At 40.6% G+C, this 288,358-nt stretch overlaps 10 protein-coding genes across 12 annotated transcripts in view; 9 read left to right on the top strand and 1 right to left on the bottom strand.

The window, feature by feature from the left end:
• Positions 1 to 20,263, top strand: part of LOC111220141 (synaptosomal-associated protein 25-A-like) — a 39,490-nt gene extending 19,227 nt beyond the window's left edge. The window contains exons 4-8 of the mRNA XM_022743131.1: positions 5,807 to 5,855; positions 12,462 to 12,579; positions 16,149 to 16,268; positions 17,752 to 17,896; positions 18,791 to 20,263. Of these exons, the coding sequence (XP_022598852.1) occupies positions 5,807 to 5,855; positions 12,462 to 12,579; positions 16,149 to 16,268; positions 17,752 to 17,896; positions 18,791 to 18,859 (501 nt within the window). The 3' untranslated portion in view covers positions 18,860 to 20,263. The remainder of the gene's footprint in view (positions 1 to 5,806; positions 5,856 to 12,461; positions 12,580 to 16,148; positions 16,269 to 17,751; positions 17,897 to 18,790) is intronic.
• Positions 20,264 to 23,187: 2,924 nt separating this feature from the next.
• LOC111219760 (cytochrome c oxidase subunit 5A, mitochondrial-like) lies at positions 23,188 to 26,010 on the top strand. The gene is made up of 5 exons (XM_022742530.1): positions 23,188 to 23,325; positions 24,991 to 25,107; positions 25,263 to 25,384; positions 25,539 to 25,661; positions 25,881 to 26,010. The coding sequence occupies exons 1-4, from the start codon at positions 23,253 to 23,255 to the stop codon at positions 25,650 to 25,652; spliced, it is 426 nt and encodes a 141-aa protein (XP_022598251.1). The 5' UTR covers positions 23,188 to 23,252; the 3' UTR covers positions 25,653 to 25,661; positions 25,881 to 26,010.
• A 2,056-nt stretch (positions 26,011 to 28,066) lies between these two features.
• LOC111217526 (protein FAM219B-like) lies at positions 28,067 to 34,549 on the top strand. The gene is made up of 6 exons (XM_022739442.1): positions 28,067 to 28,274; positions 28,852 to 28,960; positions 31,027 to 31,120; positions 31,259 to 31,336; positions 31,848 to 31,899; positions 33,071 to 34,549. The coding sequence occupies exons 1-6, from the start codon at positions 28,200 to 28,202 to the stop codon at positions 33,218 to 33,220; spliced, it is 558 nt and encodes a 185-aa protein (XP_022595163.1). The 5' UTR covers positions 28,067 to 28,199; the 3' UTR covers positions 33,221 to 34,549.
• Positions 34,550 to 36,986: 2,437 nt separating this feature from the next.
• Positions 36,987 to 87,325, top strand: arid3b (AT-rich interaction domain 3B). The gene is made up of 10 exons (XM_022740713.1): positions 36,987 to 37,022; positions 38,336 to 38,968; positions 62,388 to 62,462; positions 62,969 to 63,041; positions 82,283 to 82,466; positions 83,940 to 84,203; positions 84,985 to 84,989; positions 85,904 to 86,176; positions 86,582 to 86,674; positions 86,858 to 87,325. The coding sequence occupies exons 1-10, from the start codon at positions 36,987 to 36,989 to the stop codon at positions 87,049 to 87,051; spliced, it is 1,830 nt and encodes a 609-aa protein (XP_022596434.1). The 3' UTR covers positions 87,052 to 87,325.
• A 4,333-nt stretch (positions 87,326 to 91,658) lies between these two features.
• On the bottom strand, positions 91,659 to 107,345 carry LOC111218402 (semaphorin-7A-like). The gene is made up of 14 exons (XM_022740702.1): positions 107,196 to 107,345; positions 104,813 to 104,946; positions 104,681 to 104,728; positions 104,452 to 104,550; positions 104,077 to 104,185; positions 102,687 to 102,794; positions 102,427 to 102,569; positions 102,047 to 102,225; positions 101,440 to 101,548; positions 101,158 to 101,347; positions 99,763 to 99,878; positions 99,397 to 99,542; positions 96,648 to 96,712; positions 91,659 to 93,664 (listed from the first exon to the last, which is right to left on the bottom strand). The coding sequence occupies exons 1-14, from the start codon at positions 107,296 to 107,298 to the stop codon at positions 93,306 to 93,308; spliced, it is 1,908 nt and encodes a 635-aa protein (XP_022596423.1). The 5' UTR covers positions 107,299 to 107,345; the 3' UTR covers positions 91,659 to 93,305.
• Positions 107,346 to 119,538: 12,193 nt separating this feature from the next.
• LOC111221499 (synaptotagmin-5-like) lies at positions 119,539 to 129,651 on the top strand. The gene is made up of 5 exons (XM_022744882.1): positions 119,539 to 119,560; positions 121,983 to 122,980; positions 127,068 to 127,239; positions 128,441 to 128,607; positions 128,726 to 129,651. The coding sequence occupies exons 1-5, from the start codon at positions 119,539 to 119,541 to the stop codon at positions 128,870 to 128,872; spliced, it is 1,506 nt and encodes a 501-aa protein (XP_022600603.1). The 3' UTR covers positions 128,873 to 129,651.
• Positions 129,652 to 153,938: 24,287 nt separating this feature from the next.
• LOC111219978 (collagen and calcium-binding EGF domain-containing protein 1-like) lies at positions 153,939 to 186,169 on the top strand. Its single transcript, XM_022742873.1, has 11 exons — positions 153,939 to 154,317; positions 155,871 to 155,951; positions 178,939 to 178,991; positions 180,174 to 180,308; positions 180,809 to 180,946; positions 181,364 to 181,497; positions 181,776 to 181,890; positions 182,374 to 182,513; positions 183,494 to 183,529; positions 183,950 to 183,985; positions 184,469 to 186,169. The coding sequence occupies exons 1-11, from the start codon at positions 154,205 to 154,207 to the stop codon at positions 184,655 to 184,657; spliced, it is 1,170 nt and encodes a 389-aa protein (XP_022598594.1). The 5' UTR covers positions 153,939 to 154,204; the 3' UTR covers positions 184,658 to 186,169.
• Positions 186,170 to 216,072: 29,903 nt separating this feature from the next.
• On the top strand, positions 216,073 to 220,065 carry LOC111221785 (cytochrome P450 1A1). The gene is made up of 7 exons (XM_022745348.1): positions 216,073 to 216,181; positions 216,756 to 217,627; positions 217,751 to 217,877; positions 217,973 to 218,062; positions 218,320 to 218,443; positions 218,627 to 218,713; positions 218,921 to 220,065. Exons 2-7 carry the CDS (start codon positions 216,788 to 216,790, stop codon positions 219,216 to 219,218), a joined length of 1,566 nt encoding a protein of 521 aa, XP_022601069.1. The 5' UTR covers positions 216,073 to 216,181; positions 216,756 to 216,787; the 3' UTR covers positions 219,219 to 220,065.
• Positions 220,066 to 220,310: 245 nt separating this feature from the next.
• Positions 220,311 to 240,537, top strand: LOC111217536 (enhancer of mRNA-decapping protein 3-like). 2 transcript variants are annotated; one of them, XM_022739452.1, is made up of 7 exons: positions 220,311 to 220,388; positions 221,188 to 221,367; positions 222,412 to 222,608; positions 229,118 to 229,471; positions 236,161 to 236,314; positions 237,521 to 237,738; positions 238,341 to 240,537. In XM_022739452.1, the coding sequence occupies exons 2-7, from the start codon at positions 221,204 to 221,206 to the stop codon at positions 238,673 to 238,675; spliced, it is 1,422 nt and encodes a 473-aa protein (XP_022595173.1). In that variant the 5' UTR covers positions 220,311 to 220,388; positions 221,188 to 221,203; the 3' UTR covers positions 238,676 to 240,537. The 2 variants fall into 2 exon arrangements, with proteins under 2 accessions (XP_022595173.1, XP_022595181.1); XM_022739460.1 differs by lacking the exon at positions 221,188 to 221,367 and having other exon boundaries at positions 220,327 to 220,388.
• A 2,244-nt stretch (positions 240,538 to 242,781) lies between these two features.
• On the top strand, positions 242,782 to 283,092 carry csk (C-terminal Src kinase). Of its 2 annotated transcripts, XM_022741455.1 has the most exons (13): positions 242,782 to 242,972; positions 265,982 to 266,065; positions 270,074 to 270,187; positions 271,094 to 271,206; positions 274,582 to 274,801; positions 278,588 to 278,681; positions 279,355 to 279,420; positions 279,548 to 279,647; positions 279,823 to 279,913; positions 280,259 to 280,332; positions 281,045 to 281,240; positions 282,420 to 282,506; positions 282,894 to 283,092. In XM_022741455.1, exons 2-13 carry the CDS (start codon positions 266,051 to 266,053, stop codon positions 283,074 to 283,076), a joined length of 1,353 nt encoding a protein of 450 aa, XP_022597176.1. In that variant the 5' UTR covers positions 242,782 to 242,972; positions 265,982 to 266,050; the 3' UTR covers positions 283,077 to 283,092. The 2 variants fall into 2 exon arrangements, with proteins under 2 accessions (XP_022597176.1, XP_022597184.1); XM_022741463.1 differs by lacking the exons at positions 242,782 to 242,972; positions 265,982 to 266,065 and having other exon boundaries at positions 270,068 to 270,187.
• Positions 283,093 to 288,358: the final 5,266 nt, after the last annotated feature.

Genomic DNA, 288,358 nt, shown 5'->3' with positions numbered 1-288,358 from the left:
GTGATACCTGCTTGTTCAGGGCCTGTCCAGGTCTGAGTCTGCACCAAGACTACATCAGATAAAACATTCTCAGTTATATGCATCTGTACTGGAGTTTTGATCTGTGTAGTGCCCTGCTAAAAAGGTATTAAAGGACAGTGATGGCATTTCCTCCGTGAAGCTTAAAGGATAACTCCGGGATTTTTTAACCTGGGTCTTACTTTTCCATGTTTTTAGGTGTAAATGATTAATAGGGACAAAAATCTTTGTGATGAATGTTCCACTACTGAGCAAGAACGCTATATCCGGCAACTGTGTAACAGCTGCTACAATATAATAAATGGGCATCAAAGTACGTCAACTAAAAGTGCTTGTTTTTTCCACTGACAGGTTCAGATTGTTATTATCAGTGTCTGATAAAATTATGGATGTGATTCCTACTGAGATAAACATTTTTGTAAAAGCGTAAGATCCATTTTGTCTAACCAGTAACAGCCATTATATCGCTCTGTTCAAAGCCACCAGCCCCCATTGACAAAAACGGTAATTAGCTTACAGAACACAGAAACTGATAGTCTACTGTTTGTTTGTGATTGTGACTTTCAGTGGTGGAAGGAGTATTCAGATTCCTTTACTTTACTCAAAGTACCACACAATAACATAAACAAAGTAACTGATCGAGGCAGCGGTTTGTTATAATGTTGATGATCCAGAAAAGAAAGCTTATCCTACATTAGTACCCAGTAAGTCGAGGTGGTTCAACTCATCAGCCTAATACCTTAAATGTAATTGTAAAATCCATGCAGAACCTGTATCATAATAACATTATGCATGGATTCTCATTAGAAATGCATGAACTTACATCAGAGAGCAACACAGTGAATCAATTTTATGTTATTATCATATAAATCAAATTTATAGAGATTAATATGAAACACAAACATAAAGATTTTTTTTCAGTTCAGTTTCAGTTTTAGCCTTACAGTGGTAATAATAATATCAGCACTGTTGTTCTATTGGAAGAAGTCTTAATATCCACCTCTGTGGCTACACAGTGTTGCCTTGGATATTCAGTGTGCACAGTGTGTACAGTTTACATGTATTACTGTAATAACTGGTGTATTAAAGCCATAAAACACTAGAGGACATACTTTCCTTGAAACATGAGTGATATAATGTGTCCTTGTCTCATGCAAATGTGACCCATTTTTCATTCTCTGGACCACCGTGTGGCATGACTTTTATTTTGTAAGATGCCATGAAAACTACTGTATCTGCATCAACTGACTGAAATGTTTACAGTGTCCAACGTCTGCAGGTCTTCTGAGTTTGTCAATTAAAGGCATAGTTAGACTTAGACCACAAGATCAATACCACTCTCATGTTTGTGCTGTAAATATGTAGCTAGAGCCAGCAGCCAGTTAGCTTAGCTTAGCACAAACACTGGAGGTAGGGGGGAGAAAGCTAGACTGGCTCTGGCTTTGATTTACCAAACAATTTCTATCAGTATTAGTAAATATATATATAAATATATGCTAGAATTTGGAATTCATTAACTGAAATCTATTGTATTCTACTATATTTTGCACAAGCTTTGCTGCCTCTATGATGAAATTGTTACCATTATTAAAACATACATTTTCATTGGATTCCGATTCACTGAACATGATATATAGCAAATACTGGCTCAGTCCTATGCAAAATCTGTGCATCAATAGAATAAACCCCCAAGTGCTATATCAAATATGTATCAGCAATGAAGAGATGTGGTACAATGAATTCTGTTCTTGGAAATGAATCGACTTGGTAGAGCAGCACATTTCACATTTCCTATGTCTCTGAAATGGTTTTATCAAGACAGACCCAGAGAAGGTTTTATGAAAACGTTATCTTCACACGAGGCCTGCGCGCAAGAGAAATGAGAAACTGCTGGATTGCTCAGAACGAAATGTGAAGAAAGAAAGTGAGAGAGATGGAAATGACAAGGAGAAAGTAAGACAGCCGTGAACACGAGAGGGACGAAGACTGAGACGAGGCGAGTGTGAGAGATAAACAGTGAAGGACATCAGTCCAAAGCCAGTGTCTCTGTGGAGCAGTACGGGAAATCTGATTTTATCTGATTCTGATTTGAACAGCGTCAGGCCTGAAGTCAGATAATACAGTACACATGATGGACATGATATTATATTCATGGGGGCTGTTATATGCCTAGAAACCATTACATTACAAGTTGGCATGTCAGAGAGATGAGTTAACAAATGGTTAATGGATGGTTTTAAGGGGAATTATGTGCTAGCAGACTTTCTTGGCTAGTAGCAGTAACTTCATGAAGTTTCTGCTGGTTGCTTGGCAACACTTTGTTTTTGTACAGCTTGAATAAATGTTTTAATTTGTGATCTTTATTAAAAGACAGCTTTTATCATTTTCAGACAGAGCCAGGCTAGATGTTTCTCCTTGTTGACAGTCTTTGTGCTAAGCTAAGCTAAGCTCTTACTATATGTTTAGATATTAAATCAATCTTCTCATTTAACTCAATTCAGCAAGAAAGCAAATTAATGAATTAATTGAAAAATAAATAAATAGTTGTAAAATAGCTGTGATTAAGTAATTTTGTGTTTATGTATCAGATATCACGTCAGGTGCTGGTTGACCAGTGGCAGGCAGCAGGTGCACATGTGGGTCATCCTGGTGCACTCGTCTCCACCGTGATTGAATTAGCATAGATTCCAGGAGACATTAGGGAGGATATCTCACTAAAAAATCAATACCAGGCTACAGAGGGCTGTGTCTTAATGTCAACGGACCTCTTTCTCTCTTTCTTTGCCTTGCTTATTTTTCTTACTCCATTCTCTCTTTCTTCTTTCCTGAAATTATTATATTTTTTGATCATTACTGATACAGACACCATCGTCAGGCTTTCAGCAACACTTTTAATTCAACGAACCTTTAATGCAACCAAAGTTTTATTTAAAGACAACATTAATTCCTACTTTATTATTCAACTAAATGCAGTTAAACTTCACAAAATATCCCCAAAAAAAACTCCAGACCGCTTCACACCAGCACTTCTTCTAAACACTGAAATGAAAAAGAAGGAAAGAGATGAAATGAGTTTAAAATATTCATCAGCACATGTTCATTTCCTGGGCAGAAGATTATTTTGGGAGAAACTGCTTTAAACATCATCAGGTCCTTACTGGAGACTTTACAACTTTCTGTGTCGCAGCAAAGTGTGAAGACCTGATGGTGTGTGTGTGTGTGTGTGTGTGTGTGTGTGTGTGTGTCTGTGTGTTTAACCACCCATGTAGAAAGAAGTGATGTCACCACATCAGACTATGCCAGTTGGCATGGTCAGATATCCTGTCCTGTGTAGTCCTGAAGCCCCACTACCCTTGCATGTCTGTGATTTCCCATGATTCCTGGTGGGTAAACAAGCAGTTCTCCTGCTTGATTTAAGCCCATCTAAACACAAACAGTAGCTCTGCTGAGGTTTCCGTGCTGAAGATTATATAATTCTTCTTCTTCTATCCCCCTTAGTTCATGGAAATGAACCTGTTTTCTCCTTCTTAACTTCACACTCATACAGATCCATGGCCACTGGTAGATCTTTTTGACAGTCAGTTTGATTGATACTTATATCAGTTTCATGTCCAACCGGCCTCCAGCACTGGACTCTATCCATCACGCCCCCAAGAAGGTCAGAGTGCACTTTGATCCAAAACGGCTGATGCATGAACTGAACGGCCTTTGGACTTTAATATGTGTTAGAGGAGGCCTCAGGCTCGTGGAGAGCACAAAGCTGTTGTTTTGTTGTGTGCGCAGCGGTTAATGTGGTTATCGTGTGCTCACTGAAGTGTGTTATTATGTGATGAAGCCCATGCACAAAGACATAACAGCATATGAGTCTGCATGGATGTTCTTGTTCTGTGTGTACATATGTGTATGTGTGCGTGTGTGCGTCTGAACACGTGCCAACTGTGTAAGCCAAATCACAGTGTTTCATTACTGGAGCTTTGTCAACAAATCTGTGGTACCAGCCCAGTGAACATAACAAATATAGCACATGCCATTTGGTGGACGAGTTTATCCTGAGAGTCTGTGCAGAGACATGCAGGAATATATTTATGGCGTTTTGATATGTTCTCTGGAGATTTTTCGCATCTTTTCTGAGGTTTCTGAGGAGCTTGTAAATTTTTTCATCTGCCTGATTCTTAATTAGGTGGATGTAAATCTGTCTATATGCAACGCTGCCTCATAGAAATTATGTTTCCATACAACTAAACTGTAAGAGCAAATATGTTTTATAGGAAACATAACTGTGACCAGATTAGGATCTTACATAACAATAACAATGAAGATATATTTACATATCAGTAAAATGTTCATAGACATAATAGAAATATTTGTTTTCCTCCAAAATATCTGATCTTGTAGCACCATATCCATTTGCTGTGGCTACAGCATTATTACACTTTTCATGGTTATGTTTGGGGACTCACCACAGCACTCATTAAGTTTAAGGAAAGATCCTGGTCTGGTTTAATACAGAAAAAGTTCACAGTGACTTCAGACAGCAATGCCACTAACATCTTCATTCATTTTAACAAAAAAAAAGAGAGAAAAAAGTTGCCTTTCCATGTAATCCAGCCAGTAATCACATTTCCTACAAAACATTTTTGCTGTTTGCTGTGTGGTTGCTATCTCAAAAGGCTTTCTAACCCATGATCCATGTACCACTGACACGGTACCGATCATGCTTATGTTTTAGGTGCTATTTTTCATCTATTTTCACACAGCGTTTCACTAGCTGTGAGAAAGTAAAGCTCTTACTGTCAGTGTGTGGTGGTGTGTATGTGGCCATTCTCTACCTAAATGATTTTTCTGTGGTCAGATTCTTTTCATGAGCAGTATTTACTTATTCTCTGTGACATTTTATTCCCATGACTTTGCTTCATTCTTGGGTCAAATATAGCTGATGAAATCCTTCCCTTTTTCTGACTGATTGTTTTAGCTACATTTTGGCAAATTTGTGTATGTGTATATGTTTGATATGTATGTTTTTTTTGTGTGTAAGTAGATTGATACTGCTATGAGGTTTGTACACTAAAAATTAAGCTAGATACAACAGATAATTAGCTTAGCTTAGCATAAAGACTGGAAACGGGGAAACATCTAGCCTGGTTCAGTCCAAAGGTAACGGACTCCACCTACCAGCGCTTGCTCACACATTAACATGTTACATCTGGTTTGCTTAATCTGTACAATAACCAAAGTGTGTGGAAACAACATGGCAAGTCTTGTCATTTTTAAGATGTGTTCATATAGAGAGAAAAATGAATCTTCTGCTTTCACCACTTGACTGTTTGTGCAGTCTCAACTGATTCATCCAAAGCAGGTTATATATCAACTGTACAGATGTAAGCTGCAGATTAGCAACATATGTACTTCCATTTTTGTTTGGATAAAACCAATGAGATATAATGTGTTAATTAGTGAGCTTTAAAGATGCTGGTTCATTTTGTGAGAGCCAGGTTATCTAAACAGCTGTAGCTCCATTCAGCATACACACATGAGAGAAGTATCAATCTTCTCATTCAACTTTTAGCAAGAAAGCAAATAAGCAGAAATGTCAAACTAGTCCTTGAAGGTTGAGCTGTTTCAACAACATCAGACGAGATCAGTCACACTCAAAAAAGTGATTTCAAATAGTAATTTGACCCACCTCTGCTGTCCTGCACTGTTGCCCTTCACTGATCTCTTTCATTTATTCCTCTTTTCCGCTTCACTTCTCTTTCTTTTCCTCTCTTTCTTTCTGTCTGTCTGTTAGAGTAAAGATGCCGGCATCAGGACTCTGGTCATGTTGGATGAGCAGGGAGGTAAGTTGACAGGGAGCGATCACCAAACAACCGGTTTCACCTTCAATCTGCTCAACTCAACCAATTCTCTCTCGCTGCTTGCTATAATGGGAGAATCGTCATCAGCAGCACATCTGGTATAAGACTGTAGAGTCCGAATCAAATTTACAACACCAGGGAAAATGACCTTTATGGTTTTATAATTACTAAAGTAAATTAACAGTTTATTTCTTTTTGAGCTTGTGCCAAGTCTTTAAAAGGAACCTTAGCTACACTGTGAACTAATGTGGCCAACATGATTATACTGGATGTGACTGCTTCAGCTAGCCTTCTGCTTTGCCTCCCTATTATTTCACTTTTATGCTTATTTGTCAGATGAATATATATTAAATTCATCTTATAGATTATATTTTAGCTGTATGTTAAACTGTAAAACAAGGACATGAACCACTTTAAAATCAATGTTTCTAACCTTGCTCTCTGAAACCTGGTTGAGATGTTTTCCAGGACACGTGACTGACTGAGTCAGAGGTCAGCTGGTAATTGATATATTTTACTATTATACTTTTTGAGAGGTAAAACAATTGACTGGTAACAAACTTGTGCACTATTTCCTCATATTCCTCCACAACCTCTCTAGTTCTGCCCTGTTTATGGCTCAATCCTCCAATAAGAATTAAAGGGTCCCTCCACAGGCTTTAGATGTCCGCCAGTGTACCAGTCTCACACAGTCCCACTCAGCCTGCCAGATCAGATGTGTGATGTCTTCTGCTGCTCTGGAGGAGCTTTCTAAAGCCTGAGAAAGTGGCATCACTTGGTTCCGATCACTTCAAATAAAGCAGTCTTTATTTGTGACTCTTCATCAGAGGTGATGGCCTTTCTGAGCAGTTCAACCAAACACTGATTTGTCTTGTTCAGATTGCTTCATTTGTAAGTTTTTCAGGGGCCTGAGTAGGTAAAAGTATCCAGTTCTTCACAAAAGATTTTGAGAAAAGTACATATTAATGTAACAGAAAATATTGTAATAATGTAGTGCATTCTTATTTCAACTTTGATGACTGTAAGAGCTTAATTGCACCAGCTTTTACTAAGTGGATATTTTACTAAATTTACTTACTAAATTAAAATTTGGCGTGCCACACAAACTTGCTTTACATTGAGATAATATTTACACCCAGTAACTGCTGGGTGTAGCTGAACTACCAAACCTCACATTAGCTTGCTAATATAATATGGCTTGTTTAGAAAGGAAAGTAAAAGAGATGTATAGAATAGCGACGACACTCTGATATGACACTTTATCACAGTTTTTAAATTACATTTCTCAAAGACAATACCATGTACCTTATAATTACAAAACATTATGTAAATTACACTGGCCTCAATACCACGTTTCCGCTCAGTCTCAACCGCGCAAATACTACCAACTGTGATACACATATTCCTCCATGTTTGCACATATAAATAAAACAAAGCCATACCTAAATTTACAAAATGTTGGCAGTCAAGTTCAATATATCTTTATTTTTGAAGGTTATGCTACAGCTGTTGACTTCCTGTTAACACTGTTAATTGATTGGATGTTCTTTAACACATCACTGACATCTTTAGTTTTAATGATGCAACCTAATTTAGTAAGTCAGTAGTTTGAAACTAAGTAGTGGAGACTAAGATACTTAGGAAAGACTTTATGCTTAAACTAAGTAATGGATTTATGGATAGCTGCTGCAGCTGAGCACTGATTTGCAGTGAAATATAAAGTCAGACAGAGGGATGTTTTGATACTGAAGAATTCAATTTTTACACAATCCGTGTACTCATACAGAAATGTAATATATAATATATATGTCCCTATATCAAGAGATATATAAGGAGATATATTATTATCACATATATATATCCTCTGGCAATATGGACATATACGTTTATAACATATGAAATACCCATAGTAAATATTTGTATGTACATATAATGAAAATATCTATATGATGGATTTTTATATGGTACAACATGTTGCAACCATGTTAACAATACATGTTTGATTCATACGTATATGCAAGTTTATTAAAACAACATACATATGAAAATTCTATACGCTTTTATATATGTTTTTCCCATAAATTTCTTATTAATTTTAAACATGTCTATCTTCCCATTCTATGGAAGTAGTCTCAGACTTCTGGACCCTCTGTATATAATATCAACATATATTGACAGGTTTTGGGATGGGTTTGGGATATATATTTATGTAACATACATAAAACATAAACATACATATTTGTATGGGCTGGACATATATGTCGAGATATCAAATTGTTCCAATTTCTAATAGGTTTGATATATAAGTTTTACATATATGTTTTTATTTTATATGTACATATATTTCATATATTGAAATTCAATATATATAAGTATATTACATTTGTGTATCTTAAAGTGTTTGATTCTTTTAATATTTTAGAGAGACTGTACTTGACACCATGAACTTTGACTGAATGACTGGAGCATGAACAGAGAGGGAGAAAAGCTGCTAAGCACAAGCCAGATTAACACTATAAGTCCTCTTTTATTCTGTAAATCTTGGTCAGAGCGACAAAGTTCCTATGTTCAATCAGACTAATGTTTCCACTTTTTCACATTTTATACTCGCATGAAAGTGGCTGGTGTTTTGTGGGTACGTTTACTGTGTGCAGCGGAGCGTCTACTCATAATATGCGTTGGAGATGTGTGTGTATGTGTGTTACCGAAGGCCTGTACTTAGTTCCATGCGTGAAAGAGCAGTCTAATTGGCCTGTCAAAGGAACAGATAGCCTGTTTCCCCCCTTCGCGTTCTCTTTCGTCCTGTCTTTTCCCCTGGAGAAACGGCTGCTACAGCGCACAGCTCACTGCTGTTATCACAGGACACCAATCAATTCACAGATTTAAATTACCTCTGCCTCTCAGCTAATGTCCTCTATACCTGATCCCCATCTGTCTAGCTCTCTTCCCCGTCTTCTCTTCTTTTCTTTATTTCATGTTCCTATTCTTTCTCGCCAGCACCTGCTCCCTTTGCTTTTCTCTCCTGACTTCCACTTTTTGTTTCGCTTTTTCAGTTCATTTGCATGGAGATCCCTCCATTACATTAATGATGAGGCCCTTTCTCGTCTTTCTTCTTTCTAGTCATCCTTCTCCTTCTCCCGCTCCTAACTCCTCCTTCCTGTTTGCAGTGAATACTGAACTATACAAGCCTCTACTTTATTTGTCTGTGACATATTTTACATGTTATTTACATCAAGAATTCCTTCTTACATTGCCAAAGAAAAAAAAGACTTGTAAGTAATATCCTTCCATGGTAATCAATGAAGTCTTGTGGAGCTGTAAACAGGGGGGGAGCTGTCCTTTACACACACACACAGGTCATACATAGGAGGAGATTTGTCGTTACTTGCAGTGATGTATATCCTGTGTTGGAGGTCTCACTGCAGCTAATGAGTTGCTCCCTGCTTGGCTGTTACGTCCGTGTTGACCTGAATTACACTCAGTCAGGGCTGATGAATTGCATCTGGTCGTCAGTGAGCCCCCACACATGTAGCAAGATGTCATAGCTCAGGGCACAAGACATTGGTTTGATTTTAGCTCTTGCAGGTTGAAGATGTACATGGAGTGTGATTGTTTTTTTTTTGTTTTATATTGATACATTTATTTTAAATTTCTTAAATTAATAACTGGAGATCATAGGTTTCCTTCTTTTTGTTTATTGGACTGGAGCATCACAGCTTGTCCCAGTGACTCTCCTCTTTTCCTGTTTCTCTTGGATCAATGTTGAACCCAAAAATAGATTTACTTGCATACCAGTCAATGACACACAGTAAGCCAACAACATACATCAGTGTCTCATTTTCGTCTCCATGACACTGCAAGTAAAGTGAATTGAAATGATGGACTGGTGCATTTCAAGAGTTATATCTTACAGAACCTGGTGAAGCACGAAGTGAACGTCTTTATTTAAATCTGACAAACTGAACTGGAGATCTGGCTGGGATCAAAATGTTTGAATACATTTTATGGCCTGGAGTCAGTGTGTACTTACCTGTACTATTTTGAGATTTTTAAAGAAATACTTTTTATCATAATATATATCTGATGTGGGTATAATGACACCCCTTTAGGAATGGGATAATAAAGCAGTGAGTGCAGCATATTAGAAAGTTAATGCAAAGTTTACTATTACCAGCATTGCTGTAATGGAGCACACCTCACCATCTGCTTTTAAAACTGTATTTTTAATAAAAAGCTTTTATGGGAATTTCCTTGTAGAAACAGAACTGTGGCCTAATGCCAACGTGGTTTAAATAATAAAATGAATGATGGCTGATTTCCATTTAGCTGCTTCACTTTCAGGTTCAGTCACGTCACTTGAATAGAATAGAGCTATTGTTAATGTTATTAGTAACACCTGTGTTTTTCCTGATGCTGTGAAAAAGGCCTATTGCACCTATTAAGTCATCCTTCTTTCTAGCTGGTTAAACCTGTGACTGACTCACGGTCCAGGAGGGAGGAGGGAGGAGGGAAGGGGAGGGGAGGGGAGGGGAGGGGAGGCCCTCAGCCCTGTAATCCTCAGACGAAGGGGAGGAGGCAGGTTGTTAAGTCTGGCCTGGCTGTGCAAAGGCGAGGAGATAAACAATGCCTCTCTCTCTCACTCTCTCTCCCTCTCACGTTCCTCCTCCTCTGACTTACCTGATTAATGTAGTCATCTTTATGAAACATTTGTTCCGTGTATTTTCAGAGCACTGGTAGACTGACTCCTTCCCTCCCTGCTGGTTATAGTTAGGATGTTGGTTATGTAGAAAGTGAAGTCCACTGTTGCAGAGAGGAAGATAAAACACAGAGCAGACGTTTAGTGAGGAACATGTAGTTTTCCAGTTCCATGTTCTGTAGCTGATAGTGTCTACCCCCTGTTTATTGAGGCTCTGTATCTGTATGAAATGACACAACTTATTGTTTGTTGCTTCCCAGATCAAATGAGTCTGATCAGGCAGGATAAGTACAAACAGCTGAGCGTGTGCAGAGCTTTTAAGTAAAAGAACAGAAGTATTATCTGCAAATTGCTCTTAAATGATCAAACATAGAAGCACCATTTCAGCAGAAGAATGCCCCTTTGAGTGTTATATTATTATATACAACATTATTAGTTAGTTAATATTAATGCATCAATGCATATTAAGCATTTTACTGTTGCAGCTGGTTGAGATGGAGCTAATTTGAAGTAGTTTATATTCAGTTAGCTACTTTAATCTACATCAGTCAATTATAATGTATTTACCGTAAAGTACTTAGTTCTGAAATACAGTGGATTAAAAGTTTAAAGAATTTGGCTTAAAAGTATATGAGTAAAGTCTGACTACCTCAAATCGTACTCAAACATGGTACTTGAGTGAATGCACTTAGTTACATTCACCACTGATGACAGACAAGGTAAGCCAAGGTTGTAATTTACCATCAGATGTTGTTAATGAGTTCAACTAATTATTAGCAGCTGCAGCACCTGAACCTGTGTTCTGTGGTCATCGGAGTCCTCTGCACTACAGTGTGACTAATCAAATCTTAAGAGTTTCTCTTGGAGGACAAAATGGGCCTTTTCCCCTGATGGAGATTACTGCCGTCCTGTCCTATAACCATTAACCAGCCACAGAGAGGATCTGACCTTGAATCAGAGCCTTTTTATAGCTCGGTGCCCTATTGACCACCTGAGTAAGGAAACGCGCATGACTTCATGTGCCTGAATGATGGTTTCCATCACATTCATTTCATGATTTGTTTATTGATTAGCTGCTCGTTCATTCGTTTGTCTTTCAGGGCTGTCACATCTTCATGAGCTGGTTTCTGGTGTTCCTCTAAACTTTGCATCATCAGGGCAGCCTTAGATTTCTCTCTGTGTCGTCTATCTCCGCTCTCACTGGTATGCAGTAGTATTCATACAGTCGTGTACAGATACAGCTGGATGAAGCATACTGCCTCTCCTGCTCAGATGAAATACTCAGAAAAGAAATACATTCCTCTGGATGGAGGTAGGAAACAAAATGTAGAATCCATAGGGGAAAAAAATCACATGCAAAGCAAAAGCGTGTCAACAGTAATACCCAGGTAATACCCAGGTAATCTTCGTGCTTGTTGCCTTCTTTGCCTTCTGCATCTAGACAAAATATGTTGCCTCTTGCACTGTAGCATCTAGAGCGCCAACCCTCAAAAAATAAACAAACCAGTCAATCTTATTTCACTGCTCTCATGCCTTTGTCCTTACCAGAACAACTTGATCGTGTGGAGGAGGGCATGAACAAGGTGAACGCAGACCTGAAGGAGGCCGAGAAAGATTTAAAAGATTTAGGACAATGCTGTGGTCTGATATGCCCATGTATTAAAAAGTAGGTACCGGCCAGGAGCCCCACGCTCTTGCCTGTCCAGTGCTGGTGGTGGTGGTGATGTCTGATGTCTCTCTTGTCACAGTCAATGTCTTTTTTTGTCTCTTCTCCTTTGTTTCCCCTCTCTACTCCCCTCCCTTCCTTCCACCTGCGACTTCTTCCTCCTCTCTTCTCTTCTCACGTGCTTTCGTTCTTTTGCTGGGAAAAATGACAATGTGTTGGTAATCAGAACAACTGGAGCGCATCGAGGAGGGGATGGACCAAATCAATAAGGACATGAAGGATGCAGAAAAGAATTTGAACAATCTAGGACAGTTCTGTGGTCTATGTTCATGTCCCTGTAACAAGTAGGTGCTGCCTGTGTCGCCTGACTACATGTGTTTCAGTGACCGCCTACCTGCCTCTCTATCCGTCTGCCTGCTTCTGGTGTATAGAGCATGGTGACCTGTGGTGTGAGCAGTCAGGCCCATAGCCACAACAACACACTCTCTGAACAGGCACCAGCACTGCATGCACGTGTGGGTGTGTTGAAGTTGAGACTGGATTGAGTGAAACATTGTGTGCGTGCATAAACAAAACACACATGCACAACAGGTCCGATTGCCACTTTATTTGCTCTCCAGCCTCCTTGTCTGGTGTCTTCAAAAGCCCTTCATTCCACATTGGATGAGAGATTCTCTTCCAGCAGGTAGCAGCATCAGCAGGGATCTGGCCACAGCACCCACCATACCCGTGAACCCCACCCGAGCACCCACCCTAACACCCTGCAGCATGATGCATGCTGTGTACAAAGTCCAAGCAAAGAGTAAATCAACTAGCTAACTTCTCTACTAAATTTTTTATTTTGTGGTCATTTATAAATCTATTAACGTTGGTATTTACATGGATCTCTTGCAGTGCATTCAAAGAAAAGTATCTGATTTTAAATGAAATGTTTAATTAAGGCTCTTAGTTCCTGGAATTTAGGAGATGCAAAGCATGCTGCTGATTTATTGTGCATTACATTTGAGAAACTGGCTGCTATTTTAATCAAGTATGTGGCAGTACAGTATATTATACAACTGGTACTTGCAGCCAAGCAATCTGAATGATCATTCAGATCAGATGCCTATTTTAAAGTTATAGTTCAATATTTCAGAAATATGCTAATTTGCTTTTTTGCAGAGAGTTGGATGAGAAGATTGATACCACACTCATGTCTGTTGGAGGAGGTGGCAGACGATTGGCTGAGAAACAGGGGAAACAGATAGCCAGCTAGCTCTGTCCAAAGCTAACAAGACACTCCTGCCGTTACCTCGAAAGCTCATGAATTAATTAAGCAAATTAAATTGTGCTTGTTTAATATAAAAACTAAACATAGCAATTTTCCAGGGGGTTATGAGCTGCACTATCTTTAGAGGAGCTGTTAGATTAATTTTGACAGTGCTTTGACAGGCTTGGTGTTTCCCCCTGTTTCCATTTATTGTGAGAAGCTAAGCTAACTAGCTGCTTGTGTAGCTTCATATTTACATGGCAGTGGTGTCCACTCATTAAACTCTCTACAGGAAGTCAAATGAACAAAACTATCCCTTTAAGTATAATTTTTTTGAGTCCAAGTTCTTAGGTGCAATGATTGTTTTTTTTATTCCTGATGTATAATATTTTCTATACATTTTTCAGGCAGTACACAGTGGTTAAATTGTAAGTAAGGCTTAATATAGTTCAGGGTGTTCTCTGCTCTGTAAACAGATGTGAAGGTGATGCAACATATTATTTATTTCATGACCTATTCCAGTACACAAACCTTATAATTAGAATAAAGATGCATTTTAAAGAAATGAGAGCTACTAAAATACCCAACTTACTCTTTAACAAACCAACTGTGCCGTATGAACCTGAGATATGAACTAAAGATGCCTTGGAGCCTCTTCCCTCTCCTCCCTCAGGACTGTCCTACAGAATGAAATATCGTGCATGAGTTAGGCAAACGTTTTTATAATCACACTCTACATCGGGTAATACCATGTTAATGTTAAAGCTCTGAAACCCTGTATTTGTGGCTTTGTTAAGAAGATGGATTTTTCATGCCAGTTTTGCCAAACTCCTGTGTGATCTGTTCTCTGGACCTTCACAGCCAAACTATGGCCACTGAGTCATGTCTGAGCATACTATATTCTGGGACCAATACATGTACTGTATACAGTTGTTTATCTCAGAGCTATAGAAAACACAAGTGGCTGACAAACCAAGACAGAAATGGCTATTTTGCATATTTTGTGTTGGGTTCGCAGCAACATATTTCTCATTCAATCCTCTGGGAATGAATTAAGTGAGGTCATAATGATTTATAATACATGGGATACACTATATGTAATATTTATATTATTGTTGGTTATTAGTATAAAATGTGTTTTTTGAGAAAAGGCAAACAGACCCAAAACAATTCTATAGATAGATATATGATTTTCTATTTTACATCTGACCTAGAAAGCAAAATTGTGGTACTTCTTTGCCTTCAGTGTGTATCACAATAATTCTTATAAACATTCTGGAGATTAAATTCGGCACATCAAATTATTATTTTGTCCAAAACAGGATTATCATGAGCAGGATGTTGACAATAGTATAGTTACAATGGTTACAATGTGTAACTAATCTGTTTTACTAGTTACTTCCTGATTTTGGACTGAACTTTTCGTTTTCTGTATGAAGGTATATTTGGGGTTTTTGCTGCCTCCATTTGGTCCATTTTGGTCCTGCTTCCAGGGTTCAGATCTTGTCTGTTCTATAGCTCTTTGATCCTCCCTGTCACAAACCACTTGTTATGTAATCCTGTGGTTATGTCATGTGTTTCATCTGACTCTATTTTATGGCGGCCCTGGGTCAAATAGCATAATAAAGATAATTCTTGCTTGTTGTTATAAACTGTCTGGAGCACAGAATGGGTGTGATTTACCACCTCAAGACAATACTGCTACATACAATAGTTTTCCTTCATTGAAAAGTGAACAAAATCAGCTTTTAAACAGTGTATTTAAACAACCATCGTATTGTCCCTAGTGGTGACTTCCACCCATAAGGTACTTCAAGCATAATAAAACAAATGCTAAGAATTACATTTGACTATTTGACTGTATACAGTGTATCATCCTACAGATCTATCCATCCAGATGAAATGAAGGGCTCATCACAGCTACTGTATCACTTAGTCTTGCATGCAAAATGTTCTTCGGTTGGTTTTCCACAATGGATCTAACTATTTGGTTTTCTTTTAATAGATACATGTGTCTGATCCTGTTCCTCTCTACGTGTTTTCCCTGCCCGTGTCAAACATTGTGTACTATGTGTCTGCCTTGCATGTCCTCTCACTCTGCATGTTTATATGTATGTGTGTGTGTTTGTGTCTCCTCTGTCTGGAGTCTGGTTACTGTGTTTGTGCTCTTCTCTATGTGCTTGTGGGAGAGTGTTTTTAAGTCTTAATTACTTTCTAACACAAGTCATATGTGAACTTATCGTGCTCGGATTCAATTGATCTGCATGTTAGATCAATTATTCACTAACAGACTGCAAGTGCATGTATGTGCCTTTTATCATACGTGGCATGTTGCTTTTAGTAGCTAAATGGCTTGAAACCATACGATCCAATGCTTTCTAAACATATATTAATGTATATGTTTTTTATAGTAAATCGCTAGAAAACATGCACTTACATAGACAAGCATATACACATTCACACACCCACACACACACACCCACACAGTGTCACACACAGTGGCCAACATACTGTACACTTATAAGCACACCCACAGTGCACCTAATCTGCTACATTCACAAACAAGCAAACAAGGGCGCACACATACCTGTACACAAACAAATACAAAAAGAAACACTCAAAACAACAGTTCCACTGGCCCTGACTGAAATGTGTGTGTGGTAGGATTAAGGGTGGGGGCCAGGCCTGGGGATCGAACCAGGATGGAGTGGTGAACAGCCAGCCAGGGGCTCGAGTGGTGGACGAGCGTGAACAGATGGCCATCAGTGGGGGCTTCATTCGCAGGTAAGTGCGTGTGTGTAGGTGTTGGCCTGCGTGTGCCCCTCTGTATGTGTGTAGCTGGCATTCTTGTTTGTTTGTGTGTGTTTGTGTGAGAGGTCCTAAATGTTTGTGTCTTTGTGCATATTTGAGTAGGTGATAATGTTTATATAATGTTATATGAGACTTATCCTGGAATAGATTGCCCATTTTGACTTTTAAAGTAATATTTCACCATCATTATGGACAGTATGTCAGTTAGTGATACTATTTGCTGTTGGAACAATACAGTTTCCCCTTGGGAATGGATGAAATTGTATCTCAATGTACTGTAACATTTCTAAGCTAACAGAGTGAAGGAATTCCCAGAGGTACCAGGACACATTCAGCTCAGTCTGCAACAATGAGTTCAATAAGGCGATGTAGTTGTTTCATATTTAGAAAAAAAGAGTTACCACTGGAACAAATTTGGATATACTGTATAAACCTGATGTTATTTCACTACTTTCCAACCTTTTTGTGTGTGACCCTCAACAAAACCTGAAAAGGTAAAACTTTTTACAAAAAAACAACAATTAGAGATACATCCAACAAAAAAGAATTCAAATTTGTTTAGCAGAGCTTCATTTGAATCATCTTGCGACCCAGTGGAGGGGTCCTGACCCTCTAGTTGGGAATCACAGTATAAAATTATAAAATATAATTCACGTCATGTGGATCTGAGTGCTTTGGGGTAACAGGGTGCTTTCGTCTGTTGAGTTTTTTTGGTTCCTTGAAAACAGGACTCTCTCAGTCATGTAAGGTGCTGTCCATGGTACTGACTCTTCAGACAACCTATAACATGAATGAGACAGAGTAGGCCATGTGGTAGATAAATACATTTTAATGAGTAGCCAGTACCCCTTATTGTTTCATCCTTAAATGTCCTAATATCTGAAAAAGAAAGATACTGACTAGTTTTACTGATGTCCAGGAATTCATTTAAAACATATTGTATCTACTTGTCCCGTACTGTACTGTACTATGGATAGATAGATAGATACTTTATCTATCCTCTAGGGGAAATTCATGTGTCCATTATCCCATTGTTGATAATAAAATAATAAAAACAGTTAATAATGAATAAGCAATAATAATAATTAGATTAGTCCACATCCTTTGGCTGAGGTGTTGTATAGCCTGATGGCAGTGGGAACAAAGGATCTCCTGAACCAACCATCCTCTCCACAACATTCTGGCAGGATAGAGAAGCAGCTACAGGTGCAGCGCAGTTAGATGAGACGTTTGCTGCACCTGTAGCTGATTCTCTATCCTGACAGAATGTTGTGGAGAGGATGGATGGTATTGTCCAATATGGCCTCCATCTTACATTGCATGCGTTATACAGTTATACAGTTATACAGTTTTGTGGTGCTTGTGCTTTTGAGCACAATCCAACAGGTCACAACAGTATCTACCACGTAATCTATGGCCATTAATTAGTCCCACTTCCTCACCCTGTGTGCTGTAGGGTAACAGATGATGCCCGGGAGAATGAGATGGATGAGAATCTGGAGCAGGTGGGCGGCATCATTGGCAATCTGCGTCACATGGCCTTGGACATGGGCCAGGAGATTGACACCCAGAACCGCCAGATTGACAGGATCATGGAGAAGGTACTGCACAATGAGCACTACATGTATACCACTGCCATGGAGAAGATCAGGGAGTGTTTGCAGTATTTTTTAGAGAATTGAATGACTCTTATGTACTACTCCTCGCTATTTTAAATTCATAGTTATTGATGGAAACAAGTCAGTTGTTACTAGGCAACAACCTCTACTAGTTGTTGGAGCAGAAAATTACAGTTGAATCCAAAGTTGGACAAAGACAGTGGCAACAGAGTTTATTGGTAAAACTGTGATGCTCCAAAATATTGGCAACATGGGACAACAGCCCGATACAATGTGAGGCTCAAGGAGGAAATACAAGTACAGATTTGCTGTATTTATGTATTTGTATTGATGAAACTAGAAAATTAAGACGCTACAAAGTGCACAAGATTTTCAAGACTACTCAGTGAAATAACCATTTAAGGGCCCATTTATATTAATGCTAGGAGAAGGTGTGAAAAGCTATGGGGGCAAACAGAGTGTGGTCAAATTTATGCATTTAGTTAATGCAAGAAAGTCTAGTTGTAACACTGTATTGTAAGAATTACAGGTAAACTAAGTAAACGAAAGGTAACAAACTAGAAATAATGTTACTAATATACAGTAGAGAGTATAGCATTTAGCTGATATTTGGTGTGGTTTACATGTGTAGCATTAGGCAATGTGACAGCGGATGCAGCGGTGCTGATTTAGAGCAGATTATGCCTGGGTTTGACACACTAATGGAGAAAATCTGGTTCACATGCCAATGGACAAAATCTGGGTTAAACATCATTTGTCCATCAGTATGTATGTTTTTATAAAAGTTTCTCATCTCCACCATCTAGCACTGGTTTGACCACTTTTCCGACTGTTACCTGAGCGGAGTAAGAACCCGTCTTTTTGTTTTCCTTCCAGGCTGATTCCAACAAGACCAGGATTGACGAGGCCAACCAGCGTGCGACAAAGATGTTGGGCAGTGGCTAAACTGCAGTGAAAAAGTGCTTTCATCCCCGTTTAACCCCAGGCACCCTAAAAATAACAACACCAACCAAACCCAGCCCGACCCCCAACACCAACGGCGCCCTCTTCCTTGGCTCAACAGCAGGCGCTACAATATCATGCTTTTATTGTGATACTTGTAGAAGTTTGTACACATGCACATATCATACATCCTTCTGCCCCCCCCCATTCCTGACCATCCCTTCCCTCAGTCCCTTCCCTCCCCTTATTGTCAGTGTTGTTCTGTGTTGTCACTCTTTTGATTTTGTTAAGAAATAATAGTTCTGTCACACAACGTCCACTCAAACTCTCTCCATACTGTACATAGTGCTTCTTAAATGGCTTAATTGATTTAGATCACTTGTCCTGTGTTCTTCATCACTCTTTTTTTTTAAGTCTGCGTGTAATATAAACTGTATGTACACCTTGTTCCATGATGCCCCCACCCCCATGTCAGTATTCTGATGTTGTCCATGTGAGACACACTGTGTATTCATCCGTTAAGATGTCGTGATGGTACATGATAAGGCCACAGTGATTTGTTGTTAATATAGTGAACATGCAACATGCACAGCTTGTAACCAAGGCCGTTGTTTGAATACAGTTATTTAATGTAGATGTGGAGCCACTCAGATCTTAATAACATAGTAGACCATGGATACTCAGTGAAGTATTTGCAAGTATTTGAGCCATTTGGATGAAAATATGAACTTTTTAGTCATGACTGTTAGTGCACCAGTCTTTCACCAACTCTACTAATGGAGCAGCATTAAAACAGTTTGATGCCATATACTGTATAGTATATACTTTTTCCTCAGGGAGCTAAATCTAACCATTCAAAAGCAAGGGTTGAATTTTGAATTGATTACTGACACTTCATATTTGTATCATAAGGCTCAGTGTCTGTGCGAAACACTGCGTTTGTATGTGGTCTGAACAGCATGATTGATGGGACTCTTGTTTAACAGACAAATTATTGGGCATTAATCGTAACAGCTAACTTTGTGATTGATAATGAAAGGAGGTGGAGCTTTGCTTCGAGGTCATAGTTCAGCAGCAACCAATCCAACTGTTTGGCAAAGTTATACACACACATACCAGGCCAGACTGCTTTACCCGTGATTCAACCCTAGCAATATCAAGTACCGCATTAAGTGTTATGCATGTCCATCCACTGCTAGAAGACACTGAATAATTCATTTTTCCAGGCAAAAAATATCCTAACATGGCAACCGCATGCTACATATGTAGGCCACACAGAGGAGAGGCCCATATTTATCTGCAATAGTGCCACTCTTTTTGTTTCATGTCTGTTTACCTTTCCAGACTGTGACCATCACTGTAAAATAATACCTTGGAAAATGCCAATAAAACCATGATAAACATAGAACCAAACTACGCTTCTTTTGTATTTTTATTACACTATTGTGGAGAAAAATGTTTGCAGTCATGGTACAATACCATGCTTGAGAACAAATTGTCAGCAGCGTTATTTTATTTTGAACTGCAATGACAACCAGTGTTAGGGAAGCTACTTTGAAAGCTACCAATTACTGCATGCTGGAGGAGGTTGAGCTACAGCAAAGCTTCTCTAGGGAAATATCTAGTTTGGTTCACTAAAGCTACTTAGAAAAAGTAGTTCAAACTACTTGAAAAATTATTAAATTGACAATTTACATGTGATACAAAATTTTGACTAAATATAATCCAAAAACATCACATGCCATTTTATTGCAAAAAGTGCCTTCTTGTTTACAGGTAAATTGAAAAAAAAAAAGAAATACCCTGATATTCATGGGAAACTGCTGGAATGTCAGCTTTGGTTTTGTTCGCAATAGCTGCTTGAGTATGACCATGGTGATTCTTGATTCAGGACGTTTATCCATGATGACGTTGTCACTGTGTGAACACTGGGTGACACCACTGCCCTTGGCTTTTTGCACATGCACTGTGCATGTGGTGGCTTCCTGACGAAAGCATTCCCTGGGTGTGCCTTCACAGGGGTCAGGATGAAAGAAAAAGAGGGTGGGGCTGGCCAAAAGGGGGTTCGATTACAGTAGAGAAGCAATGGTAAAATAAAAAATCATTCCTTTCCTTTAATGGCCCAAAATGTTTTGTAGTTTCAATTGTTAACAACATATATTCATTCTGTAGGCCTACATAGATACCATTATTTAGATTGATATACGATGACTGCAACAGTAGAATTGGCTTCAGATGCCTCAAAAAGCAACAAAACTATGAAAGCAAGATCAGATGTGCAGTGCCTGCAATATAACAATTATTCTTGTGATCTTAAAAGGACCACGTGACAGAGCGGTGGTTAAAAAATAAGAAATAAAGCAAATGGTGGTCAATAGAATGGGATTTTTCACTTCTATGTGACAGAGTATTGATCAAGTATCAAGTAAACAGGAGATGATGATTTGGCAAAGGACATACACTGGAACCATGAGGCACTACTTTTTAAAAAGAGTTGAGAAAAATAAAAGAGGTTTTATCATATGTGTACTCAATACTTGTCTCATGTTATGTTTTGTGAATTTTCTCATTTCTTTCAAATGTGATTGATTTCTCTTTTGTGTTATAACAGTAAATTCCTTCACTGACTGATGGGCGACAGTTGTTCGTTCAGTCTTTATCCTCCACACACAGTCACATGACCTACAGCTTTACATAAGAAAAAGAAGATGTCACAAGCTTTAAGTTGAACTTTTTTGTAGGTTATGTTACTATAGTAATAACTTCACAATTCACAAGGGAACATAAATGTAAAATAATGTTATACTGTTATCATCCAATTGACGAAAATGTGTTTTTCCTGCGCTGTTCCACAGAGAGGTCAGAGATCAGGAAGCTTATCCCTAACTACTGGTTTTAAGACGCTCTGACACTCAAACTAAATACCTAAAATATGCAGCGTCAACACACACATATATCAAGCACTGGTGTATAGTGGGTATGGAAGAAAATACAAGACAGATAGGGAGAGAAAGAGACAGGCAGAGACAGAGAGGGAAAGATGTGCAGCAGCATATTACACTAATGGATATCTACTGTGGTGTGCTGGGCTTAGGGCGGATTAGCGTTTACCACGTCACGAGGAACACACACACACACACACACACACACACACACACACAAGCAAGTTGACAGATACAGATACACACCACAGGGTAATCCGCTATACCTTGGTTACACCCATTACTCTGCCCCTGCACACGTATTTCATGTGTGTGCATATACACAGAGTTAAATAAAATGGATGAATATTTTCATCCAATGTCATCAACGTTAAGAAAAAATCTTACATGTATGATTGTTTGTGGTTTAATAAATAAAAAATGATTTCCCCCCTAAAATTGTAATGTCATGTTTTGGAATGGGATTTGTCAGTTCTTCTGCTCCTCACGTGAACTTGTTATAAAAGTTATTTGTATTGGACCAATAAATCAAAGAAACTTGCTTTGTTGCTCACTGAGGGCAAGAGTGCATTTTTAAACCAAGAGCTCCCTCTGCTGGTAATATATGCCTATCTACTGTATCTTCTGACTAGCTGGGCCAACTAAAGGGGCACTCCACCAATTTTACAGATTCAATTCAGTTTACTCGTCATTGAGAGTAAAGCTTGTGAGAAGTGTTGTGTATTGTCTTTTGTGGCTCTGGAAAAACTTTCTGAAGTTTTAGAAATTTATGTCAGTTTTAGCAGAAGACTTCAAATTTTGTAAAAGAAAGCCTGTGTCGTAAGTGTGGAGTCTAAATGATGTGGTGGTTTATCAGTCAGTAATTAAGGGTCTAATGAAAGATGCATTATGGGAAGTGTGGGGCTGAAAGTCAGGATGTTTTGGTCCCTGCTGCCTTGAATTTGACTCTTTTTTTAAGTTCAAGTGTGAATGTGAGTGTGATTAAAAAAAGAATAGAAAGAAAGAAAAAGAAAACTTTGATCTCTTTGCGACACACAAAATTATGGACGCTGCCACAACTGGAGGCCATTTAGTCTCAAAAAGGTCCAAACCAAACCCCTTTTTCCAAACACCTATCTGGCAATATAATGCTAAATCAATTACTGAGCCTTAATAAATAATTATAGATGTGTGAAATTTGTCCTGAAGAGTCCTGAAGCAATGTTTAGCAAACACTTAAAATTATCATTACAAGATTAAATGGTTTATGTATGAAAGACAGTTTGTCAAAAGGTCAAAACCAAAACAGTTTCTCACTTACAGTACATGTTCCGGAAACGGACCTATCAACAGCTTGAACGTAGAAGGATTCGGCTCCCTCCGCCAGTCACGTGACTCTTGTCTCCCTCTTCGTGTTTGTCCGTCCAGAGTCGCCCTCTTTAGCACAAGGGACGGTTAGCATCCGCTGCGGTACCATGTTCCGAGCCGTCTTCCGACTGTCTGCCACAGGGGCCCGGAGCCTGGCTCGGTCACAACCCTTCTACTCAGGTAGGACTGTCTGCTGTCCAGCTGCTGGCCGTGAAAGTAAATAATCTCTGTTATAAAAATGACCAAATTAAGCTTCCCCGGCTAGCTGCCTAGCTTAGCTACAGCTGTGTGTGGAGTAAAAGCTAACGCGGGGTGACATTGAATGATTTTTATGAGTAGCTGGCTTTGTGGGCTTGAAATGAATATTTTCTTCAACCTCCACCTTTTGTAGAGTATTTTAACAGAAGAGGCGCGAAATGAATTTTAGTTTAAAAAAAAAGTCACGACCTTGTGATGACCCTATGTAGGTAGTTCACGGGTGTCAGTGGCCGCAGTTTATGCGCAGCTGATATCAACACATTGAAACGGCTAACTCGAACCATATGAAATATTGGAATTTTAGAAGCCATATTTAAAACTTACACACAGATTTTCAGGGAGGTTTTTAATGATTTAGTATGTGAGTTATTTTGATTTTATTAGTCTCCCATACTAACTGTCCCGAACTGCTCTGGTTAGGTCATCATTGCTTAGCTTGCGCATTGGGTATGTGTGTAGTCTAGGTTACACTCGATAAGGTGCATTCCACTCTTGTTAGTGCCAAGAAACTATATGTATATTTTTCATTTTTAAAACGTGATGCGAATAAGATGAGTTGTTAGTGACAATGTGATGTGTTGAGGAAATGAGATTTTAAAAAATGAATTTGGATATTATGCACTCCACTCACTGACATATTTTGCGTTGGTTTCATTTTTCAATTTCAAGTTGTTTGAAACGGATGTGATGTGGAGGTCACATGACTAAACACTCTAAACACTCCAACCTCATGCATTGCGGCAAGTTTATAGTCCTGTATCTTCTAAATGAGATTTACAGACCCGCAACATCACTACCCTGATAATTGTAGCTATAAATGTTGTTGTGCTACCTGATATTAATTTAGTCCTTAAAGTACTAAATAATCACTACTGGGCATGTAACCACAGAGACACAATCTCTGTTCCATATTTAATATAGATGTTACCTCATGTTGCTTTGCTCACTGACTGATATGAAAGCAATGTGTACAACGTGACTCAAAAGCTTTTTGAATACATTGGATTTTCCACATGATTCACCCATTTGATGTGAGGTTATCACAGTCAATAATTACAAACACTGTAGATTCATGACTTATCACTGTCACAAGATTTGATGTTATTATCACATATTTTTTTTATCTTGATCTGTCCTTCATTCTATCTTCAAATTTTTCACAGTTCTCTTTTGGGCTTGGCATTGAACCTGGGTACCTTAAGTACCCAATCAAATGAGTCTGTAGCAGCAAGTATCAGAAACCATAACGTACCAAAAATCATTCATAATCGTATGTACTTATTTTTACACAAGATATTTACTGGTCTGTATTTTGTTTGAACAAAGTTGTTGTGCTGCCAGTTTTAGACAATTTTTCAGAAATTAAAAACTACATATTAGCAGTTGTGTTTAAAGGTTTCAAGTGATACTAAGCCTTACTTTTCTTAATGACAGTCAAACTTATTACACAATTTATACTTTGTATCCTAAGTTTTATTTTTTAATGACTTTATAATTGAATTTTGACCTTATTCATGATAATATGTATAAGAATAGTCTAGCATAATAAATATTATAAAAATAAATATTCTGTCTAATGTTTTTCAGCTCCATTGGCCTCCAGATGTTACTCTCATGCCAAAGTGGAGACAGACGAGGAGTTCGATGCCCGCTGGGTCACTTACTTTAGCAAGCCCGACATAGATGCCTGGGAACTGAGGAAAGGTGACTGACGTGTTATTTATCATTTCCTCAGTTTGGTCATTGTTTTGGTTCCAGTTTCCAATTCCGTATGTTTATTATATTACTGTTCCTGTGACGTAATGGGGCTTTATAATTTATAATTTATTATTATTATAATTGATAATTTCAACTTTAAGGCATGAACACCCTGATTGGGTATGACCTGGTACCTGAGCCCAAGATCCTGGATTCAGCACTAAGAGCTTGCCGGAGACTGAATGACCTGGCCAGCGCCATCCGCATCCTTGAGGCTGTCAAGGTGAGCAACACTCCCTTTATAGGTTTGCTTAGGGAATGCATAACCTTCTCACTGAACTCGGTGTCAGCTGCTTACCATCAAGTTTCATCAGGTACTGCCTGTGATAAAATGCTCCTCTTTTGTGGTTGAAATTTTTTTGTGTGTTGTTTCGCAGGACAAAGCAGGCCCCCGCAAAGACATCTATCCCTACGTGATCCAAGAACTCAAGCCCACCCTGGCAGAACTCGGCATCTCAACACCAGAAGAGCTGGGCATTGACAAGTTATAGACTGTCAAGGTGAGACTGCACTATACCACACTCCTACATGTTACTTGGACATGTGATTGTGGCTTTAAAAATATAATTACTTCAGCCAGAAGTACTGATGCTGTCCAGTGCTGCTCCACACGCTGCATATGTATGCTGGCTGGCTCTGTGTACAGTAGATCATGGGTTATATTGCATATTACTTGCTTAGAGCTGAAAAAAATCTTTTTTTTCCCCCTCTGTCCTCAGGTCATTTCATGTATAAAGAGATGAGCTTTCCTGATTCTCTCCTGTCAAAAATGTCTATATTGTTGATTAAATCCATGCTGTCCTGTTATGTACAAAATGGTGGACCTAATAAAGAAAACCAATAACCGAAGGATGTGTGTCAGTTTTTTTCCTTTCCTGGTAAATCATTGAATGTTTTTTAATCTGTACCTGACAGTTATTTTTACAACAGACTGAATTACTATTGACAGCTGCATTCAATGTTATACATCTTCACTGGCATGGCTTACAAAGCTCCTTAAATAGAATAAAGCCATTGTTAATGTTAGTAGGTCCACCTTTGCTTCTCTTGCTGTCAAAAATAGTGCATGTAAAGTATGAATGTGTAGGTGTGTTAAAAACTGTATAAACAAACCATGACCAGTTTACCTCAGGTTCAGTGACTAAAACAGTAGCACTGTTGTAATGGATGCTCACACAATGAAAAGTAAAATGGCAACTAGTGCTGCAGATTTTGGACAGTGGTGATGTTATCTACATTTCACAAATGCAAAATACCTTTTTTGCAAAGGAGCAAGTAGTGGTCAAGGTCAAAGAAACAAATGAGGTTGATGAATGCTGTCCATTTCTCTCTTGTGTCCCTCCTGAATTCTTCACTGTCCTTTCTGTGGGGAAATGTTTGGCTCATTTCCATGTGGGTCTCTTCACACCTGTTCTCCAACTTTGTGCTCAATGTTTGTCCTTGTCACGGTGACTCTTGAATGCATCTTGCATATAAAGTGATAATAGTTTTGTCTGTTATGGATTCTTGTTTTTTTTATGCTGTGTTGCATTTCACATGCTGATTGTTATACACAATTCCTTTTGTGCCTGTTTTTATACTTAATTGGCAGATTAACTTGAACTTGATCAACTTGATAGACTAACAGAGTGGAAGTATAGAAGGAGGATAAAAGATGAGGCTCAGACGGGACGTTGTTGCAGCTAAGCAGGGCAAATATAAGGAAAAATCTCTCACAAAGGTGTGTGACATGTCCTGCTCTGTCATGTTGCATGCATTAGTGACAGCAGGTGCAGTCAGGTGCAATGACCAGGACAGAGTTTATGACAGGATATTAGATTCAAATTTGATTTCATGTATTTCTTATATCATTCATTGCAGTATTTAAAATGCCATATATATATATATATATATATATATATATAGAGAGAGAGAGAGAGAGAGAGAGAGATCCTATATATAGAATATATAGGAAGAGTACAGCTTTCAGATGTATGGCATGATCATTCAAAGCATCTCCAGTATCAGTGATGCAGGTGGAAATGGGAGAAATGCCTTTAAGGATCAGAAGATCAAGTTACTGCTTGCAGACTGTGTTAATCTCCAGGGACAATGTGATACACAAAAGTGTTATTTAACAGACTGCTGGGAACATGAGACAAATCTCACATGTTTTGGGTGGATAGGTGATACCAATTACAGCAATGACCAATGGTTTCAATTCCTTCCATTCCTCCATGGTTATTGACCTTGCCAAAGGTTGCACTCAGCATATAGCAGGAGGAAGGACAAGTCACAGCAACTTCCAGGATGGTACATAGTCCAGAACTATTTTGATTAGTGCTTTTCAGACTCAGTGATTCTTATACTGGGTGTGCAGGTGCCACAGTTTATATCGCAGTGAGTGAGTCATGTATTAAAAAAAGCAAAACAGACCATGTGTCAGTATACCACAGAGGTATTGGCAATATTATTGGCAATGCAATAGTTAGAGGGGGAAACAGCTCATCATTGTACCTGATAGCTATTCAGTATTCACAAGCATACGATCTGGCAGATTACCGTCTAGGACAGATATTATCAATGACATTCCTTATAATGTAAAGGGTGGAAGCTAAGGGTTTATCTATACGCTTCATTTGGGTTCCTGCTCATGTTGGTGTGAAGGGAAATGAGCTGGTGGATATTCTGACAAACACTCAGAATTAAACAAGAGGACATAGTATATACTATAGTAAACGTATAAACCTACAACATGTAGGTAGGTTACACCAAATACAACTGGAAAATGCACAGTGCAGTAAACCAAAAACAGTCAAACATGTCCAGTCCACTCGGCGGCGGTAATGCACTTCTAAGCTGGTTTGCCAACCGCCAATAAACACCAACGAAGAAGAAGCAAACGAGGAGCACCCTAAAGAAGAAGAAGCAGAAGAAGAGAACCCTAAAGAAGAAGAAGAAGCCTCCCTGCTCCAGAGGAAAACAACAAAGTCCCCCGCCGGTGGGACACTTGTTATCATGGCTGTGTTGTGGTGTGAAGTGTGACAGCTAACGCCAAGATGATGAACGACATCATAGAGGAACCGGAGAAGGACACGCTGCTTGAAGCGCAGCCGGAGCCACAAGTTTTGTCGGTAATGTCAGCCGACGTTAAAGCTAGCCCGGCTAAGGCTAGCTTGTAAATAGAGACTGTGAGGCTCGCTAACTAGCCTAGCTTGTGATTTTGACAGTTCTTTAGATGAGACATGCTCTGAAAATAATTTTCGAGACGGTAAGCTATTAATTATTGCCAAGTTTGACTGCAAATAATGTTGAGGGACATGCTCAGTAAGCTTGAAAACACATATAATTGATTTTCTCTTCCTCTAAGCCGAAGGGGTTGATGGGAAATTTTGGAGGAGGTTTTGATTTTCAAAACTGTATGTGGTAGGTGGAAGTTTGGTGTTTGTCACTGGATACAGACTTAAGCTGACATAAGACTTGAAAACAGAAAGATGAAACGTCACGTTCAAAAAGACGTGCATATAACAAATATTTTTTCATGAGGATTATGATTAAAAAACATTGGAATTATTTAAAACATCCCTATAAACTGTGTCATCTTGTCATTTAGATATCGCATGATTTATTTATCATATTAATGTCTTGTTTACTTTGCAATCATACACGAATCTCAGCTACATATTTTTTTTGTCATTTCTGCAATACAAGGGGCCCAGCAGTGGCACAAGACCTAAGACTACTGATGGAGGCATCAGGCCTGTGGAGAAAAGAGGACCTTACATCATGTCCAGAGCTCCAGCCATCCACCTCAAACTACGTAAGCGTGTTCTTCATTATCATAACTGGTGATGTGAACAGGTCATTATTATGCTGGTCTGTAGGTCAGAAGTCCTTTCATAATTGTTGTTTTCTTGAGTCCAGCTGCGGTTTCTGTTAGTACAAAATAGGACAGCTAAAGAGTATTGATTATGCAGACAGCATAGTGAGTCATATGACACTCATAGGCTCAGATGCCCTCATTTTCACTCACGCTGTGTGTCACAAAAGCAATTATTGTTGTCAACTTTTCATAATGTCATTCACTGCCTACTTGTATCATATCATATTGATTTATTTGTAGTGGCCCACCACAATATCAAAATTGACCATTGCATATTTATTTTACTATTTCAAATGGCTAAAATTTTATTTCATTGTAGAGCTGTGTGCAACGCATTGATTTTCTCAGTAGAGTTGTTATGCTGGTCTAGTTGGTATGAGCTTAAACTGGTTTGATTTTATGCCAACCAGCTGAAGCAACATTTGTCATTATGATATGTTAGGGCAAATTACAAAGCAGCCTACATCAGCAATATGACGATGAGATTAAAATGATGTTTGTTCATGAATGGATTTACGGAGCCAGTTGTGTCGCTGTGTGCAATTTACTGCTAAGCCAAGGCCAGCAAAATGAAGTAGATCAAATTTCAGTATCAGCAGTTGGCAAACCGTTTTAGAGGTGCATTATTCCCACCAAGTGGACTGGAGTCACTCGCTGTCTCATTATGTTCCACTCAGGAGCATCTGCTGAGTAAAGTGGGACACCTAGTGGTAAAACTCAGTACAGTGGTCTGGTCCAGGTTGGTGTTTGGTTTAATGACAAACTGGTTTGAACATTTTTACAGCAGCCCAACCCAATCACTCAGCCCCTCCTTTCCCCACTCTCTCTCTCTCTCTTCCTCTCTTTCTCCCTCTCTCTCTTTCAGCACACACAGACACATTAACAACGGACCCATCTGTCATAGTTGGAAAGACCAAAAACAACAACGCATTTGGTCTTTCCAAAGGGAAATGATTTGTGTTTATTTATATATATAGAGTTGGTAGTCACCTGAGACACATGTTAATGCCAGGTCTGAAAGAGGCCTTTGTGATATGTGGAGCTGTCAAGATGTCTACATTACACTAGTGACTGACTAGCAACTGTGATTCCAGTATTCACATGGCATCTAAAAAACACTTTCCACACAGCGAAGAGGTGATGTTGGGTTCTGGTTCACTCTTGGTTGAATCTGTGATCCACACACATCACAACACTTGTTCCAGGCCTAATGATGCATAATTTGTTTTTATTTAGGCAGAGGAGTAATGGATGTTATCAACTTTATAGGAAAAGATAATTTTCCTAAAGATAGGAAAGTCACCCCATCCCTGGGTTTAGGAAACCCTCTGCAGCTGCTCTAACCTTTTTAAAATCGCTTGTAAATAGAAAATTACAGAACAGTTAACATGCACACTTCAGTGGATATGGAAATATACAATGTTAAAGTCTTTAAAATGCCAACAAGCCTCTTGAAAGGTATTGATTGGATTAAAACTTTCAACTAATTTTGTCTGAGATTGAATCACTCATTCATCTTTGAAATGTGTGATATCCACTTAGTAACTGCCAAGAGAAACCACAAAACATCATAAATTTAGTTTAGCATCACAACATGATGAGATGTCAAACCTTTACAAAGGAGAACTTGTTCTTCTTGTTGAGGATGTTTATAAGAAGTGTCATAAATCTCAAGTCATACACTGCGCTGAGAGTAATTTTTCATTCCTAGATCACCTTTCAGTGAGATTATTTGAGGCTTTATCAGTAAAGGCCCTAGGTAAGGTTTCACTTAAATACTGATTATATAGTATGACTGGGTCCCGTGAATTTTGGGAGTCTTTTTTTATGGTTATGTATGATTCTGTAAACAGTTCATTGTAACAGATAATTGAGTGGAGTGATTGTCCCAGCCAGTTCTCAAATTAAAGTCCTCAATAAACTTCTTATGTCACCTATCCTTGATCATTGTACAGTCAGTCCTTGTCAGCACAAAAACTGTCTCTTATTCTGGTTATTCACAGAGAAACACAGGGAGATGGCGAGAAAAGCACTGAAGAAGAAAGCCCTCTCACCAGGACCTCCAGTGATGCATCAGCCCAGACAAGGAGCCAAGAGGTGAGGAGAGGAGGAGGAGGATGATGATGATGAGGAAAGAGGAAGCCGATTTTTGTGATGTCAGCACAATGCAGGAGAAGAGGTGTTTGTTTTGAACATTTTTTTTTTTTTTTTAACATTTAATGCTTCTTCTTGTAGGACAGTGAAGTACAACAAGGGCTACGCTGCTTTGAGTCAGCATGCTGAGGACACTTTGGTTGCACTGGACTCAGACAGGTAAGGTTACGCCAAGTACACAGGGGATAGGGGTTGTTGAATTCCTACTATATGCAGTAAACTGAGCACTGAAACACTTACTGACAGTCGTTTTGTTATTAGAAACAGTACTCTCTCCTTATTGGTCTCCCTTTATGTTATTCTCATAAGCATACACATCTAAAAGATATGTCCTGAACGCGCTCAAACGTTGTAGTGCACAAGCAACATATTTGCTTACATAACAGAAAAAAATCTCTTCTTTTCAGTTGTCCATCTAAATAATGTCATGAGAAGCAAAGTATATGACTAGTTTTAAATGTGATTACAGATTAAAGACTCACATTTAATGTTTAAGTTTAACTCATCATTTTATATTGTACCTTTTAACATCATGTCATCTTGGCTTTTGTTATGTCCAGTTGGAGTTTTGACATTTTCCCCGCTCTGTTGTCCCTAAACACGTTTTCCTGTTGACACATTTAAATTGTTGACATCAGAATGACAGAACCTGTCCTACTTGTCTTAACAGTGATGAAGAGATTGATTTTGAGCAGTACTCCTCAGGATACTCTTCAGCTGAGGTGAGTTAGACATTCTTCAGATTATCACACAATGAAACTGGCTGTACGACTATGGCTGTGTAGGTGTGAAAACACTTTGTTTTTTTTGGCCATTCATACATGTTCAAAGAGAAGTGTTATTATCAGCCTGGGCTTTGTTTTTCCATTTTGTCCTTTTATTTTATGACCTCTGTGCGATCTTTCGCTAACACTTTGGTTTGAATTGTCAGGCCAGCACACACAGTTGGAATTGTAAACTCTTGCCCTTCGTCTCGCAAAACCTTCACAATGTAAACATTTAGTACCCATGGAGAAAATAAAAACTGTGTACACGAAGAAGAAACTGGCAAAGTGTTTGAGAGGTTTTTGGAGGTCGTAGTGCCACCAAATCATGCATGTTTGCTGAACAGTAAATAGGTAAGGGGTTAAGAGGAACCAGTTTGTCTCAAAGAACATAATCGAAAACAACTCGGGTGAAAGAAGTTATCATTGGTACAGTTGCACATCAAACAGTTAGAACTGGGGCCAGATCTTGTGTGTGCTTTCATTCATTCATGCGTTTGTAGTAGTAGTAGTATTTACTGAGTGCCTGTCCATGGATAAATGTGAGAGCAAAGGATGTGTTTTATTTTTCTACCTTACCATTGTTGATTTTTAGTCACAAGCCTCTGGCTGTGTCCTGACCTCAGATATGTAGCCAGAGGTGTTTGCACCGCCAGAGCTTAAATTCAGTATTACCTGTTTTCTCACATTGCTATTAAGTAGCTGTAGAATTTTCATATTACCTAAGAGACATTTGTACCTGCGGGTACAAATAAAGTACCCTAACGTAATATATTTTAATAGTTCATGGAGAGGCACAGAGTCGTAAATGATGGAAATGGGGTTTTGGATTTGAAAAAGTAAATTAAAATTATATAATACACCTTTGAACATGATTTTTAATCTCTAACACTAACTGGTGGTACTGGTGACCTAACTTGATCCCAAAAGCCAGTTAATTCATGTCCATTGACTTACAATGACTACTTAAGCCACTTTGTAACTAAGTTTGGTTCATAACAACAGAGATACTTAATCATCAGTATGAAAAGATCATTATAAACAGATGAACCTTAGTGAGATGTCCATAAGGTTAAGCCACATTACTCGTCCATGAGTGTGTGTTACTGAGGTTCTTATTGCTCTTCAGGTCCATCCCGATTTAAGCAGGCAGCTGCTTCAGGACGGCTACCGTCTGGATGAGATCCCTGATGACGAGGACCTGGACCTGATTCCGCCCAAAGCCATGGGCTCCTCTGTGTGCTGCTGCTCTGAGGGCCCGTCTTGCTCCATGCAGTGATGCTGGTGCCGTGACTCAAACCTTACAAAGGCTTGGCTCCAGTTTTAGTCGCTGACTTTTGTCACTGGTGCCTGAGGCCGTCTTTTTAACCCAGCTCCACCGCTGCGCTGCCTGAAGACTTCCAACCCCGAAGCCAAACTCCTGTTCATGCAGGACTGCATGCACCGACATCGCTCACCCCACAAGACAACGCGGATGGACGTAAGAACAAGCCTTATCCACTGTGACCCCAAAGCTTGACTATTTTTTTATTTTTCTTTTTATAGAACTACAGGAAGTACTAACTATGCCACTGCTTCAAATTGAGTGGGAAAGTAATTCATCATTTGGGATATGTCCATGTTGACCCAGTGGAGAGCTGGTTACTGTCTGGTGAACAGGTCTGCAGGCCTCTAAGCACGACATGCATACAAGTATGGTGTATTGTGTTTGATGTTCCAGTTGAATTTTTTTTAACTTATTAATCAACTGTTATATGAAGGCACCTCACTTGACCATTTACATTCCTTGACTACTGTTCCATTAACTGGCTTTGTTTTTTCTTTACTGTATCTGTCCTCAGAAATTACATTTGAGTTTTATTCCAAAATGAGAGGGGCACCACTTGGGGAAAATATGACATTATTATTAATATTATTTGAACAAAAATAACGACCTAAAGTTATGTTTTAAGTAGAAGAATGACTTAAATAGGATGTGCAGTGTTGCCACTTCAGTTCTTTGTGGCTCGTGTGTGATGATAATTATTTTTTCTGCCTCTGCTGCAAACTCAAAAACCTTAATACAAGTATAGAAGATAATCCAAGGCTAGGATTATTTTCCACTGGTTCCATATGTTCTTCTTTGTGTCTGAGAATACAAAGAACTCATTACGTCTTAGAAGTCGCCATTGAGAAAACTGCTACATACAAAGAGGGACTCACTCATACAAAGAATCATCTTATCACTGTTAATAAGAGTAACATGTACTCTTACCAAATGTTACACAACTATACACGGAACAAGCTGTCCACAGATGAGTTACTGAAGTACTTTGATGGAACCACTGATATTTGTTTAGATTGGACTTCACAGTCTCTGTGTTGTATAAATAAGTTTCCAGAAACCAATGTCACCTTTTTAACACGCTGCTACAAAAAGATTGTAGGCATAAAAACGAAATATATTACAGATTCCTGTATAATTCATCCTGTCATCTTAAAATGTTTGGTTATGTGGTTAGATATGTGTATGTTTAAATTCTCTCTTTTTAAAAAAAATATGTATATGCTTTAGAAAACAATTTGACACAGATGGGGAGAATTTAAAAATAGGTTACTTTATTATTATTGTCTTTTTTTTTTTTTTTTTTTTTTTTTTTTTTTTTTTTTTGCCAAAATTAATATGTAGCCTTTTAGATTAAAACTTTATCCAGGATCTGATGTAACTCTTAAAAAGGTTGTGTCATCTTTAACACATCAGAGTGTGTGTGTACAGCAGATCAGAGTTACATTATTTTATTTATTTATTTTTTATACATGTTGGGGACACTAAAAATAGTTGTTACAGGTTAAAAACAGTAAACCAGATTTGCATTAGAATTGAGGTAGTCAGCTACCCATGTTAGCTGTTAGGCTTTTGAGATGTCACACTATATTTACACATCAGTTCATACTCTTTTCTATTTGTGTTACTGTGTGTCTGTTTCTTACACAATAGACACAGGGATGTGCCGAAAATGGCAATTGTTAATATATGAAAAAACAAATATATTTTTTTTCACTTAAAAAAAAAAAAAAAAAAGCATCTGTTCACTCATGTTACAAGCCCGGGTCATATTTTACTATTAATGATTGGTGTTTATTTTGAAACGTGCATTAACAAAAAATGTTTAATATCAGAGCAAGTGACAGCAATCACTTTCTCAGGAGATTTTTCTGTGTATGTGTGGGTGTGCAACTACAAAGTAATTTGCCTTTCTTTCACATACATTTGTCAAATGAAAAAAGTTAAGTGCATAGAGGTTTTACGTCAGGATATATGTGTGGCCACTGTTGTACCTAACCTGTAGGCCACACTGTTATTTCTCATGCTGTGATGTTGGTTGTTACAAGGTGTAACTCTCAGTCATATAAATAAACGGTGTAGCAGACCACTTGACCACCATAAAGAGGTTCAGGATTGGCGAGAGTATGACATTTTGTTCTAGAAAAAGTAGACACCTTGATTTGTCCTCTACAGAGTTGGGATAAATTCACAAATTCAAAAGTGGATTTTGTTAAAACCCTTGCAATGAAAATGCTTGTTGCTGAAAATGTTACATTATTAACATAAGCAATGGGCACTATCTGGATGATGTTGGAATAAAAGCTGATTCTACTATTATACTAAGTGGGAGTCACTTGATACAAGTGTGAGCTAAATGCTCTAAGGGTAACAGCTGAATTTAAAGTGTATCAACCCCGGCCCTGGATCTGCACGATGTTTTTATGTACAGAAATATTGCACTTAACACCAGTGGTCAGTAGCAAGTACACTTGACCCACCTGTACTATGCAACAATTGGGACAATCTGCTTGTTATAACATTGTGACAATATAGAGTTACTGAGTGCTAAATGCAATAACTGAAATTGTTATTTTATGATGGCAAACACTAATGTTTTTTATTTGATTGTACTGTGTATTGGTTTACATTACTAAATAAAACTCAGTTATCTATACTTTTAGTGTTTGATTGTTTTGATAGTTCTTAAGAATCATTTTCTGTGATGCCTGTCTTGTGTGAAGGAAGCTTTTCCATCAGTGAAAATGAGTTGTATATACAAGGTTGATAAGAAGCCGGTCATGAAGTTGAACATGGTAGTTGTTGATACCTCAAGGGGGCAGCACGAAGCCATGATGCATTCCCAATGCAATACCTATAGCAGCTTCACTGCTGGGCACCTTCCCTGAGGGTTTTGTAGTATTTAATGTAAACATTGCATCATTATCATTTTCATGTCATGCAGCATTCAGAGAAAGATTTTTAAGTGTTAAGAATACTTAGTGAGAGCCCAGTATCTATTGTTAAAAGATACATTTTCAACCATGTAATTTGGCTTTGAAAATATATACATTTTCCCTGATAGCACCCATATAAATGTACAGGCTAATATAGGTTAATAGAAAGCACGGATAAATTTATTTGGTGCTATGTAACTAGTTTGCAATTAAAGTTATACACAGACTTATGTTTTAAGCTTTTTATTGAGATTATGTGGCGAGGAAGGCTCCTCATAGTTACACTTACTAAATATTATAGTACATATACAAATGAAGGAATGTGTATGAATAAAGAAATTAATAAATTACAGGCAAACCAACTTAATAAAAATGTCATGAAACTGAAAAGGCTGTGAGACTTGTTGCTGTAGCTGGGCGGGCCTAAGGCTGTTGTGCGCCATGCAGGGGGTGTCAATTGAAGGGGAGGAAAAAAACGACTGAAGGGAGTTACCTCAGCGCTTTCCGAGATATGAGATCGGGCCATTTTCCTGTCGGTCCCTTTTTCTATTAAAGAAGAAAATCACGAAAATCAGTGGGGAAAGACAGAGAGAAACACAGCCACATTTCGGAGGGTCGTCCAGAAGACTGCAAACAGCGCCTTTCTGCTCGCGGATCAGTCGCAAAAATCTGCGGTGCATGCACAGTATTTCTCCCCCCGTGCGCGCGCGCGTGTGTGTGTTTACAAGTGTTTGAACGAGTGCCAGAAAAGAGGGAAGAAGGAGGATAAAGCCAAGGAAGGAGGGATGGTGGACAATTCAAGCAGTAGTAAGGCACAAATGGTGAGTTGCGGTCCTGCTTAGCGTCCCTATACATTTCTCTGACCTGCAACGAGCTAGAAAACCCTCCGAAAGAGGCGGTTTGATCGCCTTTTATTTACGGAAAGAGAGTTAGCCAGCTTAACGTTACATTTTTCTAAAGAAGAAAGAAGGCAAAGCTTTCAGAACTAATTTGACCTTATGGTAGGTTACTTTTTAAACATATTTTACAATTTTACAACAACATTGTAACACAAATTCACAAAGTGCTTTACAGTAATAAGACTAGTCTTGTTTGTTTCTACGGCACCTTGTCCCAAAACCTATTAGGCTACGCATACGTTATCCACGTATTTTGAGGATGTGGCAGCTAGCCAAATGCGGAAAAGGTGTATATTTTTGTGCAGTTTTAGCTGAGTTGTTGTTTCTTCTTTTCTTTTTTTTACTTGAGTGGTTGTTTGCCTCATTAAGTTGTCTGGAGGTCAGTCTTTTCATTTTTGCTAACACTAAAGTTTATGCTGGAGGCTATTTAGAAGCAGTTCATCTCCCTGTCCGGTTTCAACACTGGCAATATGGATGGCCATTTTACAACTTACAGTAGTTGAGGCCAGTTATTCACCCCGTGCTTTGGTAAAGGCGTTTTAACGTGTAACAGGATTTCGTTTTATTAGTCAATGTACTCCTGTTACAATAACTTAGAATAATACTAAGTGCGAAGTACCAACAGTTTTCCTCTCTTTTAGTATCATGATGCAATTTTTTGTGATTGGCTCTTATAACTTAAGTTAGTGTCTGTTTTAACGTCTAGCTCTAAATCTGTGTGGACTCATTAAAACCGTTAACGTGTTCTTTAGGATTATGTAAGTCCTTTTTGCATAGCTTTGGTATGTCTACCTTGTAATGAGCATGTTAACATTAGTTACAAACAGTGTCAATGAATTTTCCTGCTTCATTGTTTATGCTTTTAGGTCATTGAGTTTTGATGTAAACTTCCTACCAGGCAGTATGCACATTTTGTCTGTTTATATTAGCAAATATTGTTAAGATTTAAAGATGTGGTGCTGCAGATTTTCCAGTTTCAGTCAGTGACAGGTTCAAACGAGGACCTTAGTGAAAGGAGTTACAACTTTAAAAGTTTTTTTTATTACTTGGACTTTAATTATCTAATTTCTGTGTGTGAGTTTATGTTTAAATCAGGCTTTTTTTGTCTCCATAGTAGCTTTTTTTTATGCATGTGCCTTACACGTGTCTCATTTCATCCTGTATATTGAGATAAAAGGATAATTAGATTTCAGTTTATGGTTGGTCATCCATGACTCCTTCTCTACCTCCCACAGCCCAGCATGTCTCAAGAGCCTGGTGTGGCCTTTTCTCAGAACACCTCTACAGGGGGGATGAAGCTGGAGGCAGTGATGGAGCAGCTCCAGCGCCAACAGCAGGCCCGATTGGAAATGGAGCGCAAGGAGAGGAAGCTACGAGAGGCCCACATCATGTATGCTCAGCAGGTTGCTGCCCAGCAGGCCATCTTGGCAGCTGCCCGGGCCTCTGGGGCCAGCTTCATGAGCAAAAGCCTGGCTGGAGGTGTCCCTGGTGGTGGGTTGCCTCCCCGGGTTTCCAATCAGAGCAGTGTGGACTCGGAAAGAGAGGATGACGAGGACAGAGGCCGGGATTCCGGGGATGAGGATGACGACAATGAGATGATGGAGGGAGATGAGGGCAGTGATGAGGATGAGGGAAGTGCCAGTGGTCTGGAGTTCCTCCGCAAGCAGACCCTTGCTTTGCAGCAGAGCGCCTCCCGCATCCCGGCCCGTCCATTTGGCAGTTACTCAGCTTCGGCCCCCCAGAGGGCTGCATCGCCACCTATCAGAGTGAAGCAGGAACCTGACGAGGGCCTGTCTCCTGCGGGGCCTCACTCTGCCACCTCTCCTAATGGACAGGCGGACTGGGGCTTTGAAGATCACTTCAGACAGGTTAGTACCCTGCCTTGGCTCCTTGCCACACCGTTTTTTCCGTTTCTGTTTTGGTCCCAGTTATGTCTTCAAAACACCACCCATCAATCCAAAGCTGGCTTCTTTTCATGCATCTCAAAACAGGATCACTCCATCTAGAATGGTTTGTGGACATTATTGTAATTGACCTTCTCAGGAAGTTGAGCTGTGCAACCACTGGAAACTACTGTATTTAGAGCGGCAAAGGAGAATTGATTTCATGTAAATAGTATGACAGTAGCTGTTAGCAAAATGTCAACAGTATTTTCCACTGGAAAGTCCCACCAGTAACACATACAGTATACAAGGCTTTAATTTGAGATTCTATGGCATTCATGTATTTGTTCATGCTCTACAAAGGGTTTAACCTTAAATCATATCATATCCACACAGGGTTAGTGGTATACAGCTGTTAATTTTTTTTTTTTCAACGATATCGGATTGGTTCTTGGTATTGGCCGATACTCAAGTTCAGGTATCAGAAGGTCTCGGGAAGGAAAAATGCTATTAGAACATCTCTATTCCCAATCTCACCTGAAAAAATGTCCTATCTTTCTTTAAATTTAGTGAATTTATACAGGGCCACATCAAAACACTATTGTTTATTGTGACCCAAAAGAGTAATACTTTCACTGTTCACCACTCTCCCTTTGAGTGTTTTGTTTGATTTCTCAGGCCATTCTCCTGCTGTGAGTGACTACTTAATCTTGACTCTGGGACAAATCTCTCCGGCAGTATCTTTGTGAGACACTTCAAATCTCTGTGGAGGGTTGACCGCTGATTGGCTTTTGTGGCTAAAAATCCTCCTAAGTGAGTCCTGGCAGAGGGCCAGGTTGAGGCGCAATGTGTTCACGCTCACTAGCTCTCCCCCTCTGCACTCACATTCTGTGTGTGTGTCTCTCTCTCATTCTCTGTCCCTCTTGGCACTTTGCTCAGGCTCTGGTTTGGCTCTGATCCAGGTAGTGGAGTCAGGCAGTGTAGGGCTGCTGCTGTGTAGCTGTGGGTGGTTGGCCGGGTCAGCACGAGCATTTTGGGTGGGTGGGAAGGTTGGATGTAGTACACAGTAGCAACCCGCCACACCCCCAGCCCCCCACCCCGAGACTTTCGGCTGTGTGCCAAGTGCACTTTCTCTTGAAGGTAAACATTGCCTCAGCACAGTGTTACAGAGCACTGGAATGCCAACTGGGGATCAAGCCGAGCTACATGTGGTTTAGCATCATAGCTTGGGACATAGCAAGTTAAAGAGAGCTCTACAGCCTTTGGATGATATAAAAAGCCTTGGTTGCACAAGAGTGGGCAGTGTCAGAGGACATATCTGCGCTTAATCACTAAGGGTGCAGAACTATCATGTGTCTGCATTTTATTACTGTCTATTTAAAGGCAGATGTCTTTGAATGGTGCTTCTCTAGACCACATTTCCAAATTTAGCTTGGCACATGGACATTTGGTAGTGACACGCAGGACTGAGATGTTGAGGGAAAGCAGCAGTATTATAAAGGTGGTGGGAGAGGGAGCAGTAGTAGTTGTGTTTTTATTATTATTGTATAGCAACTAGAGCCACTGCCCTCACACGGGCCTGCTGGGGATGATTAAAAACATTACTCTACAAGGTATGAACGTTGTATGAAATTGAGTCTCACTGCATTGTTTAGGCTGCTTATTGTTTCCAGAGGTGTCAGAAAGAGTGGAGTGGTATTATTCTGCGAGGTGGCTGGGCTTTGTGTGAATGTTGTCAGAACAGAAGATCACAGCAGCAAAGTTGTAGCTGACCAGTGCCCTATCTGTGGCCTGGCGTCTTTTATCAGGAGAGGCGGGCTGAGCCTGGGGGTTGGGGGAGGCATTGTGGGATGAGAATTGGTCTGGCCTTTTTTTGTTTCCTCTCTTTTATCTTTCCTGTCATTATGTCAGCTCTGCAGTATTTAATGACTGCTCATCTCTTCAGGCAGTTTCAGGTTGCACTGCTGTAGGGGGAGGGGGACAGTTGGATTTTTGATGTCATTGTCTTCGAGAGGCCAGAGACAAGCCTGGCAGATGCCACAAATACCGAACCTCTATAATAATGGGGGAAGCACATTTATTACGTTCTAAAAGCAGTGAGAGAGGGGAGATGACTAGCTAAGGAGACAAATGTACGGAAGTCCATTTACATTAACATTTACATTTCATCTAGCCAGTCACATTGAGTGTATCCAAAGCACCCTGACCGAGATACTGCTGTGTGGTTGTGCCATAGCAGACAATATTTAAAGAGTTTGGGTCATGATTTTATCCAGAGCCACTTACGGACACATAGACATGGTAATAATGTCAATTTGCTAGTTCACCAATATTTCAAACAAATGAAAGTGATAACTGTGATGATTCATAATTCATATAACAGTGAAAAGTCAGTGTATGCATCTGTAGTATTGGTATAACACCCAGTTTGTATGTAATTTACCTCATCCAGAAGCACCAGCACTTGACTGACAACCATTTGATTAGTCCATCTTGTCGTCCTATACCCATGAGTGTTTTGAGTGTATGAGTGGTGAGAGCCTGTACAGGTCAGATGGGGGTGGGTTGACAGACACGGGTAGCCAGTGTTTTCGTGTCAGTGATGTATGTGTGGTGACCTCAGCCCCGTCCTAAACAGCAGAGTAAATAATTGTCAAACAAGGGGATGGACAAAGCTGTCGCGTGGAGAGAGGGCTGAGGCGGGCAACTGGCTGGCCTCAGCCCTCTGGCCTCCACCGCAGTGGGACAGAGGCTGCATGACCCCTGTAATCCACCCACCACCCCTCCTGCTCACATAGACACATGCCCATAGACCACTACCTCCTTGTGATAATCCCTCTGTGATTAATAGACTTTTAATCACGCCTCCAGAACACAGATTGTGTCTTATGGTCTAATATACTGGTGGTGATCGCCTCATTTGGATTGGCTGTAACTGAGGGACATTCTGTTGTGTGCTACAGGTGGTGTGTGAGCACAGTGGCTCTTAGTTATGTTCACAAGCTTTTTGTTGCTGTGCAACTTTGCAATTTGACAAATGAGACAAAATGGAGGCAGTGAGCAGAGCATGTCTACATTTGCATTGCTATGATCACAAAGGGATAGTGATAGCAAAGCTTCAAGACAGAGTAAGTGATGAGTACCTCTCTCATCACATCACAAGGCTGAAGAGTAAGTTTTAGGCGTGCAACCAGGCATTGAGTTGATTGGCGGCCACATTTTAATTGTTTCTAATTGCTCTTGTGTGATGATGTCCCATGATTCAAGGAAGAAAACTGTGTTAAGAATATGTAACGTTACACAAAATCCTCTCTTTCATTGTGTCTCATAGTGTAATAGACAAGAACATTAGCTAAATAAATGTAGATGTACAATTGCAAGGTAATGTATTTAGCAGGCTCAATTACAAGAGGCTGAATAATTACCGTCGCAGCCTTATTAGATTTATAGTTTGTCATTTGTGTCAGATCAGAGATGCTCTTGATCTGGAGATTCAGCAAACCAGGAAAAGCTGGAAACTGGAAAAGTAAATCAGTGCAACACCAGAGCTCACTTGACGAGGCAGGGCACAAGAAGGCAGAATTGGTCTTGGGTGAGGGAAACATTTAACACAGGAAAAGAGGTCTGTTACTATTGAGCCCTGCCATCACTAGCCACCCTTGAGCCCGATTCTGCTGCTTAGGGACTGAAGCCTGTCTGTTGAGCCAGCGCTGTTGCATAATTTAGCTGTCGCCCCAGCAACACACCAGCCAGGAAGTGGGGAGCTGCACGGCTGCAACACAGAGATCGATAAGGATTGTGTGTGAGCTTTTAGAGGCAGGAATGTTTGGCCTTGTTTATGGTTCATTTATGATAAATGAGAAAGACATTGTATTTAGCAGATGGACTCAAGTTTTCATTTTGATAGTGGAGTGTGGAACACATATGACTTGATGCATCAGCCCACCGCTGCAGTGTTGTTGGGAAAACTGCAGGTGTGAGAAATGTACAACAGTGTCACCATCTCTTACTAGTGTCATAGTGGGAGCTTGGAGGCTTCTCTGCCTGGCGTGCATCCTGTATACGCCAACCTGACCTGGTTTCTGCTTTCTGAGTGTTATGTTGGTGTCTCACATGCCATAACTGTCAGTGGGTCTTAAATGGTGTACTTAGTCTTATTCTGTTTACTGGACTTCCTGTTATGCTGATGTTATAAGGCTGGAATTACCATCTGACCCCTATTTGTACTACCTGCCAACAAATGGAGGTCATTCAGATGAGAAGTAATTACAAAGCCTGAGGTGCATTAAAATATCCTGCAATGCTTGTTCAGAACAAGATGTGTGACTGTATTGCGTTAGACTTGTATTGTCTCTGCCATGCTCAAACTGTTGAGTTACACAGGGAAAACCTCAACTCTGACTGTAAACTTCAGCTGTTAACACTTACAACAATGCATTCATATAACAATGAATACTTGTTTCACCTGTTTTAACTGTCCAAGAGTTGAACAGCGTTACAAATGGTTACATGTGCAATAAGTCATTTATTTTTTAGCATACAATAAGTGCTGATGAGTTCTTTAATTTTCTTTTTCAAGCTACTTTTGTGTAGCAGTTCAGTTTGAAGATCTTTGAGCACCATGAGTAAAAGAACAATTTAACAAATGAATCCACTATAATAAAAGAAAACAAGACTTGTAAATCATTTACCTTATGTGTCAAGGAATATACAATTTTAATCTCAATTAAACACTAATACATTCTTTGGTTTTCTCATTACATGTATGTATGTATGTATTTCCTGATGGACACTTGCTTACATATATTAAAGCTCTTTTCAGTTTTTCTGCTTGATCTCTTTAAGTCCTCATCAGGTTCTTTGTCATCTGTGTGACTGCAAAATTATGTTACTAATGGCATTTGTGATGAACGGCCTGGACACAAAATGGTTAACCTCATTTCTAAATTTGCCCCCTTAGCTATAACACTGATCTCCATTCAGATTAGGCTGGGTAAGGTGTCCGATTCTAGATTTATTCTTAGCTAACTTGGGTGTAATTCCCCTCAACATTTTGGCTGACCTGCCTTTTCTTTCTCTATTTTTTTTTTTTTCATGTCATACATTTGTTCAACTAGAACAACTATTTAACGAACATGATGTGTTCTTGCATTGTTTATTTTTTTATGCTTATATGCATACCATTCAGGTTTAAACCTCCAGCACTTCACTTTATTTTAATGTAAACGATGAAGATAGAAATAAAAGCACATTATTTTACAAATTATTTTACTTTGGCCTCCTATTAAATGCTAAAAACACTCTTTTCCCAAGGTGTGTTTTGGTAGTCCAGCAATTTTTACAGACTGATGAGAGGTTTAGTGTTTATACATTTATATGGTGTGTTCCTCTGGGATTTATCAGTTTATGTTTGTAGTTTAGTGCTGTGTGAACCTTGCTTTGCCTCATTAACAACAGACCTCAGCTGCTTGGATTGGATGGAGGTGACTGGGCTTTTAGCTCTGGATTGCCCTTTTTTAATGGCGTTTTTCTGATTAATGCTACTCTGTGCTTAATGTAGCCCGACTGTTATGGCTCTGGTTAAATTTGTCTCAGGATGGAAAGATGGGTAGAGCCTACAATTGCACAATTAGTGACGCATAATTATATTTTGCACTTCCAGTTTCCAGTAGAGTTGGTGTATAGGCAATATGGGAATATTTAACTCAATTAAAATTGTCCACTGTCTTTAGAAATAGTTGATCTGATGATTTTGTATTGTGGACGATCTCATATGATATACAATCTACTTTTCAGATGAATCATACAGATTACATCATTTAAATATGCTATATTTAGATATTTCATTTTAAAAGTTCATTTGCGGCTAACCAGTTAACGATTAAACAGATAACCTGCTAACTGCAGCTGGCGATGGCATTCCTTGTTCTGATCTGCAGCCTCTGCGAGTTTGGCGCAGCGGCACATGTAAAAGTTCTTCACCTGAGCAGACCAAGAACTACCGTCACCAGCTGCAAGATGGTGGAGTTACAGTCTGTTCGCAGGACAAGAAACCTGCCTGCAGGCAGAGGAACATGAAGCAGGATGAGCCGGGACTAGCTGGTTAGCAGTCATGACACAATTCATAAACACAAGACAGCATTGTGGGCGAAGAGTAGCAATGACCAGACAAACGTGAAGGAAGCGTCAAAGCAGCAGAAAGTTTTAAATTACAACCTCAGGTCAGGACTTTCAGAATAAAATCAGAGCGGACAAAGGCAGAGATTTGTGAGTTGGGCCATTAGCCGTAAATCTGTGGGGATACTTGTGATTCAAATTGTGGATTGTGATTCTACCCAAAAAGATTGTCACATGATCTTTTGGCCAGATCGGCCGCATGAGTGGCAGTGCTTGCTACCTTTTCCTGTGTATTTGTCATGTGCACTGCTGGCTTAAGTGACGTGAACATGCTCAGCTTAAAATTTCACAATTTTATCTACTAAGCTTTTAAGCAACTGTAAGTATCAGTGTGGGTGGGAATTTTTTCACATGCAAATGTCAGTTTCAGATTTATCTAAGGTGTAATCATCCTGGTGTAGAACAAGCTTCATTTTGTGCTGACCTTCTCTTAACAGCCAAGTGTGGAAGATTTGCTGTGCCCAGAAATAGAGGTATTGAATTTAGTAGGGAGATGAAGGGGGAGGGAGAAGGAGGAGGAGATGCTGTGGAAGAGGAGTTAGTGGTCTGGTTCAACACACTACACTGCCCCACCCAGAGGAAACATTCCAGACGGAATTAAAGAGTTAACTCTTCAAACAGTGAACATTCCCACCGGGGGCTCCCAGCAAGAGACAGGGGGTTTGATGGGGGTGGGTGGGTGGGTGGGTGCATGTCCGTGTTGTAGTCAGGACCCTCATTGGTGATCTTTCAATTCATTTCACTCAGTGTCGCAGGGGCTGTAAAAGAAAAAAGCCAAAGGGCCTGAATGGGAGGAGCTGGATGGGAGGGCCCCTGGTGCAGGCAGAGACACTTTTTTTATTTGTCTGAGTCCCAAAGGGCACATCTGCTACTGGCAGACGGGAGGAGGCTTCTCGCGCTGGTCACAGTCTCTTCACATCATGGCCTGGTCAAACACGGTGCTGACTGGCAGTGTCTAGTCTTTTGCAATGATTCTGTCATCCACACACAAGACTTCTGGATTCAGGTTGTTAATTCACTCATGGATTCATGGTCCTGCGTCCTTCTACGTCCTACGATGTTCATCCTCATCAAAGTGAGGAATGGTTTATACTAATAATTACATTTGCACTCCTCACTGGTAATGTGGGTGAAACATAAACCACACAGATATCCTAGATGGAGAAAACCCAGGCCAAACATCTTTCAAATGGAGCTCTGTGGTCGCGTGGTTTGAAAACATTTAGCAACTTGTGTTTCAAAGTATTTTTACCACATCACATAAGAGCTATGTCTGTCAAGTGTATGTTATCTGCCATATCTCAGATATCAAATTTTCACTGTTCTTAGTTTTATTAATTTAGAAATCAAAATAATAATTCTATCATAGTTGGGCTTTGTCTTTACCTCCTTCAGAGAGATAGAAAATGCAGCTGTGGTGGTGTTGACATGCTGATTTGGTTTTTGCTTTTATTATCTATATGCCCTAATGATTATGCAAATCATTAGGGTATTTGCGCAAAGTTGTGCCCCTGTAACCCCTGTAAGGGTTCCACACTCCTGTTCATATCCCACTTTACATGCACCAGCCCTCAGATTAACAGACATGTTTTCACCAGGGCAAGAAGTGTGTTCTGCTTCGTTGAACAGGCCCATTTCATTTTGCCTGCCTTTGTGTGAGAGGTGTCTGCCTTACAGCTGAAGTAAACGCTCCTGCAGCGTCATGCAAATTACTTTTTGCGTTTTGGATAATCCCTCATGCGCATTGTTACTGATGGCCACAATGCTCCTCTCCGTTTAATTGAATTGAAAGTCAAAAGTTCTCACATTTTAAATGCAAATGGTGCACGTCCATTAGAGTTGTCACACTTTTTTCCCAAATTGGCCTTGGAGGATTGACTTCCTTGCTTCTAATGGAAACTGAGCTACTGATGCTTGCTGTAATTTGATCAGTTGGTAGTGAAACCACAAGATCCCCCTCCCCTCACCAGTGCTGGTTCCATTCGTCCTTTACAACCACTCCCACTCAGCATATCTCAACACCTGCTCTTTAATGAAGGCAAACAGAGAAAGAGGAATAGCCAAATGAAACAAAGACATCCACCAACGCCTTTGGCAGCTGCAGGGAAATGGAGCCAAGGTCATATGACACTGTTGAGCAAAGTCTCCTTGCATTTTATATAGGCTGACTACATATAGTGATATATATATACAGTACACATGTTTATACTACTGTACTGTACTGTGACTATTGTTCACACCATGTGTTGCAGTGACCCTTGGCACAGTATGTGAGGTCCTGTCGTCCTTGTACCACATATTTCACTTGTTGGTCATCTTTGCGCCACTACTCACATGATTAATTCTCTGAATGTATTGTGTTTGGTATTTAAAGAGATTTTGCTGATCCATTTAAAATATGAAAACACACACACACACTTAAAGTAATCCAGCATGAAACATATGAACTGATATGTAACCATCCTTTTATTTGTCACACAATTATTTTATAATATAACCATTAAAGCTATGCTGATACCAATCTGAGCTTGGTATCATTTAATACCCTTTGATCCTAGTGTCAGTATGATGCCTGCATTTTAATATGATACTTTTTGATGCTTCACTTTGTAGAGGATAAAGAAAACATTTTTTTTATTTTGCAAAAGAAGCCAAATGTTTTTAAAGCCAAGCAGCTGTAGAAATCTGCCTAAGTAAAATTGTTGAAAATTAGCCATTTGCACTGGAAATAAGCTTTTGTTTGGTTCAATGTAAAATGACTTTGCCAACATAAGCATTCACAGTGGTTTGTGCTGTTATAATGTCCACATTGTCGATAAAGTCATACTGCAGTTCTTTTGCTGATTTTTTTAGCACTCAGGAGAAAAGGCATTGGTAGAGAAAATTTGCTAAACATGTGTACAATGTTCTTTTTAACATGTTAATTTAATAATTTTAATGATGACTCTTAGGGAACTTATACAACTAATGCTGCATAGTATAGTGGAATAGGTGTTTGACCTGCTGACACTGAACAAGGAGGTGTCTGGCAGTGTGTGTCCCTCATTACTAAATAGTGGCTGTAATGCATAATTTTATGAGGAAGATTTAGCTGGGTTTTTTTTGTTTTGGGGATTTAGATGAAAACATTTTGTGGACATAAAGTGTCTGTGTTGTAGCCACCACATTGGAGGTGCAGTAGGAGAACCAATATTGCCTCATTGGGTTCTGGGCTCATCTCCTTGCAGAAAGGGCCAGACAGTGTGGAAGTGTGGAGCTGAAGAGTGAGAGTTGCCTATTGTTAGTGGCTTTCTTGGCTGTCTTCTGCAACTGCATTGGCTGAGTTCCAGGTTGGTGTCAGCAGCCTGTAGGTGCTAACTGGGCCATTGTGTCAAGGCCCCTGGGTAAATACAGCAGCTGACTGGGACCTGGCACAAAGCCATGCAGAGGAGAAGGAGGTAAAAGGAGGTGCAGGAGGCTTCCCTTTCACTATGGCCTGCCTGCTTTTCAGTCTACACACTCATTGCACTGCCTGCCAAAATCCCATGTAGTTTATAGTAGCATGTGGTGAAGTTGTTTGTCTGCCAAGTCTTCAAACACAAGCTGAGCGTAATCATGTGCTTGTAAGAGGGAGCTACTTAAAGAGGAGGAAGAAAGAAGAAAAAAAAAAGCTCCTGGCTACTGCCCAGGAAACGTCACATTACACTAAAAGCAATGTGTTCACAGCTCAGCTTCCAACATTTAGCCTCTATATATTCAGGGCTGTACATCCCGCAAAGCGGCTCACTTCCTCAATCACAATCATCACAAGAAACTAACAGTAAATAGTGTGTCTGTCAAAACCACTGGCTAGTAATCGTAAATGTTGTTGTAGTTCACAGACAGATTCAAATTGGAATAAAGACAAATTTTTCATTTACACAGATTAATGAACAGCAGAGGTGTGTTTCAGAGTAATTAGAAATTACAATCTTATTTGATCTTTTGGGAAAAAATTATTTTGCAGAGGTTAGACACACTGAACAGTTATTTAATATGTGTATTTAATTTACATAAAATGATTAAATTATCTAAGCTAAACTAATGCACACTTGATCACCCTGTCATATTTCAAGGGGTTTAATTAAAAAGTAGGCTTTGGTTCGATGTTTAAACTTCATTTCCATTATCAGTTTATGTATCCACTTTATATAAGTAAAATATACTTTATAAAGTTGGAAATGAAAAAAGAGTAACGTCTGACCCATTTTAGATTAATGTTTGCATGGGTGTCAGCAGCCCGCATATTGTTGGATTCATCATCTGTGTTAAATTGAAAGGTTCATATTGAATGACTGAATTTTTTCAGATGACAAAAAAAACACATCAGGCTCTGACCTGTAGCTGATCTGGTTAAGAGACAATCACACTGTGAATAGTACTATGGACCATGTCAACGGCAGTCGATAATTTCAAAAGCCACGCTAGTAAATGATTAAAGAGTGGCACAGAAAATTGAATTATTAACAACAGGGACTAGACTGAATATAGGTTATTATAAGAACAATACATTGTGGCTTGTCAAGGTTAGCAGAACCCTTACTCCATTGTTTGGTATCCTTCAATGTGGTGAGGGTGTAGAATTTTTTCTTTTGGGCTTAATTATTTGACAGCAGAACTCAAACCTTCATCATCATCATCATCTTGCAAGTATCAGTTTTAAACATACTGAGTGTTATTCTTTATGTCTACAGTTTACGTATCAAATCACAAGATCACTCCTTTCTGATAAACATCAGCATGTTAATGTGGGACATGGTTCAATAATGTTTGTGGCAGATTTGGGATGCCCCAACCCCCAGTGGAGTGGGCCTTGATTAGCCAGCCATCTGGTCAAACAAAGACATCTCAGGTTTTCCTGCCCTAAATAAATGTGATTAGAAAACCTGAGGAAGCTCCACACTTTCAGCACAGGGGGATTGTGTGATCAGATCCAAAACTGGAAGCAACAATTACTAAATTGCAGTGTTGTTCTTGGTTGATGACTCATACTTTGGAATTACCCTAATGCATGTGCACTTTACATGCGTGAGCACACATATAAATATGTTTTCCGAAATTAGATCACCAAATAGATCATCTTGTATATTATGGTTGAAAAACATTCTTTATGGTGCTTGTTTTAAACAGTAATGGCATACAGGTTAACTGTACACCATAGGAGCTGAATTAAATTTATATTAGCATGAGTGAATGTGAACCATGCTGTACAAACATCTGCTTACCTGTAAGTCTGTCATTAGAAACACTGTGTGTCTTTACATTTATTGGTAACTATTATATATACTTAACTATTCTCAGTATGTGTATTCACTGTTGTTGTATTACATCAGTACAGCCTGTTTGCTCTGTTATCTATATCATATTCCCTACTGCTACATCAATCCAAATTCCTAATGAGTTTTATTTAATCTGATCATGTATACTGCACTTCTGCCATGTCTGTTTATGGACTGAACTGCAACATGGATTAGTGAAAAGCAAACATTTAATTGCGTTCGGTATCTTGAGGCTTTCAACAATTTAAATATCTAATTTTGACTTAGCATAATAATTTGCCTGCCAAATATAATTTCTCCTCAAACCACCTTATGCAGACAGGGGAATTGTGCGGTATAGAACATGATGCATTGCATATGTTACTATATCTGTTAATGATTAACCAATGATTGATTAATCTCTGTTAATAACTTCATTGATCAATAATATATAAAGCAGTAATTTGCTAAATTGGCTCAACATTTTTTCTGAGGTGTTTGCAGTTTTTTCTGCAGATAAAAGCACCATGATTCACTGTGATCAGCAGAGCCTGTGATGCACCATGTCTCAAGCGGTTTCTCCACAGGGGTCGCTAAATAAAAGGTGTTGGAGGTAACCAGTTCACCAGCTGCTACTTCATTTAGCATTGCCCATTTGCAGTATTTAAAACTGATCCTCCAACAACAAAAAGTGTTTTTTTTCTCGTTCACATGATTCACCCCTGACCACGTTCATATTCTTGAAGAACTCCCCTTTTTTCCTCTTGATAAAGACTTTTCTGGGCTAATACTTTTTCTTCTTGCAAAAATGTTTGTTGTATTTTAAGTTGCCTGCTAGGTGAAGTGAACATGGCTGAAAGACTTTTTGACAGTGCCTGACGAAGATCCCTTTATATCAAAATGTTGCTTTATTAAAATTGCTGGGAGCTATAGGCACAGTGTCCGTAACTTTTTTCTGACTCTTGCCTGAAAGACAGTGATATCTAGTAAGAGCAAATGGATGCTTAACACATTATGAATAGAATTGAATAACCACACTATGATGAGCAGAGCTTATTAATTCTGCTAATTGGCAACCATTAGCTTCTGATGTGATGCCAGGATCATTTATCATCCATATAACTGTTGCATATTATAATTATTATTCTGGTCACATACAAGCACACTGTTAAGTTACAAAAACTGTTCTCATTTTCAAACCCCACAAAAAGTGTATGACCAATGAAAAAAGTTCTATTGCACACCATGGTCAACCTGTTGTATAACCAGTGAAGCTGCTGGCCAAAAATTGTCCCTCACTTGAGTCGCTTTGGATTAAAGCATCTGCCAAATGAGTAAATGTAAATGTACATAAATGTAATAATGGTTGCATATTTGCATAAGTTCCACTATAATAACACTGTTTTTATATTTTTGTTCAATAATTCCCACACTATTCATGAGTTTGATTGTTCTTTTCAGGATTTTGTGAATCTCTGCTGTTGTTTGAGCATCCAGTAGAGATGTAGTAGCTTGTCAGACCCTGGAGATGAGCTCCAGATGCGTGACGGGCTGCATCATCCCAGCTCGGGCCCCCGGGGGGTACTGGGCTGTCAGAGGTGGAATGCCCCTGCACACTTAACGCTAGCTGAGAGGAAACAGATACCTCTGGTGCTGGACAGAGAAATCGCTCCCTATCGATTAGACTCTACAGAAAGCTGTGAATTGTGCTTATGATTTGAACATTTGATACTGCAGATTCAGATAGATAGTCATAACACTAACTTCTCTGGTGGAGGAAACCCAGAGAATACCGGGTCTGCTTTCTAGCCCTCCCCATACGTCTCTGCCCCACTGCCATACTCCAGACAAAGAAGTCATTTACCCATCCGACTGCAGGCGTTGTGACCCCTGTCATTTCATAAGTAATTAGATGTGATGTATCCTAATAGCAGTCAAGGTTTTTTGTTGATTGTGAATGTATCAAGTTCCCAGCGCTGTCAGTATAATGAGAATGTATATAAAGGCCTATCAGGTCTGTGTGATGTCTCCAGCTGCCATTAGCATGGGGGTGAAGTGGATGCTTGCTCTTTGAAAGATGTGAGATATGCAAGGTATTTTTAGCCAAAGCTTTTAACCCAGAAGAAACAGCTATTAGCTGCTTTGACCTGAATGCAGCAATATAGCTTCTTGCTCTAAGCGGCGTTGATTACAAGGGGTACCAAAATGTTCGTGTGTGGTTCTTTTTTACAGTTCTTCAAGCTTTAATGTGCTGTGATATTGTGTGTTTGTGAGATGATAAGTGCTTTGCATATTGGAGACAACTTAATATCTGTCAGTGTACCCTTAACAGAGCAAAACTAATAGCTTCAAATCAAATTATCTGTGAGGGGGCACCAAGGGGGCCCCATGCAAGTCTGGGCATAGTTTGGTTAGAAAATCTAGTCTCTGATGTGTAGTTTCTTATGGGCCTGAACTACTATGGGAAAGGGTTAACTTATGGAGTACTGTATGTGGTGGCACAGATGTGATTCACTGAAATGTTTGCTCTGCCTGTGAAAGGGTCTTTGAACCAATGAGTGTGAACTTCTGGCCACACCAGCCTATAAACGTTGCATTTGTGTGAGCGAAAGGGGCCAGCTAGTGTAATGGGGGATGGGGCCTCTGCCTGTGGAATGTGGTGTCTTGGTGAAAGGGCTGGAGCTGAACAAATGCAGTCAGTTTATTTGGCAAACCAGACTTGCTGGTCACCAACAGACATGTTTACCCAGGAACTAAATATGCAGATCCACCCCTTTCTTTCAGACTTAGGTCTTTCTTGTTTGTTGCAGTGTGGTCTCTCTCTCTGTGGTTGTAAAAATGGATGAGATCAAAAAGTGTGTTGATTGGTGTATAAGTTAGTTCTTCTGCATGCCTGTCTGCCTGCCTATTTTCATTCTGTCTTTTTACCTGTGACCACCCCCCACCCTAGTTTTTCCTCTGTTTCTCTTTTTCAGCTTTGTAATTGGAGTGATTAATGGAGGGAAGGGTGGTCATGCCTGGAGGCCTGCTTTTCAGTGGCCTGTTTAGAAGTGCAGCACTGCTGAGGCTGGGGCAGGTAGCAACATGTTCTGCTCCTGGACGTTTAGCCCCTTGTCCCCGCCACTTTGTCTGTTCTCCCCATAAGCCTGAAACCTCTTCCAGCTACAAACATGACTGGACATTCAGAAGCAGACATGGCCCTGGGTCCTGTTCTCTGCTGCCGGCCGGCTCTCATGTGATATGTGACCTTTTTATTTTTCATAATAATTCTTAATGAGAGCAGGGAATCAGTCGTGGATCTATCCATAAGTACTCAAACTCTAACATATGTTCCTGAGTGGCAGTGAGATTTACTTCCCGTCGCACATGGAATCACGATTAGCCCCAGAGCCTTTGTTGGCAGTAGCGTATGGCCAGCTCACCATGAGATCCTTTACAGTACTTAGCAGATAAAGGACGCCATCCGCTCAGCCCATTTCCAACACACCCGCCCCTCACCCATCACCCCCTCCCCATGGCAAGAGGCACTATAAATGATTCCTGGAGTCCCGCAGAGGGATCAAGGCCCTAATTATTTGATTTGGATTAGAGATTGCTGCCCCCCACAATGCTCGTTTTTACAGGCATGCTGAGAGGAAGCAGATTCGCTTTCTTTGTGAGCATGAAGGCAACCTTGCAGACTGGCTTAAACTTAATGCATCATTGCTCTCTAGTAGATGAGGAAACAGGCTTACTACTGTAATTACTTAGTATCTGCTTCAATCACAGATCCAGTTTTCTTAGCAAACAGGTGTACAAAGCAAAAACCTATGAAAATATTTTTTCATCTATTATAACTAACTACAGTACATTCTAGAAAAAAGAGGAACCCGATCTCTTAGTCGTTTGAATGGCTTTTTTAATTAAATGTACAAAATAAGCAACAGTTTAACTAATAAGCAAGCATGTAGTGTCTGACTATTCGCCATTTATCACTGTTGCTGGCTGTGATCCAGATTTCTGCTGGAGGCCTTGATTGTGATTAAATTACTGCCGCTGTGTCTGTTTAAAAGATTTCCCTCGCTGAACTGTTTTGACAGGCAGCAATTTGGCTAAAAAAGATTAGTCCGAGAATGAGATGTTAAGAGTACCTGTGGGATGAGAGGGGCTCTCCTGTTATTGTGAGGTCCTGTTACTGGTGTACAGGAATGTTGGTGAGTTTCCCTAAAGTCGCCCTCCCTCCTGTGTCTGTTCTGGCAGAGTTCGCACTGAGAGGACTGTGACATTTTGTTACCATAGATTTACTGCCAGGGGTTGCTACAGTGATTTTGCTTGCATGTGTGTGTATTTTGTTTCTATTTATTTTGTTGTTTACACTGTTTTTTGTAAAGTGCAATTAGATGAGGGTTTGTCATGGAAACTTCACTGTGTTAGTGAAAGTTAGGGTGTCTTGTTGGAGGCGAAGTGGTTGGGTCATCATGGGAGCTGTGATCCTGCCCTCATCTCAGTTTCCCTGGCGTTGCGGTATATGACTGAGGATGATGAGTATTGACGTGTGCTGTGAGATTGCGTCCGGAGGGGGCTGGGGACTTCCCTGTGTTTGCACATCCAGGGCTATTGATTTGGGCCTCCTGTTCAATGGCTGTGGCCCAGGGGACTTGGTCTGCAGTGTGAGGCTGTGTACGGAGGGACACAGAGAGCCACGACAGTAGCTCGAAGTGGGAGCACAGGGGTTGGGGGTATGGCTAATGGCTAACAGGGCTCTAATACAGCAGAGACACGTGCCTCTCTTCTTTAGGCTCTGTGTAGTCCACAGGGTCACACTGAAATGGTCTACTCCTCATTTCAGATGATCTATGGGTTTTTGTTTTTTTTATGCCATCCCATCAGACAGTAATAAACCTGTAATGTATTGTATGTAAATGACCCACTTCACATAAGTTGAACTCTGCCTACACAGTATGCAGTCGGCTTCTGACCTGTTTCAAAGCACGTGTGGAAATAAATTGGATTCAGTCTGTCTGCTGCTTTTGTTATTCTGAGGTGATTGCCAAAGTGCAGCTAACATAATGAACATTTCCTTAGCTCACTGGCTGCTATTTGAGCCCACCCAGCCTCCTACTGGAGGACTGAAATCACATGATGCTTTTATTAAGAACAAGCCTCTTCATCTAATAACAGCTCCACTATCAAATTGGAGAAGTGCTGTCAACATCCTGAGCAATCAATGCCATCCATCCCCCACTCCCCAAGCAGCAGCCATTAACCCTTCTTGTTCCGGCATGCCTGGCCTCACTAAAATGGTGGCTGTACTCCAGACATCTTTCTATAATGGCTGCGTAGAATTACCCCCAGGCTATGCATCAACATTCAAGTAGGAGTGTGTTGTGAGGTTTGTCCGATACAGGGTTATGCAAAGAATGTCAGCTTGTTGCAGACTGAAGGTTGTCCTTTTCAAAACTGCTGCACTCAAAATGTAGTGTTTCTAGTGTGAGAGCAACTGAGAGATGATGTTGCCAACTGCTTCCCATCTAAAAACCCCCAAAAAATGATGGGATAATCTTTGGCATTTTTACAAATTTTACAGTATAATACCAAATATGCATCAGTTACATGGTGACAGCCTGACAACGTTTGAACCCCCAAACTCAAAAAACATTTCCATAGAGAGAAGTTTTTCAGGCACAGGGGAACAGTTTTTACATCAGCATTTGGACAGGTCCTTGGCGATGACCAGCTACAGCTTACTTATGGTCATCTATGTTATTCTTATCCCTGATTTGGCGCTGCGCCAGTCAGTCACGTATGGCCATAATGTGATTAGGCCACCCACCGCCTGGCCAGTAAACCTGCTAACAGCATGAGGGAGACACAGAGAGGAAACACAGGCTGCTTAAATATATGAAGGCTTCTGTTCATCCTCCACCGAGCAGATTGGATTATGATTATTTGGAGGATTATTTGAATATTATAATGTCATTTGACCTAATTGAAATTGTAGTTTACATATCTACAAAATCTAAAATCTCAACTGCAATAACAAAGGCACATTAAGAAACACACATCAATAATTTCATATCATTTAATTGTGACTTTCATCTGGCAAGCCAAGCCTTGTATGTCACTGTCATGAATGTAAGTAGGGTGTGGGAATTTCTTTTTTTCTAAAGAAGTCATTTCTGGGTGGAGTACTGGATGTGATGAAGGGGCTGAGGTGACTGATCATAAGGAGTGGTCCCAAAACATCAGTATCCACTCTAACTTGACAAAAAGCAACGTAGTGTTAACATTCCTCAGCTGACCAAGGTCCCAATTCAAGAGCCAACATGTCTATTCATGGTTAACGGCTTCCATGTTCCAATTACTGCGCTTTTTTTGAACCAGCTAGAGAAGCAGTCAGATTCTCTATGAAAGCAGTTGAACTTATTGGCTTTGTGACAGATGACACCAAAATTTACACTCCAGATCTCAGATCCAATGACAGCGAATCATTGGCAGTGTCCTGACAGTCCAATTTGTTTAGAGCCAAAAAATAAATGAGAAAAATAACAAACATTTGATTCAGTGGAACCAGTGCGATTTTAACATTTTACAATGTTATTTTCATTACTTTAGGATATTTCCAAACATATTGATATCAAGATAATTCATGGATATTTATCACATTATTAATTTTGTCTTCATCTCTCACCTCTATCCTCAACCACCAAATTTTAAAGTAAGGTCTCAGATTTGCTTTAACAGATGCTTGTAGCATCAAGTGACAGAACAGCAGTACTTTTACACTGAACAAGGATTTAAGATAGGGCCCCTGTAACGACATTAATCACACCATGAAGAAATGTATGGCAACTGTCAAAATTAACTCTAATATGTTTGATTCACTTAATCAGGGAGAGTAAAAAAAAAATTACAGAATTTCAGTATTTCTCTAAATCTGGTCCCTTATAGAACATATTTAAAGCAGAGGTGGGGATTGAGCAGGAAGCTGAAGTTTAGCACTGACTGGACAGTGTTCTGTCACTTTAGACCTTTGTTCTCTGTTGATGTCAGGAACACCTTGACCCCTGCGCTCCCATAATACAGAGTGTCCCTCAGGGAGGCATGTGTGTGTGTGTGTGTGTGTGTGTGTCTGCGTGTGTGTGTCTGCGTGTGTGTGTCTGCGTGTGGCTTGTGTATAAACACATTTGTGTTCCCCTAACAAATCCAAGGCCAGTAACCCAGCACCTACTGCTCGTTCTTTTGAAGTTACATTTTTAACTTTAGAGAAGAGCATCTGTTAAATGGATGAATTCAACCTTATAAATCACTACACAGAGTTCACAGTAGGGCTGAGTCATATGGATAAAGAACTTATATCTTGATATACTTCAGAAAAGTGCCGATATACAATACAATGTCATGAAGACTTTAACAATGTATAATATTAAAGTATCAGTATTTATTTGTAAATTAAAAAAACACAGCATACTGTATGTATGTACTGTTATCTAACTTAAACTAACAGCTAACTGTATAAATAGTATTTTAAAAAATAATAAAAATAAGACAAGTGCACACACAACATACATCTTGCTGTGAAGTATGAAAAGTAAGGTCAGTTACCTCCAATATAAGAACTCTATTTAAATAAAAGTAGTTTCTGTACATAAATAAAAATAGGTTTAACAAAAACACTGTGCAGTATAAGAAAAGATGTGCACTGTGCCACTCCGGTCTCTCCTGACAAAAACACGAACCTGTCAACAGTGTTACCTATGGTACTATACACCCATTCAGAAGGGGAACTCGCGGTTGGGACACAGATGTTTTTTGCTAAATGGTTGAGCTTTTGGAACATTGCTTCAGATGTTCCACCATCCCAGTGGATTTTCTTCATCATCTAATTTAAAAAGATGTGAGTGGGTAAACAGTTCATTGTTAGTAAGGAGGATTTTAATGCACTGCTCTGAAGTAACTGTTGAGTAACTGATCTTCTTGTACCTCTTTGCCTCTGTTGGCTCTGATGGTTTATCTGCTTCCTCATGAGGTGTTGGCATTGCTGTCAATGCTGAATCAGATGGTCGTGTTGCCTATGGAGTTATAGGAAGTGCTGTGTCAGGCTATGAGCTGCCCTGGTCAGTAAGAAGGGACTCCACCTCTGAGAGGACTCTAAACTTTACTTCTTCAATGTTGTCAGGGGCAATGTATGTACTCTTGAATCTGAGGTCACTGTCTGACAAGCTGTTTGTGTCAGGATCATCAAACTTTTCATTGATGTAATCCAGAATCGAGGACTTGATGGATTTTATAAATGTCGTGACCTCCTCCTAATGTGCCAGAATGCTGGTAATGAACAGATGCAGCACTAGTTTGATGTAGGAGATAGTAATGTACCTGATAAAGCATCATTGAACTCCTGGAGGGGAATGTAGGACCTTGTTAGTTGAGTCCAGGATCTCTACATCTCAGATGGGAACGGGATTCCATGTCTTCTTGTCAGATGCCAATGGGGGGGGGGGGGCGGCACCGCACCGCACCCCCCCCCACCCCCCGTGATCGTGGTGTGCAGGTAGATTTTCAGCTGTTGTTGTGCTGTAGCCAAGTCTCTCATATTTTTACAGCTGAATGAGAAACTACTGAAAGCCTCTTTCACACAGCTACAGCACAGTTGATTCACAGATCTGTCACACTTCTTTCTGTTGGAGTAGAGATATTTTGGAAGAGAATACAGGTGTCCATCAGATTCTGCTGTGAAACAAACCAGCACAGTTTTTTTAATCAAGGCAAAATAATAGTTTTTGCTTGAATTAATCAATTATTCAAAATGATATGTCTTATGTGCAATGAACTACTTATTACACATAAGACATTTTAGTGTATCATATTCCCAAACATTACAAATACTTTCAGACATTCAAAAGTTTTATTTGTAGGCCTACTGATAGGTTACCATGCCATGGCATGCCATTTACTGTAATCATTGAAAACTATAAAATACAATAAATGTAACTATGCAATAAAATTAAGAATGGTGTTATTATGCAGGCATTACATCTGCATCTACCTTAATTAATCACTGACTTAATACACCACCCACCTCACAACCAAGGCAAGTGTCCTAAAACAAACACACCTGCCCTATTACGTGATCAACATGTGCATGGCGGATCCTTCATCTGTGACTTCCATGTTCACTTATGCAGTCACTGAGGTGTTCTGTTGTTTTTGATGATCCCTGTTGTGACTGCAGAGTTCATTCATCTCAATGTTTGAAAAGTTGGAGGAGCACAGTGAGGGAGAGGCTGAGTAGACTGGTTATATTTTGCATTGAGAATGAACTAGCAGAGAAGTTGAGTTTAGAGCAGATTGTGGAGGACTTGTGCTCAAGAGTGACAGAGTGACGTTCACTTGAGTAATATGATATGTAATGTAATACAGCTCAATAGCACCACACACTACAACTTATCATACTGTTGAATTGACAACAGTCTAAAACAATTTCAATAAAAACTGAACATAATGACTGTACTGATACCAATGCTGATACGCCTGATAGCCTAAAGATGTTATTTAATTTAATAGCTTTATCATACATGATTATTATCACCATATAACAGTTATTGCCCCTCCCCTTTGAAATGTAACGCTTTCTCCAATGTGCTGATGGGGACCTTGTCTCTTGCCAGAATGCCACTGCAGCTGCTATTTCTTACCACCTTTTTACTATTTTTGTGATATGCTACAACTCCTGAAAACAAAGCTGCAAGTGTTACTTGATTTCTGACAGACAGAAAGCTTTTTCCTGCAGCAGAAGACGTCTGTGTTGTGATGTTTCTGTGGCATAAGTTACGAAAGACTGTACTTTGTATAGTGTTACCCCATATTCTCTACAAATAACATTTTAGTTTAATGTATCTGAGGCTTTGATTTTAAGTTTTTATTCACACAGATACATTCCCACATGTTCTGTTGTTAAAAACTGGTATAGTGGAATAACACTGGAAGATTAGCAAAGCACATTAACTTGCTAACTAGCAGAATGATGGTGTTTCCCATGAAGCTCTATGGCTCCTTGTTTGCTTACCGTCTGTAATATTACACAGTGTTGACCCCTGGGCCACTGAATAGAGAACATCCAGCGCTTATAAAAAACTGCCGAATGCAAAGTTTTTTCATGCAAGAGCAAGCATGTGAGGTTATACATGGCTGCAATCTGAATTATCTCCTGCTATAATCATTTATAATGGTTAAACGTTAACAGAAGCAGTCAAATTGTGTGCAAAGGTCTATAAGGCCTCCATATGTACCATACTGTATATTTACCTTCACATAATGATTCTGTTGTAATCTCTGTGGAATGCATAAGATACTCTAAGTTGACAGTGAATGTATTTTTGATAAGGAATGAACTGTGTAGATTAATTTTCAACAGAAGATGTCAGCTGAGAAGCTAATGTGATCAAATAATTTTGTTCTTTGAAAATAGATATAACTCACTTTTTTAGAGAATAGCACTAACTGGTAACTAAAAATGTGAACTTTGGACTTAAAATATTAGTTTTTCATACTGGAAACTTTTTGTTCTAGAAGTTTTGAATTTATCAATGTTCTGAATATGCCACTTAATTTCCACCCTTATTTTGAAAAAAAAGGTATTTTGGAGACATTTTAGTTTTAGTGTGTGAAAGAGGATCTTCGCTATTCTAAATAGCAGATATCTTATTCAGTAGTTTTCGGACATGTAACTTATATCCTTGAAATATACCATTTGCAGTGGGTTTGCAAGTTGATGGCTGATGAGAATTTGTTTAGGGAGTATGAATGTTGACAACCGTTACACGTACAGAGAGTGAGAGGGTGAAAATGACTTGCTCTCAAGGGCCTTGACAACCTTTGCCCTCCTGGCTCTCGTTTCAGGCCATGTAATTGCCACTGACCAATGGGCTCCTGGTTGAAACTAGACCCCAGGCTGCAGCCATTAACGTCCCCCACCAAACGGATCTTGTTTTGATTCCTGATGCTTTTATAGGTTTTGTCTTTAGGAGACATTCCTGGTCGGCACATACCGTGCACCCCTTTCTGCCCCTATTTTCCTTCCTTCCCGTCTTGTGGGGCCATTGCCCCGCTCCCTGCACTCACAAACATACACACAGCCATGATCAGCCTTTGCTCATGTGTGTGTGCACTTGGGCTACTGACCAGCCCACCCTCCCCTGGCCCCTCCTGACAGCCAGCTACACTCCATGAACTTGGCCACCCATCACAGCTGCGTTAAGATTGAAGGATGGGGGGCCCTTGTATCCAGCTGGGTCCGAAGACATGGGTGGGGGCAGGGCAGGCCCAGATGCAGATGGTTTAGGTCAAATGGAGATGTTTGAGGATGAAGGGGGAGGGGGGCACGGGAGCTCAGGGGCACAATAACTCCAGAGGTTACTCCTCCAACCTCTGGAAAAATGCATTCTTGGAGTTTGAGTATATATTAGTTTTCATGTGTTTGTGTTGCAGAGTGTTGGCTGTTGTGGTGAATAGCATTAAGTTGAGAGTTAAATCAGTTTTTTTAGCACAACATGAACTTCCTGACCTACAGTCAGTGTGAACCTGAAGGGCTCTTTACAGATTAAAATTAGATTAAGGCATTTTAGAAAAAATGTAGGGGTCAAAATCCTCTCGTAAGAATTGTAAATTTTCAACTTCATTAGTAGAGGAACCGGGCAACGTCCACAGATTGGTTCCAGCTTGTCATACTCTTCTGTCTGTCTCTCTCTCTTTCCATGTTTCCTGTATTTATCTCTGCTGTCATTTTCAAATAAAGGTGAAATGCCAAAAAATTATATTCAAATAAATAATAGACTGTAAACTGTATTACTTTTAAAACACTCGCAGGTAATGAGATAACGGCCACTACATTCTCGATCCCTTCTGTACATGTCGGTAATCACTTTTTGTTTGTTTACTGGCTTAATCTGTGTTATGTCCCTTGTCTGTCGTAGAATGGGAATGCAGGCTGGGCGGATGAGGCTGACAGTAGCAGAGGGAGAGGAGAAGCCTCCAGAGACTTTGCTAAGGTGAGCACTTGGAAAATGTGATCACAGGATGGCTTCAGTCATGAAACAACCAACAAGACCCCTTTGCACCAATTACATAATAACATAAATTCTTATGAAAGTCAAACTACTGGAAATTGTAAAAAGGTTAACCTTTTTAAGCATTCTCAACATGCAGATCTCTGAATATATCTCCATGGCCCTGAAACTCCAAGCCAGCTTCAAAGAACAAGCACTGACAAAGACTGACGAATGTGCCGCCTCATATTGCCTCTTCTGTTAGAAGTTACACACCACAGTTATAAGAGCCAACAGTCAGCTGGCCATTGACATGCATGTATATTCTAGTCAGAACTAGTCAGTATTTCTATTCAAAGCCCGTTCTCAAATATAGAGAAACTGCACTAAAAACTGCACGTTTCACCAGGTTGAACAGCCAGAAGGCTCCACTTTCAGGGACAATTTAACATGCTGAATGGGCCGAACAGTGCATCATGGTAGTAATAACCTTTTATTTTTTCTTGCAGTTGTATGAGCTGGACAGTGACCCCAAAAGGAAGGAGTTTTTGGATGACCTCTTCACCTTCATGCAGAAAAGAGGTAAGAGTGCTCTCAAGAAATCCACATCATACTAAGCAGCAGCTGCCTCTTCACTATGTTCATGCCACCTTCACCTGTGCTCTCCTCAGCAAAGATTTTCTTTGATTTGTCAGATCTAGCGGCATACACTTAAAATTAGAGGTTCTGTTGGGATTAATGAGAGTCTCCTGAAGAACTCATGTTGGAGTTTTGTGGAAGTAGTTCGTCAATAGGCTCATGATTGATACGTCTTTCAGACTTTATATCCTATCAACAATTTAATATATATTCTAAATTCGTATCTAGAAGGCTGTGCTTTCTTAACCCTCAAAGCATGTAGGGTGTTTTAGATTCCATAGGGAAACATTTGCATTATGAATTGCAGTGTGAGCCTAGAGCCACAGATGTGACATTGGTTGGAGTTAATTTCTCACCCTCTGCCTATGTGGAAAAAGCAAATACCACAGGACTTCCATTTCTTAAGAGTCATTTCCTGTCTCACTGTGAAGGGGGAGTTGCTGTTTTTTACAGGGCATCTGGAATTTCACTATAGATTGATTGGTGTTTGGCCTACAGCGCAAATAGTTTATTTGGTCCTACAATTGTTAGAACCCATGTAAACTGAGCAAGGATAAAAGTGCAAATTTCTTTGTGACTTCAGTCTTTCAAATGTCACTGCTTGTTCTATGGTTGTCATGTGTGCAATGTTACTGATCAACTTAAAAAAACATACTGTAACTCTCACTGGCTAAGAAATCCTTTACTAATTCCCCTCCCCAGAGTAATGGCCTTAAGGGGTCAGCAGGTGAAATCTGCCTTCGTTGATCCTGAGGTTCTGCAGTATCGGAGCCAAGAGGATCTCGCAGTGACCTAACTTATTTAGTTGGCCAACAGCCGGGGAGGCTCAGCTGACCGCGTGCTGCTTTGACACTGCCTACAAGACCCCTCTGAGCAGGGCAGCTAATGCACTTAGGCTTTTATCAGACAAATCTGTTGCCAAGCAAGTTACATGACTTGAGCAATACCTCCCAAGGTGAATCACAATGTTATTACAATGGTGCATACTTTACATTACGTTTTGGCAGGCTATGATGGGTGATAGTGGTCTGTGAGTGTGTGTGTGTGGTTCATCCTTCATTATGTTTTGTCACAGGCCATGATGGGTGATATAGTATGTATGTGAATGTGTACGTGATGCATAGTTTGTTTTGTCAGACTGTGACGGATGATGATGGCGCAGTGCATACATTTGTCTAAATGGGTCCATGTGCATTGACATGCATGTGTAGGTACTTGTATGCATGGTGTGTTCCCATTCACAAGAGCAGCAGCTTCATAGTGTCTGGTCAGATCTTAGCACCCGGAGGTCTTGTTTGGCGGGTGATGAATTAAGCCGAGTCAGAGAGAGGGAGGGACAGGATCTGTCAGGGCCCTGTTAGCATCTCTGTCCAGTGGCTGACGCTGGGAGTGGTGGTTGACCCCTTCCTCATGCTGGTCAGACAGAGAAATCCATCAAGCTGACTAAAATGCCACCTGACAGGAGATAACTGGTTGATTACAGTGCAACACGTACGTTATTTTCTCTAAATTTGCATGTACTTAAGACAGCAAAATAAGTTTACTTTAAGTGAATATTATAAACAAGTCTGTCTTTTTTTATTGTGTCACTGTTACATTTTGAAGAACATAAATGTGAAATTAATTATATCATTGCTGTTTAAAAACAAAGACAAAATTTAGTTTGTGAAAGTGTCACAACTTAAAGCAAAGGAAACAAAATACTGATTCACATGTAACAATTAAAATTTGAATATTAGAACTCGTGTCATTTACATTTTGTACAAAGGACCACTATGTAGGATTTATTGGCATCCAGCAGTGAGACTGAAGATTGCAACCAACTGAATATCCCTCCCTCACCGACCCTTTCCAGTGGCCATCAGGTAACCTATAAAGGCAAAAGGCCCTCTCCAGAGCCAGTATTTGCTTTGTCAGTTCTGGGCTACTGTAGATACATGGAAGTGCGGCCTCATTTTAAGCTGATGAAAACACAACTGATTTGTATTTTAAGGTAATTATACAATTATTAAAACTAATTACTAACTACTTACTACTACTACTACTTTTATAACTAAAAATAATTATAAATACTATATTCCATTTCTGCTAATACAGCCCCCCCCCTAAATCCTGCACACTGGTCCTTTAATTTGTTTAGCAAAATTACATTTCCAGAGTTACTTACAGTGAGTGCAACTGGTATCGGCTTGCATGGATCAAGTTCCTGTATCATCATCTGTACAAGTGACCAGTAGTGAGGGAGTGTAAAGGTCAGTGTCCGACAACAGGTCTCTCCAGAATACTCATCTATAATACACAAGTTTGAGGAAAGGGAAAAGAATATGGTGAGAAATGGAAGTAGTAATGTTAGTGCCTTTTATTTGAGTGTTTTTTTCACTTGGGGAAAATCAAAGGGGCAGCAGAAAAAGACTAGAAAATAAATAGATAAATAAATAAATAAACAGCCCTGGTGCTTCAAATATGGATGTGACAGTGATGTTGCTATTGACATTAGAGACCTAATGCAATCATTGTACAGGTGGGAAGGATATAATTTCAGCTACTCCAGAGTGAGTTCTTCACCCCTCCTTTAAGAACAATGGCACTTAGCTGACTCTTGCTCTCTCTCAAACTGTAGTCTCAATCACAGGGAACAAATTGCTTGGCAGGATTACACTTTTGCTTTTAGTGCCAAGCATATAGATGAAGAGCAAGCCTTGCGAAGCTCTTCTTGATGGTAACCTCTAATTACCTTCCATTTCACTTCGTAGATGTGAGGACATGATCATGGCACTCTTTTTAATGAATTACCATCTTGGAAGCACTTTTGATTTAATGTCATTATTATGTGGGATTTCTAAAAAGGGGAGGTTATTTGTATAGCACCTATTACAGCTACAGAAGCACAAAGTGTTTTACATCATTAAAACGGTACAAAAATTCCAAACACAAACGAGAAAATAGGTCGGTTAAAAGCAATAAGTAATAAAATGGAGTAGCTATGCAGACAAGCTAACCAAAAGCCTATCTGAAGAAAAACAGCTGCTTTATGAAGATTTCACAAGAGTCTAGAGATTCTAGATGAAGTCTAAACAGTTGAAAGAACAGTGTTACAATAATCTAAACAAGAGGAAATAAAAGCATGAATTATCATCTCCATCTCAACCATGGTCACCACAGATCTCAAGTTGGCAATGTTCCTCATTTGAAAAGAAAAAGAGCAAATAATGATAAGTCATTCCACTATAACAGCTCAGAACCTGTCCAGCATGCAGCATATATAAGAGAACAACATAGGACCTAGTACAGAACCCTGTGGGACACCCCATGACAGAGGCGCTGTTTGACATGAATTAACAGAGACTGAAAAAAAGATAGGGTCAGAACCAATCCAAGGCAGACCCCAAGATAGCTACCCACTAGTTTAGCCTGTTTAATAGAATACCATGAGCAACGGTATCAAAAACAGAGCTGAGGTCAACTAACACCAATAATGAGCATTTCCCATTGGCTGCAGCCATCATAATGTCGTTAGTTACTTTAAGAAGAGCTGTTTCTGTTGAATGCAGTTTACGAAAATCTGATTGAAAGGAGTTATACAGTCTGTGTGTTTTTAAAACCCACTATGAGCTGCATGGGAACAACTTTTTCCAGCAGTTTAGACACAAGAGGCAGCTTGGATATACTGGCACTTGTGGAGCAGAATTGACTTTTTAATAATCCAGTGTGAGGATTTGAGGAGATTGATCTAGTTTTAAAAGGGGAAACTATATCCAATACAGAGGAGCACTGTTTGTTAAACAACTGGACCAAAGTCTCCACATCATAATGTTTGACAGTACATCTGGGTCAAATAGAGCTGCAAAATTTTCAGCTGTGCTCTGGTTAATGATGTGCCTGTGAGATATATGTTTATGGAGCAGCAGATCCAAATTACTTGAAACATGAAAAAGAACACACTTATGATTGCTGAGAATGAAATCCTCCAAGCGAACACATCTATACTTAGACTATGAAAAAAACTAAGACCAGAGTTATGCCCTGCTCTGAGCATGGACCCAGAAACATTGTATAAAGTTGAAAGACTCAGATACAACCTTAGAGGTAGCATCATCAACAAGAGTGAGAGCTACCTGGACAGGATAGTCTGTATTGAGGACAGCAGTTCAGGCTGGAGGGTCTGCCCAAGCAGGCAGGGACGAGAAGGCTCAGTTTGGGGAAGACCTCCAGAGAAGTTGTTGACGGCCTTCTGCAGCATCCTACGGCTTTTGTTCCTTGTGGTAGAGTGAGGAGTTGCCCAACCAGTGCGGGCCACCGTGGAGGTTAGAGGAGTCATAGCCGGAACTGCAGTGGCATTGCCAGGATCAACAGGAGCCTCATCTGTCAGGAAGGGGAAAGGGTTAGACAGACATCTAAGCAGCTACAGAATAAACGCTGGTGATGTGGGAAAATGCCACCTTCTTCATTTGTCCTTACAAACAGAAAGCTTAAAAATAGTACCTCATGTTGCGAAGCAGGTTGTGAGGTTAAGTGAAATTCAGTGGAATCTCTGGACAGAGAGAGACAAATGGTGAAGTGCTTTTCCCACCTTGTCGTGGGGCCTCCAGGCCTTGAGAGGAAAGCAACTGCGGAAGGAAAACTTACGAGGGATTCCCATTTCCTGCCGCTGTGCTTCAAAACAGAAAGTGTGTGTGTGTGTGTGTGTGCGTGCGTGCGTGTTTGTGTGTGCGTGCGTGTGTGTGTATGTGTGTTTGTGTGTGTGTGTGTGTGTGTGCGTGCGTGCGTGCGTGTTTGTGTGTGCGTGCGTGTGTGTATGTGTGTTTGTGTGTGTGTGTGTGTGTGTTAATGGTTGAGGAATTTTAGCAGCTGTCCTAAATCCTTGCTGTGTGTAAAGGGGCCCATTGATGGGCTCTGCATCACAGAAATGGCAGAAGACTCACATACAAGCCCTCTCTACCTTTTCTGTCTTGGCTCTTATTTCTTTGCTGACTACACTTGTCATATAAGATCATTGAAGGGTCACAGTATTTTTTTTTCACCATTGACCTCTGTACTATTTGTTGCTTGTAAGAGCTCAGCCTTATTCAACTGGAAAACCTCCTGTTATTTGCAGGAGATAAAAACATCAGCTAATGGCCTGACATGCAAATGTAATGTTAATGCATGAGGCATTGGAAGAGTGTGGGTGGAGAATATTAGCCTTCATGAGTTAAACCGACATTACTGTTCATCATATCCATTACGGGTTTTGCTGTTTCACCCCCACAGGGAGCACAGAGGAAAAAAGCTTTGATGCTGGCTCGAAGCCATTAACCACCGCAAAGATTTCGATTAAGCAGATGGGTGATTGTTTGTTTTGGGTTGGGTTGACACCCAGCAACTTTCTCATTTGGAGGGGGGGGGGGTTATTGGACAGGAGGGGCAGTTGTGAAGAGGTAATCGGGGGGGGAGTAAGTGAGGCTGCGGGAGCTACGGGTGTGCAATAAAGACAAAAAAAGAAAGAGGAAGAAAATAAGAGTGATGCAGCCAACTGCCTGTCAGCGCTGTCCACTTGAGATGATTAATGGCCACAGGCTGTGATGGACAGAGGCAGAGAGAGAGACTCCTGTTCAGTGAAATCACCAGTCAAAAAGGGAGGGAGTAGCGGGGTGTAAAGACAAGTGTTTTTTCTCCTCGCACTCCAGCCAGAGAGCCTCACACGTCGCGGTCAGCAAAGGCTAGATCCATCCGAGTGTGACACTCTTAATGGGAAGTGTAGATTCAGCTTAAGAGGGACCACATGGTGTGCTATCGCTGCTTTAGAGTTATTTTAGGGGGAAATCCTTACGTATGAGATTTAGGTCTGTTAATAGTAATTAAGTGGTAAGCCGGACTTGTCTGTGTCATTAAGTTGTAGTCGTCTTGATAGTACTTATGAACAATGTGTAGAATTAGAGGAAGGAGTAGGAAGGAAGGAAGGAAGGAAGGAAGGGGAGATGGTAATGATTATAATGATTATATTTTTCTTTATCTCCACAGTCAAACCTACTATGAGTGGCTCTGCTCTAGTCAATAATTAAGCATCATATTGCCCCTTAAAAATATATTTTCTTTTATTAGAGAAAAACATTGCAGTTTAAAGTTAACTTCAGACAAGAAGACCACAGACCATTCTGAACATGATGAAAACATGATTTGTAGTGAAAACAGATTAAGAAATCTTCTGCCTCTGCCAGATTTTTTCATCCAGGTTAAGATGGATATTTTTTTCTGTATTTGTGGTGTGGGTAGAGTGGCCTCCCAGCAGGACATTGGAGGAAGTTCCCTAACTGTAACCCTGAGACCAAGAGCTCTGTCCACACCAATTACACCATGAATGGGCTCTGGGGGATCCATGTATGCATTATATTACTCCCCCGGTCAGCTTCACACTGGCCCTCGTAACAGGCGGGCCCTCTGTACAAACACCACACTACAATAGGAACATTCTCTTGCTCTTTGATATGGCCTCATTTTACTTTAGTTAACACCCCACAACTTCTGGAAAATGGCAGCACCTGGTTGGTTTAACAACAAAAAAAACGTGTGTTGAGCAACATTTGTCCATTTTTAGATAGGCAGGTGAAATGATTTTCGTTTGAGATCAACCTTTTGACCTGCTGCTTTGCCTTACAACTATTACACAATAAATATAATAGTTTTATCTGCAATTAGCCAATAAACTTATTCCAACTAGTTTCTGTAATCTGACTCAATACAGATGCAATTTCCAAGATTGATGTAGTTTTCAAGACACAACAAGCATGTTTTACACAGGGTGCACCAATAAAGTGTAGTAGGGAAATTACATTTTGTCCTCTATTGTCTTTCTTTATTTCTGTCTCTATCCCTTTCCTCCTCCTTTGCCCCCAACCCATTCTCCTCCCCCCTCTGTTTATTGTGCTACAGTTACAACCACTGAAACTTGATAACACCATGGGGGATAGGGGTGGAGGGCCGTGCTGTGGCCTGCTTGGTGAGGCCAGGGGGAGGAGGGGCTGGATTAAGGGGCCTCCTGTCCTACACGGAATGATTAATGATCTCCAAATAAGTGGAGGCCAACCTTTTTGATAGGGCAGCGCTGATGGACAGCAGACAAGGGAGTGACGGTCGCACGTCTTTATGTGTGAAAAGGGCGAAAAAAGAGAATGAAGGATGAAGAGGGCAGACATGGAAACCACAGTAGGAGACAAGGGCAGACGGGGTGCCAGGGTGACTGAGGGGAGGTTAAGGCCACGCTCTTTCATTTCCCTTTGAAATCACTTTGTCAGTGGGCTAAAACGGACCAAACTCACCAACCAGACATAAAGATAATCAGACAAACATATAAGAAAGCTAGAAGTCGTAGCAAAGGGCCCCTACTCTCAGGAAAGGGTGGGAACCCAAATGATACAGAGATTCCAACCACTGCTTTCTAATCATTGCCCCATAGCAAACTTCAACGGTTCTTATTGGACACATCCTCCCCTGCATTCATGATCAAAGATTTTATGGTTACTGTGTTGATATGTTTGAGGGCTGAGATTATCTTTGCCTTCAGTAAACTCCACCCATCAGCTGGCAAATTACAGCCCAACCTTGGAGAGCAAGCACATCTACGATGGTTGTGCTCTTCTCTTCCTTCAAAACAAAAGGAAATAGTAGTTTTCCTGATGTTTTGTGTGTGTGTGTGGGTGTGTTAAGGGATTTCAGATTAAAATCTTGCGACTTTTTTGGTTTTTGTTTTTTTCTTACCAACCAAGACTACTCTTTGTGTCTCTTCCTTTCTCTGTCTTTTCATCCCAACCCCCAATCCACACTGCTTCCTTGTTATTTCCTCTGTCATTTAGCCAGACTGTTCCACAGCCCTGGATTGCCACTGTGCTGTCCATCTTTAATTACGACCATACTGTACAGGGATTTGAGTCTCTAAGCTGCAGAGCTGGGAGATTCTTAATCACCATGCTCATAAGTAACTGAGCAGGGACAACGACAAGTGCAGGCCTCAAGCAGATTCATGCTTCCCAGCGAGGTCATCGGTCAGGGTAAAAATAACACTGGCTGCTCAGTTCATCCATGCATCTTGTTTAGTCTTCAACGGAATACATTTGCAAATACTGCGCAAAACAAATGGGGCTATTAGATACTCATCCATTTTTTGGGGAAATGTGCATGGTCCAAAAAAATTCCTGTGTGAAAGTCTTATCCAGGGCAATGGTTTAAAGAAACCGACATTTACATGATACAGTTTTTAATAAAAAAAAAATGTAGGAAGAAAATAGACAAAGGTAATAAGTAATATTGTTTTACCTTTTACCATATCCTTTTGTATAAAATTCCCTGCTCTAGCTGGAAAATTAGGCCAGTTGTACACTGCCAGACTATAGACACCCAAGCTGTTGTTTACACCCTTGGTATAAATTTCATTCATTCAACCTCTATTTAGGTGAGACATACAGGTTAAGATAGGATTAAACATTTTTCACAATCTGAAATTTTATATTTATATTTTCTTCCAAATAAAAATGTCCTATAAAATGTAAAATTTCACCGTCCTATACATAATTTCTTTGTTAAGCTGTTCCCACATGAAGCTCTCCTGTGATCAACAAATTTCCCAAACGTCTACTATCTCTGCCTATCTGCATGTCTCGCTTCTCCATCTGTGTCCTGTGTGTGCTCTTAAAGCAATGTTTCCTGGCCCCCACACCCCTGTGATGGATGGTATGAAATACATTACAGCCCCCAGAGGAGCCCTACACCAGTACAATAGCCCTGAGCTCACTTCCAGTGCCGCTCTGCAGGAGTGTTGCATAAGCCACACAGTAACGGAGATCTGAGTGCAAAGGGGCCTAATGGAAAACAAGACACTTGATTTGTGGGAAGAAATGGACGTGAAACACACAGACACTATTGCCACTTTGCCAGTGGAATTATAGTTGATGTGACTTGTTGTGTGGGATACAAGATTAGATAAAGATAATGGACATGTCATGATATATATATGTGCAAAGATGGGTGTTCATCCTCTGCAGCTAGGCCTCAAACTTGACTTTTCATGCTGTAATATGTGTTTTTTCTTAAGACAATCTATTGTTTGTAATTTAGGAATGAAATCATATTCTGCTGTTGACCTCATTTTAAGTCACTTTGCATTAAGAGCATCAGCTAAATCCCTGAAAGGTAAAGTATGACCCACTGTAATGGATTCCAAATGCCAAAAGTAATTAGCATTGATGGGAGTTAAAATTTCCAAGATGTGTGCACAACCCCCCACGATCTCTTCCCCCGTCCCAACATGTCCCTCTTTCTCAGCTTATAGAAGCTGATGTCTCCCATATTGATCGGTGGTGCTGGGCCCCAAATGGAGCTTGTCAGCTGATGGCTTTATCTGTCAATCCAGGTGTCAATTGATTGAAGCAGTTAGCTGTGTTATAAGGTTTGCTAAAAGGGAGAGGGAGCCCCTCAATGTTGCACCTGCCACTGAAGACATCACTTTCACCTACTTACACTTTAAACCAGCGATACACGCTCTGATCAGTGAACTGACACTAGCTTTGGGCCCCATTTCATTTCATTCTCATGTATGAGATAGTGTAGTTTCTGATTTTTAATTTTTCTCTTTTTACTTGTATGCTTTCCATAACCTCTCTCTTCCTTACATTGTGTATTTTTACGCATGCTCTATTAGCTGTTGGTTGTTCTTATTCATTCTAAATATCAATCTTTCCCCTGACTGTCTGTCTGTCTCTCATTTGTTTTACCTGATTTTCAAGCTACTTGAGTTTGGTTGAGAATTTACTCGTGGTGGTGGGAGGCGCAGTGTGTGACTTATGTACATGCAGTGTCTATGCAGTTTAGATAGGGAGTATAACCCAAGTTATTTTCCGTAGCCACAATTTTCAGCTGCCCCCTAAACTCCTCACATGCAAGCTATTGTTAAATGCTAGCTAGGCAGCTGCACACTGAGAAGCCTCTTGTCCCCACTCAGTCACTGCAGCACATGGTGAGGCCAAAAACTAGTCAGTTTGAAAAGAGTGAAAAAAGATGTTCTCATGTAAGATTTAAGTCGAAACCAAGTGATTTTATTTACCTGGGTGGGCAGCCCAAGTAGAGCCCATGTTTGGGAAATGCTGCAGTTGATGCCAAAGCCCCTCTCTCTATTATGTGCACAACATACCATTGTCATGTTACTGTGACATATACATTCTTGACATTTCTGCAAAGATCAGAGATAGCTGTTTACGAGGGCAAACAGTTGGTTTACTTTTCTCTCACTTGATATTCCAGGCAGATGTAAATATAGAGCATAGCGGTCATCCACTATATTTGACCACGCTGTAAAGTTTTGAATTGTGTTGAAAAAACACACTGACATGATATGCTCTATCAGAGCATGTTTTCTTGTTGAGGGTTTAATATATTGTGTTTAATAGCTGATACAACAGACCTAAAAACATCATAGACTTTATTGTTCACACACTAGACTGTTTTTAATAAAAAATACGTGGGAAGTTTTGATGACTGTATACCTTTTACTGTTTCCATGCTTGTTCTTGAGTGCAACTTGTGGATAGAAAACAACTTTTAACAACTATTGACCTTTTTCCAAACTGACTGTAACTCACAATACAGGCCTGTATCATCAGTGTTTAACACTGCTGCATACATCAACAAAGATTTTACCTCACCCTCTTCAACAACCACACTGTCAATCTCCTCTAGCCGTCACCTGCTCTTTGCCCTCATATCTTGTATAAATTGAATTTTGCCAAAATGTATTTTCAGTCAAATTACATTTACAATTTGGATCTTTAAAGCCACAAGAAACAAGTATAGGGGATGTATTTCACGATAGATTTATTTATACCCAAGGTTTATATTCAACCATAATACTTCTAGAGTAATTACCGACTTTACACAGTGTTTAGGAAAAGTTCTTATGCAACTGTTTTTGTTTGTACTTAGCAGAATAAGTAAAACTCAGGTTTTGTGAGGGAAAATGTTCATATGCTGAAATCATGGCTCAAGCATGATCAGCGCTACAGGCTTCACTTGAGGTGAAGCTTTCAAATCAATCCCTCACAGTACATCTGTGCAATGCAATAGAGATTTTATTGTCTGAGTTATTTATTTAGTTTATCTAGTGTGAGGAATGCTGCTCTCACAATAACATACTCAAAGCTCTCTGGCAAGTTCATCAGCCACCTGCACAATTTCATTGATCAACAAGATGTTTATGGATGAGAGACATTTCCAGATGGTGGTTGGTTACCTTCAAATGTGGCTGCTGGATGGAGTAACTCAACCATATATATTACAAGGAGAAAGGGCCTGAAGCTCTAATGGATGGATAAACAGATACACATTGTATCTGACACATACACTGAGTCAGTATTTTGTCTGTCAGTATCATGAACAAAACAGAGGGAAGTATATTTCACCTGTTTAGCAAACATCTATCAGATCTCCTTCAACCATTAGAGGTCAATCCATTGCTTATATTATGTCCATCACATAATTTTCTATGAATTTCCATCACAGAATTGCAGAACTTCTCGCTTGCTCTAGGGAAAAACAACTGAGCTCCACGTCTAATGAAATGATTGTATGCAACAATTTGTAAATTATAATGTGCTGTATTCATGTAAAGTGACCCATTTTTATTAATATGAACAGACATCTGGGGAAAAGACCAGCATATTCCCTGTCTGGTCTACGTTTCTCAGATGTCACAGATTTCTCTTTTCTGTGATCCTTAAGAAATTGAAAGACCCTGAATAACCATGCAGCACAAGAGATATCAACCACCTTTCCATGCACCCATCCATCCATCAGTTCATTCATCCATCTCTGTTGGCTCTATATCAGCCAGTGATGACTGGGGTCTAGTCAGTTGATCTGCTGGGTCTCTGGGGATAGAGGGGACTTGGGTTACAGTTGGAGAGGCCATCTCACTTTTCGCGCCATCCAACCTTTTCAATCCCCCTCCCCCTCTATTTCACCAGGTGACCCATCTTCATGACCCACAGAGAAGGAGTCATGTTTCTTTCTCTTTTTCTGTCTGTTTGTCTCTCTATTTAATTTCCGAGATGCCTTACTGTTGACTGTTAAGGCCAAAACAGTTAGCACTAATTTCAACATCGTATAAGAATGCATCGGGCTTGTCAATGCAGAGATTTATTGCAAAATTGCACCTGACAAACTTCAAATCATGTAATTAAAGCGCTATTAGTGTCATTATTCATGTGGTTACCGCAGAGTGTGAATAGCACCCGATGAGATTTACAGCTTTTGGCTGTTGTTTGGAGCCTTGCCAGTTTTGTAGTGTTTTACACCACAGGCTAAGGCAGTTGACAGTGAACAGAAGACAGCTCCTTGAATATACTGGATGCCTGCTCGCTGTAATAATTCTTACTAAGAAGCTACTCTCACTGTTCCCTGAGTAAATATAGGTTCAAGTGACTTATCCATCATTGAATGTTTGCTTTTTTTCCCCTTTAGTATTTGTTCTTTTTATTGAGATGGGAGGAAGAGACAACCTAGAATTACAAGCTGAATCCGAAATGTTCAGTGAAGGTGGCACTCCAAACTAGTTTTTCTCTTATAAAGATTTATTCTTCATCTAATAAATAAAGGGATACATAAGTGTGCTCATGTGAAAAAGCTCCCAGTGTTAATGAACTGATCAGACATTTTTACAGCTGCTTTGTCGTTTCTTTGCACAGATGAAGAATACACAGGACTGTTTTTTAAATCCCTTTTGTGAACTGTTGTTGGTATAGTCACATCATACCACTTCGTATTGTTGTAGGACATTGTCTTTATGTCTCTGTAGGTGATAGATGTGGCTTTACTGGAGCCAGTGTTATGTTTTTTGTAGGATGTCTTTGATTTTTTAGTTTAAACTCACAAGCCGAGAGAAAGACTCTTGTTTTGCTTGTTTATCACATTATGGTTAAGTATAGTTGTCAGAAGCTAAGTCATTATTTCTTTCTCTTTCCTGTCTTGCTTCTCTCCCTTTGTTTGTCTCTCTGTCTTTCTCCCTCTGTCAATTCGCATTAATTGCACTTTATTGACATGACAGAAATGAAACCTACGCAGGTAGCCAACGCTACAGAGCATATCGACCGACATATTATAGACTTTATTAGACGACTGTTATAGCTTTCCTATCTCTCAGCGTATACCTACCAGCTGGGGCTTTAGCTTCATGCTTGGAATAGCAATGTATCTATAGTGTAACGTTACATTTAACTTCCCTTACGAGGAGGGTACATATCTTAACACTTGATATGAATTGGTCCGTCAGGCGAGTGGTCGTTCTGCCTGGACTAAAGATAGCAAATTCCATACACTCAAGGCTTTTTTACCTTTTATGTCCCTGGCCATGCATTAAAAATAAAACAAACATGCCCCAGCGTACAGCAGGGTCCTGACAATATGCTGCCCCAACGTACGAACTTATAAACTAAACAGCCAGGGGCTGCCCGACATAACGTAAACTTCCAGCATGTGGAGCCCAGACACTCGTCTCTCCTGTCAGTGTCTCTCTGTCCCGTGCTATTGAAGGGTTTGGGCTGTTCTGTATTGATAAATTAAGCCATTTTAAAAAAAAATTATGGATGCAGGGTGACAGACTTAAAATACTTTAGGGTATATATATATATATGAACAAAAATTATTTATCTTTCTAAAGGTTGCTAAAATAAAAAAATAATATTATAATTATAAGAAGTAATAAGTATTTTTACACAAAAAACATCCTCATTACCTGAACATGTTAAGTAGGAATTAATAAATTCCGAATTGCAGCATTTAAGTAAGTTCAAAATACCAGCAGCAACATTCAGTGGAGCAGTTTATTCCATCAAATAATTAATCTTGACACATTTTAATGCAGAAGGTGTTGTTGACAGCTGATGGTTTGTACAGTACTTTTGAATGAGTGTTTCTTTCTAACAGTTGGTCCAATAATAATTCTTAAAATGAACTGAGGAAATTGTCTGAAGTCCAGAGAGGGAGATGTAGTCCTGGTATGGTCTGTCTGGTGTGTAGATATGGAGGTAGGGGTAGGGAGGAGGAAGGTGTGGGTGGGTGGGTGGCTGAGCTGTGGGTGCTCTGAAAGGACTCAGACACTGCCATGAGGCCAGGGGCTGTTTGTGTTGGCTGACACCTTCCTTACAGCAGTAATCCAGTCTTTCTCCAGCTGGCTAGCTACTACACCTCCCCCTTCCTTTTTTTCCATCCTTCCTTCCCTCCCTCCTAGAGGCAGCAAAAAGTATCTCTCCCTTCATGCCTTTTTTTCCTTACATTTTAGATTTTTTTTCTTTTTATCTCTGCCTATTTCTCTTTTCTTTTCTCCTCCCTGTTCTGTCTGTTTTTCTCTCATTCATGTCACTAATCTGAGCCCAAAAAATCAGAATAATCCAATTGAATTATCCTCAAATTGATCACCATAATTAAAGCAACCAAAAGACAATGAGATGATGTGGCGTTTCCTTCTCTCCGTCCTCTTTTTCCTGTCTTTCTTCACTGTAGATGGTGGTTGAAACCTCACACCAGCCAATGCTCATTCGGTAAAGAATTCATTTCCTGTGTGTTGTCCGCTGGAAGGCTGTCACTCTGTCACTTAATTATTTAAAAAAAATGCCCATCATGTGAAGTCAGCGATATTTAATTTACCACTACTGGCGTCAGGGGCACCCAATTGATTTATTATAGAGACCCTTTAATGCGAACAGCTGTTTCCTGCTAAAAATAGGTCAGGGGTCACATAAAATGACCTTGTTCCCCCATTTTTTTCCCCCTTTTGTCCTCGCTTTGAGATAGAAAGATGAGGCTGTAATGCAAGTTGGGAAATGTTAAATTATGATTGAGATAGACACTTTATCTGTAACAGTCTGATTTGCTCAGTTCATGGGGACAGTATCTAATAAATATTTTCAGCCTCTGAAATGATGAATAAAAGGCTTTTTAGTTGATTACATATTTGTTTTCATGAACATGTATTGTTATCGTTCTGCTGTGTGCCATGCTGGAGATTTATTTTCCCATTGTTTAAATGCTGTAAATGATTTCTACCCTTCTGGGAAATCATCTTGGACATGAAATTTATCAAATATAAAGGTAATTGATTAAATACGGAAAATATCAGCTGTATCCTCTAATATCAAATTCTCTCCAAAATTATTATCCCCAGAGGGCTTGTATTTGTCAAACGTTAGATTGGAAGTATGTCTTTCAGTTTTTTTGAGCTGTCTTTTTCAGTCACACTCATTGCCCTTTTTCTCCTCTGTCAGACTCTGTATCTATATCTCTTATCATTTGAAGTCTAGCCGTTTGAAGGCTAGCCGTGTGGCTCTTGTGTTCACAGTGGAAGTTGGAGGAAGGACTTAGGGAGTGGTTCAGGGGGCCTCAGCCACGGCACTTCCCACCAGAGCGACCTCTGACCCCTGGTGCCATTAATCACTAGGCTCCTGATGGCCCTGTCCCTGGGGGAAAATCAGTCCGGGGCAAAGGATGATGGGAGGTGAAGCCTGCAGCCAATTACAGATTGGCTCAGAGCAGCCGAGTGGACAAATCACGGCTTTACAGAGAAATGAAATACCCAATAGTTGCCTACTTGAGGCCTGCATGACCTAACGCCATGAAGAGGTCTCATATCACAGACGACCATGTTGTCTCTCTAAAGAAAAGTAAGCAAAAATATAATAACAGCAGAATAGAGTGCTTAAAATGGCACTGTTAGGCAGAGGAGTTGTGCTGCTATGATCAAAAGAGATGTTTGGGACTGGTCTAATTAAGCCTGTTAGAGCTAAATGTCTCCAGGGTTGGAAACGGAGCAGATGTTGGACACCAAAGGCAGGCGGCACATTGATTCGCTCAAATTAGGAAACTCTCTGCCCCAGTAACTGCCCAAGTGTTGGTAATGTGATTTTTGTCAATTATAGCGAAAGGTGCTTTCCCAGCGCTTTCATATGTGGTGGAGCCATGTTGAAATTTGAAACCTGGTTGATGTCATGTGTTGAGTAATTAATGCTTTTTTAGGTTTCAAAACCACCTCTGGTCCACTAAAGATATAGATAGCAATTTGGTTTCCTCTCAAACACACACATACACACTACACTCTCTGCTCTCCTGTCTGAAATTTGTAATGTTGTGCTGTGAAAATAGCTCCTTGTAAATCTGTTGAATCTGATGTTGACTTGACAGGAGATGCTGATAAAGAGGTGAATAAAAGCATAGGCATGAATTAAAGCCTAACTAACTGCTGGCCTGTCACTTTGGGGCCAGTGCTGTTGTGTCTCATTTGTTGTGCTCTCATTGTTCATGGCCAGGCCAGTATGAAAACATGGCTTCCTGCTGACCTGCAGTTTAATTCACACATCAATAACCCCTGGCTGATCTCTGACCCCTCTAGTTGTACTAATTGTTTGATGCAGGATTGATGTCCAACGTTGCATTAAATAACTGACGAGGCGCTGGCAGCAAAGCATTCCTGGTGCTCTGCTGCACCGCCGGTTCTGGAAATGTTGCTGCTGCCCAGAGATGTAGTGGAAGGTCAGCCATCTACAAACGGTTTATCCACGTCACAATGCAATCTTCTTTTCAGTCTGACAGGACTGTGATAACCAAAACCCTAAAGGGATGGACTTTTTAAAAACGTATTAAATAATTGCCTATTTTCCTATTATACTATTAAATTACCAGTAATTAATTTAAAGATCTATATACAGTTAACTTGGTGGCAACTGATTTTGAAAAGGTGTATCAATACAGGTTTAGGATTTCTTTCTAAAATTAAATAACTCAAATTTGAAAATAGCTACTACCTACTGCTAAAAGTAAAAACAATTGATATGCGTTTGGAAGGATTGTGGCTAATTTAACATATTGGATAATTAAATGATACAGGCCTGACCTTTATATTTACATTAAATACTATAACATTGTACCTCTCGCTCTGCACATACCTAATCCAAATAATTGGTTAATGAAGCTAGCATCTTGGCAACAGCCCACTTGTTTTGCCAATTGTTAATTGGCTCTGGAGATAAGATGGCTGATTTCTGAGAACAGTGTTTTATGCAGCTTTAACAAGCTGAACAATATTAACCACATACTGTGGTGCTGTGGTTATGTTTATTTTACAGGGTGAGAGGACGCTTTCCAGGTCTTTTTAGAGGGTTGTATTTTTGCTCCAAATATGCATTTTTAATTTAATGCAACATCTACTTTCTACTTTTACTGCTTCATTAGTTACACCACTACCAGGATGTTGTATTAGATTGCATTAGATTTTACACATGTACCTAATAAACTGGTTAAACTGTACATATTTTATTCCTGCATGTAATTTCAGTTTCTGTATTGTCCTGGCTGCCTATAAGTCTTTGCTGGTCTGTGTTTGAAAGACCCTTGCAACAGGTGTCTATCTTCAACCCCTAACTCTTAACTTACATCCCATTGCTGCAAGGTTAACATACAGAATGAAGAAACTGTGGCACTAAAAAAGGATTGCTTAATATTGCAGGGCCACCAGCTATCGCAGCCACTATATAGAGAACCTCTGTTCCATAGTGACATGTATATTAACAGATTGTAAGCTTTTATTCCTAACTCATTTCTTTTCATTCTCATTGTGTATGAACACAGGACCACTTTTTGTCTGCTGTATTTCTAGATGAAAAACAGAGTGGGTTTTCAGTAGATAAAAGTTAAGTTCCTAAACCACCGACATTACATTCAATATTAAGTAGTGCACCAAACGATCCATAGTGCCCGACAGTGATGCCACACCTTCCTGATCTACCCACTTATGCAGGTCCATGTGTTCACCCCTTGCACATGGCTTAAAGACATGTTGCTAATTTAAGAAAATGAATCAGGGCTAATCTTCATGGCCTGATCACACTGCTATTTTGCAAAGTCATTAATGAGTCCAATTCCAGGTTAAGAGCAGCCTGTGGAAGGGTTGAAGGATTGGCTGGCATTAACTGTGAGGGCAAATCTGTATGACTCCCCTGTGCTGGGCGCGGCAGCACTAACAGCAGAGGGGTGTGGATTTACTCAGTACAATCCTCTAAATGAGCTTCATTATACTGGCCTATCCAGGAGCCCCCCACCCACCGCTGCCCATGGATTAGCAGGTTGTCGCAACCCCCAGTCCCCTCCTCCCACTCCATGCTTACACTGTTGCACATTGCACTTTTTGATTCTGTTGCATACGCTGAACCACCCCCTCCTCCTCCCTCCTCGCTGCCCCCACACACACACACACACACACACACACACACACACACACACACACACACACACACACACACACACACACACACACACACGCTCCCTGCAAGCTTCACTGCAGATAAGCTGTTGACAAGATTAATGCATCTGTATCAAAAGTCTAGAGCCGCTTTGCTTTGTGTTGTTTGCGAATCCCCTTTTCCAGGTCAAGCCAGATTGCCTTAACTGGGCTAATATGTTTTCAAGCCAAATTTAACAGGCATCCAGGCAACAGGCCCGCCACCCTTGACTAACAAGCATCCTGACAGCACTTAGATCAGTATCTAGAGATCACAAAATGATCCTGGGTGTTTCAGCCTTGATTGGTGGATGAATTAATGGGTAGTGAAAAATTAATCTCACTTTGTCCTTTTCACTGTAGCAGCTTTAAATGTATTTTCTGTGTCAGGTGCCAATTTGTATCTCCAGGGATCCTAAAGGAGTTTTAAATCAAAACGCAACTGGACTTGATTATTTGTCTGGGAAGACGTTTCACCTCTCATCCAAGAGGCTTCATCAGTTCGTGTACGCATCTGACCAGGCTGGATAGATCAGTCCCAGCCTGGTCAGATGCGTACATGAACTGATGAAGCCTCTTGGATGAGAGGTGAAACGTCTTCCCAGACAAATAATCAAGTCCAGTTGCGTTTTGATTTAAAACTCCTTTAGGATACCATGACCTGGACAAATGAGAATATGCACAGGCTGATCTCCAGGGATGCACATGAGAGAAATTGTCAGCATTATGGTTTCCATTCCTGTTGAGACTGACCATGTTAAAAATGCATGCACGAATGCGTCTTGGAATAAAGTCATCCACCATAAAGCATCTGTTGTGCGTCAGTAAGCTATTACAGTTCAGATGTATGATTTATACTGTACTGATTGATTTTATGATTTTTCCCTCTCCTCCACAGGAACCCCTGTCAATCGTATCCCCATCATGGCCAAGCAAGTCCTGGATCTGTACATGCTGTACAAGCTGGTGACAGAGAAGGGAGGTCTGGTTGAGGTCATCAACAAGAAGATCTGGAGAGAAATCACAAAGGGACTCAACCTGCCTACTTCTATCACCAGTGCAGCTTTCACCCTGCGCACACAGTAAGTCTTTGTGTCTCTGTGTCACAAAACAACCAACAAAATGCATTTCATTGGCTGTAGTAGCTATAAATTGACTGGATACACCCAGATACCCAGTCTTTCTAATGTTAATCTTATATAAACTATAATTTGATTCACTTGAACTAAAAAAAGACTCAAGTGTGTGACTTCTCAACTGGAAACAAGCACCTCCCTCATGCCACGGGTATGTGTGTGTGGGGTTAGAGCATGTGGATTTCTGTGTGTGTGTGTGTGTGTGTGTGTGTGTGTGTGTGTGTGTGTGTGTTGGGGTTGGTATCAGTACGGTTGTCAATATTAACCGTGCCTGTGTGTTTATACACATGCCAGTTTGTTTCCTCCACCAAGCCACCTTCCCTCTTCCTATTCAATCCCTCCATCCATTACATCACACATAGAGCCCATTGATTCCCATAGATTTATTGATGTGATTTGGGTCAGAGTTCACAGTGACTAAGGTGGGGTTTGACTGACAGCTTATACGCCGAGCCTTGACTAAAACCTGCTCGCTCTCTTGATGGAAACCCTTCAGTAGATGTAGCACCTCTCTATTCTGTCCACTAGTAGGATGCCCTAATGAACCTTTATGTATTTTTAATGTCGGTGGGCTGTTGTTTGGCGTTGCTTTGCAAGCTCTATCTAATGGACGCTGCTGCTCTTAGCTTCTTATTGATCCTCTGTGTTACTGTTCCACCATTATGCAGTCAGCGTGCATAATACTGGATGTTCATTTTACCGTATGTTCTGATAGGATAGAAAACATACCAGAGGTGTGACTGTGCATACTTGTAGAGCTGCAATGATGTCATCCAAGTATAGTCAGCATGCAAAACATGTTTTGCACAATTTTCATACCAGTTGTCTTGTTAAATGTCTGGAAATAGCTTTCTGGAGTAACCTGATTTTGTAGAGACCCGGTCTCTATAATCAGTGTAGGGGATTAGAGAAACACAGTCAACATAACACATGTACATTTCTGTCAGAAATGTTAATTAAAAATAATGTTTCCTGTCTGGCCAGATGACTATGCAAAGTAAATCCAAACACTGACTAAAAGTACTGAAACTGAAATAAGGTATAGATATTGTAGCTTTCCAAACTACACAAATTAGTTTGTGTGTATTGGCCAAATTTAAACAACCAGCAGCTACTTTATCACTACTATCTTATAAAATTCCTTATGGGCATCTAAATGTAGTAACTGCTCTGTAGGAAAAAACTTTTTTAAGGCAGAGGAAGAAACTTGGATTTAAACCAAGCCAGTATAATCTACTTATAGTATGTAGTGCTGTATGTTAAAGTTCTCATTTTAAAATTGATTTAGATACAAGTGGTTGTGGTTGCTTGTTGTAGTCATTTGAACCGGATTTGTAATGATAATGCCTCCACCAGCCATGTGGATGTTTCTGTGGTGATCTGATGTATTGCCTTGGGTATGTGTGCTTTGCTCTTCAGGTACATGAAATACCTTTACCCATATGAGTGCGAGAGGAAAGGCCTCAGCTCTCCAGGTGAGCTCCAGGCTGCCATCGACAGTAACCGACGCGAGGGTCGTCGTCCAAGCTACAGCAGCAGCCTCTTCCGCTTCTCTCCTTCTCCCAGCACAGCCCCACACATCCTCTCACCTCCCAAGATGCATCTTTCAGCTCTGGGGGCTGGGACCTCGGGGGCCCTCAATGGTCTGCAGGCCTCACCAGGACCCTCTCTGAAGAAAGGTAGGCATCTACAAGCTGTGCAGGTTAATTTTGGCATGTGGTAACCTTTGTTTATTCATAAATAAAAGTGTGTGGAAAATAAGTTTACGATAAGTGGGGTTAACGTTCTAAAACAGACCTGCCTGCAAGTGTAAGCAAACAGGCCGCTCTTAGAGGGGACTTTGACGGGTGAAGAAGAGTGTTACTGGTGGGAACAAGCAAAATGCTCAGAAGCCTTTCTCTGGGTGGATGAAGGTTATATTAAACTGGGCAAATGTTTACCTTAAACACTGTAACCTCCTTATAGTGGTTGGTATAGACTGGGGCGTTCTGGGCACAGATGTGCATATGTGATTATTTATAGAGAAATACTGCCCTCTGTCGTTATTTAGAAAAGCTACATCTAGTCACAGCTGTGGATAAACACATGACTGTATCACAGTACTTATAGATCAGGTTATGGTTTACATTATTGAAGGAGGCTTTTTTTTTAGTATCAACAGCATTTGAAAGACATTATATACTGGCCTTGACAGTAGACCAAAAACTGTTTTCATCAGAGCACCTTACTCCTGTTTTGACACGTGTGTGACTGTGCATACATGCAAGTTTACTGGTATGAGTGTGCATGCAGGAATGTTGGTATGAGAGTGTGCTGTTGGATTTGTGCATTACGTTCACCTTCCGTCCCTCCACAATATCTCACTGTCAGTGTGTGTGTGTGTTTTTAGTGTTTTTATTTGACTTTGTGAGTGCGAGTGTGCATGCCTGCATATGTGTGTGTAGTCCATCCAGGTGTTTAAGAGACCGTGTGTGAACCAGTCTCGCCCCAGGCTGCTTAGAGCCCTCACCTTTACTACTGATTAATAACATGGTTCCCGCGCCGGGGGGGCCTTTTATGAACTTTGAAGCCTTCAGTCCACATCAGTAGGATCCTGTTGATAACTGTCATTACACTGCTGTCTTATCTGATGTCACTTTGACTTGGCTGGAATGTGACTCTGCCCTGGACCCCGACAATATCCACAGTTTGACTTGTGTGGGGAATTTTACCTTCCATTTACTGAGTAAAGAAAAGAGTAATTTTAATAAATGCAGAGAACAGTGGCGGAGCCAGGGGAGGCCTGAGGTGGCTGTGGCTCCCTAAACGGTGAAGCTAAAATGTAGTAGATGAAAGTAAGAACAGGATCAAAGCAGAGCAGAAGTTCAGATATAGATCTACAAAAGTAGTGAAAGCTGCTAATAATGAAATAAAGAAATAATAAAAGAAAAAATAGAATTGCATTTTCTTTCTTGTTACCTTCACATCCACAAACTACTTCTGTCCATCGCCATACCACATGGCACTGAACAAGACTCTAATTTTCTGTGCCTTTTTTTTTCCATAGACCAACTAACCAATTAAAACTTTATTGACTAGGACTCTTTTCATTGATTAGCGTTTGATTAACCTGTTGGACGGCAAACCTATTCTATACCCTCTTATCCTTTTCAGTGTTGTCTAGGCTTTCCTGGCTCATAATGGGCGAGAGGGTATGCCCAGGTCAGGTCACAGATCTATCAGCGGTATGAAGATAGGTGATAGCTGGGTGCAACGCTATCACCGAGCTGACACATAGACAACCATTCAAATTCACTCTGTAGATCCCTAATTTACATTTTCAGTCTATGCAGATGGACTAATGGATCCATTCATAAAATGAACCCTCCATCTCTCTCTTCCAGATGACCTGACCCCCTCCATCATGGCAGCAAGACCCTCCATGGCCCTGGCTCTGGGTCATCAGCAGGTTGCCGGTTTGGCAAGAGCCGCCACGCTGGAGCAGCTGAGGGAAAAGCTGGAGACAGGCGGAGGAGAGGGGCCGGAGAGGAAGATGGCCCGCCTGGCAGAAGAGCAGCAGCGCCTGATGCAGCAGGCTTTCCAGCACAACCTGCTGGCTATGGCTTCTCAAATGCCTATGAATCTGCGCCTGGGAGCCCCCGCCATCACCACCAGAGGTCAGTGCTGCCAAATTTGTCAAGATACTCTTTAATAAACCTGGCAGTTGTGAAACAACATTCAGATTACTAAACAACAAGGCACTTCTGATGTTCAGTTGCGTTTTTCCAGAAAACTGAGTGAACATTGCAGCTGTCTGTCACAGTAACATCCAGTAGATATTTAATAATCCTAGAAAAAAACTGTAACTGACAGTGACTCTGATCAACAAGAAAATGTTAATGTCAACATTAAAACAAACAAATCTGTCTAAATCTACCCCTTGAAAGTATTTAGTTCATCTCAGTAGTATTCCTAAACTCAGCAGATAAACACATTTAAATGTATTAATGTTGAGATTTTTTTAAATATGTCATGTGAATACACAAAAAATCATCAGCGCTCTGTCATTTCTGTCTCTTCAGATGAGAAGCAGCAGGACATGTCTCTGAGCATCTCAACTAATGGAAATGCCAGCATCACTGTCTCAGTAGAGGTTAATGGCACAATCTACTCAGGTGTGTATGGAGTGGGTTTTATCAAGTGTTAATGTGGTAAATTCTTATTAGGATTTATGACCTGCATCATCTGTGAACTGTTTTTTCAGTTCATTTTCAGCACCTAAAATGTAATGTTCGCAGTTGTAATGGTCAAAGCACTGTGTTGATCTTTATGTAATGATATCTCCTGTTTTCCTACAGGAACCCTGTTTGCCCACAAGTCTGGTGGGGCCCCGGGGCCTGCTGTGTCGGCTGCCGCTGCTTCAGCTTCCCCCGCTGGAACCAGCACTAGCTTTGGCTTTTCTGTACCCCCGGCTCAGACCCTCAGCCCCACGTCCTCCTCCTCCTCAAAGGGTCCTGGTTCGGCTGAGCCAACCCCCAGTGGGTCACCCTAACTCAAGCTGCCCTTTGTACCTCCTCCCCAGGCCTCTCTTCCACCGGGAGACCCCGCATGAATATACAGTACAATGAGAAACCGATAAGAATAACAAACTGTTGCACAACAAATACCTCATCAACCCTGTCAACCTCTTGGCTGTCCAATCATGAACACAGAGCCTGAGAATATTGTATGACATCACGTGCCCAAACGCACAGCTATGCATTTTATTCAACACACACACACACACACACACACACACACACTCACTACACGACAAACACACACAATCATGCATACACAGACACACACTTGTTAATTCTAATGTACATGCTAAACACAATCAGCTCAGCCAAAACCCACTGACAGGTGTAGTCACAACTGAACTTGAAAAGTTTTATCTTAGGACTTTTGTTTGTTTGTTGCCATTTTGTTGTCTTTTTGATTTTGTGTTTTAGAATGATTTTTTGTGTTTTTAGTTTTTCTCTTTTTACATACCTCAAATCAAGTAACCTGCAGTGGTGTCTTTACCTCAGGAGCTGTAGTATATTTAACCTGAATCAACTTTATTTTTGTATTCTTTTTGACCTAGTTGCAATCAGGGGAAGTCGAGTAACTCACCAGTGGAACCTCGCGTACAGAGCACCCACCTCACAGTGACAGGCCTCCAACCTGGGCTGCTCAGGTTTCTTTAACATGCTGTAGCCCCTCGCTGAACTCAAACTGGTGAATGATCAGATGCTGTAGATCAGCACATTAAATACCTCATTTCATAAATCCGCCCTCAGTCCATTATAGAAAGGCTGGAAGTACAAACCTAAATTTCACCCTCTCGCAGGTCCGCACATGCTGTCTTTAAATAAATAGCGCACAAAGTTGGGGGGGGGGGCAGCAACTCGTATTTAACTACAACGAGCCTAGCAGACCCTGAGCTCATTTCTCCACCCGGCTCCTATCTATGTTACAGAGTGGTAGTACCGAGGCATTCTTAGCTGCTGCTACAGAGTCAGGTTTGAGTTTGTTTTCCCTCATTTTGTTTGTGCATCCTCCCTCCAGCCACAGAGCTGAATGTTAGTCTGACGGCGGCGGCATCCACGCACTGTTCTCAGACCTCACACCAGCCTCTCTGCTCTGGAGGGCATCCCTCTCTCAGGAAACAATGTGACCCTAACTGCAAGGAATCACTGTTAATTTAAAGAAAGAAAAAAAAAAAAAGGATTCATACCTGAAGAATGCACAAGTCTACATGACTGTTTCAAGAATACCTCATCAGACTCTCTCAAAAGGAGAGTTACACTACATACCTCATATGGCTGCAAAGCCACCAAGACTTGACGCCCCCAACCCTGTGATGGAATTGGAACCTGAACTGAAACTGCGTAAATGTACTGACACACTGCTGGTGGTTTTGGGGACAAACAGAACTGGGATGGGCTTGCTATCTCTCTCCTCCTGTATTTACTTGTAGAACTTGTTTTATGCTTGCTTCTGTTTTCTTCCTTTATTTTTTATTTTTTTGGGTTCCTCAAGTGTTGTCTGAGAAGAGTGATATATCTGCATCTTTTTCAGGGAAGAGGAAAAAGAATATAGTTAGTTCCTCACTGACACGTGTAGATTTGTAGGATTGTCAACAGGTTTCAAGGGGTCAGGAAATTATCCTTCAGTTTGACTGCGGACTTCTACTATCACAGTAATCATCTTCTTTCACGACAGCGGCAAAGTGATATGCATGTGTACAATCATGTGACCAGTGTTTGAATACCATAGTCCTCTGGTTCATATTAGACTCTGGTTATTGCACAGCTAGATACCAAAGACTATCCCAGTCGCTCCTCTAAGAATGATCCCTCTTCAATCCTGCTCACACCGGCTGTGGCAGTTCAAGATCTATTTTGGACTGGAAAAAATGTTGCATCTGATCTCACTTGATCCGATTTTGAGTTTTCTTCTCAAGCAAGTAAAATATCTTTAGGGTGATGTGAGGTAAATTCCTTTGCTTCACGTTTTAATGATAACATATGATAACAATGGAAATAAGTCTCAAAATCTGATTTTGTGACATTTACAGATGGATGTTTTTAATGGCTATTAGCAGATATTTAAGTGTTATTATCCACAACAGTTACCACATGCTGTTGCTTCTCTGAGCTGTCTCCCTAATTTAATCCCACCTACTGTGGACATAGACCGTCTCAGCCAATGACAATGGACAGAGGCCCATGAGTCTAATAATTAAAAGACCTACTTCCTGATAATCCAGAAACATCCCTTCAATTATGAGGTCTTTTTCTCCATTTAAAGTAAAATCTTAGCATCTTTGAAAAAACATAAAGGATCAAAATGAATTTTCTAGTTTTATCTGTGTTGAATGTGAGGCATTTTAACTGTTTAGAAACCTCTTTAAGCCCAGTGTGATCTGAGGTGGGCAGCCTTGTTGCTTTTTATTAGACTGTATTTTAGCCATTACGTGTCAGGTTTTGCAGTGCAGATCACAGTTGAGGGTTTGAGGGGTTTTGAGGGTGGAGCTTTATGTCCTTGTGGTGTACCCTTCAAAACCCTGTATGACACATAACTGTATTTTATAAAGGTGAAAATTGTAGAAGCTGCCTTAAAAGTAGTTGCTGGTGAGATCCGGCCAGTGGAGGTTTCACTCCTCCACTGGTTGGGAAAATGTCTTTCTCTTCGAGCTTAATCCATTGGAGAGTAATCACTTTTTTTTTTTTTTTTTTTTTTTCTTTTTCAAGGGGAAACAATTCAGTTAGACGTTAGACACCAGTTGTCAAAGGAGAGTTTTGCTATTTATTTGTGTTGATTTTATTTTTTCCTGGTGGACCTTGTTTTTAGTAATGATGAAGCTTAACGATTTTAGGCTTTGTTACTAAAACACTTTCTTATTTCTAAGTCCAAGCTTTCTGTTTCATCTGCTCAGTCTACTATTTGATAATGTAGCTTCACTGCCTTTGTATGTTTGTGTGTGGTTGTGTGTGTTTTGTGTGTGTGCAAGAAGGTTCAGTCCAAACTTTATGTGGTTGCAGTTGCGACTGCAGGGAGCGCCACTGTCAGGATTATTACATCAATGGGGAGGAAGTGTTTGAAGTTTTGATGACATGTTTTACATCAATGGGGGCAGTTCTGTCCAGCATTAGCCTCCTTTACAGTACAGCCACAGTGATCTTCTCCTGTTGAAGGGCACTTTGTGTTTTGTTGTTTATGGAGTGGAAGGTGTTGAGGGTTAGTTGTTCACTTCTCTCTGATCTCTATGTCCCTGACCTCCGGCCTCCTGCCACCTGACTTGCTGTGTGGATGAGTATATATGATGTGTTATGCCTGTGAGCGTGTGTGTCTGTGTCTAGTAGAGACACACCCCCCCAACCCTACCCTGTACCTGTACCCTCACCCCCCAACCCTAAACCTCGTCATACCACAATACCTCAGGGCAGTGGGCTGTATTCACTGTTGCGTTGGATGTTGAAGCTGCATTGGGGGACGAGTACTGACGGAAGCTGCAGTCGCTGAATGCTACTTTGGTTTTGGTGTTGCATTTTTTTTTTCTTCTTATTTTTTTTTTTGTGTTGTCAGTAACTGCAGGCAAGGTCTCGTCACTCAGGAAGCTGTGAAGTTGGAAGTCTGCAGAACCTTTTGTCTCTCAGATGATTTTGGAGTTAATTCAGTTTTAAATTGTTTAAAAACTAACCTGATCTGTGTAAAAACAGGCGCATATGCAAGTGGTTATCGAATACCTCATTTATCAATTTTATGTTGTTGTTTTTGGCTTGTACAATGCTCCGTATATTAATTCAACTGTGGGGTTTGTGCATATTTTTGTACTGTTGTTATTATTATGGACATGATAATAATGATATTACTGATATTATAGTTTTCTCTTTGATTAAAGTAAACAAAAATAGGACAAAACACATGAATGCTTGTAAAAACTGGTTTGTGCTGATTGTATTTAAGAGGAGCACTTTTCCAAAGTGGTTTTCACACATTCAGTTTTGTTCATATTAGTAATATAAAGATATGGTTCTCAGGGCTTTAAACTTGTATGTCATGATAAAGTTTTACTTTATATCTTATTTCCGTGTGTGTCTGTCTTATTTCTTCTTTAAAATGTCAGTGTACAGTACATGCTAAGGTGTGACACACTCGTTGATGTTTGTTTCATGATTTCTTTCACCCAGAAACATTATCACATCCTTTAATATGGGATTCCAGTCAACTACCATATTCATTTCCACTTTTTTGTAAGCAGCACAGAGGTAGGTATTTTTGTCACAGGTTCTGTAACAAGAGGTGTTTTTTAATCCTCACATCGCCCAGGGCTTTTTAAGTAACCCTCACTGCAGGGACTGCAAGTATTTGAATATGATCAATAACACTTCTCAAGGGAGACTGGTGTGGCAGACCCCCTGTTTGGGTTCCAAAAAGTTGTGAGAAGGTCTTTCAATCAGCCCTTTCTGAATTGTCACAACAGTTTTGGTTCTGCCCCAGCAGGGATTTTTTAACCTTTCAATTTATATTGAAACTAAGTGTCTTTTTTTTTTTTTTTTTAAACATGTTGGTTAATGAGTAAGCCAAGCGGTGCAGTTCCTGTAAAAGCAAACCATGAAGTGATGCATGTATGAGTGCTATTCATCACTTTACTGCTGCTGATCTGTCAGGTTTGAAGAACTGAATTGGTGGAGCATTACAGTCACAGTTCTTGACTTACAATAATATATTCAGTATCACAAAGCTCAAGTACAACTACTTTTGTTGTGTAATTTAAGTGAACTAACCTTTTTAAAAACTGGGTGAAATAGGATTTTAAAAATACAATTTGTATCAACTTTTGTAATTGTTCTGCTTTAGTAATTACAAGGATTTACAATCACCATTCATCAAGTTCAGAGAGGTCATCAAAAAAGGTTATTCCACTCATTTACCTAACATTCAATCCAAGCTGTAACATGTTTATAACCATCTAACTTACACATATAAAAACACAAAACAAAGTGCTTTTTAGCTTCCTGCTTGTGAGCAACAAAGTTAGAAAATACAGCTACAATGTGCTGAACAACATCATAGCTTCATAAGGTCAAAGGTTTGGTGATATGACATGATTCACACCTCACTCACTACAAGAGGCTCAGCCACAAAAAGACTGTTTCAACTTTGCACTTGCAACAACTTAGCAGTACTTCACAATAAGAGCATGCTACCTTTAGTCTGATTAACAGAGGAGTCTTGACAAACAGAAAATTGTTCAGTCTGTTGTAACCCAAAGCCCGTCAAGCAAGTCTGAGGTAGAATACAAAACTGGAAATTGCAGCTAGGACAGTGTGTCCATTCAGAAAGAATTTCACATTTAAAGGAAACATGTCACTGAAACATGGTTTTCCAACAGCACTGAAATACAACGTTCATCATGCAACAATCGTACGGCAAGACTCGAGGTGTTTTCTCTTCTTGTAAAAATCTGAGTTCAGTATGTGTCAGGTTAGCCAATACAGGTTTCCCGCATGCTGTACTCTTGCCCCATTTGTTCTTCTCATATAATGGAGTATTATTACATCACAGTCTTTCAAACCCACTGAAGGTCATTTAACAGCTTTTAACATAATTTTTAACCAGTTTCCAGAGTTGCAACTCTGCATGTGTGTTCTTCTTGTTTGTACGACATAGTAACGAAATGACTTCCTTATATTTTCCATTGTCTTAAATAATAAACATGTTAAAAGTTTTTGAAAAACAAAACAAACAAGGACATACGTCATCTTTGTATGTGAAGGTAATTGTGCACAAGATGAATTATGCTATAAAAATACATCTATATAAATATATATTTCATTATCATAGGTGAAGCATGTGCAGCTAACGGCATGAGACACAGACAAGTGCAGTGATGTGTAAAAGGATTCAGAAATGCAAAAAGAGACTTTTTACATTTTTGCAAACATTTTCAATTTTACAGTCTATTAAAATGATGCATTCGAAAGCCAGCGCTAATTACGTATAATAAATATTTATGAAATTAAAATCAATAAAGAAGATTGCTGACATGATTGTGTCATCTGCTGCTGATGACACTGATGCTGATACATCAAGATGTTTATATAAAAACCTTAAGTACGGTGAAATTATTTTTTCAGTTAACTGGGACAAAATAACGGATTTTCATTCTAGTTGCATTGCTGCAGCCCCAGTTATTGTCTGAGCACAGACACTCATAGACAAGGCTGGTCTTTAATTCAGTATTATCATGTATCATCTTTCACTGGAATCATATCAGGTCAAACTCTTAATCAGAGCGGCAATCAGACAAACCCAGACGAGTGGGCTTGATAATTGACCCACTGCCCTGTTGCCCATCTGTAGGTCGTACACTGCCAGGTCTTTTCTATAGCCCAATTCCTCTGACACACATTTGTAAGTTCCCACCTGCTCAGGGCTCATGCTGTTGATGAGAAGAAGACACTCCTGATCCTTTGACTTGCAGGATTTGGAGCTGTTGCTGTTAACGTGAACCCAGGAGTACTTGGCGTGATGGGACAACACTGGACACTGGAGGAAATACTTGGACTGAGAAGGAACTGTGATGCTCTCCCCTTTCTTGTCTGCATGTGTGTTAGTGGTAGATCTAAAAGCTGAGAAAACAGATACAGATCATGTTAGCTTTCAGATGGATGTTGATTTTGATTTTTGTATATTCAATCTTTGTTTAACCAGGCAGGTATCCTATTTCAGTTAGGGCATGCCAAGGGGCCAGGATCCTTCTACAGGATGCAACAGGCAAGTCATAAAAAGGGTTGTGTCCCTAAAGGGTTGTGCATCTAATAATGAAACAGTGTGTTTCAAGTGTGTAATGAAGACCAGGTTTTCTAAAAATGTTTCAGGAGCAAATCTAATGTCAGAATGGAGGAGACAGTGACAGGATGGTCATTTGTGCAACAGTCAGACAAATAAAATAACTGACAGATGAGTGGCTATGATAAATAATAGAACTGCGTAGCTAGTTGACTATGATGCAACATCTTAAAGGCGTGTTTTTATCAAGGGTTATCATATGATAAAGAAGCTGAGTTGTTCTTCACGTGCTCTTTTGCGTGTGATGAGGAACAAACTTTTTGAGTCAAAAAGAGAAGAACAGAATAAAGAACCATGTCATCAGCGCGTGGGAATGTGATTATTTATGTACCAAAGGTGTGAACACTGTGGCACACCTTTATGCACCAAGAGTGCATGTGATGATACCCACTCTTGGCAAAACCATACTGCATGCAGAGCACAAAGAAGTGGCCACGTCTTTTGTTTGCAAGGTTCTCATAACAAGTGTGCAGAAACACTGGGTCAGTGTCCCTACAGTCCTAAATTCAGATATAATCAATCAGACTTCATTTGTATAGTACTTTTCATATAATCAATGTAACACAAAGTGCTTGATACATAATAAAAGTAATAAAAAAACAACCCCACCCCCACAGCCTTATTCGCACATACACAGACACACATTTACACAAGCATAAATGACCAATTAATAAATAAAAACAATAAAGAATATGACAATAAAAACAGGAACTAAGGAACAACTATCATGAATCTCAAAGATAATGATAGAGTGATAAAGACAAAATAGTTAAAACACTAAAACAGAGGACATTCATTAAAGTGAGTAGAACCAGAAATAAAAGGTAGGATATTAAAAATCAAATAAAAATGAAGATAAAATAGTAAAGATAAAATAATAAAATGCTAAAAGAGAGGAGATATTTTGAAATCAGTAAAACCAGAAATAAAAGTAGAAGTAAAATAAATAACCAGAAGTAAAAGTAGAATATTAAAAGGAAAACAGTCAGAAAATAATCACAGAATAAAAGGAAAAACCAATAAAACACCCTGAAATATATAAATAAATAGAAAGATAAATAAATACAATTCAATTAAAAGCCAGACTAAAAAGGTAGGTCTTGAGTTTGCTTTTAAAAATATCAACACTTCCTGCTCAGGTCTTCAGGGAGGCTGTTCCACAGACGTGGACATTCGTATAATATATGGTTGGCAGCCATGTCTAAGCCTTATGATATTATAAGAGTGCGCATACACCTCTCCCAACCCAGACAGTGTGCACAGAGCTGTTCAGGTTTATATTGGTAATGAAATGACAAGCTAACATTGGAAATGATAGGGTGTGTTATCAGCTAGCTAACATTATTAGCTAAACTGTAAAATAATAAATTAAAATATACAAAAACTACTATTATTTCCCACATGTTTTACATGTATATCTGCTTAATGCCATTTCATTTCAGCCAGTATTTGACTATTATGATCATGCCTACAAGCATGGATTTAATATCGTCTCTTTTAATATCTGCAAATGTGGATGCTGCTTCGGTGCAAGGAACCCCAAGAGGTTTCAGAGAATCTCATTTTTAAGAGAAAAAGCGAGGTCAAGGCCACCAAAAGAGAAAGGGCAGACAGGAGCACAAGGGGGGAAACAACAGCTAACAAAATTTCTTCAAAAGAAACCTGAGTGGACAAAACATTCAAGTGCTGTCTTGGAATGGTTTTATACTGGTGTGCAAATTCAAGCTGCCCTGATATCATTAAAATAGGTGACATGCGGATAAAGAGAGCAGCGTTGACTGCTGTCAGTTTCAGAAAGGAAGCACAGTGCCTGTGATATTGCCACAGAGGGTGCATCCACCGCAGATCTGACACCATCTTGTCAATCAGAATGTAAGACAAGCTGAGTTCATACACAGTAGAATAGTAGACGTTTTTTTCTTACACCACAGGCATAAACAAACACCTCACTCTGTGATATTCTCTCTCCAAGCAAACTGCATTGTGACCATGAAGCACTTGTTCGGTATGTTGAGAAAAGAGTAACAATAAAGTTTCAGAATTTTTCAGCTAATATTTTCTTGAGTGTTGCATTAATAGGTGATTATTGATAACCTTAATAACCACTACATATGTTTAGTTGTGGATTTAGTTTTGTACTTGCATGAAAATGGGTGTATTAAGAAATTAAGGGGGGCCACTGAGGCTACATAGCTACAGATTTTCATGCTATGCCCCTGTAGACTAATGACTGATGTTTAGTGGGCCGTAAAGGAATGGTTTGACATTTTGCAAAATATGTTTACAGGCTTTTACGCTGAGTTAGATGTGAAGATTGATACCACTCTCCTCTCTGTCTGTTAAATGTCAGCAGCCATTTAGCTTAGCTTAGCATAAAGACTGGAAACAGACCACTGGACAGACCCAGGCCTGCTGTTCCCTCTGTTTTTAGCCTTCATACTAAGCTAACCCGCTGTTGCTGTAGTATATTTTCTGATGTTCTTTGTTTCTTCAACAACAACAAATAGGAAATGAGAAAACTTTCAGAAGTGCATGAATCATGTGGTAAACTGTGATAGCTGCTAGGCTGCAGTTTTGACGCTGCAGTTGCATGCAATTACCAAAGGTTCAGCGTCTGCTAAAACACAGATCCCATTCTAAAGCATATTGAAGCACACCACATACAGCATGTCAAACCTCTCAGTTGAATACACTTGTAATTCATTGGACTTGAACAACAGTTATTGGGCTTTATATGCAGTGAACTCATAGATATTCTAGTACCTTTCTCGGGTTGTTGAGCAGGGCAGATGGCGTGGTTCCCTGTGGACACAATCTGCAGCGTGTCACTGTCCAAAGGAAAGGAGATCTCAGTTAGTAAAATCTACCAGTTACATTAAAGACACTGTGAGTGTTAGCAAACCTGGCGACCATGTAACAGCAAGCACTGTAGAAATCCACCACCTTAATGCACACACCAGACAGAATCAATACCTGCAATGTTAACTGCCCATCCTAGTACATCTGAAATTTGAATTGCTAAAATGCAGAGTACTCGGCTCATACTTTATTGCTCACCTTTAAGGCCTTAAATGTCCTTGATCCTAAACACCTTTCTGATGTATTGACCTGGTATGCGCTCTCTCGACCACTGGGATCTGCTGATGGAGCCCTGCTGGTTACTCCCATAGCTTGTGTCAAAGGGTGACTGAGCTTTTGCTATAAGAGCCCCTACCCTGTTGAACTCAGATATGCTAAGACCCTTGCTTCTTTACAATCCCTCCATAAAACTTTTCTTTTTGTGAAAGCATTCAGACATGTTTGACACAGGTCATCATTTATACTGATTATTCCAATTTATTTGATCTTATTCATTTATTGTTTTCAGTTCTTCTGTTATTTCATTTGTAAAGCACTTAATAAGAAAAAGAAAAAAATATATTGTGATTAATATACATGTATCATTATTACTCCATTATTAAATTACCTGTATGTGGCTGCTCGTGATTATTGTGGAATGAAAACTGAAATGATTATCAGTGATTATCAACTATCAGTATGCAGTACATTTCTCAGTAATAAACTGTAATGTAAATTCCCACATTGAGGAGTTTTAGGTTTTGGGGGGTTTCACCAGTTTATAAGTAAATCCACACCAACTACCATTCTTCACTTTGATCACTTCATTGCACATCATTAAATGCTGCTCCTATTCATGCTTTGACTCAGAGCGAGAACACACACCCCTTATGCCATTTAAGATTTTCACTCAGCCTTTCCATGCAAATACACGATCCACTTGACTCATCTCAGTATCATTTCCTCTCTGGCAGAGATTCTGAACAAAGTGAGTGAATCAGGCTTTGATTATGTTGCACTGTAAGTCAGCCACATCATGGTGTGTGTGTGTGTAGATGTACTGCTCCATGGAATTAATTGGATGAGTGTGAAAGGGGTGGCAGGATGTGGGTGGGGTTGTGTTTCTATATGTGGGTGCGCGTATGAACCGAGGTGCTAAAGTTCACCCGTACACACCACAAGATTGAGAAACTGAATTCCAGCTCATTTATCCTATTTCTTTGTCATTATAACGACAAACTACTCATTGTGAAGACAAAAAATCCCTTATCATAACAATACACTTTCCCCTAATACACCCTGTTTCCAACAATGGCAGTTCTCAGCTGCTGTACAACATCACACACAGTGTGATCAACAGTGAAGATCAAATCAGTTCACAAAGTGACATCAGTCATGTGACTGGGGTTTGCCAAAACTCATGACACTCATGTGCTCAGTGTTTATCAGGTGTTCTTTCTATTAAACTTGTGTTTTATTTGTTTGATGCTGTTGAGCGTGATGCCACAGCTCTAATGTGATCATCTGTTTTGGGGGAAAATCATGTTTTAAACAACTTTGGAAGCAGAACTCAGATACTAGTCGGCTCTGCTCAATCTGAAATTGAAATTAAAATTGTTTTTGTATTTCAATTACACGTAATTACAGTGAGGTTTGGGAAGATCTACATTTCTACACTCTTTGATGCTGCAAATGAAGTTATGTACCTATGTATGTACCTGGTTTCTGCCAAACAGTGGCTAAATACATATAAAAACAATCAGATCTGTCAGTCTATATGTATGTCATACATATAGACATGTCATCTTGTGATGGCCTCAGTTGTTCATGGTAATGGATGTTTATGGTTTGGATGACAGACATTGTGGTGTTGGTAGCATGTATAAAAGAAATGTTTGCAAGCCGGCCAGCTCTACTCTAGAGGGGCTTAATGACAAGATAACTAGTGTCAGATCAAATCAGTACCGGAAACATTTTGGTAACATAATCTTACACCAACACCATAAAAGTTGCTTCACAACAGAAATGAAGATGCTATGTCTTTAAAAGGTTACTAAGCTGTAGCAAGCTATTGCACCATAACTCTGATAACACTACACTAATAACATTGAGCAAGTGACTGATTATGAAACACTGTACACACTGTACAACATGCCTGAATGAACATGTGTTGTTAAACCTATGTATGAATTAAAGGGATACTGTGTGGTTTTTGACCTCTGGTGCTAATGAGCAATGTTTTCACTAGCAGATCCCAGTTTTGTTTTCATTGTGCACTCGAGAGCATACAGGTGACGCAATACACATTTCTGCTGCTGGTTTCATGGCAATGCATCAACAAAGGGAGTGAACATGAAGAGTGCTAACCAGCAAACATAGATCTAAACAAAACACTATTTAAAGAATATATATCATTTATATCTATACATATAATGTATAAACTGGCTTTGCAAATGCTTGTTTGTCAGACCTCAAGCATACACACATGCAGTTTGGTGAGAAACAGTAAACACAGCTTTTGTTTGTTTAAAAGACAACTTCACAGTGCACCTCTGACAAAACAGAGCACCTTTAAGCTAAAGCCGCTAAAAGTCGTTTTTGGATACGAAGTAAAGATGTTTGGATTTTGTTTTAGGTTAAAGGTCTCCAGGTCCATAGAGCCCGGTGGTCTTACTTTGTCTCAGGGGAACAGTGGGTGTTGTTCCAGCCACAGTAGGGATCTCTGGCTAAGACACAATCCTCACAGCGGTCTCCATACTTGTCACAGTTTGCCACATTCAGCTGGACCAGTTCACTTCTGGAGTTCACATATAGCTTCCTCTGCAATGATACACAGAAAGCATACAGGTCTTATAATTGGCCATACTGACCAATATCCTTGGAAAAGTTCAGATTTCATCAAAAAAAAAGAAGAACTTTTTTAAGAAGTACCACCAGTAACCTTTAACTCACTATAACCATTATCACCATATGAATAATACTCTCTCATTCACCCACCTTGGTGGGAGAATAGTTCTGTTGGCAGGGCTGTGTTACTCACGGAGGATGGGCGAAGGATCATGCTGAGGATGTGGTCTTTGTGGTTGAAAGGTTCATACTCAGCGATGACTACAGTCTGATTTTGAGTCTGTATCACTTTATGAATCCTTCCGTTATCTGTTTAAAGACAAAGGAATGGGGGAGATTGAATACTCAGTCCTGTTTGAACACACCAACCAGCCTCAACACATCCCACTCTCTTATCTCATATGTTACGTCTCATATGACTCCTCCAGCAAAACCTAGCAAATGTTTTGACTAAAAAGTCTGTTACGAGGTTAGTAAAACAAAAAAATTCCTTCTTAAAACTTATGTAAACCTTACATCCAGTAAATATTAATACAGCTGACCAACCTGAAATAGCCAAGTTAACATTAATGTGTTTCCATGTAAGCCTGGATGAAGTATCTGTGGTTTGGAACTGTAAAGTTGACGTGTTTATGTTTGACTGTGTTAGACTTATCTGATCAAGATCTATTTAGAATTCACCACTTAATGCATCATCATAATACAGTAAGTGCTTACAGTTGTTGTCTACAACATTTATCACATTTATATAAGTGTCATGTGTCTTCTCCTTTGACATGGGAAACAGTGTGGTTGGCTCAAAACCCTCTAGTCTTCTGACAGTGAGAGCTCAGAGATCAAAGGATGCTTAATATAATTAAAGAGCAGCGTGACTTTGCAGCTGTTAGACACTTGGTTTTAACTTTCAATTCTTATTTCTGAAACTTTCAGATGTTACCAAAAAGACAAGAAATTTGAACTTTATTTTCATGCAGACACAATGTCCCCTGTATTGATGTTCTCTGGGTGGGTGAGAGGTTTTGGTAGCGCCAATGATGTCAGTGCTGTAACTTAACTAGTTCATATTTAATTTCTAGCGAGACAAAAGGGAGCCACCAGGAAGAGCAGTGGACCTGTATCACATGACGCACAATTTTTCCCCATACTCAGTCATTACAAAAAGGCTGTAGAGCAATGAATGTTTTTTTCTGATCACCTCTAACAGCCCAAACTGTGTCTTTGTATTATGAGAATTTGACTCATTTGGCTCACTAAAATAAAAGTGCTAAAGCCTACAGACGGCTGAAAACACCCACTGAGTTAATGTTACAGAAATAAATGGGGTGCCATTTGTCAACGTTTTCTTCATACAGCTGTGGTTAACCAGCTCCAGGGCTGACGTCGTAAGCTGCTGCTTTGGACCATCTGTGCTGAGGTCTCAAGACTAAATTATGACAGTCTGGCCATTACTTTAATCTCTTCCTCCTGTTTTAATGGGAGTGGCCACCATGGCCAAACTATTTTAGGGAACCTCAAGTTTACACAAATACACAGCACAGTGCACTATTCTTATATCAGTTCCCCTTATTCATATTATTGTGTTACTCACTTAGTGACAGAAACAGAACCGTGTGTTTCTGCTTGTGTGAGGAACTGTCGGCGTAGATGTGAGTGTAGATGTGGTGATTCAAAAGAATTGGGCCTGACTTGTTCAGAGGCTCGATACACTGATCCATATCTGAAGTCTCCTCGATCATCCTCATGATGTCTGGGTAAATCGCTCTGCTGTCCGCAACACACTGCAGAGAAAAGCATTATGTATTAGTGTTTTGGTTGCACACCAGCTGACCGTTCACTTACTGTCGCTATGCCCGCCTGCCATGACACATACCTTCCTAGGCCTGTCCTTTTGTTTGGTTTGGCTGGAGACTTTAAACGGGGAGGTCATGAAGATGTTGTCAATATCTTGTATGGTATAGACACACACAGCACTCATACCCCTACAGAGAGACACAGAGGTCAGCAAGTCTGCACGGAAACATCTGCATCGACAAGAGGCTGCTGGGAGGTCAGTGAATATTTTAGAATAAAACGACTCAGCAGACGGACTTCATTTAGAAAGAGGAACTGAATTCAACCTTTGCCCAAAGAGGAAGCAAAAAAAAACAGTGTCATCTGATCAGACAAGAGAGAAAGAAAGTCATACAAGCACAAGATGGATGATCCTCAGTGGTGATAACAAGTGATTTGAATTGTGTTACATGAAGACCAAACAACAGAGCAACAAAGTTATCCTGGTTTTCACATCATTGTGGTTGACTGTAATATTGTGAAATGCTTAACTTATAACTAAGAACTTATACTGCACTTCCTCTAACTGTTGCCATACTTCCTCTCATGCTAACTTGATTCGAACTCAACTACATTTGATTAAAGTAGCAGTGTTACAATATTCTTTCAACCTTTGCCTATATACATAAGTGACAATGGAGCCCTACCATTCGTTTCTGAAGAGTGCGTAAACCCTGGTATCCTGCCACCTGTCGGCATGCACAGTGGCCACATCCACCAGTTGAGAGAAATGCTGCCTGCTGTCAGCGTTTCCACAGAAGAGCCTAGCATTCAACTGGGACGTCCACCTGAACTGCAGGTTGCTCTTTGGACCGCCAACATCTGCCTAGAAGCAATGCACGGCCAAACGATCAATCACTCCCTCATGATGCATATGTAAATATTGTTTTATGGTTGCAGTTTGTGTTTACAGCAGGTACTTCATGCACATATCAGATGGTGGAAACATATTTTCTATTCATATATTCTAACCAAAATGTATGTGAAAATTATATAATCCTAATGTAAATAAATAATCAGGCCTTACCGTGCAAACCTGGGTCACAAAAGGGAGCCACATGTCACTCTGCAAGTGATTGTCTCTGTTTTTTTCATTATAGAAGGCATACACTCTGTCCTGTGAGGAACTGTTTTCCCGTCTGCTGAGCACTAAACCCACATAGTGTTGCTCTAAAAGACAGAGAAGAAAAGTCATCATTATTCTCTCCACACCCTTGGGACATCATGAACATTTAAGATAACATAATTTAAATAAAGAAACTTCTCAAGTCCTTAGAGAAGAAGAACCTTTGTCATGCTTTGAAGGTTCAACTCTGTGCTGTCCAAACTTGTAGATGCCAACATTCCCTGAAGATCCAGAGTATGTAATGTAGAAGTCTGCACTGTGTTCTGACTCTGGAAAGGCACAACAAACAATTACACATTTTAAGGTATGACAGATGCATCACTGTGCTTTGCAGCAAGCATCAGGACACATTTTATGACCCCCACACCAGCAGCCTGTACTATGAAGCAAGTTTTGAGGTTAGCTTGTGTTAACTTCAGGTTGTACCCAAGGGGTTTTAGTCCTACGACAGTGGTCCACCTCTTTCCAGGGTAAATCACCACTGTAGCTTATGCTGAACTCCTAACCTGCTTCAGGCAGGTTAACTTCGGAGGGCCAGATCAAAGTCTGTCAACAGCCCGACTACTAACCAATCAGATCACTAGAAAACCAGAGTCATATCATTCCTACAGGATCCCAACAGGAACAAAATATTTACAATAAAGTGACAAATAATAATGATAATTTTATAATATAAAATAATTTTTATAAATCAGTAGAATCATTTTGCTGTTCCAGACCATACACGTGTCCGCTCTGGTCAGGGAGAGTTCATCACACTAATTGGACAAAGACTCTTTAATCCCGACAGGATTTCTCACAGTGTTGATGATTGACCTCATCAGACATGAACTACTTCTCTTCACTTCTCTTCTCCTCTCTTTTCTCTTCTCTTCTCTTCAGCAGCAGCAACAGTCCAACATTACTTTAACAGTTTTTTTTAGATTCAGTTAAGCCAGATAACGACAACACATCCTGGGTACGTTGAACCTGCTTCCTTGTAATGCTCTCTGATAAGCAAAACATGTGGGAGAAACCAGACCCATAGGTACAGTTGATGTCAGAATTTTATATTGAAGTCAGGGTTCTGTGATGGCCACTCCAATACCTCAACCTTGTTGTCCTTAAACAGTTTTGCCACAACTTTGGAAGTATGCTTGGAGAAGCAAAAAAAAAATTCCTTCTTAAAACTTATCTAAACATTACATCCAGTAAATACTAATACAACTGACCAACCTGAAATAGCCAAGTTAATATTAATGTGTTTCCATGTAAGCCTGGATGAAGTATCTGTGGTTTGGAACTTGTTTATGCTGGACTGTGTTGGACCTAAGTGTATGCAAACTTCTGATTTCAACTGTATGAGCAGGAAGCAACAGTGCAATAGTGAGGTAGAAGAAAAAACCATTAGAAAGTGTTGATCTGAATAAATCAGGTTAGTAAGACAGAAAAGAGCACAGATGTTCAGCAGACAACTTTTCTTAAATAAGGTTGAAGCCAATATAGAAAACTGGTGAATCAGAAAACAGAGGCTCATCAGCAGAAAAACATCCAGTGTGTTTAAAAACTCACCAACAAGAGCAGATGGTTCACTTTCCTTTATGACAAATGCCCTTATGCTTCCTTCTATTCCCTCAATGCTTTTAGAGGTGGTGCATGAAGGTGAATGCGCTATTAAATTCTGCAAAACACACAGTAAGTCTTAAAGAAACATACACCCCCTTTTCTCCACCCAAGATAGCACAAGTGTCATTTAACCACCCATTAACTTATACGTAGATCTTTAAAAATAGAAAAATAAAAAACCCAGTAGGAAGTATTTCAGTGCATTTACATGGAACAGCAGTAGTGCATTATTTCAAGTAAACAAAACAAAGAAGTGGTTACAGTAAGCAGAACGGAGCACTGTTCCCATTCTCAGTAACACATCTGCTACGTCTGTCCTACCATGACACAGCACAGCGTTTCCCTGCCATTGGTTCTGCACACAAACACCTGGTTGGCCCGATGTGTCTGGTGGACCACAGTGATGTTATAGCTGCAATCCTAAATGACAAGGGGAAGAAGTAAGAAGTTTTGTAATATTTCAGGAATATTCAACAATCTGTCACTATCATATCTAACCGACAATCCAGCTGATCTGCTCTGTCTGCTGTAGTCATGTTACACTGCTCACCTTTTGTGAGCCGCATTGCCCCCACAACACCTTCTTCTCTACAGGAGTCTGTGAAGAGAAGTAATGTAGGTTATTACTGTGCTCCATATTTCTCTAAAGGCTTATTTTAATACATTCAGTGCCACACACTACCTTCCGAGGTTTTTGAAAGTTGTATGAATACAGGTGCGTTTGTCCAACACCTGTGACTTCGCCCGGCTGTTCTTGCAGGAGAATCCGTATGGGTGCATCGTTTCCAGGTAAGGAAAACCTTTTAACTGCAGTATCTACAATTAAACAGAATATACTGAATGAAAAATGAGGTTGTGTGTGTGTGTGTGCACTGGATGTTCACTTTGAGGACCGGGTGCCCCAAGAGGATGAATACTAACTGCTCCTCTGCCTTTTTCCTCTAGCGCCACCAACAGGTCAAAGTTTTTACTTGTACAGTGAAATATGTCACATCTACTTGATGGATTGGCACAACATGTTGTACAGATATTCATGGGTCCCAGACAATGAATCCTACTGACTTTGATGATCCCCTGCCTCTCAAGCGGCACCATGGGGTTGACATTTGTTGCTTTGAATGAAATGCCTCAACTATTGGATGGATTACTATGAAATTTGGTTTAGGTTTTCATGTCCCCCTCACAATGAATTACATTAACTTTGGTGATACTTGCTAATAGTAAGCTACATACTAATTTCTAAAAATCAACTGTGTTGTTTGTGGTTGCCCCTTTAAATTGCTTGTTTAATACCAAGACATAAACCAAAATATATTCAATTTAAAAAATATTGAGCAGAAAAGAGCAGCAGGAGTAAAGTATCATACTGTCACTCCATTGTCTACATTCGTGGTGGCCGTGCAGTGGTATGTCTTGTCTAGCTCAGAAAAGAACAACAACAATTACAGGCTATGTAGTTTTTGATCTATCTTTGTTTGAGCCCATGAAGGTGAGTTATTGAAAACTCCTCCGGCAGTAAATCCTCCTTCATGAAGGTTATAATGTTTAGACAGTCGTTGATTCAACTGCATGATGTTTCTGTTATTTAGCCTACTTTCGCTGATATAAATGGGGTGGACAAAATAATAGAACCACCTGGACGCCACGGTAAGTGTCCTTATACAGCAGAAGTTTTGTGTTGGCACATCGCTTACAAATATCAGTTATTGGGCTCCTTGATTACCGGTATTCGGTATTGGCCTTAAAAAAAACATCAGTCTATCTCTAATAGCAGCGATACACAATGCTACCTAAATGCAGAAATGCATCATTTTGGTAGCAGGAGCGGATAACTTGCAATAAAATGTGTCAGACAGTGTGAACATAGGAAAATGCATATTAGTTTTGACACCAGGGTCAATGTGAAAGCAAACTTGCTCTACAAGCTAAATCATTTCTTCAAAATTTGTGAACCAAGGTTCTGGTTTAGACCAAATATCAACAGACCTTTTCACAGCAAGAAAAGCACAGGTCTAATTGAAAACATTAAAAACAACTGCGCTCCATTTATTCAGCCATGATTCATTACATTATTTAAACACATGCTTTTCCTGGTGCGATGTCAAAATGTCTAATGTGAAAAGATATTCATGTTCTTCTTCTGGTGTTTCCTAAAATAATAAAAATTCATAGGGATGCCCAAAAGTGCTCTGCATCCTGGGGCTTGGACACCCTGGACAGTTATTTTCAAGCATATGGACCCATGAACCGATAAATTTAACAAATAAGCAAGAGGGAATACAGATGGGTGACAAATTGAAGGTGAAACCAACATAAAGTGGACAACATAAAGGCTAAAAGAGTTTAAGACTCTCTGGAGACTAAAACTCCAGAGCGGCTTCAGGCCTGCTGGATGGATGAAACACCATTCCTCCAAAACCCATTCCCTCTGTGTTCAACACATATGATTCAAAACTTTTTCATACACATTAAAACATTCAGTGACCTTTTGCTGCAACAAGTAGTCAATGAAATGATTAGTCAGTTAACCAGCAACTGCAGTGGCTTCCGAGAGTATTCAAACCCCTTCACATTGAAATTGACTGAATTATAATAATTTCTTCCTTAGCACCCCCTCAACATAGTGCAAGTGACATGAGCTGCTTCTTCCAAATTCTATTCTAAATCTATTCTAAATTGCTATGGCTCTTTTCCCCCCATATTACTTATTACTGATAATTCTCAAAGAATCAGTACTGTGACATTACAGACTATTATAACCCTGAATTTTAATCAATTTACTGTTTTTACTGCCTTTTCTTTTTTTTTTACCTCTCAGTTTTTACCTCCCATCATTTACTTCTGCTCTCTACTTCTTATTACAATACAGTAAAATTGTTCAAATTAAGTATTTTAAATGAATGAAACAACATTTATTATAAAGTAAAACGTCACAGTCACAGCCAGCAAAAACCCGTCACCTTACTCAAACACGGTAAGACACTGTAGAACAGTTTTCTTCCTCTCAGTCCGTTCATCGCGACATAAAAACAAATGAATGTGAGGGAAACCGAAATGTTTCATACCATTTTTTGAGAATTTTATCCTCGGTGATTGTGCTGAGTCGTCCTCGGTCAAAGCATCCACGCAAAACGATAATGAACACACTGTCAAAACTAAGAGCAACATCTTCAGCAGAGCTGTCACTTACACATAGGAAGTCTGCTTCGCCCTGCTCTGCAGTTTTACTACTGATGAGTAACAGAATGCATTTTCAGGAAACGTTTGGTAAGTCCTCTACTGGAATATTTTTCTGTTGTAGCCTATAATATACCTCCACAGTTTATTCTAAAATCATAAAATCCTTTTCCGTGTCCTTAAACTGAGAAGAGTCAACAGCATATGGCAAAAATAATAATAATAATGATAATAATTATAATAATTATAATAATGCTAATAATAATAATGATAACAACAATAATAATGATGATAATGATAATGATGATGATAATTATTATTATAATTCTTAACTCAACACTTATTAGCAGCTCTGATCATCACGTGGTCTTCCTCAACTTATCCAAGACCATTTATCAAAATAATTTATTTTCACAAATGTAAGCTCAGTGTCACAATTAAATACAAGTTCAGTAAGACTACTGCTCCTCATGGCTAACATTGATGAATGGGACAAATCCCTTTTAACACAATACAGGTGGTGTTAAGTTAATATTCTCTTTACCTTATTGTGTTGTTCTGTCGTACTTAACTTAAATATTAACGGCTGGTAAAAATAAAATTACGCTTCTGGGTTTGTGGTTGGATGTTCCACATCCCTAAAACACATCATCTACTGCCATCAACAGAATGTCGACTTGTTTCCTGTGTGTTACAGGATGTGATCATTACATTCATCTTTTTTCGGGTGGATTATAAGATTGCTAACTGCTTATTTGGATCATAAATTGTTACCTCAGAAACAGCTACAAGGTAATGCAAACGATCGGCCACTAGATAGCGTAGTACACCACCAGCATCTCAGACCAAAACAAACGCTTGGACGGCCACACTTCCGGCCTCCGTTTGCCGCCGCTAATGTAGGCTAAACTGAAAAGTGCGTAACTTAAAAAAAAAATAAAGATAAGAGCAATGTTTACAGTAGAAATCACACCTCACATGTCATGCCACATGAGGAAGCCAACACTGGGTTCTAATGAGGTCATTTTCTTAAGTAAAAAGAAAAAAAAAAATATTACTGCAGGCAGTAATGAAATACTGTAATAAATGCGGGTTTACTCCAGCAATAAATGCCGAAAATGTCAGAACCCTTGAATAAACACACAAAGGGAAGGGATAGTGTACAAAAGGAACAATTTTTATTGATACAATATCTTGAAATTCATAAAAGTGGATGAAGGGCTTCACTTGACAAGGTAACAGTCATGAGGGAGCACGGCTTCCTTTACTCACAGCACACACACGACTTGCTCTAAACACACATTCCCCACACTGCACACAGAGCTAGTCTTACTAGCGTTTAAGGAACACCTTTGGACACGGCACGCTACACTGACCACCCCACACGGCTAAGCTTTAGCATAAGGCAATATTTGACATGCTGGCCCCCTCCGCTAGGAGGCACGATAGGTAAGCCACACTGCCCCACCCACGACTCGTCACTTCCCCTTTAAATCAGCCCTCCCACTCCACACTATTAAAACTACAAAAATGGCCGACCATACAATACATATACATAAATAATCAACGCAAGGAAATAAGGATAAAGTTCGGAGGGAAACGGCTTCGCTGGACGGCGAGGCAGAAACCGGTTGGCAGCCGGATAAAAGCGGAAACAATACACCAGGTAGCACACAGGGAGCAGTAGCAGCACAACACTCTCTAAAGTGGGCCCTAGTTTAGCTACAGGAGGCACTCAGCCTCCCCTCCTAACACAGGGACAGCTTACCCCTGGCTACCTGTCTTCGTCGCCGGCAGCTCTATATCACTGCGAACGACACCCTTGCTATCAGAGTGCCGTGCCGCCGAACGTGTTGCTCCAACGCCGTCATGAGCCCTCTGTCCATCTTTTCACTGTTCGTCTCTCCTCCTGGTGCCATCAGTCACAGCTGCACCAAATCATTCATTACACACAGGACTCCCCTCTCCTGACGTCACTCACTGGGGGGAATCCCTCTCACTCTCGCTACAATACGCAACAAAACTCATTGCAGACTGCAAACATCCCCTCTTCTCTGAATACGAACCTCCTGCTATCAGAAGACTCTGTGTGCCAAAGTGCAAATCAAATCGCTTGAAGTTATCATTTGTTCCAGCCTCTATCAAGCTGCTGAGCTCTAATTCTAAACCTTAATGGAATAGAGTAACGTGTAATAAATATAAATACACAGGCTCTTTAGCACTCGGCACTTTTTTTTGCATTTTTATTCTTTTTTATGTCATTGTGTTGTTTCATTCTGTTGTCAGTGTGAAATTAATAGCTAGATGTTTCCTCAGGTTTGTGTCAAATTGTTTGTGTTCCTGTGACGTTTTTATCCTATTTCATGTGAAGCAACGGACTGTGGCACTGTGCCCAAGACAAATTTCCCTTTGGGGACAATAAAGTTTACTCTACTATAACTCTAGCTGAGCTCAAAGATCTGCAGAAGAGCTGTGATGAGAGGGTGGAGCACATCACCCAGGAGAAGGATGAGGTGATCACCAGTGCCAGGAATGAAACAATGGCACTGGTATAAAAAAAAGAACCTGAAGCACTTGGTCAGCTTCAAGACCTTGAAGTCTGAGATCCACCAGAGAGAGACTGAGTGGCAGACAAAGGTCAATGCTCTGGAGGAGAAACTCAGATGTGAGGAGAAAGAGGAGCTGCAGAAAAAGAGTGCAGACATGGAGAAGAAGTGGAATACAAAAGGCCAAAAGGATAGATGAGGACCTCCAATGTCTGAAAATACTGAACTTGAGGTATGTCACATCAGTTGTTCATTGTTGGAAAAATTATGATACTTTATGACTAGATAAACATAATTATCCTAGAGAAGAACTGTATACATCCTGAAGTGAACTTTTCATATTATAAAGTTGTGTTTGTTTTCAAGAAAGGAGTTGTCAGAGAGGAGCAGAATGACCTTCGCTGTTCTTCTCAGCCACTACTCCCACACATTTGTTATGATAAGGCATGAATCAAGTCTCTATTGAGTGTGTCTCATATCAGCAAGGATGTGAGGTCACTATCATATGTTCTGTGTATAAATCATGTGTGAACTTTGTATTCTTTGAACATTTGCACTGCAAGCTCTTTGTGTGTAACTTGTTCCCTTGCTGCAAGAATACTTTTTATTCAGATTTAACCTTTGGAAGAGAAAATAATGAAACATATGGTGTCTGTGTCTTTTCAGAAACTTGCCTCCAAATCTGACAAGGAGAAGGCAAAGATGAAAAAGGAGGAGGAGAAGGCAGATAATGAGGCAAAAAAGAGGTTCAAGAAGGAGGTGAAGGAGGTGAAGAAGCAAGAAAAGAAAGACAAAGAGAAGAGAGAGAAGAAAGAGAAGGAATAGAAGAGAGAAAAGGAGGAGAAGACAGAAGACAGGTGTTAGACCCTTTTCCCTTCACCCCCCCCGTTTACCGTTTCATCCTCTTACCCTTCACCCCTCCAGCCTCTAACTCTTTACTCCTCCACCGTCTTACCCCCTTGCCTCCCCCACTCCTCTCTCCCATCCTTCTTCTTCCTCAACCCTGCCAACCATCCCCTCATCCCAACTCCCCCCACCCTCTTACACCTTTACCCCCTTTCCCTCCGCCGCTACACCTATACCTATCCACCCTTCATAAACAATAAGAATAATTAAATATATAAAAATAATTCAGTCATATTCACCTATTTCTGTCTTTATAAAAGATAGTAAAAACACACATACAACAACTTGACGGCAAAGTTTTCAAATAATTTTACTTTCTGTAAACTGAAGATTATCCTTCACTTATCAGTGTTTCCAGAGTCTGAAAGTTTTACTGCAGCTGATACCCCTCATACGTCAGAGAAAGACCACCCTCCAGTGTTACAGTTTAGTACTGCATCAGTGTGTTGAAATATGTATTGGTCTCAGATCCTTGGTGAAGATTAAAGATCTCATTCATTTTTTTAACCTTCCCTCCATACATACGTATACACGTATATATGATATACATGCACCTGAATGATGACAGCGTTATTTTACAATTCAAAACCACAACACTAAGGTAGTTAGTGAGTACACACAACAACCACGGCTTTACAATGCTCCAATTTTGTAATTATAACAACAGAAACGTACTAAGGTTTTCTTTGTGTAGGGGTCTACTACAGATCACTGGAAAAAAGGAAATGTAACCATTTGTTGAGTGTGCATGTGCAAGTGTTTGGTTGAAATACCAGCCTAGGTAGTATTTGTTATTCGCAGTTAGAGTTTTTTTTGGTTTGTTTTCATTGTTTTACATCATTGAATTACTGTGGAGGTTTTACACTGATCAACAGAAAGGACCTGACCACTTCTTTCACCACTGTGTCCTTCTTAAAAGATCTCTCATATTTAAGCAGACAGTCCAAACAGTGGTACTCATGGCAGTAGTAGTGACAGCAGCATTCTTATCACATGTTTTTAGAGAACGGTTTGTCTTTCCCACATTAGAAACCAGCAGTAACTCCCTGCTGATGACCGAATCATAACACTCAGAATTACATTACACTACAATGTGTAAACTTAACCCTGCCCCACCACTAGAGAGCACTGTAATCCTGCTGTTCCCATTATTGGTTGGGGAAACTTCTTCTCATACACAGAAGATATCATAGGTATGTCCAGGCCTGGTCCTAGACTCCTTACTACTCTATGAGTGTCCTTTAGGACTGTAAGCTATGACATGCACTGTTTTATGTTATCTAAAACTGAAGCCATAGAATCTAATAATGCATAGGCCCATATTTAATCTATTCATACATGGACTGATATATTAATTAAAAAGTATGAGATCTGCCTTAACCCAGTATATTTCTCTAGTCTACTAATGAATTTCTATCAGCCAGTGCTGCACCATGAGTGCCGCATGGGGTTGCAGTGCTTGTGCAACTGGGTCAGGGTTCAGGTTGAGTAGCAGTGGGATGACACCGGGAAACCTCCATCTGTTGAGTAAAGTGGCGTTGCGAGGTTTGACAACCAGAAATCGGTGCATGGTGACTGAGAAAGAGAGAGATTGGTGAGTGAACCACTAAAAACTTTTTTGAGAGAGAAATGTGCCGCTACTATGCGATGTAAATCTGAAGTTAACCAACGCTAACACACGCAGCTAACTAGCTACATCTACATGGTGATTGCAAATGATTGACAGTAATCCCAAAAATTGCAATTTGCAAGTAGCCAAATAAATCCGATAATACTGAAGTAACTGCTCTTCCTGCTGTATCCAGGTTTTATATGGCCAGACCAACCAATTAGATAAGAGTAAACTTTGAAGTCTGATTGTGGCATGTTTGTGATCAATGATTTGTGTCAAACCAGCAAGAACAAAGATACTTTTGTTATTTTTTTTATTTGGGAAGAAGTGGGACAACTTGGTGGGGCAGTTGGAGCATTTGGTGGACATTTGGTAGACATTTGGTAGACTGCGAAGGCCGAACTGAAAGGTATGAAGGAGTATTAGGGCCATGGATGAGGCCATCCAAAAAATCGAACTGTCAAGAACAAAGTCGAAATGTTAAGAATAAAGTCAGCAACTGATCAAGTAGTTTAATCCTGAAGGTGTGGTGTCTGAGAAGCAGGCATTACCGCAACTAAGGTCCCAATGCGCTGTGGCACATCGATTTGTATGATAATTGTATCGTTATTAATGGCTGTATTGATGGTTTTAGATGCTATGTAGTGTTGATGGAGGCATACAGAACAAACAACAACCCCAAAGTAAGAGCAGACTATTTCATCACATCCATTGTGCGCTTGGGAGGATGCCCGGAGCAATTGTGCTGACAGAAGCAAGGAAAATGACAAGGGGAGTTGACTTGATTCTCATTTCAACTTTATTCACAAGATGACTTTTTTCTTGAAATTTCTACCTTTTTTTTCAAAGTGCATGATTAAAAAAAATCTTCCTCCTCTCATTTTTTGTTCTCATCCATGGCCCTAATTCTCCTTCCTCGAAAGGAGATGTTGGCAACCCCCAAAGCTGATAAAAGAAGCCAACACAAGTACCAAAAACTGCACTTCTTCGAATGGCCCCTTGAGGCTGGCTCCAAAAGTGAGTCAATCTCTGTAGACTCCCATGCTAAAACGCCCAACCAACTTTACAGCAGAATTAGACATGTTTACAGGCTGGTACAAAAATAAGACTTGTGGCCATGTGGAGCCAAGACTTCGACGCCTGCCGACTTGTGGCAAGCATACACTCACCCACCTATCACTCAAAGTGGCAACACCCATAATTATGTAGAACTTTAAGCCTTAATAAAATTGAAAGCGAGTGAGTTTATATAAAAAATTCACCCCCGTACAGTTATCATGAAGGAGAAAATTAGCCATGGAGACCAAAACTGTTTTTTATACCAGGCTGTAAACATGTTTATTCCTGCTGTAAAGTTGGATATTTTAACATGGGAGTCTATGGAGACTGACTAACTTTTGGAGCCAGCCAGAAGCGGCCATTTGAATAAGTGTAGTTTTTGGTACTTCTGTGTTGGCTTCATTTTTCAGCCTCTGTGGTTGCCGCTTGGCTGAAACACAATACATAATTTAAAAGTGGCTGTTTGTCGGTGTTGTTTGCTTTCATTACCGGTGCACAATAAATCTCGGGATAGTTTGGGCCATTAAGGATCTACCTGATGAATCCCTCGTTGCCCAGGAAAAGAAGGCTTCATTTGTCAGCTGCATTTGAAGGAGCCTACGAAATGGGACAGCCTAGTCGCACCGCTATGACACAATTGGTCCTCAAACGCAGCCACTGAAGGATGCGGAGAAGTGGGGAGGTTTAACAGGAGGGACTCTCATACATTAGCATGCACGCGCTGCCAGACCGGAGACCAAAACAAAGAAGAGAGAAACTTAACACACACACAGGAGGTGTAACTTTGTTCTCTGCTCAGGACGCCATTACCCCACTTTATCTTCACATAGACATTAATTGTTTGTTGCTATATTATTGTTTAAAATCTCATTTACAGAACCTAAAAAGTTCACCCAATCTTTTTTTATTTCTTTTTTTTTTAAGGAAAAATCCAATTTATGTGAAAACTTATAATAAGTTTGGCTAAAAGACTTATTAATACTGTTACTGTTGTGAAACCAAAACATGTGCATTGATCTTGTTTGTGAGCTTTTGTCAGGAACCAAAAACAACGACCAAACAGTGACTGTATTTGCTGCAAGGATCACTTGGACTTAGCGGGGACACCAGCCAGTTTGCAGTTTGTGTGCGTGTGAGTGTGTGTGTGAGTGTGTGTGTGTGTCTTCAGCCAACAGATAGGCTAGAAACTGGACTGCAGCTCTGACTGGAAGTTGGCCAGAAACACTCTTAAATGCTGCAGCAGCACATGTGCTGAAAGCTCACTGCAGTTAATAATCAGAGCAGGTGGCTGAGCTGAGTCGACCAACACTCATGACAGTCTATGCAGGATGACACAATGGAAAGGAACAAAAGGAGTGTATTATACCATTTATTAGTGTTACTCATACTGTAAGGATTTCATCAGTCAACAGACCAACAGCCAGTGGATGCTGGCTCAGATGAGGACTGAAGATGCCCAACTCTTGTGAGTGAAACGTTATAGCTGTGTGTGAGATTTCCTCTGACTGTATTCCTGCAGTTCAGCTGCTCTAGAAAATGTTTTCTCCTGAGGTGTGAAATATTTTACAGATTATCCTCCAAGCAATCGTCTGATTATTTAGGACTGCACAGGTTTTGGATTTGGAGGATTGGGGATTTAGCACATGAAGAGAAAAGGTGCCTGAAGGAGGCGCTACTCTCATCACTTCAGAGTCCAGTTGTTTTAAACTGTGGCTCCAGTCATTCATTTAAAGGGATCCTGAGTTTGCATTTTCAAACAATATTGCTACACTTGATATGAAATTTTATTGTCATAATGAAATTAAGTGATGTTTTTTGGTCTGTTTCATTACTTTTTTTCTTTTAACTTTAATCTTAGGTTGTTGGTCCTCCAAATACATTCCATTCATTTACATGAATTTCCCCTAGGGGATAAATAAAGTATCTATCTATCTATCTATCTATCTATCTATCTATCTATCTATCTATCTATCTATCTATCTATCTATCTATCTATCACTTTTGGTGATATTAACCAAAAGTGCACCATTGGTGCAAGTTTGAATACAAGAAGTTATTGAAATTACAAACAATATCTATGTTCTTATATCTAAGTTGTTATTTTGTAATCGTACTTTTTGAAAATTAAAGTTTATCACTTAATTTGGCCACCAACTTTCTGCAGATATTTTCCTACAATAGATGATGCCTCATCCAGCTGAGGAGGAAGACCCCGACCCCCCTGTGTGGCAGCTTGTCGTCTCTTTCTTCTGTAATGGAATGATCGAAGGTGTCGTACTGCTGCTCCTCCTCTGGCTCCTCATTCAGATTCTCTTCGTCACGAATTTGGAAGGTACTGAAATTTGACCAAATGCCAGTGTTGGTGTGTTGGAGGGAACAGATTTAAGGAAAGATGTACAATGAGATCAGAATCCTTACTTTAATCTTGACTCTGAGTACAGCCTTTATCTTTCTTTGCAAGTCAGCTGTGTTTTGTTTGTGACACAAATATTAAAAATAAAAAGGAAAAGTGATGTGTTATAGATACTTAAGATGCACGGGTCCAGATTATTTGTATGTGTAATGATGGATTAATGTGAACGGGGTGATTCCTAATTACCGCATAGAATTACTATGCTGGAAAACATAGCGGAACAATGAGCAGCTAAAGAGTGTTTTCAGCTTGTTACGCTGCCCCCAAGTATATATATATATAAAAAAAAACTCAACTCATGCAGCTTTAAATAGGAAGATAGATTTTTATCTTAACACCCTGTCACATTCTTTAACCTTTAAGGCAGAAACATACAGTATGTCTTTAGAGCCCTTTAATTTGTAGTGAAATTACACGCTTGTTGGCAAACAGTGTGACTATATGAACCATGGACTTTGTTAGGCTATAAATATGGCTGCCCTCAGGCCAAAATTCCTGGTAAGAGAAGCCTTATGTCGCTCCGGATTAAAACCTACTACCACCCGGGGTCACTTCTTTTTTGCTTTTGTGTGGGTGGGTCAAATATCCACTCGTTTGAATACGGATGAATGAGCTACCGTTTTAATGTATACCCGATTTAACAATATCCATCAGTGTGTTGATCTTTAGATAACGCAACTAATTGTTCAAGATACATTACATACTAGGGTACTCCTGGATGTTTACACTAGAATTACAGAGACAGAGTTAGATTTGAAGTTATCACATTAATAAGAATAACAATAATATTAACATAATCATGGTCTTCATGTATGTGGGTGGTCGTGTGTATATATAGACACTTAACCAAAGATGACAGTGTCAGTGCCCTCTGTGAAAATGTGAAAATAAACAGTTATTTTTCCATGTTAACCATAAATAGATGCTGTGGATAGTGGTGGTCAGGATGGTGTAAATATGTGTGTTAACATTTCAGGTATCACAGACATCTTTTGAGACGATTAACAAGGTAGTGAAAATCAGTGACGTACAATTCATCATGTATTTAAGATTTTCTTGGGGTTACAGGTGGGTCCTTCTGCCCCTGACACAGAATATGTCACATATTCTTATAAACAATTAGTTTATAAATAATAAATCAATGTACAGTGGGGTCCAGAAGTTTGAGACCACTTTTCCATTCAAATACATATATTCATGATATATTAGGTTTATTTTCTAATAATTCAATAAAAATAGTTTTTATTTGTTTCATTTAATAATGTGGACAAATCAATTGTTGAAATCTATCAAATTCAGTTTAGTGATGGGTTAATATTAAATTGTGTATTACAGATGAATGGAAATTGTTTATGGAATCAAAATTGTTAATTGTTGTTGATTAATTGACCTATATTTTTCTTGGTACTCACAGAATTGGCCTTGAAAAGCTGTGTGGGTCATAAAAAGCCCATATTTTGGTTGAATCAGAGTAAAAACCAACCAAAACTCCTAAAGTCATCAGCACCTGGAAAGGGGGTAAAGGCTTTTAAACTTAAAGTACCTATAGGTAACAGACATGCTGCAACTTACTGTGCCACATTACATCTTTCTTTCCCTTTTTATACTTGGTAAGTAGTCATGAAAATGTGCTGAGGAGGCCATTTTGCACCCATACATCAAGAACACAGTTAGCTCATTTTCTTACCATTCACATCTATAGTCATTCATTTGGTTCATTCACTTCCCCAACCTGAGCCTAGTAGCCCAGTAAAGGAAAGTGAGGAAGGTGTTCAACTCACGCTCTGCCCAACACCTCCGTAACACAATCAGCCCCGGGATGTTACGCTCTACATCGCTGTTGACTTTTTCAGTATTAAACCGAGAGCAAATACGTTCAGTATAAACATTTGAACCATTTTCCAAATATGTTCATTAAAAACCTTTCCTCATTATGTCAGTTCATGTTCCATTACGTTTCTCAAAAAACTCATTTGCTGTTGCAAATAAGTATCTGATCATCTGTGCATCAAAAGCTTTTCTGAATGTGGATGTGCAGCTTCACAGAGACTAAAAGCCTCTCTAAAACCAGACTCATGGTTGTGAGTCCAGTGACGACTGTTAAGAGGACGGGGTAAGTTTGTTGTTTTCATCCAATAGTGAAGGAGGCAGTAGTGTGACATTATCTCACTGCAGGTAGTGTTAGAGATCATGTGAGTTGTTTTTTGGAAAGCTCATGCAGTGTAAATAGGCCTGCATTTGAAAAACATTGAATTGTTGACCGGCTCTTCAGCCTCTGGTGATGACTCACTCGCTCAGATTTGTTCAGGAATGAGATGTTTTCCGTGAAACACATGCCACATATTGTGAAAAAGAAAACTGGCAGGGAGAGAAAGAGCCCGTGCATACACACACACACACACACACACACACACACACACACACACACACACATACGTATTTGTACATGGCGAGGGGTGACTCACTCTCTTTTTGTTCATGCGACCTTGTGGTGGTTGTGTAGGTGGCGGATCCAAGACAGTGGTATGTGACCTGCACTCTGAAGGAACTGCACACATTTACAAGCTAATGACTGTTTTCATGTTTGTAGGTCAACCCTACGATAAATTCAACTTTACCTTAGTCCTCATGTGAGTGAAAAAAATGATGCCCTCTTTCAATATACTGTACAATGCTGAAGTCTATAAAGACCCTCGTCCACTGTTGAACTGAAAATATGCTTCTACTAGCAAATTAACTGAGCAAAAAGAAAAAACACATTTTTCTGCCTGTTTTCTGACAGGAGCAGCTACGACCTGTAAAGCGTGATCGACAGACACAGGCAAACTTTCGTGGGTCATCCAGCAGCTCTGTTCCGAACAAAGTATTAGTAACATCAGATAATGAGGAGGATACAGCTCAGTTATGCAAAAACTTTTCAATAATCAGTTGCTTCTACTGAAATATATCCATTGTGTCTGTTCTTTGTCATAAAGCAACAATGTCAAACCCAGAACCAGGGTCTGTGAGATAATGTTGTAAGACCTCTCACAGCCATTGTGGTCATCTGACTGTGACACCACACCTGCAGGTAGCTCCACCTGTCTGTCATATGACTCTGCCCTTCCAGGTGGTACAGGTCCGTTGAAGAGCGTCTCTTCCTGCCACCTTCTGGCCTAATCATTTAGGTACAGTCCCTTGTTTTTGTCTTGCCTGAGTGTATCTTTCATTGTCATGTAGAAATGACATTTTTGATTCAAGACAACAACAATATCAGATTTTGATCAATCGGCCTGACATGAGTCTCTGGGCTGGGATAAGGAAACTTTATTTTATTTTATTATTTTGTGAGATAGCCTATGTACAGTATATACGCGTGTCTCAATTAGCCTGTGACCGCCGTTTATCTGTTGTGTGCTCCTCCAGTTCTGTGACTTCTATAATCTGTCTTCAGCAGCACATGATGTAGGAGCTATAGGCCTAATTACTGTGATAAGATGACGGAGAGCGGCAGCGCTGGTATAGGCTGAGCTGCTTTAAAAGAAGCCAGTGGACCCTCTCTGCCTCCAACGCACAATCACTGCGATTGAAATAAAAGCTCAGTCACCCGATGAAGCTATTGGCTGGGAGGCTCCAGGTCCTTGCGCACTGCCGATGGACCGCTCTCATAAGCGCTCGCTCTGACTCGACACACGCACATCAAACTGTGTGGGACCATGTCGCAGTACACTCTGGGAGGTAGGAAGCCTAACGTGTTCTTGTGATTGTGTGTTTCTTACTTTTACTAGTTTCCACTGAGTCCGGAGCCTCGGTGATCGCTTCTATTTTTTTTTTTTAAATTATAGCTTCTTTGTGCACTTCAGTTTTTCCAACAGAAAGAGAAAAAAAGAGTAAATATTACGACTTGGCACAGATTTTATTCAGAAATCATAAAGGTAAACTGATCTCAGCCGTGATGAAGAGCTAAAGAGGATGAGGATGAGGCAGTTTGAGGAGGATATGCACTCACACACAACTGAGGCTGTAACAGAGAGAGAGGCTGTAACTCACTGGGAAGGTGTCCCTGTTTGATTTAGATAACTTTGTGTGAATAAGGACCAAGAGTGTTGTAGACAAACAAACCAGATTATCCCAGCCAAAGGGCAGAATAGGCTTCATACACTTTCTGTCAACTAAAGTAATTGCATGGAATTTCCCATCTTGTTATTACTATATGCATGTCTAAATGAAGTTTACCAGCAGCCTGTACACACAAGTAAGAATTCTGCATTAAATGCTGAATTGGCTCAGCTCATGTTTCACCATTACCTCATTTGCTCTATAATCATCAGAGCTCACTGGCTGGTCAGTCTGACTCATGTCAGCAATACCCTCAGCCTTTATTTTCTCACACCACTGCAGCATTCAGCCCATCTGTACTTTCATCTGTTAATGGAGGCTGGCTGAGGAGCTGCCTGCTCCTGGACTGACTCTTTGACAGGGCTGAAATGGATCTGCACTGACAGCCAGCACAACACTTGCTCTGATAGTGATCTAGTCTTTCCAAGGATGCACCTCCTGCAGTGAGCGTCTGATAACTCTCGTGATGATGTGAGAATCCATGTATGGTGCATATTAGGACACACCCTCAGATAGTCAGATAGAATGTGTGTTTTTTCAGTGATTAGCTGCTGATTTAAAAAATCTGGTTTATTAATTAAGAGTAAAAACCATAGCATTCGTCCCTACTAAGTGTTGGATTTTATGTACGTGAAAGGTCTTAATAGTAATAAAAGCATTAAGCTTTTCTCTGTAAATGATTTTCACTCTCACGGCTGGTTGTTTACCTTGAAATGGTCACTGGTGGAAGCTCACAGCTTTCGAACCTTATTTTCACTGCTGTCCCCCAGTGTGTCTGATGCATGAGTCATCCCAGTGCTCCCGCATTATCTGACGTTAAATGAGCATCAGGGTCTATGAAAAGCTGTCTAGTATGAGAAATCGTCAAGGCTGACATTGAGTACTTACACATACAGTACATACACAGTATACATACGCATTTCCATGCATACTGTCAATACATGCATACTGTCATGCATATATATATACATGTAGATTGGGGTGACAAGCAACAAAACTGCTGTTTAAGGCAGCTCTTAACCACTTGCTTATAGAGGGCAAGTGGTTAGATTTCATTGTTTACACCACTTAACTATGTCAGTGTCAGCTGTCACTGTGCTGCTGCTTAGAGGTCACGAAAAATGAAGAGAAGTGAAAAACAAACGTGTGAAAATAAAAAGGTAGCTTTACATTTGTTACTAAAATTGTTTCCTCACTTATGTTTAAACCTGTGTTGATGCAATTAAATAAAAAATACACCACAATTTCACTCAGTGCAATCATAACAAGAAGGATTAGTAAGGAGTATATTTTGATTTTTTTTTTTATTTTTAAATGGCCAAAACCATGACATCATAACCTCGTAACGTAAGCAATTACATGAAATGAATGAAAAACAAAAAAGCAGAATGTGACTGTGTGGTGCCACGACTTCTGGTTGAAGTGCCACTTGGATACATATACACTCAACCACACATATATCTACACATACGTGTGTATGATGTTGTTGGTGTCTTATCCAACTTTTAATGGTAATGTTTTGTGGGCACACAGACAACATTCGTGTGATGAAAACACACACACACACACACAAACACACAAGCACATGCACACACAATTTGATTGCCAGGAAAATTGACACCAACGCATTGCATGTGCTCTGCTCCTGCTTTGGATCAAAACGGCAACTGTGCCAATACCATTTATAGAATTATGATTATAACCCCGAGATATTTCCTCTTTAATCTCATCAAGGAGGCAGAGTGCAGACACAACAAGATAATGTTTAGAGTCAGATGTCCTAAGGTCTTTTGTGATGAATCTGGCTTCATTCAAAGTCTGTCGTTTTTTTTCTCACTGACAGGTCACTCAAAAGCACAAAACTGATTTGATTTGTCAGTTTGTGATGGTGCTCCTCTCTTTATCTCTCTCTTGTCTCTCTTTTCTCTCTATTGCTTTCTCCCACTCAAAGATTCACTGCACCTCAGTTTCTCATGCTCCTTCTTAGTCCCACCAACACATTATTAAGTCCTGACTGCTTTGTTTTCCTCTGTCTCTCTAGTTCACCTGCAGATTCTGCTGGCTGTGGGCCTGGCCGTGTTCTGCTACTGTCTGGTTCTCGGTTGCGTCCTTTGCTGTCGCAGAAAGAAGAGGGCTTCATCCGAGGACAAGGAGGCAGTTTTCTTGTCTCCTCATCCTGCAGAGAGGGTGACCGTGACATTGACTCCGTCTCCGTGTACGCAGCCCGTTAAGCAGCAGTATGAGGAGCTGGATGGAGATGTGTTGGAATTTCCTTCCTCTAAAAGCAGCTCTTCTCCCTCTGAGGATGATCTAACTGCTCTGCCTTTTGACACCAACCCTACCAGTTCAGCTGAGCTGGTGCAGTCTCTGGGGTCATCTTTCCCAATGCGGCGCCTCAGCACCCCGGCTGTTCCCTACTCACCCAGTAAACCCCAAAGTCATGGCAGAGCTTCTTTGCCCTCCCTCACTAAGATGAATCTGGTGTCCAAATCTCGTCGGGCGATGGGTCGACGAAGCACTGTGAGCGGTGAGAGTTTTCTTTACAGCGAAAGCAGTCGACTGACTGCTGGTGCTGCCAGAGCTCCTACCCAGCAGGGGGAGCTATCACGGTATGGCTCTAACTCTCTATCCATCCCCTCTAAACCTGCTCCTCTCCTGCACTTCTCCCTGCTCTTCTCCTCTGCCTGCGGCACCCTGGCGGTCAACATCCTGGGGCTCTCGGGGGCCAGTCGAAGGCGCAGCGGGGTGTTTGTCCGAGTCAGCCTTCCTCCACTCTGCCCCTCCCCTCAGCAGATCGCCTCTCGGCGCCGTAGCCTCAGCCCAGACCTCCACAGTCAGAGCTTTGTGCTGCAGGTGGGCTCAGTGGAAGAGCTGTGCACCTGCACCTTGAGACTAGCTGTCTACAGCAGGGACTTCTCAGGCCTGAGAGAGACTGCGCTGGGGGTGGTGGAGCTGCTCTGTGAGCAAATGGATTGGGAACCCGACATCACCACCACCTACACCAGGCAGCTCAGCCCAACTAAAAACAAGTTGAAAAAGGTAGATGGTGATTTCATTTATTGTATTGATGTATGCATTACCGTTAAGTGCATAGAATAAGAAAACAGACAAAGGTGCAGTGAAAAACAGATAATTAGAGGTCCTGTGATGAAAGCCCAAGGAGGACTTGGCTCTCAGCAACTGGACCTGAGCCCAACATGAAAACCAAGTGAAAGTGTCTGCAGAGTCTAATAAAGGGCAGATTGGCAGCCTCCAAAAGCCCACAGAGCAGTTGTTGCCTTAACCAGCACCACACCAAAACCTTTATTTAATACAAGTTATCTGAATTTAAGTGGTAGCCTGTAGTCAGAACTGCAGTGCACACAAAGAGCTGGCTAACTTGGGGTAGAACCCATGTCAGCTGTCTCTCTGGTCAAGGAATAGTTATGATATTAATCCGTCCATTAGCTATACCATTTACCATATATCACAGGGGATCTGAAGCCAATCCTAGCAGACAGCGGGCGAGAGGTGGGGTAACATGCCAACTTCACACAGAAGGGCTGGCAGGCAGGTCTGAACCAGCAGGTGGTCGGTTTAGCTTAGCGTAAAGACTGGACGCAGGCGGAAACAGCTGTCCTGGTTCTGTCCAAAGGCAATAAAATCTGCCTCCCAGCACCTGTGAAGCTCACTAATTAACATGTTTTATCTCATTTATTTAATCTGTGCAATGTAAAAATTTGGCCATGTAACAGTCACTTCCTGAAGTCTCCATTCCTCATAAAGCTCACACTGACATCAGAACTCTCACAGTAAACCATAACCTGTTGTCTTTGGACTAAAGACTGCAGATTAACCAAGCAAGATATGACTCGTTAATTAGTGAGGTTTAGATGTGCTGGTAGGCAGATTTCGATACCTTCAGATAAAAACCATGCTAGCTTCTTTTCCTTGCTTCCAGTCTTTATGCTAAGCTAAACTGGCTAAACTGTCTGCTGGATCACTGGTATTGATCTTCCCATCTAACTCTTGGCAGGAAAGAGAAAAGATTTGCTTTAAATGAAAAAAAGCAATCTCTAAAATGATAAGACACATTCAACTGAGTGGAGTAATTTGTTGCATTTTGATTGGCTGGCGGAAGATGCAACCTGGGGTGCTCGAGTAATGAGGCTCTTTCTCTTGTTGTTTTGGGTGCTGTCAGATCCAATCAAAATTTTACACAGACCTTAGACCCCAAGGCGATTTAATTCTGACTCAAACAGGAAACAAAGTGGACTGGGACGTGTGGACCAGAGACCTGGTATGTTTTGGGTCATGCCCTTGAGTTTTTCACGCGCCTGTGTCCGCCTAATGACCTTAAGTACAAACTGAAGCAGGGTGGACCGTGGGCTTTGTGTGTGTCTGAGGGTGTCTAGCTGCGATCATAACTCCTTTTTGGGCTACTGATTGTACTTCCTGCTCTCTTTGATCTTAATGTATGTTTCAAAACCTTTTTAACAAAGTCTGCATGTTCAGTTGATTTCACAGATAGAGAAACTATGCACATGGGCTTATAAATAGCACATATCATGTTTTATCCATGAAGGAATGTAGCATCTAATCAGCTTTCCCGTTAGCCAGTTTTCCACCGTTGTTAGTCATGGTGACATTGTTGTTAGCGATTGCAGAGCAAACAAGCAGAGTGCAGCAGATTGGCAGTGCGCCCACGCCGTGCCCTCTGCAGCTCTGTCGAAACAGTGCCAGAGGGCATTAATAACAGGCTTTTGCAGCGAGGGGGGTCCTGATGTTTTAGTGGACATTAGTCAGTCAGTCACTGATTTTTGCCACAGAGTCATGCTGTGTGCGTGGTGGGTGGGAAAAAATCATTTCTGGTGGGTGGGCCAGATGGAGTCAGTCGAGATTACATCTTTTAATGTAGCCACTTCCTGGATTTATAGAAAAACACCAGGTTTTGTAATTAGTTTAAGGGGACCAGCCGGGCTATTGACGATTATTCATCTGCAGCACCTTACTTGTTTTGACACCCCATGGGAGTGGAGGGCATGACATGATGGAGATTTCAGGACTGTACATTTTAGCTCAAGAGGAGCCTGAACACAACATTGCTCCTATTGACTGTCAGGAAGATCAGAAGGAAGAAAAATGGCCACTAACCTCTGCTTTCTGTTGTTAGCTAATGAGCATATGGTTAACTTTAGGAGTACATATAGGAATGTTAAATATTTAATCCATTTAAACTGATGATAGAACTGGGAGGAAGTGATCTACACATACAGTTAACATACATTATCACCATATTTTCTCCATATCAACACAACACCCACCTGTCACTCAAAGCGGCCACGCCCTCCATTATGCAGAACTTTAAGCCTAAATAAAATTTAAACAGCTGAGATATACAGAAGTTCACTTTCCGTGCAGTTGCCATGAGGGGGGAAATTGGCTATCGAGAATAAAACCATTTTTTGCACCAGGCTGTAAACATGTTGATTTCTGCTGTAAAGTTGGGTATTTTAACGTGAGAGTCTATGGGGATTTACTCACTTTTGGAGCCTCAAGTGGTCATTCGAGGAAGTTTTTGGCACTTTGTTGTTGGCTTCATTTTTCAGCCTGGAGGATGTGGTGGCAGTGACCTGGAGATTACTAAATCTGTGACTGAAAGATTTGCATCTTGAGAAAATGTGGAAGGGATAGTATGCTAAACTGCGGAGTGCCTTATAGATGGAGACTGCGGGGAAAGTGAAGCTGTCGCTGATAGTGTGAATATTCGGTCAATCATTCCTATACAAATAAAGGATAAATGATGTAAAACCACAGGGAGAAGTTTGTCAGTATCATAATACTTTCCCCCCTATCTTCTGAGGCTTCCATGTTATGGAGATCACTGGATGACTCATATAATCTGTCTGTTGGGTCCCGTTATGTAACTAGAGTGAACAGAGTTACCAAATAATAAGAGAAGAAAAGACTAATGCAGTCCACTGCAAATAAGTCTTACTTCCAACTATATTGTGCCTGAGGATAAGATAAGAGTAAGAACATTTTTCATTTCATTTTTATGTTATTATATAATAGTACATTGTATTATAGTATTTGTTTTTGATATAAGACAAATTTTGAGGAGGAAGAGGATTCGGCTGTACAGCCAGATTTTATGAACTAGCCTCAAATCTTATTATCACAGGTAAAGAGAGATGCAACACAGTTCTCCCTCTGTTTGGTTGTCAGTGTAGAGGTAGGAATTTAAGATTTATGAGAAAAAATGCAATAGGCAATAATTTATTTTGCTTCATATCAAATCACCATTTCACCAAATCACCAGTGTTACTTTCCGGAAAAACAAACCTCAGGCTGTAGCTTTATTGTGTGTTTGCAGAATAACGTCACTCCTTTTAAAAGGCGGTGTAAATGTGAGTGACGGTCTCTGAGGCGAAGTGCTAGTGACAGACAGAGGCAGTGAACCAAAACTCACTTGTTGGATGAAATGGCCTTCACACTCTGCTGCCCAGCCTCAGCAAGTCGCTGGCGGGCTAACGCTCAGCCAATTTTTAGCAGACTGTGACTCGCAGGACCCCAAACAATGCAAGCTAATGAAATCTGACGTGAAATCAGATGGAAATGATCATCATACTTACACATTAGCTGTTACCTTTAACCAAAGCGCCTTAGTGCATGAATATCAATTATTACAAAAGAAAATCCTTTCCACTGACAGAAGAATGATTAATTCTGAGTGGCAAAGAGGCCTCATGAATAAAAGCTGAATACATTTTCCTTCAGATGAAGACAAACTGACTCAGAATGAAACTTTTAACCTGTTCCCATTGATTTACAGAAAATCCCTTTGAAATTCCCCTGATGGGAAATTGATACGTTGACTTTGACACTTTGGTCGACATTGACAGAACTTTAGACATCAACATCTTGATGAGCATGGCTTAGAGCATGGGATTTAAGTGCTTTACAGCTTGGATCTGCTCTATGTTCTTGTGGTTTTTCCCCCTTGGCTTCGTTTCATTCCCAGCCTCCCAAAGGATGAAGGGAACATCTGCTGGGGTGAAAGAAGACTTTTTCTCCCTCTTGCTAAAATCTCTCACATTTTGTCTTTATCTCACGGTTTTGTTGTCCTTCTCCCTCCCGCCCTCAGAGTGTGAGTTCTCAGGAAACCTTGGGTCACAGGAAGAGCTCAGTGTGTGCACCACGTGCTTTAGGCCAACTGTTCATCCTGCTGCAGTACCAGACGCTGGCCCAACGCATCAAAGTGATGGTCCGAAAGGCTGAGAATCTGGCCAAGCTCACAAGGATCCCAGGAGCTCCAGGTGAAGACCAGCAAGTCCTCATATCTAATAAATAAAATAGGCTGTTTATCCCCCGCCTCTTTTTTTTTTTTTTTTTTTTGCATTTGAAGGAATAATTCAACATTTGCTTATTTGTTTTCTTGCGGGGAGTTAGATTAAAACATTGGTACTGCTCTCATGTGTCGACAGGGGTCAGATGATCCAGAGTTTGTGGTTTTTACATTTTGCCTTCTAAACCAATGAAATAAAAGAGATGTAACATGTTAATTCATGAGCGGTAGGTTTAGTGGTGCAACAGTCTTTACGCAGTCTTTAATGGCAACCTGCAGAAACTGTATCAACGTCTATTAACCTCCTCAAGTGGATGGATATTGCTTTGGACTTTACAAATATACCATTAGATACCATTAAATACATGTACTTAGTATACTTAGTCACATGCTTAGTCAGCATGCTTAATATAAGCTGCAACGCACATGAATACACTGGCTGACATGTAAACTGCTAATACTGCCTCTGACTGTATTCTCCTCTATTACTCCAGCCATGGTCAGACAGACTGCTTCCCTGATGGGTTTGCAGTAATCAGATTAGGAACCGATCAGCCCGGTGTCATTTCCCCTCCTGTCTGTATCACATCTCACTGCATCTGATTTAAAGCTCTGTGGAGAGGAGGAAACAGGAGCTTCTGTAAAAAGAAAAAATAACTTTGATGTTTTGGTTTTCTCACACCTTAAAGGACAGTTTGAGACTACATGGTCAGTTGTGTGTTGCTGATGAGTTTCAAGATCAAATGGGTCCTAAAATTAGTGAAAATGACTGCTTTTTGTAAATGCGTGATTCTTATCTGACAGTGACACATTGCTTTTTAATTTGACTAAATCCAATTAGCTTGCAAGACTGGGTTTAAAGGGGAAATCATATTTTGGAAGTGATGGTGCCGATTTGTAACAGTGACGGTGGAGAGGTGCTCAGAGAGGATTATGAGGATGTAAATCAGCATGTGTAGATACATTTCATGTGAGGTTAACAACACAATACACAACACTGCAGTACTGTAGATTCATTCATTTACACCAAATATTTATGTAAATGATTTTACTTCTCCTTTTTATTCATTGACCCTTGTAGAAATAAACAGTTTAATCTAATTATGAGATAAATAGACCAAATCTGATATATAAAATACAATGATGACGGTGGATATCATTTTTTCACACAGACCACTACGTTGTCATCAACTTGCGTCAGGATGGGAAAGTAATTGGTACCAAGGAGACCAAAGGAGCCAGTGGTCCGAACCCCGTCTGGAACGCTCCATTTCTGTTTGACGTGCCCCCTGGTGACATCACTCAACTGCCATTAGTGCTTGAATTCATCATCATGCAGGTGAGAAGTTCTACATCCTGTATATACAGTATGTATTTGACAGAAACATGCAGTTTTATGTTGAAATGCTGCAATACTGGAAATGAATACCTCATTGTGACTTCTTAATGATCTTCAGGGCCGTCTCTACACTAAGAGCAGTGCTTTGGGTCGTGTGCTGATTGGCAGCGATGCTTCAGAGGCGGGACAGGGACACTGGAAGGAAATGTGCAGTCGGGGGCAAATAGAAACGGCTCGCTGGCACACCATCCAATCGGATGTGTAGGACTGACAGACAGACTGCACCAGTGTCCCTTTGCAGCCTAGTGAGTGTCCTAGAGGTGGAGTTCCTTGTAGGTGGGAATAACATGCGATAACTGCTGCCAAAGTATTTATTTTGTATTTTTGTTTTTGTTTTTTTAGTTCTGTTGTGGATTTTTGCTCGCCATGCTAACTTTGAGAGTTTTCCATGTTATTTATCAACAGATAATGTTCATGAATTAAATACTTAGTAATGCTGTTCAAGGGAGAGACAATATTCAGATGGTCCGTGTGTATCTACACATTGATCACCGTGTGGAGGAGTGTGTGAGGAGGGATGTGCAGCAGTTCTCTCCATATCAACAGTATTCTGCATCCCTGCATTGCCTTTTTCATTATTTCCACTGTGACTTCTTAAAACTGTAGTCTGTAAAACTGTATCATACTGGATGTACTGTATGCAATTTGTGCTGATGTTGTAGTACTGTTTGTATTGTGCCCAGAGGCTACAAATGTTAATGTTCAATAGAACTTGTTGGATTTTCAAAGATTTCAGTGCAAATTTCGGTGCATCTATGTTGCCACTCTGCCTGTGGTTTGCTGTGGTGTATTGCTGTGCCAGTATTTGTCCACAAGCTGTAAACACATCTGACATTCAGTGTGAGGCCGTTACACTGGCCTCACTTTATGTAGCATGTGGGCTGAATTATTGTTTTATTTGTGCAGTTCCCAAAAGGGGAAAAAGGTTTTTGTCCTCTTTTCAGCCACTGGAACTTACAATAAACATGTGGTGGCTTTATGATTCACAGTTGTACTGTAAAACAACCCTTATTCAGCCAGTCAAGCAATGCCTAATGCCAAAAACGTGTGTGTGTTTCTTTATAACACTTATTATTATTTCAATATCTAAAAATGTGACACCCTTTGTAACAAAATCAGAAGGGTGGGTTTGAACATAACAATTCTTGACATTTATTTGGCACATATATAATAATGACACATTTTAGAAAATGTAATGTGTTTTTAATACAAATCAATTGAGTTTATGTATAGTATATAGACCATGTTGATGCCTACTGGTGGCATGTATTGTCTCAACTGTATATGAATGTCTTTGCTTTTAAAAGGAAATAGTGTCAGAAGATCTAAAATAAATCATTATATTATATAAATAAACTTTTGTTGTGTATGGGTGACACTCCAGAGACTCTGGCTGTGATAAAGCCAGAAAACATGTAAAGACAGTGAAACCTGTCCTTGATGGTAAATGGACATTGAGGACAATAAGACAGTCCAGATACAAGAATCAAAGGTTTGAACGCATGGCATTCATCAGCTATATTGGCTTTTTTCCAGACATGTCACAGTGGGAAAAACATAGGTGTAAATAAACTGAATGATGGCTGAATTCCATTTAGTTATGCCATTTAGTTTCAGGGTCCAGTTATTGTGGGTGCTGGCTCACTGTCTCACTGTCATTGCTTACTGAGATGTAACAGAGGCATTGTTAATGTTCTGACATGTTTTCCCACTTTGACAAGTCAAAATGTCTGAGGCCTATTTATTCATATTGGCTTTGAATTGCAACGCGTTGTAATGTTATTTACTTCCTGCCTCTACTTTCTGAAAAAGGCCTATTGTACTGCTGGAACAACAAATGATACATTCATTTTATAAATTAAAAAGCTCTGGGAGAGTTTTGTCAGAGACCTTGTGAACACCTACATAGCTACATTTGCCTGATTTAATGATGGTTCAAATTCTTTATATTTTAATCACCTGAATCATCTGAAGAGAATCGGTCCTGGAGCAGCAGCAGCTTCTAAATATGAACATCGATTATGATATAGTTAGCTAATATCATTGGATGGCAGATGTAGCTGTAACAGTGGCTCTTCTGAAAGCCTTTAAAAGTCTTGCTTGCAATTCTGTGAGACCATACTTTAAACACAGTGGTGCTTTGAGCTAAATGCTAATGTCAGCATGCTAACATGCTCACAGTGACAACGCTATTGTGCTGATGTTTAGCAGGTATAATGTTTTTTTAAATCTTCACCACCTTAGTTTAGCATGCTTTCAGCTAACATTTACTAATTAGCATTAAACACAAAGTAATGTTAGTGTTTGTAATAATGATGACGATGATGATGACGATGATGTCACTGAGAGGCAAATGCTGCAGCTGCACCAGAGACAGTGAGTAGCTGAGCTCCTCAGACAGTGTGCCAGCTGTCATGGTGATTTGATGGAAATATGGGGACATTTCTGCTTCTTAGCTGGAAGAGTGACAGTCAATAAAATAAAACTCAATAAAACTTAATTGGATGAAAGTTTTTTCAAACTAAAACTCCCTCGGTCACTATAACTGAATGCCACTGTCATCCAGCTCCAAACATCCACATACAGTATACTGTGTATTCACTTAAAGTCTTGCTGCTGTGAGGGACAGTGATATTTGTAGATTTTGGCATCATGGAGCAGCCTGATAAAAATTCAGTTACTATTCCCAAGACATATGCAAACCTTTTCCCTAACCCTTCCTGGTCGATTTTTCACCCAGCCTGTGTTCACATCATCTGGTCCTGACAGAGATGTGACAAGTGTATGCTTTATGACTAAATCCTTTAGTCATTATTTCCTGTTCACAGTGGGCAACATCCCTCCCGGTAGTTATAAATATCTATAGGATGTGCAATCCAAAGGTGATGTAATCTAACTCCTAGGGTGATCTTCTGTCATATCAGATCATCAAATGTGAATGCAGCTACTCATACACACACACACACACACACACACACACACAATAACAGTACACACACTAATGCACACACCCACAGAATAAGTAATAACAACCATTACAATGGGTAAAATGTGGAAATTTGCATCATGGGCCCAGTTGGATGGAAAACACATTCTCACACTTAATTACACTCTTCATATCAAGTCACACTTCCCATTCAGCTTTTTTTCTCTCTCCTTTCAATACAAATTCATGGCTCCTTTCCTCACTCTGTAATTTGCACCGTCTACTGGCTTGAACCATCACTTCTGTCCATGAAGTGAGTTTCAGAAAAGCTGCAGATGTGCTAGAGGTTACTACAGGGCAGCAGGTGGTCAGGTTTGTTTTTTGCTTGCCTGTAGTTATCTTCAACATATAGTATAAACTTAGAACATGCAATCAGTAAAATAAAGTTAATCTATAATAGAGTAAAATGTATAATAAAAAAAAGATCATCTATGATTTCAAAATACTGACTGAATTGAATTTGAGTAAATATTTTCCAAAGATGCTTCTGTCATGCTTGGAAGTTAAATTCTTTAAACATGAAAGCACAAAATACTGCACATCCTGCTTTGTGTAAAGGATTTGGAAAAAAAATCCTGGCATGAGGCTGTTAAGCATTTGATACAGACACGCATCCATTTCTTCAGTCCTCTGATCTGCCCACTCTCCTGGGGGAGGCTAAGTAAATGAGATTTAGTCGATCTATCCGCAGTATAGCCTCCTCTCTGTGTGGGCCTGCACGACTCTGCCACTGTCATAAACAGATTTCCCACATCAGTTGCTGAGAAACAGAGCATTTAACACTGTTTCCTCAAATGTCAAAGTTTGAAGGTAAAAGAGAGAAAAAAGTAGGCGACTTTATCTAAAACAAGTCACCCACTATCAAGGGTTCATAATGGCCTTATTAGGAGTTATTAATTAAACTAATGATTCTTTATAAATCAATTTAAGCCATAAGTGAGAACAATTTTTGAACTGCCAGGTTGTGAAAAGCTGTTGATCCTCTGCCAGCAAGTTGCTTTTAAGTTCATCTGGTCAACGCCTCCAATAGACCATTTGACTTCTGACCTTTCGGGAAAGTACTGCAGAGCACCAGGACCACAATCAGTTTATTATCTTTTTATTAATATTTACAACTGCAGACTTCATGATATGGGTATAAACAAATAGGAATACGTTATTCAGATGTGAACAGTTAATTCACTCTGATCAGATATACCCACAACATCTTGCAATTACAACAAATAAGTATTTTGTATCAGATGACATAATAACTTTTGGTGATGGCTTATTGTAATGTGAGAAACTATTTTACTAACTATTTATTTTTTATGGTTTAATGACTTACTAGCATTTTTTGAATGTTCTGGCTAATAAATCCCCAGTAAGAGTTTTTTTTTTTCTACACCTTAATTATTGCTTATAACTGATCTAATGATAAAGCATTAGTAATGATCAATTAACATTGATAAAGCTATTATTACAACATTCATCAAATGCTCATCATTTCCTCAAACAGCTCATTATTTGCGGCTCATTATTTCCTCACATATTGTACTTCACCATGGCAGAATGAGAAACAGAGGAAACAGGTGCTTAATTTGTGTCGTGCAGCATAATGTTGCTCTCGTCGGTGAACCATAATAAAATGTTTCAGATTATCTCCTGTGAGAAATCAGTTCTGCAATACAAAACTACCTGGACACTGACTGGACTGAACACCATGTTCTCTCCCATGCAGGCACAGAAAAATATAAAACAAGTGCTAACTCTTTCCACTCCAGTAGGCAGCAGCCTCCAACTCACAGTCCCCGAACAACCCTGCGTTGGTCTGACTCTCTGACTGTGTTTTGCCACTATTGATCAACATGTGCCAGCTACTCTACCTGTGTGTTCACCTGTCTGACTGCCCTCTGGGAAGCCATCGGTAATAATTCCCCTCAGAAAAGAGTGTACATATCATATTGACAAGTTGACAAAGTTATTCATTTGTGTGAAGGCGCAGACAGCACTGATGGATCGTGTGTGATAATGTTTTGTGTGGTTTATAAACTGTGGAACAGTAGCACAGAAACTATTATTCTCAACCATTACATGTGGCTAATGATTTAGGGACTAATGACTAACATCTTCCACACTGCACTACAGGGTGCATCCGTGACTCACTCCTTCAGTCTGATGCTGCTTCGGTTGCCTTCAGTGGACCCACGGTCTGACATTTACTGCCTGTCACTGTGCACCTGCTTTCATCTGAGGAGACAGCAGGGCCTTTCTGTCCTGGGGTAGAGGGGACGTGTCCTCCTCCTCTGCGCTACTACGCTTAATTGGATGCTGAGGCGTGCCGCCTACACGTTCAAACCAGCTGCTTTTCAAACCCACTGGTACGACACAAACATTAAACAACTGTGTAGGAACACAGAAAAAAGACCACAAAAACAACTTCCCACACTGACTCATCACCTTGTATTCCCTACTGAGTTCCTTCAGATTGTCATGGAGGTTTAATGATAAAATGATGACCAAAACAGCTTCATGAAGCAAGGGGAAAGTGGGAAGCTTTTCTTTTTTTTTTTTTGATAATACAGTGTTACCTAATTATGAAATAAAATGACATAACTTTAAAGTCAGTCAGTCCATAACTCTGAGCCACACTGAAATATATTGATTGCTCTGACATTTGGTACAAGTATTCATGTTCCCTTCAGGATTGAATGTATTAACTTTGGTGAGCCCTTGACTTTTCATCCAGTGGCATCATTAGGTCAAATTTAGGTTCATGTAATACTTTGGTGTGAGCCCAAATAACTGCAAAACAAATGACATTCCCCTCAGCACCAGCTGTAGGTTAATTTGTGTTTAGTGTTAATTACCAAAATGTCAGCATGCTAACACGCTGAACTAATACAGTGAACATGGTGAACATTATCCCCATGCCTAAAGTTACTCTCTAGACATGTTTCAAACTATGTAAAAATACTCTTTTATGAGTAATATCTTGTTTAACATGATTTTCCAGTTGAACTCACATACCCGGATGTCTCTGTTTATACTCACAGTTGATTCTTCTGGCACAAATGAACAGAGTGTAAAGTCTACATATGATTCTGATTGTTGAGTCACTGGACTCAGCATCCTGTAGCTCAGCTCTTTATTGCGCACATCTTGGTAATTTACCAAGCAAGTATTTAGAGTGGAGGAGCTATGAAGTTGTTAATTAAAGTCTTTAAACTTGAAGTCTTTAACCATTCTCAGGACGATATTAAACAACTTTTACAACTTTATCTTTTTAAGTGGCTGGTTTCTGGCTGGACATGAGATATTTTCAGTGAAGAGACAAACAAGCAAGGGGCAGCTGCAGAACTATAACTTCGACTTATATTACTGTGTGAATAACACACAACTCTAGCTTCATACAGCACATCGCCATCCTACTGGGATGGATCAGAATACTTCTATTCTTAGATCTTTTATAATTTACTATATTTTACCAATAAAAACATCAACTAGTGATGAAGAAAATACCATACTGCTATTTGACCTCTGCTTTTTTTTTATTATACCAACACACAGCATGACTGCCAGAACCTTAAATCAGTTAGCATGCTAACTGTTTTGTTTACACTTTCTGCTTCATCTGTTTCTATTAAAACCGCATGAACCAAAATGAACTCAGTGATGCAGCAATACTGGAGATGTTGCTCTTTTATACGTTGCTGTATATATTTATATATACATTAATGAAACTGATGTAAGTGAGCTAGGCTATTATTCATAAAACTATGTTTTACTGTCAAGCAGTCAAAGATTATAAGAGTAAGGGGGTATTAGATTCAGATGACATTAGACTTGAAACCTGACTTGACTTATGATTTCCTGGCCAGAATGTGAGAACTGTGAAAGTTTGACCATGACTCATAATAAAACTGCTTGAATGTTGCCCCCCTCTAGTGGATCTCTGGGGTAATGCACCTGCTGGCTGAAAGTACAACAGTAAACCTGGAGAACATGATTTTACTGTTGAGGTGCTTCCTGCAGCAGCCAGAGCCACGTCACATCAGCACGAGTCTGTGTATGTGTGTGTGTGTGTGTGTGTGTGTGTGTGTGTGTGTGTATGTGTGTGTGTGTGTGTGCGTGTGCATGTGTGTGTGCGTGTGTGTGTGTGTGTCTGTCTGTGTCCTTGTATGCACGTAATGAGAACTGATTTATCATACAGAGGAAAACTGGTTTCTGGTTTCCTACAACTACATATATATACACACACACATACACACACTGACTATGGCTTTGAAGTAAATAGCATCAAAGGCCTGGCTGTCTCCAGGTGAAAGCTGTTGTCTCCACTGCAGTAATACAATAACGCCACATTTGAGCTACATTATGTCCAAACAAACACACACTGCCTCTCTGCTTTTCATTTCATTTCTGTGTTGATGTAAAATGCAAGACAATGTGTGCGCATGGAACCGTGTGTGTGTGTGTGTGTGTGTGTCTGTCTGTCAGCCCTCACATCTGGAGCCCAATACAGTCCTGGTGGAGGATCAGAGAAGGGTGCTGAGATCAGATCTGCCTCTTTTTCTTTATTAGAGCTCTCTGTCACCATGATTAATGAACGCTCCGTCTCGGTTAGACCAGCTTTCACGCCTCCTCTTGCCAGCGCACAACTTTAACCCCTCCATCTCAAGTTGCTTTGGGTCCCTGAAATCACAGCATGGTCAGAGGTCTCAAGTCCTTCAGCACGGGATCAAATGCCTGCTGGATGGAAGTAGACAGGCTGCTGGGAGCGTGTAAGTGGGAGAAAAAACCCCAATGTAAACATGTTAACACTCCCACAGACATTAATAATGTCTGGTTTTTAAAGGCTCAATCAACCATACAATGTGGACTAAATACATTTCAGAAAGCAATTAGGGTTTGTAAATTACAGAATTAAAGCCAGAATCTCTTGGCTCTGTCCACTTACCCCGAAAAATCAGTGAAAAATCTGTGACGTACCCTGGAGCACTGCAAGGCAATGTCAAGCATCATTCTCCCCCTGACCTCGAGGAAAACTCCACACTTGTACCTCAAAATAATAAAACAGTATTTGTTGAGGCATCAATAAGAGATCACATTATGTTGTAGCCAGATGTTTAAGAATAAAACATCAATCTGGGATGAGAAACGGCTCAAAGACTTTGCCAAAAAATTTCAACTACCCTCACTTCAGAAAGAGTCAGAATGCACTGGAAGCACAACATGTGTTAAACTATACACGCTATATCTTGATACACATATCTTCACTACACCAAACGGCCCCTGCTGTGCATTCAGGGGGACAGCATGGTGCAGGACTGCAGCTGCAGGGAGGGCTGGTGGGAGCTACAATGAAGATGTGTTAAAGACCGCAAGGCCCAAATATTCCGGAGCAGCTGGACTCAGTGTGCCTCTCTCCACTCCGTGTAAACACTGGGCCAAGCACCGTTAAGCAAAAACACATGACACTCAACTCGTTTCTATTCAAACTATCTCCATTGTTGTGTTTGCTGACAGCCCCTTCTGCACGAAAATGCATTTTTTGAACTCCACAAAATGTTGGGAGGGTTTGAGGACGATGTGAAAGGGTGCTATTAGTGGTGTTTCAACCCCAGCGAGTTTCAGAGCATTCAGGACCGCATTGCATCAGCTGGTGCCTGGTTTTCTAGATACTTTGTTGTAGAAGAAAAACTGGGACTGTGCCCACATCCAGTCCAGATTAGATTATCTGAACATTGTGGTTTCAGCAAAATTTTGTGACTTTTCTTCCATGTTCATGAAAACAAACTGTGTTCTCATGCAATATATTCTACTTTTTTCACATTATTTCTCCATTTTCCACAATACAGTTTGGCATAATTCTGCAAGTAAAACTGTGAAGGCAGAACATTTAATAGAGCATGACATTGTGGTTTTACTTTTATTTACACAGGGACTCAACAAATTGGGGTTAAATACTGGGCTCACCAGTACCATGGCAACATTTGCTTAACAAGATGAACACATTTATTTTCCTTACTTTATCTACTCAGATTAGCAGCTGTCCGCTGTAAGGAACCAGTTAACTGGTGGTCTTTCAGTTATAAGTCCGCTCTTGTTGAGATAATAGTCCATCCTGTGGAAGAGAGAGAAAACAGAAGTTACTAGAATACCACTGACACTAAATACAAAGCTGTTCCAGTCAGAAACGCATTTTTTAAGATAAATTCATCTCTAAAAATATCCTGAAAAATATAAAATATAAAATCTACAGGGAGCATCAGATCAGTAATATCTCCTCAGCTATTCTGTCACGTGATGCTGTGAAGATCGATAACATGGATCAAAGGACTGATCGGTTTTTTGGGCAATGCCACATATTGATACACATGTACAGTATCTATTTGATCTCTACAGACTGAGCCATGTTTTCAACCTGACGGCTGTCCCCAGTCCTGACAGCCTGAGTTTACACACCACTCCCAGGCAGCAGGCTCTGTCGACTGTGCGTCACCTCGGCTCTGTTCGCCTGCCAGGGGAAATAAATAAATAAGAGTAAACCAATAATGGAAGTCAGATGATTATGTGACAATGATGTTATGAGAAACATTTCAGGCTCAACATGTGATGCACAGAAAGTCGGCTTTAAGAGGTTCCCATGTGTTTTACACTGATTTGAGAAAAGAATTTAAAGCATTAAATATCATTTGATATCTTCAGGCTGGACAATGTTCAGGGCTTTAAGGGCATAAGGGCTTTATTATTTACTGACTACTCCCAGGGTGTTGTTTTGGATTACATGAAGATCACAGCTCATTGTATTTCTGTCAGTTTGGTCATAATAAGTTCTTCATTAGGGTTCTCAGATCAAAGAGATGATGTGACAGATGTTTCATGTGTCCCATGATACCTAACGCACAGCGGCAAGCCAAAGATAAAAAGCTGCATTTAATTGTTCTGGTTAAATCAGGCACTTAGGGAGACAGATTTTGTGTCTATTGTCATGACTCTGTTCCTATGGACCTGAAAGAGCCTGCCTCAGATCCTATTAACCCCTTTGTTCCTTATTTACCCCTTCCCTTCTGTGCCTTGGCGCTGTATCACAGTGGGAGGTGAACGTCAGGCTGCACAGGGAAACAGACCACACAGATGCGCCTATTCATTCAGTGCCCTGTACCACACACATACACACACACCCACACACACACACACACACACACACACGGCTGCCTGAGGCACCAAACTCTCAGAAACATCACTTTCTGTGATGTTTATGTAATTAACTTCACACAACACCAGTCTACACGTGTGAACTTCTATCACAGTTTGACAGAGCTGGAAAATGCCTTACTCTCTCTCTTCCTCTGCTATTTGGCATGGGGAGGGCAGAGACGGTGTGCAGCTAATAACACCAGAAACCAGCGACAGCCTGGCGAGTGGAACAGCTGCTAATTTTATTCTACCACAAGTTGCCACCTGTGGTAAAATACAGACACACACATACATACATACAGTACATACATACATATCAATATAAGATACAAATACGAATTGAAGCAACAATATAATTGACAAATAAGTGTTTATGTTCTTGCATTTGGTAAATACAGACAAGGACAAGTCTTCATTAACAAATTTACTGCATTTCTATTTCCATAGGAAAGCGTCACTAAGAACAGAATATCAACCAAATTTTAATGCAATAAAATAAACTTTATAGTGTAATAGAGTTTATTTAACTAATATAAAACCAGACACATGCACAGATATCTTAATGGGAAGTGTGTTCATTTAAAAAATTAGGTCCCATTGTCCTGGCTCCTCCCCTGATGTCCTGTCCTGTACCTACTATAATATATGCATCACACTCAAACACCCAATTACACACTCAGTGGTACAAATTGATCTGATCTATATAGTATATGTTGTGTGTGTAAGTATCTCGTCTAAATTTTCAAAGCTATATTAATTACAACTCAATGATCATGTGACCAAACACAGATACTGTTTATCCTCTATGTGGTGCATTCTGCACCATTGAACTGATTGATGAGAATTAGTGAAACCTGTTCACCTTTGGATGTACCATTATTTCAACATTGGCCATGACCTTTATAGACTAGAATGCTATCCATCTGTTTTGTCTTATTTTTCTTACATGGAAACACCCATTCACTCACATATAACACAAGTTTGCACGACTGTCTGTGCCGCTGACAGCTGTTCTCTAAGATATGAAAGAAAGTTGGTTAAAGCAGAAGCACGTCATAACAGAAAAAAGGTAATTTCAAAACACAAAGTATCTCCAGGACTTCACCGAAGATCAGACTTGATGATGTCTTACTGTGTGAGCACGCTCAGGGGAGGGTTCTTGTTTTTCATGCCTCTCTCACTTCAGAGGTATGAGTTTGAAAGACAGTTATATTGTGTTACAGACCTCTACTTTCGCCTTTCAACAACCAATAGTCACCTCTTCCGCTCTCTCTGTAGTAGACTGTCGCTCATCACCACATGTTCTCAATTAGCAAGATCAAACGCTTCTAATTCATCCCCGCTTGTTCAAATCATTGTTTGCTAATGACACAACTTGCTCTGTGCTCGCAGTCTGCATTTTACCATGATGACGACTTTCATAAACTTCTTCACATTTACAGGGAACAGTAAAGAGCACCAAATAATAAAACCAAACATTTACGCAGAGCAATTTGGGGGCTTTACCACAAGAGGTTTGCCCACTGTCCCCATCTGCTCCCGCTTACTGGTACCTTTACAGTTTTAAAATCAGCCCTTCCCGAAGCTGCCCGTTCTGTAGAATAAAGCCCACCTTGTTAAAGGCTGCAGAATTTATTTGTTGCCTGAAGTCCAATTTGTTCGGTATTTGTTTATATTGCATCTCACATATCTACGTCGGGTCTCAAAGCTTTGACCTGTAAATCTGCAGGGACAAGTGCCTTGTCGTCCTCATAAAGGAAATTATGGGAGGGGGTTTTTTATTTGGGTCAGTGACCATGGGAACACTGCAGGTCTGTCTTATATTCTCAGCATGTATTCTGTGTGCAAGGCGAGTAAAAGGAAGCTGTAAAACAATAGGTAGTTTTAACCAAACAGTGTGATTGGCCAAAGACGTGTTCCAGTCATACTGATAGTTCCTCATAAACAGAGCTAGTGTTGCTTTATAAACAAGAAAGCGGCTGCCATGCAAAGTCTAGTGGTAACCAGGAAACCTGTGTTGATTTTAATGTGGATTGTAAATCCCTGTTTAGATCAGCCACCATGCTGTGATTAGAGAGGAACTTTCAACTGATGTCTTCATGTGTAGGGATAAAAAATAAATGTTAACTCTTACTGTAAGTTTTCACTATTACAGGTTTTGATGCATCCTCTTCACTGAATGAGGTTAAACTTAGTTAAGACTTCAGGTTTCTTCTGGGATTTCAGTTTGTGTGTCGTGTTTCCTGGTCTGTGGAGACCGTTCAAGTTCCAAGTGAGAGAAAAATGACGCTGTAGTCGTATAAGAAAGTGTATGTTAGGGACACGAAGTGTGTGAACACTAGAGTGCAGTTTGTATCCTGTTTCCTACCAACAGCCAAAGTTATTTTCTTTAAAATTATGACCAGCATCTTTCCCTAACCTTAACCAAGCATCATAAAACTGCCAAGACTTCAACAATTTTAGCCGCTGACGTAGAAAATTGGAAAATATGCGTGTAACGTTTCTGGAAATAGATGTTTGGAATCAAAAGTAAGACTAAGAAAGAGAGCACAAAAACAAAACAAATGAAACAAACGAAATAAAAATAAGCATTGTAAACCAGCAGGCAGAGCAGTAAGGATCGTTACTGGAAAGCTACGACTACAGAGGTAAATGGACAATCTGGCAGAGGGTTAGTGTGTGGAGGCTGCTACATGTGAGAGGATAACTGGGGAGAATTAAGGGCAGGTGTGGACAGGATTTGAAATAGAGCTTTTTTCACAAATGTATGAAAAGCACATGGAGAGTAAATAATAAAATAAATGATTCAAATGAATTCCATTCGCTGCTTTTTCAGGGTCAGTTTCAGGGTCCCGGTATTGTTGGCTTGTTGGATATTGCTGGCTCACTGTCACACTGTCATGACTTACTGTGACACTTAAACACAACAGAGCCATTGTTAATGTCACACCTGTGCTTTTCCTATTATATGTCTGGTGTGAAAATGGCCTGCGACAGAACTTTTTAGGACTGGCGGGCATGGATTTGGGCAGAAAAATATAGATTCACAAACATAAGGGTGTCCGCCATGACAAGCCAATAACAAACAACCCATTCTATTGTTTGGGTGTGACTACTAAAAACACTCCATTAGCAGTACAGGTCCAATTCAAAATCCAACATAAGAGCATTTTTAGAAGTTTTATCAGCAAGATGTAATTAAAGTAATAAAGTAAAAGTACTGGGTCTATCACAAATATTTTACCTCGTTGGGGCCCCATTAGCAAACATTTTTTTTCAGTGGCAAATCTAGCGTCTTTTTGGGCAGACCATTTCTAATTTCCATAGAAGCCCAACCTCAATACAGAAGTCGCCTGTATTGAGGTTGGGCTTTCCCTCCAGAGGCATATATCTTCTATATGCTGACCGCAGGGCAGCTGACACAAATGATCTTCTAACTTTCTCTCTAAGTGATCATTTTACAAGATAACACAGCCAAAATCAGAGCACAGTCTTTGTCTGTAATGTATGCTTTAATTTATACGTGCTGTGATTTTGTCAGACGATGTTGTGGTTATAAAATGTGGATTTTAGCAGCAGCAGAGCAGCAGCTTGGAAATGACTGCTGATTAACATGCAGTCTCAATGGACCGTGCTTCAGTCATTATTTCATGCTTGATCCGTTGTCTGACTGGACTGGGCTGTATTAAAACACTGTATCTGTGAGCGCAGGGTGGGAGAGAAGCAAACAGATAAAAGGCCGAAACCAGCTGACACTAGGCTGAATGCAAATTGCCCATGATGTGGTCCAGCCTTATGCTAGGTTATGACCTAGTCTTGTTCTCCTTGTGATTGCGTAAAGCCTTTGAGATAGTGACAGTGATTATGAGTAATACAAATGCCTTTGACTTGACTTAATACTTCAGAAGGAATTCGTTGCTGTGACTCTGGGTATTGGAGGCAATACACACATTGTGCAGCTGTCTATAATTGATACTATGAGTGCCAGTTATTTTTCTTTTTGCAGGTTTAGAGCCCCTGCAGTATTTCACCTTGTTTGTCGATTAAACCCACACACACAAAGAGAACAAGTGGTGACGATGTGTGTTAGCAAGACCTCACATATACGGGGAGTAAGATTTAGTATGCAGCTCTAATTAGAATTGCCTGTCATCATTCTTCAGCCGGTAGATCTGATTAGCTCTGGCTTCCTTAGAAGCACACTGTCCATTTAATTAAAGCGTAGCGATTAGTCTTGGAAGCCTGGTGCTGGGTGGACAATGAGCAGACCTCGTCTTTGGCTCAGTGTGCCATTACTGAGAGAAAAATTGGCCCCATGTCCCATTAGTTGCCCTGTCTCTGTTCCCTTAGGGGCAGCGTCCCCTACAATGTCAGTCAAGACATAAAATATTTCGCTTGAATGTGAATAGAATGATGAATAATCCTTTCCTTTTCATTGTGTGTGCTCTACCACCACCTCTGAGTGTGACTTACTGCATGCAGGAATGCTTGTCCCAAGCCACACAGCTGTACTAGGTATGACTGTGCAGCCTGATTCACGACAAGGTTTCACATTATCTTTTCAGAGCTGTTTAATTTTGCACTTTCACAGAGAAGATTTACACATTTTCCCCATTCTGTTCCCCACTTCATGCAGGCAGGGCATAAATCAAAATTCAGCCTGGGGAACAGAGTTCCAACTATGCACACTTTTCACTGTCATATATCTGACTTTTGTCTGCATGTGGTCCCATTTAGCTAAAGGGGTAGATGACTGCCAGGCACAGGCTCTAATTCTTACTGTGATGATGCATGCTGGAAATTTAAAGCAGTATGTTATTGTGGATTATGGATTTCTGAAAGTCCTGTAGTGCTATAACGTCAAGTGTTTAACCTTTCCTGTGAAGGAGGTTAACATTACAGAGTTCCTGATGCAAAGAACTAAAAGCTGGTGTTTTTCTTCCCTCCTAATCTACTGTATTTGTTCTGTTATGCAGTCGGACTAGAGTCACTCAGGGGGGGTTTATAAACCTTGTAAACCCTCTCAAGTCTGCATGTGCAGAAGAATCGTCAAGGGCAGCACCTACAAGCCACTGAACCTTTTCCTTTGTGGCCTTGTGATGCCTATCAGCAGGTCTGACACAGGATCTGCCCAGTGTGTGAAGAAAGCGGGTCCGTCCTCTCCCACAGCTTGTAATCCCTCCCGTCCGAGGAGGTCATGGCCGCGTTGGGAGGCATTCCAGACATAGCCCCAATTTCTACCCCATTAAACCGATCACTGAACACACACACAAAGTGTGACCTCTCTCCACCTGGCTGGACCACAGTGCTACTGCAGCAGGAACCCCACCCTGGTCTGACTGATTAGGATGTAGTTGAACGTTAACCCACCTACACCAGTTTACACAGCTTTTAATTGATCAAAAATGATAAAGCAAGTATCAACCCTGTATTAACCCTGACACTTACGGTAAGTACCACTGTCATGACTGATGGAGGTCACACATAGGACAGGAATTTTTTTTTTCAGAAAGCAAAAGATAAATATCCTGCAAATTTCAAAAGAAGAACTAATACTTATCACCAGGGAGTATTTGTGGTATTACAACATTTGCTGAAGGTAGTTCACCTCAATAACTCATAGACTTATCTCAAACTTGAAGTTCTTTGGTAACTTTCTGTCATGTCCTCTCAGTAAACTAAAAGTAGTCATAATTTAGTTACTCATTTTTCTGACTCAAGAGATATCTCATTGCTGTGGTGTTTCTGTGCTGCAGCTCTTGGAGAACATTGTGACATGTTTTACAGAAAATATTTCTGACTTTCTGCTCTCAGTGCTCCTTTCATTTGTTTAGTCAGGCAAGGTAGATAGTGCTACTCAACATGCTTAAAGGAATAGTTTGACATTTTGGGGAATATGTATATTTATTTTCTCAGAAGACTGATACCGTCTCATGTCTGTATGTTTAATACTATATGAAGCTAGCTTAGCTCAACGTAAAAAGACTGGGAAAAGTTTGCCTATCTCTGCCGGAAGCAGACAAAATCTGCCTTGCAGCATCCATGAAGTTCAGTTATAACATATCCCTGATAACCCTGATAAGGAGGTTTCATGCTCCCGTTCAAGAAATAGTCTGGCATAAACCAACTAGACTGACTAGACTAATCAACTGACCGTAAACGACAATTTTTTTATTATAGATTTGGTATAGATTAAACAAATGATATAATGGGCTAATTAGTGAGCTTGATACGTCCCGGGAGTTGGACTTTGTTTCCATTGGATAGCGCCAGACTAGATGTTTTCCCTATTTCCAGTCTTTATGCTAAGCTAAGCTAAGCAGCTGCTGGCAGTAACATTTAATGGACAGATATGACGTGGTATCGATCCGCTCATGTAACGCTTGGCAAAAAGCTTATTTTCCAAAATGTTCCTCTTTTGTTTATTTTCTTCTATATTACATCCTGTCCTTTGTCGTTTTTTTTTTTCTCCTTATGTAGGCTACTTTATCACGTCATCATCCGGCAGGCTGAGCCAAGTCTATCACAGTTGACACAGCTTCAGCACATGGCCGCTGTGCTGCACAGGGTGACATGTGTTGAGGTCTGAGTCATGTTAAAGCCAAACTTGCTTGAGAGAGTCTGTGTTTTCAGCTGCTGACTGCTGGGTGCACCTGTGAGAGCAAAAGCAACTCTCCCCTTCAAAGCTTTCAACAAACTATTAATCACAGGAGCTTGTGCAGGTACAGTAGGGGTGGCAGACCTCAAAGGGGGCGAAATGGTAGTATCCATTCAACTGTGAGAAAAACCTGTCGCCGGAAAGCGGCTTTTGATTATTGCAATTAGCTCTGAATGACGTGATGATTACGCAGAGGTTAGGACAACAGCAGATTTAAGTTGTATAATTTCTCCACCATGATGTTGAAATGAGCATTTCATTGTTATGGCTGGGATTGTGTTACACATTGAATGCACAATCAGAAGAAGAAAGCTAAATACAGGGGAAGAACACGTCATAATAGCTTATATATGTCAATATTTTTAGTATTTAGAAATTAAGCAACTTGCTGTGAACCAATAAAATTACTTTTTCGCGATGAATTATATGGAACACTCATCCTCACATTTCCATAACTTTTTTATCATATGCCACATGACATTCAATCTTAGCTCTTGCTAGTTGACACTTGTAAAATGGCAGCTTATAGCAGTGATATTGCTTACTGACAAATTACCTGTTTGTGTCCCAAACCTTCTGCATGTGACACAGGTTAAGAGCACATGTACTCCCTCACACAGTTACATTAGAAGACGTTAACATTAGCATGAATTAACTTTACGGTGTTTACATCACAATATACTAGATGAGGAATACATGCAAGAACTGCCTTCAACATTATGCAGGTAAAATTTCATTCTTAACAAGCTGTCAATATAAGATTTTATACATATCATTTATCACCCTCACAGGATCAAGAAAATAACTTCTGCTTTTTTCCCTCTGAAATGCTAAAAGACTGTCAACATGAACATTTTCCATTTTCCAAGACAAAAGTCTACAGCTCTGTTAGCTTTCACCAACATGCACTCACCAAAACATTGATCACAGAGCGTGACAAACACTTGACAGTATTCATTGAACAGCCATAAACATGTGAGCTGTGTGAGCTGTCTTAAGATTAAACACACGTTTCTTCCTCATTTTTGTGTAGAACTATCCACCACCTTCTTATTAAACGTGCGTTCTGTGTGAGCCAGCGTCTTTTGGAAGTGAACAGCGGCATTCCTGTCGGCAGCCAGGCAAGATAGAGAAGAGAACAGTAAAGAACACAACAAGAATTTCAGATCAAACATTTGTTCTCAAGCACATAGAGGAGATAATTCCAGTAGAAAGTTTCCCCATCCTTTACCATGTGTCCCTGTTTGCTTAAAAGAGACTTCAATTTTAAAAAAAGCGATGCATGGACAAAGGTGTTAGACATTGTAGGTGACCCAGGTGAGTTGGTGAAGTGCAGCCTATAATATATTTTGTTAAATAGGAGGGAATTGCTTGCTACTTAGTGTCATAGCATGTATATAGGCATTCCAAACAAACTTGCTAGCTGTCTATTTCATCTACGATATCTACCTCAAACTTCAACAGTGTGATCAGGCAGCCAGAGCAATTTTTTTTTCCCGCTTTCGGTCTGAACGTACAGTTAAAATCCACAGCTCTGAATAGGCTACATGCTAATAGTTGACTGTGCACTCTCAGCTAAAGCACAAAAACAACTGCAACTGCATGCACATTGCACAATAATGTTGCAGGGAGACCCATCTATTGATAACCCCAACTTAAATCCGTAAGGGTGATGGTCATGAATGACAGGAGAGAGAATTTACTATTCGAACTGCTCGAGATAATGCAGACAAATGGGAAACTGAGAATTTCGAGTAGTTTGACAGCTCTTGGAAATTTGTGTAATCACCTTTATTCAAACTTGCAGGAAATTATTATTTAGAATAAAATTTTCCAAAAGAGCCCTGGTTCCTGAGCTAAAATCTCAGATGTTGAACAGCAGTCTGAAGGTGGGAGGACAAGACCTTGTAAAGTAAACCAAAAAATCATTTTCCATTGGCTGTGCCACATCTCTGGAGCTCTTTATAAGCAGGAACGAAACCTGCTTTTTCCAGTTTGAATTTCTTGAAACAATAAGAGGTGATACCACTGTGTTTTTACAAGTTCATACTTTGTCCCAGTGGAGCAAAGGCCCCAGGTCCATGTTAGTGTGAGACCAGTAGAATAAGACATGTACTCCCTGACACCCTGACCTCAACTCCTGCCGAAATGTAACAATGAGAGCAGAAAAAGAGACATTAAAAGGGGGGGAGTCTGTGGTTGTTAAAGAACAGGTTCAACGAAATCCATTGCTGTCTGCTGCAATAAAACCAACAAATTACCAGAAATGATGACGGAAAGAAACAAAAAGGAAAGCCAAGGCGTTTGTCCAAAGGTCAGCTAAAATGTCAATTTATTAACTTATGTCTCAGCTAAACACAAACCAACACCAAAACATTGTGCAATGAAGAGAGTTTCTCTCCACATGACCTGCGCTGACATTGATGAATCACTTCTGTGTTATTTGGCTGAAACAGTCAGGTGTTTACTATGATAAGAGAGGCATGCAACACTCATATTTCTGAAACTCCCTCAGTTTCCGAGCAACAGAACTCCAATAAAAAAACAGAATTGCAGCAACATATCCAATGGTAGGATGTGAAAACTGGGGGAGGGGGGACAGGTTTACTTTTTTCATACATCTCTTTGTATGTATTTTATGACACGAATGTTCAATAGAACTACAGCAATCAAACACACAGATGGAGAGTCTGGTGTACTACACGCAGAGAGGTTATAATGAAGATCTATTTGCCTTTTGAGCACACTTAAAAATAAGTTATCTTTGTTCAGCTCTGTGACATGAGGTCATGATACTTGTGCTATGTTTGTCAGGCAATGGAGATTTAAATTTTTTGCCAACACAATGACTGGAAAATGTTATTCAGTGTGGATATCATGATGCACTGTAAGGACAAAAAGGCATTATGAGGAAATAGAATTAGTCAAAATCATTTTACAACTATGACTGTTTTTTATTACGAATGAGTCTCTGATGTTCACTTGATTTCAGGTCTGATATACAAGTGTTCCACTGGATTAAATATTGACTTAAGCCAAAAAACAATGCCAAAGTATGTGCAGTATCTTCTCTCTTAACATTGTGCAATGTCTACAGTATAGAGATTTTTTTTTTCTCACAAAACTGAAAGAAAGAATTTCTATCTGAGAGAGTGTTTGAGAGACAATTTGAGTTTATTCACGAAAGAGCTTTGCAAATACAAGTCTAACTACTACTTCAAGCTTATCACAGTCAAAGGTTAAAGACTGAAAGGGTAAAAAGGACTTCTGGACACACTTTGTTCTAGTGAGGAGAATACTTTCTTGGGATGGATTCACCATTAGAGGTTACAGCTTTGTTACTTTGGATAATTCTCATGTTTAGAGATGACGGAGGAGCTTTGATGCCTTCTCCACCATGTACTGGACTTGCAAGTAGGAGTGGAGTCAAAGCGCCAACATGGATACTGACCAACTGGAACAATAAAGTCAGGCTCTCCACCCAGATAAAGCAACATCAGTAGGGTGTTTCTCATGTGAGAAATATGTAACTCCTAAATCCTCCATGTTCTGATGCTGAGCCTCCACTTGCATGGACTTGTCTGAAAGAGGACCCTTAAAGACAAGGCATGTAGAGAGGCTAATGTCCCCCACATACAAAACAGAGATAGTATCATGAAGGACTGTGCTCCTGGAGCTAATGTGGGGAAGGACAGGCATCTTTGAGGTACTCCTGATGTCATATGAGTCCAGTGATGGTGTGTTGTGATGAGAACTGCCATGGAGGTACTCGAAAGTCTGAGATTGTATCACAAAAATGCAACAACAGTGTTTTGGGGTCAGCTGTTATGAATGCCTTGCTGGTATGAACGAGCACTGCTGTTACAATTTTGCTGTCGTCCAAGACTGGCGGACTCTAATCAAAGCAATTGTAGATAAATTGATGTCAGCTGAAAGAATTGGATCGTATGTGCATTTAAGTATTGTTGTGATGTATTTGTGTATTGTTGTGATATAATGTGGGTAAAAGAAACTGGAGTGTGAATTATACATTGACAGTCGGGGCGAAAGGGAACCCAGTACAGTGCAGGCTCATGCTTCAGTGAACTAAAGTGTTACTGTACTCACAGTATCTCGCATGTGTAAATAAAACTGTCAAATAATTGTAGCAGAGTAGAAAGTACAATATTTCCCTGTGAAATGTAGTGGAGTAGAAATATAAAGTAGCATAAAAACTTAAGTACAGTACTTAGAGTAAATGTACTTCATTACTTTCCACTATTGCTAATAGAATTACTTATCCTTCAGCACTGTTCAATTACCCAACAGGTAAAACTCCTGTGCTCCACTGTTAAAAAAGCAATATTAAAAAGGTATAAGACTTATCATAGCCACACAAAAGACTGTTAAAATGAAATAATAAACTCCATATTGATGCCAAAGGTACACAACAACTAATCCTCCGTTGTTTCTCTGCTCATGACTGAGCACCAGTGTTTGCTAAAATGATATCATATATGACATTTTATATTGGTAATGAAATGCTGAACCATGTGTTCATCTGTAGATACTTGACACAGTCTAATGCAGCAACGGTGTCTGTGCAGCACACAGGAGCAGAGACTTCACTACAGGAGCCACTGATGGGAGTGAGGCAGGCAGACGAGACATTTAGAAATGGTGTGGTCCACTTTAGGGGTGTCTGAAATCATATTACAAGATTTGTCCAGGCATGAAAATGAGATATATTGTAATATTTACATTTACAAGTAAGAAGGATATATAAATGTTCCAATCCCCCCCGAACTGTTGTTTTTACCACTTTTGGGGGGCACAGGTCTTAATAAGGGGTCAGACCCCCCATTCCCACCGTAATTTGAACCCTGTTCTGAACTGGTATTTGCTGATTTGCCACTGGAACTTCATGAACACCACACTTTTCCAAATCAGTAGAAGTTTGTCTGCTTAAACAAAGTTGATTATTGGCAAAATGCTCATGAAAACCGTCACCATTGAACTATTACATTTTAGAGTTGCCCTGTGTAGTTTCCTTCTAAACAAAGTTCCATTTATGTTCACTGTTACTAAACAACATGCACTGTATGTATCCTTGAGGCATATTAAACAAGTTGAATACATGTATTCCTCATAAAACATTTGCAAGACTGATATCTGTAGAAAATGTGGAATATGCACTCAATACATCACCTGCATTTTCTTAACTCATTATCACCATCCAAAGATAAGTGGAATAGTGAGAACATTGTTACAAATATGTAACATGTCACCCACATGCGTGTGGGCGGCCATGTACATCCTTGTGTGTGTGTGTGTGTGTGTGTGTGTGTGTGTGTGTGTGTGTGTGTGTGTGTGTGCACGAAATACAAACAAAACAGGGACCCCCTCATCAAAACATTGCTCTACTGCACCTGTTCAGGGCAGCCTACAATTAATGTAAGTCCCAATCGTCTCAAATTACACACCTACATATTTTTCTGCTCAGTGTTTCAGTAACTGGCATTTACAAATAACATTCATCAGATTCTTCATATAAACAGAGTGTGTCAAAAAGTGTTCAGGAATTTAGTTGATACTTTAGTTTCTTTAGATCTTTCCACAGGAAGGCTAATTAGAGGAATTTTCCATTCTTTTTTATTCTTATTAGGACCAGTAATAGTTTATTGGTGTGCATGTAAATATATGAATTCCAAGCAATGCTTAGGACTTACTGGTAATTGTTAGAAGTATATTCACAGTGGCTAAAACTAATGAGCACCACAGCTATTTCCATTTTGTGCCACAAGTTTAAAATCCTCTCTAAGTCCTTTGGGAATTATGGACACTGTCTTTGCTTTTATATTTCACAACTGGACACTTTTATTCATGAATGACAAGAAGTTGGTAACGATGCAGAATGTGGCCCCAGCCCTCAATGAAAAACACATTTCTTCCAGCCTGCGTATATGCAGATAGACAAACACCAAATAAAACCCACAACCAAAGTAAACCGAGTAAGGAGACTATCCTTCGTGGGAACAAGAGAAACCGTGGCCTGTGTGGTCGTAATAACGAAGCAGCCATTTCAACAGCTGCCTTTTCCTGTGGTTCTTTAATAATGTTGCTTTATATATTTTATGAATTTATTTGATTCTGGAGGGAACGGAGCCAAAGGAGACTGTAGAGTTTAATTTGATGTGCTAGACCAAGTTACTGTGTGCATGCATGTATACAGTATGTGTGTAAGTGAGTGCATGTGTATTTCTAGTATGATTCATGTGTGGTGAACAAAACCAGCTGTTTCTATTGAACAGTGGCCAAGAACTCCATGCACCAGGGGGAAATAGACGGTGTAAGAGACCAAGGAGTACAGAGTTACCTAACATCGCCTGACCATCCACCGACCACTGCGCCGTGCTTTCCACTGAGGTGACTCTTGGTCAGATCTGCTCTCACAACAATGGAATAACCCTTTATGACTTCCAGGGAATCATCAGAAACTGCCTACAGAATTAACAAGTAATGCATCTGGCGACCAAGTCACCCTGAATAAAACTGATTAATATCATATTCAAGGATGACAAAATCCCCCTAAGTGTTTTTTTGACATTGTTAGTATACTGTACATTACTTAATACATTTGTGGTTTTGTAGTGATGTATGTGTAATATGAGACTAGAACTTATAACAGGATAACTAAAGTTTGTTTTTTTCTTATTGGGTTCTTCAAGCACAAAACATTGAGCAATATGGTACAATTTGGCTCTGATTTCACTTAATTACTCATCTACAGGAGGTTGTTATTAATACAAATTACGGGTTGTTATTTGTATTAAAGTTATTTTAAATTAATTATATGTCAAGTAGAGGAAAAAAAAAGATACAGCATCTTCTCAGTTTACGTTTTGCTGTAATGTTAAAGAAATGACAGAAATAGTCTCTTCAACACTGATAAAAAAGTTCCTAAATATCCTTGTTTCTGATGATGATGTGGACATGTCAGTTCATCACAATAATGTGAAAATACTATATCTGTACACAGTGTACGGGGCTAATCATGGGCAGTCCAACTCTTAACGCCTATGGCAAACTTACAGCTTGAGCAATCAGGCTGTGATTACAAGTATGATTAAGAAAACACACACTAATAATTAGTGCATAATTATTATTTAGAGTAAATGGATGTCTATGAGGAGGCTGTTTCAGGAATCTTTTTCTTCTCTCTTCTTCTGTTTTTGAGTCCTTCTCCTTCTGCCTTTAGCCAAACCATTTACAATTTACCAATTTTGCAAGAATTTGCATAATGAAACAGGATCCAAACTGGTAAATCAGAAGTTTTGTCTCATCTGATGCAACATATTTGTTGTTGCTACGGCAACAGCCCACTCTTTTTTTAACTTTTGCAAGGATCAGAGATAAATTTCTTCAATCATTCTTGAAATTTGGGACACAGCTAGGACTTAAGAAATATCGTGCATCATGCAGGCTGTTTATAACGTGCCAACTGCTGCTACAACAAAATCCAATCCATTTCCTGTCAAGATTACGCAGATGACACTCATCTTTACATATCTGTATAATATGTGTACATTGCCTGATTAAATGCACTGCCAAATCAAAAGAGGGTGGCCAAAAGGAAAGACTGAAAGTTAGAGCTCGTCTTGACTCTGTCACTGAATCATAATGGATTGAAACAGCTGTCAGAATTCATGAATCGTTAGTCCATGCCTTTATATATAGTATACTTATAATGACCTTTTCGGTCAGACAGCTGCAGCTTAGGCTACTGATCGCTGCTCCAGTCCCAACAAGTGGGCTCCCTTTGGGCCGAAATACATCTTGAATCTTCTGCTCCAGCATCAACACACAGGACCTCACAAGTTGGCATTGGTCTGCGTAATCCAAACTTGGTGAAGCTGCTTTTAGCTGCACATATATGGAACTTGTGGAAGATGATGGGACATACCTCAACTTTTTAAAGCAAAGCCAAAAAAAAAAGCATCTGTTCGCCAGATTGTGCTCTCATTTGTTTAGCCTGTCGTTATATCGTCGAAGTGTTTTACTCTTTCACAGTTACAGTGAAGCACCTTTTGACATTCTGTGCTGTGCTGTTGTGATGTAGTCAGCACATATACACAATTATTTCATTTTTCACATGTCACAGTGTCTCATAGCGCCCCCCAGTGCCGGAATTTCCCTCCAGATCATGCTGAGAAACTTCATTTGGAAATGTGTGTTTTGACTTTCAAAATATCCGCAGCATGAGCTTTGAGGCAATTATGGGATTATTATTATCATTATAATTGTTGTAATTATTATCATTATTATTTTTGTTGTTGTTGTCATTATTATTGTTGTTGTTATTACAAGGGCATAAGTCATCCCCACCGATGGGCAGTGAGGCTGTATACTCAGTGGAAGTATCCTTCTTTAGAGGCAGGAATGTAAATCCAGAGGGATTAGTGAGAACACACGGAGCTGTAAACCCTTCAGTAGCTCTCCAAGGGGTCTCAGCCTCAGTGCGTAAAGTTGGGACGGGGCTCCGGACGCACGGCGCAGCACTCACTATCCCACAGGCTCCATGTGTGTCACCTCTGCGGGATACTTGACAAGGATTTCTGATATTTTGATAGCACTACCCTCGCGGGTCACTGACAGATGAAAACAGTGGCGTTGTGTTGACGTGAAGGCGTTTTTCCTTGAACAAATCGTCTGTCCCGGAGCGCAGAGGGGACATGGGTCAGCTTTATGGTGCGACTCTTTTACCATTTGGCGCTATCTGTGTTGTTTTCCTGTGGGAATCTGCTGCCAGCTCCATCAGGACGACGCTTTCAGTGGACACCTCGAGGTAAGTCTCACGGACCTGATCCTAAAAATATCTTTACCTTTTGTGAACCTCATCCATACGTTTAATTAGGGGTGAGGATTTTAATCATGACGAAAAGTAAACGTTTCAGACACATCATTATTTTTTATGTTTTTTTTTTAACTTGAGCCAAATCTTTTGATTGTAGTTTGTGATCTACAGTGTGAGAGTAAAGCTCTGTAAACTTCATGGAAACATCCACTCCACTCACATTAACATTTCATTTACTCAAAACAAGGACTTCTGTGTCAGATGAGCGCACAGTGCCAGATCTATAATAGAGTTTAGCCTCTGTTTTATTGGTTGCTGCTTTTTTTTTTTTTTTTTCTTTTCGACTTACTGTGAGAGCATTCTGTCAAAGAGCAGACCCTCAGATGAACCGCTGTAGCGCGTCTAATCTAATGTGATTTGCAAGGAAATGCAAAAGGCAACGGGGAACTCCAAATGGTTGGAATCGGTCGCGGTGCAGAGAGCCAAATGTTGCGTGTGCTCAGACAAAACATGACAGATGCTATTAACGTGCCCGGGGAGCCTAGGTCCTGAGGTGAGGAGAGGATGTGGGGAGCACGTGAACCCAGAAGGAAGAGACCACTGAGGAGCAAACTGCTGAGCAGCAGGTTAAACCTCACATAATAAACCAACAGTAGGCTAATGTTTTATTTTACTTTCAGATTTATGTTTTACATGTTCAGTGTAAACCCATTGGTTTCAGTTACAACGGGATGGAAACATCCACATACTGGGATTGATGGCCTCAGTTAAATAAATGCATAGTTAAAACCTTTAAGAGTCTGTACTGTTTGGTGGAAACAGTGTGTATGACTGCACTGTAACACAGTATACACACACATTCATTTATTGCTTCATGATTTGGAGCTAGATCAATAAATCAGCCAGGCCATACATGGCCAGATAACACATTACAGAAATGCCAAATATATGTTTGAGGTCATTCAGTAACCACTGCATAGTTCGTCCATCAGTAAGCACTGGCATGTTTTCAACTGTAACATGTTTATTATCAGTATATCTTGATCACGATTCTTTGATAATCAAACTTTAAAGAATCTTTTCCTTTTCCTTTCTATTTTCCTGAGAATCAATTAATTAATTAATTTTTGTCTCATAAAACGTCAATTATTTTTCACTAATTGATTAATTTATTAATCATTTCAGCTATAATGTGATTATGTAATCATAAATTAGATTTTTTTCATCTCTTGAATAAAAAAATAAAATAAAATAAAATCCCATGTATCAGGCAGGCTCGATGTATAATGTCTTATATGTATAACAATGTGTGAAAATAGGGACATTTTAGGTCAAAGTACTGTTGAGGTTTAACTCACCAGTCTTTAACTAACCAGTCAGCTATGGTGGAACTGGTAGATTAGGGGTTAAGGTGTCGACCATGAAGATCTCCTGTTCATGTCCAGCCCTGGACCTTTGTTGGATGTCATTCCCCGTCTCTCTCTACCTCTCTTTCATGAGCATGTAGCAGTGTATAAAGTTTCCATGTGTCTTTGTTTTCTCAGAGCGGAGTGTCCAGATAGTAAGATCCTGACAGTGGAGTATCCCTGTGTCAGAGCAGGAGGGAAGAACAGCACTTGTTTCAGGTAAGACACCAGGTCTCCTTGGCTCTAATAAGCCTGAGCTACTGAGTGAAAGATCAGCAAGTTACTATACATTATACATTCATATTTTGGTATTGAGCTGACTGTGTTTCCCTGCTGCTTATACTTGTAGGGAGATCTTAACCTGAAACTTTCTGGGGTTATGGAACGGTTTCTGTAACCGCTAAACCACCCTGCCATGTCGTTTCCACAACTCCACGCTGTATATCTCTCTTTTGGAAACTTTATATATCCACTTGAGAGAGAAAAATAATAATTTCCTGAAGACTATCACTCATAGAACGAAGATGCAGTTGGTAAAAGTGTCGTAATTTGTCAACCCGAAGCAGCTACTCTTTTTTTTCTCCTTACCTTGTCTTCCTCACTCTTTTTAATAACCATCATTTATTCTAACCTCATTTTGCAGTTTGTTAGTCACTTTTTCTTTAACAAAGCTGTTATTACTTTTGGTGTGCAGCAGTTTCCATCTGCACTGAGCTGAATTCCACCAGCCTGGCTCTGTGACAGTAAAACAGAACTTGAACTTGAACTTTCTCAGCTTGGGTCCAGAGCTAAAACATTTAGGGAAGGCATCCCCCTCAGGGAGTTAGGCCTGCATTATAACCTAAAAAGTAGAAGTAGTCTGACAGGAGAGGATGTGATTATTTTTATTGCACTGTATCCATTCAGAGGAAGACAGAGAGAACAGACTCCTTATAGTGATTACTAGCGATAAATTTGGTTAAACTATGGACTCATGAATGTTTTTGTAATTTAAATAAAGACAAATACAGACAAGACACACACATGTAAAAAGGTATAGGGGGCAGTGTTTGAAAGGTATGACATATTACTTGAAGAAATTGGCTCCTTTCCTGCTCATCTTTCTCTTATTACATGCCGTCTCGAGGGGTATAATTTATGACACTGTGCATTGATATCATATCGTATGAGCATCCTGAAACATGGGTTAAAGGAAATACATGAATCCAATGCAGACATCACGGCAGGTTGTAAGACTTTCAGCTCGTGATACATCACACACAACAGGAGAGAACCAATGTAAATCGTTCACTTTGACGTTAACATAACTCTCTTCTGCAGCCAAACTTTGGCTTGGATTTGGTTGTTGGCGTAAGAAGATCCTTTAATAAATGAGGCACCAGGTCTGGTGTGAGGCCAGACCATCTGATCTGTTTACTGTCAAGGTTAGACTGTAACAGGCTCTGCGTCTCGTTTAATTTCTGGCTCCGCAAGAGATGTGTGGTGCTGGAGGAGGTGGATTAGACGAGGTTGTATTTTCCTTTCCATGTTTCTCAGGGCGGTTCAGCACAGACCTGGATCAAATAGATTTTCGCAAATAACTTCAGGGGGAACCAGATTGATCCATTGTGTCTGTGCATAGATATTACTTTCATGTTTCAGCGGGAGCAGCATGTGGGTCCACACACTGCTGATGAGGAGGCCATCACGTATTTTCATTTCTTTGGACTGACAGAAAGTTGAAGTTGTAGTTTGTCTAGATGGATGTGTGTGTCTTCATCCACTGCCTGCATTCACAGACAGTGAATATGGTGGTCGTAGTTAATGATGTGGTTCTTGGATTTAGAAATAACATTTAGTTACAAGTAGTAAAGCTAGATGATGTTTGTATTTCTTACACTTTTTATCTATTGATTAATGGTTTTGGAGAGGACATTTGAAAAACCTCCATCCTCCAAACTCCTTAGATACCAAGTTTTGTTTTTACTCCATCCCCACATGCACCGCAATGCATCTGGAGAAATCTAAAGCTTGCAAAGGGCCTTGCGTTGCTAACCTAAAACTGGACAATTAAAATTTTAAACTGTATTTGACCCTCGCCTGGTCAGTCTAACAGTCCAATCTGTACCCGCAACTCTGCCACGTCCAGACAGACTGAACATTTTCCAATAATTTCTGGTTTTCTTCTCTTTATTTCTTCACCTGGCACTACGTTCTCATATTCAAATAATCTGGGAAAAAGTCATATTCCTACAGTTTTGATTGAAGATGACATGTGAACCATTTGGAAAAATTTACACCCTCCCAAAGAAAGTGGACTTAGTTGCTATCAAAACAGTGAAGCAAATTATGGCACTTAGGGTACTTACATTATGTAGCAACTTGAGTGAGATTTTATGAAAGGGATCCTTTGATGCTTAAGACAAGTGTAACAGTCATATTTAAGAAATATTGAGAAATTTCTTAGGATGATGTCCAAATAGAAACTGCCATTATTTAATGAATACAGATTTCGCCAACCTGTTCTCCCCACATTAAGACTCCTAACCCTTTGCACTTCTCTCAGTTGGTTCCTATCACCATCGCCGATCTTCTCGGTCTCCCCGTCGTCTTCTTCTGCTCGGCTCAGGGTGTGTTGCTGTGGATAAGAGTGTTTGCTAAATACATAAAATGTAAATGTAATGTCTCAGAGGGTTTTGTGGTGTCGTGCAGATGTAAACCCTTGCTGATCTCACCATCCAAACAAAGAGTGGACTGGCCGCAGGTCTCCTCCCCCTCCGCTGTGGTTTTCACAGCGATGAGGGTGAATCAGCTCAATTTTTACATTTCTATTGTTCTGCCTATTTCGTGTTCTTATTCTGTCTTCGCTGGAGGTCAGATTTCAGTCAGTGCCAAGCCAAATATACATGGTTTGTACCCAGAGTCTGCCTTGATGTGAGTGTGTGTGAGCTCGCCTTGTTTATGTACGAGTCTGTATGAAGTGTCTCTGTATTGTCTGTGCTGGCAGTGAGAGAGAGAAGTTAATTTTCTGCTCCTTTCTGAACCCTTTCTCTCTAAACACTCTCAGCTGTGGAGTCCAACTGCAACAGGACTGATGGGCTCCACTGAACTATAAACCATCCTTTCACTCGATTGGCATGTTGTTTTCGTTTAAATACCCTGCAAGGCTCGTTACAGCAGTAGATAACACCAATAACATCCTGCTGCAGTGTGTGAGCTCAGGCCCTTGCTTTGATAAAGTGCAGGATGATGATACATGCCATGGAGAAACGGTTGATTTTTGTTCTCACACTTGATGCTTCTTTTGTTGTCACTGTGATCCAACTATCAGTGACATCATTATCATCTTGTTTCCCATCATATCCTAGATGTTAATAAGCAGTGATCATCTTCTCACAGAGGGACAGGGTATCCTGATGATTCTTGCTCGTACAGTGAGGAACTTTATCACTATTTCCAGTTGCGCATTTAAGGTGAGAGAAACTGAAATGAGAAATAGCTTGAGCTGAAAAAGTAGAATTTACACCAGACCGAACGAAACGCCCACCTCACAGTTAAGCATTCAACTGCAGCACCTCCACTTACTCTGCAGGGGAGCCCACTGACGATGCTGGTTTCCTGATGGAGTCACTGAACTGCAGCACTCACTGAGATTAGCAGTGTGTTTGGTGTTCAGTGCCGACATGTTTGAGTTTTTAGTAATTCACACACCTACACTAAACAGATTCTGATCTACAACTATGTTCAACTATGTTTGAGTAGGTGTGGGATGTCCTGAGGGAAAAACACGCATACTCTGTAAGATCACAAGAGTTTGTCATACTGAGCAAACAATAAAAAAAATCCACACTTTAAAAATCCTGGGGAAAAAAAAGATGTATATCTTTTGCTGGAAATCTATATTATGGTCTGTAACATAAATGCCAAAACAATGTTGAACTTTCATAAGAATTTAATGTGAAGCAGCAGCAGCAGCAGCAGTAGGATGTTGAGTTTGCTTTAGCAGTAACTTAATACAACTCTGACACAATGTGACGAGAGTTAACACTGAGCAGTGAGGTGGTTATCTGTAAGATAAAACTGCACTGGATTACAGACTCAATCCCTCATTCTTAGGGAGGCAAACTGAATCCAGTGCCATGACGGTGGGGTCCGCCTCAACCAATAAAAACTACCATGTAGGTTATTGATTAATGTAAATACATAGAACTGGAAATATATAATCAAAAACGGGGTTTGCCTTCATTAAAATGATTAAAGGATTATGACTATAAGTGGGAGGACTAAGTGAGGAAAAGAGAGCAATTGGGATCATGTGTCCGGCTTCTTCCCATCATCCTCCCGTTTCATTTCTCGACCTCACTCTCTTCCACAAACACAAGTGCGGAGCATGGCGTTGGATGAAAACAGTGAAACTCTGGCTGAGAGAGAAAGGGGAATGCTTACAATCAGTGTTTCTTGACTTTGCCTGCAGGAATATCTCAGTGCTGAGTCACACACACTTTGGTCATTTTGGCTGAATTTTTGCCTCAGAAGCATCTTAGTGGGGGTCTCTGATATCATTACACTGTTGGCTCCTTCCATGCATTTTTGCTGTTTAATTTGTCTGAAAAACGTCCACAGAGATATTCGTTCACTGGCTGTCCTCACAGACTGCACACAAATACAGACCGACTGCATCATTACCATTTGCCATCAGTAGACATGGAAACTTCATTGATGGAAGATTTGAAATTCACTAACTCTTTCCAGTACATTCTGCATCCTGATGCTAACAACTGTTACTAAGACATACTGCAAGCTTTAGTAATGTGAGGTTTAGTGTAAGTCAGCCTTTGATTTTAACCTCAACCGCTTACAATCCTGACTCATGCTACCTGGGCAGGGTTTGCCTCTGTGGACGTGGGAATGTTTGCTGACTTCTGATCAGAAGGCAGGAAGCTTCTCTACACCTGGCATTCACATGCGTCTCACATGTGGATTGTGTTCATAACAGATATATTGTAGCAGCATCAGTTTCCCCTTTGCTTTGCCAAAGTGCAGTTTGGATGAGGGTTCTCTTGTGATTTTCATCCATTAAATCAATACACATGTATCTGGAAATATATTTTAGTAAAGTAAACATCCATCCAAGCTGCTTTTATCCACAATAGCAGTATGTTTCCAGAGATGACAGTGCCGGTCTGTCGATTGGCAACGGTTCAGACTGAAATATCTCAACACATATTTGATTGATCAACATAAAATTTGGTATTTACTGTAATTCATAGATCCCAGAGGACTAATCCCACTGATTCTGGTGATCCCCCTTTTGGTGAACCAGCTGCCAGCAGGTCAAAGCTTTCACTTATCCAGTAAAACCATCCTCATCATCCACCGGAAGGAATGGCACAAAACTTTGCACAGACACTTGTGGTTCTCTGACCACAAAAACTAATCAGGTTGACATTTGTGGTTTTGAGTGGGATGTTTTTGACAACTATTGGATGCACTGCCATGAAATTTTCTACACACATTCATGTGACCCTCAGGAGGAATTTTCGTAACTCTGGTAGTCCCTTAATGTTTCCTCTAGCGCTACCATCAGGTCAGATTTCATTTTTTTGCATGCCACTGGTTTATAGACCAATGACATGCCCATCGGCTTTGTGTTTAGTGCTAATTAGCAAATGTTATACAGTATTTGCTAAGCTAATGGTGGACATTATATCTGCTTAACATTAAAGTCATTGTGAACATGTTAACCAGCTGACTGAGGCTTTTAGCTAAAAGCATCACTATGCCTCTGTACAACCTCACAAAGCTGCCAGCATGGCTGTAGACCCTGTGCTTCTTCTCTGGATGTGGATAAAAGATTATTTCTATCTATGTAGCTGCTGTGTGTGGTGTATATACTCATTCAATCCCAGAAGGTAGTAACACAAAATTAACTAATCCCCACACCATTTCTGAGATTTTGCTATAACTTTAGCTTTAACTAAAATCAACTCAAGTGGTCCTCGAAGGCTAAATCTGCCTCTTTACGCTGCCCACCAAGCACAGGAAACAGATATTTGCAATTTTTAAAATGTTATTGGGAAAAAAAATGACATAATAAAGAAAATGTGATTTATGTAACAATAACATCATGTGAATCTGAAGCATATTAACTCTAATTCAAACTTCTTGTGTTGTGTGTGAAAGGCCAAGAAATATGAAGCCACAACTCTTTAAAGACCACATAAGTTTCAGTTTTGTACTCGGTCGCTTTCACTCTGTGAACATTGTTGTTGGCTTCACTCAGACAGTTAAAATCTTTGCTGGTTTGAGTTGTTGAACTGCAGGGTTGGGATTTGCTTATTTCCCTTAGTGAACCGCATTGTGGGTCTTTTTTGGGTTGAGTTAGTGCTTTGGACTTTGCTTTTGTGTTTTATGCAATCTGTAAGACATCCTCAAGGGGGTTACTGAAGGTTAGCAATTTGTTTGCTGATCTCTACAAATCAGTTGTTCCCTTTCTTTCTTATACAATGACAGCGGATGTAATCATTCTGTCTTGGGCATGGAGGTCTGTCACAAAATGTCTGGAGAGTGGATACCAGTGGTTTTGACGCTCATGCCACAGTGTATGTTTATAGCATAATTTGAGTGTTTGTTTAGTTTTTTTTTTTTTGGTCAGACAGGATGAGGTGAAAATGTAAAAGACCTTGTTAACATGTATGGAAAATGTTCTTTAGGCAAAGAGTCCTTCGCAAGCACCAAGTCCAAGTACAACCCCCCCACCCAAAGTTGCCCTGTATGTCACCCAGAAACATTTAAAGTCTTCATTACTGAGACCCGACTGAGACCGACTCAGCTCCGGGCCTGGACTCCATCTCCATCTCCACTCTACAGCTTCCTTCTTTCTGGTAGAGCTGAGCCTGTGTGATTTGCTCCAGAGAGACAGAAGCCAGGCCTCTGTCTAGTAGCTTGAGTATTAATGCAGGGGTTGAGGCCAGGTCAAATGTAATAAACAACAAGTTTCATGCATGTTAAGTGTTGTTTTGAAGTGCACATAATTACCAAGTTTTGACAGCTCTGTGCTACCCAGATGAGGTCAGCGAGGTTAGCGTTGAGAAACTGATCCTGTCCTTGTCCTTGTCAACAGTGATCATGTCATTTTGGGGCAAAAAGAAATAAGAATGACAGGAAACACTTTAGTCAGTCTTGATTTGACCTGAGCCGCAGCAGCCACCACTTGTGTCCTGTTAATTCCACCTCAAGGGGACGTGGTGCCCTGGGACGGGGTAGGATGAAACCACAGGGGGATCATCTCTGGTGTCATGGCCCCTCTGAGAGATGAGGATGATTAGACCTTCAGCAGTTAACACTCTAAAATAACACTGAGCTGGGAGACTCTGAGTCTGCTCACAGGGTGAATGACACCCTGGCTTCAAACTCTTACAGGCTGGATGACTGACCGATTGACTGGCTGGGATGATTGATTAACTTACTGACAGTTGCTAGCTGGGATCCAAGTGTATATGTGATGCGTGTGTGCGAAAGTGCACGTGAACTTTGCTCCTTGACACCTTTAGTGCAGATAAAGTAGCGGTATCTCAGAGTCTTTAAGCTCCCTCTCATCTCCTTTGTTTCCTCCTGGATTTATGGCATTAGACTTGGCTCTCACCTCAACTCTGGATCCTATGTGGTCTCTGCACATACTTTCAAAGCTGCTAACCTTCCCCCACACACTCACACACATGCACACACATATCCTTACACACTCAGTCAAGTCCCAACATCACAAAATTAGTCAGTGTGAAAGGAGGGAAAACTGGCCAACTGAGAGCTTGTTCAGGAAAAAGAGCAAAAACACAAGTTAGATACTAAATAAACACTTTGGTAATGAGTTATCTAGAAAACACGGACATGACTGAGGTAAACAAGACACATACACAATAAAAACAATAGATAAAGAGATGAAAGCCAGAGATATATCATCCCAGTAAATGTGGAAAAAAACAATGTGGTAAGCTGCCGCATGGGGCTCACCCACAAACACCATGTTTGTTATTCATGCATCACCCAACTAATTGGTAATTGACCCGACTAAGAGTGCATATAACAGTTAATTTACTCTGTCACTCACACACAGAAAAGTTGAATCCACTCATGCATTTTTCTTTGATAGTAATCTGACACTTAACACACAGAAAACTCCAGAAACTGGATAAAACAGCAGGAGAGAAGGATGATAGAATAACTCTCTCAACACAGTCCTGATCCCAAACACAGTTCTTACTGCCCAGTTTTGGCTTGATACTATGCAAAGCTGTCAAAAATATAGTGTTGACAGTTTCTCATCCATGGGGTGTGGTGCTCATGTGGAGTCATATGCAGTCGAGATATTGCAGATTACTCATACTTAAGAGGTGATACTTGCGTAATATACGGTATTTGGTGTAAAAATATGAATTAAATTATTAATTGGTTTATAATGTATTTAAAAATTACTTACATTTTGTTACCTGAGGTGAATGTGCCTTTTTGGTTCATGCCCCCAACTCATCACATCTCATGCTAGCCAACTCTATAACATCTTTTGAATCCCTTCTTTAAGGGATGATTTGTAGGTTTTTGCTGCTTGCGTTTTCAAGACAAGAGGTTATAATACACCCTCTGAGTAGAGCTACGTCTTCAGGACGGATTAGAGGCTACAGTGAGTTGCTATTAGAAAGTGATGAGACAGGCAGGGGCTAGCTGGTTAGCATGCTAACTTCAGTAGAAGAAATTACTTGATAGAGTTAACATTGGTGTTGCTTTCCACTGCTGGAAACAGCTTTTGGTGAGTGAAGGAATGAAGTTTTATGCTGAAGTTGCAACCTTTCTTCTAGACTGGTAAATAAACAGCTGTTAGTGCTAACGTTGGCTATGTAGCAAAAGCCAATAACTTACAAATAGCTTTGTTAGACTTCACTTCTATCAGACGGTCTTTTCCTAAACGCTCCTGGACCATTAACAAGCAGCATAGTAAAGATAATAATACAAAATGTTAATAAAAAATATGCCCAGCAGGGAGAACTACAGGATGGTGGCAAGGAAATAAAGCAATGCAAAGGAGAGGGGGCTTCTTTTTTTATTTTTATTTTTTTTGATACAAACGAAATAAAGCTGCAGCCCGGCTGAGTGCTCTCCTCAGTGGGGGATTTGCCTGGAAAACCACGTAGAGGTCTATCAAAAGAGCAAGAAGAGGAAATCAGAGAAGCTGCTCAGTGTATTTCTTCTCTCTGCTGTGTCATTCTCTCGTTGTATGTCTCTTTCTCTCTTTCACTCACTCCTCCTTGTGTTTCTCTCTGTCCTCTGTTCCTCTCCTCTTTCTTTTCCTCTTTGAATCAGAAACACCCTAGATACCCAGATAACATATAATACAGAGCACCTGCTTCACACACACACAAACAGACTGTACAGTCTTTGTGTGTCTGATGTTTAGTCTAACTTGCTGCCTGGTGTGTGGTCTGATAAAACTGTGCATGTCTGCAGTCCAAAGCAAAAGAGCAGGAAATTACTAACCATATTAATGTTGTACTGATTCAGATTTTATATACTGTATCCACACTGTCTTTTTATGCTACTTGACAAGACTTGAGTTTTTTAGTTCAAGTTCCCTGGTGTTGTGCATAAGACACTTACCAAGACACTTCAGTGTAGGGGTGGGTGACGAAAATATACTTGATGTATTGTGGCTTGTTCCAGGTGGGATGTAGTAAATGACTATATCGCAGACATCGAGTACAAATTTTCAAATAATTGTTTTAATCCGTTGGCATGAAATTCACTTTGACTTTTCATTTCTCTCGCTCTCTCCTATAGCTCATTGCCCACCCAGAAAACTACTGGGTTTGTGTGTGTGTGTGACATAGGTGCAGTGTGTGTGAGGAAACTGGAGAGGGCAAAAGAAGCAAAGCGCCAGAGCAAGTTTTTACGCTTATACAAATTTAATTTGTAGTGTTGTTATTTCCGCCTTTTTCCATTCAAATTTAAAACTGGTTCAATAGAAGCCACTAATAAATGAACAGTAAACAAGAATGTTTTAATGCATACAAATGTTGCAGGGACTAGAATCATCATGCTGGTGTATTTTTATGCATCAATCTTGCATTTACAAAGTGCTTTAGAGGAGATTTTAAAATATCGAGATATATATCGAGTATCGCGATATAGCCCTAAAACTATCGCAATATTATTTATAGGCCATATCACACAGCTCTACTTCAGTGGAATGGATCAACTCATTCATTACGTTACTATTTACACCTTTTCTTTTCCTGCTGTGACATGTCAAAATGTCTATTTGACAACAGCTGTAAAGCAGTTACAGAGACTGACTGACATGATTGTCTCCGGTTAGTCCAGAGAGGGTTAGCATGGCATATGTTTACTGTTGCCCAAGCTCGAACTGGGTCTCGAACAACACATGATTTCTTGCGAATAGACCCTCTTCCTCACTGGAGCTCTTCTCTGGCCTCTTCTTCCAATCAGCTTTTCTGGGCAAATCGCAGTTGCCCTAATTACACTAAATTACTCAGGGGGCAGCGTGACAGCTCAAAAGCCTTATTTTAACTTGTCACAGCAGGAAACCCACAATATCAGTAATGGCTCTGTTATACCAAAGCCACATCCGAAACCACCTTCTTGCTCATTCATTCACTATTCCCTTCATTATATGCACTCAGTGGTTTACACCGAATTGAGATCATCCTCACTTATGTCATCACTGACATATGTCCATGCATGTATATTATTCTGTTATTATTTTTGAATTTACAAAACGTAGTACATGACGTGGGAGTGTTAGCAGAGAGTAGTGTACATGGAATGGACACTGGTGTGTAGTATCAGTGCCGAGCTGCAGATGCCATGCGTAGGAGACAGATGCAGTGAGGAAGAGCGAAATATGCAGAATGTATCACATCACTGATGTGCTATTCATCTGTATCTGGTCGTGCAGACATAGGGCTGTTTTCTGCACCAGGTGATGAGAAGCAGACCTGTGTGTATGTCTGCACATGTCCACATGTTCTCTGTCCTGTGTGCTGTATGTTGTGAGTGTGTGTGTGTGTGTGTGTGTGTGTGTGTGTGTGTGTGTGTGGCTCATACACTGCAGGGTTGAACACTCAGGGCCTGCTGGGATCTGCAGTCAGAGGTCCCCCTCTTACAAGCCATAAAACCAGCCATTATAACACTGCTGTTGCTGAAAAAACTTCCTACAGCAAGTATTATATTGTAGTTTTTCTGACTTGAATTGAAACTGTGCACTGTCGTCTAGGTATTGAGTGAATTTAATCATCTCACACAGGCCTGTGTTGTAAAAACCCTGTTTCCATCCTGAAAAATGTGTGGTTTGTACATGTTATCACTCGCCCACTTTACATTTCACTAGTCTGCCCAGTAGTCTTGTCCTCCAGTGATAGGGTTAATACAGAAATGGACAAACAATAAACAGTAAAATTAGGTGCTAAAGCCTGTTACTTCAAACAGCAGGAAAGCCCTGACTGAAGAATGGAAGGAGGTGATTTGATTTGGCTCTGAAACAGGTAACGAGGACCAGATGCCTCCATCACTGTGCGTGTCATGTGTTTGGACATATGTTTATGAGTAGTATGTGAATATGTTTGTGCAAGTGTCCATGTGTATGTTGTTATACTTTGTAGATGTCTGGACTGAAGATCACTACATTTGATACTTGGGTGTGTGCGTGTGTGTGTGTGTGTGTGCAGGTGCACATAAATGAGATCATACGTTAGGCTTGTAGGTGTGTGTGTGTGTGTGTGTGTGTGTGTGTGTATGTGTGTGTGTGTGTGTGTGTGTGTGTGTGTGTGTGAGGGTAAATCCTGCCAATGCTGCCTCACTTTGTAGATGTCTGTTGGTATTGAATTTGATAAACTGTAAACATGTGTGTGCATATATGGTACATACATATGTGTGTGTGTCTGTGTGCGTGTGTGTGTTATGGTGATGAAATTACCTTCAGTCTACTGTTTATCATCCATTGAGGATTTTAGTGAGTCACTGACAGCTCTGTCTTCAGCTCAGTCCTCATCATTAAAACAGTGGATAAAGTAATTTTTCGCCCTCGGCTCATGAGCTCAGGTCGTTAAAGTGCTTGGTGAAACCTCTGCTCTCGCCATGAGGAAACAAAATCGCCGACTCACTCATGAGTGCAGCGCATTCAGACCGAACGCGATCCACTCATGGGTTGTTTGCATTGCATCCAGAAGTCCACAGGGGCATCCTATTCAAACTATCACTCTCCTCTCTCCCATAAGAGATTCCTCTCTGTGTGCTTTGGATGGTGATCAACATATCCCTGTTCATTTTTCTCACACTTGGAGCTGACACAAGATTCTTTCAGCAGAGCTATACCGCTCTCAGTTTTGCTGTTTGGTTGCACTGAGGAGCACTTAACGCTGTCCCCGTCTTCATTTTCTCAGAGAGGACTTTTACGAGGCCCTTGAGTTACGCTTCCTGTGTTTAATGGAGGTATAATTGTCTTCGTAGAGCTGTAGACCAGAGTCGGACCTCCCAAAAAATTCCAGTCATCATCTTCCATCTTTTTCTAATTAGTGTGCACCTGAACGGCCCTCTGGACAAACACAATGGTTGTGTTTTGGTGTACAATCTGCTCTGGATTAGTGTTTTTTTCAGCCCCTTTTTATGGCTGCACTGTCACTGTCAATAGCTCAACAAAACAAATCATCGGACAATTGATAACAGACTGGAACGACGCTGTTGCACCGTTGTTTGAAGTCGACGAGCCCGACGAGGCACATGTTGCTGCGTGTATGAAGCTTTGTCTCATGTAACAAAATTTATCCCTCAGAGTAGTTGAGGTGTGGAGAGTAACAGCCAGAGAGTTACAACTGAAAAGAGTCATTAATCTCTCTATACCTCCAAGGATTTTTCAACACAAAGGGAGTCACGCAACCATTTAGAAGACCTGGAAGACCTTCATGGTCTTATCAGTCTGTTACTTTGAGCCTCAGTTACGGTCTCTGCTGGGATATTTAGCAAAACGCCCCCTTTAAAATAGCTTTCCTGTCTGGCATGAAAATTTAACAAGACACATCGTTATGAGGGAGCTGTCGTTAGCTTGACCTCACTGCGTAGCTGCTTTCACTCACCCTTATCTCGCACTTACCCATCCTACTCTGGTCCCTCTTTACCCTCCTCTCTCTTCCCTTATCTCCATATTGGACCATCAGTCACTGACTCCTGCACTATTCATTTAGTTAGGTGTGTTTCATTCACATTGATATATATTTAAAAAGCATTATCCAAACATCCATGTAAAAAGAAGTGTGGCTTTTCACAGCTTCTCTCTCTGTCACACACACATACTGATGTGATACATTCATCCACGTAATCCTATGGCTTTGTTTCATGCCAGAAAATTGTACAATGACTAATGATGGGAACACATTGGTTTGGGAAATAGTGATATTGCAGTATTTCCTGTTGTTTCACAATGTGGGCAGGAGTTATCGACATCTGGTATCGGTGGGCCAGTTAGTGACTCTAAGTCTGTGTGGCCTAAATAATTACAGCGGTTACAGCTGGCGTGCATGCATTTAGCTGGCATTACAGATCAATACTGATGAACACAAAAATCTCATAAGGAGTTGGATGAGTTTTCTGAACAGGCAGTTGATGTTGATGGAAGGTGGCCTAATTTTCATTTTAGTTTTGGTAATATTTCAAATGTTTGCTCCCAGCTCTCTGCTTAGAAATATAGTTGGAACCACAGAGTGTGTGTCCATATCTGTCCACGTCTTCCCTCACATCTTTTCCGTCCTTTGCTGTCAGGTAGGATACCAAACCTCCGAATCCCTGTGGACTTGGACAGAGCGGATCACGTGTGTGTCTGTCACAGAAAGCAGCTCAGAGGGTCAGAGATGCCACATTCCTGCAGTGACACTGAGCCTGAATAGGTCACAGAGGCCAGAGTCCCCTGGGAAATCTCTGTCAACCCTGAGACACACACACACACACACACACGCACGCACACACTCATACACACACTTCAAGATGTGTTTATCACAATCATGAAATGAGGGAAAATGAGGCAATAATAAATGCCAGAGCACTTACAAACCCATTTAGTTTTGACCAAAAACCATAGTACTTACAAGCCAGTTTGAAAACCTGGCATGTGGTGTGAAAATACATCATTCACCCCTGTTTCGTTAAAGTCTGCTCAGTGGTTACTGGGAGATTGTGCGTGACGAAATGATGTAGGGAAATTTACAACATGTCACAATGAAGTGGTGAGTTGCTGCATCATCCTGCATCATCAGGAAATGTGGTCTGTGCTGTCTGAGGTTTTGTGTGTGATGGAACGACAGATAAGCAGGAAGAAAGAGGTCTGGTCCCACAGAGACACTTTAATAACCATTCCAATGAGATGATCCCACTTACTTTCTTTAATAGTCATCTTATTTTAGGAAATTTACTAGCTTAAGAAATTGCTCAGTATTTTGGAGGGTAGAGTTGGATGTTTTGTCAAACAACATCTGGGCACAGGGACTGTGTGCCGCATGCTGACGTCTTGTCAGCACATGAGGTTGACAGGTTTGGTACCATTATGCCTGTACAGAGTAAACTTTTAACAAAACTGCATGTGGCAACCAGCACTATAGCCACAACGCTGCATAGGAGTGCTGGACACATGGATGAACTGTTGTTTGTCAAATAACAGCAGCAGCAAGTAATTGCCTCTAAGATAAGAATATTTCCCAGAATGCTGAACTAGTCCTGTAAGTGATCTATAAATGATTTAAATAACATTTTGAGATATAACACAAGATCATGAGACTTGTTTTTTGACAAACCAACCCCTTTTCAAACATGATTTTTGGGTATTTTACAGCTAGGGAGATGAATGTGGCCAAAAAACAGTTACCAAATGTAAAACCCAGCAAAGTTTCTGTTTATATTATATATATTGAGTAATGTTAATTAGGTGTTGGCAGGCAAATTTTCATTTTACTTTATCGTGAGCCAGACTAGTTGTTTCCCACTGCTTCCAGTCTTTATACTAAGATAAGCTAATCAGCACTTGGCTCCAGAGGCATGAGGGTGATACTAATCTTCACATTTAACTCTCAGCAAGAAAACAAATGATATATTTCCTAAAATGTCCAACTATTCCTTTGACATCTTAAAATGACATGGGTGGATGAGAGGGAGAGGGAGAGAGAGGGAGGGAGAGGGAGGGAGGGCGGTCAGCAGGCACCCATAGAAAATGTTCATCTCAGAAAATCAGAAGTATTAAAGCTGAGTATGAGTGTGTCTGTTCAGATGTTCAGTGGTTGTATCAAAGTATTGCTGTGATCCTGGAATGATGATGGCGAGGAAATTAGAGCAAGAGACAGAAGGTTTGAAGGGTGTTTTTAAAGAGAGGGGCCGGGATGGGAGAACAGGAGGAGAAATGATGGAAAGATGAGGTGAGTGGGGAGAGGTGAGGCATAACATAGGAGGAAGAGAAGGAGGAGGAGGACTGCAGGTCAGCCTGTATTCTGGTGGAAGTGGTTCAGACCTCCTGTGCTCCCAGTCAAAGCTTTCTCTGTTAGGCCAGAGCTCTGATGTTTCCCCTGAGGCCTGGGTCCTGGAAGTGGGCTAGCAGAGCAAATAAACAGAGAGGAGGTGCTCACACTCGCCACACTAACACCTTTACATATGTATACTCACACAACTTAAAAAGAATACACACACACGCAATTATACGGCAACACTAAAGGAGCTTAACATGTGGCTGTGCTCAACACCTTCACACCTTCATGAGAACCCTGACGTGTACAGCGGGTTTGAGTGGATTTTTGGAGTTTTATGACATTTTGTATTTAAGATGGACATTTTTTAATTTTTCATCTTTAAACAAGCTGTCACTAGTTGGACTTTGCTGCTTTTCTTGGTTGTACTATGAGGCAAATGAGTGGAAAGTACAAATTAGATTAGCTTATAAAGAAGCATAAATATAGTTTCACAGGGGATTTAAAAAAGCCCACAAAGAACTATTGGACAGAACACCTTATTAAAAAAAGTATTAAAAATCCTACCAGTTGGAGCACCAGCAGAAAAATAACAACACATTGAAAAGACAAAAACAAAACACTTAACATCAGAAATAAGCAAAGAGAATATATGCAAAAAAAAAAAAAAAAGAGGATGGCAGGCCTTCAACAATGTGCTACACCTCAGGTTTATTGTTGGTCTCATCATGCTAATGTGTTTCAGTATAATCCTTCATCACACCATCACATGCAACACGACCAGCCAAGTTCTTGAACTGCTCGCAACTGAGCAAATAAATCAATTACAGCACGGCTGATGAATACAACATGCTGTACTTGTAACACATATAAGCCACATCAGTAAGAAGCATCCATCAAAATGACAAGACGTACACACACACATGGCCAGTCTCCTGTCCTGGTGTGTTAAGAGGCCATTGACCTCCAGTGAGCTCCACTTCCTGTGTTCCTCCCACCAGAGTCCCAAGAGGGAACACTTTACGCTGACAACAACCTTCATGGCTGTCTTTTAACCATCCTCCTCTTCCTCCTGTCAGTGTCCTCCCTCATTTCTTACACGTGGCATTTCCTTCCCCTTCACCCCGCTCAGATCATCCCACATTCTTGCAGTAAGAGTCGATACACAGATAAGAGATGGGATTTATTTCAGAAGTCATGAAAACAGACCAGTACGGGAGTTTCTTATGATCTTCCTCATATATAGAAACTCTATATACAAACTGAGATAACAACACTTTGTAATGTGAACAGGATTCATAATGCAGAGTGACTGCAGCATCATCTATGAAAAGCATCATCCATGCTGTTCCCTGATCTCTGGACCCCCGCACTGTCAAGGTTGGGGACTGGGGAGGTAGTGAGGTTTTCTTGCGGTGCTATAATGAATATCCTGTCTTTGTAACACATTCCTGCCTGCAAATGCACAAATAAATCATGGTAACACTGGATGGGAAACCATAACAGTGAGCATTCCCCCTCTGGAAGGAGACCCCTTGCTAAAGCACATAATCTTCAGTGTAAAGTGATCCAGGCCCAGGTCTGCCTCTGGATCCTGTCTCGGTGTTTTCTCCAGTTCCTCCATGCTGATTTTGGCAGCGGCTGCAGCAGCAGACTGGGGTCGTACGTGGGGCTGCCTGCACCCCTTACTGGGCAGGTAGCTGCTGGGTCAGCCACTGCCAAGACCGGTGACTGGTGGGAGATAGTTGGTACCCAACGGCAAAAGAGGAGGATAGACAGGGGTCAAGTTTAGAATGCTCTGAATGAGGTCAGGCCAGTGGCATGTAGACTCAGTGTGGAGTAGTTATGACATAATGGATTTTACACATAATATTTTTTTCCCACCGGAAATCACCAAGAGTCATTTTGCTGCTTAGAAATAATTCTTAACTGAGAAATCATTTTAGCAGTGGAAGGAAAAACATTTCAGTGGGTGTTAGAGGTTTAACAAAAGCTCTCAGCAGGATCTGTATCAGAGCCAATGGCCGAGGCATTTTCAATGGATCAGTATTAGCTATGTAATATCCAATGCATTTCCAGTTCTTTGTTTTTTATAATTATCACTCTGGCTACATGAGCTGTCAAAAACAGCAGCCAGCAGTCACAATTAATGATATACACACTGACAGTGTGTTAGCGGAAGCCAAGAGAGGCTGTCCAAACCCTCTCCAAACCTTTGTATCATTGATGTATTTTCCTAATGCAGAGCAAATGTTGTTGCCAATTACTACATATATGAATTTTAATGTGGGCTTACAGAGCCAGAACAGTCAACAGGCCAGCCTATACAAAGTAGGTACATACTTAATACAGGCTGAGCCATGACCTGACATAAGATAAACACAAGGACAAAGCAGGACAGATAAATATACTGTGTCATGTTTACCACTCAGTACAAGGCATTCAATTCAGTACAATAATTGTGATGAACTGAACATTTCATTTTGGTTGAACACTGCAGTGAGTCTGTTAATGAGAACTTTGTGTGAATCATTACATCCACGTTGGTCAGAGAGGTCAGTCCGAAGGCCCAGTTTTCAGCCCCCCACACCGTCTTACAGCTGAAGTCCTGTGTGCTCCAAGAGTGCTGTGCTAACCCTGCACTCCAGGGCCGTGACTGTGAAAGTGCGTTCACTGCTGAGTGAATTTGCAGGAACGAATTACGAAAAAATAAAGCGAGACAGCTTGAGGTATCCACAGCATTACCATCTGCAGCCATGCTAGCTGTCCCGTGAGGCTAAATGCTAACATCAAAACAAATCAAGTTTATTTATAAAGCTAATTTAAAGCAACCTTAGTGCTGTGCAATAAAATACAACAAGAAACACAAAACATAGAAATAGTTCAAATGTGATATGTTAATTATATCATGGTCTGAGACAGACATGGAACGGTTTGAATTAAAAATAATAGATAAAAGTGAAAGATAAAAACCTTAGGGACACACAAAAGCCTATGAAAACATGTAGGTTTTAAGATTTAAACTTAAAAACACATCAACATGCTAACATGCTCACAATGTCAATGCTAAGGTGCCAGTGTTTTAGCAGGCACAGTGTTTTCTAACATTAGCAGTAAAACTGAAACTACAGCTGATGTGCAGGTATTTCGTCATAAACCAAAATTAATTTTATTTTTTTTCAGATTTAAGGGTCAGGGGATCAAACACTGTAGCATCAGGTTAAATTCTCCAGGTAGTGATTGCTGTCCCTCAGTCAAACTTTGTTTACAGCGTTTATACAAAGAAAGAGTTTTTCATCCTGGGAAATCAACACTTGAAGTCTAGCATACAGATATTCCTGTTTAGTGCTGTAATGTAAAAGTGGCTGTTAAAGGCTTTGAGCACTCCTGGCCTCGGCAAATCTTAAGAGGACAGAAAAATATCCCTGTGAATGAAATAAAGATGGAAAAAGCAGACACCTCATCAGGTTTCATGAACAGAGGGCAACGGTGAGGCCAACAACATGTCAGTCTGAGGAGAAGGGAGAGAGACAGAGATTATGTCAACAACTAGTGAACCAGTGGAGCAACACTGTGAAACAAGAGGCTGAAAGAACGGCCTGAATATACACTGACATGTTTCAAATCACAGGAAAGATGTAGGGTGAGTGAAGTAAAAGTGCATGGAGGGGACATGAAAAAGGAGAGAGGAGGAGACGGAGCCTGCTAGCATCATGGATCGCTCTCGCTAATAAGCCCTGACTGACATTAAAAGGCTGTACCCAATTACTGGATGGTATCCCAGCCCTCACACAGACTCCCACTCACACGCATGCTGTATGTACAGATGTAGAATCACAGACATGAACACACACACACAGTTAGTCTAGTCTTGGGGTTTGTACATTTTTTAATCAAGGCTGCCGATAGCCGTAATAACACCACTACAACTTCTGAAACTATTGCACTGACAAAAGAAACAGATGTGTATTCCCATCAGACACACACACACACACACACACACCCACACACACACAGACACACACAGGTCATCGTAGTGTAATGTGTAATGGTCTGTGTTTTAGAGTCATGTTGACCGAGCCTGTTGCCAGTCTGACCAACATACTTTCACATTCCCAAACAAAAACACACGGGTCACTTCTCCCTCCGTCCTCATCTGCTTGTCCAGACACCCCGGCCTCCCCTGTGCTGTCTGTCAGGAACACCCAGGGGAGAGCTGCTGAGGCCTGTTGCCGTATGTTGATGTGGAGGGGGGGTGTGGAGGGTGTTGTAGGGAGATAACATGGCTTTCACTGCTGCTGTTCTGGTCCTGTCCTGTCCTGTGATTTAGATACTGTTACCCTCTGCTGCACTCTGTCCTGGGTTGTCAGTTTTGCTCTGTTTCTGTTTCTACAGTGCCACCAGGTTTACATCTTTTTAACTCGTGGGACTCATGGGATTCAGGATGAACTGTATTACACAGCTAGCGTGGCCGTAGACTCTTGGGCTCATGTCATGCCTGAAAACAATTCATTCATACATTCAGCTGGGTGACCACGTCTGAGGGCAAAAGTGTTTATAGCCGTTCTGAACGGCCACACTTATTAAAAGACGGCCGTCATAGAGGGAGGAGATGTGATATCGTTTAAAGATGGAGATAACGCCACACGTTGTCAGTCTCTCCTGGAGGAGGTTCATAGTGTTGCGTTCGCTCGGTCACATGAAAAGTGAGAGAAATAGTTCCTTCCCCTACACACACCTCGTCCGTCACTGCATCATGTGCTTACTTGTGGGTATAGGTTAGAGGAATTGTCGGACGCAGCTGCCTCTATTCTGACGTCAGAAAGGTGAGGGCGAGAGGGTTTATGAGGCTGTTTGACTGTTTGAGAAGCAGTTCTGCTGAAAACTTTAGTGTTGTTAAATTACCTGTACTATACAGATAAATAAATGTCTATCTTCTTTTAAACTCATCAGTCTACTTTGTTGGTACTTGCTCGGCTTTGAGTAGTTGCACACACCCCGGCCCTTTTTTCTATCCTTGGCTGTGTACCATGTTTCTGTGTTTTTTTCTACCCTCACTAACCTGTCAGTAATAGAAATGAATAAAGTCATAAGAACAAATGTTGGTTTAAATCATCAAATACAATGTCTGTTAATGAAGACTTGAGTTATGAAGCAGAACAAGATGCTGGGATGACATGACGTGTGTCTTCTTCAGATTCAAACACAGACGTTTACAGATTAGTTCTGACATTAGACTGTATGTCTAAACTGAGAGAACAACAGGTATTTTATTACCTCATATTACATGATCCCATTGCTTAAAATGAATCACTGAATTCAGCAACGTTCAATAGTTGTACTGCAAATACTCAGCTGCAAAAAATTTATATCGGAACTGCCATTAAATCCGAATCTGTCCTCTAAAAGACTTAATCCGGCTAAAGGGTAATGAGATCTGTTAGTTATTTTGCAATAAAACACCTGCTTTCAATAGAGATGCCCTGATACAACTAATTCCGGTATTTCTCAGGACCTGGTGCGCTCTTCTTCCCATTGTTAAAATATGTTATTGTCACTGTGTGTAACTTGTTAAAGCCATTTTTTTATCAAAGGTAACGTGGCCAGAGTTTGCTGTGGTACTGAAAATTGAACATTGTAACTGAGTGTACCCTATCTACCCAGCACTGCTAGAGGATAATGATAATGATAATGACATTCAAAAAGAAACAAAGAGGTCAGATTCAGCACCTCTATCAGTCTGGCAGCAAAGATATAAACTTATGGAGTTCCCCTCCAGAACAAAGCTGCATCTGCAACACATTATCCCAATTTAGACGACCGACTGATTGATTGATTGATGGATTGATTGTCAGACTGACAGACGGAATGAGTGACGATGTTCGTCTCAGCATTCACTCTCCTGTCTCCACCTCAGCTCCATACCCGGCCCTATCCATCCCTCTCAACACTCTGCGGCTACAGGCTGCAGATTAAAGCTGCTCTCATCTGGATCTCATCAGTTTGGGCCAGCCTCACCGTTTTATAGGTTATTTTTCATTCAGGAGAAGGAGGGGGTGGGGGTTGGGGTGGGGGCGGGGGGCATCTCAGAGTGATTTAGGGTTACACTGCATGGAGGCTGGAGGAGAATAAAAGCAACTTGTTGTCTTGAGGGGGCTGTGAATGAGGCAGCATGCTACGCCCCCTCCGGTAACAGCATGCAGTTTTTAGGACTTTTGCATTTCTTCCCCTTTTTCTCCAAGGTTGTGTGTGTATGTGTGTGTGTGTGTGTGTGTGTGTGTGTGTGTGTGTGTGTGTGTGTGTGTGTGTGTGTGTGTGTGTGATATTTGTTGCGTGGCTGTGCTACTCCACTTTCTGAGCCATTTCCTCTCTGTTTTTCCAACTGTAATGTCTGTAACATGTGGTGGATTGTTGTGGGAATGCTGGATGAGTGTCATTGCCAAACACCATAAATCAATTTTGGGAGAAATTGTTGCCCAGTATCCATTGCACAACGCTGTAATTCAAAAAATTCTACATCCACAAAAGCAGGGACTGCAAAAGAGTCAAAACTTTGAGTTTAAGTAATGGTTTTTGGTTGTTTATTTGGTCAGAGTTCAAGTACTGTATAGGGAGCAAAAAGAGAAATATGCCAAATCAGAATAAGTAGTGCCTTAATGTGTCAGGAGCTGCAGTGTTTGCAGTAACTATGTAATATACAAACTGGCTGTGGTGCAGAAATGACCACAAAAATGATTTGATTGCATGTCATTTATTTTTGACTGTGTACTATGATAATAGAGTTGCAGGCCTGTTATCTGTGCAGGATCTCCTCACTCAGTTACCTTGTTGTGATGATGGCTACTAATAAGTAAAATATTAACTGGGCTTACCAATTACTGTGATCACTGTCTCTGCATTTTGCTGCTTCTCTAGGTCTGGTCTGTATGTCAATACTCTTCAGCTGCTGAATGACCTTTCAACAGTTTGCTGGACGTGTACATTTTCCACCATTTCAGTAATGTGGCGCGCGTCAGTGACTTAAATCCTGGATATGATGGTGTCTTTGTTCGACAGTTCATCAAGCAAAGCCTTTTCATTGTGGACAAAAGCCTCATTTATGTTTCTCTGTATGGTTTCCCATATATTTAGGAATATAATGAGAAATTTTAGAGCTGGCTTCTATGGCCTGATTTGTGGATGCACGCAGTATTTTAAATGTGTCTCTTGTGTGAAAGAGATGATTTACATTTGAGACAGCTAAATGCACCTATAGCCCTGGTCTCCCCATGTAACAAACCCAAACTCTTTTGTCCTACTGAGCTAGAAAGGCCTGCAAGATATTCTCCCCATCTTGTGAGCAGGTTGGTGCAGGGTGATCTCCTTTAAAGCACCTGCACTGCTGGTGTGGGTGTCACAGGCTGCCCACCCCTGGTGTATAGTCTGTTTGATGACGAGTTTTGCTCTTCAGTTTTTGTATCGATAAAACAATCAAGATTGAACGGCCTAGTTAGTGAACTTCAGAGGTGATGGCAGGTGGATTTTGTTACCTTCAGACAAATCCAGACTGACTGTTCCTCCCGGTTTCCAGTTTTTCTGCTGAGCTAAGCTAACAGACTGCAGCTTCATATTTTCTGGATAGTTATGAGATTGGTATCAGTATTCTCAAGGGGGCAAATAAGCATATTGAAAATGGTGGTTGAAATACAAACATGTGATCACTGTCTCTGTGTTTTTTTCAGGAGGAAATGCTGTGAAGGATTCAGGTTTGTGATGGGCCAGTGCATACCTGAAAGTAGGTAAACCATACACACTGTCCTCTTAATTTGACTCATGAGCTTCACAGGGTCCTAATATGATATACTTCAAATTGAGCATTTTCTAAATTAGAACAACACGATATGGAGACCACGTTTGTCAAAGAAGTCCAGATAATGTGGGTATTATGCTTGACCTATTGAGTAATTGGAGTAATTATATTCAAGGCGTCTTTTCAGATAACTTGCACGTTGCAGTGCATAAATGGGACAAACAACGTAACAGCCAAAAAAGAAAATGCCCACAGTTTTGGCACAGACAGCTGCCACATTTTGTTGTAGTCATCCCCATAAAAAATCTGGTTATAGTTCTAATTGGACTTACGTAATAAGGATTGGTTACACTGGTGAACAGTAAGTTTAGTGTCGATACTTGAAATACACTGTAGTATGCCTCCAAAGACTAACAGTGATTTACATTGGCCACTAGAGGACAATGTTCCCCAATGAATAGCACCTTGATGGGCTGTTCAACTGATGCATTTGTGTATCTATGAGCTGTATATATCACATAGAGTGAAAAGGCCTCAGTTCTGCTCTGTGTTTCCCATTTAATTTAATTCAGGTGTGGCAGTCCAGTCATTACATGGCCTGTTTCATAGCAAAATTATTGGACATATATATATTGCTATATAGTGCACAATGTTTACCCTTTGTCATTTTATTTGACTATCCAAAATGAGTGTGAAATTTCACATCACAATCACTATATAAAACTGTGGCCATGAGTGCAGACAACCTTCTGCCAACAGTCCCACAATGTAATGCACAGCATCTCATGAATGCAAATACAGTTGTGCGACCCTAAACCTGTCAGTGATGATATGATGAAAATATGATGATTCATAAGTATTACACATCTCAATTTACTGCTCACTATAGAGTAAACTGCTGAGTGTTAACTCACCAGGGAGCAGTGAAAGAGTGAACGGGGTAGTGGTTTCGGACACAGCTTTTGACCTGTCATAGACATGACATGACATCATGACAGTGACCCAGGACCTGTAGCTGTGCTGGGCAGTTCCCACTTGTGGATGTGGAACTTTATGAATGGAAGGAGGTGGTGGTCATAAAGAGCAAAAGTGTTCATGGGTGATTTTGGTTTTCAGACAGTGATCCTGAATAACTCTAATGATTTCTCTCTCCCCCTCTCTCTGTAGGCGTAGATGTGTGTGCTGCATCCCCCTGCGAGCAGCAGTGCACCGACAACTTTGGGCGAGTTGTCTGCACGTGTTACCCCGGCTATCGCTTCGACCGAGAAAGACACCGCAACCACAAATCGCCTTACTGTCTGGGTCAGTACCCCACCCAACCCACCCCCATGTCTATTACTGATTTGGTATATGTCTCACCCTCCCACTTCAAAAACTTCCTCTTTGCTTCTTCAAACCGCATCAGTATTTTTATTAACTGGAAAATTACTCAGCAGATATCTGACCAAACCTGCACCACAGTGACACATGATGTAAAATATCATGTGGAGTTATTATACATAGCTCAAAGATAAGACAAAGGGCTGAACAATTCCCAAATTATGAAAGAAACCTATAAGAAACCTATGTCCAAGGAGTGAGGATGAACAGCTTCCACAAAAATCTCACCTGATAGGACAGAGAACATCTCAGAGCTAATCTGTACTGACGTGTTAATGTCAACATGATAGATGAACCGTAGCATCTTCAATCTTTAGCTCTTGCTCGCTTTCTCTTCAACTTTCATTTCACTTTGTGTCATTGCACGAACAGCTTTCATTTTACAGTAACCTCCAAATTTGGATTTTGATCATCTCATACAGACATTGATGAGTGTGAGCACTCAGGAGGCAGCGTGTGTGACCACGAGTGTGTGAACACGGTGGGCAGCTTCCTGTGTCGCTGTCACACTGGCTACATACTGGCACCGGACCAACGCTCCTGCATCCCCGTGCACAATTGTAAGTTCCTATGCCCTGCGGTGGTCACCAAGTTATCAGCTGCAGATTTGAGTCAGCGTCTTTGCACTGGGAAGGTGTTAGGCCTACACAAGATAAGATGCATGAGCTTAATGAATTTATCCTTTTCCTTCCACCTGCCTGAAGTCAGTCCAGGTTTGTAGCTAATGTCAGTATCAGCAGAGGACAAACTATGATATATCAAAACTAAGATGAACATGGGTCAGCTTTTAAATTTTAATTCATGAGTGTAATGACACGACCTGTGATTTATGTTTTTTCAGTATAATCATCAAGCAGTGACTGAGAATCTCCTGTTTATAAATGCGTGTGTAGATTGGATAGAGGGAAAAATAGCAATGGATGTCTGGCCTGAATTTATATGTAAAGAATTTCATATCTAAATGTTTCGTCTTGCAGTGAGTTCATCAGGGAAGTCAGACACCTTGATGAGCGCTGGTACTTGCTCATTCACCTGTCAGGATTTTATGAACATGAAAAACAGTTTGCTACAGCTTAAACTGAGGCTGGGCAACACACCGTCACCAAACCAGGTAACATGTTTACTCTATACACAACTGGACCACATTGTTTTAGCTAGGAAAACATTGCAAAGCAGAAACATCACAGTCAACTGTAAAACTAAACTCTGTGTCTCAACATTTACTTCAGTTATAATTTTATGTAAATTGTAATGGATGCAAAGTGAGCAAGAATTTATATTTCCAAAAAGTTAATTTTTAGATTGGGGTCCAAGTGCTAATATTTCAGTAAACTACACACACCTTTTATCTGTATTTATGCTACTTAGCCTTTCCTCTTGCGTTTGTAGGTACCTGGCCTGGCTAACAGCAGTGACAAGCCATCCCTGGGGAGGGCAGGAAAAAGTTCCGACAGCCCTTGTCTTCCTGGTCTCCCCGGCCCTCCAGGAGCCCCTGGGGTACCAGGTAATATCGAGACAAGTGAAAAGATAGACACAGACTCAAATCCACCTCTGGTTCCAGATTCGTGCTGGGACAGTTATTGACAAGTGCACTCAGTGTTTGTGTTTGTTACAATCACATCACCATGCTAAAACACCAAAGAAAGAAGAAGGGAAAGTGGAAGAAAAAAATGAATAGAAAAGAAAACAATAAAAGAAAAGAAAATGCCATACACAAAATAATTTAAAGATGTTATAAAAAAAAATTGTCAGTAAAAGCAAGCAAACATACAGGCAAGTTGAAAACTCATCTCAGGTGAGTTTTAGTCACCTTTAAGTTTAATTTTAGATTTCATTTCTAAAACCAGAGCTTTAAAGTGAGCAGGGTTTCAATGACCCATCTGAGGAGCTTACTATTTTCTATTATGATATTGCTGTTATGTTATGTATTCGTCTGATGTCAATCACTCACCAAACATCTTTCACTTGAACCATCTGTCCTCACCAGGACACCCAGGAGAACCAGGAAACACAGGAGACCCGGGGGAGAGGGGCCCACCTGGTCCTCGGGGTCCACGGGGAGACATGGGGCCCATGGGTCCAGAGCCTGACCCGAAGCATATGAAGAGAGGCCGCAGGGGGCCAGTGGTAAGAAAAACCTCCTGGTTCTATAACTCAGACGTTATCACAAGGTTTAGTTCCCTTCGGATCCTCTAGTCCAGGTTGTCATAGTGACATAAAGAAAACTGTCCTGTAACCTGGAGATCACAACACAACAGCAAACCATAAAATTATGACGAACACAAACAAACAAAAAAACACTAAAATCATATTGTCCCTTGTCGATTAGGCTACTTGCTACAAACTTTCACTAAACTGTGTCATAGCAGTAACTCACTTGGTAGCTCTTTGGCCTGCTGATCAATAACTATGACAAGTGCGTAAACTAGTATATGTCAACTGTGCAGTCACAGTACACATGACACCACGTACAGTTCCCATGAAACTTAAACGTACACGGGTGTATTCAGGGACCTGGATGCGGCGCTGCCTCTCAGCCTTGCTTTATATTTGTCCCAGTGGCCCAAAAACCATCTTAAAAGAGATTTCTGAACTGTCTTGTCTACTGAACTGTAGACAAGACAAGGTCAAATACTACTATTATGACTTTTTAAACCATGAAGGTTTTATACTTATAAAACTTTCCCATTGGCTATAAAAGTTCATTTTATATGAGTCAAATCATCCCAGTGTAAAGTCTTTGGGCCGAGTGGGACCAATACCAGGACCCTGCAACCGACACACCTGAATTGACAGCAACCAGCAGTAGTGTTAATAATCATGATAATAATAAACCACATGCCATAATTTCTGTATGAGCATCTCTTCAGCAGGACACTTTTGCTCTAAAGGAAAATAAACCCACTGCTCTACATTTGTAACATCATACATGAACCAAGTATATCCACTGGTCTGCACCACGAAGGCTTATTTCTCCTCATAATGTGACCATGACAGCTATTTCTTTGACTCGCTCACTGTGGGTTCCTCAGCTGAAAGCAGTCTGCAGGTGTTGTTTTTGAAAAGCTTGCAGAACATCTTATACCCATGTCTTATCATTCATACAGGGACCACCTGGGGCAGCAGGAAGAGATGGAATAAAGGTCATTATATTATCTTTATTTTCTTTATGTGTTTGGAATTCTTGACTGTAGTTGTGTCTGCTTAATGCTTGTGTGGAGCTACACTGTCGCCATCTAGTGTCTGAAATACCTTCAAACATGTGTCACTGAGTGAATAGACTCCACTGAAGCTAACTTTGTCATGGTTCCTGTTTCTTTGGGTCCTCCTTCCCGGAAGATACATTGACAAAGATTATATTGTATTGCACAAACTCTGTTAATGCCTGCAAATAGATAATGATATTTATTTGAAACCACTTGGTTTGCTGTCACTGTCTTCATTGTGGCACTCAGACTCACTGCTGGTGCTCTGTGCATATATGATGCTACACTGTAACTTTAGTTCCAGTCTCAGACAGCTGTATTGAAACTGGGTTAATTTGTGCTGTTTCTCATCTACAGGGTGACAGAGGAGCTCCAGGTCCCAGAGGTCCCCCTGTAAGTTTATTTTATGTATTAAACACATTCTTCACTAATTTACAAATGCAAACAAATACATTTTATACTGTAAAAACAGCCTCCATATCTTCATCTACATAATGTAACTGTAGACAATTTACACACCTATTTTAGAATGGACATTACATCTATGTATACCTTGAAATTGTACCTCCATTTAACAATCTGCTAGTCTATTAATAGTCACCTATCCAACATATACATAATGCATATCTTATATGTGGTTTAGTTTGGATTTGAACTGTTCTTTGCTGCCATACTGGCCATGTTTTCTTTCCCAGATCAAGAGTTTTCTTCTAGTTCTTTTCAATTAGTTCTTTTCTTCTATTTTTTTTTGTAGCTAATTAGTGTAATCAGTCTATCACAGTTCAATTTATACAAGACATTAATGTGTTTTTTTTTTGCAATTTTGCAAAATGCAAGGCACCTTAATCAATTTCTCAATTTCCCATCCGTCTCCAGGGACCACCTGGCTCTTTCGACTTCCTTCTGCTCATGATGGCCGACATCCGCAATGACATAATTGAACTGCAGGAAAAAGTGTTTGGGGAGCGGCGCAGTATCTCTCTGGACAGTCCTCCTCAATCCAGCGGGGAAGTGGATTTTGTAGAGTGGGGCTCTGGACAGGGAGATGTCATGCTCAATACTTGACATTTGACTTCCCAGTCCCAGTAAAAGACACTCAAACCCAGTGAAACAATCACCAACCTTGACTCTTTTCTTCATTGATAAAGGATTGTTGGTGGACAAAGTGCCAACATGTAAATAATTCCTAAAGTCACAGCTGGGATGAACTGGGCAAGGACCCTTGGTTTCATTCTCAACACTGCCACAGGCCGTAAAACAGAGAGATTCAAAGATTAGAAAATCAGAAGTTGGACCCCAATCTCTCTGTGAGCGCCATCTTGCTGCCGTTCACATGCCGTGGTGTGAGTAAGAGGTGTGCGTGCAGGACATAAGAGTGAGAAAGACGCAGTGTGAGCCTTTATGTCTGAGTCTCTGAGCTGTGCCTCTGAGCTGAACCACTTCAAACGATGGACTTTATCGTCTACATCTCTTCCTGTTCCTGAGTCTGTCGATGGAGGCTCTGCAGCCACTGACAGTTTGCCTGCAGGGCGTTGGTACAAAGACCCAGGACCCGCACTGAGTGCCTCCCCGCACCTGTCTGCAGTATCCAGCCCACAAGTCTGAGCTCTGCAGCTTCTCTCTAGTCTGAGGCATCTTCAGAAATGAATTCATGAGATTCATGAGTATGGACAATCCCAATGTTGTAGGCTACTGTTGGACAAAAACAGCAATGCCTGAAGTATTGTTGCAATTAAACAACTGTCAAGTTCAAGTATGATAAAAAAAAACATTTACTTCAGCAATATGTTCAAAATATAATCTAAAAAGAAATGTTACATATACAAGACATCCAATCTTCTGACAGTAACTTAAGTAACAGTAACTTAAAATGATAAAATGAATGTATGGAATGGTAAAGGTCAGTTTCAAAAAGTGATTCTAAAAAAATATTTTTTTTATATATTTTTTTTATAGCTCATATATCATCAGGCAAGTTGACTGTGAACATAAAGTATTCTGTATAAGAAATATGGTCCGACGGGAGCAGTTTCATGGGAAGTTTAGCACATATTTTCATACTTACATTCACCAGAGTTGATCAGAAATATGATGGACATGAAGAAGGAAGGCAGCTTGAACATTTTTAATTTTTCATCAAGTCATTGCTTAATAAAGGTTTGTCTAAATCTAAATTTGAACTTTTTAAATTTTGATTTTTTTTTTTGTCAAAGGGTCATCAAATTGAAAAGGGTCAACATTACAAACCTGACAAAGGTAAAGGTGAGGCACCAGTTTGTTGACACTGGCTGCTTGTGTTTATGGTTTATGATGTGAATGCTGCATTAGCATGAGCATAGATCGTCCTGTTCCAGGTCACCACTATGTAAGAGTGAGTAAAGTTGTAGTAGTTCAATCAGATTCACACGTCTTGCGCTTTGGTGATTGTGGAACATTCAAACAGGATCAGCAGCACTGTATTTGGTTGTTTGTCCACCGGACACAAAACTGTACTCACTGTACGGGCACTGATGGTTCCTCATTGTATAGTTCAACTGAAGTGTGCAAAGTAAATCTGATATTACAGTGGTAGCAATGAACAGCTTGATTAGATCAGTTGGGGCTCTTATTTCTTGATCAAGGGAATTGTACTGGTGGCTGAATAGGGATGATAACTGCATGTTTCTCCTCCTGCCCAGGTTTTTGAAAGCAGCATGACAATTTAAACCATGATTATCATGAGCAGGCAACAGAGCCCCAAAGACTGAAGGTCTCAAGACATGCTGGGAAGATTTGTGTGTGTGTGTGTGTGTGTGTGTGTGTGTGTGTGTGTGTGTGTGTGTGTGTGTGTGTGTGTGTGTGTGTGTGAGCGCGCGCATGTGTGTGCGTGTGTGTGAAAAACTCTTCCTCAACACTACTGTCAAAGTGCCACAGAGCAGAGACTTGCAGCACAGTTTGTACTAGTAGATTCCTAAATCAGATTTTACTCAGTGCCACCAGCTGAGGGTGCTAAGTCACAGATAAACCCCTCCAAAAATTCAGCCTCAAGGTTGCATCTCTGTAAATACCAGCAAGGTGAGACAACCAAGGTCTCAGTGAGTTTTCAAGCACTGCATCCTCATATAATTACTCTCCATAAATATTCATTGTTTCCCAAACATGCAAGTTATGGAAAAAATGGGACTCATCCTAGCATTTATGTGCAAGGCACATGACCCCACTCATTATCTTCAGCACTGACTGTTGAACTCTAGCGTGGCTGGGTGTCATTATGAAAAGTGTGAGCATCAGAGGTCAGAGGTCAAATGCCTTGCTATAAACAGCTGGGGGGATAATTATAGGCTGCAGGCTTTCAGAAGGGGGTCTGTCTGGGCTCGTACCCACCACCGAGGAGTGTGTGTTCAGAAAAGTAAAAGAACACACATCACGTTTGATCTGGTTGACTTCACGCTTTCTGGCCATTTTGGTGTTTTTGATTCTTTGATCCTGATGAACAGATCTCAATGTGATCTGCAATGCTTGTGTGTGTGTGTGTGTGTGTGTGTGTGTGTGTGTGTGTGTGTGTGTGTGTGTGTGTGTGTGAGTGATGTGTGTTGTGAGTGCGTGTGTATGTTGTGTGTGTTGTGTGTGTGTGTTGTGTGGTGTGGTGTGTGTGTGTGTGTTGTGTGTGTGTGTGTGTGTGTGTGTGGGTGTTTGCGTGCACGTGTGCCTGTGTGTGTGTGTGTTGTGTGTCTGCCGGTGTGTGTGTTTTTACTTGACAAGCTTCTCACCTAACAGCTCCGCCCCCTGTCGTGCGGTCACTGCTCACAGTACAGTCGTTGCCAGGGCAACCAGGATCAGGAAAAACAACATGAAACAATTTAAGAACCATGTCAGTGAGAGAAAGGCAAGAGAGTGAAAGAGATTATCTTATTTCCTTCACCACTTGTCATGCAACCAGAGGCTTTCCTCTCAACCTGTAGGGGACGGCAGAGAGGAGGTCAACAGAGTGCACTCCGAAGCAAAACGTTCACATACCTCCTGCGACAATAGATCTGTCCATCACACTAAGATCAGCAATGGGAGCAGAAACTGTCCTATTGTCAGTCCTATTGCCTATTTTTATTGGCTTCATTGAATGATAACATGACAGATTAAAAAATCATATATATGCATATATACACTGTTGCCCATAAATTTGGAATGATTTTGTTTTCAGACACAATCCTCTGTTTATTCCTATTTAAATGCATCAGTAATCATTTTTTGACCAGGTGCAATGATTACATTATGTGTCCCGATTACCCCAGAGTGAAATGAAATAAATTACATTGTCACAATAATTTCATGGAAAGAGGTAAAAAATATTTTATTCCAACTTTATGAGCAACAGTGTGTGTATAATATATATATATATATACTATATATATTATAATATACTGTATATATGCATATATATACATATTTATGTATGTATGTATGTATATATATAAATACTGTATATATCATCCAGGCAGTTTAGGGTGTCAGACTCCACTGATGTTGTACTGTCAGGAGAGTTGTGTAACTAGGCTATTTGCTGGCATCTTTAGATGAGAATAAAGATACAACAGATAAAATTTGCCCAGATGTTTCCTAGTATGAGAGGAATTTCCGTACTGGCACACTATGGCCATCCATAAATACACCTCATGCACGACAGGGCTGTCACTTCAGACACAGTCTGGGCCTTTGTGTGTGTGTGTGTGTGTGTGTGTGTGTGTGTGTGTGTGTGTGTGTGTGTGTGTGTGTGTGTGTGTGTGTGTGTGTGTGTGTGTGCGTGTGTGTGTGTGCGTGTGTGTGTGTGTGTGTGTGTGTGTTTGTGCATGAAGGAATGACAGCGGGGGAGTGTGCATGTCTGCAAGTTGGTGTGTACGTAAGGTGAGTCACGTACACACAATATTTTATGTGTTTTTTGGAAATGCAAGGGTGTGTATTTAAGTGCACATTCACATCAATTAATGCAGTTATTATGAGCTCTTCTGTTGATCTGCTTTTTTTTGGCTGCCTTCAATGCAGAATCAGAATTAGAAGAAGTTTTCTAACAAATTAATAGGTCACAATGAGTCAGAGTCAGTCTCCACCTCACTATGTCCCAGTTGCATTAATACTTTTGCAAATTCAAACAACGTATTATGAATCACGCAAATTTCTAAATTTATTGATTGATTCTATACATTCCTGGCAGTCATTGACAGCTGGTCATTACAACACTGAATAAAATCAGTCCATCATAGTGAATGTCATTTAAAGTTATGCCATTTTAGCAAAGTAATCTATTTCAAGATTTTCAAATCAGTCCAACTTTCAGCTGCATGAACTAATTACCTGCCTCAGACCTCTGGAGGATGAGTGTCCTGCCTTGAAGGGAGGAAAAATACATTCAAAAATGTGGTTTCCTGCTACTATTGATATAAGAAATGCCCCAAAAGTAATTACATAAACACACTATTAAATATGATATGCAAGGCTTTGCATCTAATGCTTTGTTAGATGTTAATGTGAGAGTAAGCTGTGTGTAATCTGTAGTAAGTGGGCTATAACATGCACAGATTGGTATGTCTAAGCACATAATCATACTCATGACAATGGAAGTGATGGCTGTTGGATCTTCTTCTCATTGACTGACATCATTTAACATGGAGGATCAACACATGTATTTATTCACAGAGTACACCAGTTGCTATATTACAGCCAAATTATTCTCACCATTATTCACTTCATTATTAATACTTCAATAATCTTCACCATGCTTAGATCGAAAGGTGTTTGACCACATTTCTTCATTTCAGTTCTAATCTAAATTCTTACAATGACATGAGAAACTTCATGGAATTAATTATATGTGGGTTCTCTCAAACTTCCCCGCACTTCTCGTTTCATCTTCCAGTAATATGGAAAGTGCATTCATCGCCTGAGCACTACTGTCTTTTCACCATATTTTCATTTTGTAATTCACTTCAAAAGAAGCATGAGTAAGCTTCCTTCACAAATGTACAGACATAGCTTTCAGAATGAATGCAGGATTCAGAGCCAGCATAGATGCAAGTTTATCATTTATCTCTTCTGTGTAATCCATGAAGAAACCACTTAGTAAGAGAAAGAATAGGCACGTACTTATGTCAAAGATAAGAACAAACTGCGCTGATCTTTCTTGGAAATAGCACGGATGTGTGGGGCACACTGAGGTCAAGTCACCATTCATCAGAGGCCTGACACACAGAGAAAAGACAATCATGACCACAGGGATATTATATTTTAACCTTTTCCCTAATCTTGGGTTTGGATTGTGGGAAGACAGTGGATCATCCAGAAGAGACCCACTCAGGCTTTTGGAGAATCTTCACCTGATTTTTATAGATTATATGCAGGAGTATCTATTATCTACATTTTGGGGGTTCACTTGTTGTTGTAACGTCTACAGATATTACCTACATAATTGATTTTTGCTTTAAGCATGGATAATGTAATGTGAAATTTTTGACCCACAAAAATGTAACTCAATCACAGCACAGGTTGGAACAGCCTCAGTCTGAGTCCATGACTCAAACCCACAGGCACAGGTAATTGTGATAGGTGCAGGTGACAGAAATGTTACAGTTTATGTAACCAGATTTAATTTGTCAGCAAAAGGGCGAGGAAGTTGCCTGGCCCAGTAGGTGAACGGCTGCGCTGAACAAATATTTAGGTGTTTCCAGGGATCTGCAGCCATTGCAGGCGTTAGGTAAATCACAGGTGTCCATCATCGCCAGGATATGCAGCTGCGTGCAACAAGAAGAGGGAGCGCACACGCTTATAAACATGTCTTACTATCTAGCATGCAGCAACGCACGCACACATGATCTCCTGCACGAAAAGCAGGCATGCCACAGAACACCTGACAGGTGCAGGCGTGGTCTGCTGCGAGACACGCTATCTTGACACGCTAACTCATTCTTAAATCTGAGTTACATGCCTGAGGCTGAGTGCTAAGAACCCTAGTTTACTCTCTGAAGCCTGTTCCTCTTCCAGTACTTGTCTCTGGGCACACCCTCTTCCGATTGTAGGGCTGACTTCTGTCATTCTGCTCATAATGGAGCTGCTAAGAGGCCTGAGAATCTGAGCTTGTCTGATGAGTAATGGACTTATTAGCTGTGTCAAAAGCACGCCACCAATCCCATGATCAGTATGTATTATCTGTTGTCCTGCAGGTGTCTGTATAAGAAGCCACTGGATGAGGCTTTTTCAGAAGCGATTGATCCCTCATTCAAGACCTGACATTACAACAGTGGTGGCTAAGCTCACTTTTTGTCAGAGGCAGCTGTCTGCACACTGTAATTGGTTCTGGTGTGTTTGAGAATTTCTTTGCAGGTCCCTCTGAGACACACATGCATGCAAGCTCAGTGATGCCCAATGTATTAATAAATGGTGAAAACGAACAGAATGGATTTATGCAAAAAAAAAATGATATGGTCATGGCTGCAGGACCCACTAGATTTCCACATTTCCTCACAGTTAGAAAAGCCAGATTTATTTACCATGTGAAAGAATTGATTCTCCGCTGTAGTGCCTCTTGGCAGATTTAACAGATAGATTAGATACAACATCATATCTGTCAAGAATGCGTATCAAAGAGTTGCCAAAAGCTTTTACTTAGCTTCACAGGACAGTTGCACTTGATTGGCATGGTTATGGCAGGATTGGATAGAAAAATCTGAGAGGGCGGATTAATGGCAAGACGCTGTGTAAACTCCCCAGGCCTGAGGCACTTGGTCTTTATACACCTTGGCTTCCTCTGTCATTTACAAGGTGTTCGCATGCACGTAGCAGAGCCGGGAGTGTGAAAAACCGGATGAACAAGTCCACAGCTCTCTTGTCTTTTGGGGAAAAAGAGAGCGTTGCCTCTGGTTGCACAGTTGCCTTGCGTGAGGACAACAGCTTCATCTTTTGAGTCCCATCAACCTCCTGACCTGGCCTGTGGCAGCGGCACTTTTATAAGTTGCCTTTTTTTCTTTTTGCATGCTTAGAGGCATACAAATTCTCACTGACAGGCTAAACATCTATGTGTTCCAGTGACTCACTATTTGGAGCATCTTACCATGACAGATGCATCTTTGCACTGTGAGCAACAAACCATGAAATAAACATCTAACTCTGGTAATGTTTGTTGATGTAGCCAGTACCTCGATCTTGTGGAAATCTGGTAGCCCTAAGTACATACTTGCAAAAAAAATTACTGAAGTAATGCAGATTATTAACTACATCAAAAAAGTAGTAAGTCGTTGAAAACATTTCTCATAAAGCAGAAGAACCTGACCTGTGTCCTTAAAACTGCACTAATCAAGCTACATAGACACCAAGTCCGCTGTTCCCCTCAGCTGAGATTTTTACTGTCTTTTAGCTAATTTCTTTGATTTCATGACCCACTACATGACTATTTTGATTCTCTCTCACCACTCTCATCAGCGTTGTTTCCAAGATGCAACAGGCTCAGTTAAATTTCAGTTAGACAGAAAAACTTAGCAGCTAGCTGGTGAACATAGTGGAGCATATATAGTAGGAGTAGTAATAGTAGTATTTTAAAGTAGTGGTAACAAAGTGGTAGCAACTAAAAAGCCAGATATTTGACTCTGGGGTTGAAGACCAAAATCACAAAGAAAATCATCAGGTGGCCTAAAGCACAACTTCTAATGAATGTTAATGTTGTTCCATGTAATTAGGCGACTTTATGTGGTGATAATATGTTAATTTTGTATTTACAGAAAAAGGAAAAGTGGACAAATATCAATCAGTGCAGCTTTAAAGAGGAAACAGGTCATTTTCAGACATTCAAAAAGATTCCCCCTTAATGTTGTTGCTTTGGACAGCACTAACTTTATCATCAGTGCAAATGTGACCTGTTCTGCAAGGCTGGATTACCAAATGGACAAAACAGGCTATTGTTTTTTACCCTCAGAGGGGCACCAAAAACCCCAAGAATTTGGGAGTTCGAAAGCAACATGGTGAATACCATACAAAGTAAATAGAGGGCAGTAGCTGGTGATGCATGGGTCACTAGGACCTGACCTGACTAGAGTGACTGTGACTTAATGATGGCCCCTTGGATAGAGATATTGTTACATAATGCAATCAGGTGGGCACTAAACTAATGCTTCACTTGAGGGAGGCTTTTACCTAGTTCACACTTGATGACATGTTTTCATTGTGTATGTCAGATGCAGGAAAATATAATTCCCTATATGCAAATATCAGCTATTGGTATATTAGTTACACAGATACTTGCTGTGCTTCGTCTTCATCAAAGCATCTATTGGTCTATTTCACAATGTGAACATGATGAACACTGAACAATGTTTGGAAATTGACTTCGTTCTCACAGCAGCCGCTCTTTGCACAATGTCACTCTGCCAGTCATTTCCCTGTCAGTTTACACCGGCTTGTTTTATGATTTAAGGAAATAACGATATTGCTTTAATGACGTGTGTACCTACAGTCCCACATTCTTCAAAACAAATGCAAGTTGTAACATCTCCTGTCAACAGTGTTTAGCTTTGCAATGGCAGTTAATCTTCTATGTGCTTCCCAGTTACTTGCTTTGTGAATCAGAGGAGGAGTTTTCACTTTTGGGCCAAACCACAGCTGGATAACTGCGATGGCACGAACCACTAAATCAACGAATGGCACTCATGTGGGCAAGGATCTGTTTAAGACACCTGGAGCATTCAATCTCAGTACAAATCACTTTGATTGTCAAGGCTGATACATGCACAGTCACTTATCCTGCTGACACCGGATCAGACACACACATACACACATATAGAGAGCGAGACACACACACAAACACGCACAGTGCAGCATCACAAATTGTTGTTTTTGGCCCAGGCAGGCTGAGGTTTCTGGCATGATAATGGTATCTATAATAGTGGAATTTCCAAGTGGCCTCCTTTGGAAAACAGGCTGATAATTCAATTTGAGCTTGGCAACCAATGTGCAGACACCACTAGCATTATGAAATGACTCCCACCATAACAAAGGTCTTGCTTAGACAGCAGTTGCCTGGAACTGGCTGGAGAGTGGCTCAGAGACTGGGGTCCAGTTTTTGAACTGTTATTTATCCAGCAGCAGGCATTCACATAACTGCTGGCCTGGACACCAGGAACTTGTACTTTTCTGTCATTTTATCTTTCTATCATTGTAATTCTACACTTAACATATGCTAAATAGTAAAGAACCTCTCTCATATAACAGATTTTCCTCAATTACTTTGCTTTGGTACATTTCTTGAATCATCCTTAACATTTGCAAATCAGGAAGTACAGCACCACACAGTGGATTACCTAAAAGCCCATACATTGCTGAAAATCCTATAGTTTTTCCCTCAAAAGTAAATATTTATGTCAATGAAAATGTCAGTGCCATCAGAATGACAAGTCTTTTTGTCATTGTTTACAAACAAGACAGTTAAGTTTTTTCTGATGTAAACCATGGCTAAGGTTTTGATGACAATGATTGAAAATACACAATGCTGGACTTTTTCTGTATGGTATACGGTATATCAATTTCAATGGAAAATACACATTGCTGTATGTGGGAGACTGATTGCAAGAGATTGGCCAGGATTTACATTTCCGCTTTTTCTGTTTGTACTGTAATTTTGTGAACAAGCCAAGTATATAATTTACTGTATATTGTAAAATGCATTATGAAGCATTACAGTAAGTATACAGTATTATAGTACAATGCACATTGTTGGATTACATACCTGTGCTGTCTAAAAAACATTTGATTGATGGATGACGCAGTTGTTTGGCCTCAGCCATGATTGAGAACATGGTCCACAATGGTGGCCCTTATTTCATCAGGACCATGTCTAAGTCCTTGGCCCCTTCCACCTCTTCCTCTCTTTTGCCTCCCTGCCTTTCCACCATGCAGCATTACTACTCTTCTTCTTCCACCCGGTGGTTAACTCTGTTCATTTCCTTGTTGTTCTTCCATTGCCAGAAATTGTAACACTGTGTTGTGCTCTGTCTGTATATGCTTGCCAATTAAGGGTTTCATCAGATGCACCTCTGAGCTATTTTAGAAAACTGGTTGATCAGTGGTTGATCTAACACTTCCCACATTCCCCATCATTAGTGAAACTTCAAGATACACCTGACAGGAATTTGTCAATTCAGGACACATTTACAAAAAAGTCTAAAAGAAATGTATAGAACATATGCTTCAGAGATTATGACAACTGATTTGGACGGGTAAGACTATTCAACAAAGAACTAGTATGACACATTTTGATCAACATCACACAAGCAATTGATAATGTAGGAAACAGCAGACGATTGTACATAATCATTTACATGAAAGTGCCAAAGCATTTGCAGTTTGTTCAGAAGAATGAGAAATTTCTTTTATGGTGTGCACAATGAGAAATGTACCAAAGTGACAGAGGAAAAAGTATCAGCTGAATGTTTTTTTTTAACTTACCTTCCAGGTAGTGGTTTACTGTGAAAATCAGCCTGTGGAGACTTGACATCTGTTTAATCTAGGCACTCCTTTAGTGAATTTATCTTGTTTAAATTTTCATCAAACATACGTCCCTGACACAATAATCAAAACACAGTTTAAAAAAGATGCTAATGGGGATAATGTGAATTTGACAGCTCCTTGGAGGACAAAGCAGTGCTGTATTGTAATTACTATAACAGAGAAGCATTTAATGCCAACAAAATGCCATCAGTAAGAGTCACAACATCAGAACAACATGAACATACCCACCTCCATTTTTATCTTAAGAAATACTAACAAATGTTTCTGTGTCAACAAATGTAAAACAATATATAATATATGTTGTATTACTAACACCGTGTTTTTAAAGGCCATCACCAACCTGTCAAGCTCCCAAATGGTATGTGGTTACATGTCAGACACTGTTATCAACACTACTACATTTTTTTTGGTATAGCTAGCATAGCTATGCAGATGACGCGCAGATTTATTTATCTCTTTCACCAAATGACTTCAGTCCCATTGACTCTTTGTGTCTGGAAAAAGTGAATATCTGGATGCAACAAAACTTCTTTCAATTAAATAAATACAAGACTGAGATAGTACTATTTGGGAAGAAAGAAGGAAAGTAGCAACTTAGTGCCTACCTGGAGTCTAGAGCATGAAATATGATAAAAAAATGTCTGTGCTACTTATCCAGAATGCTACTGCTACGGGTTCTAAGTAAAACTAAGACAAGACAGCATATTACTCTAATTCTCAGGTCTTTGCACTTGGCTTCCAGTCAAACACAGAATTGAATTCAAATTTTGCTTATTGTCTACAAGTCACTAAATGGTCTCCCTTTCTGAAATAAGCCTAATAGGTCTCTCAGATCTGCAGGAGCTGCTCAGCAAGTGGTGCCTAGAGTTAGAACTAAATAGGGTGAAATGGCATTCAGCCACTATGCTGCCCACTGCTGGCTCCTAATTGATAGCTGTCAAATCTGCTCAACTTGCTTTAAAAAGAAACTAAAACTGCCCTATTTCCCACTGCCTTCAATTATTCATTTACTCATGCACTTTAATGAGATATTACCTGTATCATCTTTGTTTTTATTCTGTTTTCTTACTCTGTTTTTTACTTCTATTCTTCTTTTAATTTTGTTAAGCACATTGAATGACTCTGTGTATGATAATGTGCTATACAAATAAATTTACCTTAGCTATAGAAATAACAAAAGGTTTATTAATTTCATAAGATATGGCTCTGCAAGCTAAAAACTACTGCTCCACACTGTGGGGTGACTAAAAAACACAAAAAAGTAAAAGTACACATCAGTAATTTATGATATTAAAAAAGAGAAACATAACACTTCATTAACTCAGGGCTGGGGCAGCTCAAAAGCAAGATGGCAGTCTCAGTGTGATTATGTTCAGGGTGAAAATACCATGAGCAAATGATGTGAGGTAAACATTGTTTTCTTTATGTGAATTTATGGGCATCTGTGCTGCTATGTGTGCACGGGTGGAAATCGGCCTCCATCAACAGGTGTGCAGATTGAAGGTGGAAAACGACTTTCCTGGGTGGAGAGTAAAGGCAGGATACTTTCCTCTTATAAAAATGTCTGACAGACAGTTAAAAAGGAGTTTTGATTTACAGTCCAACATGGAAATCAAGCATCATCAACAGGCTGTGGTGGCGTTTCATCATGTGTCTTTGATGAATGTCTCCTGGGGGCACAGTGGCACTTCCTCAGCAGTTTGATCTATGAAATTTTAGTAAATGAAAGTAAATCAGTGTCGCCAGTCCATTAAATGTTAATGGTTTTGCTGCAGTAACACCAAAGAGGTTGTTTCAAGACTGATGTCTAAGCTGTGGGCTTTTTCTTTCTTTCTTTCCTTCTTTCTTTCTTTCTTTCTTTCTTTCTTTCTTTCTTTCTTTCTTTCTTTCTTATTTGTGACTATTAGTCCAAGTATTATACATCTGACTCTACTGTATTAGTATTTATTCACACGTGGATACACACATAGTCCAAAGTAAATCACACACACACAGAGCATGCCTTTCCTGTTGATAATTGTTTAGGTAACAACAGAGTAGTGCCTGCTGGATCATGAAAGTTTGTTAATAAAACAAGACCATGTTATTAAGCCTGGCACTGTATGGCATTGATGTTTTGTTCTAAACCCTTGCTTACTGTTATGTGGGTTACATTCATCAGTGTGCGCACATTTCTCTGTTGCATAACTGTGAATCATTGACGCATAGCATTTTGAAGGTGACAATTATACTGACATGTTTTTATTTCTCTTTTGGGAGGCAGGTTGGTGGGGTCGTGGGAATAAGCTGTTGATATCTTGTGCTTAAACTTGGGTTATTTTCACCTTTGAAATATTCATGAGGAACTAATCCTCAGGATGTTTCTCAGTTGTTCTGGGAGCAATTTTTTTAGGAACCAAGTCTCCTGCAAAGGTCAACCGAGGATAATTAATCCCAGAGCAACAAGACAAGAAACACCTATTGTCTTTCATAGTCCTACTGTGACACCTCAACAACCATGTTGCCCTTGAGAGATCCAGCCATGCAAAAGCTTGCTGTGAAAATGCTTTGTTTTTGAGGATGGCAGCCGCAAACCCAGGTGGTGAATAATTGCATTGACAGAAGATGTTAAGCATTAAAAAGCCTGTTTGGCGTGGGTGACCCTGGATTCAACAGAAAAGTACAGTGTTAAGAGGCCAAAAGAGGTTGACCACTTTAAATATTGTTGTACCGTCATGGATGACACATATTTGTAATATCTCAATAATGGTGTGGAACAGTGGCCTTAGACTGACAAAGACGACGGTGACATTAGAGTACAGCCATGCTAGTGGCTGTGTGAGTCGGTACTTAGGCACAGGGAAATCAAAAATTAGTGCCAGTCCATCCAATATGTTCAAATTTTTTACCTTGTTAACGTCCATATGATGTTTTTTTATATACCACAAGACATATCATGAGTGAAATAAAGAGTCAACACAATGACTGTGTACTTCCACCTCGGAACTGCAGTGAACCAATGACAGTCTCATAAAAAACAGATTCAGACAGCCAGGGTTTCATACATCACACAACCTAAAGAACCAATCCTGTCAACGGACGGGACGGGACGGGACGGGACGGGACGGGACGGGACGGGACGGGACGGGACGGGACGGAGTGGGGGCAAAATAAACCTGAAACCATGTCAGTATAGAATTTGCATTAGCACCACTGCTAACACTGTGTCAGCCACTGCTGGTTACAAGCTAACAAACAACATGAACAAATAAAAGATGTTAACGGCACTGACCACTGATATGTTTGCTAGTTGCCAATTTTGGTTCAGTCTCTCTGATGTTTCCTCCTCTAACCATCTTGATACTCTCTGCTCTTTCACCTGTCAACCTAATGCAAGCAGCGGTGGTGAGAGGGGCACAAGGCCTGATCCTTTAAGATATTTCACAGGATAAGTCAAAACTGTGACCTGCTCGTGGCACTACATAAAAAGTTAGGGAATCATAAGGTCATTGGGATTCATCCTGTGTGTAATATGAATACCCGTACCTAATTTCATGGCTATACACCCGTTAGGGTTTCAGATATTTCAGTCTGGAGCAAAGTGATGGAAGTGTGGGATTTACTGGCGTATGCAGGGGTTGCTGCAGCAATATGCTCATTTCCTGTATGCTGGAAGTAAGAGCTACTGTATGTTTACATTCTTGGCAGGAAGTCAGGCATGTGGAGGATGGGTGCTGGATTCTGAGGAGGGTGTCACCTTTCCCATTTGTGATATTCCTACATACATAAACAGTCATTTTCTTGGGGCTGTACATAATATTCAGTTCTCTCTTTCACACCAGTCTTTGGACTGTCACAGATATTTACCTCAGATTTTAAAGCTGAAAAACAGTTGGTTTGGAATTTTAAATAATTTTTCTCATGGCTTGTGAGTTTCAAGAAACAAATCAGTCAGGCCCAGTCAACTTTCAGTCAGGTTCCACATCTGAATCCTGTTGGGATTTGACTTTGCACGTTTTACTTTTCATCATCTGATAATCACACCAAATAAACATGACTTGTTCAATCATGTGTGTTATAGTTACTTTTTTTTAAATGCAGTGCAAGATCTGGGTTCAGTCCTGTCTGCAGTGCCTCCGGCTCTGTTGAGCACAGCTAGTGGTTTTTATGGGTGGCAAGCCCATAAGAGATTGTGTTTTTGTTGCCAGAGTCACTCCCCACTGCGTGGCAAACATGAAAACACTCAGCATTTGCCAGGCGAATTCACGCTGATAAAAGCAAGGAAAACACTTGTATAATAGTAAACACTGTTGTGAAATCGACCGCAGTAAAAGATTCAGAAAAGAAGTTTTTACAGAGAACCAAAGTCTAACGAGAACAGAAGATGCAATTCTACGAGGAAACTACAATCCGGGTGCTCATACTTCAATATTTAAAATGTAAATCACACATCACCTATTCAGTTTAGACTTCTAAGTGTACTTACCTCAACACTGACATTAAGGAAATTACATTAATTACTGATCACAAATCAGCACCCACAGACCACTCACCTTGGATCAGTGTCTGTTTTTATACACCCTTTTTTCTACACCAATTACCCCAAACTCCAGTTTTGGTTCCCAGAACTGTTACGCCTTAGGTATTTGGTATTTACAGAAAAGAGGGTGTAATTTATTTTATTTCATTGTATTTTGTTGGTACCTGAATCACACAACAGCTGTACAGCAGCTGTACAGCAAGCTGTATTTTCAAGTGTTTCCAATCTTATTGTTATTTCGGGGTGGTTAATGCAATAATAGTGGTAAACAGCTCCTGTGTCTTTACTGTCAGAGTTCTCCTCTGTCCTACAACTGACAAAGAAAACAGCCTGTGCACAGTGTGAACGATCCTCAATGACAGACAGAGAACACTTTGTCAAGCAGCTGCTGTCATTCACAAAAAAAACTTTTTCATTCATCTGTGCCTGGGAGTGGCTCCAAGGTTGTTTACATGCTCGCTGTGGAGCCAGGAAAACCGAGATTACACGCACATCCCTCTGTTGAATGCTTGCTTCAATATTCTGTATATGTGCTGTGTATTTAATATTAGGCTAATACCTATAAGATCACACAGAGATAACATGTTGTGCATTTTCCAGCTAAATCAGCTAAATCATTGGTCTCTATGCAGATTATAAAACCATATTGAACAGAATTATTGTTGCTTCCATGCACACCTCTCTCTCTCGCTGACATGACAGCGCTATTTGCACGTCTGGAGCATTCATCACGATTGCTCGAAAGCGTATACGAGTCACGCTGTGGCAGCTGGAATGCAGGAGGCATACTTCTACATTTACTCACCTGCCTTTGTACATATAGAAGAAACTGGGGCGTATGCTTAGAAAGGACATAATTGGTGCTGCTCCCATGCATGAACATCTTTCCTCTTTATTTATTTCCTTTACTGCCCTCTGCACGGATTCACAAGCCTGTACCTTGGATATTTAGTGTTGCAATCACAAATATTTCATATGAGTTTAAGGATAGCTCCGTCACAGGTGTCTAAATATCTCCAAGCCATTTGTACATGCTTTATGTTGTTGTAATATGTAATCAAGATACCAACTTGAAGGGATAATTCCAGCTTTGTACAACTTCATTTAATTTTAATTTAATTTCAATGAGTTATGATAACACTGTGTTCACCAAAGTTATTGCTATGATCTGGAAACATGGCAAAACCAAAATGATCCTTCTTGCAGAAAATCTGTCTGGAAAATGAAGAGTTGTGTGTGTCTTTGATATTTTGAATGAAACTCCCAGCGCCTGGTGAAATAACCACTAAATAGGTGTGATCAACGTCATGTGGGACTATTGCAGCTTCCAGTTATGACACTGTTACTGAAACTCACACATTGTCGTGTCATGCTTACTGTCAGTCCATTGCTCCATCCTACAGTTGGATGTGGTGTATCATTGCTGGTTGACCTATTGCACAACAGGTCAAGTTGTGTCATTATATCATGATACAAAGTACAATCACTGAGCCTGTAGAGGAATTTTTTGAGAGTGAATCATGGTCTCCCATTCAAAAAATAGAATGATGGATACTTGTGGTAATTTTTGTTTTCTGTGATCGCACGCAGAGGCTTTGCTCACTGATCAGGAACTGTCCTGCATTCAGCATAAAAAGGATGTGAGGTCATAGCTACAATGTGAGTAAGAAATAAAGGCTGATGTAAATGCTGATATGTAGTCTGGTCATATAATATTGAACAATGACAAACTCTTAAAATAATGACTTCTCCATTTCCAATCACAAGACGCAATGAGAGAATATTACTCCTATTGGCTGACTGAGGTCAAAGTTGAACAAAGGTGAATTGTGACCGTCAGGTTTGGCAGAGCCGACGAGGAGCTCGCACCAAAACAGGAACGGCAGTTTTGACTTCAAGCAAATAATTACAGGGTCTGATGATGGTGAATTATCTGCCTATCAACAGCAGCTATAGTGTCCACCTTCTGAACCTCAACATCACAGTAGCTGACACTACAACCTTTGAATGAATTAAAAGGCCTAATCAATATCCCTAACAGCACTGATTGAAGTGACAGTCTATTCCTGATAAGGGAGCTTGTAGAGGTACCAAGAAGGATCTTGGAGTATCACTGAGCAGAGCACATAAACATCAAAGACACTCAATCCGACAATAAAAAAAAAAAGCTACAGTACATTAACCCGAGGCCAAGCAGTAACATTTTTTTTGTAACTGCTACAATTATGATTGCTCATAAATTACATTTGGGAGCTGAGAACTGGCTTGAGATCAAATCAGAGTAATTTCTCACTTGACAGGCAGGGTAATGGGCTGTTGGCAGATCTATTTGTAACCTCATTTGCTGTGGCACTGCTGGGCAGACTGTGTGGACCCTGCGTCCCATCACCAAATGTGACATGACATCGGCAGCATTTCCTCGTCAGATGGTCTTTTCTCAACAACCCCTCCCCAATCCAAACAATCATTATTAAATGGGATTTCCACATCACTCGTCGGCTCTCAATTTTTATGGAGCGTGCTCGTGCATGAGTGTGGACGGACGTTCTGTAAACATGAAGGAGAAGGAGACAAGGAGACGTTTTTGTTGCTGTGTTTATGAGATGCTCACATCCCAGAGATGGGTGGATGACAGGCAGCGCTGCCCTGCAGGGATCGAAATTTATTTAAGCCAGGTTACACCCATTGGCAACAAACAACCAGACTCACCTCTCTGTGCGTGTGTGTGTGTGTGTGTGTGCGTGTGTCATTCTCACACACACACTCTCCTGCTTACACGCATCCATACCTCCACACATACATACAGCGGCAGACATGCGCACATACTGACTAGCATTGCGACATAAATGTACTGTATGCCCGGTGTGGCAGATCCTTCAGCGCTTTTGTGTCGTGTCTCTTTAACATTCCTGTATCATGATCACCATCTTTAATCTCCTGCTGTGTGAGGGCCTGCAAGCTAACAAGCTGCTGGATTACTGCCTTTACTTATCACACATACCAGCACGGCACAAGGCAGCCGACAACTTACATCTTTACTTTTTATTTACCTCTGCCTGGATTGCATTATATTTACATGCATGTATAAGTGCATAGCAGTGTGTTGGTGGATTGTGTGGCTCACTTTTCCTTTATGTTTTATCATTTTTGCCAATAAGGACAATAGGATGCTGTAAAACTGCACAAAATGTGAATGTTAACATAGGCCCCATCACACACACTAACATCCACATGCATGCATGCATCCTTGCAAACACACCCAACTCTAGTGGCCAAATGTGTGAGCCCTTGTGCATGTTTTTTTTTTTCTTTTTTTCTTTTTTTCACCTGCCTCCTTGTCGCTCACTGTGTTGCATAAAAGAGCATGTTGAGGCACAGGGATCAGATGTTGGAGTGCTTCACAATGCACACGATTAAATCTATTGCCACTGGTACAAAAGGAGGGTCGGTGACTGTGCTGTGTAATTTACACCACTGTCCAGCGGCTAAGTCAGCATTATCAGCCGCGGTGTCGTCATCCTGCCTCTGTTCTCCCACTGCGTGTAATGAATCCAATGTGTCTGAGCCCTGGCATGCACAAATGATTAACTGGTGGCAAACAGAACTGATTAAGGAGATAAAGCTTGGCACACAATAGCCTCAGTGCTCCACGTGTACCTGCATAACCAGAGCTTCCTCACGCAAAGGAATTATTCATCTCTGCCAATCATTCTTTTCGGATTCCTACACCCTCTTCACTCACATTTCTTGACTAGAGAAGACAGAACATGTAAATATATCTGTGCTAACTTTACAGTTTTGCGTGTTGAGTCATGTGATCGTTTGTTACCTTAGAATTGGGTCACAAAAACTACTGAAAGACACTGAGAGGTGCAGAAAGTTAAAAGTTGAAATTCTTCACCAAGGAAGTGGTAAAAGCCAAAAAAAAAAAAACAAACAAGCCACACAATACATACATGAGCACTGTAGGTACTACAGAGCAGTGCCATTAAAAATAGATTTTGGTGAATTTGGCAGAGAAGAAAACCACAATCAAGTGGACGAGGTACAATGTGCAGCACACTTTTGGTAGATCTGTGGTTAGAGATACGGTGCACCCGTGGGCCACATGGAAACATGGTGGGTTTAGGAAGAATCCATTACCATACATTATCAGTGGGTGTGTTAGTGGCTTACTGACATTCACATGGGTTTCTCTCATCTCCTTAAAAAGCTGAGTAATGTAAGTTTGGTAACGTCCAAACCAGCTTCTTTTAATATGGAATATATTTTTTTTTTCATTATTATGATGCAGAGCAGGAAGTGTCATTGCTTAACAAAAGTAACAATGATAGTGGCTATTACAGCTCGGAGGTGGTTGAACGCTAAGACTGTGGACCAGAGGGAAAGTTTGGAGCATCGGTCTCCCAGTCCAACCAGTGAAGCAGCAACGATGTTGACGGGTGGTGTGGGAGTCAGTTGTGACGTCTCCACTGCAAAAAGACTCAGCAGCAAAGGGATGCAGATGTCCAAAAGAGAGGGACAAATGTCTACATTACAGGTATTCTCCAGCTTGCACATTTGTTTCCAGGTTTCTGGGACCAAGATAACCAGGATACGTACGTGCACAGAAGTGTACTCACATTCACAAGTTCACACCAGAGAAGGTTTTGTTTTTCCCCTTCTTTCCCCATGACTCTGAAAGTCTTTGTGCACACCACTGTTGTTTTTGGCTAAATGTGAGTATAGCAAGTGAATAGTTACTGTCTGTTTGTCTGTCAGAAAACTTCCTTTTTCTTCACTTTCTTCGTATGAGTTGTTTGTTCCAGCAGTTCTCTGACCCACTCAGTTCAAACGCAGGAAGTAGTGTGTCGTTCTTACACTAAAGCAAGTATGGTGGATGGAGGCGCAGTGCTCCTCCAGTGTTTTAGTTGCCCATATTTTATCATACCTTCATAATGGGGTGACACATCAGAAAATGTAGATTTGGCTCATTACATTTTGCACTGCTACAACTTACTTTGTCACATGAGAAGTGAGAGGTTTTCATTTACACCATAGCGTTGTCTCAAGCTAATTTTGTTTTGTAAATGTTTATCATTTATCAAGAAAAGTCAGGAGAGAAAAGTCAGCCTGGAAACCTTCTTCTTTAACTTGTGAGGGACTCATCTAGAAACAGTCGGCTGTGAAGCACATCCAACCGGTCCAGCTGATAGAGCACAAATGCACTGTTGGCCTAGAAATGCATAACTGCAAACTTTTTTTTTTTTTTTTTTTTTTTTTTTTTTTTTACACAACTTAGCGTGCTGTCTAAAAAAACGGCCGGTTGATTGTTTTGATAGAAAAGGGTGCCCGATACCTCCCTCAACTCTTTCTGTACACAACCTCCCGACCCTTGGCTCTGTCCGAGCAAACACAGTCTGCACGCAATGCACAATGATTAACCCGCAGATCGTCTATTGTGGGAGGAATCACTCCGTAGGCAAAAAAAAAAAAAAAAAATGGCCCAGTTGCCTGTCTGCAACACGCACACTGCTGCTACCTCCTGTGTGTCTTTCTCTTTCTTTCTTTGCACTGTAAATTGACTCAACTCTCACCAGCCTTACTGTTCATTTGTGGACATTGGTGTCTCCAATATTTATTATATTTATTGATCCATATTATGCCTACTATTTTAAAGTTCTTTAAAGGAATCTGGACACTGATATTTATGGGATTGTACATGTTGCTATTGTAACTACAGCTGACAACAGTATCACTGTCTGTTGGTGGTAGAAACAATTTAAAAGCTAATGTGATCCATTTAATCAAACAGATGTCTCTGCTACGTTCATTAAATGTGCATATGGATGTTTTTGGTCCTATGTGGGTCGAAGTATTATTAGTGCAGTATTTATTTTATATTGATTTATTATTTAGCCTATGTTGTTGCTGAATCTACCGTCTGTGGATTTCGATAACAGGTGGCTGGAGTATCTTTCACTTTCTGTCAGCTTGCCAACAGACCTCACTCATTTATCCTGAAACTTGAAAAGACAGCTCTGGTCCATTTTGACATTATTCTCATGGAGGTTTATCTACAACGACTGATTATGATAAATTTCCCATTGATAATAATACACTAATCACCATGGCCCATTCCTTATAGTTCCCCAAAGTGGGTCAGAGTGAGACCTCTACTCTGAAATCATCGTCTGTGGATTAACCCGTATGATAGGCTGATGGCCCTGTTGGTTTGCACTGCAAAAAGAATGAAGGTTGTAGTGGGGGCAATCTGTGTGTGTGTGTGTGTGTGTGTGTGTGTGTGTGTGTGTGTGTGTGTGTGTGTGTGTGTGTGAGAATGAGCGTGCGTGCGTGCGTGCGTGCGTGCGTGTGTGTGTGTGTAGGAGGGTTAATTTGTGTCATGCATGACTTGTTTTGCGTGCCAAGCTTATCCATATCTTATTTCCCAATAGAAAAAAAAAAAAAGATTGACTGACTTCCACAGCAAAAATATAAACTCTTATTTATCCTTAAGAAAATAAATAGGACATGACGCAACAGGTGTGGCCAGTTATTCACACAAACATACAAAGATAACTTTTGTTTGTCTACAAGAAAACTTCCCATGGCACCTTTAGACTGCATCTATCAATACACAATCTAGAGGTAAGAAAAACAAAACACACCAGTAACTAATCACTTTACAAAGCTGCTGTTATATATATATATTTTTTTCTTGCACTGTGGGTCATGACTCCCTTAAGACACGCATCATCACTGGTTTCTCTTTCCCTCCTTGGCTCTGCCTATTTACGCTCAGTTATGACACCTTCGTGCTCCACTAAAGAGGGAGAGGTGACAGAAAGATGGATGACCGAGATATTTCCGCACGCAACTATTGTTATTGCCGCGGAGCGCAAATACTGGGGCTTGCATAAGGCCAGAGGAGGGTTGTGGGGAGGGGAGGGGAAACCATTAGCTCAGTTACTAATCTGGTATTCACGCCTGGTCAGGAAGGGAAGGTGATTCCAGTGCCCCCCACCCATACACTCACAAACACAAAACAGACACACTCACGAAATCTCTCCCCCCCGTCATGCAAAAACACACACACACACCAGGAGAAAAGTTTTTTTCCTCCCAAGAATGCTGCACCGTGTTTGTATGTGAATGTGTTGCGTTCACAGTTGCGTGTGAAAGTCATATCAGCAGCGGTTGTTCAGCTGATTTTGGCGCTTACGTGGCGACCCACCCTGACCCAGTTATGTATTGATCATGACTTCTGTTCTGGCCTGAACTGACTCTGTCTTCTAATCTACAATCACCTGCAGCAGCAGCCACTTGTCATTTGATAAACCACAGTCTCATCGTGTCATTATTTATCCTGAGATCAATTCAATTCAATCAATTACAAAGAACAAATAATATCAAATGTTTTCAGAAAAACTTGACTTTATTGCTTTTTGATTCTTAAAACTCTGAACTTATAACTTCCACATTCATTTGATAGTAAGTCAAATGTATAGGTCTCAACAATGGCAACCCAACATGAGTTACCTTTAGTGTAATACCTTTAATTCCACATAATGAAATAAAAATAAAAGGACAAAATCACAATATCAACAGCATCATTTCATAAAATTCAGCACTATGTGTAACACTTTTCATGCATGAGTGGATGAAAGCTTGATGCAGCAGGAATTGCACGTCTGAACTGAACGTTTTTGTCGCGAAAAGACAATATCGACATCTTCTGTGTGCAACATGTGCTCTACAGTGCATCATTCAATGTATCCAGCAATGAATGTATGACAGCAGGTGTGCTGCTGACCTGTCTATTCATTTTATTTATTCACATTTCTACTGATAATAAAAGTAACAATGTTACTTGGTGTTGTTTAAGTCAATTTTCTCATATAACAAGAAAACCACCGTCATTTGTTATGTCGGAGTTGATGACAAGAAAACCGAAAGCATCTTCCAGATATTTCCAAGAATGAGATGTCTTCTCTTTGAGGGCTTGGTGACCGAATGTTCCCAGGGTGGAAAGTATACTACAGTATTTCCATTTTACGTGGCCTGCACTATTTCAGATGGAAATATTGTATTTTACTTCACCACATTTTTAACAGCTACAGTTACTGTGAATGGTCCAGGCACAGGTTTTATGATTCACCTCACCTTAGAATAAACTGGAAATTCACAGTAACTGTGGGTTAAGACTAAAAATAGTCAGATTTTGAAGAGGAGAAATTGAAATTATATTTTATCAAGACTGTAGCTAACCTATAAGGTAATATATAATCAAAATGACTGTGTTTGTCTACGTATATGACTCAACAGGTATTCAAGCACCAGTCAGTCAGAGTGGCGTGCTGCACGTTGTAGCCACGACCTAATGAAACAAGCACTGTTACACCCTGCATGCAACAAGGAGCTGTATATTGTCTTACTATCAAACTGAGTACTTTGACCATAGTACATACAACAGATTATGTAATAATGTGTACTAGAAAACACTGAATGCAGTTTTGCAGGGCATGAGATAAAGCAAAAACGTCTTTTGAATGTCTGACACAGTCATACCAATTTTAGCTCTATATTAATTCTTCCCCATAATGCAGTGAATGGGATATTCTGTAAATTTGTATTAGGTCACAGGCAACATTCATGTGAGGTGTCATGACCTGCAGTCCAAAATAATCCTATTAAGGTTTGCTCGATCGGGGCACACGCAAGGGCAGGAGCCTGCTCACCGACGTCCTACTGGTCGAGCCATTGTTCTCTTTGATATAAAACCAACTCTATGTGTTATTACATTTGTTACAGAAAAGTTTAGCTTTTGAGCTTACAACTGATACAACAGTAGAGTGAGCATTAAAGCTGCACACACTGATCTTACACAAGTTCAGTTTAGTCATCACGAGAAGTGCTACTCTGATAACAGCTGTATAACGTCTTCTGAGGCTCTGGACGGAGACTTCCATAGTTAAAAAAAAAAAATAGCTGTGGTGCTGAAGGTGCTGGCGTCCTGAGAAAGATGATACTGAGTACTGAGCTGAGCATCATGGGAAATGTAGGGCCCAAGAGCTTGACCCATACTGAAGAATAAGAGTTAAGTTATTCAGCATCTGCTGCTACAATTTTGACAAATCAGTAATTACATTACATTTACTACTGCCAGCAACACTCCACTACTTTGATACTTGGGAATTGGTTTGTTCACTGTCTTACTGAGAATTAGATTTGATGGTTAATATCAGCTTGGTCTCTCTGTGTTCAGTGGACAGACTGGTCTGGGAGATGACACAGGGGCTTGAGGTGGGGGGGGGGAGCAATTAGCCGGTACCAAATGAGGAGAGATGCAACTCCCAGTAACTACAAATTTAATACAAAGGATGAATTGTGTGCATGGTGACGATTTGAAGGCACCTTTGACCGAGCCGTGCTGAGAAACAAAAGTAGAGTCACAAGTTATTTTTGCTGTTGAGTAATCAGTAGACATGTGCCTAGTAGACTCGGCCTAATGTAGTTAATTTTTCAATTAGTGATGTGTATCGAGTAATTTATTTAAAGTTTTTGGGTAACTTACTTGTGAGTCCCCCATTTTTATCAGTGTAATATTAATTTGATGGAGCACCTCGTTAATTCCTGTGTCATCCAAATTACTGGTGCTCTAATGGTCAAAGCCTCAGTGATCCACCAACTTGTGATATTTGCTCAAATTTAAGGTAACACATGAAATATGGACAATCTCTACACCTGGGATACCTGCAGACATGCACATGTAACTTTGCAGAAGAGGCCTCGTTGCTATTGGTTCCAATGCACCAAGTTGGAGGGGCAACAGGAGAATTTAATGTGACACTTGACAGATCATTGAAGGGGAAATTCCCATTTTGTTTTCCCACTTCCTTGACGTTCATAGCTCATCAGTTCTGGATCAGGTGAAGACTTTGCTCTTGTTCAAGAACATTTCAACACCATCACCACAACCACCTCCACCTCCGCACAGAAATCAATGTCTTTTTTAGTGAGCCCTAAAGGAAGTGTATTCTACGTAGAGCTGACACAGGGGTACATCTTTATCTGGACAGTTCTTTATTTTTGATTTTCTACTTTCAAAAGCAACATCAAAAGTAATGATAACTGTATAAACACTGGGAACACCGGCTGTATAAAATGCTTCAAAATACAATGACCATCTTTTGGGTATTTGGACTTGGGCTTTATCACTAACTATACTTTGAAAAGATTTTAAATCTTTCTGACAACCATAAAGGTGCATTCATTCATCAGCTGATACTAAATCATGAAAAGCACCACACAGAAAAGAACAAGTTTGAGACAGCGCCGGTATGCAAAGAAAGATATTCACACACTGCAACGGAGGTACACACCTGCTCTGAAGGTGTGTGCGTGACAGCCTTTGCGTGAGTAGGAACTAACAACCTTCACAGTCATTACACCTGCTTTTATGTTCAAGAATTCTTTAAGAGGTAATGGCTCTGGGCAAAACATATTTTTCCTGTTTTCTTTTTCCCCCCCAGTTCTGTGAAATGGACATGGGCAAACACTAACACCAAACACCTCCAGGCCAGCGTCCAGCTCTGCATTCCAGCTCATCCTGTGCACACTGAGGTGACCCACCTGTGTTTTACCTGTGGTCAGCTCTACACACGGCTCTGGAGCTATACAGTAGCACCACTCTTCGCTTCTTGTAGTAGCCTGTAATCCTTTTAATCTTTTTAAGAAGTTAATAGACTACCTCACCACAGAATCTAACCACTGACTCACATCCGGGCTTCCACATCCTTCTTCCTGTTTCTCTCAGTAGAAAAAAAAAAGAATCCCCATCAGTTCAGCTTTGATTTTTCTATCCTTTGACCTTCCATTTTTTCTTGCATGAGTCAGGTTTAATATCTAGAAACTTACTTTAGCTGGACTGACTAATGAAAAGGACTAATTGCTAAAAAAGATTTTTGTTTTTAAATGGTGAAGTTCAGTTTTCCAGCCCAACTTGTGTGACATTTACAGTCGCTCCGTCTCAAGCTGTGATTGCTGCTCACCCGCTGTGATCTGACTCACACTCCTGCAGCCTGAGTGCTCACTGAGAATGCAGCCGGTCTGCACACAATCACAGTCACGTTCATCTTTAATCAGGTTCAGTTTCATCTCTGGGGAGCACAGTCGCACTCAACACACACACACACAATCTAAAAATGCAACCAAGTTTGAACGGTGTGGATCAGAATCAGCTCAGGTGGTAAATACAGTAACTGGTGTTTATTTAGAAAGTTGCTGCACTGTAAAAACAACAAAATAGAATTGATTAAATAGAAATTAAAAATGTTTTAACTTTAAACGTGTCTGGGCTTCCTTAAAAAATTTTAAGTTGAGTGAATTTGAAAAAACAAGTTGAGGAATTTTGTAATGATTCAAAGCAAATAAACTTTTATAGTCACATAAACTTGGTATTTATTCAGTTGTATTGTTTACACAACTTAATCACAATTCGGTTCCTAGTCAGTCAACACAATCTTATAGTTACTTCTACATCATTTTAGGAGTTTTGAAAATGTGAAACCCGTAAAAGTTAAGTTAACTGAACTTTAAAAGTCCAATAAACTTTACTTTTACATCTCCTCATGTTAAATAGTCAGTTCTTCATCGGACACACTGAAGCCACTTTCTGCCAGTGTCAGTACAAAGACAGCAGTCGAGGCTGTTCACGGTGACTTTGTTGAATTTACAGTGTGCCAGTGATGGGACTGAATTCAGTATCAACCTTCATTGTGGTTTTATCATTATGGAACGAAACAACAGTGACATACCTTTGCATGTACTGAAGACACACAGCGAGTTTACATCATGTCTGTTTTCTTCAAACTACCAAAAAAGAGAGTTTCTGGAGAGATTTAACTCACTGGTAAAGGTTTTGTTTCTTTCAAAACTGCACTGAGTGAATTATCAATACTTCATTCATCTCATCATCTCAAGTCAAAAGACCTCAAGTTAGATCAACTCACATTTATTGGTTCTTAAGTCTGATAATTAAAACTAGACATTCAAAGTTGGATTAACTTGAAATAACAACATGTATATATTTACATTAAGTAAATGAGAAAAGATGAGTTGATTTCACTAAATTGCTGTGTGATATTCTTTTTAACAGTGTGTAGACTTGAGTTTTATACAGGCTCATTACACTGCAATAAAGTCATTTCATTCATACACCCTCAACACTGCTCAAAGATGAGTTTCCCTTTAAACCAGCCCACAAGAACAATATGACACACAGTCCCTAATTACCAGCAATGTGTCCATCAGAACCACATAAACAGTATTTTACTTTTATTTGTCAACAGCAATGTGTCATATCATTGCAGGTGATATATGACATATGCACTAACAAAAGAAATAAAGTTTTCAGTGCACAGTATCATAATCCTCACTCATGTTTCCTGAGCCATAATTACAGTCTCTGATCTTAGACATTTTGGACTGAGAGCTGGGTTTTCTTCCCCATAGTAGGATTCTCAAAATGTTCATTTCAATGTCCCTCAAGTTATACAGTATATACAGGCCTACATATATGTTGTTGTTGTTTTAATCATGGAAATATTATGCAGATACAGTTCAGAAAGTGAAGCCATGGTCAGTCATAAGAATTGTCCTGACAACTTGTAGCATATGGAATGAAATTATTCTTCATTTTGCCGGATGACTCCCAGCACCCTCTCCACCGATCCCAGGCTCCACTCTGGGACCGCGCTGCGTGAGAGAGAAAGGGTGACTAGTTCACCTTGTTTAATAAGGTCCAGTTTTCGTAACTTGTTTTGCCGTTTGGTGGGTTCTCGCCCGTGTGGCTGCTCAGTCCGGCCCCACCGTGTTGCATGACTGCAATGAATGAAGCCTGAGTGGCAGATTGCATGACTCCAAAGCCCCAAGATCCTCGCATTTACAGAAGCTATAGCGCGCAAATATGTGCACCTTCGTGCCCAAGCAGGGAAAAAAAAGGGAGTCTCGCGTCCTGCGCTCTTTGTTCTGCAAGTTTAAGACCCTTGTGTCTTTTCCAGAGGCTGCTGCCTTCGCGTGACTTGACCAAGCAGATTTAGGATTGTCCAGAAGACCGAGACCCTCCCCTCTGGACGGCAGCTCCGCTTCTCACGCAACCTGCAGCACCAGAGGCGCAGCGCCGAGGCGCACAGCAAGAGTCCCCGGAGAGTCAACTCACAGTCCGGGAGGATCAGCACAGCGCTGAGCCGCGCGGATTACGACAAATACATGAACAACCCAAACTTTTACCTGCCGGACTTTTCCTTTTCTCTCAAAATCTGATCCTGACTCCGTAGCTTTACTCCCGGGGCACATTGTTGGGATGTGGTAAAGCATGGTTTTACCGCCACAGTGCCGGCCAGTTAACAGAAGAGTAAACTCAAGCTTGTGTTCGAATACAGTTTTTTTTACAGCAGAAAAAAATATACAAAAAAAAAAAAATTACACCAGCATTTACCCATAAACAGCAAACAGTTATTTTTAACCTTAAAGGCGATTATGGCGAAACACCAAAAAAAACTGACTTGATTTGGGAACTAAGCCTTTAAATAACGTACTGTTGTTATCTGATCTTCAAATAAGTAATAAATATTCCGCTCTCAAAAAAGGAGACATTTCTTGGACACACACCCTCAACACTATGATGAACAGAATATATTTAAGGGAATTTGATGATAATAAATCAGGTGCTTCTGCTTCACCTCTGGTGCTGTCACAGGGCATGGGTGTATTTTAAAATTGAGACTGTGAGTCTCTTTTCCCAGTTTCTTTATAATTTCAGGAAATATCAGGAGAACTGTGTCTCCTTCATATTACACTACGATATATAATATACAACGTATAATTCAAGGAATAAGAAGCCCAGTCCTAAAACACCTGCTTGATATTTTGCAAAGCTCAAATCAAAATTACAATTGATCTGTACCTGAACTTTTTCACATTCAAATGATAAATTACAGAACAAGTTTCGTGTTTTTTCCGTTTTACTGTAATACAGCCTTTATATTGTAAAGAAACAGAGTGATGGAGAGTGACTGACATTTTCACTCAACGTGACACAGGCTATGATGATGACCTCCAGTAGCCTACTGTTTATACTGTATTTGTCCTTCCATCTGTGGCTGTGCTGTAAACCAAATCTCAAAATTCATACTAACTGTTCAAAAACTGATTAAATGTCCAGGTTCAGTCAAACACAAACCTTTAGCGACTCTGGTGGTGACATGCAGCAGAGAAACTGAGTGTAAATCAGCTCTTTGCTTTCCTACATCAGGATAATTTACACTTCACCTGAAGCAAATCACATTTTGACTTAAGACACGTTTCACTAACAAAGAATACATGAAGAATAAATGAGGAAACGTTTCAGTGATTGTCATATTTGTTGAAAAGAAAAAGAAAAAAAATGTGCACATGGTTTTCACATATAAGCACTGGTGTGTTTACGATCATGGATAAATCAAAAGAGAAATCGTGTACATTTTGAAAGAGACACTATATATTTGAGCTCATGTTCATCATAACCCCATCAGTCTTTCCTCCATCTCTGGTTCTTAATTGAATCTAACAGAACAAAGATTCTGGTATAACAGCACAGACTGCGGTACAATACCTGTTGCACAATCCCGGACCGACTGTGGCCGGAGCGTTGCGAAGTCACCACAAGACAGTGGTTTTACAGATGTAAAATAAAGTCTCATTAGAGTTTTAAGGTTCTGAAAATCAATAACCGTTTGATCAAAATTTATCAAAATTTCATCATTAAAAAAAATCAATGTTATACTGATTTTTCATTATAAAAAACAAAAAAAACACTTTTCTTTTTATGAGAAAATGCTTGATAACTGGGCTGTCATGCTCACAGTGTGAAACTGCTCAGCAGGGTTGACAGATCTAATGAAAGTATCAGACATGTTGCCTTTGTGGAGCCCCAAAGTGGCACAAAACGTACAGACGTGCTGTGCTGTAAATACTCAGAAAATGTTCTCTGGCTTTAAAAGGTTGAAAAAGGGACAAAGAGGAATGGTATTGAACTCATCTACCCTTGCACTCCAGCAGTGCTGCCCGATTGCCCCCCCTCCCTCCTTCCCTCCTTCCCTCCTTCCCTCCCCAGCATCCTCTTCAAAGGGGAGGTGAGGGTTTGATCACTGCGCTCTCACGCAACTGGTCAATCTTTAACTCCAGCGGAGAACTAACAGGTACAAGCACGCAATGGCATTTTACTGTTTTATCAGGACTTAAACCTCACTCTCACAAACTCCCATTCTCTCACCAAAGCTCTATTTCTGTTGCTGTAGGCAAACAGAGAGAGAACAAACCACATAAGAGTCATGAAACTGTTTGTAGAGCCTTGTGTGTTGTGTTGCGTAAATTTAATTTATTTATTTCTTTCTCTTCGCTCTTACTGTGCTGCACAATACTCCCTGATCTTTCCTGATTTTTACAGGATACAGCCTAATAAACTTGTGCTGATGTATTTTAATTTGCATAAATCGAAATATTCTTGTCACTAGTTACCAGTTAAACACATTTTCCATTATAACACAAGCTTCCCAAAAATGTTGATTCAAGCCAGTTTTGATATCACATAATCCTCTCATCAACAGAGCTGAGCGAGGACACTGCATGATCAACAGGACTTTGATGAATTGACAAATAAAAGCTGCTTTGCTATTAACCACTGGATGATCGATACGGTTTGGGTTTGCAGGTTGGCTATGGGAGAGTAATTTGCAACACTTAATATATCAATAAGTTTGATTCATTGATCAGAATAAAGTTTGATGAATGTCCTGCATCAGCAAACACATCATTGGCACAGATGAGATCAAAGACCATAGTTTATATATTATAGCCCAAATATGATATAAACACAGAAGCCAATCGCAAGACTGCGTCTGCAAATCCCTTTAAAACACCCTGCAGTAGATGTATCAAGCCGAATACTGTTACCACAGACTGAAAACTGTTTTATAGTGGGGGAAGTTACACACGCCTATGATGGTTATTCTCATCTGTCCATAAAACATAAAACATAAACCGCAGGACTATTAATTCCTGTAGTTTTCAAACTTTGCATCAACAACTGTGAAATAAACAAAACTGTAGCTGGTGTAGAAATGTAGTTTCAAACGGTTTCGAATCTCGGGTAGGCACACACACACACACACACACACACACACACACACACACACACACACACAAACACACACACACACACACACACACACACACACACACACACACACACACACACACACCAGACATACACCTACACCCACACCTTTTCTATGTACTAAACTTCATTCATGACAGACAGAGCGAGAGAGAGAGGGAGAGGGAGAGGGAGAGGGGGATTACGTCATGCACAGCAGCCAATGAAGCTGTGGAGCGCACTATAAAGCCAGAGCCCAATCTCTGTTTTTGGGACATCAAGAGAGTAAACGCGGACAATAACTCAACTGATCTATACTATTTTGAAAAGTACCTCTGGGATCACAGCATTTTTCCTCTTTGACTCTTCAGCTAAGGTAAGCTTAATGTCACAGATAAGAGCAAAGTGCTGAGTGGAGATTGTTTGGTCAGAATAACTTGTATAAGTATGAGGTTCGTCTTTGCAGGTGCAAACTTAAATATGCTCATTGTTTTTAATAAGACTATTGTTTTTTATTGGTGGCTTTTCTATGAGCCTGTTTGTGGTGGTACTAAACTTAGCCTTACAAAGCCTAAGACTTTGCATTGACCATCACCTGTGTAAAGGGCTGTTGTGCAGCATGTAATAATCATAATGAGAATGATGATAAGCTTTATTTATATAGGTCTAGCATTTTGCTTAACAATGCTACTTAGTGCTTTACAAAAAGAAATAAAACCAGACAAGGCAAATAAAATGAAAATGAGACCAAAGAAATGTAAGCATATGGAGTCATGTTAATAATAAGATCAATGCATGAAAGCTTATAGAGTCACGTTAATAACAAACACATGCCTTGTGACAGTCTTTACTAACTTTAAACTTTATGGTTCATGTCGTCAACATGTTGCACAACACCTCTTCTCCTCCCTGCCTTCACTACTCTAATGCCCCTCCTATTTAATTTCCAGGTTGTGTTGAAGCCAGAAAAAAAGTTATCATCATGGTGCTAATGATACTCCCATTCATTGGATCAGTGTCGGTTTCTGAGAGTTTGGTGGCCATGACAACGGTGTGTCTGGTCTATCTAATTCTCAGGTTTTTCCGCACTAAGATTCCTGAGGGGCTTCGTCAGCTCCCAGGGCCAAAGCCCCTGCCTATAATTGGGAATGTGCTGGAGGTGGGAAGCAAACCTTACCTGAGTCTCACTGCTATGAGCAAGCGATACGGCAATGTATTCCAGATCCAGATCGGCATGCGCCCTGTGGTTGTGCTGAGCGGCAGTGAAACTGTTCGACAGGCTCTCATCAAGCAAGGGGACGAGTTTGCAGGCAGACCCGACCTGTACAGCTTTCGCTTCATCAACAATGGCAAGAGTCTGGCCTTCAGTACCGACCAGGCCGGTGTCTGGCGTGCCCGCAGAAAGCTGGCCTACAGTGCCCTGCGCTCCTTCTCCACCCTGGAGGGCACAACCCCAGAATACTCATGCATTCTGGAAGAACACATCTGCAAAGAGGGAGAGTATCTGATCAAACAGCTCAACACCGCCATGAAGGCCGACGGCAGCTTCGACCCATTCCGCTACATTGTGGTCTCTGTGGCTAATGTGATCTGTGGCATGTGCTTCGGCCGACGGTACGACCACAACGATCAGGAGCTACTCAGCCTGGTGAACATCAGTGATGAATTCGGCCAGGTGGTGGGCAGTGGCAACCCAGCAGACTTCATCCCTATCCTTCAATTCCTGCCCAGCACAACAATGAAGAGGTTTGTGCGCATCAATGATCGCTTCAATAAGTTTGTGCAAAAGATCGTCAGCGAGCACTACACCACCTACGACAAGGTACACCGCCGCTATATCATTCATGAAATTTTCATTCCTCCGTTCTTGTTTAGAGACATTATTTCCTCTTTCAGTCACTGCGTATTTAAACTTTAATGAGATTGTCCAATCATTTCCTTTCAGGACAACATCCGTGACATCACTGACTCCCTCATTGATCACTGTGAGGACAGGAAGCTGGATGAGAACTCCAATGTCCAAATGTCAGATGAGAAGATTGTAGGAATAGTCAACGACCTGTTTGGAGCTGGTACGTCTATATGTTGAATGATCTGATCATAAGTGACCTCTGTATAAATACTTTTGAAAAAAAGTCCTGACAGAGTTTTGTTTTTCTCTGTCTAGGTTTTGACACCATCTCTACTGCCCTGTCATGGTCGGTGATGTACTTGGTGGCTTACCCAGAGATCCAGGAGAGGCTTTATCAAGAACTGAGTAAGTACAGCTTTTTTACACAGTATAGATCTTGGATGTTACATTTATCTGGCAGTAAAGTAAAAGTGTGATAAATGCATGGCTTTGATGACCAGTGGATATAACAGGGTTATTTATATCCTTGCACTGATTCAAGGGGAAAGAGTAGTGCAGGAACACGCATTTTGCTACTCTCAAAGTCGAATGTCTGATTGTGAGATAGGACGGTAGACTGCAGCCTCCATCCTCACCCTGGATTACTATTCTTTATTTTTCAGAGGACAAAGTGGGCCTGGACCGTTCTCCTCTTCTCTCTGATAAACCCAAGTTACCTTTCCTGGACGCTTTCATCCTGGAGATCTTTCGCCACTCTTCATTCCTGCCCTTCACTATCCCACACTGGTGAGGTTCATGTCTTTTTGATGAGATTACCACAGGTGACAACTGACAATGAGATGCTAATACCATGCTATCAGAGATTCACACAAAGACGGAGACCAGGACATGGTTGTCACTAGCATAATAATGTATGTGGTATAAACCTGTAAATAAACAATAGACTAACACTTAGTTTTTCTTTTTCAGCACCTCAAAAGACACATCTCTGAATGGCTACTTCATTCCCAAAGACACATGTATCTTCATCAATCAGTGGCAAATCAACCATGATCCGTAAGTTCTTTTTGTTTCATTTTCTTTCTTACTTTTTTTTTTTTTTTGCTCAAGAGCACACCGTAGGTAGTTAAAAAGGAAGACACATAGCAGCCTCAATTCACTTCCCAAACCTGGCTGAATCAAAGAGATTAAATCTCTAATTTATCATGCTTTCAGGGTTATTTGTACCCCCTATCTTATTTCTTCATTCTCTCCACTTTTCAGTGAGCTGTGGAAAGATCCATCCTTGTTCAACCCAGACCGCTTCCTGAACGCTGACGGCAGTGAGGTCAACAAGCTGGAAGGAGAGAAGGTGATGGTTTTTGGCATGGGAAAGCGGCGCTGTATCGGTGAGGTCATTGCACGAAATGAAGTCTACCTCTTCTTGGCAATCATTATCCAGAAGCTGCACTTCCACGCCATGCCTGGAGAGCCGCTGGACATGACACCTGAATACGGTCTCACAATGAAGCACAAACGCTGCCACCTGAGAGCCACAATGCGAGCAAGGAATGAGCAGTGAACTTATTTACCATGTACAATGTATGACTCAACAGATGGTATAAATTGACTCTAGCACTGTAAGGGTCACAGTCAAATTAAAGTGTAAGTGTCAGTGGAGGAAGCATCTTTCTCAGAATGTAAGGCACTGCATGCCAAATTTGATCTACAAAGCTAATGGCATTAAAGCAAATAAGTGAAATTTGCTTGTGGAAGATTGTCAGAGATGTGTAGGGTTGTGTGAACATATCTCTGTCATGTTTTTGGGTCTCTAAGAGATACTCCTGCACATGGTTGGTGCTTCTCAGTGAAGTAAAAGGAGATACTTGGCTCTCCTATTGTGTTGTCCAGTAATCTAAACTGCTCCCATTCATAAAACACACTGAAACTTTTAAAAGTTGCCTTGTTCAACTTTGGGACAAACTGTATGCTTTACTGGATAGGCATTATTATTTAGACCATTGCAACCTTTTTCTTTTCTGTGACATCAGAACAGATATTACCTTATGATACCATTTATACTTGTAAGCTATTTTTATTCCATTATAATGTGGATGTAAGACACTGAAGATATATTTGTATCCCAAAATGTGATTTTGTGTGTATATCAAGTTCTTTCTATTTTATAAAGTAATTTTTTATGTGCCTAGCGTTTGTATATATTTGAGGTGAAATAGTTTTGCTGTGCATCTATATGATCTATCAGGACACCAAAAGAGTTCCAATGATTTTTGGAATATATTAGTAAGCTATACAATTTTTTATTTCTATCGCTAATGTATCAATGATTGTATAACATGTAAGGGCATGTGACTGGAGCATCCTTTAATCAGCCTCACAAATAAAATAAAACATATGGTTTAATGATCCTCTTGTTCCTATTTCTTGCTTGATTTGAAAGAAAATAAACACACCCACTCATTGACACACTGATGACCATCACATGAAGATGAACTAAGTCACTGATGCACAAAAAGGTGCATCCAAGTCAGAATATGTTACAATATTGAGGTCTCACATGAGCCGTTTTAAGCTTCAGAGAAAAAAATGACAACAAACCCACGTGGGAAAAGAGGGAAGTGACGCCAGGCGTCAAACCGGAAAACGGCACAAACAGCAGCTGGAGCCAAACAAACTGTGCAGGCTGGAGCTTTGGCTTTCATTGGCACCTCGCTACAGATTTATCAACAAGGTATATCTATCTACTATCGACCAAATAGACCCAGGTTGTGTATTCAAAATGAGTAAACTCTGTTCACAAGTTTACAACATTCCGCTAAGATAAAACGTAAACGGGCGGACAGAATTGAAGCTAACGTTAGCCGTAAAGCTAGCCAGCACAGCTTACTGGATGTGTAGCTTAATGCTGTGATTTTCATTCTTTCATTCTTTCTCCTTTCATTTCTGGAACTATACTCTCATATGGATGTTAAAATGGATGGATGTTTAAAGTTATTTCCACCCAAGATTTTTAATACTAATCTCTACCTTAGACAGGTTCACTTAACACGCGAAGTGCCTTTTAAAATTAGTGGTAGCTTTGGCTAATGTTTCCACAAACCTCGAAACATAATTGAAAATCTTTCATTTGAAGGGTCCAGTTTTAATATGTTGAACACCCATAACACCAAGACGTTGTCATTTGTTATCTGAATTCATTTTCAACTTATCTTTCCACTTTTAACTTATCTTATGGCCACCAATGTCTTCTCTGCACCGGTGGAAGTAACGTAAATTCACGAATTACATTTTAGGGCGTCAACCATTTAAAGTAAAGTACAGTGCATTAAGTAAAGTGCTGTGTAATGTTAATGGACCGATTATACCAGAAAACATTAAATGTTGGCAAAATGTCCTCAGTTACTGGGTAAGACATTTGCCCATAGGCTCAGCAACAGTAAAGTAGCACATTATTCAGTGGAGTTTGATTTAATGCTCCACAGCAGGAGAGCTGAACATCATATCTCTTGTTTGTGTTTTTTGAACCACAGGATCACAGTGAGCACAATGGCCACAGACTGGTTGGGTAGTGTTGTGTCCATTAACTGTGGACTGACGCTGGGAGTTTATCAGGGAGAGGTGTCATCTGTTGATCATGCCAGTCAGACCATCTCACTAAGACAGCCCTATCACAATGGGGTCAAGTGCCCTGTTTCTGAGGTCACATTCAGGTAAGAATGGAGACAGATGCCACCATATTTCTCATCCAACACATCCACTTTAATCAATTTTTAAAAATCTTCTATATGCAATCTTTAAAGCCGGACTATTAGTCAAATTTTTGTGTTTCCCACTCCTCCAACTGTTTCTATAAAAAGCTCTAAGACTTGTAATTATAACCTCTGCCTTGAAATTTGTAGTTCTCACTGATGTTGGGTGGAAAGCTGGATCCAGGTGTACATGTAGAAATTTTCAAAGCTACAGTATTTTCAATGTAAGAAAGGCATTTTGAAAATTTAGATTTTTTCTGACATCTCCTGTTCTTAGAAGAATGAATAAACCTGGCAAATATATGGAAGTATTGCCTATCGTAATGTTTTTACCCAGATCAGGCTCTAGACACAGGTTAAAATCTCTAAGTCAGGATACGCGATGTGAGTGAGTGAAGCTCAGGAGGAATTGCTGCAAAATTCTAGACAATATGAATAAGATTTACTTCACAAAATTAGTCACAAACTTGGAGCATAAATGTTACCACAGACAGTTCAGTGCTTCCCATTTAGGTTATTGTGGATTTGGATGGTGGGGGAAATTTTGGTTTCTTCTGTCCATGTTTGTTGTTTTGTCTGTTCCAGAATAGTTAGTAATGCATTAATACATTAATGGATCTTCATTATATATAGTCATTCTCAATAGGAATGAAACCCTTAATCATTTGGTAAGTGTTATAGGTAAGTTTTTGCTATCGCTACATAGCCAACATTAGCATTAACAGCTGTGTGCTTAATAGTGTAGAGAAAACATACCAAGGTCAGCATCAAACTTTCATTCATTCATTCCACAATGATGGCTGAAGCTCTTGGCAAACAACCATCACCACCACCACCTGCTCCTGGCAAGAAACCATGTTTGGCGTAATGGAAAACTTATAAATAGCACTTTTAAGTGTTGAGCCTTGTTCCACTGAAAGAGCTACACAAATCAAACCTGATAATTATTCAAGTACGTCAGTACAGTTCAGCTCAGGTAAGGCCAGTCATTTGTTTGTCTTCTAGTGCCATGGATATCAAGGAGCTGAAGTTCCTAGATATCCAGAATACAGTCAACAAGCCCAGTTCTGGTCAGGGAGCTGCAAAACAACCCAGCATCATATCAGCAGGGCGCCATGGCCAGAGTAACAGAACCACTCACCCTCCTGTAACAAGCAGCAGCTCTCATTCTGGCGCTGCTCCTATCACCATCCTACGCAGAGGTAAGTAAGTGGGTGACCTTAGATGGGATGGGGTTTATTTAACTCACAGTCCATTTTCTTTAGTCGAGACTATAGTTGAATATATTAACATTGTTTAGAGTTTCATAAATACTTGTCATTAATTGGACACAGTTTGCTGATGTGTCCTTTGGCACGTTAAGGAGCATGACTGTGCAGTGGAATACTAGAAGACTGACATGAGATTTTATGAGTGTTCCAATGTGACGTATGTTTTCATAACTAAGAACAGTGTATTTATGACAAGACCAGTTTATTTATGGCTTATGCTTAATCATTATGAAACTGCATTTCCTAGTTGTCATTTCACAGAACCAGACTGTTGTTGCAGAGTTCATATTAGGAGTCATGTACTTCATGACAGGAATATACAGTACTCCTCTGTTGAAGAACAGAAAATAGTTATTGTTCTTCCACTTAAGGAAATGTGAGCATGGCGTCATATATTACCCAATTTCTTTACTAATTCTCAGTTACCAATGATAATGGACTGAAAATTTAAAGTCACGAAACATCACTGCTTTTGATTGTACAACAGAAATGTGTCATGTTTGCTAGCTTACTATAAAAAAGGATCATGTTCTAAATAAGATTTCACACACTGCAAGTGCCACTAAAAGAGTAACGTTTCAAGCACTCCGATTTTTCTTTAATAAATAAAGGCTGACAATATTTTATGCTTTTTTTAAAAAAAAAATCCTTTATTTGTACAGGTGGTCTCATTGAGATCGGGATCTCTTTTTCATGAGAGACTTGTGTACAAAATTAACGTATACAGTTTATTTATAGACAGACACATAAATTCACAAGGTTTACAGTGGACACACAGAAAAGTCACAGATATATATTTTACACATACATACATACATACTAAATACATACATATACATACACAGTTTTTCTTTTAAAAAAATTGCATGTGTTGTAAATAATGAGTACCTTTTAAAATGTTTGAGTGAGGTGAGAGAAGGTAAATTCAATTATTTTTGGGCTCATTCCATTTTTTATTCACTGTAATATTTGAAATCAGCTCTCCCAAGTTTAGTTCATTTATTAGTTAATACTGAAGAATTAAATGTTTAAAATGTGTCATAAATATTTAATAAGCTAAGTAATTTCCTTAAACAGATGGGCATTGTAGGTTTTAACAAATGTTTCTCAAACAAGTGTAGAAAAGTGCATTTGAAGGGAAATTTTTTCAGCTGCAGTTTTGTGGTGAGATGATAGGCTATCACAAAAAAAATTACAGCAGCTATGTTCATGGTATTTAAGGAACATGTTATAGGATTTATTCACAGTAAGAAATACAGTGAATCACCAGACTTTACTTACTTAACATACTTAAGTGACAAAACATGCCATCCTAAAAATACATATCTATCAGTATCTTCTTTCAGGGGACACACAAAATAACTTAAACACTCTGAAAAATGTAAAGAATACCCCTCTCAGACCAATAAAGTTGGTCTGCAATTGATCTGAGTGAGTCAGTGTGTGTTATAGCTTGAAGACCAGAGCTGGATGTGTTTTGGTCACCGCTCTGCTTTGGTGAAAAATAATGTCTTAAGGATACATATTTAATGTTATGTTATGTGAATGATTTTTTTTTCTAATGTTGTTGACTACAATACTACCAACTGCTCCCTAAAAACAACAAAGACAATGTAACAGGAATACTGAACAGTGGACTGCAGTCCAACACAGTCCAAAATTCTGCCTCTATCCAAAATGTGGTTTAAAGAAAATAGAACAACAAATAACTACAAAATATGATAAACAGTCACATGTACACGCCATACAGTGATGAGCTGTGATGTTGATACTGAAAAGCACATCTGCATTCCCCTCTCCTGTCCTGTCTCAAGCTGTGAAAATGTGAATGTGTTGCTCAACCTCCTGATTAGATAAGGGTTAAAAACAGCATTTCCTCTAGTCAACATCCAGTCAGCAGGAAGTCTGCTTGGACAGCTCTGTGGCCTCTGCCGGATTCAGTTAAAGTCAGTTCACTTTCACACTCAGGATTATCAAACAATGGAGAGGTCAGAGGTCAATAGAATTGGCTAATGGACACTGTGCTATATTCTTCAGTCTGGTTGTAAAAATGACCTCTGCCTCAGTGCTTTTTCCTGTGCATAGAAGATGAAACTTGCACAATAGGATACCAATCTTTTTTTTCTTTTTTTTTTTTTTTTCTTTTTTTTTTTAACAAGAAAAAACAAATAGAATTTATAAATTTTTTGTTTTGTGTCAGAAAGACTCATAGCTCTTTGACACAGTCTCTGCTCCTGTGTGTCACCAGCTCCTGTTAAGGTGCTTGAGCATGGGACCAAACACACAAAGTCCCCCCCCTCCAAAGATTCCCATAGCGTGCTAAGGGCTTGTACCAAAGTTCCTCTTTACAATATGTGTGTGACTAAGATCAATAAACATTCCCCCTCCCTCTCCGTGTCTGCTCCTAAAGAGAAGGTTATGCAAAGCTTGGCTTTTCGTGCCTCCGTGCCCTCCTGTCCTCTCTCTCTCTCTCCCCATCTCCTCTAACTCCCTCGCTCCTGCTCTGCACAGGAAACCACCCCCCCCACCCAGCCCCCGACAGGAAGCCATGTTGTCCCAGTGTGCTCGGAAGGCCAAAGCGATATCAATTGTGGAAGTAATGTTTACCTTTTGAGTTTTTATTTTAATCTCCAGCTCTCAGGCTGGTGGCCAGGGAGCCAATGCCCAAATTGCATGGGGCCAAAGTGCTGAGTGCCTTGGGCAGGGCTGGTCCTTTCACACGCAATGCCATGCTCCCAAGAAGCCCCCGGCCACAAAGAAGGGAAAGCAGGGTGGCCCGTTGCTTATACAAGATCACGAATTCCAGAAATGGTTTCTGAATATCTACCACTGATCTTTCTGGGAGAGTAGGATGGGAATTAAGAGAGTGGCTGCTTTTTGTGATGCAGAGACCTCCAGAAGCAGAGACGAATTCCATCAGACCCAAATAGATCTGATTAAAAGGGCAGTTGAGAAGAGGAGCTCCAGACTCTGCTCTTACATAAACTGTTCCCATAACCAGCATGATGGCTCTGTATATGCACTGAAATTGTGTGCAACCTAGTGTTTTTCCCCATAAACCCTTGCCTCAGATATTTATAAATCAGTCACCTAGCACTTTATTAGGAACAGCTGTACACCTGCTTGATCATGCAAATATGCACTCAGCCAATCATGTGCCAGCAGTGCAGTGCATAAAGTCATGCAGATACAGGTCAGACGCTTCAGTTATTGTTCACATCAAACATCAGATTTCAGTGACGTTGACTGTAGCATTACTGTTGGTGCCAGACGGGCTGGTTTGAGTCGACTGATCTGCTGATCTCTGGGAATTTTCACAGACAACAAAAACATCCAGTGAGCAGCAGTTCTGTGACAGAAACGCCTTGTGGATGAGAAAGGTCACAGGAGAATGGCCAGACTGGTTCAAGCTGACAGAAAGGCTACAGCAACTCAGACAACCATTTTTTTTTACAACTGTGGTGAGCCCAGAACAGAGGTTTGAGGCTACAGTGGACACAGGTTCACTAAAATGGGACAGTTGAAGACCGGTCTGATGAATGTGGATTTTTGCTGAGGCATGCAGATGGTAGAGTCTGAATTTGGCATCAGCGGCATGAATCCATGAACCCAACTTGCCTTGTGTCAACAGTCCAGGCTGGTGGTGGCGGCGGTGTAATGGTGTGGGGAATGTTTTCTTGGCACACATGAGGCCCCTTAACACCAGCAATCGTGGTTTCTGTGCCACAGCTTATCTAAGTATTGTCGGTGACCATGTTCTTCCCTTTGTGGCCACAATTTACCATGGCTACATCCAGCATGATAATGCACCATGTCTTGAAGCAAACGTCGTCTCAAACTGTTTTTGTAAACATCACGAAGAGTTCAGAGAACTTCAGTGGCCTCCCCAGTCACCAGATCTGAATCCAATAGGACACTTTTAGGACTTGGTAGAAGTGGAGATCAGCAGCATGAATGTGCAGCTGACAAATCAGCAGAAATGATGTGATACAGTTATGTCAACATGGAGCAGAATCTCAAAGGAAAGTTTCCAACACCTTGTGGAATCAATGCCACAAAAGACCTGAGGCTGTTCTGAGAGTAAAGGGAAGCTGTGCCCAGAGCTAGTACAGGTTTATTCTTAATAAATTGCTCAGTGATTTTTATCATTGAAAGTTTTTGCTGAGTGTGCATTGTTTAGCGTCCCATTCATACACACTAAGAGCTTCACTATGTGATTGTGGTGCAGTTTTGCCATAAGCCGTATATCATTTTGAAATATTCCTGGCCTGTGTAGTTGGATGAATTTGTGGTGGTAAGTTTGTCCAAACTGAAATCAGTGAAGTTCACTCTGTCTCGCTACTTGGTATTCATTAGCCTGTTTGACTTGGAGCTCTGCCCAGTTCATTCAGACGATTGATTCATAGCATGACAAAACACTTCCTCGTAAATAAAGACATTGTTGGCTTGTGATAATAAGCACACTGTCTTTTATCCCTGTTCACACACTTGAACACACTAACCCACCATCTTTCTCCCTTGTACCAGATTCTGCATTGTTTTTTCTCCACATTATAATTATTGATAATTAGTAAGCTAATGCAAAACCATTTAGTAGTATACTTGTCTGTGTTGGAAGGAAAGTAATTAGTTAATATGGTGGTGGAAACACTGATTGCAAGTTGATAGACCAACTCAGTTCTGAATGAAGCGACAAAAACCTCACTCCTGTCTGTCGCTGAGCCGTGGTTGTAAGGCCGGAGTGTGATATTGAGGCAGGTCTCAGATTGGCTCACAACTGGCTAGTGGTGTTGTATGGCTGCCAGTGTACTATGACTGAGCCTCCCAGTGTCTTGCGTGAGAGTCCAAAGCACCTTAGCTGTCACAGTGACAGTAGCGTGCGACTGTGCCTCTCTGTCTCCTGGTTAGCGTGAGAGCTCAAGATGATTGGGGTTGAAGGCCAGGTTTTTCCGGTTTTTCTGTCTTTTTTTTTTTTTTTTTTGTTCTCGGTTCATTTTATTTTTTGTTTGTGCTTACATGTATGTAAACTTTATTGAGCACTGCTCAGTCGGCCATTGTATGTTTGGTGTGTCAGCTGTGTTTTGTTATCAGCGGGTTATAGTAACTAACTAACCGTGAGAGGATAAGAGGAGGTCCCAGTCAGAGTTACACAAGATAAAAGGAGTTACGAGCATCTACTCAGAATTTGAAACTGCTGAGTGCAGGAACTTATTGTGTATGGATTACACCCTTTACAACAGGATGATGTATAGTATGACAGCTTGTAGCGCCTTTCAGAGGTGATTAGGATGTGGGGGGATTTCTGGGTAATCTATGCATTTTGGGTTTGAGTGCTTGATATTACAGCTAAAATAGACCTGTTGTCGCCCAGCGCAAAGCTTCCCGCTCTCTGTCATGAAACCTCAGTTTGTATGTTGTATGTTATTAATTTCATGGTTACATAGTTGCCAGTGCTGTATGATTATTATTCTCAGACTGTTCTGGGAGTATATCTTGTACTCCGTGTTAATATTTAAACTTTTAAGTCCCTCTTTTCAGCATTTCTAAGCAGTATGCAGACATCAAATAAATTGTTTATAACACAATTCAGTGTAGTTTAGTAATGTACAGTAATGTACAGTAATTCATAGCAATTATAACTTCTCCTATTTAGACATGGATTTATCCATATTATCTCTCACTATCTTTTTATGCACCAACCTCTACCTTTGGGTGTCCACAGGAAGAGTTGTAGTTGTAGACAAATACATTAATAATCTGCTTACAACTACATTATAGTGGGTTATATACCATTTTACATGTTTATATACTGCTTATAAATGCTAAATATGGGCACTTAAAGTGTTTCCAAAATTTAAAGTTTTCTACGTGATGAAATAAAGAGGGATTATGAAATTAATATTCCATCTTTTTTAAATTGATTCACTAACAATAAATTGAATTATTGCTGAAGGTAGTGTGTGTGTAAATGCATTTGCTTCTCCATCAGTGCAGTAATGAATGATTGCAGCCTCAATCAGATAGCGATGATTTGGATGTCTATTGGCAAATATGATGTCTCTATCTCCCAAAGTACTGTAGATGTGCCTCAAGTGAATTGATCATTTTTTAGGTAATATATGTCAGACCAGATTATAATTTTTTTTTTCACATCATCCTTCACAAATCCTGAACAGTTAGGCAGTAGTATATCCAAGCTGTTTTTCTTTCCTGGGGGAGAGCAAGGTCCATTGGTGGCTTTGTCCCATTAATATTCAGTTTCAATCTCTGCCACCATTGTCCAGTGCAGCATTGTGTTTTGTGTGACACAAATTAGGAATGGAAAATTAGGATAAGTGTGTGTGTGCCTTATGTGCAGAAACTGTCAGAAGATTATTAATCAACACATCCTGTCATGACGTTTTGCTTACAAATGTCTTCGTTTTCTCCAACCCCAACAGTTTCATCTAATAGTAGAGGGGTGATACCAGCCACAGCAAAGAAAAACAATGTGAGGAATGGAGGCACTGGAGGGCCGATGAGGTCAAAGGATGACGAGTGCTTCGGAGACGGGACCGATGAGGACCTGGACACTGACTTCGACTTTGAGGGAAATTTGGCTCTGTTCGACAAAGCTGCCGTCTTCTCCCGGATTGATGGGACCAATCGCCACAGTAGCGGGGCACAGCATCACAGCACACAGGCCGAACAGAAGCCACTGTCCTATCGCCATGACGAGAATATTCTGGAGGGGAAGCCTGTCATATACCGACAGATAACAGTGCCCCAGCAGGGGGGCAGAGAGTATTGTACTGGTGAGAACAAGATGCATGTGCATACTCATATACACACACACACACACACACACACTTACACGTGACTTAATTTAATATATATTATTCTAGATTTATTGATGTAGTGCTGTCAGTCAGTATAGCAGCAAACCTACAACAGTGGGTGAATCACATTGTTTTTATAGAGTGGCTGTGAGCTAACACACTCAGGCAGAGGCATTTGTTTTGTAGACTTAAGTGTAATCCTTGAGGATGAGAGTTTTGTATCGGATCCTGACTTTACCAGTGGAGAACATGAATACTACTGTTGTCTATAAAAAGTTTACAGAAACAATGAAAAATGTCAGCTGCAGCTTCTCAGAGCCAAAGGTGATTTTTCTTCCCCATCAAATGCACTATTTATTCCTGTTTGAGTAACATTTGCTAAAAATGACAGAGTCCAGGTGCTTCAGAAACAGATCACTTAGCCTTTTCAAAAATAAAACTATATATTTTTGACCCTTTTTTTCGTAGATTTAAATTTTCAGTAGGAACCAATGGGCTTGTGGTTGAGTGCCACAGACAGGCACATTGACGGTTTTACTCTAAATATAGAACATTTCCTTTAGATCCTTTTAAATTTCCTGTTTTTTCCAACATTTTAATACCCAAATGTATTTAATTATATAAAACACAGGAAAAGGTGCTGATTCTCAATCTTTATAAGTTTATTTCTGTGTGAAATAAACAACCTGTTACTATTTTTACTTGAACCATATCACAACACTACTGTGTAATAACAAGGTGTGCTATGATATGAGGAAAGGAAAAGAATATTTAGAGCAGGTCATAAGGTATTTATGGATCCACTTTGATTACCCTAACACTGCACCTGCTGTTACTCACCCCCTAGCTTCTGCCATAGTTTCCATGATGGTGTACTCATCATGATTTGATTTCGTATGACATGGTTAACATTGTTTCCCTTGTACAGGGAAAAAACCTTGAAATAATGTGAAGTCCCTCTTTGGGACATTTTATCAGTGAGCATGTTAGTGTTGTGAGCACAATGTTTGTTTTGGACGGAGTATTTTGTTTCCACCGTGTTTCAACTCTGACCAGGAGGACCATCTGTTTATCTAATAACACTCTTCCAGCTGTTGCCAAAAGCTGTAAAAAATTTAAACTTTTTTACACTTGATTGTAAGGCTAAGAGCTTCTTAGCACTGTGGGGAATGTGCTGCAGTGTCTGTTGCCATTGAACACAATGAGAAAAACAACATGCAGTATAAAGAGTGGGCTCACAGCCTTTTTCTAACATTGGCCAGAGAGAGGTCACCATTGGGCCGACTGCCTGGCAGTATACACCCATGGTTGCATAAGGTGTGCATGAAGGTGACTTTTGACCCCCCCCCCAACCCAACCCCACCCCCTGCTATAGGCCGACATAGATGATGAACCCATCCTTTCTCACTCTTCAGCTGACTCTAGGAGTGTTACATAACTAGTTAATAGAAACACAAGATAAGTAAAATATACGCTAGCACAGGCCATTGAGTCCAAGGTGTGAGAGTAATGGCTCGATCGAATTGGAGCAGTGAGAAGGTGGAGAGTTGGTGGAATTGGGGAAAGGGCTGAGTGGTATGGTGTGTCAGTATGTGTAGGTGTTATACTAGAACCAGAGGGATCAAATTCCACCTTTTTCTGTTCACAAGATATCGTAGTTTACAGGGCAGACGTGGAATAATGACACGGGACAGAACTGTCCCTCTTGGTCCAGATACGCTTATTTGTTGACAGCAAGATAAGGTGGAATTGCAAGCCAAGTGGACATGTAAAAGACAGGGCATTAAATATATATTTACTTTTTTCATGTTGGTATCATTATGTTGGTAAATATATCTCTAAGCTTCTGCTAAGCATTAAATTTTTCTAATCTCATTTGTTTGTGATTTTGCTCAGCATTCATTGTTGTATATGCAGTGTCTCTCCTGTGCTGGATGAGGATCACTGGAACAAATGAGTGTGAGCTTTTTATTCCTAGGCTGTGTACACTAGATGACGGGCAGGTTGTAATACTAATAGTGTTTCTAGGATTTACATCCCAGACTGTCTATCTGATTGTGGTGACACAGCGCAGCTCAGCAGGGGCAGCTGTCTACCAATCAGCAGACAGCTGCCAAGCAGAGCCTCCTTTTCTTACCGTGCAGGCAGATCTGCTTCCCAGGGCTGTCATCATAATCCCCATCCACTGCACTCTGTAATTAGCGTGCCGCCGTACAGCCTTACATAAACAGCACCTCTGAAGCAGGAACAAACCGCAGTGCTCTTGACCTGGAATCTTTGCCAGTAAACAGATAAATCAACAATATGAGAACAGAGCGAGAAAAACAAAGTGCCCAGCTGTATGTTAGGGTTGCCATAACGCACTGGCATGGGGCTTTGACAGGCCTGTTTCTATAGAGCATTGTTTATTGTAAAGCTTGCAGTCTGTGTCGGTTTAGTTCTGCTATTGTCTTGCTTTCCTCTGCGGTGATTGACTCCAGCTGTGCAGTGAAACCTCTCCAGTGCAAACAAGCCAGGGCGCAACACAAATTGCAACGAAGCCAACTGCCAGCTTTTTTTCTCTTATTTATTTATTTTTTTCTTTTATGCTGTATCACTTTGCGGCTAGCAAACTTGAAAATATGTGTCATTCTAAACTATTTTAACCAGTCTGCTCCAGTGACCCAGTTGATAGAGTGGGGACCTCCATGTGTGTTATGATCTTCTCCTGAAACCACATACAGGTGAAGAGGAGGCAAGTACTCAAAGGTTTAGAGACACAAGGACTGCAGTACACATGGGGAAGTGCTCATTAGGTAATATTGTTTTGAAGAATTTCTGACGACTGGGTGCAGGGTACTTTGGCTCTTTCGCCCAATGAAGGCCTGAGGCGTCGTCAGTAAAGGGTGAAAAGGTGACCAGCTGTGTGCTAGATTGTTTGTTTCTTCACAGTAAAGAGTTGTTTATCATATGCACCTGTATATAAGATTTCACAGAAACTTTGTTGGAAGTTTCCTGCAAAAACAATCACAGGTTGTTTATAATATTTAAACAGAGAAATGGACATAAGCAGTGGTCCTCACCATGGCTGAGTAGACAAAATGAAGGGTGCCACCTACCAAAGTGAACTCAACTAACAGAAAATCCAGTGATGTTGTGTTGTTAGATTCGTTAAGTGATTTGTGCAAAACACAGCGCAGAAAGCCACAACAATGAGCTACTGACACCAATGATATTACCAATTTGCTAAAAAGGAATCTGACAGATTACCACATTAAGCTCCTTTTCTGTGCCCAAATGAACCAGCGCCCCATCTTGCTACCTCTGCAGCTCTTGCGGTGCAGAGGAGAGGAATGGAACAGCATAGTCTCGCTCTCCCTATCCCAGCGCAACCCTTAAGTCACACATGGCCCGCATCCAGCCAGCGTGTATTGCTTTCAGTTCCTTCGGTTCCCTTGTCATGCTTGAAGGATTGCTTCCAGCTCAGTTTATTTTAGTGCTGCTGCATATTCATGGCTACCCGGTTTGACTAGTTGACTCTCCGGTTTGTTTTCACACCACATCGAGAGTGGGTGTGTGCACGCATAAATAATTGCATGTGTGTCAGGGAGGAGAACATGGCGTGTGGTTGTGTGTGTGGAAGCGGTGGTAGTGGCAACTTCAGAACTTCAGCAGGAGAGTTATTAAGACGCTCACCTGGTGGGATGTTTGAAAAGCAATTAGTGCATACTGGTGCAACTCCCACTTCTTCTGAGCTTGGCACTCAAGGCAGCAGTTTGCATGACAAGAGCCAGTTGACTTTCCTGTGCTTATCGCTCACGTGAGGATTGGCATGTTCCAGATTTCTGTTGACCACTGAAACATATTAGCCGTCTTTGTGCGGTATCAATAAAAGAATAGTGGGCAGGGAACAGGGCCAACCTAAAGATAAGCCAGAATTTCAGTCAGGCACGGCATGAGTCTGTGTTTATATGTAGTTATCTTGTGTGTGTGTGTGTGTGTGTGTGTGTGTGTGTGTGTGTGTGTGTGTGTGTGTGTGTGTGTGTGTGTGTGTGTGTGGCTGTGTCGTTTGTGTCACTTGTGTCCAAGTTGCATGGCCAGGGTGTAAAGTTGTGGGTGTATGTGATTGTAAATCAGGTTGTTGTGAGTTGATGTAGGATGAGGTGTGGGTAGCATGCGCGCGTGTGGGTGTCAGTGTGAGTTTGTGCACGCCAATGAGGCCACCAAGTTCTCAGCTACCAGGCCAGAGATCTGTAGGAGGCCATTAAGGACTTAACTGCCTCCCAGCAGCTTTATTTATCAAAGGGATCCTGAGCTGTGCAGTTCCCCCAGCTTGACTTTCATTACCCTTCTAATGTGCCACAGGCAATAGACAGCCAGAGATTAGCACAGGCTCTTTAAAGGTTTCTACACACTTCAGTTTGTACAGTGATAAAAAGGCTGAATTGTAGTTATGTAATACAATAATTCAAATAATACACAAAAGAGAACAATTCTGACAAGGTTAGGTGTCGTGACATGACAGGACACATAAAAACAAAGAGGTCTAAGCATTTCCCTCTAAGGAAAGAGAACTACTGAAGATTCAATAAATTTCAAAGCAGAATCTTCTTTTGGAAAACAAGTGCAGCATGACAGTGGCAGTGACCAGAAATGTAAAAATTATTTAAAGAGGTCCAATCCACATGTAGTCACTATATAACTTACCTGTGAAGAACAATACAGTCCTTAGTGTCGATGGGACACATTGACACTAAGTGCTAAATGCTGCTTGTCAGGCTTCCCACAATAAAACAGATTAACCCTTGAGGTAACAAGGGCGACAATAATACAGCACAGAATAGGGTCCAATTGACCCCGTTGTCCTTTACACAATTTACTTTGGTTCTCTGGGAGCTTGACTGAAAAAATTAGCGAATCAGATATATTATTCCATGTGTCTGGAGCATTAAATCCAAATGCGGTCTTTCCAAATTCAGAAGTAACTTTAGGTACATGGACTGTTAGCCAATCATGTGACCAAGTTTATATATTGGTATCAGCTAGTACAGTATATTTACTGATAAGTAACAAGAAATTTCAGTATAGAAATGTCAAAGATAGACTCTCTGAAACCTTCCAGAGACTTATAATATTTAATTTATCAAGTGTAAAATTGTCCATCAACTTCCTGCATGTACTTTCTACAGTTCAGTATCTTACAATACCATATAACCAGTCCTCCATCATTAGCCAGTGATTGGTTTAATGTCCTGCTCAAGGGCACCTTGACAGTTATTGTCAAGGAACGGCAGATCATTCCTCGTTCACTTGGCCCCTAGTGTGGAGATGGGGAAATACTGTAGTTGTTTATTATATAGAATTATATATTTTTGTATAGTAGTGACAAGTGCTCCAGTGCTTTCCTTTAAATGGTTTACCCAGTTCTATACATAAAACTGAACTGAAAATAGATCGGGAGACATATCCCAACTAAAAAAGTAGTCTATGAATTACTTTGGCTCAGAAGTTTTTCTTTATTTAGTAGCCACTGGCAGATGAGCCAACAGTTTAATTTCAGAAACTGAATCCATTGTTCATCCCGGTCACCACCATGCCTCCCCCATGTTTAGTCCTCCCTATCTCTCACCACGAACCGTTGGGATACAGGTGCAGGTGTTCATATGTATATGATGTTTGTCCCCTTTTTTGTCACGCTAACCTGCTGTATGTTTTGACTGAGACGGCAGCCGATGTGGGGGGTCCAGCCCAGTGCAGCCCCGTCCTCAAGCTAGGGGTGGGAGATTGGTCAGAAACCATGTGATGGTGCGTGTGAACTCGGGCCCTGCAGGGAATAGGCGTCTCACTCTAGCTGCCTCATGTTTGTCATGTTTTGTAAAGGCTGCCAATCTTCCCTTTGTTGCCGCAGACAGCAGTGACAAACAGGAGAGGAAATGGAGAATCTTCCGTGATGGGAACAAGATCAGGTCATGAGGAGGAGGAAGGGCTTTTCCCTGAGGAATGGGTTCCTCACATGAGGATCTGTTTTAAACATAACCACCACCCCCTGAGAACCTGGGAAAGTGTTTATCTGTAGACCAATATTTGTCCTTATCTTACAGGTCGGTTTCTGGGCTTTACTTCTACTCCAGTAGTTGTTTTTCAAGGTGCACTGATGAAAATAAGTTTCTTATGAAGATATATCACGATTCAGGATTACTTTAGAAATGCAAAACTGTATCTGGAGCTTGTCAGACTGTTGTAACGCATATTCTTCAGCTTTTTTTCCAGGAGTAAATTTAATCCATGCTGCTCAGTTTGTCTCTTTTTCAGAGAGAGACAGACAGTAAAATTTAAGATTTTTTTTAAATTTTAAGATTTTTATTTACCAAACTGCCTGCCACTGTGTCACAAGATCAGTGATGTTATATGGATCATTTCTATGGGAAAGTTAGAAGTGGATTACATTTACCAGTAAGCAAGGCAAGGCTCAGTTGCCTGGTTTTGGCATGGAACTCAACATGACTTTGATAGCCATGGAGGAATGTTAATGACAGTGCTAATTGCTAGTGGATAAATTCTCTTTCTGTGCTTTGTGTCTCGCTTAATTCATTACACTTGTGTGATGTTTGTAAAAATGAAGAAATAACAAAGTATAAAATAGCATTAACATTCTATCTATGTTACCTCATGTTCTCCCTTTGCAGACTCAGGCCTGGTGGTGCCCAGCGTGCCCTATGAGCTTCATAAGCGTCTACTAGCAACTGCAGAGCACTGGGGCCTGTCTCTTGAGCGCAGGCTGGAGATGATAGGTGTTTGTTCCAGTCAGATGGCTCTCACGCTGCTCGGTGGACCAAACAGGTAAGGAATACCACACAGGCACTGGTATGGTTGGTACCTCTTCATGGTTGGTAAGTGTGTAAAAGAACAAAGTTAATCATTTCCTGGGATACACGACTTGCCATCTGATGCACAGCACAGTACAGTGCAGTAGAGCCTCTGTGGTTTGTGTAATAATAATGAGAATGCACAGCAGTGTGCCAAACATCCCTATCTGAGTAATTCACCCCTAACCCAACCATAAGAGCCGCTCTGTCCTAACTTTTTGTTTGCATGTACTGTTTTCCAGTTTCCATGGCAATCATCTTTACTACAATGTTTCTACATGAGTTAGGGGATGTTGACCTTGACTCCCCTCAGGGTTTATTTTGTCAGGAAAGCACTGCTGCGAGCGGTCACACTGCAGGTCTAGAACATCATAATAGACTGAAGACACCCCTGTTTTGTTAGTGTACCTGCACTGTTATGAGCAATGAAGTCTTATTTTAAGATCAAAGAAACACAGTGCAGAGGCTCATATAACAAACAGGTTTGTTGTCTCAAATCCTTTTATCAATCCAGCACTGTAATACATGCATGTCTAAAGTTTACACCGGAACTACGATGAGTTCAGATTAAGTTTCATTTTGTATTGTAATAGCACGATCACAGACACTACAATGGTGGCAGCAGACAAAGCCTACAGATACGTAATCCTTAAATCAAGCTTCCAGATATTTCTTGCTTATAAGTGCAGTAATTCATATCTAACTAGATGTTTTAAGACTGTGATTATGAATAAGATGGTGCCCACAGTTTATGACCTTTAGCCAAGCATAACACATACCGCCAAGGACTTGGTATGACTGAATATTTAACATGCTTTACTTATTACTAACATTACCTGTGTTAATGTTTTTAATGTTAATGTGTTCTAAAAAAGGCTTTTTATTGGCCAATGTGATACAGATTAACAATGAGCTGGAAGTTATTTATCTAGCAAATATACAGTATCTGTTTTTTCAATCTGTGAGTAACTATTATTGATACATGTATGTTGCAAAGTTATTGAATGGCAGCATGCGCTGGAATTGCATGTAGGTTTTGAATAGCACATGCCTTTAAACTGGCAGACAGACCCAAAGGACTCGGTGTCCATAAACAACCACGTGTCATGTTGTTCTTTATAGTTGCTTTTAGTTGTCTCTTTGTTGCATAATCGCTTTGTCATCTCTCAAATGTCCCCAGACTCACACCAAAAAACGTGCACCAGAGGCCCACCGTGGTTCTCCTGTGTGGGCCCCACCTCCAGGGAGCCCAGGGCATCAGCTGTGGTAGACACTTGGCCAACCACGAAGTGGAGGTCATCCTCTTCCTGCCCAATTTTGTCAAGATGCAGGAATCTGTCACCAGTGAGGTCAACCTCTACAGCAGGACCAGTGGCAAGCAAGTGTCCAGTGTCAAAGGTAAAAAAAAAACACCAACAGAGAGTTTTTAGATCCCTGTCTACCCAAGATTCAGGGACAATGATGGAGAAGAACCAAGTGTGAGTGACTGAGTACCTGTGCAAGCATTAGTTTTTGTCTTGTGGGAACAGACTAACACAGACAAACGTTGCCCTCTAGTGGAGTAATATAATTTAAAACACATTCCTGACACATTTTGTACTTAAAAGCTCAAACTGAGTGATACCTTGGACGTGTGTTTGTAACATCTTTGCTAAATGTGTAGTTGCATTAATTATATGTGAGAAAAGGTGGTGGTGATTTATGTTTCTGTTTTAACACTGTGGTAAATACACACTGGGCTTGTAGTCTGGCAATGCAGGGACAAGTTACATGGCCAAGTGGAGGTGCAGGTTTCAGCCTCTTATGATGTGAATTATTTTTGACACTTGTTTAGACATTTTAGTTTCCTGTAGATAGATAGTATTCAGATTCAATTCAGATTTTTTTCAGAATATCTCCCAGATACAGCAGCATGCTCACATACACAAAGATGTATTCTTTCATGGTTTTGTGAGGCAACTTTGAAACACTGTTTTTCTTCTCCTCATGCTGTGCCTCAGACCTTCCTGCGAGCCCAGTCGATCTGCTCATCAACTGCCTGGACTGCCACGAGAACCAACTGTTGAGAGAACAGTCCTGGTACCAATCAGCCGCTGACTGGGCCAACCAGAACCGGGCTCCAGTCCTCAGTATTGATCCTCCTGTCAGTGAGCAGCATCAGACTGTCGAGGCGAAGTGGACTCTCTCTTTAGGACTTCCTCTCCCTTTAGCTGAGACAGAGAGCAGGGTCTACCTCTGTGACATTGGCATCCCTAAGCTGGTGTTCCAGGAAGTTGGAATCAGATACCTCTCACCCTTTGGATGTAAATTTGTCATTCCTCTGCACCGAGCGTAACAGAAAACCACTCACACTTAGGTGCAAGTGCACAGTGGGAGCGAAAGGTCTGCTTTTCCACTGTGAGTTTAAGGCACCATTGCCAGCATGTGTGTGGCAACCGTGACCAAAACAATCTTCAGTTACAAAGTTTATAGACCTTAATGACACATTTGAGGGCGTCATCTGAAAGACTAACCTATGCATGTGTTGTAGGTTTGTCCGCTTATTCCCTGGACGCTCTGAGGTTGCTGCACATTGCGTGCGACAACTCTTGTTTTTGAGAGAGAAAGGTTTCCTGTTCTTTGGTGTGTTTTGATAAGGGCTCTGTGACTATGTGAATATGTTTACAAAATGCTGACCACTGTGAGTCTATGTGACCTCTGACCCTGTGACCAGTCAGAGCAGCAGCGACTCAGTTCCTGTTTCCTCCTTTAGATTACATGTGGAGTCTGATGCTGACCCCGTGAACTGGGGCTCAGCTCAGCCTAAATCTGCCATTTATCTCCTCCACAGTTGATGTCCACTGTGTTTCAGTTTAATGGATTTTTGTTTTTGGTTTTTTTTGGGTTTTTTTTTACAAACACAAATGGGTATATTTTGTCTGGTAATAGCTGTAGCATGTTACATTGAAAAGGTGGTATTATAAAGTTTATATTTGTATTTATTCTTAAGTACACCTCAGGAATTAGGTATGAAATTTGAAATACTTTATATTTACATTTCCATTACATTCGAGGGCACTCTTTCTGCACTGTTGGTTGTTCTGAATTCATAACCACTAACAGTGAAAATGAGAAGTGGTAGCAGACGCCCCAGAGGATTAATTTTCTGTATTTCTGAAGTCCAGCAGATTAGAGCGGAATTTGAAGCACACATTCCAAGGACCAAAAAAACATCTTCATCTCCAGGGATTATAGTCAGGCAGGTGCAGTGAAACATTTTGACACATCAGATTCAGCCACATCCAGTGAAATAACCACTCCAACCAACTTCCTCTGCTTCAGTCAGCATTGTGATCTTGTGTTAAAACTTTGGATCAGCAAAATGTCAAGTTTATAAGAAAAAGTAAAACAGCCTTATTTTTAGACTGGCAGCTATGCACTTTGGGAAAATATGCAGGTATGGCTTTTCAAAAGCCGTTAAGTCCTTGTGTCAGGAACTTCTTTTCCATCCACCACTTGCAGTAAAAACTTGTAAATAACAAAGCTGTGGTCACAAATGATAAATGACAGCTTTAATAGGCTTTGCAGGGTTCACACTTAACTAATGTCTACATTTAATGTGGACATTAGTTAAGTGTTACCAAGGACAGCTGTGAGAATTGTACTTCTTTATCTCGCCAGAGTTTGCTCAAAACCAGAAGCTGCCCAAAACCAGGTGTGAACACCTGGTGGAGGGAAGCAGAATAGATTCAATTTAATTTGTTGGTGCTTCTTTAAAGTTCTGAATAAGGCGTCTGACTACTCATGTAAATGACATTCAAAAGACTGCAGCCTTTTTTCCTGTACTTTCTCAGAACTGCTATTCTTTTTCCTCTGCACTGCAGCAAAAACCTTTATATTTGATTATGACTACCTATAACAAATGTTTTAGAAAATACCATGCAGGTTTGATTGTAGCCAAGGTTCTGGCTGCCTTGTTCCCAGCCTTCTTGGTTATTGCTGATAAGCCGCTAATTTAAGAGCAAAGTACCTTTTGTAAGCCTGTTAAAGATGTCCTATGGAAAACCTGATCTAGAAACATGTCATTTTTAAATGTATCTTTGAGTATACATGTGAAGCACCAGGCAAAGTATTTGAAGGTGCAAAAATATCTCATTGATAACCATATGGTAGGGTGACGGTGGGTGCTCCTTTTATAGCAAATAAAATAAAAACACTGTGTGCAAACTGCACCGGATCTGGGTCATGGCCACTGGCAAAAAACCACACTTCAATTTCTACACCTGAGTGCACTTTTGAAACACTATACTGAAGCTAATACATTCAAGAGGGAAATATTCAACTTTTTACTCACTGATTTTGACATTTATGGGTTCTACTTACTTCCTGGATAGTTAGATTTAAAATACATGATATATGGTCACTTTATAAAATATGATGTGTTGTTATAGGTCAACTACCCAGTAAGGGAGATAGAATTAGCTTCATAATGACCAGCTGCAGCATTCAAATGCCTCTTACACATTAATTAATCAGAAATACTTATACAGTAATAGAAACTCTCTGATTGGAGCCATTCTGCACGGTGAGTTACTTAACTTGTGATACTTATCTAAACATCTTCATATAGTGGATTCTGTTTCTAATAGTGACACTTTTTATTGACGTAAATATAAATACGTTGTCTATCATGGCACATATTTTAATAGGCCTTTTTCCACTGCAGATGTTTTGACTTGACTTACAGCATTCATTCTTATGAATGATCTGTGAAAAAAGGCATATCATGTTTAAAAAATAGTTTATCATTATAGAAATATTGCCATTATTTTGATAAAAATTGAAGGTAATAGACTGAGTGTCCATCTCTCATCACCAGCTGCCCACACATCACAGGGCTGTTTTGGTATTGGCCTTCTTACAGCAAACATTTTAAGATAGCGTGATAAGTACAGGTGTAATTAATGACATTAGTTATGCCACCATGCCATATACATGTTCCACTTACAGTGCCATGGTTAAATGGCATGGTTAAATACTGTAGGAGTTGATTATGGTAATAACACGTATAAAATGAAGACGACCATACAAAAAGCTCCAATTATGTTATGGGACCAACATTTCAAGCACCTGGTCTTTTTCACATTGCACAGCTGGTAGCAATCCATAATCAGTGAAATCAGTGATCCACAAGGGCACACCTGAGTTAATTACAACGAGTGAACACCGGAAATAGTTAAGAGAGCACAATATGAGACACCATAAATTCTTGTAGAGGGTGTCAATAAAAATTTTCAGATGTCTAGCTTAAAGAGGATAATCTAAAAGAGCTACATAGATATTGAAACAAGTTAGTTAGGGGTCCAAGCTATACAATTAAATAAGGGTATATAATATTTGATATTTATGTCAAGAAATAATAGCAAGGGGGAAAAAACTAATCTGAGATAATATTCATATCTTACAAAATATTTAAATGGGCCTTTTTAAGTACATATGAAATGTTAACTCATATAGTGGAAGTTCTGATTAACCACTGCTGTGGAGATCAGTCCCCAGATCGTCATAATACAGAAATGGACTCATCAGTAATGAGAAGCATTTGAGATCAAATCTGGTTTTGAGCCCATAAAGCAATAACGTTTTTAACTGAAAGATCCAGTATGATTCCCAGTATGCTTTGTGGGAAAAAAAATGGAATCAAATGTTGTGCTCTCTTAACTCTTTGTAGTGTTAACTTTTTCTAGTGTTCAGTGATTGTGATTAATTTAGGCATACCTTTGTAGATTGTTCATGATGTCACTGATCATGGTACCAGGAGTGAGATGTGTGTGTAAATAGGAGTGTCTGATACAAGTATTCAATATGCATTGAGAAAGATCAGGTGTGGACCAAATATTAGTCAATTAATAATATTTTTGGAGCTCAGTATGTGGTCATCTGTATTTATCATTGTGATAACTGATTACACATTTATTTACAAATGGCATTTGTGTAAATTTTGACGCAGGGCTCCTAAACAGGTAACAATGCAGTGTGTGTTCCCTAATTATTAATTATATTAACACAAACCAACTGACATACAATCAATATGAGGCACCCAGGAGCCTCTAGAGGAATTTGTATCAATTTTTGTGTAAAGAGTTACCCTTTGGCTTGGGTACAGTAGCCTAATACAAGATGCACTGGTATGTTACAACATACATCCATCCTGTGCTTAATACCCAGCTTGAAACGCACAGGCAGGCAGCTACAGCTGAGGGGAGACCTCTCGCTGTAACAAGTCCGCCATCAGTTGACAGTGTCACCTGTTGGCCACACGGTTGTGCTCACAGACCGCTCGCCCCGTGGCTGTGCTATTCCTCTGCGCATGCGTGTTCCGTTGACTGAGCGGAGACCATTTCCTCCAGCAGCAGGCCTCTCAGAGCTCCGCCACTCACACACATACACACACACACACACACACACACACACACACAAACGTACACACATATGCAGACAGAGTACGGACAACAGTCAAAGCAAAGCCACGTTTGGGATTGTCTAATCTTGCTGCAAAAACTGGATGCCCCCCAACCGCAGGAGTCATCCTAATGGGCCTTCGCCGTTAATTTACAGCAACATCTGGTCGACACCACAGTGGTATCTTTTGGGTGAGTTGCTCACAGCGCAGTCACTGTTTTGTCTTCGTTGTGTTGCTGCTGCTGCTGCTGCTGCTGCCGCTGCCGCTGCAACGTTTTTAGCATTGGGAGCTCCAGGATAGTGAACAGGGAAGGGAATGTCACTGTTGGGCTGGATATGCTGCCTGTGTCTTCTGTGTACTTTACACTCACCAACGGCTTTTGAGTGATATGCTAATGTGAACAGATTTCAGTGTACAGAGCTAACGTAAAACCTGTTTGAGAGCGTTAGCGTTAGCTGCTAGTTAACATACAATGTAACGTCACGAGATCCATTATCGGACACTATTTATGCTAAGTCTGAACAGATTTATTTCCCCGGTTCACTCCTTAACACATTCCCTGGGCTTGACAGCAGAACAGCACACACAGACGGAACAAGACAACTGTTAAACAACTACTGTGTTGTTGGTTTGTGTTAGCTATTATGTTCTTGTTATGGGCGATTTTGCGGCTGTGCCCAAAACCTCCGAGTCACCCCCCTTTCTCTCTTCTGTTTCCATAGTCGGACACCTTGGTCGTGGCTAACGCCTTGTAATCTTGACCTTTTCTTGACTCTCTTCTTTGTCTTTCGTATATATTTGTTTGCACAGTGTTGTCCGGTACTGTAGGGAGACCCAGAGATAAAGCTGGAAGTCAATAAAACAGGGAACCATACTGCATTGTGTTACAGGCGGATTGCGCCGTTTGGGATTTTTGTAAAATGTCGTGTAGAGGCACGGTTAGTGTGTCGTTTAATTAGTTACCACTTTCATATAAAACTTGTGCCAATACTGTGGCGTGACCTTCTGTATTGGTTTGTATTTTGCTGGGAATTGGGGACAGAAAGCACGAAAGAATTATACTGTCCGACAATGGACCCAGTAATTTTAGCCACCTCCGCGCTGCACTAGAACACAGGGCTGGAGCTGAGGTTCAGCCCCTTGGCTTGAGGAAACACTGATCAGTATCTTTCCACTGATATTGTTTTAATGTGTGTCCATTATTACATTCTTTAGCATTGCTTTTGTTTTTAGGTGAATATGTGCCTCCCTGTAACAGAAGAAACTGCTACACAAGAGTTGTCCTGCTAATGACAATAAGAGGAGATATTTGTATCACACGGTTGTGATGTTGTGATTTTGATAGTGTAGTTATCCCACAGGGGAATTGTTTTTCTCTTACATTGCTCCATGAGAAGGTCAGAGGTCATGTTAAGCTACAGAACACCATCCTGGAGCTGGTAGAGCTTCAGTGACTTGCTCAAGGACACCTAAGCAGGGTGGATGCTTGTAAACACAGAGGTTTTCAGGTGAAGGGAAATGAAATATATCGACAATAACTGTGGTATTGCTAAATGTTGTTGGTATCCCATGAATCAGACCTGCGTGAAGCCTGTGCCCCAGTCAAAGCTTGAAGGTAAAAGTCTGAGTGAAATGTTGAAATGTACATACCTTTGCAAGCCTTGGCATGACTGACAAGAGCAATGTAGTGTCTGTAGTGTATTGTTACTTTACACAGCACCTAATTACTTTCAGTGACAAATCTTACGATTAGTGTATTATCTCTGTGGCTGTGCTCATTATCAGACTTTACTGCTCAGAATCTAAAATATCAGCCCTTCAGATCTTGTCAGTTATTTGGATAACTGATTGCTACAGTGGGCTTGAGGCTGATCAACAATTGGATTTTTGCATTATTATCTGGATGGAGACGTTGGCAATTGTACAGTCTGATATGAGAATTATTTTACACAATTTGCTGGTTTGCCGATAAGTTTAATTTACACAAATTAGTCTTCAAAATTGCAACTAGTTTGCACGCAAGTTCTAAAAATGTCTCCTAATTTGTGATTTTAAAAACGCTGTAACAGTTGGTGTTTGTTGTTTATTTCTTTGCTACCAGATAGTTGTTATCTTTTTTTGCAGCCCACCTGTCTTAACTGCAGTGCTGAGTGCTGATGAAGCGCTGTGGTAGCTTTGGGTTTTCTATTAGAGAAATCTGTTACCAAGGCTGGTTGGAGCGAGGTGGGGGTGTGAGGGCTTGGCATCCATTATCCCCAGAGGAATCTGGTGAACCAGACTGCAACATGTTAAGAATCCATATGCTGTGTCTGTCAGGGCTAACCTGCTGCCGGTGTCTAAGGATGTCCAGCATAGTGGCTGGAGGGTCTGTGCTGAGAGTGGTTGCAATTAATGCCTTTTTCTCTCAGTGTAAGGATTCATGTCATTTCTGTGTGAAAAAAAATTGCACACAATGTTTTATTTTAGCACACTGTACTAGTGCTCTAAACACAGCGTGACTCATCCCTGGTCTGAGTAGTGAGACTGTACAGCTCCAGCTCCATCTGTGAAGTCAGACCCATCCAGTAAGGTGGCAGAAGACTTGCAGATTAAATCCTGAACCACGCTAAGTTCTTTCCCTTGCCTGTCTACTGTTTGTCAATAGCTCTCCCCATCTCACTGACTGACTGATGGCTAGATAGGAGTAGTCCAATGGAGGTGCAGCTTGACGAGGACTAGAGGTGACATGACAAGTCTGGAGGCTTAGTTACATGTCGACTCTCTTCTTTTTGGTGATGAGTTATGAGGAGGGAAGAAAAAAATCGCTCTGGTCGACCCTTGAAGCTGCTAGGAGCTGAGCTCCATTACTGTCTTGTGTTAAGCTCTGAGCTTGGCTTATGTGCTCAGCTGGGAAGTAATGGCTCCTCTGTCTGTACACTGACCATCTCATTGCACATTTGAAGCCTGTCCAAGGCCCTGCTGACCTCAACACAATGACCGCGTTTAGTTCGTTTTTCTCCTCCAGCCTCTTCTCTCCAACATCCACTGTCTCTTTAATCAGCAAGTGCAATACCAAAGGAAGGATTTATCGTGGTGACTTTGGTGCAGAGCTTAACAGTATACTGACACTCATGAGCAACAGGACATCACAGATGGTGCGAGACTTACTGTACACAGTAGGCTGTATCACTCTGCATAGATGCATTCAACACCATTTACTCATGGTTGTCTGCATTTCAGCAGCATGGGATAGTATGTTTAGTACCTGTAAAGGGAAGTACACTGAGTTATTAGCAGTGCATGACTATTTATACCTGAACACACAAAGTGCACAGTGTAATGTATTTTACTGAGTCTGATAAGGTATGTGCACATCCTGAGTTGTGCAGGTTTATTCTAGACATTTCAAGATGCAAAGTGGCGAGCGGTGCTATGGTCCACTTATTTAGGAATGATGATGGAAAGTGAAACTGGCAGCAGATCTGCACTGCACCTGCACTGCTTCCTCTTTTTAAATATGTGCAGAGACAGACAGGTGCATCATTCAATAGTACTGTACACACTTGTTTGTGAGGTCTACAACAGTCTCATTGTCTCTTAGCTGATAAGTGATCAAAGGTTTTTTTGTGTTTTGTGTACACCAGACACGACTGTGGCTGATTCCTGTTAAAGAAACTGCTGTGTTGCCTGCTTGTGGTACTCCTAATCAGATTACTGCTAGTATTGTGAAGGAAGTATACCTATGCTGTTTCTTAATTTGTGTAATTCCCATACTCACACTTGCTATTTTGAGCACATAAGTGCTTATTGATAAGTATGACAACATGCAGTACACTCAAAATGGTCAAAAAGTTCGGTGTGAAACGCTGTACACTTCTTACTCTCAATGGTCGCCAGCAGATAATTTGGTGACCGCGGTCACATGTTGCAATTGTCATTTCCAGTGAGTGTACAACAGCACTGTTTGATTTGAGACAACACTGTCTCGTCGGATGTCACGCACTGCGCCAATGAGTATACTGTGCACAGTGTACTACATGTGATGTACCCAATTTGAGACACAGCGATACTGTTTATTTCATATGCAACTGCAACTAATGATTATTTTAATTATCAATTAATCTGCCAACTACCGTCTTGATTAATCCATTAGTTCACACCTCAGTGTGCAAATGTTTTCACAAATGCTTAGTCCTCTTTTGAACTTTAACTCTGTATATTTCTGTGTATTTCGACATCATTGCAAACGAGGGAAACCTCAATGTTCTTCAAAGCTTAACACATAAAATGAACAGAAACTGATGAAAATTGTCGTCTTCAAATTGTCCCTTCTGTTCATTATATTATATTATATTATTACTAAATTTCACAAACACATTGGTGCTTGCCTGTTTTAAATCCTGTTTTTTCCTGCTTTAACTACATCGACCAGAAACATCACTTATTTGGTCCTAATTTATTCTTCTTACAGTGTCGCTTGTATATCTTCTTATTTGATCAGCACCTGCTGAGCTGTGATCATGGCAACTCCCCTCATACCCTCCCTCTTGGTGATCATGCTTCCCAGTAGAATAGTGGCATTGTGGCTGCCATCTTGCGTGCAAACTCAGCGAGGCCCCTCCATCTGGGCAGCGGCTGGTCAGTCAGGCAGCTCCTTGAAGGCTGGGAGGCTTCTACTGCCACGCCTGCTGGCTAGCTGCACAATGTAGGCAATGAGCAGAGCCAGAGGCCTGACACATGCCTGGACTTTCACTACACCCACGGCCTCCAGAGGTTCCCCACTGAGAAGCACTTCACACAAGAATATTGATAATCCAAAATTTCTAGAAGAAGCCATTTCAGACAAATTCATTTCTCATTGTTTATTTTTCCCTTTTGCACTGTTTGTGTTGCTACTGTGATGGCATTGAATCATTAGGTTCTCCAGTCATGCATCAAAGTAAAATATTTTGACTTTGAACACATTGCAAATACATTATATAGATTATGAAACAGTCTACAAACAACAGATTTTCCCTTAAAATCTTTAAAATCCTTTAAAAATAGTGTGGCAGTATGCTTGCTACATTTAAGAGGCAACGATATAAAAGGAGCCTGACCTGTCAGATGACAGTTGGAGGACCCCCACCAGTTCCTGTAACCTGCAGCTTAAATGTTTTATTACCCACATAACGATTTTCTACCTGAGGTGATCATTTAGAAATGGGGTAGTGAAGAATTCCTCAGGCCCAAGACATAAATCAACCAAAACTGCCAAGTCACCAGCTTTGATGTGGCTTATAGGTCCCTGCTCGTCCTTCACTAACCACCCTGCTTCTATACAAAGCAGAGCTACCCCACTGTGCAAACCAGAACGACACAATGGTTTCTTGTTTAACTGACAGATGAGCTGGATGACATCAGCCTGTGTTTTTTAGGGTTGTGCGAGATCTGACATGAAATAATGAGCAGAAGGAAAAATTTCGGTTGAGGGAAACAGCCGGACACTTATTCTTTGAGTGGATCCATGTAGAAGAGCTGACGTCAGGAGCATCTGTCTCTCTGCTTGTCTAATTCTGGCTTTGAAAACAGCAGCCAACTCCTGCATAAATGCACAAATTATAGACAGAAATGTAAATATATGCATTACAAGACACTGTTCTGTCAGATTCTCACCACCTCACAAAATAAGATGATTTATTGGGCTTAGTGAGGAAAAATAAACAATTAGTCTGTGTACAGAACTGCAGTATGGTAGAATCTAATAAGAACAATGTAGGCTAGCAAAAAATAAGGAAGTGACTTCATTGGTGGGGAGTGTTTCGTATATAGCTAGCTGCCGTATTGTATGTGCTCCTGCTCCCATAAAATAAACTCAGTTAGATAAAGTAACTAATGCTATCAGCACAGAGGTGTTCAGCTGATGAATAACTTCAGTTTTTTTTTTTTGTGTGTGTGTAAATGCCAGTCTAACTGAAACATACGTAGGCTTTGATCAGCAGTGCTGCTTGCTTTCATATATCCAGCTGATTTTGACTGAATGAGCTGAACGATTTGACTCCAATGTTTCTTACTTTCTTACTGGAAAAAAGCTCAGATGTTTTTTCACCCTTTGCACCAACATGGTGACTTGCTGTTCTGATTATTTACAGTGGAAGAAATCTATAATGATGACCAGTGAGTCACAGGTTGAGGCTGAGGTGCAATACCATCGGCATCTCATTTTGACTGTCTAAACAGTTGCCTTAGTCATTTTTATATGTGAAATAATGCTGATGACCAAGACTGTACTCATGTCATGTCATGTTGGGCTAATTTCCTTATTGCTTCATGTCATCTGGCTTGGAAAGCTACTTCTGATATTTCTGGAATAAAGTGCTTTTATTTTGGCAGAATGCACACTAGACAGGAAGAAAAGCCATAGCAGAAGGCTTAAATTGAAACAACTTATATCCTGGGACTTCATGCACAGCAGTCTGCTGTCAAAAAACATCCAGTGAGCAGTAGTTCTGCAGATGGAAACGTCTTGTTGATGAGGGAGGTAGAGGAAAATGGCCAGACTGGTGGTTGAGCTGACAGAAAGGCTACAGTAACTCAGATACCCACTCTCTACAACTGTGTTGAGCCAAGTGCACTACACGAAGAGAAGACGGTCAGAATTTAGCATCAATCCAATTTATTCAATTTAGCATGAATCCATGGAGCCAACATGCATTGTGACAACAGTCTAGGCTGATTGTGGTGTAATGGTGTGGGGAATATTTTCTTGGCACACTTTAGCCCCCTAATACCAATCAAACATGGTTTGAATGCCACAGCCTATCTGAGTATTGTTGCTTACCATGTGCATTAATGTATGGCCACAATCTTCTAATGGCTATATCCAACATGATAATGCACCATGTCACAAAGCAAAAGTCTCAAATGAATGTTACAATCAGTTCATTGTACTTCAGCTACCTCCCCAGTCACCAAATCTGAATTCAAAACACCGTGCTAACATGTCATTCAAAGTTGTGCTCTTCCCTGGTTACCCCCACTGTCTGATCAGCCTGTGTCCTGGTTCACTGGAGTGCTTCATATGATGAGATCATACAGAGAAATAAAGGGTAAGTAGTGCAGTCAGTATGAATTTGATGGCATGTTTCTCCATTTATAAAGATATGAAACTTTCCCAGCCATTATTATAGCTGTCCTAAGAAGAATGCAGAATGAATCACTGATGATGATGATGATGATGGTGATGATGGTGACAATGAATTGTGTCTCGGTGGGGAGGCTCCAGTGCTTCCTCTTTTATCTGCTGTTCTATGCATTCCAGAGTAATTTTTGTGCAATTGAGTCATCGGATTGACTTCAAAGATTCAGTACAGCAAATGTGTCTGCTTTAATGATGTCACAGAGAGTGTTGAACAGTAAAGTGACCTGAATTAGGTCTACTTTAATACAGGGTTTCCTTTTTGAGGAAGATTTTATTTGATCATTTATGTGTGTAGAACTCCCCCTAGGCTATCCTTTTAATAAAAGCAACATTTTTCCAGATTTTTTTCAGATGAGAGATTAGGAAAATCTCTGCAGTACAGTCTGCATAGAGATGTTGATTGTAGATTGTGGCCTACATCTGGACATATTTCTGATTCACCAGCTGATGAACCCCATTATCGCACACAGAAATCCTATCAGCACATTATTGTGGCCCAAACCCTTTCAATCGCCAACTTAAATGTTGAAAAAGCTGGCATCATATTCTGTGCTAGTCACATGAGAATAAGCACTTTGATTTACTTATTTGGATCCACATTAGCTGACACGCAACAGCTCCTCTTCCTCGGGTCCATTTTAGCCGTCAACAGTGTCTACCTGGTAGCCCTACAGTGTATCCACATGCGCATGCTCTCTTCTAGCCAGTTGTCACGCAGCCGGTAGCAGCCAGGTAATATGAAACTTCACATAAATAACATGATACAGAAATAAAATGGTGTGGTGAGTATCTAATGCTAGTATTATTTGTTACCTGGTGGGTGGCTTTCATTGGAACGTTTTAAAAATTTCTACACAAAAGACATCAGTCCTCATACGGTTTGACATCATTGATCAAATTGAAAATCTGTAGTAAAACACACCAGCAGTCTTGCAGCATTTTCACTGATTGTCAGTCAATCTCCTGTTCCTTCCCTTTTTAACTTCACATCCTAATATCAACGCCATGTTCAGGATACTCTGCTCAAGTGTTGCCTCACTCTGTTGAATTAAGTGGGATAAGCCAGTAATATGGTATGGTAATATAGTAGCAAAGACATATGGAAACTAACCAGTATGTTACGGGCTATAATTAAAATCTCCTGTTTACTGCTTGGATTGTTGATTGATTAAGTGTAAGTGCTGTTTCCTTGGAGTAGCAAGATTCAAAGTAACACACCACTAATGAACTCAGCAGGTGTTAAAAAAACAATTTCCATCCAAACAGGTCAGTGGAATAAACTATTTACAGATCGTTTCATGCAAATGCATTATCTAAGTAAAAATCCTCATGCAGGATAATTATTAATGTGCATGTAAAGACACTGCTTCTTTCTGTCTTCTTCTTAGTGCAGGTTTTCGAAAAAAATCAATATTGTTTCGCCACCTGATACAGGGTTTCTCCACTGGAAAATGTTCAGGTCGAGTTGGATCTCAATACATATCGTTTCATGATTAATTTAGTTAGCAGGTCACAGCCTAAATATGTGGCATTTGAGGCTCTGGCTTTTTCCTTGAAGGTTAATGTTTTACTTGTTAAAAGTTTATAAGTCTAGATTTGGTGTCAGTCAGTTGAGAAAAGGGGATTATTGAGTATTTGTAGTGATTAAAGTTGATAGCACAGTGCTAACCTTTTGACTTTAGCTTATTTTCTCTCACACACTCTTTCATTATTATATTCACTCTATACTTTCACACAAGGTCTTTCGTTCTGTTCTCTTACTGGGCTCTGACTTATGTGCACACATGTAAAGTCACTCACCCATTCAGACCCACATATTATCACTTGGTCACTTTCTCTGACCCTCTTTCTCTCTGTCTGTCTCTTTCCCTCTCACTCACACACACACACACACACACACACACAGATTATCTGCTATTCATGGCAAGGTCCAGGCCTTTGAGTAGACCATGGTGGGGTCAGCGTCGGAGGAACATACAGCCACCCGTCTCAAGTTTCTGCAAAGCTCCATCTTGAGTCTCTGGGGAACGTAAGAATGTACCAACCATTTAGGATACGAGGACCCCTCCCTGCATATTCGTTGACTTGTTTGAAGTGTTAACCCCATTGTGTCAAGTAAGGGCCAGAGTTTGGATAAATGTTAGGTTGTAGATTATTTTCATTGTTGGTGCCAATTATGCTTCCTCCATTTAGCTCAGTCAGGTAACCAGAGGACTGTGTATTGTTATTGGCATAGGATGCTTTTCATGTTGTTACTACGATGTTATTGCAGTAATAAAGCACCACTGTGTTTATGTCCTCATGTAAAGCCTATGTCGTGCTGTGTTTTAACCGTAAAGTGCCTCGTATGGTCAGGATGTTTGCTCCGGTGTTCACAGTTTTTTGTTCCCTCCTGTTGTCTCACCTCATATTTTGAAAATGAAAATTAAGGGCTAAAATAACAGTAACGTGATTACAGAAAATGAATCAACAATCCATTGATTAAGCCATTTATCAAGCCAAAATACCAAACAGTGTAGTTGCTTGTCTTGTTCTAGCTTCTCAAATGTAACATTTCACTGTTTTATCTTTATAACTTAAATATCCTTTTTTGGAATGTTGATCTGAACTAGTTTTTGTATTGTAGGACATTTTATAGACTAATCAAAACTGAAAAATTGGCATTTGAAAGACCCTGCCAGAGTCCCAGAGTAACACTAAGGCTGTGTTAATTCAGTTGGTCCAACATTTCATTTTCTTTGGACTGAAGCAAAGGAACTGAACTACAGGTGTGAGAACAGCACCAGTGCTGCTCTGGGACCCTGTAATAGCCCTTAATATTGCGAACCTTCCAGGTGAACATGCAAATTTAGGCAAAGTGAATAAGGAGAAGGAACATGTAGATGTGTGTTTGTTTTTGTATTAAGTCACATTGTAAGTTGCACAGTTATAAATCATGGTATATACCATATGGTTACAAACAAATTTAAGATCATACTGCTTAACTCTATCTGCACAGGCTTCTCTTTAAGGCTGTATCCTGTCCCTAGGCTGTGAGAGTGAACAGGGTTATCACTGCACGCACTGTGTGTGAGGCTTTTGTGAATTTACCGAAGAAGTCCCTGAGCCCTACTCTCCGCAGGCAAGATTTGCAGTTGCTGCCTTGGCAAACATTGGCTCTGCATTAGCAGAAATTCTCCTCCTTGATGCTTCCTGTGTGCCTCAGTGTCTACCTGGGTTTTCTCACCCACACCATCACCTTATCACCCAATGTCCTCATCTACAGGTGAAAACAGGCTCTGGATGTGCTGCCCAAATGCAGTTTTTCAACCTACACAGTACTCTCTGTGGAATACACACACGCACGCACACACACACACACACACACATTCAGATACTTCAATGTAGCAGTATGTTCTTTTAGTCTGCATACATTTGTTCATTGTAGCCTCTGTTTAGTGTTTCAGCTGATGTGTTTTGCTTTCCTGCCTGTCACTACAGACTGGTTGGCAGGCTATGTTGACTGGCTTTGTGTGTGGGGAAGCAAGAGTTGTTTTCTGTTGTTTCTTTGATCAAGAGAGGTGTGGAGTGCAGGAGAATGTCCTCTATGTGAGGTGCTCATTGCAGCAGATGCGAGGTCAGTGGTCGGAGTCACAGATGTCTGTTTAATTGCATTTGCATGTGAATCTTGGTTGTATATGTGGTGTGATATAATAAGGGTTTAAGATTCCAGCATACTGTATATTGGGAGAGGTGACATGCCTCAGTATTTTGTCTCTGATTCACACACATCCAGACAGACACACACCAAATCTTCAGACCTCCAGTTATATGCAATGTGTAACATACTATCAAAGCAGTGTCAAGCAGATCTCCTTTTAGCTAATTAGGCTACATTTCTTAACCTAGCCTATGAAAAGAAACTAATGACCTAGTTAACATTGTCTCTAGGGTTGTACAATTGTGGCTGAAATGATAATGATTAATAACTAGTTATTTTGCTAGATATTGAGAGAACAGCTGTCTCACTTTCATCACTTAAATTTAAATCTTCTTGTGTTCTATATCAGCGTATTGACGTTTTCTGCATCAGGCATTCTAGATATAAAGACCTTTGTTAGTGCTGCAACAGTGATGTGACATGATAGTGACATGAATGTGGTATAGTGGTGTGTGTATGTATATATATATATATATGTGTGTGTGTGTATAAACCACATTTGTTGTTGACCAAAATGTAAAATGCGTCACTAGTTCTGCACCAGACGGGTTTTCTAAGGAAAAACCTGCCAGACATTTCAGACTGCACAATAATTTCACTTCCTGTCAGTGAGCGAATATGCATGGAAGCATCTGCATGTGTTAAATGCCTGTTCACATATTCTGTATGTGTGCACAGACATTTTTACTTCCTGCATGTGAGCGCACACATGTGCCTGCACCCCACAGTGGAGAGTGCCCCACACTGTGCGCTAATGCAAGTCTGTGGTTGGGTATTAATAATTCAGGGAGCTGGCATAGCAGGGTGGAGCTTCTATTATTCATGGTTGGCATTGGAACCGACAGATAACTGCTGTTAATATTAAGGACCAGCAGATATAGAAACGGGCAGTCTTCAACACTTTCATGTCTGTCTCTATCCTCCACCCACTGCACCCACTCCTCTACACTCCCATAACTCCTCCTCTTTTGCTTATGTCCTTGCTCTTGTCAGCTCTGTCCTCTCCATTTGTAGTCTCTCTCTCTCTCTCTCTCTCTCTCTCACTTTGTATCATCATCTATATCTCTCTTTCTAATTTCCCCCACATGTCTCTGTCTCGTTGTGTTGAGCTGTATCTCTCTCTGTCTCCTTTTTGCTCCATCTCTCTGTGAAGTCTTAATTCACATTCAAATTTGCTTTGTTGGAACAAGATGTTTCTTACATGAGCCCAACACCAAAATGGTAATATTAATTTGCAGTTAGAAAATGTTATGTAACAGAGAATAGAAAAGATATGCAGCTGGGTCTGAAATGTAGCTCAAATATATAATTGCTTCAAGAGATTAATGAACATTAGGGCAGCTACTTTCAATTTACTTTGTTTTACAGCTATCAATCGTGTTCTGGTTGACAAGACCAAACACTGGTTGACAGCCTGATGAGTGCACTGGATCTCATTTTTCATGAGAAAGTACAGCTCTGTTTCTGTCCTTGTGTCTACCTTCTTTTTTGAGGATGCACCAACCGAATCTGCACATAGTCAATTTCTTTCTCAATTTGGGATTACTCACTGCTCAGGTAATCTCCATAATCTCTATTTTGAGCAAAACTACTATTCCAGTGTCCTTAGAAAGTTGGATTTTGCCTTCAGCCTCTTCCACTCTGCCTATCTGGATCTCTTCTCCCTCTCTCCCCTCTTTAGTCCACAGTTTTTTCATGGAGAATTTTCTCCATGGTGTCAGTGCTTCTGCCACTGAATGCTTCTTTTATTGAAGAGATTTGGAGCTCCAGTCACCACTAATGCCGCTGCCATATTGTACCAGCACCCTCCCGTGGCTGCTGCTAATGACATTCTTTGTGTCTCCATCCCCATGCTTCGCCTCCTCCTCTGGTCTGAATGGAGGAGTTGTCATGTGTTGCCATCAAAGGAGGAGGAGAGGCCATGAAAGAGGCCAGGCACCCCCCCTCCCCCCTTTTTCCTCCTCACTCTCTCTCTCTCACCCCCTGGGATGTTTGAAGCCACTTAAGTAGGTGTGGGACAGCATACATAAGGCTATGGTTGGAGAATGTGTATGCATATGTATACAAGTGACAGCATATATTAGGGGGATGAGGGCATTTTGTGTGTACTTCTGTGGTTGTGTGTATGTTGTCAGTGAGAGTTCAGTAACATTGACAGGAAGAGCAAAGGCTGAAGTGTGTGTGTGTGTGTATGTGTGTGTGTATGTGTGTGTGTGTGTGTGCATGTGCAACAGCCAGACAGATGTCCTGTCAGTGGAGCACTGAGCCTCCCAGAATCCCCAACTCTCTGGCTGTAGGCCTGCGTCCCCTCCACTTCCCAACCCTCCTGTCACCACTTTGGGAGCTTCCACCTCTTGTCTGCCTCCACATATCATTTTGCACTAAGGCCGCAGTAGTCCTTAGTCATTCTGTCCTTCTATTCTACTCTGCATTTTCACACAGACTCATGCATGCCTACATCAGCAGCAAGATTTTGTCTTCATCTAATAGCTAAAAGATAAATGGAGCCAAGTCTGTACAGCTGCCCACACACACACACACACACACACACACGCATAACACTGCTGTTAATGTACTTTTGAGCATGAATCACTTTCTCAGTTAATTTGTTAACCCTCACCAGTGCGTACTTAGCATAGACCTACATGATGAGCCTCATATCCTATCATTTTTAAAGGCACTCGGGTATTTTTCATTGTTAACTATTAAAGGAAAAGGCCAATTCTGCTCTTATCAGCATTTCCCCTAAAGAGACTTCAGCCAACAGTATATTTGTCCTACTCTCAAATTTTGTCTGTATCCACGGTCTGATGAAAGAGCCATATTGTTGCACTGGGACACATATTCTTTTATTATTTTCTACATTGCAAGTGTGGTTTATTCTGAAACAACTCTACTGCATCCTCAATCTTTCAGAGTAGCCCCGTGTTGGCCATGTTACACTGTAGTGCTAGTTTCACGCACTGGGAGGAATTAACTTAAATTAACTTGAATGAATTCAATTTTTAAAGGAGCAATCCTCAGATTTTCCACACTAAGTTCAGTTTACTATATTATTATAGTACTACTATTACTTACTATTATATTATAGTATTCTGTGGGTCTGGAGGTAGCCTTCTTAACTCACAAGAGATGCTGCTGAGTTGGATCATGGGAAATGTAGGATTCAGCATTTCTGGAGTTGTACCGCTACTAGAGACTAAAAGACAGGATATCTCAGTCTGTGGTGCTTTAATTTTGACGATACATTATTTAATCTGTCTCTAAGAAGGCCTCGGACTTAATGAAAGTGCAGTGATAAATTGCTGAACTCCACCTTTGATATATTTAGTAGCATTAAGATTTCAGAAAAATATGTGATTTCACTGAATCTTCTTTTTCTTCTCAAGTCTTCTTGCATTTGGCATGCATTCTTACTTTAAATACAAAAACCACAGTGTAGAGTCCTGGAAACGGCACCCATCATGGTCCAAATATAAATGGGGAAATCCTGTAAGAAAAGTAGTACAAGCAGGCACACCCCCAGCAGGCAGACTCTTTTATGCAGCGTCTCCATAATGTATGCAATGATGAAAACGACTGCAGCCTGCCTCCGCCTGCATGGATATTGAGAGGATATAAATAGCCGGGGCTGGATGAGTGTGCGCTGAGACTGGAACCGCAGCACACAGAGCTTAAACAATAAGCCGTCACCACTACCCTTCCTCCCCTCTGCTTTCTCCAGTCCAGCAGCCTCCCACAGCTCGAGAGGGTGGGTGGGAGGGGGGATTCTCTCTCCCTCTTCCTTTCTTTCTTCCACTTCCTGCCTCTCTGCTTTTGTAATCTGTCATCAGTGGCGAGCCCGAGCCTGTCACTTGTTACGTCAGAGAGACAGGAGGGCTGGCTGTTTACCCACCTGTCTGTCTGTATGTCTGACTGTAGTGGGAGAGGTATATCTGTCACGCTGCTCTATTTTTCATTCACTTAGATAAAAATAGGGGGTGACGGCTGTAGATTAGACACGCACATGACTCCTCTGCTCTACTGCAAAGAAATGGTGTTTTTTTTTTCCTCTTTTGCTCAGTTTAGAATTTCACCGCTTTCTCATTGGTAAATTGTGTTTTCTAGCATCACTTTAAACCATTTCTCTTTGAGTATAAAGCAGACTTTTGACTGGCATAAAGTTATTGTTTATAGCAGAGCCTTGCTGTTTTTGTTTGCTTAAATTTGACGTCATAAAAAGTCTTATTTATCTACTATTTTTGTATTATGGGGCTTTAAACTTTGTCGGTATTCCTGATCACATTCGGGAATTGGTGGTGAATGATTTGCTCAAACGGATTCAGGCTATTTCAAGCCATCATGTCTTATTATCATTTGTTAGAAGGAGCAGGACAAATGAACGTGTTTAGATTGTAGAAGTGTACTCTGAAGGTTGTTAGTTCAAATCCCTGAGCCATCTGGTGAATCTGTGCAGGGGAAACGTCATTAATCTTACATTTCTCTCCCCCAGCAACGATTAACAGTGAGATACCCTTGAGCAAGGCACTTAAATCTAATCCCTCTAGTGCAGCTGCTGGTTGATGCTAGAAGTCTGTGGTTGTGCTGGGCAGCATTTTAGAGTAATAAATGTTTAAATAAATGTTTAAAAGACCACTAAAGAACCTCAACCCAGAAGACTGCATCCATCTGTCTTTCTCTGAAAGAGTTTCAGTGGGACAGGGAAAAGAGCACTACAGCTAAAAAAAAAAAAAAGGTGAAGATCGCTAGAAATGTTTAATGTGGCAGATGGCAGAGGCAGACTCACAGTTGTAATGATTGGGTAAGCCACAGTCTCTCTTAACTTCCTTCGTTGCATGATCATCTCCTTCATTATTTACCATCCCTTGCAGTTCTCTCCTGTCTCTCTGCTCTACTGGAGATTTCAGTGTCCCCCTCTGTGCTCCTGTTCGTACCAGAATACTTACACAACTTTAGTTTCCTCCTCTGACTTATCCCTGGTATAATTCCAGGAATCTCTTTCGGGATCAAGTATCTGAGCTTTTGTATATTTGATAATGCACTTCTAATCTTTCTTAGTATGGAAGGTTAAGGGTGATTTATGTGAAATTTGAACTCCTGGTTAAATTATTGGTACAGCATGTGCCTTTAAATTGCATAATTGCTGTTACCCGCTTAGCAGCAAAACTGCACAAAACTACAAACATCAAATGTGGAAACATTCATCTGGACCGCGACTTTGATTTAAACATCGGTTAAATTTCATCAGTCTCTAGTTAAGAGCAGCCGATAAAGATGAACTCATCTGTGAACTGTATGTAATTTACCATAACCATATCACTCTTGGTATCAAAACTGTTGCTTGAAAACACTGTTCGGTTGTGTTTCTGTGTGGTGAATGAACAGGGTTGTACGTTTGTTTTGTTGCCTTATCCCTACACTGAACACTGTCTGTCAGAGTCATGTGATCACTGAAGCACAGGAGGCCCAGTAGCGGCTGCCTGCTGTGGTGGGAGACAGCTCATCCAGATGAAAAGGACATGAGGACACTGAGGCATACTAAATGTCTGGGGATACTGCTTCCATCGCTGGGCACATTATCTCTGCATTTGCACTAATTGAAGCCCACTTCCTGGTTCCTTGTAGGGGGTCGCTTGGCACATAAATGTACACACATATCCACATTAAACGAGGTGTACACACCACATCTTCTCCCTGGAGCTCTACCAAGAACAGGGCATTTTGTGTCTCATTAATATAAAGACTGTTTTATGAGTGACGTAACGGCAGGCCAACTATAGGTATCGGATTGTAGCCTACTACTGTAGCTTGGCAAAACTAACTGGCGGCTCGTTTTAAGGCACAGGTTCTGAATACAGACTGTGTGTTTTTCTCTGTGGAGTGAGCGTTTTGATACTTTCTCAGTAGTTAAGACATGGATATCTCCCTTTCAGCAATATGTGGGAACTTTAATTTCGGCTTCAACGCTGTTGCATTGAGTAGCCTATTTATTCTTTTTGTGTTGAGTGCAGTCCTTAGGGAGAACAAGTCTGTCTTAGTGTGTTACTGGGTTTTAAAATCGAGAGGGTGTTGATAAAAAATATTCCTCAGTGTTTTTCTGTAATTAAAAAGTAACCGTCTTGTTGTCAGTTTAGATTACTTTTGCTGTATGTGTGTTAAGACAAAGGCAGAAATCAATGAGACGCATAATTAAAAATTCATTTAAAGTGAATTGTTAATAAATCCAGGTATTTGCATACATTCACATTCATATGGAAGCTGGTCCAGCAAAAATAGACCTGCCGTGTAAAGATATCAGAGTGGTTAAAAGAGCTGGGGTCATGCGTGGCTGACAGACCCAGTGAACACAAACTCTCTCACATTCACACTCACACAGACACACACACTAGCTAAAATAGCAGAGGATTGTCTCCGACAGCCGCAACTGAGCCAGAACACGACGCAGCCATGCGCTCGGTGATCGCTGAGCAGGCATATAGAGAACGGAGAAGCAGGCTTTTTGTCAGATTGCATAGCACACTTGTCAGAATTGGAAGTTGGAAGAGGGATCACAAATGGGTTGATTTAAATGAAGTAGCTGTGTCACTTGTGCTGATTAACAGTGACCGTCATCACTGGTCCTTAATAAGAGCAGGAAAAAAAACAGTCAGCGATCATCTGTTCAATCATTGATAGTCAAGCTGATCGCCAATCAGTACAAGTCTAGTCTGTTCTGTTAAAAATAGGCACCTGCACTGTTTGTAGGAAGTAACTGAAACTCAGTTTCAGCCTCAGCTGAATGTCTGTAATGTAATTGTGCAATAGTGACAGAGGTAAAAATGCAAATTGTGCTGAACATCAAACATGAGGAGAGACACTAAAATGTATTACCTCACTTTTGTGCACAAATCTGAATTTGCATATTTCCCAACCAGGGTATCACATTTGTTCACTGTGTGCCGTGGGCACCACCTCAAACGTGTCATACTGTATATGGTCATAATTTTCTATTGCAAACAGGTCTCCTGTCAGCTACTTTACATATGAGAAAATGCGATGCAGCCACAAGTCATTTGTTGTTGACAGTTCCATGCTGTCCACTCTGCAAAGCGTCCGTCTCTCTGAGCGTTTTTTGTGAGCTTATACTGTACATTTGCATACCCAGTAGGTCACATTTCCATATTTTCCCCCGTTTCTTTTTGCTGCCAGTACACTCTACAATACAAACTTTGTACTGAGACTCGGTCAGGGTCCGGTCTAATGACTTAAGCTAAAAACTGCATTCTCAAAAAACCAACACAAAGCTGCAATGTAAGAACATTTAGTTCTGTGTATAGCCCTGTCTTTGCATCATACAGAGCACTTGTGTGACATTACTTGACCAACCAGATGATGGGAATGTTGTTTACTGGTTAATGCTGTGTGATGGCAGCTGTTGTTTAATGCTGGCTCAGTAAATTGAATTTCGCCGAGGACAAATGATGACATCCTTATTTAAACAGACATATGTCTGGGCCATGCTAAATTGTCACCCCAAGTAAAAGCAGAGTTTTATAACCTCTTGACACTGTGCTAATAGCACTGTAATCTGTGAATGGCCCTGGGCCTGCCTCAGAGCAGAGGCTTCTTTTTACATAACCCACAGCTTTGTCACAGTAGTTTTAGAAAACTGACAACAGCAGCCTCAGTTAAACTTGTTTATTTATCCAGGGAAAAGCTGACAGAGCAACAATCAGCTAAACATTCTCACAGTGGCTTGCACATGGTAGGTGTCCAGTACAAAGAGCACTGTGAGTCTTGGGTTGAGTGTCAGCTAATAAGACTTGGATTAGAGTGTAAGATAAATGCCCAGAATTATAACCTGTAATGTGCTGCTAAAGCAGAACTGTGGAGATCTGAGGCTTAACTCCATCAAGTGACAAATCTCTGAGCTGTTTCACTGACAAGGAACAGGGAGACTGGTAGTGTTAACATTAATGAAACAGGGAATGTGCTCTTACTCTATGGTTATTGTCTGTACTGTCACTGGATCAAGTCAGTTTCTCATTCAGTGTCAGAGCAGTTTGTATGTCTATGGTGTAAAATCACAACAAAATAAAATGTTTTCTAAACTGGAACAAATTTAACTGCATGAAGTGAAAAGAAGCACATTGAATAATGAGGTGTGGTCAGACAGATATGACAAGCAGAAACCCTCATGAATCAACCCAGCACCAGCATACCTTCAGTTTTAAAGTTATTGTTTGATCATCTATAATTTAAACCTTCTTTTACTTTAAAAAATATATTTTTTCTCTTTCAACAAAATGAAGCATCACCATCTTCAGGAAGACCTGTCTTTAGCAAGGCCCACCAGCCTATAGCAAAGACACATAGCTGATACATGATGCTTTTTGACTGTAGCTATGCTTGTGTGATGAGCAGAGCGGTGTAGCTTCAGGATTCTGGATGCTGGTGTTGTACAGAAACAAAGGTTAATATTACTTTATTCTCAAAGTACAGTGGATATCAAGAACATGTCTCAGAGGCACAGCCAGCGCAGGGAAATATTAATGTGGTGAAACGAGATCGCACAGGCACGCAGTAGATAGTAAACAAGCAACAGGACCCCGCATTCACTTTATCAAGTCCATCTCGATTTACCAAAGCAGCTCCTGTGCAGTAGGTTGATATGAGGCACAAAGACTTTTGGAGACAGTTCAAGTACAACATGATTTAGCACACAATCCTAGTGATAATGGAAATGGCACATAAGACACAAACAGTAGTAACATTACTGTCATCTGGCATAGCGAAGGAAAAGGCAGTGCTGCACTCTGGGAAGTACTACTTCAAAGACTGCTGGTCGGTGTGTTGCCATGACACTGTCACCAGCATCTCCTGTCGCACAGAGAGAGGAAATTAGGAGGAGGGGAGTGGAGAAGGAAGTGATTTCCACTGGTGTGTGGCATATCTGGTAGCTGGGGTGAACTAGAATGCTAAATGCACGCTTTGATGTGTGACCTTAACATATGATGATGAGCCATAAAGTTAGTCTTTTTATTAAAAAGACTCTGGTGCTGGTGTCAAGTGCTCAGCTGGTCCCTGATCCTGGTTTGATTTTAAAATTATTAGGCCGTGCTGAGACTAATAATAGCACTGTATCAAAAATGCAAGGCCCCTGATTCATTTCATTGAAGCCATTGCATTCATAAAGTGGGACTACCACAGCAGAGGGCTTACGCTAACATGAAATGAAATAAAAATACAGGCAAATCTGGAGAAGTTGATTCTGGCATTTCCCGCAACGCAGGGCATCATCAGCCCCCTTGTATCCAGAGCTTTGTATTAAATCCAAGCCGATGCAATCGATGCAAACACACACCTAGTAAAATCCTTTGCACTGAGGATCATAATGTTGAAGTAAAATATTGCTGCTCTGACAACTTTCCAGAGTTGTAAAATCCTGTCTCAAAGGGATATAAACTGTTGTGCAGTGTCTTGGTGTGTAATAAGCTTCAAACTAGGCTTACTGGTTCATATTTCATCTCCTGACAGGTAACTCGAGCAGCATACCTAAAACACACTTCTTTTCTTTATATTTTTGACACGTTACTATTATCAGCCTGAACACAGCTTTGGTTTTATGCGTAGATATTCAGTGGAGAATTACTATACCCTCTTTCTCAGCATCAAACATGTATGGTGTCACTATGCATTCATTCTCAGTATGGGTATCTTCTCTGAGAGAAACTGAGTGAAGTCTTGTGCCAGAGTGTAGACAGTGTCATTGCTCTGCAGTCTGCTATAGAAAATTGAATTGAAGAAGAACTCTTTTCACTCACTGGCTTTACTGAGTACCACTTGACTGACTTAAGAAGAGTGATGTGAGCAGTGTGATGCTGAAGCTCTTGAATAGCTGGCAGGCATTCCTCAGCATTGAAGAGCATTAAGAATAGCACTCATTTGCCTCTCCTATATTGTCCAGCTCGTGTGGCTGTGGGTTGGCGAGCCACACTGCTCTGTTCCAGCAGCAGTGCGTTAGACGTAAAGAGTGTTAAAGGGAAAGAAGCGCGTGCCCTCCGGGTGCACCGGAGCAGCCTGGCCTTGGATATATTTGGCTCTGTCAGTTTGCATACAGATCTGCAATGGTCTGCAATTAGGCTGTTTCCTGTTTGAACACAGGATATGGCAGTGCATTGAAGCTTGGCCATAGATGCTCTCAGAGAGCATGCCAGCCAGTAGCCAAGCCCTCTGAAGGAGATGCATCATTTTCATGGGTCTAAAATTACACAGTGCACTGAGTTACTTTGAGAGTGCTGGTGGGAAACAACTGGCTTACGTTCACTGGACAAAAAGTTCAGCTACTTTCCATCAAATAGACTAAATCACAGTGAAAGCTATAGGCCCTATTAATGCAGGGCAAATCAAAGTGAGGGGAGAGGTTAAAGAAGGCATTTTGAGTTGGGATTATGATTAACTTGTTTTAGTGCTTTATTCACCATTTTATTGATCTATTGTGACCTGACTGTTAAGAGTGGCTGTAGTCAGTCTAAAGGGAGGCAGTGACCAGAGTACCCATGCTCACACTGGACTCCCAACTACAGCCCCTCCCATCCTCATATGAAACGCTGGAAAAATATGTGCAGCTACTTCCTCCTTCTTACTCACCTCCCTGCCCATTTCAACTTCCTGTTCTCTGACCTGGTCGGAAGTGAGATGCTTTGAATGGAGGCTACTGCGGGAAGCCTTTATTCACTTATGGATCAACCATCAAGCTATGATAATATTTAGCTTGTTGGCACTGATTTATCACTGTGTCTCTGACGATGAGGGGCTACAGTAGAAATCAAAAAGCCCTTTAAGGGTGTGTGACATATAAGAGACATGTAAAAACACACACACACACACACACACACACACACACACACACACACACACACACACAGTTTCCAGCTGCACAAAAAGACAATAGAACACACACACATATAGGTTAATGTAGGCACAGATGTAGAGACACACCCTCCCAGGCACACACCAGTACCCTCTACATTATTATACACACTTTCAGCCACACACTTTGACACACCCAACCACACATGGAAACTGAAACACAGATGCACACACTCTCATCACTTGCAGTTTATGTCTCCATGTTCTTTCTCCCTCTTCCCCCCCTTCTCTTTCTCTGTACCCCAAACCCCCCCCCCCCCTGTTCTCCTTGTCACTGGATCAAGGTCACCTTTTAAAAGTCTAGTAATTGGCTACAGAAGCAAGATGCTCAACAGACTTTCAGAATTTCATATTTTGCATCCAGTGACTATATTATTACTATAATTAAAGAGTTAGAAAGCCACCTCTCAGATAGCCATGTGTCTTTTAGCTGTCTTTTATCAGCAGCTTATTTTGTTTGTCAAAGGAACCAAAAATCAGAAACTGGTAGGATACATATGCAAGTCCAGGCATGTTATTGGATTTGAACCGCTGACCAAAGACAGTGCCTCTATTATTTTAGAGCTAGAACACATTTTTGACTAATCCACATACTCATTTATCTCCAGACACCTTTTCATAAAATACAAATGTACCCTCACTGGTTGACATGCAGTAAGATGCACTGATGCTTGTGGTTTTCTTTATGTGATAGTTAAAATGCATTTTACACCAGAACCAGTGATTATAGCACATACTGCTACACGTTTTCTGTTTATCCCAGTTAAATATAATCCCCACCCTGACTGTAGAGGGAGCATATAGAAAAGAAATACAGTAAGGTCATTTGAAAAGGTCATTCAGCTGCCGGTGTGGGAGGCAAGATGTGGTTATTTAGTTGTGCTTCTGTGACTTGTTTTCTGTGGACATGTACTACATTCTCAGCTGAGGTCTTTTCTAAAACAACAGCTACACTTGCATGCACATTTTACAGACAAAGATAGATCAGGAATTAGGGCCGGGTATTGCCCCTGATTTCCCGAACTGACTCAATTCCAGTTGGCAAGGTCCCAATTTGATGCAATTTCCAAATCAGTTCGATTCAACATCGATTCGGCAATGGCAGTTGCAATTTTACTTGAGAGTAAGAACTAATGTGGTTACTTGTACCATTAATCTGGTATTATTAAAAACATTAAATGTGTATGAGCCCATCCACGGGAGACTGTAAAAGGCATATATTAAAAGATTGATCTCAGGATTTTATGAATCGATATTCATTATTCAAATGAAGATCGATTTGAATCAGAGAATCGATTTCTTTCAACCCAGCCCTATCCATAATTATCTGAAGTAAGAGATAAGTATATAGCTAACATTCATTCTTTAAAATGAACAGATTATTAGTTGTATTTCTAATGCCTTTTTTTTTTTTTTTCTTTTCTTACAGCTCTGATGGTACGAGCTGAACACTGACCGCTACCTGCCTGAGGACACCTGCTGCCCAATTCCCTTCATCATGTCTGGGATCCACGTAAGTGAAGCACAAATTGCATATTTTTTACCTTTACCTATCCAATATACAGGTCTTTACAGGTGCTCCAGTAGGCAAACACTTTCAACAATACATTTCATACAACTTCACACATCTAGACAAGAATCTACTCTGGAGTCAGCATCTGCTACTTTTTTTTTTAAACCACAGTTAGAAGAACAGCGATCTCAATGATCATCTAAGGAAAAGCATTTGTTCACTTTTCTTTAACTAATCAAACTAAACCTGACATAATATTAAAAACAAAAACAAAAGCTTCTATCTGTCTAAATGGGCTTTTCTCTTGTTCTGATACTTATTTGGCAGCATGTCTCCACTGCTGGGTGACATGCATGTTGTCTGGGTCCAGTGGCTTTCACATTTACTCTCTGAAATGTCAGTTGTTATAATATTTGTACTGAAGGAGTTGATGCATATTCTTCTGTCACACATGTCTTAAGTATGAACGCTTTAGATAAAAATGCATGTATAGATCTATATAAGCACTGTCAGTAAAGAAGTTCATGTTTAAGGTCTTTTGTTTAACATCAATGTTCAAATGAATAAACCTGGTGGGTAATTTTCTCTAATACCAGCATTCAGGTTTTATTACTGTTGTTTAATATTGGAAGTTGGTTCACTCTCTCTAGATGAAAACAACACTGTAGTACACGCTTCTGTGATCTGTCAAGGTTTTTGACGGTGCTGATCTGTTTTCAACATCAAGAATCAACTGTAATGCTCAGTAATTTCTCCATTGTTTGGTCCTGCCTGTGTTTTGTTGTCTGCAACCCTTTCCCACACTGAAGCTTCCTAATTAGTACTGAACTGTGAAGCTGCAATCCCCACTTCACTCACATGAAGTCACACTCAAAGCTCAAAGCTGTTCTATGGATAACACGCCACATTAATAAGGTAGAAGGTAATAAGGTCAAATGTGGATTTGGAATGATTATTTTCAATAACGATGATTGAGTCAATTAGTTGCTCTAAAATTATATGAAATAGTAAAAACTTCCATCATAGAGTCAACGTGACATCTTTAAATGTCTCGTTTTGTCCAAACAACAGTGTGTTGAGGTTCACTAACATGCACGTGCATATGCACATTTGCACACACAAGGGAACCAGTGCAAGAAAGAAATCCATATCTCCAGCTCTGTGTTAATGCACATCGCTGGTGTGCACACATCCATCAAAGTGCCCAGCTCAGGTTTGGTGGTTTCACATTACCAGGCTGTCTCAGTGGTTTAACTGATGCCTTAGAGTGGGATTACTGTCTCTCCTACATCCTCTGCCTTCACATGTCCTTATCGATCCAGTTTGTTTTCATCTGTCACAGCGCAGTGTTTCACTACAGTCAGGTGAAAATCTTAAAAAAAATTTAAAAAAGAATCACCTTTTTAGGAAGATTTAGAAAGACCAACACTGTGATCCCACTAAATGCTTTGAATCACACGATAACACAACAAAACACACACAATCACATCAAACGAGAGAGTTCAGTGTTTTTCCTGCATGAGTCAGGCTGTGAGACAAGCACTGGATTTATTCTTCTTCTGTGTTGTTTCTCACGCTCTCTGAAGTTTCCATCATGTTTTTGTCAGTCAATCTAAGTTGCAAGTAATTAATCATGTTGTAATGCTACAATCGTCGACCATGCCAGATTATTCAGGACATAACAGACTGTGGTTTGTTGCAGAATAAATGCATGATGGAGTCAGTGTGGTCCTGGCTTTCCAGTGATGGCAGTCTGTTTCTAAAGTCAAACAGTGGGTGTCCGCAAGGATGTCATAAGGCCATGGACCTTCTTAACCCAGAAAATTATGAGGAGCAGAAGTGTGACCTATTGGTTGTCTTACCAACTCACAGAAGTTCAAAGATTTAGTAGCTATTGTGCCTCCATCAGCAGACCACCACACTGACTTGAATGTCTCTCCAGAAGTGAACGAAAGCTGAATGATGGTTTACATCTTCCTGTTGAGCAATGATGACGTACTTTATGTAGTTGACCTCTGAAATATTTGACTATGCCATTTAAAAATATTCAGTCGTCAGATTCCTACATCACTGACTGATTAGTGGCACTTTCCTTTTAGGGAACAGGCATGTGGAAAGCCTTTGTTGTCTCTAAGACATGTGAATGTAACTTCAGGTTAAATTTAGGCCTTGATTTCCTTCCCCAGCTGCTTTGTGTGTTGTACTAGGCTATGTTTTAAATTACTAAAGATCCTCAAGGAAATTTCTCCAGCAGTCATTCTCTCCAGCAAAACCGACCTTCATAAGTCCAGTGAAGTCCTTTGGTTCAAGTGACCACACGTGGAAATTAATAACAGCGGAAAAGAAAAGGTTTCTCTTTATCTACATAACCCTCAGACACGGTTGTCAGCAGTGGTCCAAACTCATTATGCCGTATTGACTGAGGCTGCATCAGACACATGCAGCTGTACTGTGTTTTGTATGGAATAAAGCAGCTTGTACAAGGACCCTACTCGCTCAGTCACATCTGCCGCTTTGTACTCTTGCTTTTTCATTTCATCTCATTCATTCTATTGAGGCATGTTTTTGATCACTCGTCTGGGCTTATCTAATGTTGAAACTAAATAGACTCAGCATTTTCACCGCTGCCGTCATTTACATGTGTATATTAGGCATGTAGCTGCCATTTTTACAGTATTCAGAGTGACTGAGGGTAACTACAGTATAAAGCTTTAATAGCTTTGATGAGTTTCAAAGCAAGCGCTGGTAAGGAGTTTTCAGTAATGCAAATTTCTGAGGCAGTCACTTTGGTGTAGTGTCTTTATTTAATGTGTGTTTTCAGAGACCCAACTTTGTATCATACAAGCTGCAGTAACAAGAAGGCTGTAACTAGTTGGAGAGATGTATATAGTTAGCCTAAGCTTAATTTACTTGAAAACTGTCCATTTTGATGAAATTCAACAACTAAATGAGGCAGCAATGGAGGATTTAGAATAAACAAACAGCTGAATTCCTGCAAAGTTTAACAAGTTTAGCAGATCTCAGTAGCTCCCATCTCAAGTTCTTACTCTACGTTATGTTGCCTTTAATTCACATTTTTAAATGTGTTCAATTGTAAATGAGTTTTATTATACAGCTTTCAATATGAATAATAATAGTGCACTGATAAGATGGACACCTAGAAAAACAGAGATACATTTAATTACTATATGTTCTACGTGCATTTAGACCTCTGCTTTTTATTTAAACATCTGTTAGAAGAATCCAGTCTTTGGTATTAATTTGTTAGCAGTCATGACAGCATGGCTGGTATTTTTTTCACTTTGTGAGTCTGTGTGTGTGTCATCATGGCAAAATGTTGTCCTGGAGACGGCTTGTGTAGCGGGAACTACCACAGAGTACTTAGGCAGATGTTTATATGTCTGTCTGTTTATTTTGTCACCACGATAGATCATGTAAGATACAGTTACAAAACTTTACGTGGGTAGTTGAAATCAAAATGAAGGCTGAGTGGGGTGTGGGAGGTGGGTGTGGTCTGACCCATGAGTACTAATGTAGTAATAACCACTGAGTACTCATGGGTTAGCACATCGACATGTTGACGGGCGTCACTGCTGATGTGATCCTATCGCAACATAGCCTCTAGTTTATTGTGGTTTTTTTGGCTTTTATGTAGTCGACTGTACAGGTCAAACTCATTCACAACAGATGACAAATCATCTCTGGAAGATGGATGGAAATACACAAACTTGGGGAGAACATGCAAAAGATTTAAACCCAGCAGTGTGCTGCTGTGAGGCCGTGGTGACAGAACAATCATGTCATAACATTGTGAAATAGAACTTACTGCCCTCTTTAATTATTTCCATGTCCCTCCTCAGTGTCTTCTCACCTCTAGTTTTGACTTTGCTGTTGAGTATTGTAACTGGTTTCGCACAAATAACTCAGTTCAGCTCCTGAGGCTAAACTCAGAGCTAAAGTTGAATCACTGTTATTAATGTCGGTTCCTCTCTGTCCTGTGTGATGCAGGCACCATGGTCGACTGGCACAGAGTGTGTAGCCAAGTACAACTTCCAGACTGCCAACGAACAGGACCTGCCCTTCTGTAAAGGAGATGTACTGACCATCATCGGAGTCACCAGGGTAAGGAAGCCGGTGGCTGAGCACACAACTTTCAATATGTCAATAACGCGCATTTTACCAAATTTTTCAAACTGCCCAAAGGATTATTATTTGAGGAATGAGTCAAGTGTTCAGAAGTTTTTTAATCTACTTCTTAACGAGGCTGCACGGTTAATATTGTTTGTTTTAGTTTTCCCAGTTACTGATCATCAATCACTGACATATAGGTATCTGAACGACTATGTCAGCATAAATGTTCCTGACCCACGTTCCTGTTTATGTCTCAGAAACTAATGTAGAGTGTATTAATGATTAAAAGCTAAATGGACAGCTTCCTCCTCTGGCTCGTAATAGCCAGCGTAGCAATTTCACAATACTGAACTGTTTCAGCAAACGGTAACACCAATAACTGAAAGTGGTGTGTCATATCTCAAGCTCAACTATGATCCAGCACCAGCAGTTCACAGTGAAAACAGGATGCTAAAAGACAACTAAAAGCTTACCCCCTAATGCTGACGTTCTAACAAATTAATATCACAACAACGTGCTGCTAACAATCAGAGCTACCATGTACAAAACAAACAAGCTGCTCGCTAAAAGAAAAAAAACGCACAATGTGAGTGAATATAATTCCATCAAACAGTCAGTTCTTTTCTAGCCAGAGCCTCTGGTTCCCATTTGTGCTTCAGAGAATACAGCAGCCCTCACTGTTTGCAGCAGCTTATTCCCACAAATGTCAGGTTGAACCAGTGGTGATGAAGTGGATTGCAGCATCCATGCAATATGTGCAGAGTACTGTAGGTTTCTAATCCAACAGCTTTACCTCTGCTACCAACTCAGTGTGTTTAGAGAATGACTCTGGTTTATGTTGAGATGACTGCATACCTCGATAATTAAGTTATGTTGTCTCGTGTTTGGCTGTTTCAGGATCCCAACTGGTACAGAGCGAGGAACACAGTGGGCAGAGAGGGCACCATCCCAGCTAACTATGTCCAGAAAAGGGAAGGAGTCAAGTCAGGAGGGAAACTCAGTCTTATGCCGTAAGTACCAGAGGGGCAACAGGAGAAACCCAACTAAACTTTGCGTGTCTCTGTGTGTGTATGGGCTTTCTTGAATGGCTCACACTCAGACATTGTTTAAAATGAATGTCTTACACTGTCATGGTGTTTACACATCATTTTTATGATGAATAGCTGTAGACTGTTAACACTGAAATGTTGTATTTAGAAAGAACATTATGGGAAAATGACACATGATGCCAAAGTGCAGTACAGGAATAAGACAGTATTATTAAAGATGATAACTGCAGATGTTTATGTGTTTCTGTTCACTGCCACATATGCTCTCCATCTTTTTTTAAGTGTGTGAACAAGTTGTTGTACCACCTTTCACTTCTGTTCCCTGCAGCAAGTGAAAACATAGTGTTGATTTCAAAAGTCAGACAAAGCATCAAAAGATGGAAACTCGATCTCTTACAGTCTTTTGGTCTTCACTGTTCCTTCTCTTGTTGCTGTCTGGCTGCCACAGAGGCCAGGACCAGCTGCGTGCTATGTTTGAATCATGCTTTTTGAAACTGCTGCTATTTCAAAAGGAGGAAAATATAACGAGAGGCATATGCAAATGAGAGGAGACGGGGAAGCTGAGAGCGTACTGGCTGCTACAGTATTTAAACTTGACAGATTAGTAGAAAGTTTTTCAACTTCAGTGGTAAATGTCAGGAACTGTGGAGTTAGAAGAAGAGGATGGTCACACTACTGGGAATAGTGATGCACTGCGAGATATGCTCCACTGTGAACTATTCTGAAATGGATGGAGCCAAGTTCATTACATCAGACCTCAGCTGGATTTACACATTTACTTCAGTTTGTCAGTGATTCTAATGTTGTGTTAGAGAAAATGGTCGTTGTGTTTGTTCCTTTTGTTTTTTCCTGAGAGATATGTTTTACTTTGACAGTATTAGGTGATGTTCATTAGCTACTTAATTAAGGACTTTGAAACATTGTGTGACAACACAGTGAACTGTGCTTGTGCTCCATAGAGGAAATCTTTACACTACAAAGGGAGTTTGCCCAATGATCAATAGTCATGAGCGTGGTGGTCCTTTCAGCATTGTTTATGGAGCTCACAATAGTTGGTTGTATGACACTGTAACATTTAAGCAGCCTTTAACCCTCTTTGTCTCGCTTTATCCCCTGCCGCTGAAAGTTTGACTCTCTCCCTTTGCCACTCACACTGCCTGTGCACACCGTCTTTAACATGGTGTGGACAGGGAGTAGTTTAGTTAGCCCTGCACACAGTATGATTAACTAAAGTCCAATGCTAGCTGTAACTTTGCTAAAGCTCTGATTAGATCTATTTTAGTTAGAGGAATATAAAGTTTTGATGGCCGACACCAACAGGTAATATACTAGGGAATAAAACAACTTTTTAGCGCCGACTAACTGCTGTCACAAATTCTACATTTGATTTCACTTACTGGAATGAATAGTCTCACAAACCTTTTGCCTGATTACACTTAACTGACCTCATGTCCTGACCGCTGCCTTTGACATCACTGCACAGTGAAGTTCCTCTGGACTGGAGGCATCAGCTGTAACCCACAGGGACTTGATGATTTAGTTATGTATGACTAACAGATGTCTCAGAGCAGACCTCTCCCTCTCTTCTAGGTCACATAAGGGTTCAGTTGTGCTCTACTGTCCCATGCTCACCCTGACTTTTCAATACTCATCAGTAGATACAGTCCTCGCCTTCCTCACTGGCATCTAACAGCCTGCTCTCTCTGCTGCCCCCATGTGGCAGACATCTGCGCCAAATTCCAGCACCACCCTAAAGAAAGCTGGGGTGTTCAGCCCTTCTGTTCTACTTCCTAGTTCCCTGTTGTTTCCACCAAGTTGTTTACCACATTTTTTTGCTGTGATGTAATTTACAAAAACTGCAGCTAATTTCTATGGACAGAACAACCAGTGTGTGTCTACCAAGGGGATATGTATCTCTCTGGGCCATCGGAGCTTGGCGCTTGCTCTCGGATTAGTGGGAGTTAAGGAGCTGCTGTCCATCGGAGAAGCTGCCTGCACTGATCTAATCAACTCAACCCATATTAAGCTGCTTTGCCACAAGGGCCTCGCTGTCTGAGGAGCCCGAGTACGAAGAGGAGGAGTAGGAGGTGGAGGAAGGAGTGACGGAGGCTGCCACAGGAAAATGGGCTAAATCAATTATAGCTGTTGATTACCACCCATTCACCGGCCAAGACGGATAGAGAGACCCTGTGGGCTGCTACTGTTTGCAGCTAACGCAACCTTTCACATGAGGAGTGACATATCGATGGGGGGGCGGTGCGCTGGTTTGTGGTTGAGGTTGCTGGGATGGCAGTGGGTTTGAGCTCGGGGCCACAGGTCTGTAGAGGCAGACAGGAAGAGATGTCGAAATTTTGAATCCTTACAATGGGACTCCGTTTTTTGTCATAATCCGCCTGTTTTTACAGTGTAAACTTAGATACTCCGTTACACATAAACATTTGCAGATTACAGGTAGGAACTCACGGTGAGAAATATCTGTGTTAGAATAGAGGAGATTTATGAAGACCATGGAGCAGTAGATGACAGTGTAACCCATCCATTAGTAGTCTATAGATGTATCCCCCAGGCCATATGGTGAGGCTGGAGCAGGCTTATACAGCTAGCTTCTAATTCAGGAAGCAAGAGCTTTATTTGTTCTCAGTTCAAACCAGCAGAACTCTGACCAACTTTTTCATTCAGCCCAAGCTTGAGGTTTTTTGTCCTCCTTTTACTCCAAAGTGTGTTAAATAGTCAGCCCATCTCCTGGTCTCCCTGACCTCAGTCAGGAGCGGGTGACTTGGTTCTGTCCTATCCACCACATCGTCTGAGCAGTTTTTGCATTTTCCTGTTATTGCAATGCCTGCGTGTCAGTTTCCGACTCTGCCTCTGCCCTGAGGCTTTGTGTGTGTGTGTGTGTGTGTGTGTGTGTGTGTGTGTGTGTGTGTGTGTGTGTGTGTGTGTGTGTGTGTGTGTGTGTGTGTGTGTGTGTGTGCGCACCATGTTTCCTGTTGTTGGGGTTCAGGTACTTTCTCAGTGACTCCTCAATACCAGACGGGCCCCGCCCCTGCTCCACTCGAGCTGAACAGACTGGAAGTGCTGCCGGCTTCCCATTACCGCCCCATTCTTGTTTTTCACTTCTCATTTCAGAGGAGGACTGTGGGCTGGGATAGGTGGAAGTGAAGCTTTCTGTCTGGTTGAATTTGCAAATGAGTTCAGTGAAAATGAAAACATTACCATGATAATGTGTGGCCATCCAAACTATCAGTTTTATAATCTGAAATAATCACCTCCTTTCTCTCTTTTTCCCTTTTTCCTTTGTCCTGTCCTTCCGTCTCTACCTCTCTTCCCTCCCTGTAGCTGGTTTCATGGGAAGATAACTCGGGAGCAGGCCGAGCGGCTCCTCTACCCTCCAGAGACGGGCCTGTTCCTGGTGAGGGAGAGCACCAACTATCCCGGCGATTACACCCTGTGCGTCAGCTGCGACGGCAAGGTGGAGCACTACCGCATCATCTACCACAACGGCAAGCTCACCATCGACGAGGAGGAGTATTTTGAGAACCTCATGCAGCTGGTGGAGGTGAGGGACGTATGGGAACATAGCTGCCATTCAAGTTCCTATTTTTTTTTTCTTTACACAATACTCTTGATACCCATAATACCCTTGGCTTTCAGTGTGGTTGCTGAAAAGGGTAATTGGCTGTCATTATCAGTGCCAATTGATCATCGTTCTCTAAAGTTAATAACGGTGTGAAGTGTGAGGCACAAAATGTTCAGCTGAGCCACAGAGAGAGACTGTAAAGAAAGTTGTTCGTAAGAAAATGAAACCTTTGACTACTTCTTAGCATCCTGTCTACGACGACGTTTTCAGGCTGCTGCTGCTGGCAATGCTTTATTCTTTTATTCTTATTATTCTTTATTTACAAGGATAGCCCCTTGAGATGTCCCATGTCATTTTCAAGGGGGTCCTTACAGATGATACAAAACAAAACGAAACACAAAAACGACATCATAGTAGGAAATCATAATAAAGGTAAATACAACACAAGACTATACAAGACAATTAGACGCAGAAACAACCACACTCATACACACATACACTCAAACTTTGCTCCCATAGTCACTCCCCTTCCAGCCCATACCATAATCAGAAACAATCAGTGAACCATCTGTGAAAATACAACTGCAAGGTGACATGAATACACATACATATTTTTTTTTTTTTTTACACTTGCTTTCTGTCCTAAAGCAGCCGCTGTGGCAGAAAATACAGCTGTTCCATAAACTTTATTCCACATCAGAGTTTTTTCTTCTTTGGAAGTCTGTAGGGCTGACATGATTAGTTAATTAAGAGATAAGTCATTCAGCAGAAAAACAATCAGAAACTATTTTGATAATAATTCGATTATTTCAAGCAAAATATTCCCCGCGGTGCAGCTTCTCAGGGGTCAGGATTTGCTGCTGGTTTTGTCTTAAGTGATGGACAAAACATGAAATTTGAAGATGAATTTCAGAATGATTGTTGCAGCTCCAGAGGCCTGTATTGACTTTTCTTTCAAGCAAAACATCCTGTCTGTTCCTATTCTCAATCTATGCTTAAAAACAGTCAAAACTATTTTAAAAAAAAAACTTAGTATAAGAACTGTTCCAATGACCATGTGTTATTTCTTTTACTTACAATTCTAAATATTAATTACTGTGATTTAACTGTGCTGTGGCTTGATTACATAACGTCATAGACACAAATACACATGAACACATTCGATGTCCACTGGGAGATTCCCTAAAAAAAACAAACGTTCACGTTCACATTCTTCAACAAGCTGTCTGATCCTCTCATTCCCTCTCGGTTATCTGAAAGCCAGTTCAGAGTGTGTAGAGGGGAAGACAGGAGACATGATAGCAGAGGGAAGGAGAGAGAGAGAGAGAGGGAGAGGGGGGGGAGGCTTTCATCCTCTCAGATAAAGAGAGGAGCTGGATTGGCGGCTATCACACTTTTAATTGGACCTCATCTCTTTGCCTTGCGGGGTGTTGGAAGTGGACGACAGGAATGTGCCAGCTGGCACTGAGGCTATCTACATCCCTGGTGCATTCTTGTTATCATCAGTTCCCCACAATCTCTATCTCTCTCTATCCCTCTATCCCTCTCTCTATCTCTCTTTCTCTCTCTCTCTCCCTCTCTCTCTTGTTCACACACTCTAGGTTTGGTTCTGCCTCCACTTCCTTTCTCCATCTCCCGCCTCCCTCCTTCTCCTCCTCTTCTCGTGTGCCCTCGTGTATACCTGGCATATTGCTTTCTCTCCTTCTCTCTTTGTTATCCATCTCAACCTCTTACATTGCTTCTGCCTCCTTATGTTTCTTTCTCTCAGTCTTTCTATATCCTCATCCTCTCCTCTGTCTGAATTCCCCTGTGTCCTCTCTCTCTGTCTGTCTCTCTATAATAGCCTATGAGAGGATTCCTTGCATTCTTCTGTGTTTTTCCAGCTTGTTCTCCTGCTCTTATTAGCCCGTCACAGCAGGCTTCACTTAGACCTAAATATAGACTCACAGCATATATGCATAAATATATACCGACAGACCCCCACCTCCTTCCTGTAATGTATGTATGTCAGTTATGTGTGTCAGTCATGTATGCAGTGATACTGGTGAAGTGAAACAAAGATGGCTCCATATAGTATTTAGAGGGCTGTAAGAGCACAGTGAATGTGCTGTCAGCTACAATTCCTGTTTTGTATTTTTACCCCTTGGTTACACCCTTCTCTGTTAATTATATATAGCAAGATCTTGATTTCTCCAGGACCATTGTGTAATTAAAAAATATTTTCATGCATTAAAAGATTAACATCCTCCACGATGATATAGAAAAACAACAAATGTGATAACACATGATGTAGCTACATCTCCGTAGCACGCTGAAGGCAGTCTGTGTGTTTGTGGCTTCATTTGTCAGCTTCAGTGCTGAATAATGTAAAAAAAAAAAAAAAAAGGGGGGGGGGGGGGGGGGGGGGGGACTGACCCTTCCTTCACCATGCTGCTCCCTGGTGGTTGTAACAGTAACTCACACTCACTCACACTGGGGTCAGCTCTGCTGTGCTGCAGTTGTGTAACATTGGTTTTGATGGTGAGAGAGCTTCTTCTCCTTTTGCTGTTTTATTCATTCAGTGGTCAGACAGAGGTTTGGTGTCCTGTGTGACTTCAGCTGTATTTCCAAAAGACGGTGATGCACTATTTGTCTCTATTTTGTCATTTTTCTATCTTTCCAATTTGAAAGCACTTGATTTATTTCTTTTCTTGGATCTGAATATCTCCAAAATGAGACGTCTGCCTGATTTATTGTTGACGTCCAATCTGATTTTTAAGATGATTTGTTTGGTTTCTTGTGTTTCTGGGGGTGAAAGGTCAAATGCATTGACCTCTCCCACACCCACACACTCTCACTCTGCTGCTGGTTCCCACAGTAAATGATTCCCAACTCCACACCTCCCAGCACAGGAGTTACTGCAGAGTCTTTAGATGACATTAACACTGTGGATCTCCAGTAGAAGTTTATTCATTTCATTCGTGTGATCTTGACACCACTACAGCTGTGTGAGGGCGGTGCAGGTGCTTTGGATTTTAGTGGCTTGTATTTATTCTTTTCATGGTTAGTTTTCTGTGACATTTTGAGGATCGATTGATCATTTCAACAGTTAGCCAAGGTTTTGGGTAAAATTCTTGTTGTCATTCTAAAAATTGAGATTCGCTCCATATTGAAAGAACCTCCATCATGTTTGCTAATCTATTCGTTTTGATTTCCAGCAGCAACAGCTTACAATAAAGCAAGGCCTCGCTCCTCCTCTTGTTTTATTTCATCTTTTGTATGGAAATGAGACAGCGGTTCTTTTGTCCCTCAAGACAAAAACCTTTAACTTTGATGCGTGTTGATAAAAGTTAAACCTTTCATGCTTTATTTCTTTGGTGAAGGCGAACACCACTGATATCCCAAACATATCAAATAGAAGGAGCTCCTCACATCAACTCCCAGCACAGTCTGAGGCTTCTTTTCATCACCACCTTCATGTTCTTCTGAGGAGCGCAGCTGAAAACATCAGCCACTGCTCTGTTTTATATATCAAAAGCTTGTATACAGTCTCATCCATCAGGATTAATTTATGAACATCAGTCCCTGATCACGCTTCTAGGTCTAAGCTGGAGTAAGAGTGAGCTACTATTTAGTGCAGGCTTTTATACATTTGATTCTTTTAGATTTAGACAATGAGATTTAGACACATGGATTTTCATTGTGTTTTCTGACATTTAAACATACAGACCTTTCTCTTTCGGCATTAACATTTTTGTATTTATTTCTCTTCCCCTCTGTCTCCAGCATTACACCAAAGATGCTGATGGCCTTTGTACCAGGCTGATTAAACCCAAGTTGATGGAGGGAACAGTGGCAGCGCAAGACGAGTTCTCCAGGAGTAAGGACACACTCAGCTCATTACACTGCTCTACAGGGACACTAATGCACACAGGGACATTACTGTGGTTGTCTGTTTATACACACAATAAACAGACAAAGCCTGCATCTTCTTCAAAGCTCTGCTATCATCCCAAGTCCTAATAGCATTAATCAACAGAGGGTAATTAATCTTTCTGTGTCTGGGGACGACTGCTGGGCTTCACCAGCTCTCAAGGTCAATCTGAGTCTTCCTCCACCTCTGTCTCTCCTCATTCCTCCTCATGTACCCGTCTGACCCGGCAAATTCATACACCAGAAAACTGAAAAAAAGATAAATGTAGCAATAAATCAAGACTTTTTTCTCCCAAATGAGAGATCCATCATTCATAAAGTGGGACTTTTGCTCTGGCCAGAAGATAGCTGCCATGAATGTGAAACTCACCACTGAATATTTTAATGCATTTGTTGAATAGTTTAGTAGTTCTGCTTCTTTGATGTCTTCAACTTTTTACTTCCAATCTTATAAATTTGGTCGAATAACAATACATTTTACATATTTTTGCCTTTTACAATACATGCTATTCCCTGGAGGTTGTACAATGACACATGAGAGTAATAGTTTGATAATCAGGCAGATGATTTTATTCTCTGGCTGTGAAGTCTGCTAAGTGTCTTCTGTCCTCTCTTGGCAGGTGGCTGGGCCTTGAACAGAAAGGAACTTAAACTGATTCAGACCATTGGCAAAGGGGAGTTTGGAGGTGAGGAATTGAATTTTCAATGATCTCCACATCATTTAATTTCATACATCAGAGCCATAATGATGATATAGACCAAGGTCGTCTCAGATATTGTACTGAAACGTCACCTTGTCTGCATCCTTCACAGATGTGATGGTCGGAGACTACAGAGGGACCAAGGTGGCGGTCAAGTGTATCAAAAATGACGCCACAGCGCAGGCTTTCATCGCTGAGGCCTCCGTCATGACGTAAGATCCTGCAGCTCTTTCTTTGTCCTTCACACTACATGTGAAATATGTTTGTGTCTGTGTGTACACAGGCACGTTGTCCTCTTTTAAATGTAACACTGTCCTCAGTCACTGGCTATTTTTTTCCCAGGTTTTTGAAGAAATTTGATTTTGTTATGTTTCTGTGTTTGTCCAGGCAACTGAGGCACAACAACCTGGTGCAGTTGCTAGGGGTAATTGTTGAGGAGAGGGGCAGTCTCTACATCGTCACAGAGTACATGGCCAAGGTCAGTCTCACTAATGTTTTAGCTGTTCTTCTCAAGAGAAACACGTAAAACCTCTTTTACAACCCCTTAAATGTTTAGAAACATTTGGGAATGGTATTGAAAATGACAACAATTTAAGTTAATATTACTAATACCTTAAACAGCTTCTCCACAGCAACTCCAAATAACAAAAGTCCTATTTAAAGGACAAAACCCTGTCGTGTTTGTAGCCACCCCATAGTTTGAATTTGTGAATTGAAATACTGTAAAAACTGAAACACATTCCACACTTTCTTCACTGGAGCCACCCATGATAAAGTGTGGTCTTCTCCACATGTTGTATTAATGGTGTGAACTGTGTCACAGGGCAGCCTAGTGGACTACCTGCGCTCTCGAGGACGGACCGTGCTGGGTGGAGACTGCTTACTCAAGTTCTCACTGTGAGTCCTTTTCATCTTTGTACAGACACTTATTAAATTTGTTCAAAAAGACAAATGTTTAATCGGCACGGGTCTAGAGCTAAGCTGTTGCTCTTTAGATGACAGGATTCGAAATGAATTTCAAAAGAACGGTGTCACACACTTGACTGGCAACATAAAAGAACTGTTTGTTCACACGAGCGACCGTCATGCAGCTTGTTTGCCTTGATAAACGGCTGCTTTATCTCAAGTCAAGCGCCTTAAAGTCTTCATTTATTTTTAATTTAACAGTCATTTAGCTCATGCTGTAACCCCCACACAAGTTAAAATGAGCACAGCCATTACTCTCAGATCAGTAGGCATAAATACATGCATTCACAGGGAAGAATTTCATGATTAATTTTCAGTGTGAGCCATGTAACCCTAGAATGAACTTGTTAGAAAATTGCATGGGAATAGATTTTAACTGGATGAACGCAAAGCGAAGGAAGATTGATTTAGCTCCTTTTCATGATAAACTACTTTTAAAAATTCTTGTTTGTCCCTTGACAATTTAAATCAGAGTCCGCTTTTTCCCTCCCGCCTCCACCATCATTTTGCACTAATTCTATTTCCACTTTAGTTATCATTTACCCTGTCCTGGTATAACAGTCATAACCGCAGCCACAGATTTGTCCATGTACAGTCCAGTTATCTTAGTCATCCCGTCCTCACTCATCATCTCTCCCGTCAGTGACGTGTGTGAAGCCATGGAGTACCTGGAGGCCAACAACTTCGTCCACAGAGACCTGGCAGCTCGTAATGTGCTGGTTTCTGACGACAACATCGCAAAGGTCAGCGACTTCGGCCTCACCAAGGAGGCCTCCTCCATACAGGACACTGCCAAGCTGCCCGTCAAGTGGACCTCCCCTGAAGCACTAAGAGAGAAGGTGAGAGAGGACGGTCAGCAGACCTGGGCTGATGTGCTGTTGCTTTTTTTCTTTGCATTTGTTTTCACCTACTTTAACTTGAGTTTCAGGCTGTAAGATTTAAAGTAGTAGGACAATTCCTACTTATATTGTTAAATAAGGCTACCTGATCCTCTGAGTAAAAGCAAAATGTCACACTGCAGAGTTTAATGTCAAAAATCAGCAGACAAGCAAACAAATGTGGCAGTGTCGGTAGTCATATTAGGGGACCGAGAACAACTGGAACAGATTATCCAGCTGCCAACGAGGTGTCATCAGAGCAGCACCGTACTTTGACAGAAATAAAGAGGGAATGGATTCACATTGAGATAAGTTAGATGCTATAAAACGTCTAAAGCAATTTAGATGAGAGGAGATCAAGAGGATGTGACTGTATCAGAGTTGGACGAGAGAATATTATTCTGTCAGTGATGTTCTACTTGACAGAAACCTGCAGACATATAGATAGTTGGGCAGCTGAACTGAATAATTTGCTAACTGCCTGCCAATATAATCAGAAAGTGTAAATACATTCAGATTAAGGCATTCTCATTCTTAAATCATCCTATGAAGAGAGGCAGACTATCAGTACATGACTCATACAACAGATCTTGTGAATTGTGTTTGTACCAAAGAGGAAATTCAAACTTGGCAAATGAAACAAGTTCTCTTAAACCAGTCACACGTGCCAATAAAGAACGGAACTATTGGCACTAGTGGTTCTTGCATGAGGCCCCAATGTGTTTATAAAATAAATGTGGCAGATTTTGGATAATAGTTTGTTCCTGCTGTTTTGTTAATCAGTTCAGGTGGACTGAACTTTCTGTAACGGCAGAAGCTCAACTGTGCAGTTTAATGAAGAGGCTGCTGCTCCTCTGTTTTCTTTTATTCTTTCAATCTGCGCGTACACACTCTCTACAGCCTGTGCTTACGTTTGAACATGTTTGGTTTCACTTATTACATTTTTAATATAGACTCGGGCAAAAAATGTTACAGTACTATCACTTGGTTATTGTCATATTCACATATCCTCACTTGAACTCCTGAAATAGCACTAAACAAATAAACAAAGATCCAGGTTTTATGGACAGAAGAAGACAATAAACCTAGCTGCTCTCTGAATGAATTTATGTTCCTCTTCTTCTTTTTTTTGTCCAACAGAGGTTTTCCACCAAGTCGGACGTCTGGAGTTATGGAATCCTACTTTGGGAGATCTACTCCTTTGGGCGCGTGCCTTACCCTAGAATTGTAAGTACCTGAACACCAAGTCTCTGTGGATCACTGAGGTCTGAGGTGTACCAGCAGATGGCAGGCTTCATTGCTGGGACCAGTATTTTTATTTATTTTTTATTTATTTATTTTGAATGAAATGTCTTGTGTCGTCAGAGTTGACCTCAAAATAATTAGATTTATGCCATTTAACTGCTGGAGCACATCATGAAAATGTGACACGTTATGTGCTGCAAATTATGAATTTAATTATTTCTTCATGCTTCATCTCTTGTTACATTTCCATTACCATACTTTAGTTGTTTGTTGTTGTGGAGAAAAGCCTTTGCCTGGGATGTTGGGGTGCATTTGAGTCAGTTCACTTAGAGAATCTGATGTTAACTTTGTTATGTTTGTGTGTCTCAGCCGTTGAAAGAGGTGGTGCCCCGGGTAGAGAAGGGATACAAGATGGACGCCCCAGACGGCTGCCCGCCCGTGGTGTATGATCTGATGAAGCAGTGCTGGACCCTGGACCCCGTGGTGCGGCCCTCCTTCCGCATGTTGAGGGAGAAGCTGCAGCATATCAGAGCCAAGGAGCTCTACCTGTGAAGAGGAGGCGTGGGAGGGGGCGAGGGTAAGGGGGGGGAGAGGAGGGTGGGGCGAGACGCAGCCGAGTGCAACCGTACAGTGGGAGGAGGAGGAGGAGAAGAAGAGGGACCACAGCGCCTTCCTCTTGCCTGCCCAGCCTGTTGACCTGTGGGACTGCCTTACTGTGCCCCCCTCCCCTGACCTCAGACGTCCACCAGCCGTCCTCTGCTTCCATAGAAGGACTGTTTTCCTGTTTGTGTTGTATAGCTTTTGCCAGACAGTTTCCTCTTCTCTCGATGGGCCACTGCTCTTCCCTCCTTCTATATCTGCTGCTGCTCACTCGCTCTCTCTATCTCTTCTCTCTTGGTCCAAGTTTCTCTTCTTCCTCTACCCGGAAGATCTCTTCTCTTTCTTAGTTTTTCCTTCCCTCCTCCTCCTCTCCTGGACATGGCATTAACTGGAGGGGAGGCTGGCCTTTTCCTCCACGTTTGTCAGGTGCTCTTTCTTCTTCCCCTCACCCTTCCATCATTCCTTGTTCTTTATATCACCATGTGGCTCAGCATGCCTTTCAGCCCAGCTCTCTTGTCATTCCATCCTTCCTTCCTTCGATCCCTCCCTCCCTCCCCTCGGCGTGGTGTCAGGTGTGGGGCCTTCGCTCTGTGCCAAAGTGCCTCCAGTCTACAGAGCTCCAGACTTCCCTCCAGCACTTCTTTCAATTGGACTGTTGTGGTTTATTTTGTTTTTAATTACTTTTTTTTTTAAGGAATCTTTTTTTATTGCTTTCTTTTTTCAGGGAGGTTATCAAACCATTTTTTTTAGTGTTGTCTCCCCCACCTCCACCATGTCCCCATCAGACTGGATTTTTTTGTTTTTCAAATGTCCAAGAAGAGAACGTGAAAAGGAAGAGAGAGGACATGGGAGCCAGTATCATATTCGTCCTCCAACCAAGACAGCCCCGGAGGAGCGGTGGGGGGGCAGGACAATAACAGGAGGAGAAGGGGGAGAGGCAGTTCACAAACATGGTTGATTCATCATATGTGGGCTTGTTTTTATATCAAAATATATTTAAAGGATTAAAAAAAAAAGAACAAGGAAAAAACTGACTGGGGCAGAGAATTTAAAAAAAGGAGGACTTTCAGGAGCCAGGAGTCTCTTGGCGTTAGGAATGTTCAGTGTCTCTGTGAACGCTGGGGTCGGGGTGGTGCATGCTATGTGTGAGAGGCCTTGGGTTCAACTGTCAGTGCTTTCAATGTTTATTGTTTTATTATGCTATCATGATTATGAATAAATCATTCCATCTGAACAGTGTGGAAACACCTGCATCATTGTGTGTGTGTGTGTGTGTGTGTGTGTGTGTGTGTGTGTGTGTGTGTGTGAGAGAGAGAGAGAGAGCAAGAGAGAGAGGTGTAAGGGTATGATCTGGTGGAAGCTGAATGTTTGGCTTTAATGAAATTGTGTGTTTGTCTTGAGGTGTAGGTGGTTGTGGTGTGGTGTGATGTTGTGAGTGAGAGAGCGAGAAGCAGAGTTAAGTATGAACTTGAAGCGAACTCTGGCTAGCGATGACACATATTCATAATTTCTACTATTATCACTAATCAGCTAGTCTATACTAAACGCATATATATTACAATGTCATACTATAACTATATGAACTCATTATATATATATCCAATTCCACACATCCACAGCACACACTAGGCGTTCGCTTGTTAGAACCCCAGTTACTCAAGCAGCTTGCACCTGGACGCAATTCAGGAAGCACCCTGCCTCAAGGGCGCTCCCTGATATAATCGATGGATGACAAGAGCAGTAAACAGGTTTGTACCTTTTACAACCCTAACCCAGGTGCCCATTTGACCATAAGAAAAACGTGAAACTAGTGTTGTAATAGAGATTTTAAAATTATTAGAATATCACTTTTTTCATATTTATGATTTAACCTATTAATTGAAGCTGGTGTTTTTTTTTTTTTTTTTTTTGTTAGCATTCGTTGTTAGTACCTTTAAACATGTCCTGCAGATGGAATGTGAGTTGGTGGTGGAGCGCTACGAGGAGCAGTAAATACCTCTACATTAATTTTCGTATTCGCTGCTATAAAGATGCCACACTGTTTTTAGCCCACCCCCGCCGCCCACTGCCCGGCCCATCCGCCCCTGCCCCTCCAGTCACACCATAGCAACCTGAAGAAATCATTCTTTGATTCAAGCTCCTTCACCCTTCCAGCATACTAAGTTGACACAGAGATCAGTGAGCAAAAACTGACTTCTTCAGACTGTTCCTCTAAAGAAGCGGTCTTGCGGATGCATACTACATAAGCGCTAGCTCTTCACAGATGTACGGACTATAAATAATCCTCCTGTGATTCAATCTTCTTTGTGGTAGTCAAAGTTTTTGTTGAGCAAAGGTGTGACAGTGTCACAGAGCCATATATGTTGTCGAACAAGGTGTTAGTGTTATGTCAGCCGAGCAAGTACCAGCATTAACAACGGGGCTGGGTCTCACTGCGCCACCTCTGCTCTTAGGCAAGGTGGTCCTACTTGCCCCCGTGCAGTGACTTACAGGCTGGGATGAAACCAGCAATCCTCATTGTTTCACCGTGTTGTGCTCCACTTAAACTCATCAGCTCTCATTCTTTTATTTTTTTTTGACTTCTATCCAAATATCCCTGACCCTCTCTTGATAATCTTACAGCCCTGCAGCAAACAGTTTGTTTGGCGGCATAGTTCATGTGATCTCCCTAGTGAATCTTGTAATGCACGCCAGTAACAGGGACGGGTTAGCGACATGGGCACTGGTTAACATAAGCAAGGCAGAGCTTGTGTGGCTCATGGGCCAATGACCTGTTGCCGCGTCAAAGATACCTCATCACAGCCCAGCCTCTAATTTTACCATCCTGCCATGGACCACACGAGACGCCTGCTGCAGAGACCCATCCAAACCCACGCCGCCAAACTCAGTTTGGTCCTTTCCTTTGCCATTGGCAAAACGTAAGCACTCATATTAGGCGTTTTTCAATTCATTTTGGATTTAGTATGCCTGCCTGTCCAAAATCAGCCACCGGAGCATAGCGCTCACATCTGAGGGAGTGTGAGAGAGCGAGCATGAGCGTAGGATTAGGGATAATTTCGCAGTTCGTAGAGAGCGTTTACTCAAGGAATACTCACTGTACCTGAGCCGATCTCGAGCGATGGTCACATCAAGCAGCGTCAGAGGTCCAGACTAAATTGCAGGTTCTTGCTTCAAAGGAGCCTTTTTGTGCTGGATTACTTGTCAGTTGCTTGTCAAGACCGACACCTGTTATTCTAGAGTCTCGCCTCCGCCCATCCCTCCTATCCATGGTATATCTTTCCTTTCATTTTCATCACTTCAACAGCGAAGATAAACCCTGTAATTCACAACATCACCCATATGAAATTAATAATACTACATTTAAAAAATGGTAAGCCCAACTTGAGAGGGTAATCCACTGCTTGCAGGCGAGCTTGTACGCGTCAGAGCAGGAGTGAGAGTATAATGCACTGCTTCTCACCGATTTGAATGGCTCGGTCTTTCGCTCTCTACACTCAGAGCTAATCGCTGAACAACCACACAGTCCATCAGCCTTAGCGAGCATGCACTAAGCAGGATGATGCATTGATTACACTCAGCTTGTCCGATAAGTTATGGATTCTGTAGCTGAAGTATACAGCAGCTCAGAGCAGAACATTGTCGCGACAGTCCAGCAACAAATAGCCTATCCCCGGAATTAAATCGGATTATTACAAGCCACATTTATGTTGGGCGGGTCCGAGAAGTCATGGCGACGACGCACATGTCTTTTTTGGAGTTATGACATGTGCGTCTCTTCTCTAACTTGTCCTGCGCTACTCAAGCTGGACCTGACAGAATGTACATGTGTGAACAGAATGATGGATATCAGTGTGAAAAGACAGGTGGGTTGAGGTTACAGGGTGTGTAGTTTTTCTCTTTTTCTTTTTTACACTTCATTCTTGGCTTCGTGCGCTGTTTCTGGGTGTACTCATGGCACAGATTTTTCTTAAGCCACATGACCTCAACCAGAAACAACACACAAATCTATTGTGTGTCTGCACCGACAATCACTTCAAGCCTCGTTAAAATCTACGTTATATTTACTAAGGGATTTCTTTTTTTGTTCACCCCAAGCATCAAATAATTTGTGCAGCTAGTCCAGTCCTCTCTTGTATGCATTGCAACACGAGTTAGACTCATCCTACGTATAAATCCAGGTTTGACAGTCTTTATGACTGGAGCAATGGTGGAGTTTACAAACAATTAGATCAAAGGACCTCACGATACATGATACCAACAAGGAGTGAGTCAATTGCTGACATTTCTTCCCAGGTTTACTAATGGCTTTAATGACTGATAATAGAACCCCATTAAAACCGCGCAATGTTTTCACACTCTTGTTTACTCGCACTCGATCATGAATACATTTTTAATCATTTGTTGTTTATCCTGAACCTGAATCAAATTAACTTGCCACTCTCGAGTTAGATGAATACATACACCGTCAGTTTTATACACTAAAGCATCGTAGGCTGAGTACCTTAGCCTTAGCTTAGTTATTGCATATGAAAGGACATGGAAACAGCCTGCTTTGCCCAAAAGTGCAGGAGTCACTTCAATCAATCTCTCTCGTTGACTCCTCTTTGCTTTTAATATCTTTCTGTTGCTAACCTCCTATATCTCATGCAACCATTACCATTACATCCTTTAAACCAAAATTGTACTGTTGTCAAAATGATTTGATTGGCCCAACAGTTAGCGAAACATAATTAGAGACCTTGAGTCCTTCTTCATTTATACCGCCAGAGCCAAAACCTGGTGAGAAGGTTTCATTACCTTTACGTCTGTCTATCACCGCTGTTTCTTGTCTTTTATGCTGACAGCTAAGCTAGACACTTCGCTCGCTTTGGTCAGTCTTACCAGACAGACAAAAAGGTCGTGGGACAGGTACCGTTCATCCACCTCCCACCCATATCAGGACTGGCAAATCAACTAAATTATTATGCACTAGAATCAGTTGACGCAGCAGAGATTTAGAAGGAAATTGCCTTGATACCCTGAGTCACACACTAGGTTTGTTTTACACAGCTCCGCAGCACTGTGCACTGAGGCTGAGATGAGTGGAAGCTTCTCATTTTCAGCTATTTCGACGTTGACAAGGAGCGGGCCGTGTGAGCATGACAAGGGAGGATTGTAAGGGAATATGATTGACCATTATCAGGCCGACATGCTGCCTCTGGCCTCCTGTCCTAAATAATGATGCCAACATGTTC

The sequence above is a fragment of the Seriola dumerili genome, unplaced genomic scaffold (assembly GCF_002260705.1).
Source record: "Seriola dumerili isolate Sdu_G_001 unplaced genomic scaffold, Sdu_1.0 BDQW01000003.1, whole genome shotgun sequence".
NCBI classification, from domain to species: Eukaryota; Metazoa; Chordata; class Actinopteri; order Carangiformes; family Carangidae; genus Seriola; species Seriola dumerili.
Note: the sequence above shows the minus strand (reverse complement) of the source record. Positions and strands in the feature narration are given on the sequence as shown.

What these genes read in the sequence shown, in the direction of transcription:
- LOC111219760 (XM_022742530.1), top strand. Translation starts at nt 23,253, where the DNA reads ATGTTCCGAGCCGTCTTCCGACTGTCTGCCACAGGGGCCCGGAGCCTG. An exon ending in GTCACAACCCTTCTACTCAG is followed by an intron (nt 23,326 to 24,990) that starts GTAGGACTGTCT and finishes AATGTTTTTCAG; the next exon opens with CTCCATTGGCCTCCAGATGT. An exon ending in TGCCTGGGAACTGAGGAAAG is followed by an intron (nt 25,108 to 25,262) that starts GTGACTGACGTG and finishes TTCAACTTTAAG; the next exon opens with GCATGAACACCCTGATTGGG.
- LOC111217526 (XM_022739442.1), top strand. Translation starts at nt 28,200, where the DNA reads ATGATGAACGACATCATAGAGGAACCGGAGAAGGACACGCTGCTTGAA. An exon ending in AGCCATCCACCTCAAACTAC is followed by an intron (nt 28,961 to 31,026) that starts GTAAGCGTGTTC and finishes GGTTATTCACAG; the next exon opens with AGAAACACAGGGAGATGGCG. An exon ending in GTTGCACTGGACTCAGACAG is followed by an intron (nt 31,337 to 31,847) that starts GTAAGGTTACGC and finishes TTGTCTTAACAG; the next exon opens with TGATGAAGAGATTGATTTTG.
- arid3b (XM_022740713.1), top strand. Translation starts at nt 36,987, where the DNA reads ATGGTGGACAATTCAAGCAGTAGTAAGGCACAAATG. An exon ending in GCTTTCACCCTGCGCACACA is followed by an intron (nt 82,467 to 83,939) that starts GTAAGTCTTTGT and finishes TTTGCTCTTCAG; the next exon opens with GTACATGAAATACCTTTACC. An exon ending in TAATGGCACAATCTACTCAG is followed by an intron (nt 86,675 to 86,857) that starts GTGTGTATGGAG and finishes GTTTTCCTACAG; the next exon opens with GAACCCTGTTTGCCCACAAG.
- LOC111218402 (XM_022740702.1), bottom strand. Translation starts at nt 107,298, where the DNA reads ATGTTGCTCTTAGTTTTGACAGTGTGTTCATTATCGTTTTGCGTGGAT. An exon ending in TTGTGACCCAGGTTTGCACG is followed by an intron (nt 102,226 to 102,426) that starts GTAAGGCCTGAT and finishes CATTGCTTCTAG; the next exon opens with GCAGATGTTGGCGGTCCAAA. An exon ending in AAAAGGACAGGCCTAGGAAG is followed by an intron (nt 101,348 to 101,439) that starts GTATGTGTCATG and finishes TTTTCTCTGCAG; the next exon opens with TGTGTTGCGGACAGCAGAGC.
- LOC111221499 (XM_022744882.1), top strand. Translation starts at nt 119,539, where the DNA reads ATGTCGCAGTACACTCTGGGAG. An exon ending in GTCGCAGTACACTCTGGGAG is followed by an intron (nt 119,561 to 121,982) that starts GTAGGAAGCCTA and finishes CTGTCTCTCTAG; the next exon opens with TTCACCTGCAGATTCTGCTG. An exon ending in TTGAATTCATCATCATGCAG is followed by an intron (nt 128,608 to 128,725) that starts GTGAGAAGTTCT and finishes AATGATCTTCAG; the next exon opens with GGCCGTCTCTACACTAAGAG.
- LOC111219978 (XM_022742873.1), top strand. Translation starts at nt 154,205, where the DNA reads ATGGGTCAGCTTTATGGTGCGACTCTTTTACCATTTGGCGCTATCTGT. An exon ending in CAAATCGCCTTACTGTCTGG is followed by an intron (nt 180,309 to 180,808) that starts GTCAGTACCCCA and finishes CATCTCATACAG; the next exon opens with ACATTGATGAGTGTGAGCAC. An exon ending in GAGGCCGCAGGGGGCCAGTG is followed by an intron (nt 182,514 to 183,493) that starts GTAAGAAAAACC and finishes TCATTCATACAG; the next exon opens with GGACCACCTGGGGCAGCAGG.
- LOC111221785 (XM_022745348.1), top strand. Translation starts at nt 216,788, where the DNA reads ATGGTGCTAATGATACTCCCATTCATTGGATCAGTGTCGGTTTCTGAG. An exon ending in ACTACACCACCTACGACAAG is followed by an intron (nt 217,628 to 217,750) that starts GTACACCGCCGC and finishes ATTTCCTTTCAG; the next exon opens with GACAACATCCGTGACATCAC. An exon ending in GAGGCTTTATCAAGAACTGA is followed by an intron (nt 218,063 to 218,319) that starts GTAAGTACAGCT and finishes TTTATTTTTCAG; the next exon opens with AGGACAAAGTGGGCCTGGAC.
- LOC111217536 (XM_022739452.1), top strand. Translation starts at nt 221,204, where the DNA reads ATGGCCACAGACTGGTTGGGTAGTGTTGTGTCCATTAACTGTGGACTG. An exon ending in GTTTCTGAGGTCACATTCAG is followed by an intron (nt 221,368 to 222,411) that starts GTAAGAATGGAG and finishes TTTGTCTTCTAG; the next exon opens with TGCCATGGATATCAAGGAGC. An exon ending in GCAAGTGTCCAGTGTCAAAG is followed by an intron (nt 237,739 to 238,340) that starts GTAAAAAAAAAA and finishes GCTGTGCCTCAG; the next exon opens with ACCTTCCTGCGAGCCCAGTC.
- csk (XM_022741455.1), top strand. An exon ending in GGGAAACTCAGTCTTATGCC is followed by an intron (nt 271,207 to 274,581) that starts GTAAGTACCAGA and finishes CCCTCCCTGTAG; the next exon opens with CTGGTTTCATGGGAAGATAA. An exon ending in GCTGAGGCCTCCGTCATGAC is followed by an intron (nt 279,648 to 279,822) that starts GTAAGATCCTGC and finishes GTGTTTGTCCAG; the next exon opens with GCAACTGAGGCACAACAACC.